At 36.9% G+C, this 245,787-nt stretch overlaps 27 protein-coding genes and 1 long non-coding RNA gene across 52 annotated transcripts in view; 13 read left to right on the top strand and 15 right to left on the bottom strand.

The window, feature by feature from the left end:
• Nucleotides 1–4,742: 4,742 nt before the first annotated feature.
• LOC141915285 (ribosomal protein S6 kinase alpha-3-like) lies at nucleotides 4,743–17,007 on the bottom strand. Of its 4 annotated transcripts, none has more exons than XM_074806766.1 (22): nucleotides 16,837–17,007; nucleotides 16,335–16,391; nucleotides 16,095–16,214; nucleotides 15,932–16,013; nucleotides 15,359–15,439; nucleotides 15,060–15,139; nucleotides 14,714–14,820; nucleotides 14,220–14,400; nucleotides 13,750–13,820; nucleotides 13,575–13,663; nucleotides 12,883–13,050; nucleotides 12,240–12,254; nucleotides 11,392–11,558; nucleotides 10,954–11,004; nucleotides 10,600–10,674; nucleotides 10,416–10,505; nucleotides 9,667–9,825; nucleotides 9,420–9,581; nucleotides 9,265–9,341; nucleotides 8,811–8,928; nucleotides 8,535–8,672; nucleotides 4,743–8,422 (listed from the first exon to the last, which is right to left on the bottom strand). In XM_074806766.1, exons 1-22 carry the CDS (start codon nucleotides 16,903–16,905, stop codon nucleotides 8,297–8,299), a joined length of 2,283 nt encoding a protein of 760 aa, XP_074662867.1. In that variant the 5' UTR covers nucleotides 16,906–17,007; the 3' UTR covers nucleotides 4,743–8,296. The 4 variants fall into 4 exon arrangements, with proteins under 4 accessions (XP_074662867.1, XP_074662869.1, XP_074662868.1 ...); XM_074806768.1 differs by having other exon boundaries at nucleotides 11,422–11,558; XM_074806767.1 differs by lacking the exon at nucleotides 12,240–12,254.
• Nucleotides 17,008–17,307: 300 nt separating this feature from the next.
• On the top strand, nucleotides 17,308–18,677 carry LOC141913522 (cilia- and flagella-associated protein 161-like). The gene is made up of 2 exons (XM_074804959.1): nucleotides 17,308–17,464; nucleotides 17,818–18,677. The coding sequence occupies exons 1-2, from the start codon at nucleotides 17,359–17,361 to the stop codon at nucleotides 18,561–18,563; spliced, it is 852 nt and encodes a 283-aa protein (XP_074661060.1). The 5' UTR covers nucleotides 17,308–17,358; the 3' UTR covers nucleotides 18,564–18,677.
• Nucleotides 18,678–19,250: 573 nt separating this feature from the next.
• LOC141909728 (protein C-mannosyl-transferase DPY19L3-like) lies at nucleotides 19,251–26,639 on the bottom strand. Its single transcript, XM_074800323.1, has 15 exons — nucleotides 26,598–26,639; nucleotides 26,069–26,369; nucleotides 23,270–23,453; nucleotides 22,768–22,966; nucleotides 22,523–22,640; nucleotides 22,309–22,443; nucleotides 22,025–22,156; nucleotides 21,843–21,944; nucleotides 21,674–21,747; nucleotides 21,240–21,398; nucleotides 20,876–21,149; nucleotides 20,702–20,784; nucleotides 20,347–20,479; nucleotides 20,101–20,256; nucleotides 19,251–19,750 (listed from the first exon to the last, which is right to left on the bottom strand). Exons 2-15 carry the CDS (start codon nucleotides 26,339–26,341, stop codon nucleotides 19,571–19,573), a joined length of 2,202 nt encoding a protein of 733 aa, XP_074656424.1. The 5' UTR covers nucleotides 26,342–26,369; nucleotides 26,598–26,639; the 3' UTR covers nucleotides 19,251–19,570.
• Nucleotides 26,640–26,694: 55 nt separating this feature from the next.
• LOC141905571 (peptidyl-prolyl cis-trans isomerase-like 3) lies at nucleotides 26,695–27,944 on the top strand. Its single transcript, XM_074794488.1, has 6 exons — nucleotides 26,695–26,769; nucleotides 26,972–27,046; nucleotides 27,141–27,234; nucleotides 27,325–27,392; nucleotides 27,522–27,640; nucleotides 27,733–27,944. Exons 1-6 carry the CDS (start codon nucleotides 26,767–26,769, stop codon nucleotides 27,866–27,868), a joined length of 495 nt encoding a protein of 164 aa, XP_074650589.1. The 5' UTR covers nucleotides 26,695–26,766; the 3' UTR covers nucleotides 27,869–27,944.
• Nucleotides 27,945–29,176: 1,232 nt separating this feature from the next.
• On the bottom strand, nucleotides 29,177–32,111 carry LOC141905556 (recQ-mediated genome instability protein 1-like). 2 transcript variants are annotated; one of them, XM_074794467.1, is made up of 12 exons: nucleotides 31,940–32,111; nucleotides 31,563–31,709; nucleotides 31,318–31,425; nucleotides 31,108–31,227; nucleotides 30,782–30,912; nucleotides 30,637–30,694; nucleotides 30,437–30,556; nucleotides 29,983–30,361; nucleotides 29,797–29,912; nucleotides 29,608–29,721; nucleotides 29,442–29,537; nucleotides 29,177–29,365 (listed from the first exon to the last, which is right to left on the bottom strand). In XM_074794467.1, the coding sequence occupies exons 1-12, from the start codon at nucleotides 32,048–32,050 to the stop codon at nucleotides 29,204–29,206; spliced, it is 1,662 nt and encodes a 553-aa protein (XP_074650568.1). In that variant the 5' UTR covers nucleotides 32,051–32,111; the 3' UTR covers nucleotides 29,177–29,203. The 2 variants fall into 2 exon arrangements, with proteins under 2 accessions (XP_074650568.1, XP_074650576.1); XM_074794475.1 differs by having other exon boundaries at nucleotides 29,242–29,357.
• Nucleotides 32,112–32,487: 376 nt separating this feature from the next.
• On the bottom strand, nucleotides 32,488–40,509 carry LOC141915470 (uncharacterized). The gene is made up of 12 exons (XM_074807020.1): nucleotides 40,371–40,509; nucleotides 38,328–38,441; nucleotides 36,614–36,781; nucleotides 35,978–36,148; nucleotides 35,705–35,884; nucleotides 35,270–35,443; nucleotides 34,777–34,950; nucleotides 34,232–34,417; nucleotides 33,727–33,894; nucleotides 33,395–33,568; nucleotides 33,063–33,224; nucleotides 32,488–32,618 (listed from the first exon to the last, which is right to left on the bottom strand). Exons 1-12 carry the CDS (start codon nucleotides 40,507–40,509, stop codon nucleotides 32,488–32,490), a joined length of 1,941 nt encoding a protein of 646 aa, XP_074663121.1.
• Nucleotides 40,510–43,354: 2,845 nt separating this feature from the next.
• LOC141912272 (uncharacterized) lies at nucleotides 43,355–48,104 on the bottom strand. The gene is made up of 7 exons (XM_074803513.1): nucleotides 47,861–48,104; nucleotides 47,000–47,168; nucleotides 46,554–46,742; nucleotides 45,694–45,956; nucleotides 45,111–45,326; nucleotides 44,581–44,770; nucleotides 43,355–44,163 (listed from the first exon to the last, which is right to left on the bottom strand). Exons 1-7 carry the CDS (start codon nucleotides 48,060–48,062, stop codon nucleotides 44,010–44,012), a joined length of 1,383 nt encoding a protein of 460 aa, XP_074659614.1. The 5' UTR covers nucleotides 48,063–48,104; the 3' UTR covers nucleotides 43,355–44,009.
• Nucleotides 48,105–48,920: 816 nt separating this feature from the next.
• LOC141909877 (uncharacterized) lies at nucleotides 48,921–58,163 on the bottom strand. 5 transcript variants are annotated; one of them, XM_074800581.1, is made up of 16 exons: nucleotides 57,603–57,740; nucleotides 57,295–57,313; nucleotides 57,190–57,219; nucleotides 54,823–54,911; nucleotides 53,696–53,836; nucleotides 53,380–53,526; nucleotides 53,198–53,293; nucleotides 53,050–53,111; nucleotides 52,225–52,422; nucleotides 51,134–51,263; nucleotides 50,588–50,803; nucleotides 50,357–50,432; nucleotides 50,193–50,281; nucleotides 50,041–50,110; nucleotides 49,556–49,696; nucleotides 48,921–49,472 (listed from the first exon to the last, which is right to left on the bottom strand). In XM_074800581.1, the coding sequence occupies exons 4-16, from the start codon at nucleotides 54,909–54,911 to the stop codon at nucleotides 49,389–49,391; spliced, it is 1,539 nt and encodes a 512-aa protein (XP_074656682.1). In that variant the 5' UTR covers nucleotides 57,190–57,219; nucleotides 57,295–57,313; nucleotides 57,603–57,740; the 3' UTR covers nucleotides 48,921–49,388. The 5 variants fall into 5 exon arrangements, with proteins under 5 accessions (XP_074656682.1, XP_074656674.1, XP_074656648.1 ...); XM_074800573.1 differs by lacking the exon at nucleotides 57,190–57,219 and adding an exon at nucleotides 56,820–56,900; XM_074800547.1 differs by lacking the exons at nucleotides 57,190–57,219; nucleotides 57,295–57,313 and adding an exon at nucleotides 58,116–58,163 and having other exon boundaries at nucleotides 57,603–57,881.
• A 286-nt stretch (nucleotides 58,164–58,449) lies between these two features.
• Nucleotides 58,450–75,799, bottom strand: LOC141898123 (unconventional myosin-VI-like). 6 transcript variants are annotated; one of them, XM_074783943.1, is made up of 30 exons: nucleotides 75,732–75,799; nucleotides 75,530–75,564; nucleotides 74,329–74,471; nucleotides 74,079–74,148; nucleotides 72,028–72,101; nucleotides 71,713–71,842; nucleotides 71,137–71,301; nucleotides 70,341–70,438; nucleotides 70,183–70,203; nucleotides 69,365–69,529; nucleotides 68,468–68,548; nucleotides 68,147–68,330; nucleotides 67,632–67,776; nucleotides 67,394–67,551; nucleotides 66,946–67,110; nucleotides 66,734–66,861; nucleotides 66,398–66,493; nucleotides 65,959–66,162; nucleotides 64,741–64,965; nucleotides 64,273–64,480; nucleotides 64,097–64,187; nucleotides 63,646–63,796; nucleotides 63,424–63,564; nucleotides 63,043–63,198; nucleotides 62,913–62,962; nucleotides 62,630–62,838; nucleotides 62,230–62,409; nucleotides 62,120–62,134; nucleotides 61,125–61,376; nucleotides 58,450–60,707 (listed from the first exon to the last, which is right to left on the bottom strand). In XM_074783943.1, exons 3-30 carry the CDS (start codon nucleotides 74,443–74,445, stop codon nucleotides 60,526–60,528), a joined length of 3,861 nt encoding a protein of 1,286 aa, XP_074640044.1. In that variant the 5' UTR covers nucleotides 74,446–74,471; nucleotides 75,530–75,564; nucleotides 75,732–75,799; the 3' UTR covers nucleotides 58,450–60,525. The 6 variants fall into 6 exon arrangements, with proteins under 6 accessions (XP_074640044.1, XP_074640047.1, XP_074640043.1 ...); XM_074783946.1 differs by lacking the exon at nucleotides 75,732–75,799 and having other exon boundaries at nucleotides 61,125–61,337; nucleotides 75,530–75,629; XM_074783942.1 differs by lacking the exon at nucleotides 75,732–75,799 and having other exon boundaries at nucleotides 74,329–74,466; nucleotides 75,529–75,621.
• Nucleotides 75,800–77,526: 1,727 nt separating this feature from the next.
• LOC141908085 (G-protein coupled receptor 22-like) lies at nucleotides 77,527–81,036 on the top strand. The gene is made up of 2 exons (XM_074797911.1): nucleotides 77,527–80,158; nucleotides 80,229–81,036. The coding sequence occupies exon 1, from the start codon at nucleotides 78,466–78,468 to the stop codon at nucleotides 79,720–79,722; it is 1,257 nt and encodes a 418-aa protein (XP_074654012.1). The 5' UTR covers nucleotides 77,527–78,465; the 3' UTR covers nucleotides 79,723–80,158; nucleotides 80,229–81,036.
• A 1,829-nt stretch (nucleotides 81,037–82,865) lies between these two features.
• LOC141904044 (zinc finger CCCH domain-containing protein 15-like) lies at nucleotides 82,866–87,151 on the bottom strand. The gene is made up of 11 exons (XM_074792497.1): nucleotides 86,973–87,151; nucleotides 86,385–86,486; nucleotides 86,196–86,298; nucleotides 85,967–86,107; nucleotides 85,774–85,868; nucleotides 85,491–85,670; nucleotides 85,171–85,239; nucleotides 85,014–85,091; nucleotides 84,829–84,930; nucleotides 84,335–84,455; nucleotides 82,866–84,063 (listed from the first exon to the last, which is right to left on the bottom strand). Exons 1-11 carry the CDS (start codon nucleotides 87,042–87,044, stop codon nucleotides 83,873–83,875), a joined length of 1,254 nt encoding a protein of 417 aa, XP_074648598.1. The 5' UTR covers nucleotides 87,045–87,151; the 3' UTR covers nucleotides 82,866–83,872.
• A 1,095-nt stretch (nucleotides 87,152–88,246) lies between these two features.
• Nucleotides 88,247–104,678, top strand: LOC141915463 (serine-protein kinase ATM-like). The gene is made up of 57 exons (XM_074807007.1): nucleotides 88,247–88,318; nucleotides 88,397–88,516; nucleotides 88,592–88,721; nucleotides 89,052–89,216; nucleotides 89,303–89,471; nucleotides 89,658–89,820; nucleotides 90,006–90,110; nucleotides 90,201–90,262; nucleotides 90,362–90,422; nucleotides 90,497–90,654; nucleotides 90,869–90,976; nucleotides 91,061–91,192; nucleotides 91,274–91,931; nucleotides 92,005–92,124; nucleotides 92,203–92,418; nucleotides 92,495–92,642; nucleotides 92,906–93,105; nucleotides 93,318–93,562; nucleotides 93,741–93,956; nucleotides 94,041–94,158; nucleotides 94,276–94,443; nucleotides 94,515–94,675; nucleotides 94,755–95,001; nucleotides 95,243–95,346; nucleotides 95,420–95,546; nucleotides 95,778–95,983; nucleotides 96,249–96,345; nucleotides 96,436–96,513; nucleotides 96,597–96,752; nucleotides 96,929–97,064; nucleotides 97,143–97,404; nucleotides 97,491–97,638; nucleotides 97,752–97,946; nucleotides 98,127–98,295; nucleotides 98,375–98,471; nucleotides 98,564–98,719; nucleotides 98,809–98,988; nucleotides 99,067–99,169; nucleotides 99,239–99,387; nucleotides 99,459–99,560; nucleotides 99,646–99,765; nucleotides 99,947–100,157; nucleotides 100,235–100,387; nucleotides 100,571–100,693; nucleotides 100,786–100,982; nucleotides 101,098–101,413; nucleotides 101,820–101,936; nucleotides 102,013–102,154; nucleotides 102,230–102,312; nucleotides 102,393–102,533; nucleotides 102,761–102,877; nucleotides 103,075–103,221; nucleotides 103,307–103,475; nucleotides 103,657–103,743; nucleotides 103,822–103,936; nucleotides 104,034–104,221; nucleotides 104,372–104,678. Exons 1-57 carry the CDS (start codon nucleotides 88,247–88,249, stop codon nucleotides 104,545–104,547), a joined length of 9,009 nt encoding a protein of 3,002 aa, XP_074663108.1. The 3' UTR covers nucleotides 104,548–104,678.
• A 171-nt stretch (nucleotides 104,679–104,849) lies between these two features.
• Nucleotides 104,850–108,195, top strand: LOC141909077 (histone acetyltransferase KAT5-like). Its single transcript, XM_074799431.1, has 13 exons — nucleotides 104,850–104,880; nucleotides 104,982–105,039; nucleotides 105,322–105,390; nucleotides 105,489–105,628; nucleotides 105,709–105,783; nucleotides 105,901–105,957; nucleotides 106,158–106,301; nucleotides 106,563–106,646; nucleotides 106,724–106,813; nucleotides 106,908–107,048; nucleotides 107,151–107,244; nucleotides 107,489–107,651; nucleotides 107,952–108,195. The coding sequence occupies exons 1-13, from the start codon at nucleotides 104,866–104,868 to the stop codon at nucleotides 108,166–108,168; spliced, it is 1,347 nt and encodes a 448-aa protein (XP_074655532.1). The 5' UTR covers nucleotides 104,850–104,865; the 3' UTR covers nucleotides 108,169–108,195.
• A 475-nt stretch (nucleotides 108,196–108,670) lies between these two features.
• On the top strand, nucleotides 108,671–112,076 carry LOC141907265 (multiple coagulation factor deficiency protein 2 homolog). Of its 3 annotated transcripts, none has more exons than XM_074796875.1 (5): nucleotides 108,671–108,774; nucleotides 109,000–109,148; nucleotides 109,255–109,406; nucleotides 110,242–110,397; nucleotides 110,856–110,984. In XM_074796875.1, exons 2-4 carry the CDS (start codon nucleotides 109,000–109,002, stop codon nucleotides 110,388–110,390), a joined length of 450 nt encoding a protein of 149 aa, XP_074652976.1. In that variant the 5' UTR covers nucleotides 108,671–108,774; the 3' UTR covers nucleotides 110,391–110,397; nucleotides 110,856–110,984. The 3 variants fall into 3 exon arrangements, with proteins under 3 accessions (XP_074652976.1, XP_074652984.1, XP_074652968.1); XM_074796883.1 differs by lacking the exon at nucleotides 110,242–110,397 and adding an exon at nucleotides 109,633–109,782 and having other exon boundaries at nucleotides 110,856–110,977; XM_074796867.1 differs by lacking the exon at nucleotides 110,242–110,397 and having other exon boundaries at nucleotides 110,856–112,076.
• A 580-nt stretch (nucleotides 112,077–112,656) lies between these two features.
• On the bottom strand, nucleotides 112,657–122,473 carry LOC141904007 (ERO1-like protein beta). Of its 2 annotated transcripts, XM_074792444.1 has the most exons (16): nucleotides 122,112–122,473; nucleotides 120,273–120,392; nucleotides 120,053–120,136; nucleotides 119,540–119,596; nucleotides 119,381–119,457; nucleotides 119,018–119,091; nucleotides 117,936–118,056; nucleotides 117,561–117,589; nucleotides 116,813–116,833; nucleotides 115,895–115,984; nucleotides 115,480–115,649; nucleotides 115,071–115,147; nucleotides 114,929–114,998; nucleotides 114,750–114,836; nucleotides 114,522–114,649; nucleotides 112,657–114,276 (listed from the first exon to the last, which is right to left on the bottom strand). In XM_074792444.1, the coding sequence occupies exons 1-16, from the start codon at nucleotides 122,211–122,213 to the stop codon at nucleotides 114,213–114,215; spliced, it is 1,371 nt and encodes a 456-aa protein (XP_074648545.1). In that variant the 5' UTR covers nucleotides 122,214–122,473; the 3' UTR covers nucleotides 112,657–114,212. The 2 variants fall into 2 exon arrangements, with proteins under 2 accessions (XP_074648545.1, XP_074648554.1); XM_074792453.1 differs by lacking the exon at nucleotides 116,813–116,833 and having other exon boundaries at nucleotides 122,112–122,472.
• A 3,977-nt stretch (nucleotides 122,474–126,450) lies between these two features.
• On the bottom strand, nucleotides 126,451–127,576 carry LOC141915349 (uncharacterized). The gene is made up of 5 exons (XR_012620946.1): nucleotides 127,356–127,576; nucleotides 127,136–127,257; nucleotides 126,930–127,048; nucleotides 126,623–126,853; nucleotides 126,451–126,540 (listed from the first exon to the last, which is right to left on the bottom strand). It is a non-coding gene; the product is annotated as an uncharacterized LOC141915349 (long non-coding RNA).
• A 29,535-nt stretch (nucleotides 127,577–157,111) lies between these two features.
• On the top strand, nucleotides 157,112–160,686 carry LOC141912065 (protein arginine methyltransferase NDUFAF7, mitochondrial-like). 2 transcript variants are annotated; one of them, XM_074803258.1, is made up of 9 exons: nucleotides 157,112–157,177; nucleotides 157,712–158,014; nucleotides 158,490–158,570; nucleotides 158,661–158,771; nucleotides 159,110–159,379; nucleotides 159,527–159,646; nucleotides 159,729–159,878; nucleotides 160,072–160,251; nucleotides 160,467–160,686. In XM_074803258.1, the coding sequence occupies exons 2-9, from the start codon at nucleotides 157,769–157,771 to the stop codon at nucleotides 160,623–160,625; spliced, it is 1,317 nt and encodes a 438-aa protein (XP_074659359.1). In that variant the 5' UTR covers nucleotides 157,112–157,177; nucleotides 157,712–157,768; the 3' UTR covers nucleotides 160,626–160,686. The 2 variants fall into 2 exon arrangements, with proteins under 2 accessions (XP_074659359.1, XP_074659351.1); XM_074803250.1 differs by having other exon boundaries at nucleotides 157,142–157,214.
• A 5-nt stretch (nucleotides 160,687–160,691) lies between these two features.
• On the bottom strand, nucleotides 160,692–165,552 carry LOC141912058 (GRIP and coiled-coil domain-containing protein 1-like). Its single transcript, XM_074803239.1, has 11 exons — nucleotides 165,481–165,552; nucleotides 164,983–165,079; nucleotides 164,714–164,871; nucleotides 164,490–164,633; nucleotides 164,145–164,234; nucleotides 163,946–164,074; nucleotides 163,666–163,857; nucleotides 163,188–163,378; nucleotides 162,754–162,953; nucleotides 162,481–162,620; nucleotides 160,692–162,238 (listed from the first exon to the last, which is right to left on the bottom strand). Exons 2-11 carry the CDS (start codon nucleotides 165,065–165,067, stop codon nucleotides 161,423–161,425), a joined length of 2,145 nt encoding a protein of 714 aa, XP_074659340.1. The 5' UTR covers nucleotides 165,068–165,079; nucleotides 165,481–165,552; the 3' UTR covers nucleotides 160,692–161,422.
• Nucleotides 165,553–166,122: 570 nt separating this feature from the next.
• On the bottom strand, nucleotides 166,123–167,657 carry LOC141914741 (RRP15-like protein). The gene is made up of 5 exons (XM_074806024.1): nucleotides 167,526–167,657; nucleotides 167,128–167,408; nucleotides 166,920–167,005; nucleotides 166,679–166,844; nucleotides 166,123–166,392 (listed from the first exon to the last, which is right to left on the bottom strand). Exons 1-5 carry the CDS (start codon nucleotides 167,629–167,631, stop codon nucleotides 166,279–166,281), a joined length of 753 nt encoding a protein of 250 aa, XP_074662125.1. The 5' UTR covers nucleotides 167,632–167,657; the 3' UTR covers nucleotides 166,123–166,278.
• Nucleotides 167,658–167,717: 60 nt separating this feature from the next.
• Nucleotides 167,718–173,027, top strand: LOC141898767 (NEDD8-activating enzyme E1 regulatory subunit-like). 2 transcript variants are annotated; one of them, XM_074784854.1, is made up of 19 exons: nucleotides 167,718–167,819; nucleotides 167,971–168,074; nucleotides 168,179–168,239; nucleotides 168,395–168,425; nucleotides 168,507–168,578; nucleotides 168,800–168,885; nucleotides 168,967–169,076; nucleotides 169,545–169,654; nucleotides 169,739–169,801; nucleotides 169,881–170,036; nucleotides 170,337–170,396; nucleotides 170,473–170,527; nucleotides 170,611–170,765; nucleotides 170,848–170,880; nucleotides 171,790–171,829; nucleotides 171,922–172,008; nucleotides 172,086–172,225; nucleotides 172,312–172,382; nucleotides 172,456–173,027. In XM_074784854.1, exons 1-19 carry the CDS (start codon nucleotides 167,761–167,763, stop codon nucleotides 172,613–172,615), a joined length of 1,653 nt encoding a protein of 550 aa, XP_074640955.1. In that variant the 5' UTR covers nucleotides 167,718–167,760; the 3' UTR covers nucleotides 172,616–173,027. The 2 variants fall into 2 exon arrangements, with proteins under 2 accessions (XP_074640955.1, XP_074640964.1); XM_074784863.1 differs by lacking the exon at nucleotides 170,848–170,880.
• A 149-nt stretch (nucleotides 173,028–173,176) lies between these two features.
• LOC141915127 (dnaJ homolog subfamily C member 27-like) lies at nucleotides 173,177–177,909 on the bottom strand. Of its 3 annotated transcripts, none has more exons than XM_074806541.1 (7): nucleotides 177,577–177,909; nucleotides 174,146–174,240; nucleotides 174,006–174,071; nucleotides 173,844–173,916; nucleotides 173,560–173,762; nucleotides 173,415–173,485; nucleotides 173,177–173,333 (listed from the first exon to the last, which is right to left on the bottom strand). In XM_074806541.1, the coding sequence occupies exons 2-7, from the start codon at nucleotides 174,215–174,217 to the stop codon at nucleotides 173,228–173,230; spliced, it is 591 nt and encodes a 196-aa protein (XP_074662642.1). In that variant the 5' UTR covers nucleotides 174,218–174,240; nucleotides 177,577–177,909; the 3' UTR covers nucleotides 173,177–173,227. The 3 variants fall into 3 exon arrangements, with proteins under 3 accessions (XP_074662642.1, XP_074662643.1, XP_074662644.1); XM_074806542.1 differs by lacking the exon at nucleotides 177,577–177,909 and adding an exon at nucleotides 177,213–177,347; XM_074806543.1 differs by lacking the exon at nucleotides 177,577–177,909 and adding an exon at nucleotides 175,026–175,047.
• LOC141902732 (dnaJ homolog subfamily C member 22-like) lies at nucleotides 174,377–176,962 on the top strand. The gene is made up of 3 exons (XM_074790590.1): nucleotides 174,377–174,912; nucleotides 175,793–176,259; nucleotides 176,665–176,962. Exons 1-3 carry the CDS (start codon nucleotides 174,534–174,536, stop codon nucleotides 176,884–176,886), a joined length of 1,068 nt encoding a protein of 355 aa, XP_074646691.1. The 5' UTR covers nucleotides 174,377–174,533; the 3' UTR covers nucleotides 176,887–176,962.
• Nucleotides 177,910–178,694: 785 nt separating the features above from the next.
• LOC141915109 (uncharacterized) lies at nucleotides 178,695–184,978 on the top strand. Of its 2 annotated transcripts, XM_074806513.1 has the most exons (12): nucleotides 178,695–178,796; nucleotides 179,036–179,084; nucleotides 179,197–179,237; nucleotides 179,320–179,487; nucleotides 179,724–179,896; nucleotides 180,238–180,423; nucleotides 180,659–181,395; nucleotides 181,549–181,689; nucleotides 182,071–182,184; nucleotides 182,582–182,838; nucleotides 183,068–183,196; nucleotides 183,620–184,978. In XM_074806513.1, exons 1-12 carry the CDS (start codon nucleotides 178,710–178,712, stop codon nucleotides 183,743–183,745), a joined length of 2,208 nt encoding a protein of 735 aa, XP_074662614.1. In that variant the 5' UTR covers nucleotides 178,695–178,709; the 3' UTR covers nucleotides 183,746–184,978. The 2 variants fall into 2 exon arrangements, with proteins under 2 accessions (XP_074662614.1, XP_074662615.1); XM_074806514.1 differs by lacking the exon at nucleotides 182,071–182,184.
• Nucleotides 184,979–185,577: 599 nt separating this feature from the next.
• On the top strand, nucleotides 185,578–189,712 carry LOC141910803 (tRNA wybutosine-synthesizing protein 5-like). The gene is made up of 9 exons (XM_074801628.1): nucleotides 185,578–185,722; nucleotides 186,034–186,477; nucleotides 186,738–186,801; nucleotides 187,261–187,436; nucleotides 187,746–187,838; nucleotides 187,915–188,094; nucleotides 188,171–188,249; nucleotides 188,502–188,633; nucleotides 189,037–189,712. The coding sequence occupies exons 2-9, from the start codon at nucleotides 186,047–186,049 to the stop codon at nucleotides 189,196–189,198; spliced, it is 1,317 nt and encodes a 438-aa protein (XP_074657729.1). The 5' UTR covers nucleotides 185,578–185,722; nucleotides 186,034–186,046; the 3' UTR covers nucleotides 189,199–189,712.
• A 127-nt stretch (nucleotides 189,713–189,839) lies between these two features.
• LOC141908046 (splicing factor 3A subunit 3-like) lies at nucleotides 189,840–193,960 on the bottom strand. The gene is made up of 14 exons (XM_074797843.1): nucleotides 193,770–193,960; nucleotides 193,625–193,672; nucleotides 193,431–193,483; nucleotides 193,239–193,344; nucleotides 192,935–193,007; nucleotides 192,770–192,861; nucleotides 191,890–192,111; nucleotides 191,284–191,420; nucleotides 191,083–191,193; nucleotides 190,752–190,986; nucleotides 190,558–190,668; nucleotides 190,282–190,372; nucleotides 190,141–190,196; nucleotides 189,840–190,005 (listed from the first exon to the last, which is right to left on the bottom strand). The coding sequence occupies exons 1-14, from the start codon at nucleotides 193,863–193,865 to the stop codon at nucleotides 189,928–189,930; spliced, it is 1,509 nt and encodes a 502-aa protein (XP_074653944.1). The 5' UTR covers nucleotides 193,866–193,960; the 3' UTR covers nucleotides 189,840–189,927.
• A 760-nt stretch (nucleotides 193,961–194,720) lies between these two features.
• LOC141901418 (voltage-dependent L-type calcium channel subunit beta-1-like) lies at nucleotides 194,721–222,608 on the top strand. 3 transcript variants are annotated; one of them, XM_074788644.1, is made up of 12 exons: nucleotides 194,721–194,978; nucleotides 196,202–196,285; nucleotides 211,921–212,037; nucleotides 212,767–212,889; nucleotides 213,501–213,637; nucleotides 215,530–215,618; nucleotides 216,304–216,428; nucleotides 217,914–218,053; nucleotides 218,249–218,361; nucleotides 218,894–219,045; nucleotides 219,137–219,232; nucleotides 219,359–222,608. In XM_074788644.1, exons 1-12 carry the CDS (start codon nucleotides 194,895–194,897, stop codon nucleotides 220,055–220,057), a joined length of 1,959 nt encoding a protein of 652 aa, XP_074644745.1. In that variant the 5' UTR covers nucleotides 194,721–194,894; the 3' UTR covers nucleotides 220,058–222,608. The 3 variants fall into 3 exon arrangements, with proteins under 3 accessions (XP_074644745.1, XP_074644736.1, XP_074644754.1); XM_074788635.1 differs by having other exon boundaries at nucleotides 216,298–216,428; XM_074788653.1 differs by lacking the exon at nucleotides 215,530–215,618 and adding an exon at nucleotides 214,258–214,292 and having other exon boundaries at nucleotides 216,298–216,428.
• Nucleotides 222,609–226,779: 4,171 nt separating this feature from the next.
• Nucleotides 226,780–238,888, bottom strand: LOC141905708 (ankyrin repeat and IBR domain-containing protein 1-like). 2 transcript variants are annotated; one of them, XM_074794689.1, is made up of 22 exons: nucleotides 238,813–238,888; nucleotides 238,078–238,375; nucleotides 237,402–237,624; nucleotides 237,271–237,327; nucleotides 236,975–237,100; nucleotides 236,832–236,897; nucleotides 236,308–236,425; nucleotides 236,024–236,226; nucleotides 235,606–235,694; nucleotides 235,382–235,526; nucleotides 234,935–235,110; nucleotides 234,764–234,852; nucleotides 234,552–234,682; nucleotides 234,121–234,342; nucleotides 233,974–234,043; nucleotides 233,631–233,773; nucleotides 233,203–233,400; nucleotides 233,073–233,120; nucleotides 232,206–232,506; nucleotides 231,579–231,699; nucleotides 231,323–231,486; nucleotides 226,780–231,097 (listed from the first exon to the last, which is right to left on the bottom strand). In XM_074794689.1, exons 2-22 carry the CDS (start codon nucleotides 238,263–238,265, stop codon nucleotides 229,854–229,856), a joined length of 4,122 nt encoding a protein of 1,373 aa, XP_074650790.1. In that variant the 5' UTR covers nucleotides 238,266–238,375; nucleotides 238,813–238,888; the 3' UTR covers nucleotides 226,780–229,853. The 2 variants fall into 2 exon arrangements, with proteins under 2 accessions (XP_074650790.1, XP_074650800.1); XM_074794699.1 differs by lacking the exon at nucleotides 233,073–233,120.
• Nucleotides 238,889–239,149: 261 nt separating this feature from the next.
• LOC141910055 (acid phosphatase type 7-like) overlaps nucleotides 239,150–245,787 on the top strand; it is a 6,948-nt gene continuing 310 nt past the window's right edge. The window contains exons 1-10 of the mRNA XM_074800763.1: nucleotides 239,150–239,218; nucleotides 239,991–240,173; nucleotides 241,096–241,463; nucleotides 241,827–241,901; nucleotides 242,601–242,765; nucleotides 242,866–242,941; nucleotides 243,024–243,135; nucleotides 243,484–243,699; nucleotides 244,135–244,325; nucleotides 244,559–245,787. The exon at nucleotides 244,559–245,787 is cut by the window's right edge and continues 310 nt beyond it. Of these exons, the coding sequence (XP_074656864.1) occupies nucleotides 240,080–240,173; nucleotides 241,096–241,463; nucleotides 241,827–241,901; nucleotides 242,601–242,765; nucleotides 242,866–242,941; nucleotides 243,024–243,135; nucleotides 243,484–243,699; nucleotides 244,135–244,325; nucleotides 244,559–244,905 (1,644 nt within the window). The 5' untranslated portion in view covers nucleotides 239,150–239,218; nucleotides 239,991–240,079 and the 3' untranslated portion in view covers nucleotides 244,906–245,787. The remainder of the gene's footprint in view (nucleotides 239,219–239,990; nucleotides 240,174–241,095; nucleotides 241,464–241,826; nucleotides 241,902–242,600; nucleotides 242,766–242,865; nucleotides 242,942–243,023; nucleotides 243,136–243,483; nucleotides 243,700–244,134; nucleotides 244,326–244,558) is intronic.

Genomic DNA, 245,787 nt, shown 5'->3' with positions numbered 1-245,787 from the left:
CGCAGTTCATTTACTGTTTTTATACGAAATGTACTCGACTGAGATTTTTCTCATTCACTCATAAAAATCTAACCGAGTCATATAGCAGTCATATTGCATTAATATCTATTTCTAAAGGAGGCACTGGATCAATAAGTTCTAACTAATTTAGTGTATTTTAATTATAGGGCAGCAATATCAAATTTTTAGGAATCAGACTAACCGAGTCGTATTGCAGCCTTATTGAATTTATATCTAGTTCTAAAGGATTTTTGCATTAGATCATTAGAATCTATTGACATTTATGTCATAGCAGCAACATCAAATTTCAATGATAAGAATCAGTCTAACCAAGTCATATAGGGAGTATCGTTGAATTTTTTAAAGATTTTTTCGTAAAGTGCACAAGAATCAGTTTAACCTAGTCATATAGTAGCCATATTTAATTTGTTTATTGATTTTCAGTTACTAAAACACTCGGAACAAGCGGCACAAAATCATTTTCAAATCAACGATCTTCCATCGATTCTTTATCAATAGACGCTCATTTTTCATTTCGCAAACTAAATTTTCTCCAGAAACGAATCATGCTGTTAATTGTGATATCTGTTTTTACCTCCCACACATTACGGCTGATATTTTAGAGAGGAACTTTGTCGATTGTTCTTAGTTACCGATCCCCCTCAGGCTATCAAGATTCTGTCTCGATATTTGAGGCTAATTTCATGCATTCCGGTGTGATTGTACAAAGAAGATTCTATTTAAAGGGAGCCAGAAATAGAGAGAGTTTAGAATCGTGAATTGCAACTAATAGAGATTGCAAAAAATCATATTCAATAAAGTTCAGCATTCTAAAATAAATGAAAAAAACTCCCCTTCAGAAGTGGACCCTGGGTTTATTTGTTAAATTAGGCCTTAAAACAGTTTACAGTTATTTAGTGCCCTTTGAAAACTATAGAGCCGTGAAAGTTGTACTAATCTTGAACTTAATCCAAAAATCATCAGAGCCTAAAAGTCCTCTTCATACACCAAGTATGAATGAGTTAGATTTTGAATGGTTTCTATAAGATAGGACTCTCAGTATTATGGGGGCAGCTGTATTTCGGTATTGGGGGAGGGGGAGGGGTAGCTGCAGTATGGGGGAGGGGGAGGGGGTAGCTGCTGTATATCAGGTGCTGTCATATCTTATTCAGGCAAATATTTACAAAGTCCTGTTCATACAGCTTGGAGGCAGGTCGGACGCGGGCAGCTCGGAGGCGTCAGGTTCAGTCACTATAAGTAACTAAATTACTGCTCTACTGCTGCGAGTTTTTCAAAATAAACTAATTTTCTGAGCATCATTTGCTGAACGTTTTCAAAGCGATGATGGTTAATTTAATCCTACACAATATTTCTTAGCCTCAAACCATTCTCATCTATATACGAGATTATTTTACAGAGACATTTCTCAGCTTCTACTAAATATAGAAGTGAATAGAATTAATGATATCATAAATAGAAACAAAGGTGCTCAATCTGCTGCAGCTTGGAATAAAACCTTTAGACTTCTTCAACAAACATAAATTGTGCTTGTCAGGTGTAAATTCAAAGTTAATTTTCAATAAGAAATGATGCTGGGGCTGGGGCTGGGGCTGGGGCTGGGGCTGGGGCTGGGGGAAGGTCTGAAGTTCTTAATGCGTGTGAAGGCGGACGATCATAAATCAGATGAACAAATTCTAAGCCATCAGGGATGTCTATTTTTGGATAGATGTCATTATTATTGACAAGTTTGATGAATTTCCTAGAATTCATAAACAGCTTACATAATGATGTATGTGACCATTCCAAATATGGCACGAGAGTCATAGATCTTACAAGATCATCACAGCTTATAGTTATATTTGTAGTGAAATGATAGTGACATGTGACAGGGATCTGTATTTAGTGTGAATTGATACATTATTCGTAATTTTCCATGATTTATTTATATTTCAGGTCATACGTACTCTGACTATTCATTGCCTTCAATCCTGCTAAAATGAATTCACATGTAGACCTCCTCTGTTCCATGGTACTGGCTTAGATTAGATTTAAGACCAATCAAGACAATCTTAGTTTTATAGTCAATCTGACAAAGACTCATAGCGTATTGAAAATAAGAAGTAGGCTATTAATTTATTTTGAAAGTTAGTCCAGTTGTTGTATGATGGAACTTATATAGTATCAAATAGTTTGAGTTGAAATTGAATTCATCAGATTTACAAGTAATGTAGTCATGAAATCATTTCAAGACTAAAGAATTATGTTGTCATGAAATCATTTCAAGACTAAAGAATTCAGAGATTATGTATTGACTTTGGAAACTACTTTGTCAGTTTGAAACATTCACTTAACTATAGTCGCAGGTGTACAAGTTGAGGTTTCGGATGTTTGTAGAGATGAACACAGTTATCTGTGAACATCTTGTAAATATTATAAAATGTATTCATGGAATTTATCTCCCCGTGAATCATCAACACACATTATTCAACCTGGTTTTTCCTGATCTAGAAGAACTTTCTTGTTTAAGTGCAGTCAGACTCACTTCAGTTGTTGTATTTGTGACCGTCATTATGCCGAGGACTTAACACCAAAACAGAGATGACTTTCAAAATGACATTATATATATATATATATATATATATATATATATATATATATATATATATATATATATATATATATATCTCTGATGATTGAGTTTGTCTGTAGTCTATTTATTACATGTTCGTGTTCTATTCAATGTTTTTCACTTAAAAGTGGAACTCCAAAAATTGTTTGCCGATGTAGTTTGTAGTTATCGGGTTAAATATTGGCATTAATTGTTGGTATGTTTTGTCCCTGTACATGGGATAGGGGGCAGATAGAGGAGGGAGAGAGTGGGAGAGTGGAGGGCAAGAGAGAGGGAGAGAGAGTGGGAGAGTGGAGGGCAAGAGAGTGGGAGATCGGAATACACCACAATGTTCATTAACTCCCGTTATAAATGTCACATTCAATGAAGAATAATGTCCATACACAGTTACATTAATGACACAATTTCACTTTGTGCTTTCTCTGACCGAAATCATTTGCTGAATATAGACTCACTATAATGCATTGTGTCATCTCTTGTGGCTTTAAAGTGACTATTTGTCATTTTTGTGTCCATTTCTAGTATTATCATTGTTTATAGATATCTGTTTGAACTCGGGTTTGTCTGGGTAACCGAGGGCACGACGGATTGACCACGGTGTGAAGGTACATTGAGGGTATATTAAACAGTTAGATTGACCATTGGTTTTATTACTGACCGACAGGAAGTTTTTACCGGTACATGTCATGTCTCATTCACCGGTTTATTAGTTTTGCACTTGTTAATCAGTCTTGTTTATAAAGATAGCTGAAAATGTAAAATTAGTAAAACATGTATAAAAGAAATCATGAACCGGGTACTGCTCGGAGTTCTAAGAATAAAACTACGAGACATATACTATAAAATCTCTCTAGATTTTCCAAATCTGTCCAAGATTTCAGATGACAAATGATGATAGGCATTCAGCTACTGATCGAACTATTGTATAATACTTATACTTGGGTCAACCCCTGACTAACCATAGACTCATAAACTCATTGAGCTATTTTAGTATGGCACAATAATCCTATTTAATCTCTGCATTTTACATGAAATGGCGCAAGCTTCGAGCTCGGTGTGGAAAACTTGACATCAAATTATCGATTTGATACAAAATTAAGACTTAGTCTAATAGATTCAAATTTGATTTTAAAGGTTCCACAGTAAGACCAGATAACTGGCAGAATATTCTAGTGCGGGAGTGACTAATTCAAAAGGCCTTTCATCGAAATTTCTATTTGCTATTTGTTTCACTAGTTGACTTAAATCCTGGCTTAATGAACATCACCTACGAATACAGCTTATGACTGTGGAGTGAGACGGGTATCTCTTATTTAATCTTCACTAAGTAGCACACTCGGGACCAGTATACAGCCAGCCCACTTGGTGCAGAATGACTTTGATGGTATAGAGAGTATGGCGGTATATCGGGGGGGGGGTTTATTATGTATTTGTATTGAGATGTACATTGAGAAAACCTGGCGGTAGGCGGGGGTGGTAGTAAATGGGGGGTTGACTGTATTTCATCATGTTAGGAATCGGGTAACTCATCACATTACTCGTTAAGGTAACAATTGTCACCAACTATGACGACTCAAGCGAGTAAAATGATGATTGATGTCTAACAGTTGTTTCTTCAGGGGAACAGTAGAACTTCAAGGGTTGTTAGCAGATATCCCACCAGATGGCGTACATAACAGTAGGACAACTTGATCAGAATATTTGAGGCACGTACGTCGAGTTGGTTCGCATTTCTAGATGGCGCCTGTGACGAGTACGTTCATAGATAGAGGGTTGGTCAATTGATTTGTACCACATGATCATTACGAGGTCGAGATAGTTGATGTCCTAATGGATGCAGATAGGGATCATTCATTTATTACGTACGCATGAAATTTGACTTTTTCAACCCCCCTCCCCCTCTGTACGCAAAATCAGCCATTTTTTCATATACATTAAGCATTACAGTACGCAACTGCACTGACCCCTCCCCCTCCCCCTGCCCCCTCCCCTAATGCGTACGTAATAAATGAATGACCCAATATCAGATTAATGGAACCTAAAAACAAATCAACAAGTAACGAAATATAAATATATCTTCGTTAGTATTTAAATGTATTTTTAATATTTCTGCTTACAAAAATAACATATATTCTATACTTGACTTTTATTCATCTTCAATTTGACGACTGTTTAATAATAATAATAATAATAATGATGACAAATGATACACAATTTGAATCGAATTACTACAGTTCAGAGAACAATGACACAGAGAGACAGAGAGAGACAGCCATCTTAAACACATAGATTTAACAAGAGAGAGAAATAGAGAGATTGGTGCAGAAAAATATAATCATCGCATCCCCAAAATCACGTACAATAATATCTATCTGGTTAGTTAGTAATAAATAAAATTATAGTTGAAACTACCAGCAGTATTTGTGGTGAAATAAGAAAACTAATCATCTACGTGATACAGGACCGAGTGTCAGTGTTCTCTCTCTACCCTTCATAAAACCATTCTATACTAAATCTCCCATGTATTAACATGTACAACTGAGTAAACTGTTTAAATTCTGTAACAATTTTTACTCTGAGCCCAATTTGGCAATTGTGTGAATTTCATTTGACTCTGGAACCAGTTCGACAGTTGTGTGGGTTTGATTTGACTTTTGATTTAGTTCCACAGTTGTATGTGTTTAATTTTACTTATTTCCTATTGTCATATTTCAACGATAACAAAACCTTTACTACGTATAACTGGTAGAAGAGTGAGGACAACGGGCGTCGTTCATTGCAAACCCAGCTCTGCCTAGAGCACTACTCCTAGATCTCATGTACATTATTATAAATTTGTTCATTAAGTCAACAATGAAACCCATGTTGAAATACTTTTCTTTAAAGAAGATGCCCAATAAATTTGGCACGTAAATAAAATAGGTCGACCACTCCTCGCATGAAGGTGGCCTTAGAATTAGCGATAAAGACTCGAGAATTTGAGGCAATTCATAGATACACCTTATTACCATTAGGAGAAATATAGCAGCACATCGAGATACATTTCAACATTGCATTTTTTCATATCATCTAAAAAGCATCGCCAATTCAAATTTCTTGACCTTAAGATGATTTTTTTCTTCTAATTTTTCAAATAGTCTCGTAAATTTTTCCCCTCGAATTATAAAACGTATGGATATAATATTTACACGTAATGAGTCCGGATCCAGTTTCACGAAAAATTTAACCTCAAATCCACGGTTTGGTCGCTATTGACTACCACCGATAATTCCTGTTATTGGCTTAAACTTTTTCATGAAACTGAACCATGATGTGATATCTAGATGTTAATCCGTTTTGTAATAATTGTATGTTTACCGTAGAAATGTATACAAATAGATATAACAATAAATATGCGCCAGAAGATGTCTAGAAAAAGATACAAACTTTGCATTTTTTTCACTGTAGAACGAAGCAGTGCAGATAACAGAATACTTCAACTTCCATTATATGTTTCATTAAATATTTCATATTATTTGTAGATCCAACACTGGAGGAAATCGATAATTCTATCTACATAATTTCATCGTTTTTTTTGCACTTTTCAACGTTTTAAACATAATATTTACAGAATATGTATTCGTTAATAATGTGGCTTATATATATCACATATTATGACGAGATTATGTCGGTAAATACATAACTCTCGTTTCGACCCAAAACGTTCTTTAATTCTGCTCCTTTCTCCGTGGACTGCAACTGAACAGAGACCTAGGTTTCATATGCGAGTTCTGAACATGAAATGACAGCAACTAAACAAAGAATTTAAAGGTTTTTTTTGTAATGATACCTCTTACAGTGAAGCCACGAAAGAAAAACAATGAAATTGATTTTAATGTCGATTGCTGCGAGCCATTTTCAAAACTGAGAAAGACTACAGTCAAACTCACTGACGTCGTCATAGTTGTGATGACTACCAAATAACGACTTATGCTTCGTAAATTTAATTGACAATTGTGGCTCAAAAATAGAGATGACTTCAGTATTGTGACGACTGATCTGAGTGACTGTATATATGATGTATTTAAGTATGCCGAGACTAACAGAATTCCTCTTTTTCCATCTTATAATTCAATTCACTCCGTGATGAATATTTTGTTCATCTATATCCAATGATCACAAATAAAAATGTCTAACATCGAACAAAATTATTTACACATGATTTTTTCTTTTAAAGGTGGGGCATACAACAACAGTAGTAAACAACAATTTGTGAGAATTTTTTCTTTTCTATTCAAAAATAATAATTTATAATTGAATCTTTTAAGTATAAATATGAAAGGGAAGAACTATTTAATGTCAGTAAGTACCTGTCATCCCTCCCCTTTCCCTGTCACCCCCTGGCCCATTAAATTTATCTATAAACTACAATCACTATGATAAATCTTAAATGTGCGCGTACAGTGAAAATACATTTACAATATACAACTCAATTACAATTTAATTCATCATGAAATGAAATCATATTTCTATCGTACTTAAAAATTGTGAAATCTGTGGAATTTAGGGCTCGCGGTTTATCTGAACTAAATGTTGTTTTAAAAGGATAATGTGTTGGTAAACTATTTGCAAGCCTCCGCTGATTAACTGAGAGTTAACCGTTTAACTAAGCGGGAATCCACTTCTCGGATATCAGTCTGAAGTTAGACCCTACTCGAGGTAAGTCTACGGCAGGATATAAATATGATTTCTAACAGATGATAAATGACTGAATGGTGACAAAAAGCATGAAAATTATTCTCTAACCCACGAAATGTAAATGGTGTAAGACAATATAACTCATAGAAATCAAAGACAAGTTTTAAACACTGGGTATTAACTGTTTCTCAATACGGTATTACAGTAGGATTCAAGCCTCGGTTTAATGTTAATACCCAGTCTATAAAACCAGGCCATGGTTTTTTAATCATTCAACGTAATGATACCTTCAAATAAACTGAAGGTCAATTCAGTCACACATCATAGCGTAGCACATCAGCACAAACTGTGAACATTTATATTTTATAGTTGAAATCGTTGCCACACAGATGCACCATTAATTACCCCAATACCCTGAATTAAATATCAACATAAACCAGTTCAGGACCCAGTAAATTCCACAGTCATTGGTAGAGTTTGAAATACAAACCGTGGGACTACAGTAGAAACTCGTTACAACGAACTTCAGTGGATCAGAAAATCTGTCCATTATATTCAGTATGAAATTATTAAATCTGTCTTCTAAACTAGCTGAAATATGTGCAAGTTCGTGATAACGAGGTTCCACTGAGAGTGACTATGTAACGGAGTTGATCACTTCGGCTTTAAATCTGTGTCATAAACATCCTTCGAATGAACCATTTCCCTTCCTCGTACAACACATCGCTGTAGCAAAAAATTTGCGGGATATCAATCGACCGACCGATAACTGTTTTGATTAATCGATTTTAACGCTGTATGTTTTTTATGTATTTTGTTCACTATTTTGACACCTCGTTACATTGATAACACATCGATCAATGAATCCCTGAGGCTCGAACCCAACATGCTTTAATAATGTCCAACACCATTCACACACATCGACACAGCTTATTCACATTCAGCACACAAGCAATGAATTTAATGCTGCCTTTTTATAAAGTTTGACGTTTACACTTCTGTTGAGCTTTTAGGTCGGTTTTTACCGCGTCTTTGAGCTAAAAACGAAGCTCCTACTGGTTCTAATATCGGTTTAGGGCTAGAGTTTAATGCCTTAAATGTTGCCGCCATGGCTCCCTGGAAAATAAGATAAACAACGCAGATTGTATTTAGAGAATCGGGGATGTTCAGTAATTTAGCTAATTTTCAAACCCGTGTTATATACGGGAGATGAAGCTAATTTACTGACCTTCACTAAGTAAGCGTCCTGTAGAGTTAATCGTAATTGTGGTAGTTCGTCTCGTTTATCTATCCACTCGTGTTGTAAAACCTGCTGCACAGTCAATCGTTTTGATGGATCAATATGTAACATCTTTCTCACCAAACCCTACAAAATTAAATATTTTTTCTAAATTATACAAATTAAGGTGTTATCCTATCGATAAAATCTATTTTGTCAGATGTTTGTAGTTAATTATAGTGCAGGCCGAGTAGAATGCAGGCTGAAGGGGAGGTTTTACAATACCTTCGCACCGTCTGATACAGATTCCCAATTACCGCCAGACAATATTAAATTCCCGCCTCCAATTCGTTCTAAAATCTCATTTGGCGTATCATTCGGTCCACTAGCGAACGGTGTATGCCTGAAAACCAATTCAAACAAACTCTCTTTAAGTATAAATATGAAAGATAACTGTTTAATTCATAGGTAACTGTTTAACTCAGAGATAACTGTTTAACTCAGAGATAACTGTTTAACTCAGAGATAACTGTTTAACTCATAGATAACTGTTTAACTCAGAGATAACTGTTTAACTCAGAGATAACTGTTTAGTTCAGAGATAACTGTTTAACTCAGAGATAATTGTTTGGTTTGAAGAAATAACTGTTTGGCGTGAAGAGATAACTGTTTAATTCAGAGATAACTGTTCGGCTCGAAGAAATAACTTGTGATTCAAGTGAAATGAAATCAAACTTACCCCGCAAGCATTGTGTATAACAGAACACCTAAACTCCATACATCACAAGCAGCGTCATAACCTTGTCGCTTTAGCACCTAAAAATCAACATAAAATTAAACATTAAACTCGATAATCCGTCGGGGATAAACGGGGAGGGTGGAAGGGAGCAGTACCTCGGGAGCGACAAAGTTCGCTGTATAGCACGGCGTCATCAATAAACCATTCTCAGCTCGAGGCTGCTTCGCGAAACCAAAGTCACAGATTCGAAGACTTTCCGGTGAATAACTATCATCTGCATAGAGGATATTGGAGGGCTTCAAATCTCGATGGACCACCTGCAAAATCAAATATTCAACATCTCACAATTCATCTATTACATTTATCAGACGCTACAACGTGTTACTGTTTAATAAGTCTTACCCCATTACTATGAAGGTATTTGACCGTATTTGCAATAGTCTCAAGTACAGCACTGGCTTCTCTTTCAGAAAAGAATTTCTGACGTAAGATTTTGTCAAGCAGTTCGCCACCACGCAGTAACTCAGTTACTAAGTAAACATAATCACCGTTCACAAAAACCTGCAATTATAAATACAATTCATCGTTATATCAACTTTCTCATCTCATCTCTCCCTCCTCTCTCTCCTCTCTCCTTCCTCTCTCATCGCTCCCTCTCTCATCTCTCTCTCCCATCTCCTTCCTCTCTCATCTCCCTCTCTCATCTCCTCTCTCTACTCTCCTCTCTCATCTCCCTCTCTCCTCTCTCTCTCTCTACTCTCCTCTCTCATCTCCTCTCTCTCTCATCTCCTCTCTCTCTCATCTCCCTCTCTCATCTCCTTCTCTCCTCTCCTTCTCTCCTCTCTCTCTCTACTCTCCTCTCCTCTCTCATCTCCCTCTCTCCTCTCTCTCTCTCTACTCTCCTCTCTCATCTCCTTCTCTCCTCGCTCTCTCATCTCCCTCTCTCCTCTCTCTCTCTCTACTCTCCTCTCTCTCTCTACTCTCCTCTCTCATCTCCTTCTCTCCTCGCTCTCTCATCTCCCTCTCTCATCTCCTTCTCTACTCTCCTCTCTCATCTCCTTCTCTCCTCTCTCTCTCTCTCCTTCCTCTCTCATCTCCCTCTCTCCTCTCTCTCTCTACTCTCCCCAATTCCTGAGTTCAAATATACTTACATCTCTCAGAGAAATGATATTAGCGTGATAACCGTATCGAAGTAAAATCTCCACCTCTTCTTGTGGATCGCGTTTCTTCCTATCGATCATCTACAATAAAATAACATCGAATTCAATCAATAAAAACACTTCAAAATGACAGCGTTGTTCTTACAGAATCATCAGTTCTACCGCATAATCGCACCTTTACTGCATATTCATAAGATGTAGCCTTATGTATACATCGCTTGCATACAGAATAAGAACCTATACCTATATCCTAAAATACACAAATAATACAATACAATTAGGCCTACAGTAAAACAATATGATACATTCAAAATCAGTTAAGCCGTGTTGCAGTCTATGTGGTATATAAGGTATATAAGACCTTCACTATTGAAGATTCAATGACAAAATCAGTTAAACCGATGTTGCAGGTAGAATGTTTCTACCCATCGTTGAAGATAATATTCCCGCATTTGAAATAAATCTGTGAAGCATTCGACCCGAAACGGCAGTTCAATAAGCAGATACAATAAATGTTTCTAATACTTACTTCGCATACTTTATATTCATCCGCGAAGGATTTAGTTTTCACACCGGGTAACTACAAAATAAAAATATATATTGCTTAATCTTAAGATTAATGACGGTTCATCGAAACATTAGAAAAACAACATCACTTTGCATCAAGCGTTTTACGACGACTAACATTTTCATCAAATACTAAATTCACTATCTAACACGTATAAACACTGAATCCGAGGAGCTTACCAACGCTTTTACTTAAAATCACGAAATAATGACTTAAAACAGAAACAATTCGATATGAAACTAATTAGCATCGTCTAAATTAGTGTCAGAAAAACGAATGTGGGAGGTACATAGATGTACAGAGCTGACAACAGTTTTGAATTCGAGATAATGATTTAGATCATGGGTTAGATTTCCTGGTCGGCAGCTCAAATTATACATTAACTAACAACAATGCTACCTTGGCCACATCTGATGTACATGTACTAACTGCAGTTATTTGGTTTTTGTTGTCGATGACTTTCTGGTGGACACCGCGACTTCCTTCTTCCAGTAACAGAGGAGCTACGTAACTGAAACCTCTGAATAAATCATGAGCCGTAGCGCTCGGCGGAATACCGGGTGAATCTAGAAATATAGACAATATTAACATTCAGAATCATCTAAATAATCTAAACATCTATACGCGTGATTTAATGTGCTTTAGACAACGAATTCATCACTACAATATTTGTACAGTAGACTCCATTTTACTCGGTAGAGTTGAGAATCAGGGATCTATGTAGCGTTGGAACTGCTGTAAATATTTCAATGAGTTGCGAATCAAGGAACTGATAGCATTGAGACTACTGAGAATCAGCGAAATAGATACTATTTTCCGAATGAAATTGAATAAAATTCCCCTAAGTCTAGAGAGCAGTTTGACCGGTACCGAGTAAAGTGGACTCTACTTCAACCAACACCCATTATTTCAGGTCACATGCAAATTAATACAATTTGTAAAGATTTTGGTAATTATTAATAGTTACATAGAGAAATTTTGATAAGCAGTGATGGAATGTGGCTGATGATGATATTATTTATAGGGAATAAGCTATTGTTTTGTGATAAGACAAACACATATTCTATTTCTCAGATAATTACTCTAGACACGGTCGACGCAGACATGGATTGAAAACTAGTTTAACCACCATTTTTTTCACAGATATTCTACGTATTTTTTTCCTGTTTGAACTATGAACTAGCATTCAGACCACGCTTGTAAGAATAGATTTTAAGGGGGAGGGTTATGATTATAATATACACTACCTATTTCCCATATATCTAGAAACACATATCGGATAAACAAATAAGATAAATACTAAATCATTACATTGAACAAAATCTTTTTGTTAAGAATGAATTTTTAGATCGAATTTCTGTGAAAATGCTAAACAAGGCCATTCATAAAGTATGCACACATCAATGAGGGAAGGGGTCTGAGGGAACCTGGAGAGGGGTCAGTTCTCGCTTTGAAAATAAAACCTGTTTAGAGATGATGTAAATAAAGGACGTAATTGACCGAAACGATTCATTGAGAAAGTATTGAATATTTCTGAAAGTTTTAGAGGATTTTGAAAGAAGGTGAAGGAGAGAGTGCCTTAAATGAAAAACACTCATCAAAAAGTGTATTATTCAGCTTCGGGGATTGATAACTTCTCCCTATATTGCTTTCAATTGCAAGGAGTAAGGAGAAAGGGATATGGGTTGAGGGATATGGGGAGTGGGATGTGGGGCCAGGAGTAAGGGATATATGGGGTGAAGAGTGCGGGGTGGAGAGATGTGGGGTGTGGGGTGAGGGATTAAGGGTGAGGAGAAAGGGATATGGGGTGAAGATTGAGGGAATAAGGGTGATATCCGTACTTTATGAAAGGCCTCAAACGATCAGATCGCGTGTGAAATATAAACGAACCTTTCGGTGTTTTTTCAGTGAATTCTGTATCGAAGTAAAACGTGTCGTCAACTCGACTGACGGCCGGTTTAAACGGAGGAGGTATTTCACGTCGTATCAGTTTCTCCCAATCGATCGTACGGAAAAATGGATCTGATTTTATTGCATCGACGCACGTCACACCGGAACCTAAAATAAACATCGTATCACAACACTTATCTTTAACTGGATTATACATTCAAACTCGCTTAATCCGGATCGGCTTCATATCGGTCTAATCCAGAGTCAAGGCATTATTCACAGTCCATTTGTACTAATATACAAGAAAATTAAAATGCGGATTTCCCTTAAACCAGATGAATTCTTTTGGTCCTAAATGATCAGAATTGGCAGCTTCTACAGTACACAGCATGAACTAACTGCAATATGCTTGCTTTACTAGGACATGACCAACTCGGACCCTTGACCAACTCGGACTAAAACTAAATTATCTGTAATATTCCTATCCTTTATTCGCACTTCGCTTGTTAGACAAGGTTTAATGTATATACTTCATCTTTCTGTTTCTGGTCATTGCACCTGATGAAGGCTGTGTTAGCCAAAACATCGTAGTTTCATTTTATCAGATAAGATTTTATTATGGGATTTTCATTTATTGTATCATACCGTGCAGAATGTACTGAATTATGAGAATATCAAATCTTAATACGAACCTAAACGATTCAATGGATTACGTTTAAATAATGCCCTTAACAATCCCTGAGCTTCCGGACTTAGAAACTGCGGCATTCCTAGCTTAGCCCTGAAATATATATACAACACAATATTACAACCATTATCTCTCACGCCTGGAGAGAATGTTAAAATGTGTGTCGGTTAAAAACTTACTTCAAAATCTGTGTCATGGTTTCCTTTCTGTTCATACCTTGAAACGGTAGAGAACCGGTCAACATTTCAAACTATCAAAATAGAAAAAACATTTCAAGAATGACTGATATATTGATCTCAGGATTCAGAATTAATGAGCAAAACTAACAGTTGATGATATAACAGTTAATTCTGACAGTTTTTGCTAAACTTTATCAGGACATTTACAATTTTAAGAATAATTTTTAGCGAATAGGTTCAGAGCTGCCAATCATGCCCCTATGATTATAGCAAAACTTGTTTGAAAATAAATTGATATCTCTACAAGAAATTGAAGATTACATCAAAATTAAGATTAAGTTTCTGTATTTTTGGCGGTTTGAAAGCCTTGCTACTTCAGAAGCCAAGATATCATAATGGAGCTCCCAAAATATTTCACTGGAGCTTATAGAAGTGTGAACTATGGATGATTGAATTGTTAGTATTATTACCATAAGCACACCGTACGACCACCAATCGGCAGCCGCTCCGTGACCTTTCCTATTCACAACCTCCGGTGCCATATACTCGACTGTTCCGCAGAATGAATACGTTTTCTTTTCTTCAAATATCGATTCTTTACTTAATCCAAAATCAGTGAGTTTCACGTGACCATCGGCATCAAGGAGTATACTACAATATAACATCAGTTTTTATAGATTTTTCTGATTCCCTGAAATTTTTAGGTTTTCCAGGTTAGTGGCGCCACCCTGACAATGAATTTCATGTGGTTTCTTTATAGCTAATATACATACGGTAGCTATATATAGATAATATAGCCATATAAAGGAGAACCCGGTTAAAATGAAGTTTAGACCAGAAAACTACAACACGATACTTTGTTGTATCCAGTATGAATCGAATCAAATATTCCTTAATTAGGGTTGAATTTCTAGGTTCCACTATAAACTGATTGTGTATGTTGTTTGAGTTATTTTTTACTCACTTTTCAGGTTTTAGATCTCTGTATATTATGCCTACAGTGTGTAAATGATCTAAGGCTAAAGCTAATTCTGCTAAATAAAATTTCACATCCTCTTCAGTAAACATAACCTACAAGCGAAAATAAGATACATATTCACTAATAAATCAATGCATCGCAGAGAAAAATCTACTGAAAATTATTTGTATGCAAGATTATGGCATCATGCACATTGCGATAAGTGGGATATTTTGAGCTTTGTTCAAGAAAGTGTTCACTTTTAGGATAACCTCTTCTCTCTCCAAATTCTCTATTCAATTTTAGCCATTATTCGCATATGAAAAAGTGGCCTATTTTGGAAATTCTTTACCTCTTTAGATAATCTTGTAAATAAATCACCGCCACGAAGAAATTCTAGAATCAAATATAATTTTCCCTCCGTCTGGAACGCTGTAATCATAAACCAGTAATCAGTAATCAATGAATCAGTAATTAGTAAATCAGTAATCAATGAATCAGTAATCAATGAATCAGTAATCAATAATTCAGTCAATCAGTAATCAATGAATCAGTGAATCAGTAATCAATGAATCAATATTCAATGAATCAATATTTAATGAATCAGTAATCATTGATTACCACTCATTAAAACAATCGTTTCAATTTTACCATAGTGAAGTTTAACTATAAACGGATGATCAACTTCAGCTAGAATATCTCGCTCCATTTTTGTTCTTTGTCTATCCCTGACTGAAATATAAACATCACAAACAACCATTTTAACTTATTCAATACTAGATGATGTTGATTTCTACCCTGAAACATGATCTCTCTGAACAATGATATTTCGTATTTAACTGTATCCACAGGACATCGGGTAAAACTTAGGAATTTCAGAACTTTTTTAACCCTTTCAGTGTGTTTACACTGGAGTGCGGTGTTTAAATTGATGGTTGACTTTGCTTTGTATCGCGGTGTATTGATGTTATTAGTAATTAGTTTTTGTCTCTATTGAAAGATGGCAGCACCTGTCATAGTGAAATAGTAACTAATGATACACTGCACTGCGGTGTCACTACAGCGATATGCCCGTTATACAATGCCCTGGGTTGGAATTTTTTCTAATTTTCAAATTATCTCCAGCTCTCCCAGATATTTATTAGTCATCCCTGAAAGGGTTAAAAATTTGGAAATACTTGGGTAATACATTCTACACCGTGGGAACAATGTAATTTTTGTTACCTTTCAATGTGGCTTTTTTCAGTACTTTCATAGCATACAAGGTGCCTGCATCATTACCGGTGATTTTACGCACTAGAAACACCTGCAAAAATATTCGATAATCTCAATTTTTGAAATAATCAACCCTAAAAAATCTCAAATATTCATTAAAAACATTATTTACCTTTCCGAATGATCCTTGACCGAGAACTTTAAGAAGTTCAAAATTGCTCGGGTCGACTCCTACGCCATCTTTTGTCACATTTGTGATTTCAATGACAGATGCTCCAAAGTCGTTGTCATTCTGAAATTCAAATGAATATCAACAGTTAGGTTTATTCAGGGAAGTACTCCCACCTCAGTTGGGTTTATTCAGACCGCTTTTTGAGGTTTCTAGTAAAACATGCGTAAATCATGCCGATACCTGACTCCCGGTTTGTGAATTATTTTCATCGACAATCATTTCTTCTGTGCTGGGAGCCTAAAAAATTAAACACAATTTCAGTCCTGATGAAATATTGAAATCAGCGAAATTAAAATTACAAGTTTCTGTCAGCGACAGCCACTGCCACCACTTCTGCCTCTTCAAAAACAAATGTCGAAATTGTCATGGGTCACGATTTTAAAATTAAGAGTGTTCAGTTGTTGTCAGCTGACTCGAGAAATTAATTGAACACCTCATTCAAACACTTAAGGTCACTTTATTCTTGTTTTTCTATTGCAACATTGGCTTGAACATTTATGTGATGGATGAATGAATGTTGTTAGTGAGGGAGATACGATGTACACGCTCGAATAAAGGGGTGAAATTTTGCGTCATAAATTACTGAAGCGAATTTACTTTTTTGTAAAATTTTGACACATCCAGTTTTTTAGGGTTTCTTCATTCAATATTTACTATTTTAAAAAGTAAATTCAGGACGCACCTCAGTTTCCTGAGCAACTTCCATTCTCATTTTGGCTTGCCAGGGGTCAGCTAATTGTGGCAACGGCATTTTACTGATGGTTGCTCAGCTGCAATCCTCTCGAATTTCAACCGAATTCAGAAATTTTTACATGAAAAATCGCCACTAATTTTGACAAGATGGCGTTGCACCGAGAGCGAGGCGTATAGATCGAAAGCGAGACTGCTGACGATGATTTAATCGGGACTCGAACCCGACATCGAGTATACGCCAATGACGTCATCTATAGACCGGTTAATAGGGATTAGAATCTGTTATAGCGGTTTATCCCAATGACATTCAATTCAGATACAACATATCAAACTCTTTATATCATGCTTATGAGATAAATTGAATAGAATGAAATGACAAACGAGTTTAATCGGGATTCGAACCGCGGGACAAGGTCACCAGCAATGACGTCATAGAGTCTAGGGTTACCCCTAACGACGAGTTGTTTACAAATGGTTGACAGTTCATACAGTCAGTGATTCGATTGACAAGATGAGCGTAAGGACGTATAACCCAGCTGTTAGAGTAGCAAACTGGTGCGAAAATCTGTATCTAGAAGATGATATCTTAAAAGATTTCATTGAGAAGAGAGAAAGAGGTAAGAATTCATTTATTGTAGAGTTCCAGTCAACAGCAAAGTGGCCAAAGAAGAATTATTTCATGAAAAAATAAAAAAGTCGTTTTCTTCAATGACAATTTCATTTCTTTCAACAAATGGAAGTTTTCAGTACTTAGAGTGTAGCCCTGACCCTAACCCTTACCCTGAACATTCCCCAATGGTTAAATCTAACGTATTACCGGACCTGCTGGTAGGACCTGGACCCTAATTTCTGCTGACCTTAATTTAGGCCAATTTGTATCAATATCTTTTTCAAATAATGTGTAAGGCTAAAATACTTTTCTTGTAATCAATGAACAAAGCATTAAGGGATTTTTTGGTTGATATTTCAGGTGAGCTTCTGATCCAGAAATCTGGTAAATTACGAGATAAAGTTTTGAATAAAGTAGATTTATCGGTGAGTCGAGATGGGTATCTTCATTTCGGGGACCGAGTGATGATTTTAAATCCGGGAGCGGTCGATCGTACGAAACACGCGTCCGGGGACGAACCGCGAGATGATAACGTCATCAGTATCAATATCAGCCCGAGCGCTCTTCACTCGGGTAGCTCGATACCGGCCGAGTGCGGCGTATCCGGATCCAAAAATACCGAGGCGTCGGCGAGGAACGTGTTTGTAATTACGAGCACGACCGGTCAGACGACGGGGACCCTCGCGTATCGGGAACCGTTCTATCTGTGCACCGGGGACGACGACGAGAGGTTGTATCTATCGAGCGAAGCTCTCACGTTCTCTAAAGTATCGGGTAAATCTCGACACAACAGCGTTTCTCTCGTCCCTAATCCGTCGTTCGGAACGCAATTTCAAGTTCTTCATTTCAACCCGAAACTTCGTATGGAATATGAACACACGCCGGTTCACGCGAATACGAAGGTTATCATCAATCACGTGCAAACTAATCACAACCTAGCCGTCGAACAGAAATATAAACTACGCACGCCGTTCGGCTGGGAATACGAGGTTTCTACCCATACGTATTTAGATTGTCATCGAGCGGAGATGGATGTGAATCATTTTATGTTCGTTTGTTCGGTTCCGGGCGACGATATCGCTCCACATGTCCTTAACAATAATTAGATTATAAACATTCATTCCATTCATTACTGATGATGATTTTGCTCCTGTTTTTCTGCTTGTTTCGTGAGGCTATTTATAACTTATCATAATCTATGTAATTAAATTCTAATATCAGAAGATTCTATGTATTATTTTCGATAGAAAGAAATAAACGCTTGATGAAAGATTATCAATATGAACCTGGACTTTTCTTTAAGCTCACAAAGTTTGAGATTGGACAGGATGAGGCACCTTTTTATTAGAAAAACATCGATTTCAATTGACACATCTTATTAATTTGTTTAAAAAAGATAGCAGCAGTTTTTTATAGTTTCTGTCTCGGTGAGTCGAGTCCGGCCCGCCACTCGTGGGCGCATATTGACCGTATAGTGCTGCCGCTATATATTCAATAAGCGGTGAACATGTGAACTAACTCAACTCACAAGATTTCTACTGCGGCATGTGAGTAAATAGTTAGTTCTCACATTTACCGTTAACGATGTGTATAGGGGCAGCACATGACGGTCATAATTTCAACAATCTAATGCCTACTGTGGCATGCGAATATTACACATTAAATCAAAGACATTCATTAGGCACTAATTTATAATTCAGTCGATGCTGCGATATTTCTAAATTCACACGATAATGAAAATGAAATAAACCCCATTCAATAAACAACAATATGATTTCTAGTCAAACCCCTTCATCATTTATTTCGATCTCTGTAAATAAAATTATTGTCCTTGAAAAGATATAGTGAAATGGAAAGATATAATGAAATGAAGTTATTCGCAGAGTCTCATTACACAAACACCAACTCCCATTTATATACACTTTAAACCAACAACAAAAAACAAACAAACGAATAAATAAATAAATAATTTCTCAAGGGCAGAATACAATTTGTAAACAGTACAAAACATTACTAAAGTAATTTCTATCAAAGAATATAGGACAAAGTGTCAACATAAAATTGAGTCGTTTTATATAAATTAAAGAAATACTGAACAAAGAAGGAGTGAGAATTATTTGTGGTTCGTTGTTGGTTCAGTAAGAACCTGATAAACGCGGAATGTTTTATTATGAAGAACTAATTTGAAGAATTTCATGTAAGCTGGTTTGCCGTATCTTATCTCGTTACAGAATCTCGGTACATTTGACCTCTTTAGTCCGGTGACATCCTGTGGTTTAAAGCCATCTGGAATCTAAAATAAAACATTCATTCATAGTTTTTTTATTACAATAACGAGCAAAACCTACAGTTGATGATTTAACAATGTATTGTGACAGTTTCAAAGTTTTGAAATCTATTCTGTCTGGTTTATTTGTATCATTGTCCCTTAGATTCTATCCCTAACCCTTTAGTTAGTAACATCTATATTTCAAATTACTGTTTATCATTATTATGTTGTTTTTCCGATGATGGAGTTTAGTCAAAACTGTCAGAATAAACTGTTATATCATCAACTGTGGGATTTGCTCATGAACTAAATGGACTGCAACTAGTCTGATCACGTCAGGATTCAATGAAGCAATCTGAAATAAATATACGTACAAGGCCATTGTCTAAATCTAGTAATGAAGGAAGACCACATCCATCAGCTTTATTCACTAAACATATACTGTCTTCAAGTATGAAATAACTGACGTCATATTTACGAAATATATCGTACATCACTTCGGGCTCGGTTTTAGCGTACATTTGATAGAGCTGCAAAATAAAATAGAGACGCATTAAAAATTGGAAGATATTTCTGAGATTGTTCTATAACGCACAGATATTAATCTGCGTGGATCTTACCTCCAACGTGCGTTCACGAAGCACTTTATCTTCATAATGAGGATGATTAGTAAGTGGTCGTCCGGTGCACAGTTTGACCCCGGCTAGTAACTGCATGCTACCAGTGAACGCTGCTCCTTTTAATGTCGATTTGCTACAGAAAAAACAAAACAATTCAAAATACGGCGGCTCATTCAAACTGATCTCGGTTAAACATGAACTAATTCAACTCAAGGTAGTCTAGAGTCAAATACAGCAAGATCCAGTTCCACTATTCTTGACTAGATTTTTTAAACCTTGAATTAAATCTTCACTCACAATTGTGGATCTCGGTTTCAAAAAGTATATCAGAAAAGTTGACTTCAGATAAACTTACTTGATCCATTCCATTAACTGAACTGTATCTGGATCATAAAACTCCCTCAAATCTTCTAACTCTTTAGTTACTGCCGGCATACACTAACATAATGAAATATGATACATTTAATGATCAACAGTTGTTAAGAGTTTAACAGTTTTTGAGCTACCGGCCCAAGATAAAAAAACTTACATTCATATATAAAGCAGCAATAACTATCACTGTCACTCCGTGTCTGACAGCATCGACGTGGAAACTATCGAACTGTTTCGGAAGCCATTTTCTCCAGAATCCAAAATCAGCGATTCCTACCGCTCCTAACACGCACATAAACGGCGTCCACAGATATTTGAAACGTAAAGTAGTCATCGCCATGCCGGCGAAAAATACAATCTGTATCGTAATGTAAGCTAACTCGGGTCTCTGTGAGAAAAATCCAAACTTCGATGGATCTTTGTTCGCGCCGCTAAAAAAAAAGAATTCAGAAAAATCGAAAATAAATCATTTTTTTACTGAACAATTTTTTCGTTGATTGAAAGAATAGATTCATACGTACCACCAGAATTTGAATACGGTATGAACAAGCGCGAGTAACAGAACACAATGTGTGCCGATATAGAACGGTAGAACAAGATTACCAGTCAGTCTCTCAAACGTATCGTACGGTAGAAATTCAAAACCACCGTTACAAATATATAGATTTGTATCGAAATCACTGAAATATAATAACAAGTATCAGTTTACTGTTACACAGGTAATTGAGGCCAGTTCTGTCTGTGTCATTTCAGTTCCAATCTTAACTCACAACTGTGGAACTGGGTCCCTTTTCTCCAGAGGAAATTAAACTAAAATTTATGTTTTAATTGCTATTGATGCTTCTTTATTGTGGCTAACAATTCAAAGTTAACCGTTTTAAGTTTCGACTTCCTCATGAAACTGGACCCCGTAAAAATAAGGTGATGATTTTTATCAGTAACAGTAGCTACGTACCGTGGATCTCCCATTCCTAATTTCTTTAAAACGAATTTGAAAACGTGAGCATCGGATTCATGAGTGATTAGAACCTAAAGTATAATGCAGTCATCGTACAGAATATCAGTAAAAACAATAATCTTTTCATTCTCGTATAACATGAAAAACCTACAGTAAAATACATTACCTTCACAGAGACGTTTATTGCAGCAGTTAGAACAAACACTAATACGATATATACTACAAGCTTGATTATTTTCACCAGAAAATTACCAGAGCTTCGCGGACCCTGCGTAAGAGAAAAACATTTCATAATTCAAACATAGAATTCACAGTCAATGAGCAACAGGCTTCATACGAATAAAATACCTTGATATAGAAAACGACAAATGCAGCCGGAATAAAACTGAGAACTAAAGCTGATAACATCATTTGATTTCCAAACTGTAGAATAGCCACGAGTAAAACTGAACACATCTGAATTAACATCACGCGTTGAGCCTATAAAATATAAAATTACATCAATCAGTCAGTTATACTAGACATTACACACATTTTTTCAAAAATTTCAAATTTGTTCACTATCTTTTACGGAAATCGTCAATTTTCATTTTCGACAGCAATCTTTCCGCTGAAATATTAGTAGTTCTTACCTTTCTGATAGGAATGATTTCGAGAATTGCTGTTCCAAATATCGCGAATGCTTGTAAAAGTAGAACGAATTGTGCGAATTGCCAGGCCATCGTAAAACAAAACATAGCAATTCCCATCAGCCATAAACATAACTTCTACAAAATACAAACATTTTCAAAACTGACAAGTAGAAGAGAGTGAATTGTGTGATTGATAATACTTTAGTTACTCTACCTCTCTTTTCATATTAGGACGGAAAAACCAAGTAACAAGAGTTAACTGTATCCACAGGAATGGTAACGCGAAACTTTCTCTTAGAGGAATCGTGTAAGCCACTCGCGTTGTGTCGATTCTACAACATAAAATCATTCATTCATTTCATAATTGGAAGTGGTGAATTATTGTGTAAAGATATTTATTGATTCTTATGGTTAGAAAAAGCATTTTTTAATGAGAATTATGATTAAAATGCTGCTTGCCTATTGAATATGTAAAATAAAGATGCTAAAACGCCAGCAAGCCAAGAACTACTCAACATCCAAGCCATGACAAATAAAGCCGATACAAGACACCCGTGTAACACAAATACACTGTTTATGTAGAAGAATATAGGTTGGGTCTGCAATTTAGAGAAAATCAGGTTAAAAAGGCGAATGGGAATGTATTCATAAAGTACATCTTACAGATAAAAAATTCCCAGATATGTTCAGAATTGACACTTGACAGAATTCCGGAAATTTCTGGCCAGAATTTTCAGCCACAATTTCTGTTTTCCGGAATTGACACTTGACAGAATTCGGTCAAGTGTCATTTCTGGACATGTATGAAAATTCCATGATTTTAAAGAATTGGCCAGTTCTCAAAACTGTGGTAGAAATTTGCTTTATGTTATTTATAAATGGTCCCATAGATGAATTGTTAAAGACTGTATTAAATAAATGTGAGATGTTACCTTTAATGAGAGAATTCTATGCGTTATACTGAGAACGACTTCTTGATAAATATTGAATCGTTGTAGAATATTAATCGTTCTCAAGTGTTCCGTATCGTTGTTATAGATCAAACGTTTTAAACCGGTGAATATAGACGGCGCTTTGATCATATCTTTGAAGTAGGAGTAATACAGGCCCGATTCCGTGCGGAATGAAATTTCTCTTTCGACCTCCTGAAAAAGAGCAGATTATACTGTAAATCACAGACGCAGAGAATAATGTGTAATAGTCGAACTCGATTCAGATCTCTGACGGGGAGATGAGTCTGATATCAATCTCAGTATTTTGAAATTAATAAACGAAACCCATAATTGATGAAGTTTTGACTAAACTTCCATCATCAGAGAAACAGAAAACCCTAATTATGAAATCATCAACTGTGGGTTTTGTTCATTAATAGTCAAACTCGTTCAATCCACTTAATCCGCTCAGTTTAATCGACTTAATCCACTCTTAATCCACTTAATTCACTCTCTAATCCACCTTCATCAGGAAACCATATACGGTCTAGATATATAAATGTTCATTAAATAAAATAATATGATGTTTAATCAGGAGTTCTCATAACATAGATGAAATTTGGATTGGCTAAAACGATCCAAATCAAGCGGGTTTCAATGTATTACCCAGTTCCTTTTCATAGGACTGATTTAAATTCATATCAAACAAAGTGAAAGACTCAAATCAAGAGACCTGGTGGGATAGAACTCAAATTGAGAGACTGCATCTCTTTTGATGGATCTGTCACAATTTAAAATGGTATAAAAAGCAAGTGAAAATGTGATGATTCTAACTTTTCAGCTGTCGTGTAAATTATGAATATATGAAACATATAATACTGATAATAGTTGTCAGTTTTATAAACACCTTGCGGCAATTTGAAGCTGTATAAACATATACTAATAATAGTTCGTCAGTTTTAATACTGCAGGTGCACATTTTACATGTCAACTCAAAACATACTGATACATATCAGCATAGAATTCATACGATGATTTTTTGATATCAGAGATAAACATTTAAATCACAGATAATTATTTAACACAGATAACTGTTTAACTCAGAGATAACCATTTAAGTACAAACAGTCTCCCTCCCTGATTAGACCAACCAATCAGAAGTTCATTGCAAGGTGCTTCCTGAAAATCTAATTAACTTTTAGCCCCTTAAAAGAAGAATTTCATTAAAAATTCCTGAAAAACTTTACCTGAATGTTTGAAAACCAAAGCTGACTTTCATGCGTTTGTCGTATAAGGGATGAATTATATCTAGCTATGTAAGCACAGGCGAAAACACCGGCTACGAAAAATAGAATATTATTAAAATTCCATCCGATCAGAAATAATGAATAACCGCTAGTTTCCTTATTATCGTTTGTATCCGTTTTTTTCGATGAATTTGAGAAAGTTTTGCGTCGTTTGTTATGATGAGGAGAAACCATGATGAGACAGAGAGTGAGAGTGAGTGATACAGTCAGTGATACAGTCAGTCAGTCTATAGTTAGTGTGACAGACTGCACAATATCTCGTGTATGTATTCACCAGTAAACAGATGTTACAGATTGAAAATAGTTTTAATATTTGTTCAGATCACCATCAATCCCTCAATAGATCATCATTAATAGATCATCATTAGTATCAATTCATGTTTTACACAATTCAAAAGAAAAACACCTTTTACTTAATCGATAAAAAACTGCCAATTCCAGATTTTCATCTAATCAGGTCCCGATCCCACGGTCTAGGCTTAGATTTAATCGAGACTAGTCTAATCTTATTTCTAATCTATGGCGAATATGTCTACTTAATCTCATCGATGGTGAATCAACTTAATAACAGTCTTTATTCGATATTTGAGACTGCTTTAACTAGCTCATATCTGAACATTCACGGCCAGCCTTCTTCAAGTGAAATTATTGCGTCAAATCAAGATTTCTCATAAACAAGAATCTTGTCAGTCTAAATAATATAATAATATGTGTCTAGCCGCTGTTCTCCAGGGGTAACCTATATTGAGTGTTCTAGGGGTAACCCATAAGATCAAACTGTGTTCACAATATGTTACATGCGAAAAAAAAGTAGTCACATTATTGCATTGAATGCATACATAATGATTAATAGAAAATCTCCTCAGCTCAGCGCGAGGAAGGAATTCAGATATAGACAATCTCAGCATTGATGAGAAAAAATGGTTCTGTAGACCACTCAGAGAATTGAGTCTAAACGTCACTACTCTACTCTTAGTTTTGAAAATGTCTCATAGAATTGAGTCTAACCATCACTACTCCCTTAGTTTTGAAAATGTCTCATAGAATTGAGTCTAAATGTCACTACTCTCTTAGTTTTTGAAAGTAGCTGATAGAATTGAGTCTAACGTCACTACTCTACTCTTAGTTTTGAAAATGTCTCATAGAATTGAGTCTAAACGTCACTACTCTCTTAGTTTTTGAAAGTAGCTGATAGAATTGAGTCTAAACGTCATTACTCTCTTAGTTTTTGAAAGTAGCTGATAGAATTGAGTCTTAAGATCACTACTCTCTTAGTTTTGAAAATGGCTGATGGAATTGAGTTTCAATGTCACTTTCTAATAGTTTTGAAAATATCACATATAATTGAGTTTAAACGTCACTACTCTTTAAGTCTATGATTGTATATTTTTTCTTTAATTAAATCAGACAGCCAATCACTTTTTCTATGGAAACCAATACCATTATGTTTTAAAATAAAAAAATTCAAAACTTAAGAAAACCAGTTTATAGATTAGAATAATGGATGAAAACTGTTTTTACCTTGATATTCGAGAACCATAGATTATTTTCATGTATTGTGAACATATATTCAGCGTGTTTGTAAGATACAACTGTCATCAGTACGAGACCCACTGAAATACTCAACAGTATTCCAAATAAATTCCATCCAGGTTTTGCTTCATTTTTCCCCTGATCAGCAGCTCCCTGTTTGGCTGCGTTGATGTTCTTCGAGTTGGAAGCGTTCTTCTTCTTGAAATCAGCACTCTGGGTCATTCGCGATTTCCTCTTTCGAACGTCGCTATTGGAAGCCATTTTTCAGGATATTTTGATATAGAAGAATCTGGAATGAAAAAAAGAAATTTATAAGCATTGATTATCTCATCTCTGAAGGAACGAGTTTTACTGAAGAAGGGCCCAAATTTTTAAAAGCATGAAAGCAGAAAGGGAAGACACGGTTCAGGTACTTTGATTCATCCAATGGACTTACTACAAACAACGTGTGAACTGAATTGTAGAAGGGTTGGTTATTTTTAGTGTGTGGCTTTATTTGCAGCAGAGCGTGAATTACCTATCACTTTTCAAATTCAATCAACCGTGAATAAAATCTACCGGTGAATAATCTACCGGTGCACCGCCTAGCGGAGCAATAATCAAATTCAATCAGCATTTATTACCTTGCTATACACCGGTGGTTGAAGCGTTTTAAAGCTAACTCTTTACTCATTCGTTCATTTGAAATGGTAAGATTGATGGTTTTTATATCTAATCTATTAAAAGATAAGTTTAACCCGCTTATAGTCAATCTTTACCTGATTTATACTGGTTTAAAAGGGTAAAACGTTAAGAGAAAACTAAATTCAAACATTTCAATTCAATTCAATGTTGATTAAATTGCGACATTTTTTGACATTACTATTCGAAATATTTTATTATTTATTTCAGTCTGTGACGTTACATACAGATCTAGGTAATTTGAAAATAGAAATATTTTGTGACGAAGTACCCAAGACAAGTGAGGTATGTGACCAGTGAAATCAAACCAGCCTTGCGCTACTGAGTCCAAAGCGCAAATCGCAGAAAATATTTCATTAACAATATTTTATATTTGTAGAATTTTTTAGCACTATGCGCCAGTGGTTATTATGACGGATGTATATTTCACAGGAATATTAAAGATTTTATGTTGCAAACTGGTGATCCTTCAGGTAACTATCTCAACATTCTTCAATCACTCAATAATCTATATGTTCTAATATACAGATAGTCTAGTATAAAGAGTTGAATGATAATTGTAGGAACTGGTAAAGGTGGTAAAAGTATCTGGGGTGGAAAGTTTGCTGATGAATATCATGAGGATCTAAAGGTAATTAACTCAGGATCTCGACCCCCCGCACGTTTAGGTTTTACTGGATTTGATCAACTGATTAATTATCTGATTGATTTACTGATTATTTGATCGATCAACTGATTGATTGTGTTTGAATTTTTGTAGCACAATAAAAGAGGAATGATTTCCATGGCGAATAACGGCCCGAATACAAACGGTTCACAGTTTTTTATCACTTACGGAAAACAGCCACATTTAGACATGAAATACACAGTGTTTGGAAAGTAAGTTGCATCAAAATCTTCAATGTCAATAGACTGCACATTTTCACCAGTTCTTGTATTATAGTTAATCTCTTTCCTGTTTTATATTGTAGGGTTATCGATGGTTTAGATGTTTTGGATGAATTTGAAAAACTGGAAGTTGCTGAGAAAACCTATCGACCGGTTGGTGAGACTAGGATTAATTCAATAACTATACACGCCAATCCAATCGCTGATCAGGAACCTTAGAAAATATCGGCTTTATATTAATGCATTTAGCAACTCGTGTAAATTTGAAACAGGACAAATGACTTGATTTATATTAAATCACTGTAAAAATAAAACTTTTATTTTGATAAAAATAAGTGTCATTTACAATCAATCTGCCTTTGTTCTGCCTTGTGAAGAATTCGCTTTTATGCGAGCTCTATTGAATGTTTGTAATTAGGTACCGGTATATCAAATCCTGATTACAAACTCTCTACCGGCCGCTTCTATCAAGTTTACAGATTACAAACTCTCTACCGACCGCTTCTATCAGGTTTACAGATTACAAACTCTCTACCGACCGCTTCTATCAGGTTTACAGATTACAAACTCTCTACCGGCCGCTTCTATCAGGTTTACAGATTACAAACTCTCTACCGACCGCTTCTATCAGGTTTACAGATTACAAACTCTCTACCGGCCGCTTCTATCAGGTTTACAGATTACAAACTCTCTACCGGCCGCTTCTATCAGGTTTACAGATTACAAACTCTCTACCGGCCGCTTCTATCAGGTTTACAGATTACAAACTCTCTACCGACCGCTTCTATCAGGTTTACAGATTACAAACTCTCTACCGGCCGCTTCTATCAGGTTTACAGATTACAAACTCTCTACCGACCGCTTCTATCAGGTTTACAGATTACAAACTCTACCGACCGCTTCTATCAGGTTTACAGATTACAAACTCTCTACCTTTTATCAGGTTTACAGATTACAAACTCTCTACCGACCGCTTCTATCAGGTTTACAGATTACAAACTCTACCGACCGCTTCTATCAGGTTTACAGATTACAAACTCTCTACCGACCGCTTCTATCAGGTTTACAGATTACAAACTCTCTACCGGCCGCTTCAATCAGGTTTACAGATTACAAACTCTCTACCGACAGCTTCTATCAGGTTTACAGATTACAAACTCTCTACCGGCCGCTTCTATCAGGTTTACAGATTACAAACTCTCTACCGGCCGCTTCTATCAGGTTTACAGATTACAAACTCTCTACCGACCGCTTCTATCAGGTTTACAGATTACAAACTCTCTACCGACCGCTTCTATCGGGTTTACAGATGATGCTATTCTAAAATAGGTAGGGCGACTGGTCGAAAGGAAAGCACTTGAAGATAATTCCAGAATCAGCAGAGGCCAACCATTCCTGCCTAAGTATAGGCACAATTTTTACTTAAAAATGTGTCATTGCTTCCTTAGTCATCCTTGAGAAATCATTAAAAAATCAAAACTTAAAATCAACAAAATTAAGCTTTATTTACATTCTGCACTGAATCGAAGTTAATCGTCCTCTGCCACAATGAAGTTAATTTTTCTCCAGTGTAAGTCGTTTTTTCAGTTGATTCACGTGTTCCGAATTTAATGAATATTGTTTTTTAACGGTCGGTTTGCAAGATTTATCAGTAGTAATTTCGATTTCCAGAATGCTGTACAAATCAACCAACTTTTGTTGACAGTTTCTGATGCTCTGAAACAATCGCAATAACTAACATCAGTTATTCAGTATGAGAAATGTTTTTCAAAAATATTCCCTGTAAACCTACTTGGCTGATTCGTGTTTTGATTTCTGGGTTTTTCGAAGCTTGTTTTCGAAAATTACACATTTCCTGAGCCGTGTAACCGATCAGTTCAGTGAGAAACTACAGCGAAAATAATCTAAGTAAATCATACAATAATGAGTACACTACATTGAGCCAGATGTCAACTGACCTGATCACTGAGATCTACATCTACTGATGCAGTGCCATCGTTAATTTTAGCCGATAAGCTCCAATATTGACCAGAATTAAATTCTAATTTACCGGTCAATGTTGAGATATATGCCTGTCATATGAAATAGAAAGAAAACTGTCAACGTTTTATATTCCATTAATTTCTTACTTGACCGTTACATTTTACCTTTACTCTAAATATGAGAGGTTCGGTGACTGGAAGCAGTTTCTCAACTCGACTTAGATATGTGAATGGAGCCTGTTTGAAGTGTAGATCATTTCTATATCTACTGTTTGATATTCCTTTAATAGATAGAAAAATTAACAGTAAATTCATCAAAATCATTCATGGAATGATTGTATCTGATTTTACCGTGTCGTGTGTTGTTAGTTGCGTGTAGAGTCTCGAACACCGGCCAATTCAATACTCTCAACAAATCTTTCACTTCACGATTAGAATCAGTTTCCAGGTCAATTCCTGATCCACTCGGGTTATTAGTCGCAAAGAGAGGTTCTGATACATGTTGATTAACTGGACTCTGAATCGGACCAGGTTGTCGAACAGGACCAGGTTGTCGAAGTTGACTCTGAAGTGGACCAGGTTGATGAACTGGACCAGGTTGTCGAACTTGACTCTGAACTGGACCAGGTTGTCGAACTGGAACCTGATATGGACCAGGTTGTCGAGCTGGACTTGGAATTGGTTCTGGTATTTGGCTAAGCATTAGGTCCATATCATCTTCATCTTGCCACTGAAATCAGTATTAACAAAATTCAATTGGATGAAAATTCGTTTTCATCAAAATGAGTAACATGATAATACTTACGGGATCATCCATTGCTTGTAAAATAGCTGGATCCATTTCATCATTAAACAATGAATCGTCCAACATCTCAGTAGAAGCAGCAGTGGTCATCATTACTGATTCTTCATTAGAATCTTCAACCTTCGGTTAAATATTTAGCATCATTAATATTCAATTTAATTCCCTTGAGAATTCGAAATATAAACTATCAAAACCCGAACCTGTCTATGACGATTCTCTTCTGCGCGATTCGGTTCATTTTCATCTTCTTCAATATTTCTAAACAAAATCAATGAAAACATTTTCAACCGATAGATTCATTTATTTCAATTATATTGTGACGATGCGGTAAGAATCTGTACATACAAATGCCCGGCTAGAATTTGAATCTGAGTTAGTTGTTGAAGATGTTCAACTTGTCCACCGAGAACTTCTATATTATCCCTGGTTAACATCAGAACACCATGACGACAAATAATATTCCCTTTTAACAATAACTGATCGTAGAAAATAGAAATTAGACTTTAGTGAAAATATCTACTCCTATCCTTGAACAAAAAAAAACAGTTAACTCAGGCAAAATGGGACACAATTCAATTTTTGTCATCATATTAAGGACATACACATCAATGTTGAGGAGTTTGAAAATCAACAAAGTGACGTATTTTATAGATGGCCCATTGTTTCATTACCTTTGTTCCTGGAGGTAAATTCAAATTTATTTGAGGAATTGGTTTATACTCCATTCCAAAAACCTGTTGATTACCATCGGTTAAACACATCATCAACATACGACTTGCTTTTGGCTCCCACTAAAATCAGATATAGAAATTCTTTAAAGAAAAATTACAATCTGAAAAACTACAAATAAAATCTCTGAAATGATGACATCATTAACTTACTGATGTTTGAGTAGGAGCAGCTGAAACTTGTTCATTTTCATTTTCTGTTCCTTTCAGTTTTTGGAGCTGACTGTAAGCTGAAACTCCGGCATCTCGCATTGAATTTATCTGAATTGTTCAAAATTCAATTTGGACCAAATTTCACAATTTTGAGCATTTGATTACAATTAGAATTTGAGTTAATTAACTGAAATGCACTATTTGAGCAACAGCCCCCGTATAATGAGAAGGGTTTGCACGGTTACCTGAACACAATATTTCTCATTCAAGTTACATTTATCATCTTTACTGAGATTTAAAGGAAATGAAGAACTATTGAGTTGTTGTAAATCGGTTTCTAACCACTGTTCATAAACCAGATGACTCAACTGAGTGACACTAGAACCGGCTTCCTGCTGAAACAAAACACACAAACAGTAACAGCTTTATTGAAATATATTGATCCAACTGCTCAAATTTTCAACATCAAACTTCAAAGTGCGATATTTCAAAGCTACTGAAGCTACTACTGAAGCTAATTCAAAAATTTAAAAAGCATAATGTTATTTGAAACTTCCTTTTTCGAATCAGCTTTGTTTCAGTTAGATTAACACAGAATCTTTAATGATGAACCGACACTGACCTGATATTCAGAAAGAATCCATTCAATACACGCATTCAACCATTCATCTGGAACTGTCACCGACTTCTGTTTTAACTGCAGTTTTACTTGTTGAGCCGTTCTTGCGTTCATATTTGTTGATTCAAGTCAACCAGACCGATTTAAATAGAGTTTAATAAATTTTGACAGTTCATAGCGCGCTCGGTGACTACGACCTTGAATACGATGCACCACTACCGAAATTGCATCCACTGGTGGCAGCACCTTCCGTTAGCGCTAATTACGCGGGCCGCCAGAGTCGTTCGGTTTCGTTTCGCCATTCGGTGGCCGATTTCCAAGTAGGAAAACAAATACGACCGACTTTTTTCATTCAAATTTCATCAAATCAGCGAAAATGTGAAAATATATTCGAAACCGATTCCGTTTTTTCTTTCAACTGATTCCGTTCAAGCTTTAAGAAAAGGAAAAAGTTGTGGCAACTCAAAGACCAGAGACTTCGCCCAGTTATTATAGGAAAATAAGTTTTTATTTGATTTTTTTAAGTAATATTCAATAACATTAGTATTTTTCTATTGAACAACATTTTTAGACATAACGAATATACGAAAATTTAGTTCATTCTGGCCCAAACTTGTAGACTGAGCGGCTCTCAATCCGAGATCATCCAAATCATCCTGAAGATTTTCCGTTTTTCTTTGGCCTAGAAATGAAAACGTTCAAATTTGTTTTTAATGTCATTACTGTGGAAAATATTTTTATACGCCATTTAACATTTTATTGCGTCCCGGAGCTTAAAACTGTGAATTCTAGTCGCTGTTTCATTGTGAGATTGTCGTGTACAGTACGGGTATTAAGTGAAGCCGCTACCTTCATCACGTAACAATAACGTCACCTTTGTCGTACAGGCCACAAACTGGTTTGTACCAGAACAATCCTAATCCGACCTATTTGGTCAATCTATAGATTGCGTATGAGTGGTCTGTGTAAGGTTTGTTTACCGTCTCATACTGACCATGATCTCACAGACTGTGGTCACATAACATGATGATTGCACAACCAGAAAGGTGCCACGACCACCATTTTCAAAAAGATATTTTTTGTAAAATTAAGTTCCGAATAATTGCTTACTTTTTTGTGTAAGTACAATATCCCCATTGTTTATCAGCATCGAAATCAGCAGTTAATGAACACCAAGTTCCCGATTTACTTTTGATACATTCATTATACTCTTTACCCTTGTATATGAAAGGGAATTCACACGTAGCTCCCGGATAAGCGTTTCCGAAACCTTCAATTACAAACGTCCCTAGAAAATATTTCAAATATAATAACAATATAAAATCTGACACTAGAAATGAAAAGGAGTCAAAGATATTCCATTGAAGTTCAAGTTATTCAACGTTGTAGGAAGTCGTATCCTAAAGTCAACTTCAGATGTACTGATAAACAAAAGAATTATAAGATATTCTAAGTTACCATTGACGCAGTAAGTCCATTGTCGGTCAAGTTTATAGTTATGAGTCGTTGCGCACCATTGCTTCGATTTCGTTGTAAGACATTTTCTTTGTACCGATCCATCTTTATCGAGGAATGGAAACTGACACGGTTTACCAGCGCCGTTTCCTCCTTTCGTTAACTGGTTATCCGGTGCTAAAAATAACACGTTTTCATGTTCCAATAAACATCAAATATAAATAAATTATACATTGTAAGAAAGTAATAAAGATTATAACTAAAATTTATAAATGATTAGCCTACAAGAATTATGAATGATAAGTCTTCGCAGAAGATTATTTAGTTAGACTCACGGACGCATTCGCCCCATATCCCGTCGGAATCGTAATCGTGTGTAGTGGAACACCAGGGTGAACCTCTCGACTGCGGGATACACTCGGCATAAACCTTTCCGGTATAGACGAACGGGAACGCGCAGCTCGAACCGTTAGAATTTCCGTTATACGTCATAGTTACGTCATCTATAACGATCAATTAAGAAAAACCAAAAAAAACTTTCCGACTATTTAAAACGACCAAAAATATAACAATTGACAATACATGATTTTTACACCCCTATGGTTATATATTCAACGTTAGCATATTAGGCAGCCACAAAATTATTCAACTTCAATGTATTAGATTAGGCAGCCACAAAAATAAACCCAATCAGTCGCTTGCCAGTTCAGGTTTGAATATTGTTTAAACAAACCACCTCAATGCAGTTTCCGATTATGTACAGACGGTAGCCTCAAACCTAACCCAATTTTCTCCCACCCCAAGATTATCTTATCTCAGGCATAAAAGAATTTTACATACCTAGACAGTAAGCTTTTGATTTATCCTTATCATAATCAGCAGTAAGCGAACACATATTAACACCCGGTAAATCCGACGGTAAACATCGAGAATACATTTTATCATTCATTTTAAACGGAAAATGACACGATTTTCCTTCATCTTTTGCTTTGTTAGAACTAGAACCAAATGTTTTAATATCCATCACTAAAAACGACAAATAGAAAACTGTAATAAACGTCAGATAACACAGAATCATATTCAACAAGTTTTAAATCGATTTTATATTCTTTTTGAATGAATGCATTACATGATAGTAGACTGACGTATTTCTTCAGTTTGTAGATTAGATAATTAGTAACTTCTTGATAATTCCAAAAAATTAGATTCTTTACTGTTTCTCTTAAGATGAGATTTAGAACATTTCCAGAAAATGTTAGTTGATAAGTAACGTATGAATTGTCCTGTTTTACGAGAAAGGTTAAGTTAAAAACAGTAAAACTTTGAATTGTTGTCGATATTGAAAATATGAAATAACCATTTCACCACGCTACTGATGAACTTACCATTACAATATCCCCAGGCTTGATCCACGTCATAATCGGGAGTTACCGAACACCACAACCAGTCACTAGTGGCCGTATCGTTTATACACTTATCATACAGTTCTCCTTTGTAAAAGAACGGGAAACTACAGTTGCGATTGTTACCAGTTCCGCCGAAAGTTCCGATCTCCAACGCTACAATTAAAAAAAACAACCAAAGCGAGGAATTATTGAAAAGACAGGATCCAGTTTAATAGTTCTACAGTTGGATACAAATCAGTTCATCTTATCCCAGATATACCGTGTCCTAGGGATGACATGGTGAACACTTTAGAATATAAGCAAAGCATGTGTGATTTCAGATTATATCTTTATTTCAGATCACAGAAGCCCAAAATTATCGGTAACTAGAATTGACTACTAGCTTTAAATTCATAATTCAAAATTCAGGGTGAACATAATGCAAAAAAAAATTTTTCACTTAATAATAAGTTAGATGAAATGAATATCTTACGCTCCATGCAGTAAGTCCATGTATGATTTAGATGGTAATTATGTGTGGTTGAACACCACGGTTTCTGACGATATTTAGTAGTAATACACGTAGAATGAACTTCTCCATCGGCGTAGAAAGGAAATACACAAGATCCATTCGGATCATTTCCACCCATCGTCAAAGTCACATCAGCTACAAAATAATAAACGTATTTAATCTTTGATTTTTCTTTTAGTCATACAATTGCAAATTCTATGTATCTTCATATAAGTAAAACAGTCCAGATTCAGATGAAGCTGAGAAATCGACCAAAACCACAAAATTTGTTTCGGATGACATAACTGGGGGTCAGTTGCAGCTTATGCTTAGATTCGATTAAAGATAAAGACCAAGATGAATCAAAACAATTAGAATTTCACGAGGAATCTGATTGAAATAACAAAAATGACCCACGTTTACAGTATCCCCAGTAGGAGGAACTGTAAACACGATCTGGAGCCGTAGAACACCAGGATCTTCCTGTCGTATCACGGGAACTAGTCGGGATACATTCCGTGTAGACTTTATTCGAGAAAAACGGAAAAACACAAACACCGTTCGGGTCACTTCCACCTCTCACTTTCTGCTTATCATCTGAGGAAAAAAATCAGACATAAAATATTACTTTTATTCTTTTAATATTACTATTATTCTTTTGAAATTAATATTGTTGAAAGTGGTCGTTACCTAAACAGTAGGCCATTTTACCATCTCTGTCGTAATCAGGGGTTGTCGAACACATTTTAACGTCACCGAATTCAGACGGTATGCACTGATAGTGTAGAGTTTTGTTCCAGAAAAACGGAAAAGAACAAGTTTCATTTCCGGTCTCACCACCGAATGTTGGCATAACTTCATCTAAAAGTCGAGATAGAAAACAGAATTAACGTTTATTGATACTTGAATCGAACCATAAGTTCATAGTCTTTATGAATTTTTGATTGAACTGAATTAAAAAATGTTGATGCAGTTATATATTGACGACACCAGGAGCCAGTTCAACGGTTCTCTGGCTCAGCTGGGAACCCCCATTTCATTTCCGACAGGTGTAGTTGGTTTTCGAGGGATGCAAAATTTAAAAAAAATTGGAATGAACTACAGTAGACTGCGCTTAATTCTGATCATTCAGAACTGATGAAATGCGTCCGGTTTATGAAAAATCCGTAATAAACATCATATTTTACATACATTTATGTTCTATGTGAGCCGTGATAAAGATAGAAAACTCCGGATAAAACTGATCTGAATAAAGCGTGTATAATCAATTTCAACTTTCGAGTCAAACGTTACCGATATGGAACTGTTTCTCCTGCTGGAACTTACCGAGACAATATCCCCATTTCAGATCCTCATCATACATCAGTGTTGTACCGCACCACGGATAGTTCTGACCACTCGTCTGACACGAGTACATATATTCACCGTTCAGTTGAAATGGAAAATGACAAATATCGCCATTCGCAGAGCCTCCAAACGTTTTTATTTCTCGCACTATCAATTAAGAAATTTAAAAAAAAATTCAATAATCATTGGTTTAAGCCAAAATGAGTTGTGAAAAGGATAATTATTCTTTAATGTCAGTTGAAAAAGCGTTCTGGGGACTTGATTCAATTTTTCGAAAATGTGACTTAAGTTTCCCAGTATCATTATCTGGCATTTTCCAATGGATAAAAAAGGAAAGAAATTTCCAAAATCTTCGGCGATTCGTTAATGCCTAAAAACTGCATTCTAATCACTGTTTCATTATAAGATTCTCGTTTACAGGACGGGTATTAAGTGAAGCCACTACCTGCATCACGTAACAATAACGTGACCTTTTGTCGTACGGCCACAAACTGGTTTGTACCAGAACAATCCAAATCCGACCTATTTGGTCAATCTATAGATTGCGTATGAGTGGTCTGTGTAAGGTTTGTTTGCCGACTCATACTGACCATAATCTCACTGACTGTGGTCACATAACATACTGACAACACAACCAGGGAGATGGCACGACCAGGTCAAAATAATGATACTGACTTGTTCATTTTTTTCATAAGTAGCAATACAAAATATGACGAGAAATCTTACCACAGGACGCTTTATCATTTCATACTTCTATACTTACATATGCAATAGCCCCATTTTTTATCCTTGTTGAAATCCTTTGAAGTAGCGCACCACGGATAGGTTTTAGAGTCGAACGTTTCGATGCAACTTTCGTAGCACAGTCCGTTATAATGGAAAGGGAATATACATTCGTTCCCGTCAGAGTTTCCTCCGGTTGTTTGTATTTTCAGTAATAACGGGTCGGTTTGGTTAGGTTTGCACCAGCCCGCTGGATCCACAGGGTACGGTGTATTGAGAGAGTATGGTAGCAGACCTGGCCAGCTAGGAGTTCCAGTCTGGGTTGGAATTGTTGTAGTTTGAAGAATAGTTACTGAGTTCTTGGTGGTTTTTAGTTCAGTATTTGGAGTAGTTTTCAATGTCGAATTTATCATATTCGTAAACTTTTGAATTTCCAGGGTAGAAATCGTAGATTTTATTTTTTCCTTAATTTTCTTGACTGTCGCCAGAAACGTTGAGGCTTGTTTAGTCGTAATCATTTCTGTTTTAGTTGTTAATAAAGTCGACAGTTTGCTAGCTACTGGTTTTGTGGTACGCCTCACTGTTGTGGTAGCTACTGGTTTGGTGGTACGCCTTGCTGTTGTGGTAACTACTGGTTTGGTGGTACGCCCCACTGTTGTGGTAGCTACTGGTTTCATGGTACGCCTTGCTGTTGTGGTAACTACTGGTTTGGTGGTACGCCTTGCTGTTGTGGTAGCTACTGGTTTCATGGTACGCCTTGGTGTTGTGGTAACTACTGATTTGGTGGTACGCCTTGCTGTTGTGGTAACTACTGGTTTGGTGGTACGCCTTACTGTTGTGGTAGCTACTGGTTTCATGGTACGCCTTGGTGTTGTGGTAACTACTGATTTGGTGGTACGCCTTGCTGTTGTGGTAACTACTGGTTTGGTGGTACGCCTTGCTGTTATGGTAACTACTGGTTTCATGGTACGCCCCACTGTTGTGGTAACTACTGATTTGGTGGTACGCCTTGGTGTTGTGGTAAATACTGATTTGGTGGTACGCCTTGCTGTTGTGGTAACTACTGGTTTGGTGGTACGCCTTGCTGTTGTGGTAGTTACTGGTTTCATGGTACGCCTTGCTGTTGTAGTAACTACTGGTTTCATGGTACGCCTTGGTGTTGTGGTAACTACTGATTTGGTGGTACGCCTTGCTGTTGTGGTAACTACTGGTTTCATGGTACGCCTCACTGTTGTGGTAACTACTGGTTTGGTAGTACGCCTTGCTGTTGTGGTAACTACTGGTTTCATGGTACGCCTCACTGTTGTGGTAGCTACTGGTTTGGTAGTACGCCTTGCTGTTGTGGTAACTACTGGTTTCATGGTACGCCTCACTGTTGTGGTAGCGACTGGTTTGGTGGTACGCCTTGCTGTTGTGGTAACTACTGGTTTCATGGTACGCCTCACTGTTGTGGTAGCGACTGGTTTGGTGGTACGCCTTGCTGTTGTGGTAACTACTGGTTTCATGGTACCCCTTGCTGTTGTGGTAACTACTGGTTTCATGGTACGCCTCACTGTTGTGGTAGCGACTGGTTTGGTGGTACGCCTTGCTGTTGTGGTAACTACTGGTTTCATGGTACGCCTTGCTGTTGTGGTAACTACTGGTTTCATGGTACGCCTCACTGTTGTGGTAACTACTGATTTGGTAGTACGCCTTGCTGTTGTGGTAACTACTGGTTTCATGGTACGCCTCACTGTTGTGGTAACTACTGGTTTGGTGGTACGCCTTGGTGTTGTGGTAACTACTGGTTTGGTGGTACGCCTTGCTGTTGTGGTAGCTACTGGTTTCATGGTACGCCTCACTGTTGTGGTAACTACTGGTTTGGTTGTACGCCTTGGTGTTGTGGTAACTACTGGTTTGGTGGTACGCCTTGCTGTTGTGGTAGCTACTGGTTTCATGGTACGCCTCACTGTTGTGGTAACTACTGGTTTGGTAGTACGCCTTCCTGTTGTGGTAACTACTGGTTTCATGGTACGCCTTGCTGTTGTGGTAACTACTGGTTTGGTGGTACGCCTTGGTGTTGTGGTAACTACTGGTTTGGTGGTACGCCTCACTGTTGTGGTAGCTACTGGTTTCATGGTACGCCTTGCTGTTGTGGTAACTACTGGTTTCATGATACGCCTCACTGTTGTGGTAACTACTGGTTTGGTAGTACGCCTTGCTGTTGTGGTAACTACTGGTTTCATGGTACGCCTTGCTGTTGTGGTAACTACTGGTTTGGTGGTACGCCTTGGTGTTGTGGTAACTACTGGTTTGGTGGTACGCCTTGCTGTTGTGGTAGTTACTGGTTTGGTGGTTGGCCTCATTTTTGTAGTAGTTACTGGTTTGGTGGTTGGCCTCACTGTTGTGGTAGTAACTGGTTTGATGGTTGACCTCACTGTTGTGGAAGTAACTGGTTTGGGAGTTGGCCTCACTGTTGTGCTAATTACTGGTTTAGTGGTACGCCCTGGTGTTGTGGTAGCTACTGGTTTGATGGTTGGCCCCACTGTCGTAGTAGCTGGTTTGGTAGTTGGCCTCACTGTTGTGGTTGGTTTGGTGGTTGGCCTCACTGTTGTGGTTACAACTGGTTTGGTGGTTGGCCTCACTGTTGTGGTTGGTTTGGTGGTTGGCCTCACTGTTGTGGTTGGTTTGGTGGATGGCCTCACTGAAGTGGTTGGTTTGGTGGTTGGCCTCACTGTTGTGGTTGGTTTGGTGGTTGGCCTCACTGTTGTGGTAGAAACTGGTTTGGTAGTTGGCCTCACTGTTGTGGTTGGTTTGGTAGTTGGCCTCACTGTAGTGGTAGAAACTGGTTTGGTGGATGGTCTCACTGTAGTTGTTGGTTTGGTGGTTTGCTTCAGTGTTGTGGTAACTACTGGTTTGGTGGTTGGCCTCACTGTTGTGGTAGTAACTGGTTTGGTGGTTGGCCTCACTGTAGTGGTAGTAACTGGTTTGGTGGTACGCCTTGGTGTTGTATTAGCTACTCTTTTCGTGGTACGCCCTGGTGTTGTGGTAGCTACTGGTTTGGTGGTTGGTCTCAATGTTGTGGTAGTTACTGTTTTGGTGGTTTGCCTTGCTGTTGAAGTAGCTTCTGGTTTCGTAGTACGCCCTGGTGTTGTGGTAACTACTGGTTTCATGGTACGCCCTAGTGTTGTAGTACGCCTGGTGGTAACAACTGGTTTGGTGGTACGCCTTGGTGTTGTGGTAGCTACTGGTTTCATGGTACGCCTCACTGTTGTGGTAGCTACTGGTTTCATGGTACGCCTCACTGTTGTGGTAGCTACTGGTTTGGTGGTACGCCCCACTGTTGTGGTAACTACTGATTTGGTGGTACGCCTTGCTGTTGTGGTAACTACTGGTTTGGTGGTACGCCTTGGTGTTGTGGTAGCTACCGGTTTCATGGTACGCCTCACTGTTGTGGTAACTACTGGTTTCATGGTACGCCTTGCTGTTGTGGTAACTACTGGTTTGGTGGTACGCCTTGGTGTTGTGGTAGCTACTGGTTTGGTAGTACGCCTCACTGTTGTGGTAACTACTGGTTTCATGGTACGCCTTGGTGTTGTGGTTACTACTGGTTTTGTTTTTCTAGTTGAGCTACGCTGTGCTGATTGAGTTGAATGTATGGTTGTGTAAAACGCACCATAAGTAGATTTTACAAACGGGTGACTTGATTTTGGTGCAGGTTTTGTGGTAGTTTTGTGGTGTGTGGTGTGTTTATTTTGATGCTTTGTAGTTGAAATGGCGGTTTGAGATGTCGTAGAGATGAAAGGCGATGGTGATGCACGTGATGTTGACGATGTTGTTGAAACTGGTAAAGAAGATGTGAATTTTGACGTCGTATTGAGTAAAGCCTGAGTTGATCGAGTTATATGAATAGTACTGTTATGATATACGTGTATTTTATGCTTTAATTTGTTTATCTTAATCGAATCGATAATGATGAGGCTGACGACGTATAGAAATCCACCAATCAAAGCTAGAAATACAGTCCAGAACACCACATCCCACGGGTTGCATTGCTTCCAAAATGGTTTTACCATCTTCTATATTTTCTCTGTTTTATCAAACACGTTGTTTATCACTCTGTATTGATTTCCGTTCGTATAAATCGCTACTATTGTTCGCCATTGTGTTCTCCAGTCTTTCAAATAGTATTCATTATTTTCTGATCGATTACTGAAAATTTAAAAAGCTAATGAATTTTGTTTTTAAGTATCAGCTGTCATAGAAAGTAACAGTTCAATATCTCAAAACGAGTCATGGGTTTATTTGAATATGAGCTCCCGCTCCTGGACCCAGTCGACAGTATCCTGTTTAGTTTGATTTCAGATTTTTAATTCCCAATTTGTTTAAACTATTAAGTCAATTCTGAGCTGGAAATTATTACGGAACTTGTTCCACGTGATACACCTCTAATACCACTAATTGTAATTATCTAACCTAAAATTCAAAAGTCAAAATTTAGCCAGAAACTGTAGATCCCGACAAAAGTGGACACTTTGAAGAAGATTGCCTATTTTCGAAAGAAAGGCGACTGTTAAAAAGTCACTAAAACTAGTTAATTTCTTACCTCAAATCTCATCTAAAACAAAAATGAGCTATATTTCCAAAAATATCCTGATTTGATTTGCTTGTCCCGGGAGATTGTGGCAATCGCCAGGATGTTGTAGAACGGGGCTGCGATCGGTGGTGATATTCAATATAGGTTTGTCATCTGTTAACGACGTTCTGTAACTCGATCTGAACGACAGATGCTCAGCGAGCCGTACTTCCGAGCGCTGTGATACCTACCTAGATCACGTATCACAAAAAAACATTAGTTCTTCCTGCTATTCTAAACGTTCAAAAATACAACATTAGTAGTCGATGTTATAAACAGAGTGAAAGTAATATTCATTCTTGTTTCAGCTGTTTCGCTTTTTCGATCGTTTTTTTATTTATGGCTTTTACTTTATGCAATCTGTATTTTAACGGTTTGAAAATATTTTATTTTGATAAATTTCATGTTTTTTTAGCTTTCTATTGATAAACCATAAACTTGACAAAACTCGAATTCACATCAGAACTGTTTGAATTCATATCAGAACTGTTTGAATTCATATCAGAACTGTTTGAATCCAGTGAAAATACCGATAGTTTGATTGAATAATTGACTCAAGAAAACGAATCTTTATCAAATTGCGTTGAAACTAACACTTTAACAACACTAACTACATCAGATAATGGCCGATACGTTGCTGAAATGAATTATTTTGTTACAGAAAATTTCGTCTTATTTCTACATTTATCGTTGGACCTACTATTCAATCTTTCACAAATCATGACATATCATCTATGACGTCATTATGATTTCAACAGGTTCTTCCATGTACTGGTCCAAACCGTATGGTCTGAAACGTCCAAATGGTCTGGCTACCGGAGGTCAGACATCATCGCGCTCTGTTCTAATTCTTCTTACAACTTTCTTGCTTTAGTACATGCTATTGTATCAGTTCACAAAATGGCGAACAATTTTATACTCATATAACATATAAATATGGTCCATATGCTTAACGTAGATTTTTTTTTAGAAAACCTGTAAGTTAGAAAGCATGTGTGCGTGTGTGTGCAGTGACAGAATGTGAACCAACCACTCTCCACGACCACTCTTAACATCTGTGCAGAAATTCTCTTCATTATTCATAACGACGTTCGATTTACAAATACTGAATTAGGACAAATAGTAGTTTGAAGGTTAAAGTGATTTTATCAAAATCACGAGCTTTCAAAGTACATTTTGTCCTTACTCAATATTTGTAAAACTTAATTCGTGTAATTTTGTGGTATTCTAAATTGTGTAAAGTGGTCTTATAAAGTGTCAGGATGAATTGCAATAAGATTTTAAAAAAAACAGTCAATTTCATGTATAAATTGAATTTAATGGTCGTATATTGTAAACAATTAAACAATCAAACAAGCTACAGGCAAACAAACAATCCTATCTTACGTTAAGTCCAACCAAAATTCTGAACTGACTAAAAAGTTTATTAGAAATATAACGATACCTTTCGTCAGTCTAAAAAGTATTCATCACTTAGGACTGCCGAAAGATGGTATCGAACACCTGAGATTTAAAATTGTGGGTGGGACTCTTTTTACTACATCACGGATATTGTGGTTTGATATCCTCTGAAGGGTGTAGATTGATTTTCAATGAACTGACAGATTTTCTATATAAAAATTTCCACGAAAACAACAATTCATGAGGTCCTTGTTTGCAGATGTTTTTTGAAACAGAATATGTTTCTCTCAGTTTTTGGCGACTGAAATCTGACTCAGATTTTAAAAAGTCGATACTGACTTTTCGTTTAAGTACAAATACATCAAGTACAAATCCATTTAGAAAACATATCGTTTTCCACAAGACAAGTTACTGATGAAGAAAAACTATGGAGATTAGTGACGTTTCGAGTCTGACGTCACTTCTTTCTTGCTTTTGAAAATGGCTCATAGAATTTTAAACGCCCCCTTAGTTTTGAAAATGGCTCGTAGAATTGAGTCAAAATGTTACTACACTCTTAGCTTTTCATCAAAACTGTGGGGTTTTCTTTTTTCTTTGAGTGAAAACATAGATTTTTTTAAAGTTATTTATTATATATCATAGAAATAACGAAGCATTGACGTAACAGGGATAGACGAATGTATCGGGACTGACGATGTCTTCTATTGCCGCGTATGTTGATATACTTCCAGCTATCACAGCAATGATAATCAGTTCGTAATGAAATACTGTTTTATGTAGCGGCACAAATCTGAAAATTCAAATAAAAAATCAGTTATGAATTTCAGGCGGGCCACAGTGACTCAGTGACCAACTAATCCAGCTAGTCGGGCTATGATCGCATGTCTTCTCATAGTTGCGTCGCGTCGCAGCCCGACATGAACTTACTGTAGCCTTTAGCTATAGCCTTTTTGCCATTTTAAAGGATTTTATTCCACTTAATTCAGTTATAGATCATTTTCGACATTTTCAGTAATATGCCCTGTGGTTGTATGTGCTCGAAATGGTCTTTCGGCAACTTAAATCTTTTTTTTCCAATTCGCTGCCTTAAACATTTTTACTGACTCGTTGAAAATCGGGAGCCATGTTTGACTGTAAGGAGTTATAGTAATAGTTCACTGCGGAACCATCGAGAATTTCCTTTGTTTTACGTATATCAATTAATCACCTTTTTTGCCAAACACCGCCACTATTGCACAGTCTCGTGTAGAACACACACGGAAGTATAAATGAAAGTAAAGCTGTAGTTGAGCCTCCGATCAAGGCCAGAATAGCTCCAAATTTCGGTACAGATTCAGCAACAAATAATATCATGCATACTATCAGAGTACGACCCACTGCGCGCTTCCATGTAAATTCTAGAAGTATAAATATCAAGTATTAATTTCCAGTAGTACTTGATGTAGCTATGATTAAGATAAGAACACTTTAAGTAGCTAATTATAAAGATAAGAGTTCTTGATTAATTATGATTGAAACATGTCAATGATTTTTCATTTTGAACTTGAGCAAATTACGCACACTGAATACTACAACAGTAATATCAACATAAGGTTGAGTAGTATTAGCACAGTGACTATAGAATATATTTACAAATTCAATCTTGAACAAATTTTGCTTTTGAATTTTCAAATTTGGATTTCAACTTAAAATAGGGTAACTAGTATATGGCAAAACCCGGACGAAGGTTCTTCTTACTTTGTTCGATTTTAAAGAGATCCTCGACTTCCTGACAGAACGGGTTTATTGCTATAACGAACCCGAATAACAGATGTAATGCGAATAGTATTTGAATCACAGTCAATATTGGACCTGGTGAAACTGCATTCAGTGAACTTAATATATTATCTTGAATCGTGTCACCAAAAACGACATAACCACCGATAACTATTGGTAGATACAGCAATATAACAGCTGAAATTGAGAAACAAAATATCAATATATCATACATGGATTGAGGGTTAAACACAAGGTGAAATTTGAACTTAAACTAAATTCGAATTTTCTATACAGAGGCTTTTAAAAACCACCACGGACAAAAAAAAAATTTTCTTTGGGCCAGTGGATCAAAGTTTGGTTAAAGCTAACTGGATAACTGACAACTGAGAAGGTTGGTGATGAGATATACGTTTGCCAGGTGATTTACTGAACCAACCTTTGACCAACTGGGAATGTTATCCGACGTTTTTGGTCGGGCCCATTTGGCACCCGTGTGAACAGTTGTTACGGGCCATATTTGGCCCCGGCCAAAAATGCTCGTGTGATCGCGGCTTATATCTACCTGTAAAACCACAAAATACAACTGTCGTAAATTTTTTCGGTTCAGTCATATCGTGCTGAATCGTAGGGAAAATCGGGTGATTTCCAAACGCGTAAATCATCGTCCCAAACGCCATGAACGCGTGTTTAATACCGTCAGGTTTTAGGTTCGGAGGCGTATGCGTGATCTCGATATCTTTCATCAAAGGAGCTGCCATCACTAGTTTTATCAATACCAGTACCGTAGCTACTATAGTCGTTAACATTGCACCAATCGCTAGAGGCCTGTGAAATATTTGAAAAATATAGTCAAAACAGTCACAAGGCGGCACATAACCTTTTGAAGTTATTTTCTACAAATTTAAAGATTTTGCATTAACATTCATTTGTACAGTGAAATGTTCACCTTACACATGGGATCATCATAGATTCGACAACTCAGTGGTCAGTAATATAGCCGAATGGTCAAGGCGTTCGCATATGCGACTGGGGACCCTGAGTTCGAGACTCACCGCTCCCGATTGAATCTATTTTTTTTATTTCAAGACTGTTCGGATATATCGAAAATCGTTTCACTCTGGGATTGTCAAATAAAAGAAACTTTCTCTTATCTAGAACATGTATAGAATCAACTACCGCAACTCTGATCTTAAAAACTGGTAATAGTTAAACCAGTTCGGAGGCCCATGAGGATCCTGAAACCGCAGTCTTATCAATGAGGTTCTGGGCCAAAATGAACTTAACACCGTGAAACTTCTGGTGTTTGTCCTTCATGTGGTCGAAGATGACATGGCATTTGGATTGTTCGCCGCTGCCGCTTGGGAGGTGACTTCGATCTGCACTCGTTGAACCCGACTCTTGAAAAATCATACATTTATTTACCACATGTCTTTAGGGCTACCCAGCCATGTAAAGGGTATGAGAATTGCAGCTATAACCAGTAACCAGTAACAGGCGGACATTTTTAACCCGTAATCCCAACATAAATCCTGCAGTATTTCAGCTGCCATTATCACGAATACAGTCGATACTCCGAACAATGTTACATTGTTACATAACGACACCAAATATCTGCAAAATAAAAATGCATATTAGAATTTCAATATTGATACTGGAAATGGTGCACAAACCACAATACTATCAATTCAAAAAAACTGTTATTGTTTTTTCGTATGTTCCGGGTGGAATCTTTCCACTCATCTTTAGAGTTTATTTTATTCACTCTTTTTCATTTTTTTTTCAAATAAACTCTGAACATGGGTGGAAAGATCGTTTTCAATTCATCTTAGAGCTCGAAATTCGCACTAATGGCAGTGGTGGGGCTTTACCTTCCTGCGGGTCCACAAGCCCGGTATCCAATGGCTGGATACGGATACCTAGTCGGTTGTCTGTATTCTGGATACCGTTCTTGTAGAATCATCCAACATTTTCCCAAAATGCTCCCCGTATACGCAGCGCAATATGTACAAACTATCAAAATCAACACTCCGATATAGCCTGAAATAACGGCACAAAAACTACAGGAAATTTGACTCCAACCATAAACCGAAAAACTCAACGATTCATCTACAATTTAAATGTCGCGGTCTGCACATCAACAGTGTCTCTAGGACTATTCAATTTTTGGGGATTTTTCTCCAAAGTCGGTAGCCATCCATTGTCATATTCGGATCAGTGCATTGATTCAAATATTATTATATAGATTTTGTGACACTTATTCATATCGGGCTTATCACCGTCAAATTCCCTGGATGTATGATAACAGTACAGTACATTATCTGTAGAATATGAATATTGTATGTACGTATATATGTACATGTATATATTTTTAATTAAAAAAAAGATTCAAACATGCTCATGACACAGCAGTTACACTGAAACTGAGTTATCGAGAATTCAAGACCCTGGCTCCAACATTCTGATTCCCATTTAAGGCACTAATAGTTCATATGCGTAACCCTAGAATCAATCAAAAAGTCGCAATTGGGTCCAGATGTTTTTGTTTCACCAGGGCGCTTCGACTGACTGTTCACATCTGGAGTGCTGCCTCCAGGCTCTGGACACACCACACGCGTTCTTCATATTTCATCATTTTTATTGATTTTATCTCGCAATATTCTATTCTATCAAAATTAATGCAATTTTATTCGGATTAAGGTAGTAATATAATAAATAATGGAATATTTTACCTGTGTTAACAGTAGCTTTAGGCAGCGCCAATACTCCACTTCCAGCCATCTCTCCAACGATAAACACAGTAGCCGTGGCCACTTTCAATCCTCCCTCTTCGTCGACCCATGCTGGAATATCTTCACTCCGTCCGGCACTACTGGACATCTGTAATTTCTGTCCCGGAGATGTGTCCTCTTTTTTCGTGTAACGCTCTGACATTTCGATGTGGTTTGTCGGGACAGAAATATCTGGTTCGTATGTGTGACACTTATCCATGATAACACTTAACAGCCAGGCCGCACGTGTGTTTATAAAACGTGCGAATAATTCCAAGAACAAGTTTAAACTTCAATACCCAGTTATTCCACAGTTCTTGACTCGAGATGGATTAGTTAATTTTCAATTAGTTACCTTGAGTCAGATCTTCAGTTGAAATTTGTTAATTTCCAATAAGTTACTTGGTCTTAAAAACCGAAAAGTCTATGGTAATGTTTGAATCAAATCTGAACTCTCAACTGTGAAACTGTATCGGAAGTGACTTATTTTGATTCACTGCGCTGGATTTCCAAAATCGGGTTCAAAAACTATATTTCTCAATTACACTAGATTGAATTTGCTTGTTCCGATTGTTATATATCACTTTTCGATAATGGAATTTTGGACTGACCAGTGGTCAAAAGTCGATTGTTGAAACCACTAAAACTTTATGATCCTCGCACCGAAAAGTAAGGATCGCGGGATTTCATAATCAAGGCCGAAGTTCAAAAATTATAGATCGCCATCTATTAGAATTTTGCTAAACTGACTAAATCAACTCAATTCCGAATTTGCTTCTTTAATAATCTTGTCAAAATCATCGCTGATAATAAATTAGAATTCGATGGTAGACAAGCCGACGTGTGACGCCCCGCGTAATTTAGAATGTTTTTTATGTTAGGTTTCATAGCAATATACTGTAGCTTTAATTGATAGACCCGTAGGTGTTTCTGATTCGAGCCCGGGACATCCTCTTTCAAAAATCAGAAAAAAACCACAGAAACAGCCAATTCAATAACTGAATATATTCAATTCACCGCAATCTTACAAAATATTCATTTCAAATGTTTTAACGAAAACAAAACAAAAGTTTTTGACATAATTTTGTAATCGTAATCAGATCGAATACATTTTCACAATCAAAACCTAATTCTGCAACTAGCTTTCATTGAGTCGTGCATTTTAACGCATGATTATTATACCTGCAGAGAGTGAGACTTTATTTACAGCTTGAACTCATTGAAACCATTGATGTCGCGGTATAAAAATCTCTAACATCAAACTTGATAAAATATTACAATATCGTGATGCGTTTTGTAAATTAATACAATATATTGACGATATAAACAAATCTATAAAATCAGATCTTTTGGGAATATTTACTATCGAATAAAAATCGAGTAAAACATCTTTGAATCGTGGACGGAAGTATCTATCTACCCTGTACACGTAATTTATCATACAGTTCAATCACAGTGTTTGGTTTGGTTTTTATAAATGAAATAGTTCTCAATTCATCGCTGATTTCTTCATGTATATGAAATAAGGAATGTACGAAAGAAAGTCCATTTTTGAAACTGTGTCCTGATTTTCCTGAAAAATTAATTTCAAAAATATTAGTAATTTTTTTCGATATTTTTCCAGCAGTTGCGAGGTACGTGTATTGAAATACCTACTGGATTTATCACTGGTAAAATCTCTTGGAATAATTCTGGTTTTTCATCCGGATTTGTTTCGAAAGATGAACTGAGAATTTCTTCAATTGATTCCATCGACATTACTCCCATCGATTCTCTGTCCAGTGATTCAAATAATTCCTGTAAGTAGAATCAGAGTATGTGACAGAGAGGAGAGAGATAGAGAGAGAGAGGAGAGTGATATAAAGAGAGGTGAGAGGAGAGATGTATAGAGGAGATAGTCAGTCAGGATTTTAATCAACCAGTAAAACCTATGATATATATATATATAGAAATTTTGCTGAGAGAGCTTTTAAATTTGCCCACCTGCAAGTTGGAATGTTCTACCTAGTAATATCAAGTGTTAGTAGAATCAGAGTAAGTGACAGAGAGGAGAGAGATAGAGAAAGATATTAAGAGGGGACTGAATGAGAGGAGAGAGAGAGATGTATATAGGGGGGTGTGAAACCAGGTCCAACACTTACCACATATTGTATGACATCATCTTTGATTTCTAACATGTCTATTTTCTCATAAGAATTCTTCAATACTTCACTATAAACCAGAAATTAAATCATTCATACACCAGATATATATTCTTATTGAATAATTGACTAATTTTGAATTTGATGTTTACCTTAGATTTTCAATTCTTTGCATGAGATGAGTTAAAGTGATGAATTCTTCGATTCCGAAGTAAGTACTTGCGCTAGTAATATCGTACACCTGAAACATTTAATACCCTCTGCAATATTCACCGGTCTTAATAACATCGAGCTGAATATCTTAATCAATACAAACCACTTTGAGATATCGTTCCTGTTGTTGACTCAAAACTTCTGGAAACTGTGTTTTCAACTGTTGATACAGTAAATGCCTGTCAATTTAGATGTCAACTATTAGTTAATTTCCATCACATCAACATACTATATATTGTCGCATCTGTTGTTTTAACGCATATCAACACAAAGAGCATATTCTATATGGATTATGGTGATGATTATTATAAGAAATCTACATATAAATATTTACCCATCTGAATCTGTATCCAGTCTCCTGAAAGCTTCAGAAAGTTGATTTCTCTCTTCATCGGAAACATTGGTTTTAAGATCAGCCGCTTTAAGTGGATTTGGAGTGATAGATTTCATCGGGCTGCCCGGTATAGGAATCAGATCCCCAACTGGTGCTTGTTGTTCAGCGCGAGCCGACGCTGGAAGTTTGATTTCTACATCAGCTTCTGGATTATCACTGAATTAATAAAATAGTTAGATCAAACCTGGTTTCTAGTAAACTGTCGTATAGTTTCATAATCTCGCTAATATAAACCCATCCGATTATAAAAACACTACAAATGATGAGTTCACTGAAACCATGGACTTAAGATTCCATGCTAAAACAATACATAACATTTACATTACTGACAAGTTTCCAGTGAGAGCCCAAAAATATTATTTGTCTTTGGTTTAAATCTTTAATAAATTTCGATATAATTCAGTACAAGAGACTGAATGATGATAAAGACTGTAAAAGCAGCTATTTTGAAAATGTCCTCGAATTCAGAATCCTGTTTAAACTTACTCATCATCTTCTTTAGCCCAATCTGGAACTTTCTCCTCACAATTCTCATACATATCTTTCTTCTTCACCGGGTTCTCGAATCTTATGTTCGATACATTGACAGAAGTCGACGGTTTATTTGACTGACCACCTTCAAATAGGTAAATCATACATATAATAACAATTACAACTGGGAATAAATATCAGGCTCAAGTTTCATGACTTAAAAACAGCTATTTTTAATCAAGTTTGTAGATATTGATAATTCAATAGTAACTAAGCCATACATATTGAGTTTATAACATTCATGAAACTGAACCCAGATCAGAAACAAAATAATCTTTGATCTTTCATACATCTTTAACATTTTTTGAAGATATTCAATGGAACAGCATTCGGAGCATTTGAGACACAAAACAAAATGTCTTTTGATTTTATTTGATGTCTCCGTACAAAGCATTCATCAATTTTTATCAAACAACTGCATGTACCATCAAACTTTCTGCTTACACTCGCTCTACGCTGTGGTCAGAGACAGCATGAATTGTGTGTGCAGCAATTAGCAGAGTGTGAGATAAAAAGAAACTGCACCTACTGACAAATATGTACATCAATTCTAATAGAAAAATTACTATAAGCAAGAAAAATCACTCAACTAAAGAAATTTGAAGAAATCAGAATGAAATGACAGACAATAGATGATTGACACAGTTGTCAGTGGCTGAAAAACTAATGCGTGAAAAACATTAAACTCAAAAAATAAAAAATATCAAAAACCAAATGTGTATCACCCAACACCTGAGTTAAACTGAGGTCTTCATCAATCAGAGACATCAATACTAAGGACCTCGCAGAGACAGTGGGCTTCACAGAGATCTCAAAATTGAGGCCACTCATCAATCAGAGACCTCAACATTGAGGACCTTACAGAGAAAAAGGGCTTCATGGAGACCTCAACTGTGAGACTTTCATCGATGAGAGACCTCAACACAAAGGAGCCCACAGAGGCAATGGGCCTCACAGAGAAGTTAACACTGAGGGCCTCAACATTGAGGTCGCTTATCAATCGGAGACCTCAGTAAAGAAATGAATGTACATCACATGGTTTGTACCTATTTTAGAATTTCGTCTGCTAATCGAGGGCAGATTCGTTTCATCAATTGACTTGCGTTTTTTACCGCGTCGCATCAAAGTGTTCATCTTAGGAAGTGCAGGCAATCTGGTACAGCTGCATTCTCGCGTGTACGCAGCACCGCAGTCACTAGTACTAGAGTCTTTTCTACAGAAAGTGGGAGGAGCCGACTGTATGACTAATAAAGAGCAAACACAGATCTATGAAGAATCAGTTGAAGGAATTTCAAATGAAGTTTATCATCACAAAGTCTTTGAAGAAATTTTGAAATTTCCTATTACAGCAACATAATGTTAAAACGTTATGCGAGGGACAGGTCGCAGCGGTCTGGAATTCTAAAGCCATCAAGTCATTCAATCAATCAAAATAAATCTCAATACTAATATGATTTCTAGGAAGGTTGTTAATATTTATTTCTAAATCTACTCTTGAACCGTTAGAGAAACACATGTATATCTAAATGAAACAGTCGCGAGGAGTATCGGATTATCAGAATGAAGTGTTTATGAAAATCAACCCTCGTCGTCACACAGGTGTGTATGGTGTATAAAGTGCCACTCATATAGTTATATATGAGCTGTTATTACTATTATTATATTCAATCAATCCGTGTTTGAAATTTCCGTTATATTCAAACCCACACATGGTAAACACTAATAATACACTGCTGTTCGGAGGTAGAGCCACACATGGAAAGCATTTGCAATAAAGCGAGGTGTTGAAAGCCGTTCATTAATAAAATCGATCAATTCTACTCTTCTCAGATAACAATTTGTAAATCTATACGGAGTGAGGTATAACGTACGTGTATCCTCCTGCGGTGTCGGTGGAGGAGGCTTTTTACGAGGTTTCAATATCTGATGATTTCTAAAAATAGAATTTTATATCGATCTCCATAATTCTATTCATTTCAAAACTTTTTTGACGATGTAATTAATTTGTTAAAAACTTACTCTGGAAGCATAAAACCTTTCCCGACGAATAATTCTCGAGCTCCGGGTGGTAAAACTAGTGCTTTTAATCGATCTAATTCACCAGATATATCAACTCTAAAATAAACACATTTATATGTATTGAAACATCACATATAGAATTAGATATAGAATTCTCACTTGATCGGAGTCCGCTGTATTACCTTTCTTCGAATTCTATTTTAGTACCTCCCAGTAAGAGCCCGTGATTGACGCGATGAGGAATTTTAGTTTCTAGTTTTCGTTTTGAATTTCTTAGTTTTTCTAATTGAGCCATTTCAGCTTGCATTCGTTCGCGTTGAGTTTGTCGACTTCAAAAACGAATAACAACAAGTATTTTAGCAATATTGATGAATATTGATTTTTTTTTTAGCAAATATTGTGTATCAATATTGATAAGTATTTATAGCGAACATTTCTCACAATAAATGATAAATCAATATTAAATCTAACAGCTCGTTGCTGTGTGTTGAAACTCACTTTTCTAGAATTCTCTTTTCGTCCCATTGATATCGGTCTGTGTGTAAAATTATGCCTTTCTTTTTCGGAAAACCATTTTTAGAATAAAATGCATCTGGATGACGTTGAGGGACGGAGACCATTTTCAGTAGCGTCGATGACCTGAAAATATTCAAACTAAGAATAACTTTGGAAGACTATTTTGATGATAGCAGTCATCTTTGAGTGCGACAGAATTATTCTGGCCCAGATATTAGAACTATATACATGTATACTAATTGTTCTATGACTGATCATTGGTTTTTCTTTTTCATACATTTGTTTTGAAAATGGTATCAAGAAGACTGAAGTGTTTAGATAAGTTGTTTTCACTTATAGATTTGTTTCTCTAATTATGGGAAGACATTTTATTCATTTCCCTCTACAACAATAATCACAATGCAGTTTTAATATTGTCACTGGTCAGTAAAGTTGGCCACTTCTCCGTTTCAGTTCACGTGATAAACTGCTAGTACTTCGTTGGTTAATTTGATTTTAAATTATAAATACAAAGAGCTTTCGTTACTAGTATATAGTAAAATGGCTCATTTACCCGATGAATCTGCTGTATTGTGAACTAATAGCGAATGCTCGCATAATTCTAATAAATCAGTTAACCTACAAACAGTACTACCTGATTTCACATTCACTGATTTAGCGGCTCCTATGCTGTACAACTCTTTTAACAGATTGTGACGAGGAATCAGATATGTGGATTTACAAACATTATATAAACACAATGAATGCTAATGAGTTGTGTCAGCACGACATCAATATAATCATGTTATTTCTATTCAGATACTTTTTTTAAATGAAATCAATCAATAACTGAACGTTCATGTTTTCAATAACAGCTATGGGAATTTATCTCGTTTATACGCACGCACACGTCGTCGCCACGGTTGTCAAAATTAAAATATCGTCTCATAAATGTCACCAAATAAAAAATAATACGCGCATTAACAATATATCATGTGATACCGAATCAGGTTCTATAGTACTCAGTTGAAATTTCACACTAGGGCAAAAAAATTGTGAAAATTCAAGTCTAGAGTCAAACTTTTAAACTCAGAATTGCGGATTTTCAACATTCAGCTTCAGGGACTTACTTAAAGTTTCGGGCCTGGTACGGGACCGGTTGCCCCGTATCGTACTCCAGCTCCCCTTCGTCGCTGTTGTCTTGACGACCACCCCTCATCTACAAATACAGAATTTAATCAATTGTCAATCAGAAAAAAACTCAGATTATTTTTTTGTTCCTTAGGATTTTATTACAAAAAGTAAAAAAAGTTCAGTTGTGTCATAGAATTATTTAGTCACATAGAATTTGATATAATAATCTGTGTGTATATAAGACAGTGCTGGTTATGTATGGACTAATAGCTACCAGCAGGATATCAAATATACCAGCAATAAACATACAGAAATATCCATGAAGTCTTATATGCATTAATAAACAAAACCCTTCTAGATATAATAATACATACCCTGGTCAAGATTCTAATTCATTTCAGGTGATAATCTGTAATAAACTCCTCATAGAATGAAGATTATTTCACTCGTTGTCAGTGGTTGGGCTGTTTACGGGTTACTAGTTTCAAAGCATTCAGTATTCATTAATTAAGGGTTCTGATGGGGCACTATTACATTAAATACAGTGTCACGAATAACGCCCTTTTAATGTCACAATAATGACTATTTATAATAGCCAATTACTATTCAATTAGCCTAATGGGTATATATACAATTGTAGCCTTTGAACGAAAACTTATATTTTTAGAAATTATAAATTCTATCAAAAATTCTACAACCATTCATTTGTATGATCTAAAAAACAAGCATTTCTAGTTTTAGATAATTTTCAAACTTTTCGCGCTTTAAGGGCAATTTAAGTCAATTCAAGTCAGTTTAGGACAATTTTTGACAGAGAGAATTGTTTTTTTTTCTGGCAGCCCCGCGAAGCCCTCGACTGTAAGAAACCTGTCTGAAGACACCCATCATTAATCATGCGTTTTTAGACCGGTTTATACTTTATAACGGTATTCAATATCACGACATGAAAAACATGAATTTTATGTATCTCATTATTCATAAAATACAATGAGAATATCAATCTAAATACCTGTTTTAGACAGCACAATTTATCTAACTATCTCCCGGGGATCGGTGAGAAAAAATTATTTACGAATTATGTTCCACTTTTTCCTTAATTAACTTGAAAATAGAAGATTCCAACCACTGTTTGAAACGGGATAATGAAAACGAAAAGATTCAGTTTAAAGCAATGTCAGATTAACGACTGATCTGGAAAAATCTAGCCACCTAGAATTCTATATTCAACTTTGCTTTCATCAGGGACGAGTCTAAAAATTGATTTAATTCAACCATCAGATAAATACCATTATTAATAATGCAGTTTCAATTGTCATTACGTCAGTTTTCCAATTCAAACAATTTTTTCAGCAATTGACGCTTCATTATTCAAACCTACCCTTTTTGTTTCTACTTTTTGTGATAGAAATATTTTCACAGTGTCAATCTAATGAAATGAGCAATGAGAGAGGATGGAGTCAGTGAGTGGTAGAGGGAGAATGAATGAAGTTATTGTGATTTGTTCTAAATCTGTTTCCAACAGGAAATTGAAGCTGCAGTGAACGCTAATAGAAACTGAGCCGAATATTGTACAGTTATTGATGATTCACATCAATTCCAGCCATAATTCTACCTAGTATATCACATAGTATTGTCAAATACAATCTGAAATTCATTTCTAATTCACAATATATCGAGTACTTTATCCTGCATCAACAATTTTAGACAAAATCTAAAAACCAAGAATTAACTCAAAACCCAATTTGAATTCTGAACTTTTTCTGTATCTTCAATGTTCACTTTAAAATTGGAAACTAGGCCTATAGAAAAAGTCCCACCATACAATTTTATGTGATAAAATTTGAAGATTTATCACTGAGAATTAAATCACGCCATCAGGTGGAATGGACTACGCCTTGTCTCTTCAAATATCATTTTTCAACTTGCTAGCAATTATTTCTATAGAAATAACTGGATTAAATCTGCCGCTACAATAACAAAATGGAATACTTGCCTTGCTTTGCAAGGATTCAATGTGCAATTTAAGTTCATTGTAATTTTCTGACAATTTGTTATCGGGTTCAATTTGAAAGCCCTGTAAAAAGTAACATAGTTTATATAGATAACTATCTTGGATAAATATCTAATAAGATATGATAATATAGCATTGTCCAGTTGATATATCAGTGACCCACCTCAAATTCATAGCAAATTGATATTTTCAGTGAATTGAATTTGATAGACTATCACTGATATTTTCAAAATTATTTGCAAACCATGATGAATTCTGTGAGATGTTTGTTACCAGCCTTTGAAAGGAATTTGAGATATATCAAATGTGATTTCGCTATTCAAGCAAAGCAAATAAATTATGAAATATATACCTCAGCAGTTTGACCCCTAAAGCATAACAACTGTGCAAGAATTGACATTATGGGAATTTAGAGGAATAAGAGATAAAATATTTCAAATATGAACTTTATTCATACCTTGCATTCAATCAAAGAACTAAAATAAATTTGAATTTAGAAATTAATGAGATTAAAAAACTAAAAATTCAAGTAAAACAGTCAAACATGATAGAAAATATAAGGGGACCAAGTTCAACAGTTAAGAGTTTATAGATTGAAATAAAATTGGTTCATTTTTAATTTCTTACACTAGTGTTAAACAACAACTGTCGAACTGGGTCCAGAAAAACAACTAACAGCAAATAGATGAATATCTAAATAAAATCCAGGATGAAGAGAGTGAGACATCAACTAAAACAAGTTTCATAATAAACTGTTTAAATTACCTGAAACATGTTGCTATTTTTGTTGCTGCTGTTAAAAACTCCAGAATTGATATCGACTAATTTGGGTAATTCGAATCCATTATGAGTGCGAGGTATTGCAGTAGGAGTAGCAGGTCGATCGTCCTCCGTTCCTGGTGATGATGGATTGAATGATTGTTTTATCGGAGGTCCTCCAGGATTTTTGATTGTTAGGTTAACATTAATAGTCGGAAATCCTCCATTGTTTAATGGTTCCCGATGCTGTGACACAGCCATTCTTTATTCTCACGATAACATTATCTACAAAATATACATTGAATACTTAAGACGTCGACGACCAGAGTGTGAAGAATAAAATGTCTCAATAAAATTGACTTTAAAACGTGTTAAAACTTATCGCGTTTTAACGGTTCAAACGTCAGAATTAACAGTTCCAAACACTTCATTTCTATGCGAAATATCGAAATTCATTCATACGTATCACAAATTAACTGTGAAACTTCAGACAAGATGCTGAAATTCGGTAATATTTACCTTAGAAATAGAACTGTCAAATCTCTATTTACATTCTGTCATGCCAGCTGATTCTAGATGGCAGCACCTCCTGGAGCGCGAACAATCATTGGGGACTGACTCGTAACTTCCCGTTTTTCGGTCAAACATCGGGGACTGTGTCACAATATTGAATATACCACCGGCGGTCTATGCCTATGGTTGGTTAGACTGTGAACCGGCCCCATTCACTGTCAAATCAAATCCTCTATGATTTAAAATGCCCTAAAGGGAAGATCTTCCGATGTCAAAAATGCTAAAACAAAACCAACTCAGAATGTTTCAATACAATGTAAATTATATTTTACATTCAGCATGCGGCACAAAGTGTAATACATATAATTATATAATAATAATAATAATAAATCTGAGAAAATCATGAAAAACATGAACATGAATTCATTAAACAGAGAATTAAAGATTATCTCTTCATTTTCAGACGAATGATTTGTGTAGATTGGACAATATGTGTGGAATGTGAATCATGTATTTATCACAATGTGAATATATCGCACCCAGTACAATATCATCTGTATATATCATGTATATGTATATCATGTAAACAGAAACCTCCATAATTCCTATAAAATCATATCATTGATTGGTCGGATTTAAGCGTTAAATAACATCATTTGAATCGAGGACGGATTCAATCATGATTTAAAATATTTGTGGAATGTTTATATAGAATGTTGGACTGATTAATAATCATAAGAGATTGCACAAATTACTGCTGAAATATCGATCACAGGACCCATTAGTTCGACGATTCTCTCCTTAAAAATTTTGAGTTAAAACATCGCAAATGAACGATTTCTAACTCAAGAATCAAGCTTTACTCGTTAACCGCGGAACTAGGTCCTGAATATTTCATATTTGGATGGATTCCTTTTCTATCTTTTAACTACATCGAAACCAGTTTCTAAATTCCTCACGTTTTCCTATTGAACAATACAATAAATATCTAAAATTGTTTTCACCATGCAAAATATCACTTAAGTACAACAACAAAATTGACCCTATTCAACAGTTCGCAGTCTGATTCGACTTGTTAACTCAAATCAAATCTTACCACACAAATGTGGAACTTGGTTCTAACAATTATAAACCTAAAGCTTGTGACAGTCACAGAAATATTCACTTTCTTACTTTGTTTCAATTAATTACAACATAATTATCTGAATACAGCCAGGAATTTCCGTAATGAACTCAAGGAGACAAAAATTATGGATTAAATATCTAAAACTTGATGATTTTTTTTTTGTAGAGGTAAATTTTAAGTTGATAATTATGTAAAATAGAACAAACTAAGCCAAATATGAAAAGATATTATGTATGATGAATGTAAATGCTAATGTCAAAAAATGCCTACACAAATGTTTGTAGCACATTTGATTATTGTTTAAGGCACTGAATTAAAAACATTACGATCTGTGAATTATAGTAGACTTTTCTCTATTCGTTTATCAGGGGATCACTTTTTCACCCAATCAAAGTCCTTCGTATAAATACCGGTATATAGGAGACTATTCCATCAAAATACTGACCACCATCAACTAGAGCAATGTTCGTTTTAGACACAGATGAGTAAATAAAAGTTAATTCTAATGATTCTTAAGAAACCTTATATCTTTTCTAAAGAGGTTTTACTTTATCTAAACCACTTATAAATTCAAACCATAAAATCATTATCATCATTAATCATCTCAGGGGGAAAACTAAAGTTAAACAACATATAAACAACATTGGAGATAAGTGTAAGCCCTTAGTTGAACCAATCCCTTTTCCGGGGGAGGGTGGGGTGTCGAGCATCATTGACAGAACCAAGTATGAAGAATGTAAAGCAGATGTCAGTTGACACATCTATGTTAATTAGATTCAGAAGCTGAAATCTGAGACAACTTTTCTTACAACATTGGTCATCACTACATTATACAATGTAACAGGTGCGCAGTGTATCACACTATAACCACGTTCACGCTACTTTATTTAGAGCTTTCTAAACTCTGTCCATTTCAGAACAGACCCGAGTGTTAACACTAGGGAAAAGTTCATTCTCAATTTAGAACGGCCAAAATGAATGGTCCAGGTTAGATTTAAGAATGGACAATTTCTCTGCGTGACTGTCAATCAGTGTTGCATCAAACTGGGCCAGTGACAACAGCGGATCCCAAATTGCATTTATCAGGTCAGTTCTAGGTACGGGTCCAATTAGAATGGACTAACTAGTGATAGCGTGAACGCAGTATTCAGAACGGTGCAGTTATATCCGGTGCTGTCCAGTGCTACAGTATTTGTTTCATTCAGCAAGCGTTTGTTTACGGTATTCACCATCAGTATATAATTAATCAACTACAGCTACAAACATTGTTTTTTATATATCATTCTATCGTTAATTAAGGCGATTCTTTAGATATTTCGACGCCACTTGTGTTTTATATCTCAGTAATATATTTTCGCCGTCGTTTTTATTCCATTCTTCCTCGAATTCTTTTTCTAAAATAGCGGCGCCTTTTTTACGAGTAAGCCCCGTCTGTTCGATGCTTAATTCGCACATTCTCATATCATCGATACCTGAAACGAACATTCCATCAGAAATTCATTACACTTGAAAATAAAGGCAGATATTTGAAATTTCCTGTAACAGTTTAACGAACTCAAGTGTTAAGTGGAATCAAAAACTTAGAGAATTGTAGAACTGACTCCAAAACCACGGTTGAATTTGACTCAAGAGTTAAAACACTGAGAATGAACTGATTTTAACCATGGACTCCATAACTTTAAGAGGCCCTAAAGAGTTTACTCTTAACTCACAGCTGTAGTCTTGAGTCAAATCTCAACCTAATGGAACTGACTGACTCCATGTTCCACAGTTATGAGTTTAGATTTCATTCAGAGTTAACTCATCGAAAATGAACTAATTTCAACTCTAATTCAAAACTGAGAAACTGGATGCAGATATTCATGATGAAATGATCAATGAATACGAACCAGCTAACAGTAAACACGGTGGTTTATCGGGATGAATTTCCATCTGACGCGCGATCCATTTACCATCGAAATGAGCGTACCACAATCCCTTCAATCGCTGTTGGCCGTCTCGGTGTTCATCCGACGGACGAACAAACGGAATCCGGAAATATCTCTGAATCGTATCCGATTCTGCAACCGTCTGACGAGGAGGAACGACTGGTGCTTTTTCAACTGTGTTAGAGGAGGAAGAGGAGGCCGTATAAGCCGTGGCTGAAACAAATCAAAATCATGTTCCTGATGCCGTCCGTCTCTGACATTTAATCGAATCGTCCGAGATTCACATGGAATCGGATCGATTTCAAATCGATTCATAGTGAAATGAAAAGTTAAATTTCAACAAAATGTGCAGCGAAAAAATATTAAATAAAGTTTTCTAAAAATAAGCGGTTTTTGAATCGTACATCATCGAACTCCATTCATTTAGTGACGATGAATTTTGTGATGAAATTTTTAGAAATTCGAAATGATCACCGTGAATTTTGTTAGAAAATTAGAAAACGACCGAAACCGAGGTAAATAAATCATAGAAATATGTAATCAGAAATGAATATGGAGGTTTCAATTGTCAGAGGGAAGCTAGGAGGAAACAGATTCTGTTGGTAGTTTAATGCAACTGTTATTCTCAAATATGATTGATAATTTTCTCACGTTACATTGAACTACCATTTTAACCACGTACCAAATAGAACACAAATATTTATAGGAAATTATTAAAATTGTGGGTTCGAACTTGAATTCAATTTTCTCGTTAGAAATGATCAGAAATGAATCAGAAATCAGAAATGAAAAGTTAGGGAGTCGTTTATAAAGTATGTACACGAACACGGAATGATGGCTTCGAAATTCTCCGGAACGAAAATATTGAACAGAACGAAAATCAGTATTCTGAGCGTACAGACTTTATAAGCAGCGCCTTATACCAGACCACCGATAGGGAATAATAAGATATTTACGTCTAGAACTCGGAGCTGTAACAATAAAAGATTCAGAAACGAAGAAAAAACAAAAAAATGAAGAAGCGAAAATAGAGAAGAGTGAAGAAACAAGAGATAGAAATACTGACCGTGTTCACTGACAGCTTGCGGAACTCTATGTTCATCTTCTGTTTTAGCACCGGTCGCACCAGCGGCACCAGCTGCACCAGCTGCTACAGTCGCCTTCTTCTTATTCTTTGTTTTCCATTCGTGGTAAACTTTCAAACGGCGATGAAATTCCTCTCGACAAGCGGCCAATAAGTCCACATCTAAAGCATTTATCAAATTAAGAGATTCACAAAAAAGTTAAGAACCACCAGATCTAAGAACCACTGGCTTCCATATGTTACTGGAAATACCCACTTAACTGCACACTATAAACTGTAAGACTGACCAAGGACCTAAATCTAAATCTATTTTGATTCTATAACCAATTTCAGAACTTAAGACCAGTGTAATCTGATTTTGATTCTGTAATATTGAACATACCGCATGAAGTGTTGATAGTGTCTCTAAGCTGAGCATATTTCCATTTGGAGAGATCATGTTTTTTCTGAGCTTGAGCCTCTCGTTGAGCTATCACCGCAGCTGAACGTTGTAACAGCGGTGTGCTGATATCTTCAACTTGTGTCTGATCTTCAGCCGCTAAACGCAAAGCTAACTCACGATCTAAACGCTCTTGTTCTAGATTCCTCTTTCTGTTTGAAAGAAATGACACATTTTCAGTTGAAATTCAATGAGAAATTGTGAATTATTTCGAAAGAATTCTTACCTTTCGGCTTCCTCTTTCGCTTCTTTTTCCATTTGTTTTTGCAATTCTTCCTAAAAAACAAAAACAAAAAAGATTTATTGAAGTTGAACACGAATGATACATAAAAAGTTTCTGAAATCGATCAACTTACTGCTGCTTTTCTGTCTTCCTCTTCTTGTCTCTTTCTTTCTTCTTCCTCTTTCTTACGACGAGCTTCCAGTTCAGCTCTTTGACGTTTCTCTTCTTCTTCTTGAAGCCGTTTTCTCTCCTCTTCTTCCTTTTTCTTTCTTTCTCTTTCCATTTCCTCCTACGAAGAAAATACAAGTGAACTCAATGAAACTTAAATCAACTTGGTCAGAATTCTTCAGTTCCGAGGACAACTGATTTGCATCCAGTCATACAGTGCTGAACCAATACCACACTTATGTGTTAGAATTTGACAGTAGAGTTAATAACAAATCAACTTCAAGATAAAATGTTTTCATTTGCAACATTTCAACAACTATTGAGTCAAGAATGAAAACGTACGTACCTGTATTTTCCTGAGTCGTTCTTGCTCTTCTCGTTGTTTCTGTTGTTCGAGTTTAGATTTCAGATCATTCTGCGCTTTATCAATAATCGACATCAGTTTATTATATTCGTTATCTATTTCTTGGCGTTTCATCGGAGTGGTCTACAAAACATTACAAAATATACATTTCAAACCGGGTAAAAATAAATTACCGGTTCTCAAACTATTTGAGATGAATCTAACCTGAATCTTTTTAATGAGAGCATCGATAGCAGCACTCGTGCTATCAACCATCTTCATCGCTGAATCTTTATCTTTTTTCATCATTTTCACAATTTCGCCCATTCCATTTAGTTGTTTTCTTAGATTTCTCACTTTCTGAATTCCTTTATATCTGTAAAAACCCCAAGATATATTTGAACACACACTCAAACTTGTTATATTAGTAAATCATTCACGAGTTCACAATCCAGTTCAATAGTTGTGAGTTAAGAGTCAACTCTTGAAATTAGTTCATTTAAGCAGGTTAACTGTTAAGTCTGAGTCAAATCTTAACTGTGAAGCTGGATGCCAATCTGTAAAAGCATTTCCAATCGAAAAATGTACTAAGCGTGTAGCATCGACATATATAATGATTGTCCCACCTCTACTACAACATATTCAGAAAAATCCTCAAATTCTCTCATATTTTTACCTTGGTCGATATTTCTTGACGCAAAGCCACATTCTGATAGTTTTCTGAATCTTAATCAACATTTCACACCTCCATTTTATCTTGTTCGTCACTGAAAATCAAATAAAACGATAAGATACGTGTATAACTGAGTTGAAACACACTTCAGCGCATCAATGATGATGAAATTAACTTACATTTGATACAAGATAAAGTGCACCATTGAGCCTTCTTCCACTGACTACAGATCAACCATTTCAACACTTTCTTCACGAGTTCCGCCAAATTTTCCGGATCTGATTTCATGATTTGATCGAATTCGGCAAATTTTCCGGGTCGGAAAAATACTTTTGTCATTCCGAACTTAAAATCCTCCTCGTTTAAACCGAGAGCTTTGAATAATGACTGAAAAAGACATAGACGGAAATTGTTTGATTTTATATGCAATTTAAGTCTCAACAAATTTTCGACTTTTTTCAGATTTTCATTTTCCCTGATTTCTAGACAAGTGGTCACCCTATACTTGTTAGATATGTGTGTAGCCTATGTAACAAATTTAAGACAAGTATAAGCTCATTTTGGGTCTAAAGCCAATCTAATAAATTAACACCAGTGTTATACATGTATATGGTTTAACACCGGCAAGTCAAATCTGTGCAATTTACCTTGCAAAACATCCTAGGATCGAGTCTAGCTAGTCGGTTTGGTAAATATCCTTTATACATGTTGTATAATTCAGAGAACATAGTTCTAGACGGGAAACCCTGCTGCATGAGATCGAGTACAGCTGTCATTCCAGCACACTGAAGCTGACTGAGAATCGCAGCCCCTTCAAATAGATGATCGACCATCTTTACATTCGGTTTTACACAACGGATGAATGACGTACCCTTGAGAAATAGACACACAAATATTGAACATACCGGTATATGATGGTGATATCATTATTATTATTATATTAGTATACGGGGAGAGATGAGAGGATGACAGTGAGATAATAGGCAAGAGGGGCAGGAGAGAGGGGGAGCGAGGGGAGAGGCAGCCAGGGAGAGAGACTTCAAGGGAGTGAGAGGGGAGAGTGAGAGGTGAGAGGAACAGAGAGAGTGAGAGACAGATGAGAGGGACAGGGGAGAGAGAGGGGAGCGAGGGGAGAGGCAGCCAGGGAGAGAGACTGCAAGGGAGTGAGAGGGGAGAGTGAGAGGTGAGAGGAACAGAGAGAGTGAGAGAATAGGTGAGAGGGACAGGGGAGAGAGAGGGGAGCGAGGGGAGAGGCAGCCAGGGAGATAAACAGCAAGGGAGTGAGAGGGGAAAGTGAGAGGTGAGAGGAACAGAGAGAGTGAGAGAATAGGTGAGAGGGACAGGGGAGAGAGAGGGGAGCGAGGGGAGAGGCAGCCAGGGAGAGAGACTGCAAGGGAGTGAGAGGGGAAAGTGAGAGGCGAGAGGGACAGTGAGAGAATAGGTGAGAGACAGGAGGGGAGAGTGATAGTGTAGTGAGAGGGGAGAGTGAGAGACCACCACGGAGAGCGGGAGACTGCCAGGCAGTGAGAGAATAGGCGAGAGGGACAAGGGAGAGAGACTGCAAGGGAGTGAGAGGGGAAAGTGAGAGGCGATAGGGACAGTGAGAGAATAGGTGAGAGACAGGAGGGGAGAGTGATAGTGTAGTGAGAGGGGAGAGTGAGAGACCACCACGGAGAGCGGGAGACTGCCAGGGAGTGAGAGAATAGGCGAGAGGGACAGAGGAGAGACAGGAGGGGAGAGTGATAGGATGGTGAGAGACAGCAAGGGAATGAGAGGCTGCCAGGGGAGAGAATGGGAAGCAGGGGGATAAGAAACAGGATGAGAGTAAGAGGTCACCAGGGAGAGAGAAGAGAATGGTAACATACCGTGCTGCGTAGTTTATCCATCAGTGTTTTCAGTTGTGAACGGAATTTTGAGCCGACACTGATAAAACTCAGTTTGCCCTTCGTAGATTGAGCCTTCGAAGTAGGATCATCAAAAATCTCTTTAATCAAACCACTTTGACTCTCTTGAATCAACATTTCCAACGACAGATGCAACGCGTCGTTGTTCTTCTCGAGGAATTGCGTCTACAAATTCAAAACATCGTCATCAATAGATGGTAGAGGCCTTTCGGTGTGATAAGTCATCAATGTCTAGGGTCCGGTTTCACGAAAAAGTTTAACTCAAATGTTTGGTTGAATTTCTGTTGGTTCCATCATGTTTTCAATGCCAGCAAGAATTCAAACTTGACCATTTTAAGCTAAACATCTTCATGAAAGCGGACAGAGAACAACAGAATAAGAGATAGGTTTAAACGCTTACAGTATGATACACAACGGCACCAGCAAAATGTTTGATCAAGAATCCACTGTCATCTCTAACATCCCGGTGAGTTTTCAGTTTAGATTTTCTCGGGAACTGAAAAAAAAAAACGATTAAATTTCATACATCAAAATTATCTCAACGATTCTGAGGACAATGAATCCAACATCGGGAGCGATCCGGTTCAGCACCTGGTTCCATAATACAGGAACCAGTTCCATTTGATCCAAAAACATCGGAAATGAACTAATTTCAACTGAAAATCAGGTGAAACTGAACTCAAGAACTCGAGAACTGGGTCGATGATAATAGTTTAGATTATTTCGATGAACTCACAGCCAGTCTGTAATGGTTTCCATTCTTCTTTTGAACTTCGTTAGTGAAATTATTGTAAGTCGGTTTCGGTAACTTATTTTGTTCGTCTAATAAGTCAAATATCCCGGTTGCTTTATTCTCGATCAAATCTACAGAAATTCAATAAATAATTATTCAGATTTTCACTAGATACAAATAAACTGAGGAGGGAGAGAGGTAGGGGGGAGAATTACCGATACAATCTTGATTGTCGACGAAATCAATTTTCTTCACTCCGAGTCCCTCTTTAGCATAGATCGCTTGTTCTTCCTTTAGAATACGCTCGTTAAAGAACTGTTGAAGTTTCTCGTTACAGTAATTAATGCAGAACTGTTCGAAACTGTTCACTTGGAAATATTCTATAAATAGACAACAAATAAACTCAGTAATCATACAATACAAGTGAATACAGATTCCTAGGACATCAGAGAAGGTACCCACAGTAAAGAGGCAGTGATCTAGGAGCATTTCAGCATCATTTTAAGAATTTTTTACAAATCTGATTTATTGCCCTAAGAGTTTCATAGAAATTGCCTTTTCAATTTGTTTTCAACAAAATCGTGCCCTTTCTCATCAAAGTGCCTTTTGGGATGGTCTTAAGGAATTGTTGTAAGCTCCTTCTGAATCAGACTTTCTACTTACCGAATCCAGCTATATCCAGAACACCGATGTAATTAGTAGATGAACTGAATGGTAAAGCTTTATTCACACGACTCACAATATAATCAAACAGTTTACCATAAACTGATTTCGCTAAAGCATCTCTGGCGCTGTTAGCTTCATGCACTTTCAATGGAACTCTAAAAATTAATCGCATCAATGAAAACTCAGCTCAGATTTTTTAAACAAATTTCATCATGAAATTGGGATCGAAACCTACTTGATAACAGTGCCTTTCAGACCTCCTTTAGACGTCTGCATGACGCGGCTGACGAGAGCTTCATTCAATTCATCTTTATCAACGCCAAGCATCGTAGCAGCAATACGTAGAGATACTTCAGATCCACCACTGATCTTACACCCTCCTTTAATTATAACAATATTATATGCCATCAGTTCAACATCCGTCTCAATACCATCCTCTCATCTCACCCTCAATACCTCCCTCTCATCTCACCCTCAATACCTCCCTCTCTCCTCACCCTCAATACCTCCCTCTCATATCACCATCAATACCTCCCTCTCATCTCACCATCAATACCTCCCTCTCATCTCACCCTCAATACCTCCCTCTCTCCTCACCCTCAATACCTCCCTCTCATCTCACCCTCATTCTCTGCCTCTCTTGGAACTGAACTTGGGACGTGTACTTATTCCCAAGTCTAGGAGCAATCGGTAAAAATGCTCTCCCGACAAAAACTATTTCCCACTTTCTCCCTGAGGTAAAATACAAACCTTTACTGTCCTCATGATTCTCCTCGAAAACTAAGTTTCCTAAATGTAGCACACTGGCGACGACTGTGTATATATCAAACTTCTCCGATTCATTCAATCCCATTTTCGTCATAGCGTCGTCCATCTTCTTAAAATCCTTCACATCATCCAGTTGTATATCTTTAAGACTTCCATGTTTCAGATACTGAAATTCAATCAAAATACGCACGCAATTCAATACAGTTCTTATGCGTTATTTTGATTCCTGTCTAAGATATTCGTCGATAGATACAGATGAAAGTATTGTATAGAATGCGCAGACACGCCGAGCAAACGTCTTACCTCTGGACTTTTACGATCTTTCGGTAAATTTTTTTCCGTGTTGGGTCCGCAAAAATATTGAGTGCAGCCATGATTTAGATACTGAACAGCAAGACAAACACATGTATAGATTACAGTACAACAAGAATCACTGAGACTCAATGAATCCTTCATCTAAATTATTTCATTTAGACACGGATCGACAAATTTGGACCCAGTTTCACGAAAAAGTTTAAGTTTATGTTGTCTTACTTACTGAAAGAGAGAAGCAACCACAACAACTAAACCAAAAATGTGAGATTAACTTTTTTGCGAAATTGGGTCCTGACATAACAGACAATTTGCAGCAGTTGCACGCAGCATCAGAAATGCTTTAAAAGGTCAGAAAAGTATCTTCTAAATTGTTACTTTTTAAATCACAAAATTAATCAACAATTTTGATGATACGAATTTCTGTGCATTAAATGAAAACTACATCAATGTGTTGGCGATGAAGCATGCGTTAAAAATAATCATAGTGAAGTTGGTTTTCGTGGGCGGACTTCACATGGTAATCTAATACTTATAGATATTTATATAGACTGTAACTGAATTCAGAAACTGATCCCCTTTAGGGACTTGTACGAAAAATCAATACCATTCTTTTAGGTTTTTTAACTTAAATTTCACGCTAAAACTGTAAATTTAGAAGAATTACAGAAAACAGATACATGTCATATGTAACGTAATAAAACTAAATCTATAATGAATTGATCGAAAAACCGAAGGAGATTTTAATGAATTGAATTATTTTTTAGCAGCTAAAAATACAGTGATATCATCTTCATGCGTGTGCGAGTTTGGACAGAACGACAATCATTCATGCAAACAATCAATAAATCAATGAGTGATTGTGGTGTGATTGTGGTCGATACTTACGTTGAATTGATCCGGTGAACCGAGTAGCAGTTTTTTGCGTAGATCCTCCGGAGCGCCGGCGCACATTCGATAGAATATATGATAATTACGTTCGGTGCTTCCTTGAACGCATATTCTAGATTTCTCCAGTAAATAGTGAGAGATATAACCACCGGTTACCGTATACTGAAATACAACAACCATACACGTATTAACATTAACTGTGACTTTATCGAAATGTTTAACAGAATCTCTACAGATCAGTCATTTCTGGATATGACGAGTTTTCAAGGAGAAAATTTCATATTTCGAGGAAGCGTCTGCATCACTTTCATATCCCAATTACACTTGTGTAATATAGGAGTTTATCTCGGCAAATTCAGTGGTTTCATCCGTTACCTAGACTAGTTTCTTTTTCAGTAACCGCCTAAATGGGTAAACCTGGTCCCAGCTGAACTGATTCATGCGTAGTCAACTGCACAACATTTCTAATTTCCTATTTCCCAAAATTGAAGGCGTTATAAAGTTTTTCTTATTCGAGACTTAAAGAGTTATAAACGAATGTATCTTTTTAAGTTTCTCTGTGAAATCTACAAAATGATTTGATTCACTCATAACTAAATTCACTTCAGAATCAAATATTGTGAGGAGTTTGGGGAATAATTAAAGGAAACTTAAGTGTTTATCATTTAATCACAACCGCACACCTAAATTATCACACGCCAAATTCACACGATTGAAAAATCAAGACCGGCAACCAGAAAAAAAATTAAACCAGGTCACCTGTGAGTGGGGTGATTAAACCAAAACCGGGTCACCTCACGTCAGGGTGAACTTACCTCTTTATTACGTCCTTGACCCTATTAACATCATTCAAATATACAAGTGATGATTAATACATTCAGAAAAATTTCTATCAAACTTCTTTGACTTGAAATTGTGTCTGTTACGTTTGAAAACAGTTTAACGTAGTAAAATATGATTGTATGAAACATACCTTTTCATTGAAATGAATTTCAACAAATTTTCCAAATCTACTACTGTTATTATTCCTCACTGTTTTAGCATTGCCAAATGCTTCTAATAATGGATTCGCTGTATAGAGAAAAAAAACACCCCGCAATTTATCATTTGATTACATATTTTCAGACACAGACGCTTCATAATTAAAAGAGATATCTTCATGTTAATAATAGGGACATAAATTATGATTAAAGTCAATTATCGCATCTTCGCTAATTGAACTAAATGGCGACATTAATTTTTCTGAAATCAATTATCATTTGAAAGCTAATAAGAGTCTAGTCTGCGCGTTTTTCTTTTAGATATTGATCGAGTTTCTCGCAGAGAATACCGCTTTATACAAATACAACAAGTATTTAGACTGAGAATGAGCCTCAGGGGATCTGAATTTCAACCCGAGGGCCTCGAAGAAGTAAACACTAGGAATATACAGCGCAAACACTTAATAGCCGTATAGCTATAACCAGTGCTTACTGACTAACAACAGACTCATCACGATCAATTTCATACATTTCAACTTTATACTATTTTACTATTATTATTCTCGAAAAAGGCCAACGTTAAGGTATGTTAAAACAATCTGAGTTAGATTAGTCGCTCAAGATTGGTTAAAGCTTGGAGTTTACTGCAAGGTTTAAGTTAACTGTCAGGGCCGAGGTGAGCTAAAAACAGTAGAGTTGAACAATGAAAACCTACAATAACCAACACCAACTAAAGCAAAAATTTGTGTCAATATTTCAGTGACAGCAGCCCCGGTATTGAATACTTACATTCTACTATTCTCTGTTCTATAGGCCCGGCGTGACTTCCCCAACATTCCGTCAAATATTTCAGGATATATTTCGTTGATTCTGTTTTGCCGGCCCCCGATTCACCGGATACAATTATTGACTGACTGTGTTTCAAAGCTTTCATATCGCGGAACGCTTTATCGGCTAAAAATATAAACAAAATATCGTCATAGATTTTCTCATTTTGAAGCCTAATGGGAGATATTTATGATACTGCGGCAAGTGAGGATCCACCAGGTGTCGCTTGCGTGCTGTAGGACACCAACCATGGTTGAGAAGATTCAACTTTCAAATTGAGGATCCACCTGCTGATGCTAGTATGCAGAACAATGGCTAAGCAGCAATAGAGGTCTTCACTTGATGCAAGTGAGAATCTACCAGGAGGGACGAGTGCGCAGATTTTCTGGACCCTAAAATTCGTTGTAACAAGGTTCCTCCGTATTTATATTAGTTCATATCTGCAGATCGAAGATGAACTCATTTCAACACTTTTGACAGGGTTTGGTGAGGGATAATGAGGGTAATAGTGAGGGTAATGATATAATGATAATTTACCTATAGCGAACACATGAGGTGGTAATGTACCCAGTGATTTGCCTCGATATTGATTTACAGTTTGACTGTTGTACAACGAAGGAATGTCGAAATATGGATTGACGGCGATCAAAATATTGGCGACATACGTCTGAAAAATAGAGAGAGAGAGAAAGATGTGATATTTATTTCAGCTTCACTGAATGAATCAATGTTATTAATAATTGCTGCTGCTGCTGCTGCTACTGCTGCTGCTGCTGCTGCTGCTGCTGCTGCTGCTGCTGCTGCTGCTACTGCTGCTGCTGCTGCTGCTGATGTTCTCCATTCATTACTTACATAAATATGATTTTTCATATAACGTATTCTGAGATTGTTCAATAAAGTCGCCTCATTCAGATACATCAACGCACCTGAAATACACAACATACAACTAATGAATGATGAATTACTATCCATGCAGAGATACACGCGTCGAGTTTCTTAGTTATTTCTGTTTATGAAACTGGGTCCCGGGGTCCATTCCTTACATCAGTTTCATAGAAATGATTTGAACTCTAAATTTGTAATGGGTCGAGTATAAACAGTGTTTCAACCCGACCAATTTAAACAGCTAAGATTGTATTTTGATATTAGAGCAACATTCCAAAGTACGCCTGATGATGGCTAATAGTCTATCACTAACACTTAACATATTTGGCTGAATTATAGTGGGATTTCTCCTACAGTATTTTAGTGATTTTATCGGGGATGTAGTTTCCCCTGGAGACTGAAGAGTCATCGCTGATTTCCAAATCATTTTGAATCGGTGGCAAAGATGAAATAACAATGACATCTAACAATACGACCGGCTGCTTCTATAGTCTGTTTCCATGGCAACATAAAGATTAGCCACGTCGTCATCCCGCAGTTTGTGTAAGCAATTCACGATGCGTAGAACCGGTTTTTACCCGTTAGTGAAATTTGTTTGAGTTTCCAGATTGCTTGACATTGAAGCAAATAGAATAGAAACATTTTTGCCGCGATAACGTTTCGCGCTTTTTATTAAATGAAACGTGGAACGGTCAATAGTCTAAAACCCCTAGAACTAGAATTGCGTAAACAAACATTACTGGAAAAATTGTTAGCAATTTTCGCCGAGGAAATAATGCGGAAATTCAATAATTCACGATGAATATTACACCAGTCAAATTAGCACAAGATACTCGTTACTAGAGTAGAGAGGGTGTGACCAGTACACTGTGTGTGTGTGATAACTAATAGTGATAGCTTTAGTGGTGTGAAAAACTGTTATAACGCACCACAGTCAGGGTTCTTTCATATATATGATGACACCTAGACTTTCACTGATCACATTTCCATCAGACCAATAGCGTCTGGATACCTTTTCTCCTAGTCTCATTCACTAATGATTTAACTTCAAAATGTAAACAATGCCCTTGACGCGTGTTTCAGAAAAGGCTCCATTTTTTCAATGGATTTGGATGGGTTGGGACACAACTGCATAGCGACCAGGAGCAGTTTAAATCAGTAGAATAATGACTTTTCCCCACCCTAAAAATGTGTTAAATGGACAAAACCAGGACATATCACCGATACTGACAGCTAGATCCAGGGCTGCAAACCTCTGAAAAGTGCTATCAGTTGGCAACTGCAGATCTTCAATTACATTAGAGTATTGCCTACCACTACCCCGAAACATGCGTCAATATCATCAAAATCACTCTTTCACATCAAACTCATTAATTTTTCATTGACCAAAAAATCAATCTAACAATACGCAAACGTCACGTAATACATCAGTTAAAATCAATTGCAGCAATCTTCATGAATATTACACAGAATCAGATTCAATATCACAGCGTATTAAAGTGATGATGAATGATGACTGACAGAACTGAAACCTGCTGGCAAAACAGTTGTTAATGTAAATCTGACTAAATAACTGTTTTTGAAGAGGTAGAGTCACTGAATGGTTCAAACCATCAGTCACTGATCTCTCATCAATTCAGGGCAGTTTCAGTGAGACACATATCAAGGTGTTTTTTGTAGATTGAGATAAAAATGTACATGTGCCATAAATCAATGAGATACCTGATAAATATCAGTGAAAGTGGCAAGATTATAAATAAACTTTAAGGGGTTTTTCCAGACACAGATCAAGTACAAAGTACTAGTAGAACATTTGGACTTAAGACACAGATATCAATAATAACAAGCTGTGACAATTCAGTCAATCAGTCAATATCAAAAACACTCCAATCTGCCACCACCAAACACAGTTCAATCACACACTGTTTTATTTGCATAAACAAGTGGTTGGTCTTTAATTCAAACCATTTTACCAAGTAACTGTGGACTTTTCCTTAAAACGTAAAAATAAAACTTACAATTGTCATCTACATCTTTACTATCGTATTCTTCTGCGGGGAAAACACGATCATAGGTGGCGGTAATTGTCTAAAATATATAGAAATATTCAATAAATTATCAGATGTACATAAAACAGTCGAAAATACGATAACATCAAAATAGATGAATTCAGCATTGACAAACACTAACAAACAGTAACAAGTTTGAATTCCTGGTTTTCAGTGTTAGAAACTAAATTGAATCTATCAACCTGCGACGATCAATTACCTTCTCTTTGCCATCAAATGGTTCGACAGTAATACCATCAGCACCGATATCGATAATCTTGCCGAGTTTAAACCCATCAAACGGATGTGGCACCCAAACCTTCTTACCGTCATCCATCTCTCCTCTACTCACACAAACAAACCCTAAAAATAATCGAAATGTTTTTATCAAGCATCATTTGAAGATTATATCTCTTTATCAGTTTGAATTTCTTTAATGCAGTTCTACCAGTAGTTGTTGCCTGATAAAATATCAACAATTTTAGTTGAAAAATACGAGATGTTACTTATGAAAATAATAAGTTTATTAGATATATGGGTAACCCTTCACAAACCCTCCATCAGCAAAATTCAGGCGCCCATAGGGAAAGAGCTAGTCTCTCTGTACTTCCCACTACCTACCTGCCCGTGTGGACTAGGACTAATTCCTGGGCAGGTAAGCGGAGCTTCTCCCAAACGACACCGACAGAAAGCCAAGAAAACCACCAACTGACATCCGTATGATCCGTACTTTCCTGTTCCAAATCAAACAGTCGGGCTCTGAGCCATCAGTCGGGTTGGCGGCCGAGAAGGTTCCAGCTGTGGGGTTAGAATCCCGATACAGCTTAGATGTTACCTTGAGTGATGCTAGGGTTAGATTCCCTTAATGCAACTCAGGCAGAAATATTTCCATCCTACCGAAGAAACTTATAAAATGTTTTCTATTTTTCAGTTTTAAATGTACTTCAAGAATACAAAGTTCTTTCCTCTGTGAAATTGAATATCACTAATAATGAAAAATGTTACTAAAAAAAAAAAAAATCAGTTTGCTTCTTTTATCCTACTAGAATTTCCTTCCATCCAGGAAAGGCAAATATCAAATGATGATGCCAATGGCAATGGAAGAAGAGCTCAACCTAGCGGTCAGAAACTGGGACGGGTGGGGTAGACTATTTCCACTATATCAACACAACTCACTCTCTATCTTAGAAGGATAATTGTTTGGTGCAATTCGTAGAAACTAATGCCGATCCAGACATTCCCGTTACGAAGGAAATCATTGAAATATTACCAAACTGACAGGTGATTTTTACCGATCGTAGTACACACAGACTACACGAAGCTTTTTGAAGTTTTCGTTGTTTCATTATTTCTGACAGTTAAAAAAATCGATTGCAACAATTTCAGCTCATCAATTAACATCCAGTAATTACTCTACATACCTTATCAATTAAGACGCGGTTTCACGTCGAGAAGCCTGGAGAAAAAACCAAAAACCGGTGAATTTTTCAGGACCAGGGACGCTACGCCGACTCACAGCTAGGTGGAGCCCTATATTCATCCGCTTAGAAGTTAGATCACAATTCATCCCTAAAAACTAGATTTGTTCGGTGAATAAACATGAATATGGATATTATTTCATACTTAGATTATGTAAAGAAATGAATATTGTAGATTCATAGATCATAGTTTAATTGTGTTTTTTTCAGTCATGTATTACTGCACTTAAAAGTAGCACGCAGAAACAGAAGATGGTCGTTACCACCGAAAAGCTGTCAAAGCATCCTCACCTGCCAAAGATAGAATTGAGAATTTATTTCCTGTTTGTCAGCGGTTTTAGGGTTAGACTGGTTGCCGGTCTCTACCTTCTAATTGCCAGAGTAATTCAACCTTCTCATTACTTAGTTTATTAGTGGTTGTTGATGATGAGGCTGGGGTGCCACTCTGGTGAACAGATCCAAATTCTGTGTCTTCTACAGTCCACAGTCTTTGGATGTCGTTGGAACTTCCAGGTGTGCCATCGGACAGTCAAGACTTCTGGGTGGTGGTACACCAGACTTTTCGCCATCTGAGTTTGTCTTCTGGCTCTTGAAATGACAAAAGGAAGTAAACAATAATAAGTCAAGAAGTTTGTCAAACAGAAATATTTCCGGCCTGACTTCCGGCCTCATCCCCATCACTATGAATTATTAATGTGCCATGGATTATTGCAAGTTCTGTTCGCGTCTAGGGTATAAGGTTTTTTTTCTGAGAATCAAATATCTGTATTTTAGAACCCCTCCTACTAATACGATTTGAAAAATCTGTAATCCGTTCCTAAAACTATCACATAATTCTTATCACATAATCACATAGTTTCTAATTACTGCACACTACTTTGTCGTATTTCATCATTCTATAGAAATTTACGCTTTTTGTTGCTAACATTTCAAATAGATTTTACATCCAATTCCCGTAAAAATAGGCCTAATAGGCGTACTGCATCGCATCATCGGAAAGATGAACGTTTTCCAGCGTGAACTTTACGTGTAATTCGCAGTGATACATATAACATTCGATAGGATGGGGGGGGGGGGGGTGGTTTTTCTGTCTGAGATAATTACCAAAAAAGGATGATCGTCTGTCACATGATGGACAACTAAAATATATTTATATATGAATGACAAATTTTTCTCCTTACTGAAAATTGATTGTGTAGGCTTCTAATTTGTCTTTTTATCTGGATTTTATATTACTAGAGGCTTAATCTAAAAAAAAGTTTGACTCATGTGATAAGTTGAGGAGGTCTTATCGATTTGAGTTTTAGACCCGAGATCAATAGGTCGAACGAGTTGAGTTGAATAGATTTATATGTTCAATCTAAATATAACAGAACAAACCCGTAAGGCTCGATACTACTGTAGCTCCAAAATAACACTTTGGATATGACAAGGCGACGCAATGGAAAAAATTGGATCAGAATTGGTATATATTCTTCTTCGATTTCCTTTCAATTTGGCAAAGCAGCAAGTAATACCTGAATTTACATTTGATACTCTTAAAAAGTTGATAAATATTTTGATGATTGTACTGTTGAATAATTGTCAATATCAAATGATATAAAGCTTTATATATGTAAGCAAAGGAGCCAAATAGACGTAAATATGCCCTACGGCATTGCGAGGACAGGAATAGATACCGCAACGATGGTAGCACAGGAAGACATGGCTATATATGTTTCAGTCTAAGGTGGGGTGTGCAATGATTTTAGCTGAAAATGGTTACGCCTGTGGCAAATTGAACCCTAGCGATTGACTAATAGTTTCATTTTTATATAGATTCATATTTAAATCATCTATAAATTTGTATTTATAAACCGCTCCGCGAGTGGAATCGTTCAGGTATATATTTTTGATTCTTTGCGCACGAGTGCTTGTACGAGATGAAGAGATGAATTTGACTACGAATGGTTTACTGTACGTAAGTACATCTCAGACTGAAGTAGATGGCAACAAGACTATCATTCTTAAGGAAATGATGGCAGCGCCATTGGGAAAAATGTCGAACGTAAAGATGTTTTTAAAAGGCTTAATTGATGGACCAAACGAATAATCTGGTTACACCCACTAAAATCCTCGGTGGTGTTTATCTGAGGATTATCGATATTCGGATTTGTGATGGTGAGGAAATCACCAAAAATCATATATACGGAACTTCCTAATATTTGCGGTTCCATTTTCGTTTCTCTGGATGGTCAGGTTGCGAGTTAGAACCTTGGAACGTTAGACAAAACTTGTCGCTTTCGCGTATCAGTGACCTGGGCCATTTTGGATTTGTAGAAGTGATATTGACGCTCGCAAGCATGCGTGTCTGGTTGCCTTGTTGACACTTGGCTTCTGCTCTGCGATTACTAGGAATGTAATCGCGACGTATCCGCGAGCGCAGAGAGAGAGAGAGGGAGATTACGCGACGCGGGACTATAACTGTGTATATTTACGCATTGCATGCTGCAAATTGATTATTCTGTCGTCAGTTCCGGACCTGTTGCGAGTCGTGTGTCACCAAACTGTAGCAATCGGAGCTTCGATAACTTCCAGTTATTAATTCAATTTTATCGTGACTAGAATTTTACAGAAACGGAAAATTGAAATGATTTAAAATGCGCATCAAATCGATCAAAGTCACGATGATCGCTAAATTGCAGGTTATTTGCGATTGATGTTGAAGCGGGTATCTAACCATTTACTCATCAGGCTTTGGTTTGAATTGCTCGGAATATTCCCACTCTGCGCTCTATTTTACACTAACTGGATCTAACTGGATAAAGGATATATTTTGCAATCATGACAACAGGATTCGTTTTCGTATATTGGAATTAGACGTTTTACTGTCGTAGAAAATGACGTTGTCGGAAATAGATCAGGAATATGCGATCGAATTAACCGTTCCGTTAGCCGTTGTTTTAATGATCGAAAACGCGATCGGTTTATTTCTAAATCTAACGGTTTTAATTGTCGATCATTTCAATCAAAGATCCATGAAATCTCCTAGTAATTTATTCATAACTAATTTAAACGTTGTAGATATAGTTATTTGTTTAACGTCGATACCGTTAACGTTTGCGATGATGGTGACGTCCAGGATTCATGGCCGTGCTTTCTGTTACTGTCACGAGGCGACTATATCCTTTGCCAGTACGGCCAGTGTCGTGAACTTATTAGTGATTACATTAGACCGTTATGATACTATAATCACGCCCATGAAAAGGCGTTTCACTCCGACTAATAGTAAATTTACGGTTGTGTTTATCTGGGGATTATCAATATTCGGATTTGTGATGCCATTTATCGGGTATAATTTCTCGTCGCCGGACGATGGCGAGGAAATCACCAAAAACCACACGGAGCTTCCCTGTTATTTGTGGTTCCAACTTTCGCACGAAAGAAAGTATTATTACGAATTATATTATGCAATTTTTTACGTGTTTGCGAACGTGGCGATAATTGTCTGTTATTGTCGTATTTATCACGAAGCGCGCAGTAGACTTCAGTTCCGGAGCGCCGTCGTGAAAGCCACGTTTGGACACTTACAAAAAAAGTCGAATTTGAAAGATAATTCGATGGCGAGATCGCAGGAAAAACGCGTTACTAAAATGACTCTAATTATTGTTAGCACTTTTATGGTGTGTTGGGGACCTCACGCCATTCTTAGCATAATTTCCGTCGTTGAAAAACTCAATTGGACATTAGAAGTGATCCAATTATGTTTTCTCGCTTTAGCATTTTCGACGACAATTCTACATCCTTTAGTTTACGTGTTTATGAGGCAGAATTTCCGTAAAACGCTTCGCAGTCGATTCCTGGGCGATACGGTGCGAGTTAGCCCTCAAGAAATAGACAATGCTATTCAAAACATTACCGCTCCTGCGAAACAAGTCGCCAGGCGAATCGGACTGAAGCGACATTTAACATTGCCGGCTCCCGATCCATCAACCGATCGCCCATCTGTGTCGTTTCTAAGTACGGGAAGTCACGAAAGACGCCGTGGGACAATATCCGAACTTCCAATATATAGTAGCTCGTCTGCACCAAGCGGTAATCAGTTAACAGTTGGATCCTCATCTCAATCCGCTAATACAAATGTACTAAATCTGTAGAAACTGCTGGAAATTGTGTTAATTATTAAAGAGTGAGCTTTTGACTGGAAACTATATGAGAAACCAGGAGAATTCTATATTATATGTTAAATCAGTTTGTTGTAGGTTTATACAAGCGAAAATAATTGGTAATTTTGCGGGATTTGGTTTCATTCAGTGTTTCATCATCAATATAGACATTATTCTCGACGCGTCACATTGACCGCCAAGCACAAGCTGTTAGCTATCCAAAAGTTAAAAATTACCGAAATATTCAATTTACGATTTTAACAAAAAAGACCACCGATCACACGACTATAAATGTTACTTCGATTTCCAATTTTAAAATCAAACCCTCTCTCGGCAGGTGTGGTCTGTTTGTAAGGGACATCAAATCAAATCAAAACAAATCAAATCAAACGAACTCTACCAACAGGGGCGGATCAAGCCTAGGATTGTGAGTAATGCATAAGAAGTTTACGATCTTTCGATTATTCAAATTTTAATTAGCCCTACTTCTCTACCAGAACTTGAAAAATAGAAGAGAGGTCCTACCGTCGAGCACCGCGGCTGGATCCGCCCCACGGTCAATCAAATGAATAACAGGGTTAATCCCTATAAGAAAACGGTACCGGTAACGGGTAACGTCCATTTTGGCGGAAAATGACGCACGTGAATTCTACGAATAAAGGTCTCTGTATTGCGATATTATCACAACAAAAAAGTTCTGTAAAATTCCCCGATAAACGAACATCTAAACAATAGCCTTTGCGCGAGCTGTTATTGAATCAAGATCTTTTCCGGTGTTCATTACTTTTCTCGTCTGAAGCCTTTCTTAAACTGCTCATCGTCGACATGAGAAGTCATACATAGACCCCTGGTATAATTTTTGATTGACGTTAATATACGTTTCGACTAAATATATATATATACAGTTTAGTCTTTTTAATTTGGGTCTTGTTCAAAACAGATCCACAGGATCCAGAGTTCTAACAGTTTTGGGGTGTAATAATTCTAACCATGGACTCTAAACTGATTCTCGTTTTTTTTGAGTCCGTGCTCTAAACTCACAACTGGTGCAGATATACAAGATCCCGAATGAAAGTTAAATACGTAACTGGCAACTCTGGGAACCGGATCCATGCTGATTGAATCTCAACGCGTGTGAAACTGACATTTCTATGTACTTCATTCTCATGTAAATTCAATACTTATCATTGATAACTAATGTATATATGTATATATCATACGTGTTGAATGCGCTGATAAACCATTGATTCAAAGCGATCGTTCATTGATTTTCCATAGAATATGAATATATATGAAAATAAAAGTTAATAGATAAAATGTATATTAATGTTGCCCTTTTGTACTATCTTCGAAGGAATTTGAGACCCATTCATTTTTAATAGAATTATCTATCATAATATGCCCTGTGAAAAACCCTGGATCAGCCCGAGTCAGCTTTATATGGGCCGTTGACATTTTGTTTCTAGGTCCTGGCTCTGAGGATATTGTTGGTGAATAGCCAGTGACTGACTGCCTGGTCACGCCACACCTGAATGTTTGTCCCTCGCAGCGGTCATAACACAGTAGGTTTGAATGCCGTAGGCCCCCAAGTCTCCGAAACGTGCCTTGACAAAACGGCCATGAACGCTTCTTGTAGCTCGCGCTATATCAGACACCCTGTTATCATCACTATTATTAGTAACATCTACTCTTTCCTCCGTGTTTTAATCAGCTTTTGTTCTGATGCTCGTGAGATTATCTCTTTGGTCTCAATAATCGCTTGCTGTCATCTACACTCGTCGTCTGTCAGCTGCGGCTAGCGCTGATGATTTATCATTAACGCGTTGCCTCACACCCTCTTAGCTTCAGTATCACCTTGGAGTACTCCAAGGTCTCACAGTTACCCTGGATCCTCTAATCTTACTACCTGGGAGCTACATAGAATATAGGCCTACCCATCAATGCTTCCTTATATAGATTATGAAATTTATGCGTATCTTGTTTATGAGATGAAATGAGTTGTATACAGATGAGCTTAAAATCATTTAATCAGATTAGTCTCTACCAGGGGATTCATACGTGTGCATATAAAACCTAATCGGTAATGTTATCACACGTTGAAATTAGAAATATTAGAATTCAATACATGTAAAAAGAGTCCCCACGAAAAAAAACTCCCCACGATGTCATCGGTAGAGTGACTGATGAGTCGCCTTGAAAGTCTAGTGTATGTCTAGCTGATGTTCTAAAAGCCTAGGATATTACCCCTTAAGATAAGCACAGCTGGTATGGTACATTCATGGGCTTAGCCTACCCAAAACGTTGATTAAATCCTTCATTAATTCAGTCTCAAAAGTGAATCTGGGCCTTGCTTGGCCTTGATTTTCGAGATTATTTCAAACATCGACCCAAATCATATTGATCGCATGGATTTATCATCAATAATATCGGTGATTGAAAATTACGATTTGTTGCTTAGGTCGTCATCATATAAAGGGTGTTGGCCACTGTCAACAAAACTGACAGAAAAAACTAACGTTTTCAATGGCCATTAATCAATTAATAATGAATTAGCTAACCGTCGCGTATAAATACCCCATACCAATATGATACCTATAATTTCATTAACCTCTAGCATATCATTAGCAAAGTACAACAAGAATATCGGATATTCAATTACCGGTATGGCAGTGGGGGAGGGGTTGGGTGAGGCTTTGTCTCTCCTTGGAGTAATCAGTCTGATTACTCCAAGGTCTCTCAAAACAGGAAGGTGGCCTGACTTTAATAGCGTGCAGTGAGCTGGTGCATGCGAATAAGCGTGACTAAACGATCTGAATCCCAGTTCAAACACTATACCAGTTCACGTTGTTTAAATGATAATTAGTTTAATTAATTTACGACGTTAATTAGTATATCTTAAGAGCCTCGAGCAAGCGATAATCCTCTGTAATGATTTCCGCTGCAGCCACCTGGGACTCAAAAGATATGTGGCCAAAGCTAAATGAAGCACCGTCCTCCCTAAACTGTTTGTTAGTCGACTTCTCTGGAGCTAAATGATTATCAACTCATTTCGTTTCATAAAACTAACAGATTGAATATCAACTCTAAAAAAATGCAAAATCATTTGACAATAATACGCTTTTTCAATAACTCCATTATTTATTATTCATTTCACATTTTTGAATTCCAAGTGAAATTTAACATAATCAACCAACCATTAGCACAAATTAATTCAACGTACACAAATGATTCGAATAAACCTAGGTATCACTACATAGGTCTAGACTGGATAGATAGGACAAAGACCAGGGACTGGTGCCTGAAAGCCTCGCTAAGATTTAAATTAATCACAAGGATATAATTCAACTTGTTTATCAGCGATGTTACCAGAGCTCAGAGGCTACGGATTTTAAACGGTTGCCGATCAGTAGAAGAAGTTTACGAAACCAGCCCCAGGAACAATATAGAAAAAAAATAAAAGCCTGTTTTTTTTTCATCTCACCACAGGGGGGTAGTCTGAATATCATTAAAGCGCTTTCATAATGAGAAAATGCTACTGATGAAGGAACACAAGAGCAATGAAAACATAATATCTTCCCAGTTTTCATTATCAGCAATAATTATACATTATTTCATATTCAATATAAGAGTGTTTGATTATGTCATTAAATTCATTACACATTCAAACCCACTTTATTCCAAATATAGATGTTGTAAACCCGGATATTTACGGTCCATTCGTACACGAATAAACCCGGTATGTAAAATACGATGTTTAATCCAGATTCCTTATAAACTGGATTCATTACGATCTGAATTAAGCACGGAGTCTACTGTATTCAAAATACAGCCAAACTCGTCAAAGTCACCATAGTTACGTTGATCATTATGTTGACGACTAAATCCAAATGACGAATTACATTTAGTAAACTGAATTGGAAACAATTGAGACTCAATGATAGAGATGACTTCAGGAACCAAATGGTGATGATTTTACAGAGTTTGACTGAACTATGTTTTATTATGAGCCAAGAGCAAAAAAATAATGCATGAAATGAATTTCATTAATATCGAAACACAATCAGTTGCGTAGATTCCTCATTTGCTGAATATTTATCACATATTCCCAATGTTTGTTTTAATCAAAAACTTAGCGAAGATATCAATCGTCCAAATCTAAAGTATCTAAATCATCCTCGAGTGCGTCTAAATCTTCGAACAGATTCTCGTCTATAGGAATATCTCCTGCTAGTACGTCACCGTTCACCGTCGCTGATAGCGCGGCCTGTATCGCTGCTTCTGATGTTCCGCCGTTTGATATAGCAGCAGCCTCGTCTAATTTACCTAATTCATCTACAAATTAACAAATAATATATTAACATCGCGTTAGTTTGAGATACAATGTTAAAATCAGTTCAATTCAAATTGTGAACGAAAATATGAAATAAACTAATTTCAATTCAAAGTCTTTCTTCCAATTCAATTACACTCAATAATCTTCATTGGTGGGATCCGAAGGTTGATTTTCTTCAAATATCCAATTATTTGTTGATATGAAATTTGAATTAATTTCTTAAAATTCTTGAGTCATGTATAGTTGAGAGTTGTTTTAACTGATAAATACCGTCGTTATTTTTTCGTTTATTTCTCTGAGTTCCGGCAGAATTATCGTTTTCTGTAACTAGTCGAGACAGGTCATCAATATTGATTTCTCTTATAACTACATCATCGCCTTCTTCAGTTTCCTGCAAAAAACAATAGCACGAAAAAACTTCATAAACACCTCATACACAATTAATCAATGAGTTCATGAGAATATAACTGTAACAGACACAACAGACGGACGAACAGTCAAAATGAAGGACTTAAAGATTAAACTATGAAAATCGGGTAGAATACCGTTATCCATCTTAAGAGATTTATTTGAAAAATATGGACATAAGGTTAAGTTTGAATCATTTCCTCATCCAAAACATTAAACAACCATATAGCAATCAATCTAGAAATTTGTTCGACTTTTTCGTAAATCTGGGCACAAGAGAGACGTTTTTCAAAGAGTTTCTGAATAGATTATTGTGATGGACAGACGGAGACGCAACGGACACAGCGGATACAGACCTGATCTTCTTCTGGTTCTCTTTCAATCGTTCCTTCATCAGCTTCATCATCGTCACCCGTGATCAAATCAGGATTAAATTCAAACATTTCACGACCGCTGATCTGTATACAAAAACAAAACATTGTTCATTCATTAGCGGTGTGAATACAATTGATCTGTGAAGCTCAGGTGTATTTTCACTTACTCCTAAACATCTTCCTTGTTTAAAATCACTCTTTTTCTTCTCCTTATCTTTATTTCTCGCCGCAACCTTTTCTTTTCTCTGCAAAAACAAAGAACGAAATCTTTAGAAGAATTCAAACAGAATTTTACGATCGGTCCATGAATTTATAATGATCTACCTTTCTTTCTTTCCATTTCAGGAAACTTTCCAAAGTTATTTTAGTCGTGTCGCCTCCTAAAGCCGCTCGCTAAAAGTAGATTCAAAATAAACTTAACTGAAATTCATTCTAAACTTTCCATTTTTAGACCTATTAGTCCTAGAATTACACCTTCACCACCCTCTCTCTCCTCTTTCACATCTAAACGTCACTTAAAATGCCTCTCAACCCACAAGATCTGGTGACATAACAACAAAGCTACCAGTTTATTTAGAAACTGAAACTAAAAGTTACTAAGACATGTAGCAGGGTTTCTATAAATAGATTAGCCAGTCACTGACCTCTCTCTCAATGAGCTCCTCTATTGAAATCTGTTCAGATTTGTCCTCTTTCTTCATATCTTTCTTCAAAACGAATCCCGGTGGAAGAGCATGTTTATAGTGACAACTTTCACCATTCGGACAACTCCAAAACCAGCCGTATTTACTGTTCTCAACGGCATCCAGGAAATATTTACAGATCTGAAAAACAAACAGATAACATCATACAATACCTGTTACACTACACAGTCAGGATTTGACTCTAGATTTAAAAGTCCTCACTCAAACAGTTTAAACTACTTACAATTGTAGTGGCCGGCATTGCTTTATTCTTTTCACCGTGCTTTTTATTGATGACTTCGTTAAGTTGTTCTTCGTCCCAATTATCCATAGAATCAACTAAAAGATAGGAGTCATTAAGAGAGAGGAATAAATCGATCACGATCATCACGATTCAGATTATTAAACTCTTTGTAGAATTAATCAATATTTCTTACCGTTTTTCTCATCGTCAGCGTAAACATTTCTCTTCGGTGCTTTCCGTTCGACGGCCATATCATGAGAGAATTTACATTTATCTCCTTTCTTACACTGACCTTGTTTGAAAAATGCGCAGATAATACTCTTCGGATCGGCACCTGAAATTAAACATTTTTTAAGAAAAGGTTAGCTTGCGCCTTTTTGAAGGTAGGCTCAGTCTGTCCCTTTTCAAGGTTTAGTTCGTACCTTTTTGAACCATTTGTACCGGTTTGAATAAAGTATTCATTTCTTCCTGCTCTTTCTTCTTATCATCTTTCTTCTTGAATTTCTCATTTTGAAGGTCAGCAACCTGCGAAATATAACAAGTTTACAGTCAGGCATAGCACTAGCCAGTTAATGATTAATAATGAATTCAAATTCCCGATCAATCGATACCTTTTTCGAAGCTTGATTTCCAAATTTTACTTGATGCGTCACAGTTTTGATAAATTTTTGCTGTTTCGTTCCTTTCTTATTTTTCAAACCGAATGTTTTATCCTAAAAAGAAATTTAACATTGCGGAGATAACTAGGTAATTCGCACACTAGTCGAGGGCGTCTGGCCGGTCCTGTCAAGGGCTGGACTAGTCACGCGAATGGAGTCATTCTGGATAGCAGCAAATCCTACGGGCTAACCCGCTCCAATCTGTAAAATTTCAACTCAAACATCGTCCATCTTAGATTATCATCATCATTAGGTACCGGTCTTAAGTTGGGAAAAATCTCAATCTAACTTTACTTGACCGAATGAAGTCCTCTTCAGTTCTCACTGAAGTCACTTGCACAAATGACTTATTAAATCACAACTGTTTGTACATACACATATATCATGATTTGCAGCTAACGACTCTGCAGGATTTCTTTTACAAACTATACTCAACTAATTCATATGGACTAAAAATCTAAAATATTGTCTAGACTCAGTAATATTATTGAATTTGATTGGATTTGGTCGGTATGATGGGAGTTGATCAATGAATAATACCTCGATAACTTTCTCCTTCTTCTTTTCCTCAACTTTTTTCCCGGGTTTTGATGCTTTAGGTTTCGGAGGCATTTTAAATGTCGCTGTTCGCGATTTTACACACTGAGAACGCGGATAAATTGATAAATTTTGGGAAATTATAAATTTCTACACATGCAATATATTACATGCGGAAGCGAGTTTTCGGTCGTCCACAAACTCGAAGCTGAAATGCGGGAGGTGGAATTTTGACAATTTGGATGGAAATTGACCATAAATATCTATGAATTTAAATAATATATCTATTCTATTGAGTGCTACACTGATCAACAAATAGAATTGATATAGATTTATGAAAGATGATGATTAAAATAATCATCGACTATTCATCAAAATGTTTAAGCTTTGACAATTGCGTCAGTGTAATTTTCAAGGTCGTTGAACCGCGGCGAATATCTGGGAAATGAAAATGACTTAAACTTCGCGAATTAAGTCCATTTTCACTCTTCCCAACGAATGTCGCGTACTTTCATCGCCACTGAATGAAAGTCCCATTCGTTTTGATTGAAAATAAACAATGAAAACAAAGAATTGATAGCGATAAATCCCGTAAAACCAAGTTTCTTTGAACCCGGCTTGATCAGCAAGTCGTACTAAATATCGAAACAAACCGACCGAGGGACATTATCAAACTTATTCAAAAGCTATCTGATTTGTATTTATTTGTAAAAAGGTGATCATCCTGATGATAAAGAATTAGTTTGAGTGTTACGCATCAGAGTTTTGCAAAACACAATCAATAGAAATAGATTCTATCTTTTGGTCTGGTGTAAGGGTAGATTTAGATAGGGTTCGGTACCTCTAGTCTAGAGGAGACTGATAAGTCTTGCATGAACTAATGACAACCCTAATGAATTAGACTAAAATTGTGTTAATGATTGTTGGTACCAATACTGGTTAGAAAATTTGCCACAAGTGAGGGTGTAACCGATCTGAACTGCTAATCAAACACCGGTGCAATAAGGCAGCATATTGAGTTATATATAGAGTATTAAAGTCTTCTTGTTCAGCATAGATTCAAATTAGTTGATTAGATTTTCAAGATAAAAAGTACATTCCAATCAATAACCTGATGGAATAATTGATGTACACTGGTAGAAAAGTTCATACAGCAAACTGACTAGTTTACCTATAAAGTATTATCCCCTCTTGTTTTATTTACTCAACATCTGGTAAACACAGCTCCTCTACAAATCTTCTCAATAAAAATTTCAGAAATAATTAAATGATAAGTGATGTCTGCAGATTTGAGTGAAGTGTTGACCTGTCTCAAAGGAACTGAATCTGATAAATCAACTCAAAGAGATGTTAGTATCAACCTTTCTCCATCGGTCTTCAAATTCACTGAAGCATACTTATAAATCGCCTCATTTTCTGATTTTCAGAAAAACATCAAACGACTTGAAATATTGCTAGAAAAGAAATGCATCCAAGAAAGTTTAGATAGGAATTCAAAACGAGGAAGAGATGATAGAACTTCAATTACCTGGGAAACTGTTTTCAAGGTGAAAATAATCATAATTTTTCTAACGAAAATTTGATGATGTATTCTTTTTTGAGTATTTGTTTTATTTCTGTAGGGAATCAGAAATGCTGTCAATCGAGAAATTGAAATCATTCAGAAGTCGAAAACTTCTGAAAACACGAAGGAAAAGAAAATAGCAGTGATGGGTAGCTTAATGAAACTAACAATTCGAACTGCGGATGCCAGTAAGATTGTCCTAAATACATTTCACTAATTTTTACCAAGGACTATGAAAAAACTGGTCCCTTACAGAAATCAATCATGCGATAAATAATGGGTCATAGCATCATAGAAATAGAAAAGAAGTCAAAGATTTGCTTGAAATTCTGGTTTATCATTTCTGAATTGAATCTAACTCTAAGAGTTTGACAATATTTATTTTATAGATATTTATATGCAGACATTATGATTTGACGTTGTATATGTGGCCTTATGTATGAATAGGCAAATGTGGCTGTAGACCTTTAATAGGCTTCTCACATCCCAAATGAGTGAATATTGACTACATTTTTCAGGAGGACCGAATCTGAATGGTCAAGATGTAGTTCAACATATTATAACAATTCTGAATGGTGGATCAATATCAGCTCTGTTAGGAAATGTTTACAATAATCTATTGTTTCAAAACATTCTCAACGTAAATCGATACATTACTGATCTGAAACCTACAACATGGATGAGTAAGTTAAACTTGAAATTTCTAAAAGACGTTGAATTTTAAATTTGAATTTTGCAAATACTTGTATTTTCATTCTATAACTGACAGGTCTATTTCAAACATACTGGTCGATGTTATTGAAACCAACAGAGTTGAATCGCGGTCATATCGCTCAAATCATTTCAATGATCATTCAACAAGCTCAGACACAGATCTCTTTACCATCCCAGGAATTATTCAAAAACTTCAAGCGTGTTTTTGAAGACATCACATTCAGGTATTAAACTGCATAATGAGATTAAACTTCAGGAACTAGTTCTACAGTTCTCAGATATTTTACTCTTGAATTAAAAACATCGAAATGAACTAAATCTAACTCTATTGTCAAACTTGAAAACTTAACCTGAAGGATATTCTGATTTACATCAAAACGAACTCAAGTTTTATGTTTTCATAATTTCAGGGAAGAAAAAAGTGTGTTTTTGATTGAGAATTTATTGAATGCGTTGAAGAGATTTTGTTTGAGTGTAGGACATTCACAGCGGATACAACTGTGTCATTTGGGTGAAGCTGTGCATCATACTACTCTGTATATATGGTCTATGAGACCTACTGAATCAATGAAGGTAAAATCATCAGGGCTACAAAGAATTTACACTGTAAAGGGGCATTAGTGAAGAGTAACCTCAAACCTGCTGATAACGCCCTGAGTGGTGCTCAGTGGGTTGAGAGAGAAAAGAAACCCCCAAACCTGCTGATAATGCCCTCAGTGGGATGAAAATAAATGCTAGTTCATTTTACAATTTGATAGGAATTATTGACTGAGTTTTGGTGCATACAAATGGCAGCTCATCATCCATGCGGGGCAGTAACTGAAGAAGATGGTTCTTACTGCGGTGATACTAAACTCTGGAAGGTATTCATCATATTCACTGATATAGAATCATATCACCTATTGTAAAATCTGTAAAAATCTTTGATAATGTTTTAATTGTTTTTTTTAAAGAGTCATTTGTATAAACTCTATGATGCCCTCTACACAGACCTTAAAAAAACCAAATTTACCGGGTATGTGTGAGTCTTGTGACATTAATCTGTGGTTTAGTGCTGGGCCCAGTTTCATGAGATCTGGATTCAATTGTTTAATGTTTCCTGTGATTATTTCAGACAAAAAGTGACAGTTCTGAAAGCAGCTCACATTGAATTGATCGCTAATGTTTGTCATCAGGTTTGTGTTTCTTGCAGATGCAGACTCAGATCTAATTAAAGTGGATTTTGTTATTAATTGTTTATTATTTCCAGTTGTTTACGGATGAAAGTGGAGTTTTAGAAGTCACTCAGTTATTTCAATCCGAAGAATTCCCGGTACCTGGCGCAAAGAAGCGTAGATTAGAGACGGGATGGGAAGTGTTGTTAACTCTACTGGATAAACACGCTCAACGCATTCATATCATTCCATGGTTTGTGTCATGAGCTATAAGCACTTTTCTCATAAATGTATCTATAGTATTCTGGCTGCCAGCATTATATAGAATGCCGCTGAAATCATCTGTTAATGAACAATTTGTTAATTTTATAAGTGCTTTGCCTGATAATTCGAGCATGATAGAATGTCTTTTTGCCTTAAGATGTCTTACCAGTCTTATTTCTCAGCATCTCCTCTCATTATTATAGGGTGCAAATATGGATTCAAATTTGTCAGAAATATCCGGCAGATCTTCCCACAGATGTTATAGAAAAACTTTTGTCAATTTTACATTCCCTGTTGAACCAAGGAAAAAGGTAAAGAGCCCTCTACGGATACACATGATTGAAGCAAGATTTGTGATGACTCTTTGAGTGATGGTAAATGTATGTTTATTTCAGGGCAAATCTGACGGAATGGTATTTGAAATTTGCCGAAGTTGTTGCTAATAAATGGCCTGATATGCAACATGACACTTTACCAGAGAAAAAAGTGCAAGAAATGTGGATGAGACTTTCTGATGTTTTATTGAGGTAATAATATGGATCTTTATTTTCGTTCGTATGAGATGATAAGTAATATTTGTTGAGATGATATTTTTGTTATTTTCACAGGTTGATCAGTGTTCAACACGCTCCTGATAATTGTTTCATCGTTTTGAATAGTATAATCAAACATAAACTCATTTCCGCCGCAAAAACCGAGTTCTGGATGACGTTCAAACACAGCACGAACTTAACTCATCAATCTTTAGAATATATCAACTCGTTGATTCATAAATTCAGTATCATCACCTCTTGTCAAACTCCTGGATCCTCAGAGCGTTACTCAATTCGACACAAGCTTCTAGAATATCTAATTCCGCTTCTCAATTTTGACGAAGATGAAGACGATTTTGAAGAAAATGAAATGATTTCCGTTCCAGTATTTCATACGGATTCCATTCCTCTGAGACTTCTAGCTAATACAGTGATATCTCTTTTACTGAGAGATTCATCCAATTTACAGCAAGTATCAGAATGTGATCAGTCAAACGCGTCTGATTCGAGTTCTCTGCAAGAAATTGCTACGATGGAAATTCTATTTCAAAAATGCAGCTTCGCGACAACAAGTGTTGAACGGAATCGTGAACTAACAACAAACGAAACAAAGTCGTCGAACACTGTTGCTATGAGACAGAGATGTATAAATTTGTTGGAACGGAAACTGGAAGAGCGTGTTTTGAAAAATGCGCGATTGATTCTGAATGAAAAGTTCAAGAAAAATCCACAGGTATTGATTTAAACTTCAGTAAATTTCTGTGTGTTCTCTGACTATTTCTATATGAATCGCTCATCTATTTCAGACGTTAGTTGAAGTTTTGAAACATACAGAATTTCTGTTTCATCTGATAAGTTGTTTCTTGAAAAATGGAATTTTCACGATTCAAGAGATTTCTCAGTCAGGATATTTTGATGTGCTAAAGGTAGAATATTATCGTCATTCTGGACTCAATTTCTCAATGGAAATTAATATCTATTTAAGTCCTCATTGTTTATTTCAGGCACTGATGAAGTGTTTCTGTTCAGAGCTGTTGGCGTTGCTGAATCAAAAACAAGACGCGCAAATAAATAGTCTCCTGATGTCTCAGATTCTGTCACTGTTTGAGATTCCTTTCAAATCTCAACTCAAAGAACCGGAGAAAGATTTCCTCTCAAAAATACTGGCGACATTCACAGATAAACAGATAATGCAGTGTTTCTGCAGCCAGGTGATCAAAGTAAGCAGAGATTGCGCTTTAAAACACTTCATTCAGATTGAAGACAAACGATTAAAAATACTTTTCATGATTTCAGGTTGCATCAAATCATGAGAAAACTCCAGTTCAATATGATAGGTTTGATTTGAAGGCTAGAGGAGGACACGATGTTGAACCTGATGATTTTCTAAGCGATAGTTCTTCTCCAACTGCTGGGTTGAATTCTCAAAAATTTTCAGAAAATGGTTCGTAAATCTGTAAATTTCCTCAGTTCTGGACCCAGTTACACAGTTGTGAATTTACATTTGACTCTAAGCTTAAACATTGTTATGAACTGAATTGAACACTAGAGTTATACTTAACTGAGAACTGTGGAAACTGGGTCCTGATCCCGATTTCGAGACAACCGATTTACCCCTGAGAATGAGAAAATATCAAGCATGTGAGTCTGATAGCAGGTTCTATGGCAGTCCCTACTACTAACATTTCATCATAAAATCTTTTACAGCACGTTTTGGTTTGTATGATGTGAGGAGATTAAACTCAGTTGAGAAGGAATGTATTGAGAAATGTCAGCTGGTTGTTATGTGGAGCAGTTTAGTCGGTGGAAAAATTTTCACAAATGCTGCCAGTGACGTCATTGATAAACTGTTTGATCTGTTGGACACCGAGAGATTTGATTGTATCAATCCTTTCCATTTACAACTTGTAAGTCGGATCTTCAGTTGTCTCTGGGATAAATCAAACTTGAAACTATGGAACTGGCTGGATAGTTGTAGGTTAAGATTCAATTCTAGAGTTAAAGCATTGGGAATGAAAAAATTTCAATTCTAGGGTCAAACTAAACTGCGAAACCCAGATGTCTAGCCATGAATGTTTAAATTAATCATGAATTCAAACCCAAAAATCATATTTTTCAGTTTTCCTGTATAGCTAATAGTCTGCTAGAATGCTGCCCAGTTTTGACGGGTGACGATTTAGGAATCATTCTCGAAACGATGCGTCTTATTCTAAAAAAGAATCGTCACAATGTCTCAGTCTGCTGTGAATCGATGCAGCTTCTTCTGCTCGTGATTCCTCAACTCAATAAACCTCGCGATGATGAGGATAAAAACGCGTTGAAAGCCGCTCAAGATTTAGCGATATTTCTGGTCAATTTACTGAGGTAAAATATAGAATCAATCAATGTCTTCTACAGTAGACTCAAATGACGATGATAACAGTGAGTAGTCTGAATTGGAGAACACAAATTTTAGATATCTAGTTCAAGGCATGCAATAATATGAGGCAGATTCTATTGTACTTATTTCTTGAATTGCTTATGAATGTTTGATTTATAACAGAGACATCCATAAAACAACAAACTGCTGCGAGTCTTTGAAAATACTCATTCAGAGGTGCACGGCGATGTTACTTCAACTCGACCCAGAAGGGGAGTGGACTTGCAGAACCAGCCATGCTTCTGATGCTTCAATTCCACTGTGGAAGAAAACAGTGGAAGCTCTACCGGAAAATTACCATCAAGTTTGTGTGTTTGTAGCATCAGAAGTGATTCCAATGTAAATCTACAATTGGTCTGACATTTTTTTTGGTTTTATTTAAGCCTTTTATGAATGTAGTTTTGTGAATTTAACTAATTTTAGGTTGTTTACGAAAACTGGTAAGGGATCATGCGTTCATAGCTCAATACATCATCCACGGAATCGACAGGAACTTATATTCAGAACAGTTCAACAATCAATTCAAGAAATTCTCTCTAAGGTATGTTAAACACTTACAATTGATCATCTTTTTCCTCAAACCGTGAACCAAGTTTCACAGTTGTGAGTTCGATTTTACTCTGAAAGTGGCAGAATTAATCCCTCTTTGCATTTCTAGGAAGAATCTGATGCTGTAAAAGAAGACGAAATACTGAATTCAAAAGTCACAGTTTTGTTGACTTTAGCTTCGATCATTAAAAACAGTATCATATGTCGAAACAAGGCTTTATTTCATCTGCTGAAAATCATCCATTGTAATGGATTTGATGCAATTCTTGTTAAAAAGGTATTTCATATTTCGTTACCATACTGAACTATTCAACTTTTTATTCACTAAAATCTTTGATACAACAACAGGTTCTACTGAAAATTGCGAAAGAACTCGATTACAACGATCAGGAGCAATTCCTCAAACAACACCTAGCGTCTATACTACAACAGTGGCTCGATGCAAAATACAACATCACTCAAATACCGTGGGTTCTTTTCAACCAGAATTCAGAAGTCGAATTCTACATGTAAGTAACAATCAATATTTATATAGCGTGTGCTCCATTCAATTGATTATACGTAACATGTGCATGTCTATGATTATAGGGCTTATAAACATGTAGTCGTACCTGCGCTAGTGATGAAAGAGGACATGGAAGCAATTAAACACATAGCTCACTGTTTGAATACAACTGACAATGAATTACTGATCGAATGGCTTCCAAAAATTGTCGTTCACATCTTACCGTGGTTTGCGGTGAATCAGTTTAAACTGGATTATAAAACAGATTGGGGTTCAGTGGAATCCGCTTCAACTGCGTACAGCGCAGTTCAGTCTATAGTCGGTTTAAAGGTAAATATCCTAGAAATCAATAGAATTCTGGAGTTCCCTATCCTAAGTAGAGTAGAATCAAACCTTGTCTGAGTTCAACTCCTACTTTCAATGAGGTTAGCACTTTGGATGCAACGCTCAAGATGGTTTCTAATTCTGGTCGCTTGAGTTGAAATCTACCTCAAATGCAGCCTTATCCTTCAGGAAGACTTCAATACTCTTTCTGGCTTTCTGGCCATAAAACTGCCTCTTCGTATTTCAGGCGATTGAGAATTCTATTGCTAACCACATAGATGAAATAGTTGTTGATGTATTGATGACTTTACAACCAAACGTAGATGATACAGATGTACCAATAAATGTCCAGTAAGTTTCACTTTATCGCTGATCCTGTATTTCTTGTAATAGTAATGTTTATATCGTAGATTCAAATTTCTAGGATAATTTTACCCGAACCAAATCCACCGCAATTCTCAGCTGAAATAGTGCGAGCTACAATGGAATTCCTTACTCAAGGGCATCAGGCGAGAGTGAATTCACTGGTTCATCTCTTAGCTAAAAGTCAGGTCAGTTACAACCTATTAGATTCAGGAAATAATCCTTAGAATTTTAACACTTTTTTGTAGACAAACCATTTGAGTCTGTAATGGAAGCTTGACATTGTATTGAAATGAATTGGCAAATAAAAATTTCATATTCTTATTGCGGAACTTCTGTACAATATCAATTACTTTATCACATTTCCAAGTGATTTTCAGTGAATTAAGTGTAATTGATTTGTAATTTTTGTCTTTCAGGATGGAATTGAAAATGTGTTATTATCGCTGCATATTCACATAGTAAAATGTGCTCATATATCGGAGAAGTATCGTATATTATTGATGTATGGATTATTTATGAGTTTATTATTGAATGAAACCGTGTCTAATCTCAGTGGAAGCTGGTGTTTCATCATGCGTGATGTCATCTTTACTCTCATCTCAATTATCACCGATACTCATAGGTAAATACCGTTACAGTTCCATCTACCCCGGTACATTTTTTCGGGGTTCAGATTTGTCTAAATTGGAAATGAGCTTATTTTGATTCGAGCCTAAGCCACAACTCTTCAACCAGTGAAACAGTTAACGCTTAAAATGATTGTCAAATATGAAGAAACCAAAATAAAGACTTGGATTATCACTCTTTCATAAAACTGGACCATACTCATCGGAAATTTGAATGTGAATTCTATGTTATTTTATGATTTCGATTATTTTACTCGATAGGAAAGATCTGAAATGTATATTTGCGACTGCTGTATTAGATAAAGCTTGTGATTTGTTACGTGCTGTTTGTGAAGCTGGCGTAAAGAACTCATCTGAGGTACTGAACCCAGTTCAACATTTCAAGTAGCCCTTGCTTCAAAAAGTACTATACTATTAATCAGGACTATGAATTCATCAATATTTCCAGGATTTCGGTGAAATTATGCCCAGTGTTGTGAACTGTCTCATGCCTTTAGTGCAGAAAAAATCCGTTGTATATCAAAAGGTAAAATATGTGGATCCATTCACATTAAAATCATCCATCAAAACTAGAAATGAAAAAAACTATTGTTGGCATTTTATTTTTAGAGTTTGGATTTGTTGAAGTTTCTAGTGATTGAGAATGAAACGATTCTATCGGAACCTGTCGCTGTATTGTATCCATTTCATGATTGTAAAGAATTTGATGAATTGCGTAGAATTCACAGAGAACATCAACATCCAATGGCTTCTTCATTAGAACAGGTTAGTTCAGTGTTCCGGGAGTTCAAACTGTTCGGACCTTTCTGTTTTATGATTTGGTCAGATACATACGCGGGTATCCGTACACAGAATGGTGCCAGTGCTTTGACCATCGATTATAACCCTTGCTCCATATTCAGTTCTTTTCAATAAATGAATGGATATTTTTCATTTTGTAGCTCGCACACAACATACTAATGTCAAAATGTTACCACGACGACCTGGCTGATGGACTGGATCATTGTCTTGTTTTACTATATAAAGAACTTGCTGGTGATAAACAGAATATAACTAGACTAACAAACAGATGTTCCAGTAAGAATCATACATGAATATTGTTTACAATTCTTATTTCAATATTTGTGATTAATTAAATTCTGATTTGTTTAACAGCAGGAGGCAGTAATGACCTTATTGAACTCGTGTCTGTTTTGGTGCATCTGACGAACTCTAAATCAGAGTCAATTCGACTGAATGCTGTACAGTGTCTCGGTGAAATAGGACCCGTGAATCTAACGGCAACGTCGTTCAATATATCAACACGCGTCGCGAACCCTCACCTCGACGTCGCTCTGAAAGTTTACGCTGATAATTACGAGTTAAAACGAAATATAGAAATATTTCATACTCTCAATGATTATTTGATTCATTCCTGGTGAGTTAGTTCATCATTGCAGTTAAATCAATGATTGAGTTTTGAAGTAGAAAGTTCTGAAGATTGTAACATTGTCTTTTCTTCAGTATTGAAACAGTTACAGCTTCATCTCGAGTATTGAAGGAACTGTTAGCAATTCCTCACATAAACAATCAGTTTGTATCCGAATATGAGAGTCATTTATCGGATCATCTGTTTATGTTCTTACATCCATTCCGGGCAAATAAGAAAAAGGTTCGTTTCACTTATTCTTACCCAGTTCCACAGCTATGAGTTAAAATCAGTTCATTTCCAAGTGTAGGAGTATTAACTCAGGTGTGAATTGGGTTTCATTCATCTGATTTTAGATGACTAAACAGAAGAATACTGTCGGTAAGAATTTGAAGAGTAACGGACTGCAGAGTATTAGTAAGGAAACGTTGTGGATGCCTTCATTCAGCAGTCATGAAGAATGGATTATGAATCTTGTATGCGCTCTTATCGATAGTGGGTTGATTAAGGATGAGGTATTGCAGCTATTAAAACCTGTCTGTCAGGTCCAGGTAACTATCACGACTTTCAGCGTGAGAACTAGTTTATGTGGATCATAGATAAATCATCTCCCTTCTAGTTGGTTTCTGTAGACTGCCTAAATCCACAATTATGAAGACGGATACAGTTTTGAAAATAGTTCATAGAATTGAGTTTAAATGTCACTAATCTCTTCTCCCTTCTTATTTCAGGTCTCATTCTGTCAAATGTTGCTTCCGTATTTAATTCATGATCTTCTGCTTCAAGACATCGATGAATATAAAGATGTTTTATCGCAATGTATGAATTCATTCTTCTCGAAACATTGTGGATTTGTGGAGCAGGCATGCAGCAGAGCAACCACTCCTTGTGTTGACACAGGTATTAATAACCTCAGCATGCAGTCAGTGTATTAAGTTGTGATTTCGATGATAATATTCTTAATTTCATAATTTTGAAGGCTTGGATGAAAAATCAATCTGTAAGAACCAGAAATCAGTAGAGATTCTGCTCAATGTAGTTCAGTATTTACGAATGCAAGATATTCCTAAGCGAGGGTAAGATTCTGATATTCTATAATAAAATCCTCAAAAACCTCCTCATCATTAGTGTAATTTAAACTTTTTGAGATGATTTATTTGAAACACAGGCGACAAGCAACATCTGTTTGGCAGAATAATTTCTGGCTCGATTTGGATTATCTGTTAATAGCGAAGGCAGCAAAAACATGTGGAAAACATTTCTCAACTGTTTTGTATGCTGAAATTTGGTGCACTGTCCAAAGGTATTTGTCGAGCTGGACCCAGTTTTACAGTACTGAGTTCCAGAATTTGAGAAATTGGAATCAAACTAATTTTGACTCAAGTGAAACTTAACTCAATGAACATTTTTTAGGAATTTATCTGAAAACAGTCAAGCTTCAAGTTCAAACAGTCAAACCTCCGAGTTGAGTTCCCTTTGTGAAGATTATCAAACTGAACTGCAGTCTCTACTAGTAGAAGCGTATCGCAGTATCGGTGATCCAGACGGTGTTTACTGTTTCTGCTCGGGACGTTTAGTTAACTCATTCTCCAGGTACACATTGAAATCATAAACTTAAAACTCCTGCAAAAATGACAACATTATATACTAAAGATTGAGATTTTCGCTCAGAATTCAGACCTATGAACAAGAGAACCAATGGCATAAAGCGGTCACTGCTTATGATATGGAAATGGATACACCAAGAATGTCTGTACAAGTTGGATTACTTCATGTAAGTTCGTTTATCATAGAATTTATAAACTCAACTTTAAGGAAGCTATATTTGTAACATTATTTGTAGGCTTTACAAACTTTCGGAACCGGACACATCTTGAATACATATTTAGAAGGTCTGTATCGACAAGGGCTGTCAGAAACTCAAGAAATACAGGAATTCCAATATGAAATTGCTTGGAAAACTGCGAACTGGGACCTTCCTTCTCCTACAAGGTAAGTCGATATCATATTCTATGTTGTTGATTGATACCCATTTGATGAAATATTTTGTTTACTATTTATAGATTAGAAGTTGATTGTCCGTATAATCAAGCTGTTTATAGCAGTTTTTGTGGTTTAAGGGATAAAGATGAGATTTTGCATACAACCGCTCTTCAGATAGCCAGGTACTCTACACACACACACACTATAGACACTGTATTCGTGATACTGAATCATATTATGTTTAATTCTATTCTGTTTATTTAAAAGGTCTCAAATTGTCAGTGAATTGAGTAGTTGTAGTACTGAAAGTGTTCGTAATATTTCACATGTATTGAGCAAGTTACAATGTTTAAATCATATTGAAGACATCAGTAATGTTGTATTCAGGTTAGTTTTACATTCCAATTATGTATGAGTAGGTCCATAAGTACAAACACATTAAAGCAATGCTTAAAATTGCATACACGGAGGTTGAAAACTTGTTACATTTTGAACACTTCCAAGTACATCATGAATGGCTGGCCTCTTTCTTAGAAATATTGTTTTCAATTCTTGGTTTCATTTGCAGACGAGAGATCTTCAGCAAAGTTCAGAATAAATGGAATGACCAGATGTCGTACCTGCAGGATGATTTTGAGTTACATGATTCTGTAATGCTCTGTCAAAGTTCGCTGTTAAGTTTACTTCACGACGTCAGAAAAGATCACACAGTTTACGAGGCTTTGACTTCTCATTTACTACGACAAGTTCGAATTGCCAGGAAATCCGGGCATCATCAGGTAAAAACTCTGAGAATTAGAAGTGAAAAAAAGGGCAGAATTTGTAGAATACTCAGGTGGTATAATTTGATTGACAGGTGGCCGCACAAGCTTTACATCAATTGAAACAATTGGAACAACCAGAAATAAGCTGGGAGGTGAAGATTGAGGAAGCTAAAGTTTACTGGTCTCAAGGCGAACAAAACGTCGCTAAATCGTTACTTCATTCAGCACTGAACTTATTGAAACAGGTTATGTATAGTAAAGTTGATGTGTTCCATACTGGACCCAGTTCCACAATTCAGTTTGACTCTACAGTTGTTTCTAATGTTTTTGATTTATATTCAAATTCTAAATAAGAATTATGAAACTTGGTCCCTGTATGTTGTGCATTGAGCTGCAAGTTTTTGAATGTGTCTAGTTATGTTTTACAGGCAGTTGTTTCTGATAGTAGTTTAGCTAACACACATGCCGATGCTCTTGTTATCTATGGTAATTGGTTGGCCGAGTCACACTCTGAAAGCCCAAACACTGTTATGGAAAAATATCTCGAGAAGGTACAAAAATGAATTTTGAAAAAACCCCGAGATCCAGGAGCCTCCTCAGTTTATATTTTACTCCTGAACTGATTGTATGAATTTGTTTATAGGCCGTATCAATTCTGTCCGCTGATGGTCAGTTAAGTGATCGCGCTATGAATGCATTCCTGTCTCTAGGGCGTTACGCAGATGTGCAATATCAGAATATAGTCAACTATATGAAATCAAGTACATATGAAGCTAAGCGAGCTATGATAGAAGAGTCAAAAGCTCATCTGAAAAAACTTTCCGATATGAAAGATCAAAGGTAACTGAGAGAATTTATGATAACGATTAAACTAGTATCAATCCTCGGCCTGGACAACATTCTTCCTCTTTCTGATCGTTAAGACTTCAATTTACAGACATTTGGTATTTTTCAGTCGTTATGCCAAAATTCTGCAGAAACAAAGTGTATTAGACGCTCAAGAAATGAAATCACTTCTCGTTGATAAAGAGAAATTCCTCATACGCGCTGTACAGAACTATCTACGATGCTTGCAACACGGAGATAAAAATGATCTAAGAGTTTTTCGTTTGGTTTCATTGTGGTTCGACAATCCGAGTCAGAACGATGTTACCACGGCGATGAAAACTGCGGCAGACACAATTCAAAGTCACAAGTTTTTACCGTTGATGTATCAGTTAGCGGCTCGTATGAGTCAAAATATGGACGATTGTCAAACTATTCTTCAGAAGGTATTTTCCCCTATCATTAAACTAAAGATGTTCTATCATCCGGACCCCCAGAGCCTTCATGACCTGAGGGTTAGATCCATAGTGTTAACGTAAATGAAAATGAACTATATTTACCCAGGGTTTGATCTTAACTCAGAAATGTTGAACTGGGTTGATTCAGGATTCAGTTCTAATGTTTTGGATCACAATTTGACAGTCCTGAGTCATATAGCTCCCTGAGTTGAATGTTGAGTTCAGTGTTGCCCTACAACTCTAGATATTGTGCCTGGGTCTGGAAAAAGTTCAAACTTGTCTTGTCCTCATTGAAAACATTAAGTAACCAATAGCTTGTTAAACCAGAAATTTAAGTTTTGACTTTTTTCGTGGTTATAAATGTCTTTTGATGATTATAATTTCTCTATCACAGATAATTAAACAGACAGCTATCAGTCATCCTCATCATACTCTGTACGTTATCATAGCTCTCGCTCATGCCAAAAAAGATGCTGAATTTCTGAAAGAAAGTGCACCCTCGGAGAAAGAGGTATATCATAGATTATCCCTGGTTTTTGTGTGTTCAGTGATATCTGTTGCTTGTGTAACGTGATTTTGTTTTGTAGGATCGAGTTCTTGCTGCTCAGAAAATGGTTACAGAACTTCGTCAGTCTCGGTGCGCGCATATACTTTCTGACATTGAAAAACTATGTTTGGCTTATATAGAACTTGCTAATATTAACGTTAAAAAGTACAGCAAACAAAAAAGTAAGTCTTCGAGTCTACGTTGAATCATAACAGAATAAATTGATAGAAAACTGAGGATATTGAATATATTTTCAGGCCCTATTAATTTACCTGCGAATATCTTATTGCGGCAGCTCAAAGAATTGACAAATGTAGCAGTACCAACGAAGGAGTTAGCTGTAAGTTTTACAAGTGTCTAGTTTTTCGCTTTTACTCAGGAATCTGATGGAATTGTAAGAGTGTTTGTTATGATTTTCAGATTGATCCGACATGTCAGTATGAGAACATAGTCTATGTGACTGGATTTCATACTCAATTCAATCTCGCTGGAGGAATAAATCTACCTAAGATAATCACATGTATCGGGTCCGATGGTAAAAACTGCAAACAATTAGTCAAGGTTTGTGTAAAACTCCATGGTGTAACGAGAAATTGTTGTGTTTAGGCCTTATATACTGTAAGGACTGACCTTATCATTGGTGTTAAGCTTTGTAAACTGAGATAAGCGCTGATACAAGTATCATGTGGTTTGTGAAATTCTCTGTTGATGAATCTAAGCTACAAACCAGATACTGATAGATTAAAGGTTTTTGGTATTCGAGTAAATGGTTGTGTGAATGTTTTTAGGGAAAAGATGATTTACGTCAAGATGCAGTAATGCAACAAGTGTTTGGAATGGTGAACACCTTACTACACAAAGAACCAGAAACTAGAAAACGAAATCTATTGATTCGAACTTATAAGGTAAAAGATGATAGATTTATTCCTAGGTGCAGTAGCCGAGTGATCACTTGTTAATCCAGTAGTGGCCCCCCTTTCTTCATAAAAGAGTGAAAGAAACCTCAAATCTACTGATAATAACCTGAATGGCTCTCGGACAAAACTTTCATTAATCTCCTGAAACTCATCTATTGTGTTATGGATTTATGAATGTTTTGAAGGTAATTCCGATGTCTCAGAGATGTGGTATTTTAGAATGGTGCGAAGGAACGATTCCGATGGGTAATTATCTGATCGGTAATTCTGGTGCTCATATCCGTTACGAGCCGAAAGATTGGACATCGGATAAATGTAGAAATACTATGACGGTTAGTTTTCACAAATATGTAGAAATTTCGGTCATTCATCAGTAGTTCCGAGTATTCTCAATATTGTTTGTACTGGTAATTACAGGCGGCTCATTCTGTCAAAGGTTTCGATGGAATTCTCGAAGCATATTTAGAAGTGTGTAAACATTTCAAACCAGTTTTCCGTCATTTCTTCCTGGAGAAATTTCCAGATCCAGCTCATTGGTATGAAAAACGTTTAGCGTATACCAGATCTGTAGCTACAAACTCTATAGGTAAGCAAGGATCTAATTCCATAGTTCTTCTTCACTTATATTTGATACAAGGGTTGAAGAAAAAGAACTGGATGCCTGAATTATAGTTAAATTGATATCTTTATTATTTCAATAAGATTCGAAAGTAGAATTTCGGATCAAAAGTCCTCCAACAATCATGTATATTTCTATTGTATTTTAGTTGGATATATTCTGGGTTTGGGCGACAGACATATGCAGAACATCCTCGTAGATTGTAATACTGCTGAACTGGTTCACATTGATCTAGGTATTTAGACAATAACTACTGGTAATGATGAAATATTGAACGAATATTAATGATATTTTTCATATTATTCAATTTAAGGAGTTGCATTTGAACAAGGAAAGATTCTTCCCACTCCGGAGACGGTGCCATTCCGTTTGACGAGAGATATAGTAGATGGGATGGGTGTTGCTGGTCCTGAAGGGGTATTTAGAAGGTAAGTCAATCTTTCTGCCGAAACATCCCGAGGACCCCAGACCCCCGCTTCAATTTGTGACTTGGTCCTGAACTAAGCGACTGTTTTCCGTTTTTAGGTGCTGTGAAAAGACAATGCTTGTTATGCACCAGAACAAAGAAGCATTGTTAACAATAGTGGAAGTTTTGCTGTATGATCCAATCTATACATGGACTATATCTCCGCATAAAGCGGTCCAGTTACAATGTCAGAAAGAACAAGTGGATGATACAACTTTGAATACGACCAGAGATCTTCTTGATGTTGCTGATACGACTAAACCAAAAAGTAAGTCTACGTATGAACATTATTGCAGCAATTATGAGACCTTCAAAGACAAAACAATCGTAAAAACAGTACATGCAATTGAAGCTCATGAATTTGTATTTCTTCTAAATAACTTTTTAGCAATTGGAAATCAAGACGTGAATAAGATGTCTGAACGCGTTTTATTGAGGTTGCAACAGAAACTGCAAGGAATTGAGGAAGGAATTCAACTCAGTATTGAAGGCCAAGTGAACTTGCTAATACAAGAATCTATGGATGTGAAAAATCTGTGTAGATTGTTTCCAGGATGGCAGGCGTACTTGTAATAAAACAGGAGATTTTGAAATAAATCTCTAAAACTCAATGCAAACAAATTTCTAGAATAAAATGTCTGAACAGTGTTCATAATTAATACTCTCTGAGAGTGCATTTCTTATTGTTACATCTTTATAATTGAATAAACTATCATTTATACATTTATTATTTTGTCTTGTTTTACTCAATTCGTTCATATATTGATCGCTTCTCGGAAATTGATGGACATTGATTTGAATATGAATTTAAGTGCCAGCTGCCCGGCGCAGCCCGCAGAGTGGGAACCAGAATCCGCCACTGGCAAGCGAGTGTGTGGAGAATCAATAACAATGGCGGATATAAAAGTGAGAAATATCGTGTTTAAATGTTCCATTCTCAGGTTTTATACGCCCGAATATCTCTGAAAATCTTAATTAAAATATCCTTTTATTAATTTATGTTACAGTTGGAAATAGTCGAAGGGTGTAGGATGCCTGTACGGTTCATAAATAGCGACGAATGGCGTAAGTTTTATAATGAAGGTGGCAGCACCGGACGGTAAAAATATTTCATCTACCAATTTCGAAAGATAAAAGTATCCCCGTATCTTACGTATTATTAGTGATCTATAACAAAATCGCTGATCACCTATATGACCACCCCTTACCCCAGAGACAATTAACTTTATCAATCAATCAACCTAATCCCCAATGAATAGATGAGAAACATGTGTGTTAACCCGAGGCCGAATTGAATCTTTGTCAATTTGTTGTCAATAAACTTTTCGTTTCTTCTTGTTTTTTTAGATTTAGCTGAAGTTTTAAGTAAGAAAGAAATAGACGGGAAAAATGTCTACTATATACATTACATCGACTGTAAGTTATTGAATTCCACAATCGGAATAAAACAACTGAATATTTTCACTTACTAATGTTAATAAAAGTTTTGAATAAATGTAAATATGATATTTCAGTTAATAAACGTTTGGATGAGTGGGTTCTGGAAACGCGCATGGATTTACAAAGACTTGAAATGCCTCGAAAAGATAAAACACCGATAAAGGATAATAAATCACAGAATGGATCTAGACCTTGTTCTCCTGAGAGAGAAATGGTAAAACTAAAATTCAGTTTCACTGAATCTGCTGTTTTTAAAGGGACTTTCTTAATGATTTTTGTTATTATCGCTTTTAGAATGGATCTTCGTTATTGAAACAACAAACTTCACAGAAAGGTGCTAATTTTAGAAAAAGGAAGGCAAATGAAGAGGTATATAGATTGAATCAACGTCGGCCTATATAAATCAAAATTTTCCTAAATATCTGAATTCTGAAATTTCAAAATTTAGGAAAATTTATTTGTGATTTAATTCTTTTATTTCATCAGGATGGACAATTGAGTCGTTCGGGGACCCCAAATCCTATCAAACAAGAATCTGAATCTGTAAGTTCACTTTTAATACTTTTCTGGATTCAGTTCCCCAGTTGTTGAATTATATTTGACTCTAGCTACAGTTAGTGCATTGGAAATGAACTAACATTAACTTAAACACAAACCATTTGCTCTAGAACTTGGCTCCGTGGTCTTAAAGTCGATGAAACGCTATTTTAATTCTCTCTTTCGGTTTCTGCGTTTTACTGTAGAATGATGAAATTCCGAAGATACCTCGACAAACCGGAAGTATGGTGGCTCACAATGATGATATCGTAACTCGTATGAAGAATGTAGAGTTAATAGAAATCGGGAAACACCGTATAAAACCATGGTATTTCTCACCTTATCCTCAGGTAATAAAACCATAACTTCTAATTTAGGGGCCCTACGTCGACTCCTTTATTCCTTAAAAGTACAGTGAAAATGAACCTTCCTCAAAATCTGATTTATCTTCTTTGAAATTCCTTATATCCAGAGCTGACTGATATGTGGGGTTCATTAAGTACCACCCATCATTACTAGGCTACTTAAGCCTCCTTTGCCCCCTCCCTAAGGATGCGTTAGGCCATTTCAAACTAATTGGAAAGGTTTACTAATTTGTCAAACATTTTCAGGAATTAACTAAAGCCACGTGTGTATTTATCTGTGAATTCTGTTTGAAGTATATGAAGAGTCATAAATGTTTGGAACGGCATTTGGTAAGAAATGATTTACAGTCACTCTTCATTGAGATATTCGTTTATAGATGAATAATTTCTGTATGATTTCGTTGCAGTCTAAATGTTTACATCGACATCCACCGGGAAATGAAATATATCGTAAATCAAACATATCATTCTTTGAAATTGATGGCAGGAAAAACAAAGTAAGTTGTCGAGAACTGCGTGAAAATGTAAAATGGAAGAAGTAATAGTAATTTGCTGTTAGATGATGAAATGTTTCTAATGTTTTGTTTGCAGACCTACGCACAGAATCTCTGTTTACTCGCAAAGTTATTCCTCGATCATAAAACGTTATATTACGACACAGATCCATTCCTGTTTTATGTGATGTGTGAATGTGACGCAAAAGGTTACCACATCGTCGGTTACTTCTCTAAAGTAAGTTCACACTGACTCTACTACCCGAATTCAAATCTCGTCTAACTTTGGTCTACCTTTCCCCTCAAATAACTCGAATTCATGAATTTGATTTTGTTCCAGGAAAAAGAGTCAACTGAAGATTATAACGTTGCTTGTATTTTAACATTACCTCCTTATCAGCGAAAAGGATACGGAAAACTATTAATAGAATTTAGTAAGTGCAAACAGTCTGGGGTAGGCCCTGGAAAACCCTGACAGTATTTTCCTGCGCCCATTTATACCTAACCACGGTTAGCACTAACAGGCTTTTCCTGCGCTTGCCCCTGATTATTATCTATACACATAATCTGAGACTTGTATGTGAAATTTGATCTGATGCCAGTTTTCAAGTTCAACGTAGTTTCATTGAAATGAATTACAAGCGATTCACCGAGGTGTTGCATTTCTATATCGTTTAGGTTATGAACTGTCAAAGTTCGAAGGTAAAACTGGATCTCCCGAGAAACCTCTATCGGATCTTGGTTTATTGTCGTATCGTAGTTACTGGTCTCAGACTATACTCGACATCTTAATGAAAATGAAAGAAAATGAAAATGGTGAACGACCTTGTATTACGATCATGTAAGTAAATCAATGATCTGTTGAATGGTGGTCTGAATACCAGTCGTTCTTACCGGTTCCCTACGAAAATTAACCTTATATGAGCACTTTCACACCTAGACTTTGTGGAACGACGGCTAGGTACTAGAGTAGTTGAATAGATGATTGAAATCATTAAGTTAGCAGCTGAACTTTACCCACAAGGGCTGAATTTAACATTCTTGAGTTTTACTCAGAAGTCAGTTATATCATAGAATTCAAATAAAATTTGATTTGAGTTCTATGGTTATATAGTCACAGTGAATCTGTTTTCTCTTTCAGCGAGATTTCTGAAATGACCAGTATTAAAAAGGAAGATGTTATTTCCACGTTACAACATCTGAATCTGATAAACTATTATAAAGGACAATATATCCTGACTTTATCCAAAGAAGCAATTGAATCTCACGCGAAGGCGATGTCTAAACGTAAAGTGTTCATTGATCCGAAATGTTTACATTGGCAGCCGAAAGATTGGAGTAAACGAGGTAAATGGTGACGATATAAATAGTGGCAATGATGTATGTTTATTGTGAATAAAGTGTAAATATTTAAATTATAACCGTTATTTATTTGTTTTTGCGGTACAATTAACATGAAAAAAAAAGTTCCTGCGGTACGGCGGATTATATGGGATTCGAACGTGATCCGCTAACGAGGCGAGTCAATTCCAGACTGGTGGCAATTTAGTCTACTCGGCAAACGTGTCGTCCGCCGGATTGTCGGGACTCGAAACCGATCGATCGACGCCGACCCTGGCAATCAGGTGTGTCGTGGCACAGCACCGACACAAACTAATCACTGAAAAGGCCAGCCCATTGAAATCATTGAATTCCTGCTAATACAATCACTGTACCAACTCAATTAATGATTTTAATTTTTAGAATTTATACTTATGCAAAAATTTGTAATAAATCTTATGCGACTTCAAATGAAATATCAAATAATATATGAACATTTCAGTCGATAGGTTTTCGCGATATATATACTTGATTGCAATAAAAGATTTGATTGATCTGGCTCCAGTAGTAATAAAACAGCTGGACATTTAACCGGCTGTTACCATCGATATTCTACACGGTCAACTGCACATAACTACAGTGAGGTAATTTGAGCATGATATTCTTTAATCAGCATTATTAATAAACAAATCTACCATCGTCACCTTCTCTGCAACCAGTCGCAAGATGATGAATGAAGCTGTCGTCTCTATTCAACTTGCCTTCCTGGCTCCTTCCATCCGGATTCACTCTCACTCCCGCAGCCCCTCACTTACGTAAACTGCCTGTGTTACGTAGACAACTGTAACATATGTTTTTATTTTTTCCAGATGGCTTATTCAAGTCTATATATTCAAGTATTATCGTTACTATTTGTGTTATTGATAGTAGTTGTAAAGTGTCACGGGCCACACGGGCACGGTGATGCTGGGCAGGGTATACAGAATCCTATGGATACAGCACATGTACATGACAAAGAGTTAGTATGAGATACCAAACAATTTCAATCTTTTCTTTTATTACATGTCAACATGTCAAACTTCGGAGGGATTTAATTCTATTTTTCTATCGTTCATATTTTTCAGACATATAAAAGATCATTTAGATGGAGTTGTGAAAAAGGACCCTGCTGAAATGACCAATGAAGAATTAGAATTTCATTATTTCAAACTTCACGATTATGACAATGATAATAAATTGGACGGATTAGAAATTGTAAAAGCTATTACTCATTACAGTAAGTATGGTAGGACATACAGTACGTCAGATCTTCCTCAATTTTTGGTTTTGTCTTTGGAATCTAATCATAATTAATAATATCAATATTAAGTGATGATAATGATAAATATATTAGTGTTAGAAACGTTAGAAATTCACCTATAATTTCAACTCTATATAATTAAACTGGTTCCAAGGGATTCATTAAAAACCAGATTTGTAAAATGATTTCTGATAAATCTTAGCTTCACCGGAGAATTCAAATGAAGGCACTTTGATAGGAATGGTCGATGAAATTTTGAACTATATTGACACTGATGACGACGGATGTGCTTCTTATATAGAGTACAAAAGATATCTTAAAAAACAAAAAGAAGCTTCATAGTAGAATCGTGGTAAAATACGTTTACAGTTATTTGTGGTGATGAAGTTTTTGCACCGGAAACAAACACACAGAATGCATGAATTCACAGGTCACTGTTTCATTTTCAGATTGACATGTATGTCATTTATTTTCAGCACCACGCTCAATGAGAGCACAGTTCTTACTGACAGGGACTCATTTTTTGAACATCAGGGAATTTGATTTTTTGGTGTCTTGTTGTTCTCATTGGTGATGAGTAGCTCGAAGAATCTCTTGAAAAGAAAGAGCCCCATTAAAGATATCTTATAATCTGATTGGAAAATTTTTGATTCTCTGATATGTATAAACCACCCACCAGAGAAAAAGTGGATCATGTTTTAATGATTGAAACTCCTGAAATCTTTGATGTATTTATTTTTTGCGGCAAAATTACCCCCAGAATGAAAAACCTCAATCAAGGCAGTCATTGTTGATATTATCCTATCACTAGGCAACGATACGTCTGATGATGAACTGACTAAAACGGTGGATGAGATTCTAGGAAGAGGCGACAGGGACGATGATGGATTTATAATCTATGCTGAATATAAACATTATATGGAAACCGTGAAGAATGCAGAGGCTGCAAAAAATACTTAGATCAATAGTAATATTGTTATCAATTCAACTATAACAAGCTTTAACTGATTTATATTTAGCTAATTATATTAATACTATGTTTGTACGTTAGTGGATTGGTGATTAATGTATCACATATATATCAGCATATATTGAAGGTATTTTGCTGTGTTTGTCCTTAAACCCTGCCGTATCTCACTAGAGTTGACCCTGTTTGTACTATTGCATATCTAGTTTGACCGGTTCATGTGTGTTTATTTATTCATGTTGGAAATTGGGATTTGTAAATAATATTTTTTGATGTGTGGATCAAATGAGGTGATTAAGGTGTCTGCCGGGAGGGATGAGTCCTCTCATGCAGACTCTCAGGGGGGGTGTTGGATGTGTGAACCACAGGTGAAGGTGGTGAATTTTCTGATCATTTTCACGAAGAGATAGGAATCTCGTAGATTCAGGAATTAATTGATTTTGTTTCAATTTATTCAGATGCAGATCGTAGTTCATCGAGTGAAAATCAAGATACAAAATCATACACAGACAACGAACTTTCTGAACTCGTGGACAGCGTTTTACAAGAGGAGGATAAAAATGACGATGGTTTCATCGATTACCCGGAATTCAAAGCTGCGCAGAAAAAAGGCCAGGAAGTTTCGTCGGAAAAAATTCCCGAGGAGCAAGCAGCAGCAGCAGCCACTCCTTAAACTTACTTATTACTCCTTAGAACTCCTCAACCATCCTTTTACTTCAACTGTTTCAATAATGATGAATGTTTGTCAGTGATTTTTACAAGTGGTCCAATATTTCTAGTCATTTTGACAAATAAACTGTGTGCAAACAAATACGTACCGGTAATGAAACCTTGTCTCTAAATTAATCATTCTAAACTGCAATAAATCCATATAATAAATTGGCCCCAGATTAGTTCTAGTAAAGCAAGGCAAAATCAAAGTCAAAATTGTCTTCCAAGAGTGCATTTTATAAAGTATGTATTTACCTGCTGTTGGAAAACGTTGCTCCACAAATTCATTGCTATTTTTTGTTTTTATGACATTAATTCAATTTGATTTATTTAAATTAAGTAAATTATACGACAGTCGGTCGTAAATTCAGACGTTTATTGTAATTTTAGTGTGAAAAAATTATTCATTTATTTCCATAAAACATTCCTGATATTTTACATGTATCAAAACTGTTTATCTACTTGCAATTTGTTCAGGTTTTTCCTACAGTTTTTGTGTTGTAAAATTCCGGAATTGTGTCGTTTTGTTTCGGTTTAGGTGTTGGTGAATTTAATGGATAGATAATTATGTAGTAATATTGACAAAAATACCTCTAATACTCTTAAAACACTATTGGCGTTCATCTCTTGGGTAGATCAGAAATTGACCGAACATATTTTTGGTTTGTAGAGCGATGAACTTAACAACATCTTCCAGAAACCAGTTCCACGGTTCTAAGTTAAGATTTGTCTCGGAGCAAATTCATTGAAAATGAAGTTATCTTTTTTCAAGACTTAACTCAAAACTATAGAACTGGATCCAGACTATTGGTTGTATTTTGTCCCTATAAAGCGTTAACTTCTAATATTTGAACGGATATTCAATTTTTTTGTCAGCTCATTCATATGTGGTCATTTATATTGTGTAATCATTACTGCCATGCAGTGATGTATTTTTACAAGAAAAAAAAATAAAAACATCTATTTTCATGGGAATAAGATAGTGTTTTTGTTTTTTTTAATTTGATGGTTTCTTTTTGTTGCTCGCTGTGTTTCTAGAGTACCAACTACTGGTACTATATTATGTATTGTATGCACAGGTGTTTATAATAACTCAGTGTATTACACGCATTACAATTACTGCATTGATGACGCTGAAAGTTATTAGTTTACATAAATCAAAATGCACAACCGATAGTCCCAGAACTAGCACCTGTTACATTGTCCATGAATATCTGACTCCTGGTCAAGGAATGAGTGTTCAATATGACACATGTGCATTTCAGATACAATGTTGCAATTTGAATATCAATTACTAATAGTGATCTTCCCATATAAGTAAGCCTTATACTCCATAACCTGTTCAACCATGACTGGATGTTCAGTCATGAATATCAATAACATGGCCTGGTTAGTTTCAAATGTAACAACCATTAGGAGACCAGAAGCTTGTATGTTCCTATGAAAAGATTCCAAAATATAACTACTTGAAATTCGTTTGTTCATCTTTATATACATGTCATTTTCCAATCCGTGTTTAAAAGCTTGAAGCTATGCAACACGTCTCATATCAATCCCTTCTTACTTCACTGACCACCGACATCAACTCCACTGACCCGAAAACAAACGAACTAAACCCGACAATATCATCTTAAAGTCATAAATATATCATTTATTTGTCAACATTTTTGGCATTTTATTTACACATTCACATACGTACAAAGTGTATCCACAATATTTTACTAACAACATTCACGTTATGGCCTCTTAGTTATACTTGGATGTTTTTTGTCACACTTCGACATTCCATTATGAATCTATTCGGTATCTTTGAATATCTAAATAAGCTGTCATATTTTTGCCCATCCCACCTTAACAGAAATTGGTTTATCTTCATCTCCCTTCCCCTCATGATTCCCTTTTAACTGATAGTTTTAATCTGCGATGATTATTTCGATGCTACTTTCATTTATTGTTTTTTAATGAATCTAATTCCTGAATTTTCATTACATTTTATGCAACGGAATGTTTCAAAATTTCGTATAAAATTCATTCACACTTAAAACATTTAAGCACGGGTTAAAATTTCATTTCTAGTAAGTACTAATTCTGGCGCACGAACATCTTTACAGACACTCCGAGAATAAAACGTTCATATCTAAACTTCATGTAGACTTTACATTAAAATATCAAATTGAATACAAGAAATGTATTATTTCGAAGAAGAAGAAACCCTGATACTAGAATATCATTAAATCTCGTAATCTATCAAAATTTTGACATTATTTACAATAAATAGCTATCGTTGTATGTATCAAACTACAGGGGAAAATCGAAGCAAGCAGCAAATTCTAGAATTTACATGATACAGAATGAGAAAAATACATGAGTTATTCACAAAAGAGAAGACTTGAAAATATAAAATGGAAGAAAAGCAGTTAGCATTCTATAGGTTATCTTAATACAGTGGAACCTCATTATAATGAACTCAGATATCAGTTATAACATACCCACAATTTCATCCCAAAAAGGACTATTTTACTACATGTAATTTCATACTGGATATCACAAACTATCGGTTATAATGAACACATCTATTGGTCCCGTGAAGTTTGTTGTAATGAGGTTTCGCTGTAGGACACTTCTCCAGGTAGTGAAGCTTTGTCTATTTATTGTTACGAAGAAACAACAGACGTGGAAGGTCAGAGGTTTTTGGAATAGAAGATCAAATAGTAAATTGTTTAATTCAATGAAATAATTCCTTGTTACGACAACAACAACATCTATAAAATATATAATCATTAATATCATATAAAATTCAATCACAAATAAACAAAATTAACATGATTTTAACAAGAAAGTTTTTTGTGTCTGGTTGGTGAGAGCTCTTTGTAAGATTCGGGAATTTTGTTTGATTTATCTATGAGGATCCTAAATAGCTACCTAATTCTACAAAAACGGAGAAAATAATCTTATAGTAGAAAGAGCTAAATTCGGTTGAACTGAAGAGAGAAGCCTCTAGAGATGATGCATCACTGGTGGCAGTTTAAAAGAAGAGATCTTGTGTGAATCTAACAAATCTTACGGTAAACGCTTAATTCAAAATCTACAGATTTTCAACTGTTTCATCTGTTGATTTTAGCGATCTTTTTACGGAATAATTCTAATTCTTTTATACTCGTCGCTAACCTGAAATAAACAACGAATTTATCAACTTTAGAAAAATATCTAAAAAATATAGTCAAAGTACTGTAAACATTGCCCAAGATGGAGAAACCGAGACAGGAAAAATAATGAGTGAAAGACCGGAAAAACTAAGATCGGAAATCAGAATATGATATCCTTTTTGTCCGAGTCACTCAAAAGACCAAGTTGACCATGCCAGAGTAAGGCGATGTTTACTGTATAAGGAATTTACAACTGAAGATTCATACCTCCCAAATCCATTGAATAATGCTACTATTTCTGGTCGGGTCAATTGGAATTTAGTATCATTCGGTTGAACCATTGAACCTTCGGTACTAGAAAACAGAATCTTCAACGCAGTTCCCATTCCAGTTACCTACAAGTAAGATATATATCAATTCAACCGATGTTCAACAAGATCCACTTCCACAGTTGTGAGTCAAAAGTATCTCAGCCTATGGAAGTGCAGAGCCTACCTGTAGCTTGCCCCATAGTTTACACTTATCACAGCCCACACAATCCATAATTCTAGTTATATTGTAAAAATGATCCCTAAACTCAGTCTGAAAAACAAAAAATATGTACATCATAAATATCTCCGAATTGTAGCAAATTAGAAAAAATATCTTTCGTAATAATATCACAAAACAATCACCTTTAATTTCAAAGCCTCTTTGGTGTCACCTTTGAATAACTGGCCTTCGTCAAAGTGTTCATTGAAAGTCCTAAAATTAAACATTAATATTCAGCATAAACGATGAAAATTATCTCCAATCTGCAGACGGTTTTTAACTTACTTCACATTATCTAGAAATTCTTTCACCGCTATTTTTGTATCCTGATCGACAGCATCACTGCCAGTATAATATAACTCCTGTAATAAAACAGTTATAATAATGTAATAAAATCGTTATTGACTATTTTCTGATCAGTAACAGACGTGTGTTCGAAAAGACAAGACACTATTCTCGGTGCAGCTGCGCTGTCGTGACTCGAAGTCCAAAAGCGGTTTTGAATCATAAGACTGGTTATAAATTGTTAGATCGAATATAGAACCAAAATTAGCTAAGGCTGGTCATAAGTTGTTAGATTGGTGATAGCACCAACACAGAGTCTTAAAGTTGTTACATTGGTTATAGACCTAAGATGGTTTTAGACTAGTCTGGGCATTAACCGTGCAACTGACCCTGATGTATTAATACTGACCTTCTCAAGATAAAGCGAAGCTTTCATTAAAGCTCGTAATTCTACTAAATACGTGAAGTAAAGATTTTTCAGTCTCTGTGGACCTTCACCGGCGGTTAACTTCGGATCGAATCTTCTCATAAACTCAGGAACATTTAAACCCCACGTTTGAACTCCATATGCGTTTTTCCCTGTTTGAAAGTTTCAACATTTGAAATTATGAAGAATGATAATTGATTCATTAGAATTTACAGTTGAACTCGGTAAAGTTGTCATATCATTGAAGACATGTCTACATTTTTGAGTCCCAATTTGTATTTCTAATTTAAATATCAAGTTTAAGTTGTCATTTGGAAAAGTCATCAACATAACGAACGCCTTGATTTAGACAACTTAATCAGCGAGTTCGATTTTAAAAGATTAATGAAATATTTACCTAATAAATAGTTGGCGCACAGATGAATATTGATGCTTGTATGTAAACCAGATATCAGTCTATAAAACACCCGTTGTTCTAAACACAAACCTAGCAATTACAATATTAATACAATATTAGACAAAAACTTTTGAAATACGAGTTCAAAATAGAATAGAGAGTTAAACAAACAGATCGGAACTGCTGCCAATCTGATGAATTATTGAATCATCTGTTAGAGAAATGTTCAGGAACATTATACGTTTTCTAAACAGGGAAACCTGAAAATCAGTGATGATTGGCAAACAGCTCTGATCATAGAGTGACAGATATAATATGAACTACTCTAACAGCAGACAAACAGAACGATACATAGAATATCATTAAATTATGTGCTGTGAATAAATATTTAGTCTCAATATCCTGATGATCCTATACAGGTAGAGCCTACCTGGGCAGAAAATGATTTGTCCTTCAAGACAGTCAAAAGTGTTGGATATTCTCTTACATGGGTTAACCAAAGGGAGGCAACTCACAATACCGTATACTGAAGACTAGATATCTATTCAAATATTGTGTTAAAATGTGAAATTGAAAGGTGAAATGTGAAAAGAAAGTGAATTCAAATCTCACGCAGACAGTTATATAGCCTGCATCAATATCAGTGCATCACGAGTTAGATATCGCACATGCTCTTAGTTCACTTTTTGATATAAATCAAATAAAACTTTCTTATTTGTAGTGAATTGTCACTACATATAATAAATAACCTGCCCGTAACTCCAGCAACACAAAAACACAAACAAAAGGATTCAGTTCTACGGTTATCTTTGACTCTACAGTTTCAATTAGTTCATAATGAGAGTCAAATCTTAATTGTAGCACTGAACCTCGAGAAATAAATAGAAACCATGATAGATAAAATACAGTCCAAATTACCTTCTATAGGAGTATTCTTACCTATAACAAAATGGGAAGAGTTTTTAAAAGCAGATTCCATGCGAGTTCCGCTATCTAAGCGTCCTAATTTTCACTTTTACCGTGGAAATTTCGATGAATAGAGCAAAGGATTTGAGGAGATTTTAGCATTCTAGGAACAGGTTTTATAGATCAGGATTCAGTTTCATAACTCTTAAATCAACCTTATTTCTTCATTAATTCATCTTGTCTTAAGTTAATCAAAATTGTAAAACTGAGCCTCGGATCAATCATGGGGTTTACTCAATTGGCTAATGGAAAAGTAAATACTGGTCAATAAATACAGGTAAACTATAGATAATTCCAGGAGATATTCTTACATAGAAATATTGGAAAAAATGGTTCTAAATCTATAATCCGTTATATAAAATGTATCTATTGATATGATTTCTAAAGGTGGAAAAAACCTCAAAAGAATTAAAATAAAGAATTCAGATAGATACGTTTGAAGAGAAGATAATATTCATATGAAGAACCTAGGAAAAAAGGCATAGAATTTCAATGAAATTACACTAAAATCAAATCTTGAGTTTTTGATAAAGGATCCAGTTCCACAGTTGTGAATTAGAGTTAACTTGTAGTTTATTTTCAATGAGCTTATCAAATCTTTACTCACAACTATGGAATTGGGTTCTGATTGTGAGTTAAAAAGTGAAAGGTTCAGTGTGAATATCTCGCTAGGTATGTGAAATATTAAGGTCAGTCTTACCAGCATGATAACCATAACCGGGGGTAGGCCTGAAATCAGTGAAATAGTCGTCAGTTATCATCAGTAGAGATTCATCATAATTAGCAATAAACATACGGAATAATAGAACGATAACCACACTGAAACGTGGTGAACGGATAATAAGATAAAAAACCCACTACTCTACAGATTAAATACATTTAAAAACAAGAATTTATTTATTCAATCTAAAATATATAGAATACACGACGTTACACCTGACGATGATCTCTAGGGTGAGATCGAAACGTCGTGTATTCTATATATTTTAGATTGAATAAATAAATTCTTGTTTTTAAATTCTTTTAATCTGTAGATAGTGGGTTTTTATCTTATTATCAGAATAAGAAAACTTACTTGAAACAATTCTCTTCGTAAATCGAATGCCAAATTCTCTGAGGTGAATTTCCGACGTAACCGGTATATCTCTCCGGATTCCTTAACAAATCCACGTAATCTGAATCTGTCGATTTCTCATCTATAAAATACAAAATATCATATAGTTGTGTTCTCTATATGCGGGAATTTTAATGGGGTTACACTCATTCATTGTTAAGTGTATGAAATTGTGGCCCTGAAGTAGCAAGGTTTCAATCCCCCAAAAAGTACAGAAACTTTAGCTTGATTTTGGTGCAATCTATTTCTGGTAGGGGCAGCAGATATCCTATAAGGGGGGACTGATTTTCGGAGGGGGGTAAAACATTGTTCTAAACCCTGTTGCGGAGAACACAGGGTACAACATTCTACACAACGGTCTGATTCTACACTCAGAGCAAACTAATACATCGAAAATCTCGAATATAGAAGCTCAGCCTTGTCTAAACACTTCAGACATTAATGGATTTCTGAAATCTATTTTACAATGCAATTAAATCGAATAATCAACAATATTTTTTTCCGAACTGGGCCCTGAGTAAAGTTTTTTGCATGGTTTCTGAAACTGAAGCATTTTTGCTATGCAATTAATCACGAGGTCGACTGATTGTTAGATCTGGTATTAAATGATAAGTTTATAATCAATATGAGCAACATGTGTTACATCTTAATATCTCTACAATTAGTGCTGTGATAATCCTATTCAATCATCCTATTCATAATGAACAAAGCATTCCCCTCCCTACCTCCCCTCCCTACCTCCCCTCCCCCTCCCCTCCATCTCCAGGCATTGATATCAGTTCGTGCTGTACAAATGACAATATACCCTCGGGTACTAGTTTTGTAAATGATCCTATCTTCCATAGAAAAATAGTTTTTACTAAGAGACATATTTGAAGTGTTATCAGTGATCACCAGCATATGGCCGACAATAAATGGAATTATTCAGAGATAATGGACAGAATAAATACAGGAAATTTCAGTATTACTCATTACATACGTTTTCTAATGTAATATATTTATAATGAATGAGGTATTCTGAGTTTAATGCGTATAAATCTTACCATCGAGTTCACAGAAGTAATTCTGGGCATCATCGTGTTTCTGCCAAGTTTTAAACTGCTTTTGACCTTCAACGCTGTAAAATTGTAAGCGATGTCAACAAGGCCCGCATTTTGATGAAAAAAATCTCCTCCCCCGGGGGAAATCTTTACCAGGGGAGGTTGAGATTTTCATTGTTTGGGATTATTACCTACCATCGTTTCATTGACTGGAGACATTTATAAAAAGTGGAATAATTGATTATCGAGGGGTATATATAGAAAAAAAAGAGTCAAGTGGTTGCAACTGAATAAATACAGCTGAACACAACTTCTCATAACAACTAGAAATTCAACATATTTATCCTCGTCGTACTGTATAATCACCTGATTGTTTTATCTAAATTTCCCAATTCGTGATCACAGTCCTCGTCTTTTTCTTCTTTCTGAGCTTCCTCAGAATACTGAAACATTTACGAAATATTCATCAATTAAACCATTTATTTCTACTTGCAACAGCAATATCACTATTCAGTCAAATCTTACCTTGTTCTTTTCATGCTTTCGTTTTTTTTCTGAGAAACCTTTTATATTTGCAGGAACCTGCGAATCGACGATAGGATTAATTAGTTAGGATTAATTAAAGGTAGTGGCTTTCCTCAGTTTATAAATGAAATAAAACCCTGGCTGGTGAAATATCTTGTCAGTTTCATTCCAGAACTATAACTTGAGACACAACAACCAGACCCAGTTTCACAGCGTCATTACAATCAAATTAAGCTCAATTCCAATGTTTTGAAACTAGAACTGTTTTACTGAGTCCAGGTGTTCATGTATTTCTGGAAATGTCGTGCAATTAAAACAGGCAAATGATTGCACTTTATAGAAAACCATTAATGGATTGTTTGATGCAAATATATCACACAAGTAGCGATAGAGATTAATCCAGGGTCAGATTAAACATATGTTGCTGTCGGGTTTAAAACACGTCAGCGGTAAAGTTAAATCCGATGAAAACAATTGCATGTCTGATACAACAACACTAATCATGATTCATACCTCTGTGCATTGTTCAACGTGGCAGTCTCTTAAAGAACATCGAGAATCATCGGGCCAAAATGGACACGTTCTTTTTAGATTAACCTAGAAATAAAATGGTCTTTTATAGAATCAAATTTCGGAAACAGTGGCTTTGAACTATTTTAGAGACAAGGAGAGAGAGGGGGGGGGGTAGGGAGAGAGAAAGAGGGAGAGAGAGGAGAGAGAAATAAAGGCTCACCTTGAAATATTTGAAAAAATCCTTCTGCAATAAACTGTTTATTCGTGGATAGATTTTGAAATTATTGAAATGGTCGACACTTTCTACTGTACAACCGCAATCATCGATTTCACCTTTCAACTGAAAAATTTATTACGAATAGAATCTAAATCAGATGGAAGCATTGAGTAGAGCTCTACAAAAAACTGAACATCCATTTTGTCATAGTTGTAGAACTATTTGTCGCGTATGTCCTGATAAACAACAGATGTTCCTATAAATATAAAACTTTTCACGACTTTTTCAGCCCCGATTAAACGGTCATCACAATAACATACATCTTTAAAAATCCTGTTCGATCGAGAAACAGCTAAATTCATTAATGCCGCTGCAGCTATGTGGATTGATAAGATGAATTTCATGTCAGTCAGCTGGATCGTACTGTACACCGTTTGTGGTTTAGAATGAACAGCTATTCAATGACTGTAAACCAGTAACACCTGTTTATATTCACATTTAATACATATCACTATTGATTCAAAGATTACACATTTATTCACCCCCTCATACGACGACCAGACCGCGGTAGTTTCTGCTCGTCATTTCTCTATTAAAACGTGTTATTAATGATCAATAATTCAGAAATGAATCTTCATCTGAATTAATTTAGAGTTTTTCGCAGTTGCAGCACTTTGTCAAAAAACTGCCAATGGTATGTATTCAAGCTGCACAGTAAACAGCTCCGGTGACCGTCCAATAGAATGCTGACAACTCATAACACTACTAACTATATAGCATAAAATATGATATTGCGGAACAGAGCGTAGTGAGGATATTGTTCATTTACCCCAGGGGTTACGCAGTTCAAAATAATTAACTGCTTTTATTGTCATTTTTGTGATTTGAATAATCAGGGAAGTGTGATGAAGTCATCACACTTCCCTGGAATAATCAATCATTTTATCTAAACCATAAGAGATGATTTGATTAGTTACCATCGTTCCACGGACAACCACTGGTATTTAGACTATAGTAACCATTGTGTCTAGTCAAGTTTGGAGGCCCTGAATCTTCGGAATCCGAAACTAAAAATCCGCACAATTTTCTAAATCTTTCTACATCAAAGAGTATTTAATGGACAAGTAGAACGTAAGTTTTATCTTTAGTTAAGAATATGAAATCGGGTCACGATTGGTAGTACACTATATCCGTGTTGACGCGATGAGGAGAGAATCCCACAATGATAATAAAAAGTCCGAAAATGAAACTTCGAGATAGTAGTTTATTTCAACGTTTCGACTATATCCTAATAGTCATCTTCATATCTCTATCTATATCTCATAATTTCTGTAGTATCTCATTATTCCTGAAGATGACTATTAGGATATAGTCGAAACGTTGAAATAAACTACTATCTCGAAGTTTCATTTTCGGACTTTTTATTATCATTGTGGGATTCTCTCCTCATGAAATCGGGTATTGGTACAAGTCCGAGTAAACCTTTAGTCAACCCCAAAATCTTTAAAGAATTCTAACCAAAATGCAATTATCTATGATGGAATGGTTCATACCTCCTTTCGTCTAGTCTAGTACCTAGCCGTACCTAGTACCTAGCAAACAACAGCTAAGTTGTAGGAAACCAGTAACAACGACTGCTGGTATTCAGTCAGACTACCTTTTGACACAAATATCTAAATTCGAAAATTCTTTAAAACCATGTCCCTCAAGTTTCCTTACGCCATCATCGAATCATTTCTCGCTCATGTTTTAGTGTCTAATTCTCTTCTATTACTAGAACGGCTGTATTTTGATAAATAATAAATTGATTTATATTGAATTGAATATGAAAAGTGCCCTTACCTTACAAAAACATCCATCAGTTTCACAGTTGACATTCTTCATTAAGACACAGAATACATTGAATAACAGTAGAACTGCTACAATATCTCTCCTCGCAAACATCGAGTCGAATTCTTAGCTAAAAACAAATTATTCAGAATTTTGACAGCAGTAGAAAACTTCGAGCTTGACAACACCTCTATTCGATACGTGCGCGCATTGAAATAGCGCCTACAGTTTGGATTCTATCTATTTTTATACTTTTTAAAGTTTCAGTATCTTCGATAATTTGGGTCGTTTATTTTTGTAATCAGTTTATTTCGTGTTGGATGTCACGTTCGGTTTCACTATTCGTCATGTTTTAAAACGCGACGCGACGTGGCGTACTGTTAGCCGCCCGAGATAATGACGTCTCTTTCTGGATTTCCCCACCACCGGACAGAGAGGGATCCCCGGATAATGACGTATCGGCAGGGAATTTCTGCGGTTAGACTAAACACCGCCAGGAACCGCCTGAAACCGTCAAGAAGACCAGACACCGTCATGAACTCTGACGGGTTATACTATTAGGATAAAAACCCACCGTGTTATAACTAAACAAAAACAAATAAAATAAAGAATTTCAAACAAACATATTTATTCTCATACAACAATTATTATAAAAAATGCCAAGTATGTGCTCGAGGAATGATGTATTTGTCCTCCAACACATCGAGTTTATCTATATTCAAAAATGTAAATATGACCACCAGATTCCGCACCATGATCTCTCCTCCTCCCAATCTGCGGCGCGTTTTCTTATCGGTACTCGCCTCCTTTCTGAACTGTTCGGATCACAAACGCGACGCGTGGTCCTTCAACGGCCATATTTGAACATCGTATTCGCGGATGTTATCCGTTCATTGTAAGATATTGTCTAATATAAAGTATTATACGTCTCGAACGGTAACCTATCCATGAATACGAGTACTGAGAGAAGTTACCGGTTGCCTTCCACAACCACCCGGCTAATTCTCGGGGCCCGCGTATCTGAACTATTAAACATTGCATTAGAACGATGACCACACTCAAACGTGGTGAACGGATAATAAGATAAAATCCCACTATTTACAGATTAAAAGAATTTAAAAACCAGAATTTATTTATTAAATCTAAAATATTTAACCCTGACGATGATCTCTAGGGTGAGATGGAAACGTCGTGTCTTTTAAATATTTTAGATTTAATAAATAAATTCTGGTTTTTAAATTCTTTTAATCTGTAAATAGTGGGATTTTATCTTATTATTGCATGTCGTATCATAGCGAGGAGTTTTCAGAAAGTTGAAATGTTTAAGGTAAATTTTAAGTAAATCTAAAGTCATGTTAAGATTTTTAATCAGAAAATGGACCTCGGGAGAAGGGTATTAAATCTTATTACTCACATGCCACAGTTGGAATAACGCTATGAGACAGATCTTTACCGTCACGTGCTGCCTCATCGGCGACGAATCTGGGTTATCAACCGGTGTAATTCGATAGCACAAATGTACGATAGCAGGAATGCTCCGTCCAGGTTTCCGGGATCGCCGGTAACTGCAAGGTATCGTGGGTATCCTCGGTATCATGGTTATAGGAGACTCATGGGCCGTGACACAGGTATCCTCGGTATCGCAGGTAACCGTAGGTAACCTGGAGTCTCATGGGCCGTGACACGGGTATCATCGGTATCTTGGTATCACAGGTAACCTTTGGTCTCACAGGCCGTGAGACGGGTATCCTCGGTATCGACGCAGGTAACTGGGAGGATGACACGCCCTGAGACAGGTATCCTCGGTATCAACGGTAACCTGGGTTCGCGCAGAGGCAGTGCCCTGGTATCGTTGGTATCTCGTAGCAACATGGATGACTCCGACTATCAGTAATGTACGTAAAAAGTGAAGCTGAAGACAAATGATAATCCTTCGATTTAATTCATTCAATTAATCGTTATTCAGTTTTTCATTCTATTTCAGATTCAATATAATATCAATTGATAACCAATTTTCTTTTATTGACTTTTTCGAAACCACCCAGAATCAGTAGCCAATATGCAAATCGGTTTCGAATCTGGAACAATCCTGCCTATCAAATGCACCTATCAGATGATGAATGCAGCACACCCCGTCACTCAGAACCAATAGACCGAGTTCCGAACCCGGGATACCCTCGTTTAATATCTAACAGTATCCAGTTCATTCAGAATCAGTACCGATAGACCGGACTCGAGCCCAGGAATCCCCCGTTTATCATATATTCAATATCTAGGTCACTCAGAATCAGTAAATAGATCACCTGCACATCCTCTATTCTGCATCATGACCACTCTGAATCATTATCAGTAATTACTGGGTTCGAACCCGGGACACCCCTGTACATCGTTTATTCAGCTTCAGTTCGACTCTGAATCAGTATCAGTAATAACCGGGTTTGAACCTGGGACACCCCTCAACATACTCTATTTCAGCATCAGAAGTAATTACTGATGAATTGTACCTGCGACACCTATTTTCAGTATTCCACCATTGATGGAATCAGTGTCCACTGCAGATTGATACTGCTACATGAAATTCTTTAAGACTGATGGGACCCTAATAATTAAGTAAATAGAGTTCATTACTCTAAGTCGGCGAGTTGCAGTAAAAGGTAGCTCATGCAGGTTTTAATCTGCTGCATGCCGTACCACAGACCTTGAAAGTCTCTAACCACATTGAGAGTGGTTTGAAACTCTCATTGTACAATGGAACCTTCCTGTTAACCACAAATCTTAAGGGCAAAAGTGAAATTGCCATACATGTAATAATTAGGTTTCAGATTATCCAAATCTGGATTGATATAGATATTTTAGCTGGGACAAGCTACTAACAGAATCGTATTAATGAGGTTCAACTGTACTCTAACTTCATTTAATTCACTTCCGGAGCAAAAATAATCCATGTACAATAGACTTCTAACTGGAATCAATTAAGACAAGGTGATAGTTCTAGTCACCTGTAGACAATAGAACTTCAATGCAATAGTTCAATGTGTTTATGTCTGGGTTGGTGTTTGGAGAATGACTACTCCAAGATGTAAGTAACTAGACTTGAAATTAGTCGAATGAAACACTCTAATCCGTGTCTTAAGGATTAGATAGTCTTAATTAGACTTGAAATAATTCCAGTTAACAGAGAGTCCACTGTACATTATATGAAGAAAAAGCAACACATATAATATGTAGCGAACAACTGACCACTAGTGATGCTGATGTTAAAACAACTAGTGGTTAGTAGTTCAATATGTATTGATAAACAATAGTTCAACCAATAATCAAACACCATAAAATCAATGTATTGATCAAACCAACAAACCAACATCCTCAGAATGAGATAGAACACAACAACTATCATTTTAAAGAAATGAGTATTTACAAACGCAGTCACAAGTACAAAATCTCCACATATACAGCACATACAACTATATTTCAGAAATCATTTAACAAGCACAAAAACAAGCAAGAGAAGCCCCTTGAAACATTTACACTCAAAACACAAAGTCGCAGCAAATCAGTAATTAATAACCCACAATCAGATTCAACAACAAACCAGCCAATCAAACCATCAATTCATATTTATTTTTCAATAAATGTTCAATGTGTATCTACATTCAACCTATACTGAAGCTATCAGCCTCAGAGAAATTGCTCGGCATCTCTGGAACTGCGATAACTCGCGGTAACAAACACTGTAAGTCCTGATTTGACGGAGAAATTGGTCGGCATCTCTGGAACTGCGATAACTCGCGGTAACAAACACTGAAAGTCCCGAATTGATGGAGAAATGGGTCGGCATCTCTGGAACTGCGATAACTCGCGGTAACAATCACTGAAAGTCCCGATTTGACGGAGAAATTGGTCGGCATCCCTGGAACTACGATAACTCGTGGTAACAAACACTGAAAGTCCCGAATTGATGGGGAAATTGGTCGGCATCTCTGATTTGATTTTTTCCTGTTGTCTGATATTCTACAGCCAAGCTCAATACATGTACTACAATGTGAAAACACAAAATATGAATAATGATATCATTTTTTAGACTTCTTCAAAATAAATTTCAATTATACCTGCTTTTTAGTAGATTCTGACACGTGACTCTTAGGTTTTTCATGAGGAAATTTATCTGCATCATCGGTATCGTTTCCATCTTGATATCTGGTATTGTGTGACGAATAACTCAATACTCAATAACTACAACAACAATGTACTAAATATAAACTATGATTTTCATTCATAGGACTCTTCATAAAAATAAAATTCATCTAATTTCAATTTTACCTGATTTATAGTCAATTCAGATTCATGACTCGGACCTTGAGGAATTTGCTCAATTCTCCCTGAACTCTGATGTTTTCCTTTCCTCTGGTTTTGAGCGTCTCTTACAACAACAGTCCACTAGCTACAACAAAAATACATAAAAGTAACCAGTTTCATTGAGTCGTTTGTTCCTGCAAAGAAGTTCATATCAAGTATAATTTTACCTGATTTATAGTCAATTTAGACACATGAGTTAGAAGAGAAAATTGCTCAGAACTTCAGTAACTTTTCGTATCTTCTTGAACTTTCTGTTTGATGTGGAGATTCCCCAGAGTACTTCGATTTCTGCGTACAGACACTGAAAGAAGTCCCGGATTGACGGAGAAATTTGTCAGCATCTCTGATCTGATCTTTTCCTGTCGTCTGATATTTTACGGCCAACCACAAGCTCAATACTACAATGATAAAACACAAAATATGAATAATGATATCATTTTTGAGACTCTTCTTCAAAATAAATTTCAATTATACCTGCTTTATAGTCAATTCAGATTCATGACTCGGACCTTGAGGAATTTGCTCAACACTTCCTGAACTCTGATGTTTCCTTTCCTCTGTTTTGAGCGTCTCTCACAACAACAGTCCACTGGCTACAACAAAAGTACATAAAATAAACATAACCATATTCTTTAAGTCGACTGTTCCTGCAAAGAAGTTCATATCAAGTATAATTTTACCTGATTTATAGTCAATTCAGACTCATGACACCTTAAATATTTCTAAACGACAACTGGAACAATCCTGAATGTTTCCTGTCGATCGTTTGGTATTTTGTACTTGCTGACCAAATCAATACATGCTACAACAGGGAAATATGAAATACACGTAATACTAACTTACCGTCCTAGTTGAGAACATTCTTAGCTATAACGAAATTCATAGCAATTTATCCTATACCTGATTTATAGTCTTTACTAAGTGAAATTTCTCAGAACCTCAGGAACTTTTAGTATCACCTTGAACTTTCTGTTTGGGGGGTGGCGTGGAGATTCCTCAGTAGAGTACCTCAGATTTCTGCTGACAACATGCACCAATCCAACACTTCTCTTTCTGGTACTTTCATCTTTCTTTTTCCTCTTGTTTTACAAATTGATATTTAACTATTTGACATTTTGATTTTTTTACAATCATAAAATTGATATTGTTTTACATCATCGTTATTTGAGATTGTACAAGGAATGATACAAATAATACATTCCTTAACGTTCTTTAATTTTAAACTCAAGCTGTTTGTAAATTATTTCCACACACAAAGATGGCATGCTGCATGCTGATCAATTTGTTTACCATGCGCATGGACCCGCGGGTGTGCCTGTGCTGTTTAGTGCAATTGATGCGTTGGTGCAAGTGCATAGTGAGACATCAAGTGCAGAGTGAGACGTCAAGTGCGAAGTGGGACGTCAAGTGCAAATTTGGACGTCAAGTGCAGTGTGAGACGTCAAGTGCGAAGTGGGACGTCAAGTGCAAATTGAGATGTCAACTGTTTTCACCAGTGTTTACCAGTGATCAACCATCTTTCTGAAGATGTTTAAAGCAATTTGAATTCTAACAGTTTTTTTGTCAGCTCACAACTTAGAAACTGGTTTACCTCATCATCAGAGTTTAGATGCTGACAATTTTATCACTGCTTAAGTGGAGTAATATAATCAAGTCACTAACAATTCAGTTTATGTCACTATTTAATTGTCAATTCAAGAAGGGAAAGGGGGAAGGCATTAAACCTCAATATCACCCCAGCCTTAGGTCACTTACAATTCAGTTTATGTCACAATTAACTTGACAATTCAAGAGGGGAAGGGAGGGATCACTAAATCTATATTTTAACACTAAACTTTCATCACAACCAATTGTTTTAGCAGTAATTTACCAACAGTGTTTTGTAACATATAAATTTCATCAACACATTTTGAAGGTCATCAGTGTTGTAACACACTGACAATTCTGTTTATTAGTCACGTTTCTACATGACAGTTGAAGAAGGAAGGAGGAGACTCCTGAACTAAATATCACTCCAAAACAGAGTGTATTAATTAACAACCAGCAGCAAGCAGCAGTATTAAAGGAGGTCATCAGTGTTGTACCACACTGACAATTTAGTTTGTTTGTCACGTTTCTACATGACAGTTCACAACCTTCAGGTGCAAGGAACCAAAGTGAAGCTATCAAACAATAGCATCTTTGAGTATAACACTTTTAAAATCCGTAATGTGATAATAATTTGCTGATACAATATATACAGAGAACCAACACCTGCATTATTTCAATGATTCAACCACCACAAAGCTATCGATGGATAGCTGTTTTGAATATTTATACATTTAAAACGTAAAGTCGCAATAAGGACGATCAGGAAACATAATCAATCCCATTTCACCATTACAATATATACAAAGTACCAACACCAGCGACATTTCAATGATTCAACCACCACAAAGCTATCGATGGATAGCTGCTTTGAATATTTTTATATTTAAAACGTAAAGTCGCAATAAGGACGATCAGGAAACATGATCAATCCCAATTCACCGATATTACAATATATACAAAGAACCAACACCAGCGACATTTCAAAGATTCAACCACCACGAAGCTATCGATGGATAGCTGTTTTGAATATTTATACATTTAAAACGTAAAGTCGCAATGAGGACGATCAGGAAACATGATCAATCCCAATTCACTGACATATATTACAATATATACAAAGTACCAACACCAGCGACATTTCAATGATTCAACCACCACTAAGCTATCGATGGATAGCTGTTTTGAATATTTATACATTTAAAACGTAAAGTTGTAATGAGGACGATCAGGAAACATAATCAATCCCAATTCACCGACATATATTACAATATATACAAAGTACCAACACCAGTGACATTTCAAAGATTCAACCGCCACAAAGCTATCGATGGATAGCTGTTTTGAATATTTATACAATTAAAACGTAAAGTCGTAATAAGGACGATGAGGAAGCAAAACTCGCCAAAACTCAATATCACTCCAAAACAGAGTGTATTAATTAACACTTAGCAGCAAGCAGCAGTATTAAAGGAGGCCATCAGTGTTGTAACAATCTGAAAATTCAGTTTGTTTGTCACGTTTCTACATGACAGTTGAAGAAGGAAGGAGGAGACTCCTGCACTCAATATCACCCCAAAACAGAGTGTATTAATCAACACGCAGCAGCAAGCAGCAGTATTAAAGGAGGCCATCAGTGTTGTAACACACTGACAATTCAGTTCGTTAGTCACGTTTCTACATGACAGTTGAAGAAGGAAGGAGGAGACTCCTGAACTCAATATCACTCCAATACAGAGTGTATTAACACCCAGCAGCAAGCAGCAGTATTAAAGGAGGCCATCAGTGTTGTAACACACTGACAATTCAGTTCGTTAGTCACGTTTCTACATGACAGTTGAAGAAGGAAGGAGGAGACTCCTGAACTCAATATCACTCCAATACAGAGTGTATTAACACCCAGCAGCAAGCAGCAGTATTAAAGGAGGTCATCAGTTTTGTAACACACTGACAATTCAGTTTGTTTGTCACGTTTCTACATGACAGTTGAAGAAGGAAGGAGGAGACTCCTGCACTCAATATCACCCCAAAACAGAGTGTATTAATTAACACCCAGCAGCAAGCAGCAGTATTAAAGGAGGTCATCAGTTTTGTAACACACTGACAATTCAGTTTGTTTGTCACGTTTCTACATGACAGTTGAAGAAGGAAGGAGGAGACTCCTGAACTCAATATCACCCCAAAACAGAGCCAGCATCAAGCAGCAGTATTTAAGGAGAATGATTCTTGATGTTATAATGTTTACTGTAATAATTTATATTATAATAATGTTTTATGTAATAATTCAAGAAGTTCATGGAAGGTGGTAAGAATTAACACCCAGCAGCAAGCAGCAGTATTAAAGGAGGTCATCAGTGTTGTAACGCACTGACAATTCAGTTCGTTTGTCACGTTTCTGCATGACAGTTGAAGAAGGAAGGAGGAGACTCCTGCACTCAATATCACCCCAAAACAGAGCCAGCAGCAAGCAGCAGTATTTAAGGAGAATGATTCTTGATGTTATAATGTTTAATGTAATAATTTTTATTATAATAATGTTTAATGTAATAATTCAAGAAGTTCATGGAAGGTGGTAACAATTAACACGCAGCAGCAAGCAGCAGTATTAAAGGAGGTCATCAGTGTTGTAACGCACTGACAATTCAGTTCGTTTGTCACGTTTCTGCATGACAGTTGAAGAAGGAAGGAGGAGACTCCTGAACTCAATATCACCTTAAAACAGAGTGTAGCAATTAACACCCAGCAGCAAGCAGCAGTATTAAAGGAGGTCATCAGTCTTGTAACACACTGACAATTCAGTTTGTTTGTCACATTTCTACATGACAGTTCACAACCTTCAGGTGCAAGGAACCAAAGTGAAACTATCAAACAATAGCATCTTTGAGTATAACACTTTTAAAATCCGTAATGTGATAATAATTTGCTGATACAATATATACAGAGAACCAACACCAGCATTATTTCAATGATTCAACCACCACAAAGCTATCGATGGATAGCTGTTTTGAATATTTATACATTTAAAACGTAAAGTCGCAATAAGGACGATCAGGAAACATAATCAATCCCATTTCACCATTACAATATATACAAAGTACCAACACCAGCGACATTTCAAAGATTCAACCACCACAAAGCTATCAATGGATAGCTGTTTTGAATATTTTTATATTTAAAACGTTAAGTCGCAATAAGGACGATCAGGAAACATAATCAATCCCATTTCACCATTACAATATATACAAAGTACCAACACCAGCGACATTTCAATGATACAACCACCACAAAGCTATCGATGGATAGCTGTTTTAAATATTTATACATTTAAAACGTAAAGTCGCAATAAGGACGATCAGGAAACATAATCAATCCCATTTCACCATTACAATATATACAAAGTACCAACACCAGCGACATTTCAAAGATTCAACCACCACAAAGCTATCGATGGATAGCTGCTTTGAATATTTTTATATTCAAAACGTTAAGTCGCAATAAGGACGATCAGGAAACATAATCAATCCCATTTCACCATTACAATATATACAAAGTACCAACACCAGCGACATTTCAAAGATTCAACCACCACAAAGCTATCGATGGATAGCTGTTTTGAATATTTTTATATTTAAAACGTAAAGTCGCAATAAGGACGATCAGGAAACATGATCAATCCCAATTCACCGACATATATTACAATATATACAAAGTACCAACACCAGCGACATTTCAATGATACAACCACCACAAAGCTATCGATGGATAGCTGTTTTAAATATTTATACATTTAAAACGTAAAGTCGCAATAAGGACGATCAGGAAACATAATCAATCCCATTTCACCATTACAATATATACAAAGTACCAACACCAGCGACATTTCAAAGATTCAACCACCACAAAGCTATCGATGGATAGCTGTTTTGAATATTTTTATATTTAAAACGTAAAGTCGCAATAAGGACGATCAGGAAACATGATCAATCCCAATTCACCGACATATATTACAATATATACAAAGTACCAACACCAGCGACATTTCAATGATACAACCACCACAAAGCTATCGATGGATAGCTGTTTTGAATATTTATACATTTAAAACGTTAAGTCGCAATAAGGATGATCACAAAACATGATCAATCCCATTTCACCGACATATATTACAATATATACAAAGAACCAACACCAGCGATATTTCAAAGATTCAACCACCACGAAGCTATCGATGGATAGCTGTTTTGAATATTTTTATATCTAAAACGTAAAGTCGCAATAAGGACGATCAGGAAACATAATCAGTCCCAATTCACCGACATATATTACAATATATACAAAGTACCAACACCAGCGACATTTCAAAGATTCAACCACCACAAAGCTCGATGGATAGCTGTTTTGAATATTTATACAATTAAAACGTAAAGTCGTAATGAGGACGATCAGGAAGCAAAACTCGCCAAAACTCAATATCACTCCAAAACAGAGTGTATTAATTAATACGCAGCAGCAAGCAGCAGTATTAAAGGAGGTCATCGGTGTTGTAACACACTGACAATTCCGTTTGTTTGTCACGTTTCTACATGACAGTTCACAACCTTCAGGTGCAAGGAACCAAAGTGAAGCTATCAAACAATAGCATCTTTGAGTATAACACTTTTAAAATCCGTAATGTGATAATAATTTGCTGATACAATATATACAGAGAACCAACACCAGCATTATTTCAATGATTCAACCACCACAAAGCTATCGATGGATAGCTGTTTTGAATATTTATACATTTAAAACGTAAAGTCGCAATAAGGACGATCAGGAAACATAATCAATCCCAATTCACCGACATATATTACAATATATACAAAGTACCAACACCAGCGACATTTCAATGATACAACCACCACAAAGCTATCGATGGATAGCTGTTTTGAATATTTATACATTTAAAACGTAAAGTCGCAATAAGGATGATCAGGAAACATAATCAATCCCAATTCACCGACATATATTACAATATATACAAAGAACCAACACCAGCGATATTTCAAAGATTCAACCACCACGAAGCTATCGATGGATAGCTGTTTTAAATATTTATACATTCAAAACGTAAAGTCGCAATGAGGACGATCAGGAAACATAATCAATCCCATTTCACCGACATATATTACTATATATACAAAGTACCAACACCAGCGACATTTCAATGATACAACCACCACAAAGCTATCGATGGATAGCTGTTTTGAATATTTATATATTTAAAACGTTAAGTCGCAATAAGGACGATCAGGAAGCAAAACTTGCCAAAACTCAATATCACCCCATAACAGAGTGTATTAATTAACAACCAGCAGCAAGCAGCAGTATTAAAGGAGGTCATCAGTGTTGTAACACACTGACAATTCAGTTTGTTTGTCACGTTTCTACATGACAGTTGAAGAAGGAAGGAGGAGACTCCTGAACTCAATATCACCCCAAAACAGAGTGTATCAATTAACACCCAGCACCAAGCAGCAGTATTAAAGGAGGCCATCAGTGTTGTAACACACTGACAATTCAGTTTGTTTGTTACGTTTCTACATGACAGTTGAAGAAGGAAGGAGGAGACTCCTGCACTCAATATCACTCCAAAACAGAGTGTATCAATTAACACCCAGCAGCAAGCAGCAGTATTAAAGGAGGCCATCAGTGTTGTAACACACTGACAATTCAGTTTGTCTGTCACGTTTCTACATGACAGTTGAAGAAGGAAGGAGGAGACTCCTGCACTCAATATCACCCCAAAACAGAGCCAGCAGCAAGCAGCAGTATTTAAGGAGAATGATTCTTGATGTTATAATGTTTAATGTGATAATTTTTATTATAATAATGTTTAATGTAATAATTCAAGAAGTTCATGGAAGGTGGTAAGAATTAACACGCAGCAGCAAGCAGCAGTATTAAAGGAGGTCATCAGTGTTGTAACGCACTGACAATTCAGTTTGTTTGTCACGTTTCTACATGACAGTTGAAGAAGGAAGGAGGAGACTCCTGCACTCAATATCACCCCAAAACAGAGCCAGCAGCAAGCAGCAGTATTTAAGGAGAATGATTCTTGATGTTATAATGTTTAATGTAATAATTTTTATTATAATAATGTTTAATGTAATAATTCAAGAAGTTCATGGAAGGTGGTAAGAATTAACACCCAGCAGCAAGCAGCAGTATTAAAGGAGGTCATCAGTGTTGTACCACACTGACAATTCAGTTTGTTTGTCACGTTTCTACATGACAGTTGAAGAAGGAAGGAGGCGACTCCTGAACTCAATATCACCCCAAAACAGAGCCAGCAGCAAGCAGCAGTATTTAAGGAGAATGATTCTTGATGTTATAATGTTTAATGTAATAATTTTTATTATAATAATGTTTAATGTAATAATTCAAGAAGTTCATGGAAGGTGGTAAGAATTAACACCCAGCAGCAAGCAGCAGTATTAAAGGAGGTCATCAGTGTTGTACCACACTGACAATTCAGTTTGTTTGTCACGTTTCTACATGACAGTTGAAGAAGGAAGGAGGAGACTCCTGCACTCAATATCACCCAAATACAGAGTGTATTAATTAACACCCAGCAGCAAGCAGCAGTATTAAAGGAGGTCATCAGTGTTGTAACACACTGACAATTCAGTTTGTTTGTCACGTTTCTACATGACAGTTGAAGAAGGAAGGAGGAGACTCCTGCACTCAATATCACCCCAAAACAGAGTGTATTAAATAACACCCAGCAGCAAGCAGCAGTATTAAAGGAGCCCATCAGTGTTGTAACACACTGACAATTCAGTTCCTTTGTCACGTTTCTACATGACAATTGAAGAAGGAAGGAGGAAACTCCTGAACTAAATAACACCCCAAAACAGAGTGTATTAATTAACACCCAGCAGCAAGCAGCAGTATTAACGGAGGTCATCAGTGATGATTTAGCAGTAATTGACCAACAGTGTTTTGTAACACTTAACTTTCATCGCCACCAATTGATTTAGCAGTAATTGATCCACTTTCACTTCACTTTTATCATAGTTTGTAATTCGCTGCAATCAATGAGCAATTTCAAACTTTTTTGTATTGAGGAAACCACAGCAAAAAACTAAATGTATACAAACAATGAGTGTATTATTTAATTGTTGATGAGAGAGGAGAGAGAGGAGAGGAGGCATGTACACCTAACACAACGTTTAAAACTCAATATCACAACCAAAACAGAGTTGAATGATAGCAAGCATCAGCAACATCAAGTTTTCAAAAAAGGAAGTAATCAGTATTGTAAGTCACATCTATTTGACAATTCAAGAAGACAAGGGAAGGAGAAGAGTCTCCAAAACTCAATATCACCCCTTAGAACAGAGTGGAATGAGCAACAAGTAGTACTGTAGTAGCAAACAACAGTATTTGCCGTTTTTAAAGGAGAAGAAAGGAGTATCTTCTGTATTTGATACTCGTTTGATGTCATAGCAAGGCCATTACCGGGAGTTATAGAGAACAAAAGGAGAAGCCATGCAACCAGAAGATTTTAATTGTCTATGATTTTGATATTGTATATAAAAATGGCACGATATATTACCTCGTAGCAGAGGAAGGAGGTAGAACAACCGCAAGATCAGTACATCTATCAATGTTTCATTACATGTATCATTGTTTCAAGACACCAACTTTCAGTGTTTTGTAAGACTTAACTTTCATTACCACCAATTGATTTAGCAGTAATTCATCCACAGTGTTTTGAAACTCGTAACCTTCAGATTTGTGTCTTACTTATTTCGTGATGAGAGAGGAGAGAGAGGAGTCTTGTAGGAAATGTAGCCATACACCTATCAAATCTTTTTTTTACAAATGCAAATCAGTTTGTTCGAGACTATGGACGTTTGTTGCTGGAGGAGACAAACTGTATTCCAAATTGAAACCCTTTTAGCTTTTAGCTTTTTCTTAGAGATCGAACCCACACGACGTCTGGCAAAGGCTTCAAACATTTTGATAACTGTTCGCGTAGAGCCAATGATAAAACCAGCATTTATCATCATCAAACCAGAGCTGAAAACTGCAAACCAGTGAGGGGAAGTATGCACAATCATTGAGATGATTGTTCATAGCTGCAACCAATGGAGTGAACTGTGACCAGTGAGGGGAAATTAATTTTCAAACCAGTGAGGGGAAATTAGCTCAACCAATGAGATGATTGTTCATAGCTGCAACCAATGGAGAGAACTGCAACCAGTGAGGGGAAATTAGCTCAACCAATGAGATGATTGTTCATAGCTGCCACCAATGGAGAGAACTGCAACCAGTGAGGGGAAAGTATGCACAATCAATGAGATGATTGTTCATAGCTGCAACCAATCAAGTGAACTGCAACCAGTGAGAGGAAATTAATTTTCAAACCAGTGAGGGGAAATTAGCTCAACCAATGAGATGATTGTTCATAGCTGCACAACCAATCAAGTGACAACCAGTGATGGGAAAGTATGCACAATCAATGAGATGATTGTTCGTAGCTGCAACCAATCAAGTGAACTGCAACAAGTGAGGGGAAAGTATGCACAATCAATGAGATGATTGTTCGTAGCTGCAACCAATCAAGTGACAACCAGTGATGGGAAAGTATGTACAATCAATGAGATGATTGTTCATAGCTGCAACCAATGGAGTGAATTGCAACCAGTGAGGGGAAAGTATGCACAATCAATGAGATGATTGTTCATAGCTGCAACCAATGGAGTGAACTGTGACCAGTGAGGGGAAATTAATTTTCAAACCAGTGAGGGGAAATTAGCTCAACCAATGAGATGATTGTTCATAGCTGCAACCAATGGAGAGAACTGCAACCAGTGAGGGGAAATTAGCTCAACCAATGAGATGATTGTTCATAGCTGCCACCAATGGAGAGAACTGCAACCAGTGAGGGGAAAGTATGCACAATCAATGAGATGATTGTTCATAGCTGCAACCAATCAAGTGAACTGCAACCAGTGAGAGGAAATTAATTTTCAAACCAGTGAGGGGAAATTAGCTCAACCAATGAGATGATTGTTCATAGCTGCACAACCAATCAAGTGACAACCAGTGATGGGAAAGTATGCACAATCAATGAGATGATTGTTCGTAGCTGCAACCAATCAAGTGAACTGCAACAAGTGAGGGGAAAGTATGCACAATCAATGAGATGATTGTTCGTAGCTGCAACCAATCAAGTGACAACCAGTGATGGGAAAGTATGTACAATCAATGAGATGATTGTTCATAGCTGCAACCAATGGAGTGAATTGCAACCAGTGAGGGGAAAGTATGCACAATCAATGAGATGATTGTTCATAGCTGCAACCAATCAAGTGAACTGCAACCAGTGAGAGGAAATTAATTTTCAAACCAGTGAGGGGAAATTAGCTCAACCAATGAGATGATTGTTCATAGCTGCAACCAATGAAGAGAACTGCAACCAGTGAGGGGAAAGTATGCACAATCAATGAGATGATTGTTCATAGCTGCAACCAATCAAGTGACAACCAGTGATGGGAAAGTATGTACAATCAATGAGATGATTGTTCATAGCTGCAACCAATGGAGTGAATTGCAACCAGTGAGGGGAAAGTATGCACAATCGATGAGATGATTGTTCGTAGCTGCAACCAATCAAGTGAACAGCGACCAATGAGGGGAAATTATATCTCAAACCAGTGCACAATCAATGGGATGATTGTTTTTGGCTGCAACCAATGGAGTGAACTGCAACCAGTGAGGGGGAAGTATGCACAATCAATGAGATGTTTGTTCATAACTGCAACCAATGATGGTAAAGCATATTGCAAACCAGTAATGGTAAAGTTTACTCAATCATTTACAAACAAGTGATAGTTAAATACACTTGCAAGCTAACAGATCAGAGATCTCAGGAAGCAACGTCACTCCAATCCTTATTTCTTGACATATGATATAAAATGCTCTTCAGCCTGTGACAAAATGTCTTCAATGTTAATACGCTTATTACTATATGCTTAACTAGAATCTTCTTTCAAATATTAATTCAAAAGGAGGAGGGACTAATCTAATGTAATGGTATCAATGCTACGAATGTATGTAAAAAGTGAAAAGTAATAGTCTGAAACCAAGATTGAATGCATTCATTCTGTTGTATTGAATAAAGTGAGATCCGATGAAAATTATGAAAAAAAGAAAAAAACTAACTATCTACAAATTTACAATATTTACAGAAAATTAAAAAGAGAAATAAAAACGACTATTTACAAATTTACAATATTTACAAGAGAAATAAAAACTACTATTTACAAATTTACAATATTTACAAGAGAAATAAAAACTACTATTTACAAATTTACAATATTTACAAGAGAAATAAAAACTACTATTTACAAATTTACAATATTTACAAGATAGAAAGAGAGAGAGAGAGAGGAGAGTGAGGAGAGAGAGAGAGGAGGGAGAGGAGGAAGGATGAAGGAGAGGGGTGAGAGGAAGAAAGGAGAGAGGGGAGAGAGTTAGTGGGTTAGAGAAAGAGGAAGAGAGAGTTAGTGGGTTAGAGAAAGAGTGAGAGAGTTAGTGGGTTAGAGAAAGAGGAAGAGAGTTAGTGGGTTAAAGAAAGAGAGGGAAAGGATAGAGAGAGGGAAAGGATAGAGACAGAGAGGGATAGAATAGAGACAGAGAGGGAAAGGATAGAGAAAGGTAGAAAAAGAAGGGGTGATAAAAACAATAAAACATATGATAAAAACAATAAAACATATGGGTAAAAACGGTTAAAAAGAGGCAGTTTAACGTCATACCACAGGACAAATAGATAAAAATCACTGATAAAATGTATGGATAAAACGTATTGTTAAAAAGAGGCAGTTTAACGTCATACCACAGGACAAATAGATAAAAATCACTGATAAAATGTATGGATAAAACGTATTGTTTCAAAGAGGCAGTTTCACGTCGTACCACAGGACAACTTGAAAATAGAGGTACACTAGCTATACTACTTATATGTTACTAGGTACAGTATTTTAGACAATTCTATAAAATTGTATAATTATTTCAACCTCTTCAATACCAAATATCAATTCGACAAAAAGTCATCTTTGAAAACGTTCATATGAAATAAAACAACAAAACATAACGTAGCATTGAATTAATATTAATGTTATCAGAAGCTGAAAATCTGAAACCAACCATCAGCCATAAATGAGGAGGCGGGACTAATGCAATGAAATAATATCAACGCTCCAAACTTACAGGTTAAAATCTTGTTAAAACAAAAGATGCAACAAGTGATATCAGGATCAAACTTAGATTGAATGCATTCATTCTGTTGTTTTGAATACTGAAATTATTCAATAGAAATAAAAATATTGATTATCAATTAAATCTATATGAAAATCTGCACTAAAATAGTTCGATTTGATGTATAGATTTTATGAAGTTTAGAAAATCAAATACATTTAAGATTATATTTGAAATGTATAAATAATCATTAAAATCCAAAGTTAAAGAGATATCTAAAAGATAATTTACAAGTAGAAATCAAAATCAATAAAAAAATCTAAAAAGAAATATAATATATATGATATATACAAATAAAAAGCTATTTAAAAATTTTCAACATGTACAAGTACGGATAAAATTTGTCGATCAATTTGATGAAATATTTTATATTTGTCAATCATAATCGGAACCCAAGTGATTTCAGAATGGAATAACTGGGCCAGGCCAATCACTCACTCGATGATCATCAATTACTGGTACTACACAACCACAGAAAGAGTGGTTTTTACCGCGCGGTATATTAGGCCAGGTGCCCCTCAAAATAATAATGCCGCCTATTATGTTTGGCTTTTTGAGTGTTGATATGTACATCGATACATCCTCAATCACCAGGGTTTTATTGCCGCCCACCGGCACTCACGCTTACACAAACCCCTGGTCACAAACCCTTCATTGGTCTCTTACATTGTCCAAGATATCTCGTGTCGACAGGTTGCTGCTAAGCGGCCACCAGTCTTTACATCTAGTCAATCAGATGTGTAGCGAATCTGACGGCGAAAAACAACGCATCTGATTGACTTAACACATAGACTGGTGACCGCTCAGTGGTAACCTGTCTAACCAAGGAATCTTGAGCAATGAAGTAGACCACTGAAGAATTGGCAGCCGGGATTTATGTTGGCATGAGCTTCGGCAGACGACAATTAAAACCTGGCAAGTGAGGATGATATTGATATTGAATGAAAAAGCTGCATGAAATGTGTACGAGAACCTTGATAGCAGTGAAAAAAGATAAAAACAAGGGGTGCAGGAAGACCATGCCCTGGATCCTTAAAATTAAAATTAACATTATGTTTCAATAACTTGAGAGTAAATTCATTACTAATTAATCTAATTAAGTGCAGGTTCATCTAGAATTTAAATCATCTATTCTATAACCCGTGATGAAATTATCAATAACAAGAAAACAGGGGGTAATTAAAACTGGTGTTAACGCTAAAATATTTTAAACAAATGATGAATTTACCCTCAGTTCATTCATTGTTTTAATGATGATCCTGAGAGTAATTTCAACAATGATGAATTTACCTTCAGTTCATTCATTGTTTTAATGATGATCCTGAGAGTAATTTCAACAATGATGAATTTACCCTCATTTCATTCATTGTTTTAATGATGATCCTGAGAGTGATTTCAACAATGATGAATTTACCTTCAGTTCATTCATTGTTTTAATGATGATCCTGAGAGTAATTTCAACAATGATGAATTTACCCTCAGTTCATTCGTTGTTTTAATGATGATCCTGAGAGTAATTTCAACAATGATGAATTTACCCTCATTTCATTCATTGTTTTAATGATGATCCTGAGAGTGATTTCAACAATGATGAATTCACCCTCAGTTCATTCATTGTTTAATGATGATCCTGAGAGTGATTTCAACAATGATGAATTTACCCTCAGTTCATTCATTGTTTTAATGATGATCCTGAGAGTAATTTCAACAATGATGAATTTACCCTCAGCTCATTCATTGTTTTAATGATGATCCTGAGAGTAATTTCAACAATGATGAATTTACCCTCAGTTCATTCGTTGTTTTAATGATGATCCTGAGAGTAATTTCAACAATGTTGAATTTACCCTCAGTTCATTCATTGTTTTAATGATGATCCTGAGAGTAATTTCAACAATGATGAATTTACCCTCAGTTCATCACATTCTAAGATGTTACTATTTTATTCAGTGAAAATCTCTGAACTGCATAAAATAATGAGATCTTAAACGGGATTATTAATTAATAACCTGAGTGTAACTTATCATAAGATAAATTGACCCTCAGTTTATCAGAGGTTTATACATACTTTAAGTTAACAACAATAGTTACGACTTGATCAACTTGACCTAAACGAACTTAAACTTAAACTAAACTTGACTTAAATCAACTGGAACGAATTAAATTTAAAACAGCGAAAATTATTAAAATGACTTAACAAAAACTAACTTATCTAAACTAAGGCTAACTTGAAACACACTAGTGATTAAATATTAAACATCATGCTCACAATTTAACAAATCCCAGTTCAACAGTTGTGCAATTGTATGTATTTAAATTCTTGTATCCAAATCCAACTGTGGAACTGAGTACGGTTTTGTATGGAACGAAATAAATAAAATAAAAAAATATTGAGTGTATTTTTTATATGATGTTTTCAGCGACATATTTTGTTATGATGACAACAAATTAGCTTTGATTTATTTCATTTCCAAAAATACTATAGATTATCATCACGTTCAAAGACTAGTTTCGAAAAAGCCGAGATGACGTCCAATAAAAATAATAACATGACTGTTAGCATTAAGGCTAGAGGAAGTTCTGATTCAAAGATAGTATGGACTTTACTACTATTTGTATATTGTGCAGGAAAATAAAGTTTGTTGTTACTGTTTGTACTACAAGTGGTTGTATTATTATATCTATCTGATGTCATTGAACTAATAATCTGACACGCCACCTAGTAGTGATTTTCTGAATCTACGCTTCAATAATCTACGTCAATATCATACGTCGAGATGCTGAAAATATCATATGAAAAATACACTTGCACTTTTTTTTTTTATTTGTCGCATTCCATTATTGTGAAACACCGACTGAAAATGAGTGCATTTTCTGTTGTTAGTAGAAAACTGAAAATAAAACTATAAGAAAAAAGGTAAAGAAAGTATGAGAAAAAGTTCTCAATCACATTTCATATTTACTAAGCCTATATCAACTACGAGTAAAAGCTCTTTATGCGTGCACTATATACAGCATGGGCCTTTTATATAACCACTATTTATATCTGTGTTGTGGACCACGTAATTGTGTCAAAGAGTATTCGGTGATAAAACCTGGACCTTCAGTTATTCCATTCTCATGAAATCACTGGGGTTCGAATATACACAGTGATAGTCGAATAAAGAATATTTCATCAAATTGATCTTTTAGTATAAAACATTGTTCTGAAAGAATATATACACATTACATAGTTTTAAAATATATACAAATTAAATAGTTTTTAAAATATATAGAAATGAAATAGTTTTTAAAATTTAAACAAATAAAAAGATACTTTTAGATAAAATATAACAGTTTAAAACAGTTTAAAAAGATACTTTGAGATAAAATATATACAAATAGAATAATATTCACATAAAATTGTTTTTAGATATCATAGGTATTTTAAAATTCAGATATAAAATAGTCACTTTAATGGATTAAAATTCAAATAAAATAGTTTTTAGATATCATAGGTATTTTAAAATTCAGATATAAAATAGTAACTTTAATAGATTAAAATTCAGATAAAAAAGTTAAATTAAAATTGAAATAATTTAAACTCGTTTCTAGAATAGTCTTAAGATACGTGTAAAATTGTTTTTAGAATTATTTTAGAATTACTAGTTTAGAAGTATCAATGAAATTGTTTTCAGATATGAATATTTCAAAAATTAATACAAGAATAGTTTTAGATGGATCACCTCGATCAATCACAATATCGAACCAAACCCCACCTGTAATCTGTAATCACCTGTAATCAATCAGTGAAAGAATCAAATAATAGTAATAATAATTCATATGAGATATGATTTTGGGCAATAGTAAAAACGAAACCAGGAAAATAATTGATCATATAATTGATGAGACATGTATTCCAAAAACCGCAAATAATTTTGAGAACGGGAATGAAATCTTTGACAAGAAATGGAATAGGAAAAGTTCAAACTGAAGGACTCAAAATTTAGGAATTTAAAATCTAAAACTGGAACCACAAAAATTACAATATTAACTGTCTTAGAAATCTATTAATGATGCTGGTAGGATTTTGTGACCTCTTAACAACAATAATTGCAAAGTGGCTGAGAAACTACAAGTAGCCTCTTAGCATGTAATAAATTAGTAGGTTACTGGTATGTCACATACTTTGATACAACTTATGCCGTTTTTGGGGACCAAGGAAGCACCTGAGAACCTGATCTGATTAACTGCAATATGAATGATAGACCTCTTGAAAACAACTTCATCCTCGATTTCTTAAATCTATTGATAATTCACTCTCAACAGCCTTAATCTGACGTGTGTTTTATGCATTGCTCGCCTACATGGAAACAATTCCACGCTCTATCAACCATATTTCAATTGCTAAACGCAATTCCTGCAATTTAGACCCCAATCGAGGACCAGGAGTTACTTTATCAGAGCGGTGTCTATTACTGAGTTGCTCGATTGTTATGTACTTAACAACTTTCCTTTTAGACCATCTCCTCTATCATATCTCTCTAAACTCCTCTCTCTCTCATATCTCTCTAAACTCCTCTATCATATCTACCTAAACTCCTCTCTCATATCTCCATAAACTCCTCTATCATATCTCCATAAACTCCTCTATCATATCTCCATAAACTCTCATACCTCCCTGAACCTCCTCTCTCATATGCCTTATTGATTTCAACAAGAGATGCAGATTAATCTAACAAGAGTCTTAAAATCAAATCTTCATCCTGGTGGTCGTTAGGATAAGTAGAGATCAATATCAATCAATAAAACCTGATCATTGAAGTGATTACGACTAATTCTCTAGTCCAAGATCTTTATTTTATTCTTTTTTTATCAAAGATTTGGATTTATCATTGCATTTTTGCAGATTTTAGCATGTTCAATTAAGAACTCGTAAATTCATGGATTGATCACTGATCCAGTGAACTTTCACACCCAAGAAATGTAATGAAATTGATTACCGTAGTCTTTGCTGTGGTTTCCTTTCTTGTGCAATTTTTAATCCAGACAATCTCACGTATATAAATATATATTCCTTTTCCTTATGAGTAAACATTTTAAATCCCTCCGATCACATGTGAAGGATTTCCCTCCGTTGTTGAGCATTAGATATTAACATTTCAATCATTCAAGTTTTCGCGTCATATTAAATTAATCTTTAATTCTGTAATTAGAAAAACAAATTTGTTAATAATGATATAATGGTTTTACACTTGACGTATAAACGTCATAGTATTTGTGGGGAGGGGGCAACATGGAACATTGAACAATCTGTTTCAATGTAGTTTCCTAAGGAATCGCATTATGTGAAACATAGCTGTTCCTTCTCCATGTTATTTTCAGCTTCATAAGGAAATGCATTATGTGTGAAACATAGCTATTCCTTCTCCATGTTCCGGTAAAGTTCGATAAGGAATCACATGTGAATCATAGCTGTTCCTTTTGATTTGAAAAATCCACCTTTTTCAAACTCCATAGGAGTTATTGTAGGAATTGATTCCCTGAATATCCCAAAAGAGATTTACAACGGCCGACCATAGCATTAGAATAGATGTCTCCTAAGAAGGCTACTGCCACAATCAGGTGGTATGGATGGTTATTGCTGCAAAGTAGTGGCAAGGATGGTAAATGCTTCAGCATCGTGAGAAGCAAAATGAACCTTAATGATTAAGGTATTGTAATGGAAGTAGTAGCAAGGATGGTAAATGCTTCAGCATCGTGAGAAGCAAAATGAACCTTAATGATTAAGGTATTGTAATGGAAGTAGTAGCAAGGATGGTAACTGCTTCAGCATCGTGAGAAGCAAAATCAACCTTAATGATTAAGGTATTGTAATGGAAGTAGTGGCAAGGATGGTAACTGCTTCAGCATCGTGAGAAGCAAAATGAACCTTAATGATTAAGGTATTGTAATGGAAGTAGTAGCAAGGATGGTAACTGCTTCAGCATCGTGAGAAGCAAAATCAACCTTAATGATTAAGGTATTGTAATGGAAGTAGTAGCAAGGATGTAACTGCTTCAGCATCGTGAGAAGCAAAATCAACCTTAATGATTAAGGTATTGTAATGGAAGTAGTGGCAAGGATGGTAACTGCTTCAGCATCGTGAGAAGCAAAATGAACCTTAATGATTAAGGTATTGTAATGGAAGTAGTAGCAAGGATGGTAACTGCTTCAGCATCGTGAGAAGCAAAATGAACCTTAATGATTAAGGTATTGTAATGGAAGTAGTAGCAAGGATGGTAACTGCTTCAGCATCGTGAGAAGCAAAATCAACCTTAATGATTAAGGTATTGTAATGGAAGTAGTAGCAAGGATGGTAAATGCTTGAGCATCGTGAGAAGCAAAATGAATCTTAATGAATATGGGGTGGAACAAAAATGGTGTGGAACACAGTGGGACGTACAGTCAAAAAAAAGAAAGAAATAAATGATATAAAATGTATATGAATGAGATGATGGATAAAAATTCCTTTCATCCAAAAAATAAATAAATTGATGAAATGATAATGAATTTTTTTTTAATTTTATCTTTTTGAATTTTTTTGGAGATAAACCGTAAAACTCCATAAAATCCATATTTACAAGGCTGGTTTTTATTTTTTTTCATATTTTTTTTCAAATAAAAATAAGGAAGGACTGCACGCCCACTGGTTCAAGGAGTGTTGACAGATATTTAACACTGCGCAACCTGCAGATCGACGAAGGAGGAAGGGAAAACTGAGTTTCAAGAAGTGCCGATCTGCAGACGTGCTGGGCTGATGTTGTTGCCCGGGTGATGGCGAGTGAAGGGGCTGATATTATATTATTGTGTTCGCCGACGTTTTACAAATTGATATTTTCCTTTAAAGGCCCCTTCAACATCGCGGAGCATTCTTATTGGATCTTTATACTCGATGTTTCTTGACCAACCAGGGCCGCGCGCGATGAGCTCGACAGCGGGGGAAGGTGGTGGCCCCGCTGGAGCGCCCGATGTCGATGCCTGGGCGGGCGTATTATCATTTTCGTAATCATCATCACTTTCTTCATCTTCAAGTCTTCTTTTTCTATTTCTTGTATTATTTGATCTAGTTGTCGGAGTTGTAGTAGTACTAGTCGCAGTTGAAGTAGGTGGTCGTGGTCGTCTTTTCTTAGTAGTGGTAGTAGTGGTAGTAGTAGTAGAATTAGTAGTAGTTGCAGGTGGTTGTCGTGGTCGTCGTGGTGGTCTTATATCATCGCGAGGTGGTGGTGTTGCGGGCCCTGGTGGTGTCGCTCCAGGAGTGGCGAATTCCTCCTCATCACTGCTCGCCTCCTCAAAATTTGGTTGCGGAAGTGGGGGAGGACGAGCTGCACGTTTGCCTTTTTTTTTTGATTTCGGACGCCCCGAACCTATTGTGTAATCTATATCTCTTGTATTTTGACGGGGCGACCGACGCAGTGAAGGCGTCTGAAGCTGTGGCGCCTCTGTCGGGGTCACCACTGCAGGGGCGACCTCCTGCTCCACATTTACGGGAGAAGCAGGGTCCACCTCCTGCAAAGGAACCAACTCAAATGGTGGAATTACTTTAGGAGGAGTTGGCTCCTTAGGCCCGCAGATATTTGAAACGCACCTTTTTAAAACGTTTTTAAATGCTGGAAGTGCTCTGCGGGCTGCTTCAGACTGATCTTTCTTTATATTTTCAATTATATCCAAATCTGGAATGAAAAAAAAAAAAACATTAAGGATCATGCATATTACACATAAATGACAAGTTCGCATATGATTATCATATTTGTAAATAGTAACCTATAAAATAATGCAGTTATCCAATAGGTGAATGTGATGTGATGGAAAAAACGAAGAGAGTTGGGTAAGAAGGGTCATTTGAACGTTTGAAAGCGATCGTAAGCTTATTTTGCGAGAAGTGATCATGTCACTGGTTGTACGATACGGTTGTACAACTAACTCCGTTGTAACTACACTTTTAACCGCTTTCATGATTTGCATCATCCATTACATAATAACGATAAGTCGACAGTATATCATCAGTGAGGCTGATGATTGAATCTTTCAATACACATTTTATAAAGGTATTTTTATGTCTTATATACTTACATATTTCAGAACCAACCCTGTACGTGGACGGGTACACTTTTGTTAATTCATTAATGGAACTACTGATTGTAATAAATTACATCCTACCATTACCTTGACAATCAATTTTGGTAGCAAATCATGAATCAAAAATACACTTGATTTTTTTTTCTGGGGTGATGACGTACCAGGTTCCAGGTGACAAAAACTATACATTATAATGAATGGAATTGTTACCCATGACCCTGGTTTCAAAATCTGGGAACCTCTTTGGAATAACACGCATGATAACTTTTCATTTATCAACCAATTGAAATGGAAACTTTGCAACGATAAAAGATCTAATTTAAAACAACAGATGTCGCGCTGTATCAACAAAAAATTAATCGATAATTCCTTTTATTCAGTAATTACTTTTTGAATGGACGAGTGAAAAATGTGTCCAAACTTCAGAAATGTATTCAATTATTTTGCAGAACACTTTTTTATTGCATACAGGGCCACACTCCATCCACGGTAAGTGGGAGAACTTGCATTTCATTTCCTCTGAACATGAGGCAAGTGTGTACATATTATATTTTCTTCTGAATTTTCTCAAAAATGAAGATAAAAATATGACTGATTTTTTAATATTTTATTGTTTAAACTATTTACAGCATGAATTAAAACAGAAAAACGACACAAATAATTTCACTTCGCTGAATCTAAAACCAGTAAAAACCATTTCACACAATACTGCCCGCTACTGCACCTTCAGAAACAACACTCACTACAAATAAAAAACATTCATTTTGAAGAACAATATTTAACTATAACCATAAATGGCTGTAATTCATTATTCCCAATAGAATATTCATTGTCAGCAATAGGCCTATCGGTACTCCACATATTCATTACATAACTCACCTAGAATGTATAATTCATCATACAGCAGCCATTCATTTATTCAGATCAACAAAATTCCATGCACAACCATTTCAGCTGATATTCATCATACAGTAGCCTCCGCCTAATCCGCTACAGTTTGGCACCTTCTATTTTTTACCTTATTAGGCACCGGTTTTTAAGAATTGCAAAAATCAATTGATGAAAAGATTTATTGAGCCTAATAGCGGTCAAAATTATCAAGTTCTTTGTATTTTATACAATCTGATTAGATTTTAGATTTTTAATTATTAGCTCATTTTCTAATTATAATTACCCATATAATTCATATTTCTGACCGTAGACATGGAATATTCCATTGTCAGCTGTTAGCTGAGGGGTATATACCCGATTTGTTCATTTTGATACAAGAAATTTAGGGGGTTATCAAATAAATAGGTCACCGATTATAATTTATGCAAATTAGCTCATTTCCATAGGACGTCACTTTCAGTAAGAAAAATTACCACCAAAATTTTCCAAGGGTCAAACCCTACAAACTTCATGTTTCTTTATCCCGCAACATTTTCCTCCGATTCAGTTCACTTGTGACGTCCCTGCATAATGGAAATTATGACCAGTCATGCGTGTGCATTAATAGAACATAAGGCCTAATCACGAACAGTTAAAATACATAAAGATGTTCTTATGTTTTTATGTATTTTTCCTAACAGAGATAGAAGGTTGATAGTACATACACGTATTCTATAATATAGGCGAACAGCCGTTACAGTTTACCGGTTCAGGCAGAGAACAAACGGAAATGAAGTGAACATTTATGGGATATGGGAAGCGTTCTGGGAAATCAGGTCGTCATGGATTCGAACCTGTACATTACCATTGTGTCCCCGGCAAGACACTTATCCTCATTTCCTCTCTCCACCCAGAAGTAAATTGGTACCTGGCCCGATAGAGGACCCCTGAGCGCCTAGCGGCTGCTCGGATGTTACTTCACCCCGGAGACTATTAAATGGCTGCGGCAATAAAACCGAAAATGTAAAGCGCTCTGAGCAGCATCTGGATTTAGGGCTTTATTAGACACATAATATTATTATTTTTATTATCATCGAACAGAGCAATACCATAAAAGGCAAAACATAAAAACAACATTTCATCTTTATTTCATCGAATTGAACAGATTATACCAGATATAGACCATCTACCAGTTTAAGCGAAGTCTACAGTATCATTAAGGGCAAAAAATACAATAAAATGCGATACATTTGAAAATATGTTTTTGTAAAATGAATTTTAACCGAATTTTAGTTCGAAAAATTGTGATATTTCCTTCGAGTACTGTACATTTCCCTATATGGTTTTTGCTAAGTAAGTCTAATTCATTTTCATTTCATCACAAACAGAAAATGGACACGAAAAATTTCATTCAAATTTCTTCTGTATTTTCTGTATTTTCATCATCAATCAAAAAAACTTAAACTTTTACTTTCAGAAACAACCGCCAGGGGTAAGATCCATTTCACTCGACACTACCCGCACCTGTACCTTCAGAAACAACCGCCAGGGGTAAGATCCATTTCACTCGACACTACCCGCACCTGTACCTTCAGAAACAACCACCAGGGGTAAGATCCATTTCACTCGACACTACCCGCACCTGTACCTTCAGAAACAACCGCCAGGGGTAAGATCCATTTCACTCGACACTACCCGCACCTGTACCTTCAGAAACAACCGCCAGGGGTAAGATCCATTTCACTCGACACTACCCGCACCTGTACCTTCAGAAACAACCACCAGGGGTAAGATCCATTTCACTCGACACTACCCGCACCTGTACCTTCAGAAACAACCGCCAGGGGTAAGATCCATTTCACTCGACACTACCCGCACCTGTACCTTCAGAAACAACTGCCGGGGTAAGATCCATTTCACTCGACACTACCCGCACCTGTACCTTCAGAAACAACCACCAGGGGTAAAAACCATTTCACGTGACACTGTCCACTACTGTACCTTCAGAAACAACCATCAGGGGTTAAAAACCATTTCAGACGACACTGTTCACTACTGCAACTTCATACAATCAAATCCATTCACTACAAATTACAGTAAGATTTTTATCTATAAAAATCAAACATCATTAAACAGCGAACAATAAACGATATTTAGAATTAGGCCTATTTCACATGAATTCATTAAGTATTTCAAATAAGTCACTACTTACCCTTCAAGTATAGAATTATTCAGTGGAATAATTCACTATAAATACAGCTGCAGCCGTTTACAGAAAAAACAATATGAAATGTCACTGTCGAACTTGTAAGATGTAAAACAGGATAGACCTAGATAAATGTCAGGCCTGGATAACGGTAGAGGAAATACTTTTTACTTTAAGAAAATAAAAGAATTCTGAAAAATAAAACATTAAGTCAAAGGGTAGGCCTATCTGAAGACATCCTCGCCGTTGCGCATGACGTCATATATCGATTTGCAAAATACTTCCTTGTTCGGAAAAACGTTCGCTGATTGGTCCATTTAAATGGAAAACCAACAGAAGTCTACTGTCGTTTGTTACAAGCGCTGTGATTGGTACGACCGGATTCTGGTCGGCTAGTAACGACTCCAACGACTCGTGAGGTCAAGGGGTTCGGGGAACAGCTTTAACTTAGTAGGTTCGAATCCCTTGACGGGTGAAGATGATCTGAAGAAAAGCTAGGAAATTTAATAAAATCTGGTCTCAGAACAAAATGAATCACACAGTTCCGTTACTGAGTAAACTGTCATCCGGATACTGAGTAAACTGTGGTCCGGATGCTGAGTAAACTGTCATCCGGATACTGAGTAAACTGTGGTCCGGATGCTGAGTAAACTGTGGTCCGGATACTGAGTAAACTGTGGTCCGGATGCTGAGTAAACTGTGGTCCGGATACTGAGTAAACTGTGGTCCGGATGCTGAGTAAACTGTGGTCCGGATACTGAGTAAACTGTGGTCGGGATGCTGAGTAAACTGTGGTCCGGATACTGAGTAAACTGTGGTCCGGATGCTGAGTAAACTGTGGTCCGGATACTGAGTAAACTGTGGTCCCGACACTGAGTAAACTGTGGTCCGGATGCTGAGTAAACTGTGGTCCGGATACTGAGTAAACTGTGGTCCCGGCACTGAGTAAACTGTGGTCCCGACACTGAGTAAACTGTAGTCCGGATGCTGAGTAAACTGTGGTCCGGATACTGAGTTAACTGTGGTCCGGATACTGAGTAAACTGTGGTCGGGATACTGAGTAAACTGTGGTCCGGATACTGAGTAAACTCACTGTATAAGACTCAGTACCTAACGAGGCACCAACCATTGACCGTAATAATGAATCCGTTAGAAATAAATCGTGTGTAAACTGTATTTGCCGCACGGCCGCAATATCTAGGATTCGCCAACAATTAGACGATGAAGATTCGGACTATGAGCCGAGCTAGTGTATGACATTCGTATCAAACATCATATCCTTAGTTTAGATCTAGTATGAACATTGAGTGGGTGTGGCTTTAGAATAGTTAGCTGAATGATAGCAGTTGCGAGGTATACCTCCTTCCTGCCATAATCTCCGGATCTCAAACTGTTTTGAGCAACTACCTTGAGATACGAGGAACAAAGTTTAACCAATAAATCAAAAATAGTGATCCTGAATTTCCTGACGATTGATGAACGATTAATAAAAAAAGAAAATCACATGTTTTCGGACCCTGGAGTCGCAGAGAAAAACAAAAGTAACGTAAATACTAGTGCTACTTTTCAGCGGTATCTAAAATGTTGGTCCCATAATGTGACGGGTATCTGGGACTTAACAGCTATCCGGTTCCTGTCTAAACTATCAACTAAACCCGGTCCAGTTATTGACTAAAATATGGACTAAACCGTAGTCCACTAAAATATGGACTACACCGCAGTCCAGTTAGTGACTAAAATATGGACTACACCGCAGTCCAGTTACTGATAAAAATAAGGACAAAACTGCAGTCTGCTTCCTGACTAAATGGACTGAACCGCGCAGTCCAATTACTTGATTTATTAAACATAAATCAGGATTTTCTATGAAATGCATTGGTCTGGAGGCCTACACAGTTTAAATTATTTATGTTGTAACTTATCTCTATTGACTGGAATATGAATAACCTGATGAACATTTCACAATTTGGACAATATTTGGAACCGAAACCAGGAAATGAAGTTACTTCCTCGAGTTAATTCTCATCCACCAGAGCCTCTACTCACTATTCAATTCAATTCAATTCAAACTTAATTCACCATAGATTCGATAGCAAATTCAATTAAGTTTAAGAGTTTTCCAAAATTAAAAAGAGAATTAAAGAAATTGACATTAGATGATATTAGATTTTTTAATTGATGATATTCGAAATAATTGAGATTTAGACAATTTGAGATTTAGGAAATCAAATAATGCGGAGATTTGAGATCAAATAATTTCAGATGTTGGAAATCAAATAATTTGAGATGTTCATCAAAAATAATCGAGAATTTGAGATACCCAAGATGAACTAATTGAGATTGATGAAGTAGACTTTGTACTTACTCAAATCAAAAAACGCGCCGAGGGTTTCAGGGTCTAGAGTCAGCACCTCGGCGCGAACCAGCTTCAACAGTCCCGAAAAAAGGTCATATTTTGTAGACATATTCAAAGTTGAAGTTCAAGTTTTAATTGTTGAAGTTGTAATTGTTGTAGTTGTCGTTGTACTGCTGCTGTTGCTTTTATAACTGTTGCTTTTTTAACTGCTGCTGTTGATGCTGCTGCTGCTACTGCAATGTAAAAACAATCTTATTAAAATCAAGAAAATCGAAAATTATTGACTCTAAGAAATAGCTAAATCGAGTTTCTATTAAGTAATAATAATAATTAACGTTAAATTATTGGGTATCATAATTTTCTAAATATCAAATATAGAAGCCACCAGAATTAAGTTGAACGACGCTTCGAATGAAAGGTTTCTATGGATTCGAGTCATGGTTGAATAGACTGAGCTGTCTGTGTATTACACCTAGGCATGTCAACTAGCCGCTTTAGCGCGTAGATCTGAACAGCAGAAAAACTGCTTCCGAAAATTTCATAAATAAATTTTATCAATTTCCATTTCCTCAATAAAATCACAATAACGTCTTCATTATTTACTTCTAAATATTTAAAATGCCATTTGGGCAATTTTGAGCAAAAAGAACGTCACAATGGAAATGTCATAATTAAACACCTATATAATATAATCCGAACTTTCGGAACTTTGGAAATTGTCTTACGTAAAACCGTATGCGAAACCTAAGGGGTATGTATCCAATTTACAAGTAAGATTAATAAATAAATTCCATCGAAAGAAATAAAATAAAATGGATGACGTTCGCTTACCTGAAAAATGGCCGAACTGGAAGGAGGGATCAGCTGACCTGGGTTTTTATACTGACAGTGTGACGTCATTATCCTGACCAATGAAAAGTGCTGATATTCGCGCCCAGTGTAGAAAGTCAAAATTTTCTAATGGGATTCGAACCCGATTAACGCTACCAAAAGTATTTCGATCAAATCGACGAATTAAATAAAATTTATAATCATTATGATGTGTCCTCAGTAAACCCGACTAGAGCTGTTGTTTGCTCATCCGTTTGAAAAACTGTTGGCGATTTATTCTGAAAATCGCAGACCCATACAAAGTTGCATAGCCAAAACTAAACTTAAAATCCTCTGTCTACGGGTCTATGGTCCAGTGGTTAGTGTGCTCGTCTGAAGAACTGACGGTCGCGGTCTCGAACCCGGCTGGAAACAATCATTCTGGTTAGGCCAAGTATTTTATTCTTTTTTATGTTTCAGATTGTAATGCGGGGGTGGCTTCGAGTCCAACCATGGATGCCAAACTATAAACTTGAGTTTATACATCCATGGTCCAACCATAGACTCTAAAACAGAAACGTCTATGGCCCACAACCATGGAGAAGTGAAGTGAAATAGAAGTGAATTCCAGAATAAAGCGAGATCCTCTAGACGACCCCGACAACTGTGTGATTATTTCTGGGCTCAGAATGGAAGAAAACGAGAACTTGAACAATGTATGTACCGAAATGCTCTCCCTGCTTGCAGAACCTGCCCCTAAAATTGTAAAGTGTATTAGACTCAGACAACGAACAACCAAGGAACCACCACTCGTCAAGTTAGCATTCGAGAACAAAAACATTAAAATCGAAATACTGCGAGCTAAGCGTAAACTGAAAAATAACAGGAAATTCGTAGATGTATGGCTCAGAAGCAGCAAATCTCATATAGAGCGCCTTCACGAAATTAACACCCGTAAACTATTACACATGATACCTGGTGGAAAAAACCTAAAAATGGCTAGCAACGGTCGATTGATCAACAACCAAGAGCCCGATAATAACTACACCGATACTAATCTTTATAACACCAAAGAAGATAATACGAGCAGACAGGTAGAAACAGCTAGAAGAAAAGACGACAAAAAACGCGAGGGACCCCCATCCGAAGATATCACGGAAGAAACCCCTACACAACAGCAGCAAAATAATAGCGGACGAGAGAGGGTGAAACAAGTACCTAAGAAAGCGAAAGCATCGACATCGACCGACAGCGTGATTACTGAAAACACTGGACCCGATAGCATTAGTATGGGCCACACGCACTTCCTTTACCTTTTTCAGAATAACACTAACAACACTCGTATTTATGGACCGAATAAAACCTTCTCCCTGTAGCAAATTCTACAAAATGGCTAGAAATCAAGCGTGTATGGCTTACCAAATGAACTACGCCAAAATCATGACTGATCAGATTTTTCTTATAAAATTCAACCAATCAACTCTATAAATAATTTAATCTTTTAGTAATGAATAAATATACCAATTATTTTTAATGAAAGATTACTAAGTGAGAGAGCTTTTTATGGAAACCCTGTCACCTAACCAATACTAATCAACAAACGAGCCGGACACCAATAGGCCGCCACCAGGCCTCCTTCCGTCCGTGAATTTGATGATGATGATGATGATGATGATGATGATGATGATGATGATGATGATGATGATGATGATGATGATGATGATGATGATGATGATGATGATGATGATGATGATGATGATGATGATGATGATGATGATGATGATGATTAGTGCCGCCTTAGAAAATGAACGGGCAATACTAGAGATGAACGCGGAATAGGATTGGGTGGATACAAAAAGTGGAAACACCCCTAGTATATCACTGTTGAACTTAAATGTTTGCGGGCTTAAATCGAAAAGTAAATACGATGAATTTATTGATCTTCTACTCTGTAACGATATAGTAATTCTCACCGAGACAAAACTAGACAGTTCAGACGAGTTTTGGCTGAATGACTTCAGTGAAAAACTTGGATTTTTCCCATATGTGAACAACCGAACAAATCTATCAGTGAGACGGTCAGGTGGAATTGTCATTCTTATAAAAAAGGTACTGAAAAAATATGTAACCATGGAGAAGAAAACGAGTAAACTAATTCACTGGCTTAAATTTGATAAAAAAAATGTTAAATGAAGATAAAGATCTACTTTTAGGTTCCGTGTATATCCCCCCGGAGAGTAGTATCTACGGAAGAGTCGAATTGTTCGACGATTTAGATTCTGAATTAATATCACTTTATAACTGTGACAATGAATACCTCTTATTGTGTTAAGGTGAATGGCCTATGCTTGAGTACACAGTGGTCAGCCGGTGACGTATTCAATGACGCGTGTCAGAATAACATCAACAACTCTGAAAAACCGCCATTGTGTCTCTATTGTTGAATTGAATTTCAATTGAGAGCTTATAGAAGGTTCCACTGCCGCGTTGAATACGCGCCAGTAGCCAGCTATACAATATTGTGGAACTTCAGGCCATATGAAATAAATTACTCGATTCTCAACAGCTCGTCTCTCGAATTTAGCGTCGCCTGGTTTTTTCAGTCTGTTCCGGTCCTGATCGTTCGTCTGGGGTCCTAATTACGTAGCCTGCTGAAAGGACAAAAACATGAAACCGAGTTCGATTTAGAGGGTTACAGTCAAATAATAAACACAGAATTAAATTATCCTTTTAAACGGAGCGGTGACTTAGACCCGGACGCCGCCAAACACTCCGATGATACTAATTGAGGAATTCAGTCATCGATTACAGCATTTTCTCCTGGAACGCCTTTGGGTGATCATGCACCCTTATTTTCGCTAGGGATTTCACGACACCAATAAATTAAGAGGGGTCCAAGGGGGTCCGGACGTTCCCTTGGACCGTTGGTATAAGCCCCATCCGGGATTATAAACGGCATCAACGATTAGGCCAAGTTCTAACTATAACAAATTTAGCTGAACTAATCAATAGTTCAACAGTTACTATTTGCCGAGGCAAAGTCGTTATCACTGACTGAGTATTTCATTTTCATTGTCCCAAACTCGTTTCCACTGTCCCGTCATCGACATTCGTCAATACTTCTCCATCAAAGCAAAGGAAAAGAATCATCGGGCTTGCTGCTTACTGAGGAATTTAAATTAAAACAACCAGAATTAGATAGTCAATTATCTTTTGGAGGTGAATTCATTGCCAATTATTACTGAATTTACACAGTAGTGTTCAGTAGTGTTGATTGTACTATAAGATATTCTATTCTTTTTTAATTTCCTGATGGTGTTTAGTATGACCACGTGATTCGGCATCGGTTTCTGGATGGACGGTTTCAGACGGTTCCTTGCGGTGTCTGACGGCGCCTGGCGGTATTTAGTATGCCCGCATTTCTGGAATTCCCTGCCGGCTAGGAAACCCTTCCAATTCAATACAGTTTATTCTCGTGTAACGCAGGTAGATTCAAACCGAATAAATACACTATGAAGATCAGGTAATTAGTACGGAAGCCCCTAGGTGACATATGAGATAAAATAAAACTCGAAATTCGACTTGATTAACACGAAATTCGACTTATTATCTCGAAATTCGACTTAATAAGTCGAATTTCGACATAATAAGTCGAATTTCGACTTAATAAGTCGAATTTCGACATAATAAGTCGAATTTCGTGTTAATTAAGTCGAATTTCGACTTAATAAGTCGAATTTCGACATGAAAATAAAACTCGAAATTCGACTTAATTAACTCGAAATTCGACTTAATTAACACGAAATTCGACCTATTATGTCGAAATTCGACTTATTATCTCGAATTTCGACTTATTAAGTGGAAATTCGACTTGTTAAGTCGAAATTCGACTTATTATGTCGAAATTCGACTTAATAAGTTGAAATTGTGAAAAAGTTATCTCGTATGTCACCTAGGGGCTTCCGTAGTCAGTCTACTTGCAGCGCAATGTTAACAATGATGTTTATGATTATTTTCTAGAACGTCTGAACTTCAGGTGTAGCCCTAACTAGAAGAGTAAGCTGAGAGTGTGAATCAATGAGTCAAAAGATGATGTCCCTCCTCGTGCAGAAAGTACGAAACACGTCCTCAGCAACAAATCTGATACAACGCAGTTTACCATTATTACTCACCGAGTATCACCACTGTCACAACTCATGGAGGAGTAATCACAATACAGCATCAACAAATCAGTTACAAACACAACTAAAAACACGTATTAAAGCTTCAGGTCCACTGACTGTAGCTAAATATATGAGGGAAGTTCTTACTAATCCAATTTCGGTAAGTTCAAAAAGAGTAAGATGAAATGTGATTGAAATTGTAAACTGTTGTGAGGGGTCTTTGACTTGGTCCATGTAGCTGTAAGAGACTTAAACAGCAACTCTCTCAGTCCCAATGTTATAACGCCTAGGTGCTCAACCACCCAACCCTGGACTAACTTACCCAGTTCCACAAAAAGGTTTAACTCTAAAATTGATTTAATTTCTTCATTAATTCAGTTTATCTTAAATCGATTTAGGCCTTAATCCCTTTTGTGAAACTGGGCCCTGGATTAGATTGGACTAACACTGTTTGACTATTCAAACCCTAGGTTTAGAAAAGAATAACCCCAGGGTTAGTTCATTTGACTGACCATTGGGTTAGTTCATTTGACTGACCATTGTGTTAGTCCATTTGTCAATAAGTGGTCACCTGATGTAAACAAATATCCGCACCCATCAAGAATGAACTTGCCAATGGTTGAATCTGATTTCAGGGTTATTACATGCACAGAGATGTATTTGGTACAAAAGGTGATTTCATTACATCACCAGAAATCAGTCAAGTGTTTGGAGAGGTTAGTTACTAAACTGTCTATACTCATATAATAGAGAAAAACTAACATTAAGTTATTAAGATATTATGAACTTTATTGATGATATTTCAGTTGATTGGTGTTTGGTGCATTAATGAATGGATGCAAAGTGGTTCACCTCAAAATATACAGTTAGTTGAATTAGGACCGGGTCGAGGAACATTAGCTGATGATATACTTCGGGTAATGAAATCATTCTCTATTTCATCATTCTAATGATCTGCATTCTACTAAGAAAAATAGTCAAATCTCTTGTTTCATGAAGAAATCTTGTCAACTTCCAACTTAACCTAACCTTGATTAAGTTCCAATTTGGTCTTCTAGGGCCAGTTACTTGCAGACATGAACTTCATCCTCAGTGATGACTTTCATTGTAAGAAACAGTAGTAATGATTGGTGAATAATCTCACCTCCACATTCTATGAAACAAGTCCCTGGAATTTCTCAAAATCGTTACTCGGTATTTAACCCAAACTTGGTTGAGTTTTACAGCGATTGAAAGTTTTTGTTTTGTATTGTAGGTTTGTGCTCAATTTCCACAAATCAAAGATGCATTATCCTTGCATCTTGTAGAAGTTAGTCCTGCTCTCAGCAATAAACAAGCAGAGAAACTATCATCACCAGAAACAACGATAGAAGTTTCAGATAAAGACGCGCCTTGTTATAAAAAGTGTAAAAGTAAATATGGATTCGATGTTTTCTGGTATAAACAAATACAAGACGTTCCTCAAGGATTTTCATTTTATGTCGCGCATGAGTTTTTTGACGCTCTTCCAATTCATAAATTCCAGGTAGGCCTAATGAAATGTTCATTCATCTAAAATAATCTTTTTTTGTAAATCAAACAAAGAATTTGGATCCAGTTCCACAGTTGTGAGTTAAATTCGAGACTTAAGTTAAAATACTTGCGGTCTACAAGATGATGTTCTTGTTTGTAGAAAACTGAGCATGGATGGAGAGAAATTCTAATCGATTTCACTGATGAATCTACCACAGATAAACCTCAATTCAAATATGTTTTATCACCGGGAATAACACCGGCTTTAACTCTAGCTAAAGTAAGTTTCGATATTCAAATTTTATGAAAAAGTTAACTGGAATTGAGTTCAGTATTTGAGTGTTTTTGACATCATATTTCAGATAAAACCGGATGAATCGAGAGATCATGTTGAATTTTCGCCTGAATCTGGTGTTATTATACAGGATATCGCTAATCGGATTAATATGAATGGCGGATTTGCTCTTGTTGCCGATTACGGTCATGATGGAGAGAAGGGAGACACGTTCAGGGTGAGAATTATCATTGTCCAGCTGCACAATCATGGCATAAGTTCTTGAAGTGATCTTAAGTTGTTAGATTGGCTATTGAACTAAGATGCTCTTAGACTGGCCTTCTCTGTGCAGCTGATCCCTGTTTAATTTCAATGAAATAATCAATTGTATGAATAATCACTGAATGCCTTGATCTCTGAATATATTTTAGGGTTTCCGCAATCATTCACTTCACGATCCTCTGAAAGATGTAGGAACTGCTGACCTCACGGCTGACGTCGATTTCTCTTACCTGAAGCAATGTTTAAATTATTTCAATGATCTCTCTGTTTATGGACCGATAACTCAACAAGACTTTCTTCAAAATATGGGCATTGGAGTTCGCTTAAAGGTGAGATGACATTTATTAGTAAAACTTGCTTAATGGCTACCAAAGGGTTAAAATATCAAGAAATGTCATAAAGCGCGGTTCGGGAAGTATTCATGTACAATTTGCCGATCTTCAAGAAGAATTGTGATATTGGTTTGCAGAGGATGCAGGGTCCAGGCAGGCAGCAAAATAATTACGGAGGCAAGATTTTTGAATTTTTCGTTTTTCATTTTAAGGTTTTACTTCAAAAAGCCGAGAGGAAACATCAGAAGGATTTAGTGAGCGGATGTGATATGTTAGTGAATCCTAATCAAATGGGAGAACGATTTAAATTCTGCGCATTCACGAAACAGAAACCAGAAGACTATCTACCGGCTGGATTTAAACCTTTATAAGATCATTAAATAACAATGTTATTATTCTTTTCTAAATGAAATATTTATTGTTAACATGGAATAGATTTATTTCTCTTCTCTTATCAGAGGTTACAGAGGTTATACATAAAACACCACCCCGAATACGACTCCCTCTTTAGGAGATATAGCACACTACCACCCCATATACCCACAACACATACAGAATGATTAATGGAAGACACGTTTAACAAGAATCAATTTAAACAGTTTATGAAGGTCGGCGGAGTCCTGGTTATTGACTAGAAACAATTAACAATTGTATATTTAAAATTACTGGCCAGAAAAACATTGTATTTAATACAGAATAAATTCGTTGTCCATTTCTGAACAGCGAATACAGTAAACTGCACCTTACTCAGTTGGAACTCGGTAGCATTGAGACTGCTGTAAATATTTCACCGATTTGAGAATCAGGGAACTCGTTAAGTGTTGAGACTGCTGTAAATATTTCACCGAGATGAGAATCAGGGAACTCGGTAGTGTTGGGACTGCTGTAAATATTTCACCGAGTTGAGAATCGGGGAACTCGGTAGCGTTGAGACTGCTGTAAATATTTCACCGAGATGAGAATCAGGGAACTCGTTAAGTGTTGAGACTGCTGTAAATATTTCACCGAGATGAGAATCAGGGAACTCGGTAGCGTTGAGACTGCTGTAAATATTTCACCGAGATGAGAATCAGGGAACTCGGTAGTGTTGGGAATGCTGTATGCACCGAGTAGTTAGAGTAAATTCAGTAATTGACCGATACCGAGTAAGGTATAGTCTACTGTATGATTATTTGTTTTTATCAGGTGTATACCCCCACCAGCTGTTCATATAATGTTCTACGTTATGTTTCTCTTTCGGACTAAATTCTAAAATCGTTGAAATCGCGTTCAACATCTGTTGTTTACAATGACTATCGTTCGAAATCATGAATTTATAAACGACATTTTTCAGATATTCTAAATTCGCGCTTTCTCTCGATTTATTTCTCTCTAATCGTCGCACGTCCTCTTTTAAACTATCGATTTGTTCGTTGTAATCCTCCGCTTTACCGATCATTGATTGTTGTAATTCTCTGATCGCCGTTTCCGCGTCGTGTTTCTGTTTTCGTAGCGCGTTGATTTCGACGTCTTTTCGCGCTTGTTCGTGCGCGAAATGTAACATGACCGTATCGTTCTGATTGGACGATGAAACGGTCATGTGACGAATCATATCGGAGACGGATTGATTGTCCGTATCGTCCTGTCTCTTCTCTACGCTCAGTTCCGCCATACTGCGGTGATCCAGCGGTGCTTTATGAGTCGGACTACTCATTTTTAATAACTCGATCTCGCGATCTTTCTCGGCTAATAAAGCTATCGTACGATCTCTATGTTTATGAAGTTGTAGTTCTAATTCCGAGGCTCGTTTCTCGTATTCCAAATTCGCCGTCTGTAATTTCTCGTCTTGTTGCTGTTTTAAACACGTGATCGTTTTTCGTAAATCGGCTACGATCGATTTATGTTGATTCTCCGATTCCTCGTGTTGTACGTACGTTGTTTTCAGACGGTCTTTAACGTCCGACAGTTGATGTTTTAAACTTTCAATTTCCTTCGACGTCGAATCCTAGAAATCAGTCAGAATTTAGAATTCAGTTTAATGATTCGGATCTCAAATGAATTAGTTTGATCATTGAATAAGAAATGGATATACAAGCCTCAATTTGGATTGGATTAACTCAGAGACATCCCTTTGACTCAACTTATATTTTCAAGTTCAAAGTATCACCCTCTAATAAGATCTGAATTAAGTGCAGTGACCCAGTCTACTAGTGTATTTTGCTGATTGTTATAGATTGCTTCATTCACCTTGATAGATTTGTTCTTCAGCACAGATTGAGCTCTTAATTTATATCTTTCGAATTCCTCTTTCAATTGTGATAATTCCTCTTGACAGCGTTTATGAGTTGTGTTATCATCTTCAATACTCGGCGCTGGTTGTAGTAATTCTGAAATAAATACACATAATATTACCTACACTCGCTAGGGGGCGTTCATTACGTAGGTAAACAATACATGTATATCAGATCATGTCTTACATTCACTTAAACTCACTAGGGGGCGTTCAAGGGTTAAACTTACCGTCTATATTGATAGGTCGTTCTGATCGCTGATTCGCTAGTTTGAGAAGTCCTTTTAGTTTCGTCATTTTATCGAGTAAAGATTGAACGTCGAGGTTGTCATCATCTCCTTCATCGTTCGTGTCCTTTTCATCGGAATTTTTACCGTGCGCAACTCGTGCTAAAGCCGTGTTCTCTAAATCTAACTGCGTCACTCGTTCCCTGAAAATATTCAACAATATTTGAAGGTTAGTTTTCGTAAAGACAACCGACATGTCTGTAGGTCTAACATCATAAGAAAATCATATTTCAACTCAATTTCTACGTTGCATTTCCGAAACTGATTCATTACGAAACCAGTAATACATGAGTTGTAAAAATGAAAATAACTTTCATAGTTTTTCTTTCCATCGTATTTTTTTCTCATAAGTTTAACAGTGATAATAATGAAACTACCTGAGTTTCTGAATCGCCGCTTGGTCCGTATATCTCAATCTCTCATATTTTCCGACCACTTCTGAAAGTTCAGATAATTTTGCTTCCAATCCGGAAACTCTTTCTTCATTCTGTTCACTCAAATCCCCGACTCTGTCTTCTGCTTCTTGTCTCCGCATCTGTTCATCTTGTACTTGTATTCGATGTTGAGCCTGAAACAGAATTCATCCATGATATTAACTGAATCGATACAGCTCTGAGTCAGTAAGTAACCTGGAACTAACTACTTTGTTGTTGTGAAATGTGGATGATAACTTTGTGTGTGCTGATGAAAACTCTAATGTCTGGTGTTCATTTCCAATTCAAAACACTTGGATTTGCGGACGATAAAAAATTGTGGAATAAAAGTGATTATACATTTTTGATATCTGATGGGGTGCGCCGGGTCAAGGCTGCAGATTGATAGATTTCAACTACCAGGTATATCTGGAATAATTACCTTCATTTCAGCCATTTCTTTCTGTAACTGTAACAGTAATGGTGAAGGTTCATTTGCTTTTTGCTGCGAGGATTTCAGCGTGAGTCTTACAGCTTCCAGCTCTTCAGCCATGTTTGATATTTTTTTCTCGTATCTATCAGTGATTTCTTTGGCGCTTTCTTTTTCAAATAGTTTTTGTCGAGTCTCTTCCAACTAAATAGAAACAATTAGAAAATGATTGAGTTTATCTATTTCCCGAAGTGATACCCGGGGGAGGGGTGACTATGGAACAGATCCTCACCTGATGTTCAACCATTTCTTTAAGAATTCTTTCTTCTGATAATTTTTTCTGGATTTCTTTCAACATAACCGCATGATCGTTCTGTTCTTTCTCACGTTCGTATTGTTGAGTTCTCAGCTTCGCTTTTAACTACGAAAAAATTAAAAATATCAGATCTGTTCGAGGATCCGGACAAAATGCAAATGAAATAGTTTATCACCTCTAAAACCTGCTCTTGAAATTCTTGCGCGATTCCTTCCGAGTTTGTCTTCTCTTCCTCGAGTTTTTTCAATTTCTCTTGAAAACTTTGCTGAAATTTGATATCACAAACATAAATCTTAAAACAACGCCGATCAGAGTTAAGGCCCAAAAAGGATAAATTGTCGCTCATTTTCCCAACCGCTGAAATTTCATGTTAGTTCTATAGCCAATCAAACAACTCAAGACCAGTCTCAAAAGATTTAATTAAGACCACTTTTAGAATCAAGTAACAAATGCAGCCCTGCCCTCGAAAGGAAAAACAAGGTTTCAATTTTTGGCCTGATTTCATGAAAATTTCACTGACCCTAAGTTGTTTTTTCTCGGCCTGATAGGTGGAATCCATCTTTGATTTCTCCTGGTTCAACGTCGTCATCGCGTTTGTAAGCGTCGCTAATTGTTCTTTCAGTTTTAAAACTTCCGTCTGCGAGACGTCATTTTCAACGGACGCCTGCAAAAAAACCAAACACTTAGAATACAAAACTGTGATAGAATTTGAAACCACTGATTAAAAACTATTTATAACTATACCTGATCTGTAGCATTGAGTGGATCAGAGCCACCTGGTGGTGCAGTAGTTGCACTATCCTCAGATTCAGCGTGCGTTGTAGTTGTTGTCGATAGAGCCTTCAAACTTGTTTCTAACGCTTCTTTTTCTTTGGTCAAACTTTTATAAGCGACGACAACATCTGTAAATTATTCAGTGTAATTACAAATAAGCGTCAAGTCTTAAAGTATTTAAACTAATAATCGTCTTAGACAATAATTAAATCAGTTACGAGGATGAATTTAAAATATACCTCTCAATCGTTTTTCGTAACGTTGAAGTTGATCTTTCTGAGAATCGACTGTTTTTAATAATTCAGATCTTGTCACTCGATCCATCGTCAGGTTACACTTCAATGCAACAAAATACACAGAAAATCAATAATCTTTAAATCACAGATTAATTATCAGAAGCAGCAGCAGGCAGTGCATTGGCCGTATTCTCATAGGTCAGGATAAGGATGTGACTGTTGAGGTAATAGTTGTGATGTAGCTTGGATTCAGTATCCCAGCAACTGCTTGGAAATCGACGAGCCCCTGCTTACTGTGCCTGTGACGTACGATAAAACTGTCATTAAAAATATCAACAAAGACAACAGCTGTCAGTGTCAGCTGTCAAAAAAGCACACAAATTTCAACAAAATCATCGTCGTTCCATTCCCGACAATCTCAAAAATGGTGGGCAAAACACAACACCAACAAGTTTAATGTATAGTCGTACAATTATCCTGTGCACCTGAGAAGAGATTTACCTTTATTGAAAGCTACTAATTAAACGATTAATTAATTGATTTGGTCCATTTATTACGACCCGGAAGTAAACCGGAAATGAAGAAGTAAAGAGTAGATCACGGAATCGGACTTTGAATAAACGCATCTGTAGACGGTTGTGGCCTCTGACGGGTAGTTGCCGGCGGTTGCCGTCCTGCTATTTTCACATTCTTTAAACAAACGTTTTTGATAACACTGAAGCATCTTTGACCATCGCGTTTCGTCTTCCTAAACGAAATATTTACAATACAGTACAAGAAAAAATAATTAGATGAAAAATTCAAAGGTGGGAAAGCACTAAAAGTGGCCTCTCCGTCAGCTCTGAATCTAATCATTCTTAAATCCATTTATTTTCTATTTTGATATACATTTTTTGTTTCTAAAAATAATTTCGTATGCCAGAAAATCGATCAGTGACACAAACGTGCTGCCCCTTAACATATCACCACCAGTATCATACATGAACTCTAATGACAAGGCGAGTACTCCATGCCATCTTTCAACACGGGTAAACCTGCAGACATCCACATCAGCCCATTGTGCTTGATGAAGAAAATCATTCATATACAACGGAACTCAATATTTACACATGTATTATATATTTATTTACAATAATACACCACTCTGTGGATATATTAGCCTAGGGGCTGACAGAAGGGTAGAGACTTCTCTTTTTTAAGTTGCAAGACTCAGAATTCGGGGGGTTAAGTTTGGACTGTTTCCAGTAATTCAAACACACCATGGTTATTTTAGACAGTTTTATCAAATGTTTTCTTATGCTACGTGTCATCGCCCTCATCACTGTCTTTATCCCAGTCTTTCATTTTAGCGCCCATCATAAAATCATCGCGAAGAATTTTCCACGACGGTTCTTGACTTTCCTTCTCAACATCCTTGAAAAAAAAAATCAATCATTAAAATAATGTAGAAATAAATTCATACACTCAGTCAACCTTGTCTAGGCAAAGAAAGGAAATTGAAAAAAGAATTGTTCTCAAGAGGTAGGCAAGGTTTACATAGAATAGGTTAAATGAATAAATAATTATCATTATAGTTAGTTATCATTGGAAAAGTTATCCCATGATTACTGGAGTAATCCCTAATTCAATTTACTTAGTATAAGTCATCAATTGGATAAAAGTTTCAGCTATGACTTAAAGAGAGTTTCATTGTAATCACCTTCACAGTTCTAACTTCAGTTCCTCTGAGCACGTCTAAAAATGCCCCTTTCGTGATAGCTTTCATTGCCTTGTCTTTACGATGTTCTAAAGGTCCAGCATCGCTTAGTTTTTCTTCCACTAATTTCTGTTGTTTCTTAACAGCGTTGAATAACTGTACGATTCCCCTAGAAATTCATACGTTCAAATAATTACTACCAGAATAAATGTTTAAAATCGCACGGTTTTAAACCGATTTTTACCGCGTAGCAATTCTCTGTAAATTTCTTTCATGTTCACGTTTTGTTATATCTGGTTTTTTTCGACCCATTTTTTCCCACATTGAACGCTGAAAATATAGATGAGGAACATGTAGTCGACTGCAGCAATTTAGGGTCTACCAAGAGGCGCTAGCTTGTGACATGCCATCTGGTGATACACATGACAGAACTCGTCATTATCAATTCGTACCTTTGTTTGACTTTCAGCAGTAATTATTTCAACGCCGTCAGATTCTTTCGCTTGTTTCTTTTTCGTCCGCTCTCTGTCGGTTTCTCCTTTTGATAAAATCGTACTTTTCTTTGGCGCTGATTTATTCAAGATTTTAGATAAAACGTCAGCCATCGCTTTCTTCCCGGTCGTATCACCACCAGCAGACGGTTCCCTCGATTCATCTTCATTCTCCCCTTCATCGCTAGATGGAAGGCCGAATTCATCGTCATCACCCTCTACACCGCTACTTTCATCCTCATCTGTAAAAAAATTCGGACGTTTTCGTACGGTAATTAGTGCGTCCAAGTAATTGAATCAATGAATTTAAGATGAAAAACTGAAATAAACTCGAAATAAATAGCAAAATAAAAACAAACCACTAGCAACATCTCCACTCTCATCTGACAACATATCAGCGTCATCTACAATATCGTCATCTTCCTCTTCATTTTCAAGTTGCTGTACCGAAACGTGAGAGGACATTTTGACGCGAAGCACCGTCTATTGGTGAAGCGCTGAATCAATCATCCCACACCGGTTTGCATCGAGTACTAACCCCTTCAGCTGTCAATTCAGTTTTATTGCCGGTTTTTCACTGGTGGTTTCTTCAAAATGTCCCAAGTGAAAAAGAGTGGGTTGGATAAAAACAATAAATACGACAGACAATTGAGGTAAATTAATTCTCTGTGATTCATTTAATGATCTCTGTAAGCAGCTAAGTGCCAGTATTGATTTTAAAAGTCAAACAATTTGGAATATTTTTTGTCTATCTGATCATCAATTAAATGATTTTGAAAATGATTTTTTTTCATTCGCTGATAGATTATGGGGTGATCATGGACAGGCTGCATTAGAACAGGCTCGAGTTTGTTTAATTAACGCATCAGCAACTGGAACCGAGATTCTGAAAAATTTGATTCTACCAGGTACGGCAGTTAGCCAATTATATAGCCTATTTTCATTTTCTCATGTACGCAGTTTTCGCTATTATCGGCAAGTTTTAATGATAAGTATTTATGATTTTGTCAAGGTATTGGAGCTTTTACAATCGTCGATGGACACAAGATAACAGGGGAAGATGTAGGCAATAAGTAAGTATAGACGGTCCCTGTACACACGGATCCTATACGTGATGTAGACCTGATTCTAGATGATTGAGTTCAGTTGAATGGGCTTTAGGTCTATCAATGCTTGAGTATATAGTTTTAATGTAAAGTAGAAACATATCTGAAAATTTTTATTTCAGTTTCTTTTTGGATAAAGATAGCATCGGAAAAGTAAGTTTTAACATCTAAACTGTACATTGTTGGATATAAGTTGTATTAATAATGTACGTGTACATGTATCGTTGATTTCAGTCTCGAGCTCAAGTTGCCATGACGAATTTACAAGAATTAAATGAAGATGTGAGCGGAGATTTTGTAGAAGAGGTAAACAACGTACTCTGAAACTATATTCACGAGAGAATCGAGAAATTGAGCAGAATCTGAAAACTGCAGACTTTCATACTGTTAAACTGTCATTACATCGATGACTTAATAGTAACTGGAGATATAAATTGGGATTAAAAAAGATACAGATGACTTTTAAGTGAAACAAATTACTTGATAAGGACTGAGTTAAAACGTACCAAGTTTCTATATTATTTCAGAGTGTTGAACAACTGCTGGAGAAATTGGACAATCCTGATTTCTTTCTAACGTTTAGTTGCGTGATTGCGACCGACCTTGCTGAAAAGTAAGAATCTATTCCAGACGCGTTCTCGCGTCATTCAGCTCATATCGGTATCGTATTAATACAACGATGTCTATTTTTCAGAACTTTGTTATCGCTAGCAAATTATCTATGGGATCACAATATACCGCTGTTAGTGTGTAGATCGTACGGTATGATTGGTTATTTGAGATTAGCAGTTAAAGAACACACAGGTAAAGAATGAAGATTTAGTTAACGTAGTTTAAAGTAAAGTTTGAATGAAATTATGAACCAGTTTTAGTCTGAATACCAGTCGTTGTTACCGGTTACCTACAACCGTTGTTTGTAGAACGACGACTAGGTACTAATGTCTATTTCAACCTGACTTGAGAGCATTCCGGGTGGCCTAGCTCACTCATTTTTAGTAGTACATACCTGATAAAGGTCTTAGTAGGACCAGAAAGGGCAGGCAGTCGACCTTAAACATTGTTTTTTAATCCACTTTAAACTGTATTGAAGGATATCCAAAAAGTCTTTATTGAAAGGGGTTCATGAGAGAAAAGAGACTCCATGATTTGAAAGTTTAACAATATGTTTCCATGCCTAGACTATAGGCTAGTTCAAACTGTTGACGCAGATGCAGTTAAACGCAGTGAATCTATTCCTTTGGTTATCAAATGGTTGTAATGTTATTTTTCTAGTAATTGAATCACATCCTGACAGTGCATTTGAAGATTTACGTCTAGATCGACCGTTTCCAGGATTAGTCGATTACTGCTGCTCACAAAATTTAGAATCCATGTCGAAGAAGGTACGAAAAACTTTACACAAATATAAATCATTTAAACTATTCTATCATATCCACTCATCAATGATTGCTGTTAACTATTTTCAGGATCACAGCCACACGCCTTGGTTAGTCATACTCTACCAATATTTGAATAAATGGAAAAATGAGGTAAATTTGTTTCTATTAGTTTGGACGGTAGGTCGGATCTGCGTGGTTTTTTCGTGAATTCATTTGTTTTCTTCCGTAGCACGGAGGACGAGCTCCACAGAATTATCGAGAGAAAACAGCATTTAAAGAACTATTACACAATGGTAAATTACGTAATGAATACGGAGTTGAAGAAGAGGAAGAAAATTGGGATGAAGCGATAAAAGCTGTTAATACGGCTCTAGTTTCAACTAAGGTACAAATTACCATTCATAGTTCTCTAAATAATAGTGAAACTTCTACAAATCTGGAGCTTGTTCCATTTCTACAAAATCTGGAGCTGGTCGCACAGCTGTCTTAAGTTTGACTCCCTAATATTAAAATTAGTTCGTTTTCAATCTTTTAACTCGTTATTCAGATCTTAACGGAGGATTATAGAATCAGGACTTAGAGTCAGTTCTTGGTTTGAAAATTTGCTAAATCATTGGAAATGAACTAGTTCTAACTCTTTAGTGAAACGTGTGGAACTGAGAACTATGGATCTGTGATATTTCAGATTCCTGATGAAGTAAAACAAGTTTTCAATGATGAATCGTGTTCGAACATCCATCCTGATGTAAGTAAAATCAAATTGTATCGGAAATATTAAGGAGTTTCTATATATTATAATTCACTGTATATCTATTCTATAGAGTTCGCCATTTTGGATTGTTGCACGAGCTATTAAAGAATTTGTAGAAAAAGAAGGTATGAATTTGATCGTTTTGTGATAGATGAATCGATGGTTGAGTTGATAATTGAATTGAATATGATTTAAATGAATAATTCAGGTGAAGGAGCCTTACCGTTACGTGGATCTATTCCTGATATGACTGCTGACTCTGAGCGCTACGTTCAGTTACAGGGAGTTTATCGGTGTCAAGCCGCTCAAGAAGCCGCCATTGTAACCGATAAAGTTCATCATATTTTACTTCGAATTGGAAAGGTAATATTCAAATGGCACTTGCTAAACTCAGGACTCCTCTCTATCTCTATCTACTTCTCTTTATATTATCTCTTGTTTTTAGGATTTTCAATCGACAGACTCAACTTTAACAATCGTAAATTTGAATTTTGTTCCGATACTAATTCCGAATTAGCTTTTCGGTTTGTTGCTTCCTCTGGTTGATTCAGCATCCTCCACACACACACACAAATACATCCCATACTGTCATTTAGCTCCTGATATAGATTGAATATATTTGAGATTACATTTAAATGCAGCCCTGAAACTGTTCGTACCAGTGAGCTCTTGTCGCGGATGCTGATTTGGTATTTGTTTAAAAGAGTAATTCGTACATTTTTAACTTCATCTGTTCGTGTTCTGATTTTAACCTCATGTCTGTTGTTTTTGCATATAACGATGTGGCCTCTGATTTATTTGATAATTCATACGTGCATGAATTACTAATTGCTCTCTCTTTCCTGCTGTGTGCGACACTTTTCCTAAAATCAACTGGGGCGGATCCAGGTCTGACATGCGATCGAAGTACCAACTGAAAAAAGGACCTTTCCAACCAAAAATGGCAAAAATGAAATTTAGCCAGCATTCAGTGGCTTTCCACGAATTTCTTTATGATGGTTGGCTTTTTCATAGCCTCAGATGCTGTTATAGGGATTCAAATTAGAAAATTTTCTTGGAAATTTGAAAGTTTTCCCCAAACCCCCCTTCATGGCTTTGCACCAATCTTCGTGCTCGCTTCTTTGTTACAAAAACATTTCCTGGATTTTTTCATTGGCAGAAGACGTGGCAACTATAGTCTATTCTATTCTAGTGATCTATTAATATCTCGTCGCTGTAGTACACCTGCATTACAGTCTGGATCCGCCTCTCATCAACGATAGGTTGAAACATATAAAATCAACTCATTCAATTGAATTAATTGCTGGATTGTTCGCTGCCTGCAAAAAAAGCATGTTATTTGTCAATCTATTTACGACGTTACTTTTTGAATCATTTTCTTTTTTAGCCATTGGATCAAATTTCCGAAAACTACATTAAAATGTTCTGTAAGTCAAAACGAACAGAAAATTATACAAACTTGAATGAATACACGTGAAGTATTTATTTTCTATTGAGTTTTTGTGATCTGAATTTATAGGTAAAAACGCCGCTTTCCTGAGGGTTGTCAGGTGCCGACCTTTATCCGAAGAACATAATCCACAGTTGGCTAAAGTTGCGGATATTGGTGAGTATTTCATGATATGAAATTGTCATCCGTCTAATGAGGGTTCCTTATCCTCTAAAATGTGATTAAATTTGTAGCGATGCATCTGGAAGATTGCGAGAATAGCGATGGTATATTTTACGTATTAATGAGAGGTGTGGATAGATTCCACGTGGAATATAACAGATATCCTGGTTACTACGAGGATCAAGTGGAAACTGATGTTTCTAATCTAAAGGTAAGAAAAACACGTTCTTGTTCAGACCTAGTGTCAGTTAAATATTTCGTTTTCTATTTGAATTTTTCTAAAATCATTTTTTGCAGTCATGTGTATATAAGGTACTGCAGGAATGGGGACTGCCTCCTAATATCAAAGATGATTACATCCATGAAATGTAAGTATTGAGTTCACAATACTTGCACAATCAACTGTAGATCAGAGTGTAGTTTGTTTATTCTGTTTTTCAGTTGTCGTTATGGAGCGTCTGAGTTACATTCCGTCGCCGCTTTCATCGGAGGAGTCGCTGCTCAGGAAGTTATCAAAATAGTTACAGAACAATTTATACCCATCAAAAATACATTCATTTACAACGCGATGAAACAGACTTCGTGTACACTGGATTTATGAGTGATGGATCGCAGTATCTGGATACACTGGATTTATGAGTGATGAATCACAGTATCTGGATTCACTGGATTTATGAGTGATATCTGGATACACTGGATTTTTGAGTGATGGATCACAATATCTGGATACACTGGATTTTTGAGTGATGGATCACAGTATCTGGATACACTGAATTTATGAGTGATGGATCACAGTATCTAGATACCGTAGTTAACTCACCAATCATAGCTCTACTGTCAAGTTTAAGGACCGAGTTCCATTGATTCAAGTTAAACTCTTACGCATCTCGATGAGTCAAATTTCCACATTGAACTTTGGAACCAGGACCCGCATTAACGCAATCATCACCGGAGATGAATCGTAGGGGAATCACGGGAGAATTTTTTTTAAATGTCTTGTACGCTTAAATAAAACCCATTTCATCAAATTCATTAGTTTCTCATATTTTCATTTGACTCGCTTCGAGATCCTCGCAAATTCCACCAAGAAAAACAAACATTTAGAAAATTGAAATAAAATTAAATATAATTTATTTTTCGATAAACAATAAAATTTCTTATTTGTATAAAATGAAAATAATATTTGGACGGATCGAATGATAGTGTATATAATTTAACTAGGTATTTTGATGTTGTGTTTCTTACTGATGACCCGTTCTAGAAGTTCGTGAAACATCTTTTCAATTCCTTCCCCGGTCAAAGCCGACGTTTCATAATAACTGAAAAACAGAAGATGAAACGTTAGTTATAAATTGGCATCATTTAAAATTCTATAATTTTACAAGTGCTGCAAGACCTACAGGAGTTTATGAGATGATGCCCATTTTTTGGCCTCAGTCAGGGAAACAACTCGCTTAGATTTCAGATCGACCTGAAAATAATTCAATCGTTTAAAACATCAACTGCAGCCATTGTTGCTCTAGTCAAATTTTGAAATAAACTCACTTTATTTCCGACAACTACTATTTCCGGAGCGACATGACCCATCGCATATTTCACTATTTCTCTCAACCACTGATCGAGATTCTCGAATGAAGCTTGATTCGTGATATCGAAAACGAGAAATACGGCATCAGTTTGAGAATATAATTCATTCCTAACATCGAGATATTCTGACTGTCCCGATAAATCCCACAGGTGAACTCTCACTGAAAATACAATACAATCTATTGAAATCTTATTGATTAAAAACCTTCATCTTATTTTATTCACAAATATAAAATACTTACAATCTAATCCTTTGATATTTTGTATTTTAAAACCGTAATCCACACCAACTGTCGGCTGATAGCCTTGATTGAACTAAACAAAAATCATTCAATCATTTCAGTTATTTGTCTATGAAATTATTTTAAAATCTACAAAGAATTATAATAACAAATCTAACTGACCTTACTTTCACAGAAATGCTTAATCAGACATGTTTTTCCACAACAAGAATTGCCGATTCCAACCAACTGAAATGAATGGAAAATGAAGTAAACATTGTGTTTACCGTGTTGTAAAATGGCACAGCGTGTGTTTTATTTACCTTTATCCACATAAGAGATTGTGACACGGTTTGTACATTTCTGGGCAGATGACCGGGTTTTCTATCCATCATTTATTTATCAATCGACAATTAACCTGCGAAAGGAGAGGAGAGACCGTGGTTATAGTTTCACTTCCGTGTCTGGAATTCCCACCCAGTGCGCGATAGTATAGCACGGCGGCATACGCGTGTACTAGAGTCGATCAATACTCAGCAGTCCATAGCCGTCACTATATGACGTCATGTGTATGGATATACACGCGACACGTGTAAACAACCAGAGCGCATGCGCCGGGGAAACTCCAGATTCGAATGCTTCCGGGTTAAGCGGTTTTTCAACACACAACAGTGTGACAGCTGAGATACTAGAGCCGCCAGAGATCTGATCATGGCTAGTTTAGTTCTAGCTTATATATTCTGGTTGACAGGAGGTCTATTCGGTCTGCATCATCTGTATTTGAGAAGGGACAGTCACGCATTCGTCAGCTGGTGCACGTTTGGCGGCGTATTCGGTTTAGGATGGATTCGAGATTTGTTCAGACTTCCCACCTACGTCAACGACGCGAACGACGACCCGGAATATTTCGAACAATTGAGAATTTCGATGAAACATCGAAAAAAACCTTCATCGAGTAGCGCGAGATTTCTGGGTGAAATGGTTGTCGGAAGTTTATTTGGTTTTATTGTTAAATATTCAGTACCTGAGGAACTTAGTACAGAAATTCAACTTCTTATAACTGCAATAACTCCATGCGCTGTAGCATTAGGTAAGAATTACGGGAATCTGAAGTCGGAAACGACCTGTATGGTTTAATTTCACAATCGGATATTTTCACAAACCACAATTATATTTTATGCTTATCTGATTACTAAAGCTTACCGCCAACAATTAGGTAACCAACTAGGGAATCTGTAGTTACCCAAGTGTTTTAAATCTGAAATTCTTTGCGATCTTGATAGAACCTAGTAATTCAATTCCAGTTTTCTAATGCTGCGTCACCATCTAAATATCCATTACCTAAACTTTAACCAGTGGGAATAGAATAGGATGGTCTCATCTGGTTGACTAAGAGCACTTATTAGTTCAAGTTTTGATAAATCAATTACCACCTGTTTAGAATCCACACAACAGTTAATCAACATGTATTCATAGCCTGTGAATAATCATAGTTGAATATTTCTATACAATACAATAATATTCAAAGCCTCATTAAGGCGAAACAAAAATAATACCTCGTTTCTCCGCAGCGCCGGGTCATTTTTGTAAAATATGATAAAATTTGTAAACAGTTCATTTCTATAGCGGCCGGGTCTGTTATGGTGAAATTGATCACAATTTAAAAAAAAGTAATGTATAGGGTAGATAGGCGGCTGGCCGGGTCAACATTTAAGCTCAGCAGAGCGGAGAAACAAGGTATCAATTTTTTTTGGCCTAATCTTATGTCTGTTTATGACTCGGTTAATAAATTTTACTATTAGATTATGCTGCTTTGAGGAGGCTTTGCACATTTATTTCTATCATTCTATGTATGCCCTTTTTATTATGTCCTATGTTAATTTTCACTGTTTTGTTTTATGCCAATTTATTGCATGTTCATCTATGCATAAAACAATAAATCTAAGTTAATGTATTATTTCTATTTTCAGGTGTTTATGTGGTTGGAAATATTGGAAGAGAAAAGACTTCATATAAAAGTTCTCTGATCGGGGCGTACATAACTTTACCGATATTTATATTTTTTTATCAATTCGATTTCACAACGATGTCTTTAATATGTGCTTTAATCACGAACTGGAAGGGTAAAGAATGGAGACGAACGCCGTATACAAAACGCAGAATCTCTACTAGAATAACGATATTATCGTTCTGCGCTATCGTTTATTTATCGCTATGGAGTTCGATGCTTTATCACAATGCATCGGTTACCACGACCGACGGAAAGACTATTAAACTAAAAGACGCTATTCAGTATTTCTTCAAGTCGCCGATGTGGACGGAACTTAAAGATACGCTGAAACAGCTGTATCAATTCTACACGACTCATGGGTTTGATCGTCTGTGGGAGGAGTTCGTTAAGAGTATTGATCCGGAGGGCGAGGCTAATGCTTATAAAGTAAGGAATACTTTAGAGGTTGATATTTTGCCAATACTGCAGTATCATTTTCGGAAATGTAATTTTACAAATACATAGAATTTGAAAAATTTATTTTTTACAACTGTGGTTAAAAAAGGCTCTGATTAAGATTTCGGGTTAAAATTATGAATTGTAAGCAATAGTCTCATGGTAGAATGCTGCACTAATATTAGCACACAATCAATGATTTTGGGTTCAAATCCTGGTTTCTCACTAATTTCTTTGATGCTCCATGCTCATTTGCAAAATCAAAATGACCAATCAGAATGAGCTATAGGCAAAATATGTGTTGGAATAATGCCTATAATTGCATCCAAATTCTTATTTGTAAAATTTACCTAACCTCTGACACAAATAGATTAATTAATGATAATTGAATTGCAGGTGCTCGAACTATCATCAACAGCAACGCAGAAAGAGATCACCGAACGCTATCGTAAACTGGCCCGAACCTGGCACCCGGATCGACATCGCGATCCAATCAAAAAGGACGAAGCCGCCCGTAAATTCATGGAGATACAAGAAGCGTACGAGATCCTGTCGCTTATCAAAACAAAAAGAAAATCAAAGAATCAACAGAAAAGGGATAAAGAAGAAAACAGCTGAAACAATCCCCAAAAAATCTTATTTTTAAATATACAGCTATTTGATAAGATTGTTTTAATTTTTATACGAAAATAATAAACTCATATCATTAGATTAACGTTATGTTTTAGTCTTGTATCTAGCGATACTTAGCATGACTGCGTATAGCCCAGGCAGCTGGCCTCCGGGATAGACTGATTGCCTGTCCCATTCAATATGCGATAAAATTTGGGACAAACAAATCATTCTAATTGAAGAGAGACCGGTAACCAGTCTAGCCTCCGGGATCGGAAGGGAGATCCATGAAACACCTCAAACTGTAAAAACTCATCAAAATAATATCTTACCCGTTGCTCCTTTAAATCACGCCCTCTTCGTTTATTGTTGTTAAAGGTGTTTCATCATTTTAATTCAGATTTCGGCGGTTCTAAACCGAAAAAGTGATTTCATTTGAATATTTTTTAAAATATATGTGAACACAGCCAACGACCTTGAATAAAGAGAGCATAAGGCAAAATGTACCATGTTGATAGAGAATTTCTCAGTTTTTGGTACAGTACATAGCTAATATACAAAACAATATAACGGCATTTTAAGGGTCCAGAGGGCAAGGTCCAGCGGGTCAAGAGGGTTAGGGTTAGGGTCTAGAGGGTTTAGGGTAAGGTGAAGGGTTAGGGTTAGGTGTCAACTCTAGTCATCACTTATAAATACCTAATTAACATTTTTGAGATAGTTCAGAAAGTCCAGTTCAGTTCAGATCAGAACAGAGCCGACAGTCGTTCGTGAGCTCCGGATACTACAACGAAAAGGCCGACCTGCGAGTCGCGAGCTTTGACATACATCAATAAATAATATTCACGACAGGTCATCGAAAATATACTATATTAGTTTGTATTCTCCTCGTCTGGATTCACGTTCGACAAAGGATCGCTTCCGATAGTAGAGCACACCTCTTTAATAGTCTCTCTAAAACATACGCACGGTATCAACTTGTCGACCAGCACGGACACCTTTCTGCTGATCGTGGAATTGGACGAAAACACAGTTTACGTATATTCGTTTCAGATTCCCTACAACCGTTTTTTGTTTGTGGAACGACGGCTAGGTACTAGACTATCATGGACGTAAAGTAGTTTATACGTCCATATGAGTTTATCAAATGTTCCACTGCCGGGTTGAATACGCGCCTCTTACCCAGCTCAACGATATCGAATTCCAGAGTCCCACGTCTTTGCGGTCCCAGATCCGACGCGAGTGGATTGAGTGCATGATCGAATAATAAAACCCCCAACTTCATTTAAAAAACCCAAATTTCTTTCTTTAATTATGATACTGGATTAAACGGTGTCATCATGTAAATCTAGGAACTAGTCCATATTAAGAATTTCGTTTCTTGCTTTCAGTCTTAAAATGATAACTTATCTGTTTTTTTCCAAAATATTTTAATGGCGTTCATGTAAATGTTTGTTTATGGATAAGATTGGTAAGGGGAAAAATTTATTTGAGCCTTTCTTTTCGAAGACAGAATAGGTACTCAAGCAAGCAAGGAAAGCTAGCAAACAAGAAGCATTTGGCAACTGGCAACTAGCAACTGGCAATGTCGTCTCAGGGCTTCCATAATTTACTCGGATTATTGAATTGAAAATTAATTCAAGTTAGAATTTATTGCTCACTGAGATAATAAACCCACAAAGAAAAGAAAAGTCAATACTATAATACCAAAACAAGACAAGAATCGTTTACGTAATATTAATGAAATGCCATATTACGAAAAAAAAAACAGAAACCTCGCGTGCCAGTTGCCACTTCCTCGATAGAGGGCGTCGAAATCGTTAATAGGAAAAATGGCGGAGAGAAGAAGACGAGCGAAGAAAAATAGCGAGACAGATTCAGAGGAGGATACAGAAAAAGTGAAGATATCTACAACTCCGGTAAAATTATTGAAATATCCGCGAATTGGTGTTAAAAACCTGGTTGAATTTAAAGAATTTGTCGATGAAAAGTGACGCGTGGAATAGAGATAGAAATAGAGAGAGCGTGTGGCCGACCGGCCGTCCGTCGTATGTTTGTGTGTGTACTGAATCAGAGTGCCGCAGTACCACGGGCCACTCACCGCTCGCTCGATAACCACTGAGTAAATCCATTAACGACTTTAAATTGATACTTTCAGACTGATTCCACAACCACTAACGCGACTCCAGGCCCAGGAGCTACAGAAGGTAAGTCTAACTTGTCATTCGTCTCGACCTAAATCATCTAAATTTCAAAATTTGATTTGACGCTAAATGATTAATAATGATTATTATTTTTCATGAGAATTGTTAATTCTAGAAGCTGAAAACTCTGAGTATGAAAGTGCTGAGGAGGATCAGGTAGGTAAAATACCGATATCAATGGAAACTTTTGCTTTGACTGATGAACTAAAATGCATGATGTTGTATTTATTTTATATAGACTGATGAAGATGAAACAGACAGTGAAGAGGAGACAGATGATGATGATGATGAGGAAGATGAAAGCGAAGATGAAACTGATGATACGGCTGCAGTAGAGGGTGATGGAGGAGGGGAGTATGAAGATGACGGATGGGTTGATGAGGAGAGGCAAAGCGGCGATGGACAGGTTCTCATAGATTTTATCATTAACCCAAAAGCGCCATCCTTAAGATATTGATGAACTACGTTCAAGTGAACCATTTCAGTGTCGTTAGTTTCATACTTGAAATTTTGGAAAATTCCACTGCAGTATTGTGCATAGTTCCTACCTTGAGCCCTTTTAATTCATGAATGAAATTATATCGAATTAGGACTTATGTTGCATAAATGATAAGTAAATAAATGATAATTATGAATTTTAAGGAACAGCCGGACGAGAATCGTGATAAATTAGATGATGACGAAGACAGAAAGAATCCGGCGTATGTTCCGAGGAAAGGAGCGTTTTACGAGCACGATATGAGATTAGACGATACCGGATCACCAGAAAAAACAGACGCGCAAATAGAGACAGAAAAAAAAGAACCAGAACCGAGGTAAACACAAAAAGTGTCCTTTCGTCGCGCAGTTGCCATATGACTCCTTGATTCCTTAAAAACTCCTTCTAAATGGAAAATGCTTTTTTAAAGGTGCTTGAAACTCCTTTGATTTGAGCAAAATGCCCAAAACTGCGGAGACTTCCTCGAAATTTTACTACATTTTCTCCTTTAAAACTCCTTATAATCAGAAATAACTGATCAATAGGAACCCTGGGCTGTTCTAACAACTGGACAAAAAGTGTCAATGGAAACTTACTGAATATACCTTACCTGCTTTGTGCTGAAAATATGTGAAATTTGTAGTCTGTGTTTAAAGATGAATTGTGTTGTGGTTACAGTAGTGCTACTACGAAAAAGAAACTATGGAAAGAAGATGATAAATGGCTTCATGATAAATATGACGATGGAATGCAGTCTCCGAAATCACGTGAAGAATTAATCGCTGTTTATGGTTACGATATTCGTGCCTATGATCATCCACCGGAGAACAGTAGGAGGGGTAGACGAGGAGCAGGTGGACAGAGGTTAGTTCGGTATTTAGAAAAGTGATGTGAATTTTGCACGAACAACTCCTCTTAGATCTTATATGGTATATTTCATGTAGAGTCGGGAAGAAAACACGATATCCGTGTATGATGAATAAATGCGAGAAATCCCACGATGAATATTCAGCCGAAACGAGAAATTTCTATAAACGAGAATATATATTTATTGTGGGATTTCGTGTAGTTTAAGATTTTGATAATTGATATTTTGTAGACGCGGAAAACGAGAAACTCGACTTTCTGATTTCGTCGATGAAGAAGGACAGCGTCAGTATTCGGGTCGCGGGTATAATCGAGGTCGATTCGGGCGAGGTCGAGGCAGACGCAGTTACACCGACTTTAAAGAGAAACATTCTCCTAATAGTAACACCGATAGTACCGGAGATATTGTAGCGAATGATCACGAGAACTATCCTCAACTCGGGGGAGGTTCGTCTGAAGGATCGGGTTATAATAATCGATCTGAACGTTTTAATAATACGATGAATTCACAGCAGAATTATAAATCAAACAACAATAGAAATTACGAGAGTCATCAACAGCAGCCGAGATCCGGACCGGGGCGTTATCAGAATAATGAGAGAGCGAAATCTATACCTAGAGAAAACGTAGCGCCTAAAATAACGAAACAATGGACGAATAGTAATTACAGGAATACGGACGGTAACAACGCGGCGGCTGCGAGCAGCGGTAACAGAAATAACGAACAATCAGTCAAAAACACGTCATCTGCTGCGACTATACGCGAGACTAGATCAGCGTCGCCATCTGGTGGCGAGGTCGAGAAGAAATCGTACTCGCGAGACAGACGAGTTCGAACAATCGGTAAAACACGAATACAAGACGCTGAAACATCGTCAGCGGCGACGACGTCGTCAAGTTTTAACATCGAGAATAAATTATCGCAACAAGTCGACGAGTTATCAATTCAAGAGACCGACTCAAAAACAGGTATTTATCAGTTACATTCCCCTCTATAGACCGGATATAGGGTGGATCTAGAAAACTCGAGGTTATTAATTTGTAAATTGTCGGAAAGTGGCCGTCCTGTAAGGAAAATGTTCTATGTTCGACAGTATAACTGTTTGTTTGTATTTATGGAAGGTGGCGCCACCGATGTTGAAGATCGTTCTCGGTCGAAGACGGAAAATCAACCTCGATCGAAGCGTTATTCTACACAACGTCAGAGAAATTTAGCTGAGATGAATTTTACGCCTCAAGAACAAATGGCGTATTACGGAACTGGTAAGTATGACATCATACGGTAAACTGCACGATTGCCTCGTATCTCGTGGGAACAATGAAATATTCCGTCTGACACGAGTCAATTCCTGCAGGGCAGTGGGAGTGACAGTGAGTCATTGTTTAGTGTTCCTACAGTCCCTCAAAAACCTGCATAATTCAACTCATTATCGAAGTCAAATTCTGAAAATTTTCATTCAGAAATTCTTTCATCATGTATTTTCAAAGAACCATTTTTCATGAATCAAGACTAAGACAGTTTAGAATGCCGTGTGTTCTAGGCATGCGATACTCCGAAGTACTCGGCTCCGAGGCAAAATCAGTTTACTGTGTGTATTATCTATGACTGTTTTATATAAAGGTGTTGGTATTTATTTGATTCAGGTTACCCAACCCCTCCGCAACCACCATCAGCTGCTATGTTCACTGTTCCTCCTCCCTCTTCATCTCAACAAGACGCCGCTACATTTCCACCCACCGGTATGATCGCTTACCCAGGTAATTACTACAGCTATTCTATCTCTAATTCTGATTTTGGTTTAATCGGATGTTATTTCGTCCACCTGGTGTATGATACGATGATGTCAGTCGTGGTTTGAATGAACATTTGATGACTTGCGCTTAATCAACAGAATCGAGACTAAAGAATTGGAATTATCCTGTGATGACTTGAGCATGAGTCCCACAATAGAATTTCATATGATGAAATTTATTAAAATGAAGATTGTTAACATGTTCTTTACAATGATGACTTTAGTAAATTTGAGTGTATAGTGTATTTTCAATTTCTCATAAAATTCAGTCGTGATAGATATGGATAAAGAGAGGTTTCACTGTTGAAAATCTCGTGCTTGAATTTCACAGCAAGTTTTTAATAAACTCTGATGTATTTCAGTTGTATCAACTGGTACACCCGCTCTCCCTACGCAACCACCACCACATATTCTCGCACAGACCACAGCCACGCAGGGAGGAGCTGTTATACCCGGGCAGTTCGCGCCAATCATGGGTTATACACCCACTCATTATCAACTAGTCGGGCAAATGTCGGTACCCTCCGGACCACCACCCGGTCTCCCGGCTGTACCACTACCAGCGGTGCCTATACCACAAACACAGCAACAGACAGCTGCACAACAAGTCATCGCACAGGTACCAGTAGCTGATTCTATTTTCATAAAATATCGAGGTCATGTAGTAGACAAAATAGTTTGACCAAACGGTATTTGTATGACTGAAAATTGATGACGTTAAGTCATAGAATTTGATTTCAAGAGTTCATGGAATTGTATATTCGGCAATGGAAGCTACGAATCTTAAACAACTATTTTGAAGCAAAAATGAATATTTCTTTACTAAATATAGATAATTGATATTTTAGGGGCCGGGTCAAGAACTGTATCATCGCGGTGGAACTACGTATTTCAATCCTGAAATACAGCCTCAGATAAGTCCGAATCGGTCTCCAGTTCGACGACCTAAAACAGCTATACCTATCATCAATCCTCAGGTAGAAATCATCTATGAAAATTGATACAGTATCGTAAAACCTGTTTAATCTGGATTCGACCCTGCATTGTTAAGATTACCGAGTATTTAATGGAACCTCGTTATAATAATAATTTATCAGATGTGAGAAACCTAGGGTTTTGTCTCAAATAGATTTAACAGATTCAACTGAATAATATTATACCAAATTAATGTATCGGTTTTAAGGTCGGATCAGATTTTCTGATGGGATGAAGTTTATTGTAACGAGGTTCCACTGTAGGACACTTCTCCGGGTAGTGAACCTTTTGAAATATAGAATTCATATGAATTGATGAGAATGATCAAAATCCGGATTGAACTGGTTTGCATAGAAATAATCTGTTTGGAGTTTGCATGTTCAAATCAAGTAACTAGAAACTGTCATATAGTGATATAATTTCAGGATTTAAAACAAGGAGTTGATAGCGGTGGAGCTGGAGATAGTAATAATACAATACAAGTGCCACGTAGTCCGACTGGTAGTCCAAAAATAACTATCGTTTCAGAACCGGTTGAAACTAGCGTCTGATCGTAGTTAACCTATAGTAAAAAAACTGTGTCTCTGTTTAATGTAAGTGAATTGTGAAATATCTGATCGATAGAACAAACTGTTCTCTAGGGTAGCTTACCGTACTTCTACTTTCACTATTTGTGATACGTTTCTGTTTATGGTTTGTTTTCATATTTAATGTCATTCATTATTGTTGTTAGTCTTTAACAAGAAGTATTGAGACCATGATGTAATAATGTGGCTAGCTATTCTGCGATTCACCAATTCATTTCTGTGTTTATTAAGAATCAAATACAATTTGAATCAATTCAAAGATTCATCATTCTATAAAGGTTACTAACTTACTCTTATAATTCAAACGCAAATATAATAGCTCAGCAACTTTGCATCAATTCATGGTAGCAAGTTGTTTAAAAAATTATCGCTTCTGAGCTCTATTAAGAACCTTTCAAGTTTTATATTTTTAAGAATAAATTGCATGAAAAATGCAGGTTTCAAATGTTGTTTAGTATTTAGTGAACTGTCAGTAGTTTGCCTACAATTTTTGCCTTTCCTGAAATAGTATACAGATGAATATAAGAATGTACATACATTTTATTAGGATTTGATGAAGAAATAAGTGTCAATTCTTGTATATAAAGAGATCGGTCTCTGGTGATCCATGCTATTTACGGTACATGTTGAGTGCACAAATAGTTTCCTGAGAATGTAAATATTAGTGATGGTTCATCGATTCCTCTGATTGCATGATGTTTATACTAATCTTGTACAGTTGGTACAATTTGCTACACCCTTCCGGTAAATTTATTGAAATGTACCTAATTCTAGTTAGTGTCACAACTGCGTGTGTGTATTTATCAATAAGTATACTCGTTTTCAAGTGTAGTTCTAATGTGTACTCAATTTTGGGTGCCTGCCTTACCGTGAATACCTTGAGAAAAGGAGGCCCCTCGTGTACACTTCAGCTTTATTTGTAGCAGTAACAACCAACATAACTAATTTATCCACCACAAAGGATAGGCTACATACTTGCAATTGAGTACCCTATACTTGTCGAGTCCTGTAGCCAGAATTGTTAACTTTTTGATATATTTGCCTTTGATTTTAGTTCAGCTGCATTTAATTAAAAATCAAGTCTACTATCAGGCTTTGAGTAGTAAGCTAATTTAGATAATTGTTATAAAAGCTGAATGTAAGTTGTGTATGTATCAATGCTAGGAGTGTTATCTCTTCATTAGTCGTAAAAATAAAACGTATCATTTTATCATCAATATTTCTGGTTTTTCCACTTGTCTAGTCAATATTCCAGCGGATTTGAAGCTTCCAAAGCAATTGACAACCAATTTCAGCCGGTCAGTTGTAGCCTTGCCATTGGCTTTGAATGCCTGTGCGCAAATGCCATGCCAGACTGTGCTCTTGCGTACTTCCACAACTACATGTATTGTAGATTGAAAAAAACTTTATTAATGCCCTGAATTGTGCTTGTTTTTCACGGCCGATAAGTGCTACTTATTTACTCTTTAACTTTTTCTAAACATAATATAGAAGTTGTCAAATAAACACTATAATCCGTGTAAACTGTAGATAAATGAAGAAATCCCACACTTCTCCACCTGTTGATGGCTGTTAGTCAACAGCCGAAACGTTGTGGTTTCGTAATAATAAATTTGATAGTATAATTTCAAATTCGAAGTGTGGGATTTCTTCATTTATAATATAGAAGTTTTCATCTTACTCAGGTGTCTCACCACGGCGCAGGTTCTCTCACGGATAGTCTGCTCGGATGTCTCGCTACGGCGCAGGTTCTCTCACGTCACCTGAGACATTCAATTCAATTCTGTTTTTATTCTACGAAATGATCGGGCCGGGACGGACTGTTCAAATATATTTAATTACGTCCTGGTTTGTAGCGTATAGCTGATGACAGTACACAATACATTCACACACTGTCAGTTCGATGTCATAGAGAGAGATTGTACTTTCAAACTGAGCAAGGTAGGTTGATATATTCAAATAAGGAAGTTTTTCGGTAAAAAAGTTGTTTGTTCAGTAGATCATCATTTCGGCATTTGACTGTGTTCGGCAACATGTTTGCGTAGGCAGTTTATCCCTAATAATATCATTATCCTATTATCCGTTGGAATATATTTTATTAGCCGATTATCCTTATTAGTGGGGGCGATGTAATTTACAAATGCAGCATCACCATAATATCCATGTACAATAAAGTTTGCTTGAGATGAAGAAATGTTCTAATAATGTGGTAAGTGAAAGTGGCTTTTATGTTTTCTCTTGTCTAATTACAGCGTCCACATCAACATGAATGAGACCTACTTGATATCATTGTTGATTGCTGTGTGTTTGAAGTTAAGTTTGACTTTAGCTGATGATAGCAGCAGTAGTAGTGACGATGATTCTGGACATATGAAACCATTTGGTTGTTGCGGAAAGAAGATGAAAATGGATGAAATTGACGGTTGGCCGAAGAGTTCAGTTCTCGTAGATAATTACGCTAAAAAGAATATACCGTTAGTGATGAGAAATGCTGCTAAAGTTTCGCCCGCTTATGATTTATGGACAGATGAATATTTCCTATCGATGAATATCCCAAAAGAGGCTAAAGTGAATATCGAACAGCGTAAGAAGGAAGATCGATTACAACCGACTGCGGAAATGCATTTTCAAGAATGGGTGCGAAATTATAATAACACAGATAAATACATGGTTCATGATATTCCTGATTATTTGGGGTATGTTTCACAGAGACCGGTGTCATAGTTGAGTTCACCCATGGGGTGCAGTTTCACTGAAGAACTTTATGCCTAAAACGGTGAAGTTTGAATTGTTTTCCTCAGTGGAATAAGAAATAATATGAAGTAACCAATAACAGCTAAAAATTTCTAATATTCTTCCTTTTTTGTGAAACTGGATCCAGATCAGTGTTATTCATTGCAAGCAGAATCTGTTTTGTTAAGATCGTAAAGTGACATTTGAATTTTATCTGTTTTAGTAAAGATGTATTTGTGCCTCCTCCGCTTCAATGTGAAAAACTACTCAAACACATCGTAACAGCTGTAAGTATTAGAACCCGATCCATTGCTATTGATCACCTCTTCCTATTAGAACCCGATCAATCGCTATTGATCACCTCTTCCTATTAGAACCCGATCAATCCCTATTGATACCAGTGGATGCTCTTCCTCATTGAACCCCTATCCTGTCAGCAATTCTATTTCATCATCTAATTTTATTAACAATAAGCATCTCATGTATTGGTTATTTTTTATTTCTCAATATATAAACAACTAGCATTTCATTCATTGTTGTAAATCTCAGTTAATTCAAGTGCTTTCAGTTTTTTCCTGATTTCATTTAACAAAAGACTTCTGCTTGCAGTTTTATATACGGGTGATACTTATATGCTTCCTCTTTTAAATAAGATTTTTTTAAAATTCAAATGCCTAACCGGATCTTTTTATTTACATTTCTTACTGAATTACATGTAATGAACGATGATTGTATTGTATTTATAGATAATGTGGTTCAGCAGCGGCGGTACTAAATCTGTAGTACACACTGATAACGCTGATAATATTTTATGTTTGTATCGTGGCGAGAAGAAATTTGTGATCGTTGATCCGAATAAATATGCGGAACATGTTCCAATGGATCATCCTGAGGGAGCTTATTCATCTATTGATGTTGATAAGTATGTCATTAGTCAGTCCTTTACCTCAGACTGAACTGACTCGCACCAGACATTAGACTTTCTATCAGCTCACTTTAAAAAACTGATCGTCCACCCTTCACTTGTGTTCAGAATTTCACCTGAGAAATTTTTAATTGAAAATGAACTACAAACACTGGACATTAGACATTTTATCAACTCACTTTTAAAAACTGTTTGTCCACACTTCAACCCTAACCCTCACACCAAACCTTTAATTAGACATCACTTCTAAATGGTGAATATATTGAGAGCTATAGTTCCAGCTGTGTATATTATTCTATATTTCAGGGTTGATTTCACTAAATACAAAAAGATGAATGAAGTTGAATTTTATCATGTTCATTTATCGGCTGGGGACTGTATGTTTATACCTTATAAATGGTAGGTTTCACCTCCAAACATCTTTTCTATTCTATTTATCACTTGTTTTTTATATAAATCTAGTGAAATTTTGCAGGATTCATCAAGTGAATTCGTTTGGTAGTAATATTGCTGTGAATGTCTGGTGGACTCATGAAATAATACAAACAATCACTGATATTGAACACTGTGATAAAATTCCTGATAAAATGACTACTATGGATCAAGTTGAATTTCCTGGTTTCTCGCATCAAGATGATATGCCTTTCGAAGTTATGTGAGTAAAATTCTTACATTTTGATAATGATCCTATTATCTCTGTGGATGTGACTTGTATGTGATGTTTATTTCAGATCTGCGATGAAGGACCGAATACGACAATTACCGAGTAGAAAATTAACCTACGAGAAATTCATGAACATCCTTGTTGAGGTAATGAACATATAAACATATATCAGTTGTCAATTAGATTCGATTCTTGAAAATTAGAAAAATTTCAGTTCAGATTCAAATTCTTAGTCATGAGAACCAGAGAACTAGGTCCTGGGTCTAGTTCCATAGTTTGTGTAGAAATCAGTTCATTTTCGATGAGTTTCTCTAAACTGTGGAATTGGGTTCTGCAATTTCTAGCTTCAAATTGTGATAATCACGTGTTGTGATGCTGGTATATTTCTGATGTTTTAGGATGAATTGTTTTTGTCATCAGTTATTGGAATCGGTTACAAGAGACATATAAATCTAGCCTTCCAAATCGCGGATACAGATGGAGATGGTTACATAACGTTGAATGAAGCCTATAACCTGGATAACACACAGGTAACGAGGCTAGTTCTTTAAAAATAAAGTCTGTTATAACGCCACCATTGGGACCAAGAGAGACCATTTAACAAATTTGGTGTATTTTCATTGAATTTGAGATAGATTTGCTATTAAAGCGAGCACTGGTAGAAAGAAAGGATGGTTTCATGGACTTTTACTGTACAGTCAAAACCCATCACTATTTTTCAGTCCTAATTTGTATTTGCAATTCAATTTATAAATATAAGTCATCAATCATTCAGATAAATCATCAACATAATTCACCTAGAATTTTTAATTCTTGTATCTTCTTGGTTTAATATACTGATGTGTGTTCATTATTTATCATGTTGTTTAATCAGGGTTCTTCGTGTCTCTAATCAATAGATCAATTTTGACGTGTAATATTTACTATTTATAGGTTGGAGAGGATTTCAAATCGCAGCTGATGCAATACGGTGCTATACTGAGTGCTTCACAGAAAGATCTCGACGATGCCGAGAAAATCATTGATAAAACTGAAGATCCTCATGAAATGAAGGCAGCAGCAGAAGCAGCAGCTCGGATCAGAGATGAGCTATAAATAGAAATGACAGGGAATTCTTCACTCGAGAATTTACACCTATTTACATTTGAAATATATACTTAACTCACCTCTTTCATAAGCAATATTTATATTTATTGAATAATTCACTTTTTCTTATATAATCAAGTGCTACTGTATGTGCTACTAACAGGGTTCTTACAGATCAGGGAATCCATGTCCCTGAACTTAGATAAAAAATTCCCCGATTGAATTATAGTATCCTCACTGGAGGTTGTTTCTGATCAGAGGTTCCTTGTGCCACTCGTCGGCAAAAATTCAAATTCCCTGATTTTTCCGATCTGCTAGAACCGTGTTCTTCAACGTTCAGCTCAATGTATTTACATTCCTTAAACTGACTCAACTAGACTGTCCCTGTATTCAAACACTGCGTCGATGTGTAGTGCACGCATTTTATTTGTTCACCTTGTAACATTTTTTATTTATAAACAATGAATAATTCTAGTCTATTTGATTTTGGTTGTATTTCATGTTTTCACAATCCGATTGTAGCTGGTAGATTTATATATTCAAATATATTTTATGAAGCAATGTTGATTCCTTTTTGCTCAATGATGCTGGAACTTGGAGAGAATTTCGGAAATTTGAAACCGTGTTATTCTAAAACGACGAAGAACGAGTTGTTGTGTAAAAAGTTTATTTACAATAATTAATTTAAATGCTATAATTCACTGTGATTAGTGAACATTTATTCGTTAACATTCTAACTCAAAGAAGTCCTTGTCTCTTCAAATCATCGTATGTTTTCTTTGTGACAACATTTCCAGCTGAGTCTTCGAATTCCTCCTAGAAAAACATCAATTAGAAACATTATTTAAGAGCTGTTTTTAGAAAATCTTAGTGCATAACGAGTAGTGGCATTTTGTTAAGTCCGAATACCAGTGATCTGACTGATGATTTGAGAGGAAGTGGATCCCTTACCTCAGTATCTGGTCTCCATCTTTCATCTTCTTTAGCCGACTTAATTTTCTGCCACACTGAAACGTAAAACATTTTTTATTAAGTCAAAATCGATTCATTCTCGAATCTGATCAAAAATGTCGGTACGCGTATTATACTCACATGCCACAGCATCTTCGATCAATGTGACATTAGCGAAATGAGCCGTATTGGGAATTCCTAAACATCTCATACCGTGAGCGTGGCGCCATTCCTTCAAAATTAATATCAATATTATTATTCAGTTAACAGACTAGCTAATTCCACTCAAGTCAGATCTGACTTCATCCAACTCAGTTAAGTCGTCATTTAGATATTAAGATGTTCATCCTAGCTACGACAACTGCAGCTAGTTTTCTCTTGTTAAATAAACCGATGGTTGATGAACTGTGAACTTACAGCGAAATGTCTCTGGAATGCTTTAGGTCCCCTGTACGTATAATTACCGCATATCTCGCAACTATAGTTTATATTCAACCCATGAAGTTTGTATAACCAGTACGGAATTGGCTGAAATCGAAAATCATAATATTCATAAATTCAACTTCCACAACTAGGGATGTTTTATATATAAAGATGTGAGGTCGTCCTACCTTGCCGTCCCAACCGAGGGGTAAATTTTTCGGATTATAAGGAATATCATTTTCGTCGTCATCCGAATCATCATCGCTGAAATGTTCCTCGTCTGATTCGTCTCTTTCCTCTCCGGTTCGCGCTTGTTTACGTTGCACATTGTCTCGCGTTGAAGCCCGCTGTTCCGATAGGATTTCTGACAATCGGTAAACTTGACATTCCAGAAACGCTATTTCTTTGTGTCGTTCAGAATCCCTGTCAAACATCATTCAAACACCATAAACTCATCAGCGTCATTAGAATATTTAAGTTTTTTTTAGAAACTTTTTTCTCAAAAGTAGAGAAACTGACCTGGTTTTTCCGGCTTTTCCAGGTTTAGATTTAGCGAACATCGACACATCCAAATCTTCTAATCTTTTTCCTTTAGTTCCGAACAGTCTTTGTGAACGTTCTTCCAATGTTCTGAAGTTATTAAACGAATACAACTAAAATGTCTTAAATTCATATGATACTTTTGTCATTTCAATTGGTTGAAAAAATTTGAATTCTTACCCGCCACATTTTACATTGAGAGCCATCAGAGCCGATTTCAATCTATCCAAACCTAATGACGCTAATTCTTCCCATGAAGAAAACGCCGACAGATCGAGATGAGCTCCGACGTGTTGAAGAGCACCACTCGCTTCTTTCTATAATCAAACAAACACTTATATTAAACAAACCTCTTGAAGCCAAATTAGAGTCAAATTCGGGTGTCTGTACCCATCAGACTATCTAATAATGAGGATTTATTTTCGTGGATATAGCGCATTTTCTAGATAGTAATCTATGCACTTCACATAAGATTGAAAAATGAAAAAATTTAAAACTACTAAAACTACCAACGCCAGGACCCAGTTTCACAAAAAGGATTAAGGCCTAAATCGATTTAAGATAAACTGAACTAGTGAAGAAATTAAATCGATTTAAGAGATAAACCTTTTTGTGAAACTGGGCCCTGGACCCCAGGCACTTTTATTTGAAAATAAATTAGCTTTTGCCTGAACCTCGAGTCAAAGATATAGACATTTTCTGAGCATGCATGGAAAATCTGATCATCCAGATTTAACTGATCATAAGTTGATTGTGTGAGGGTTTGCAGGAATCGTCTAAACTTACCGGCCATCCCGGAAAACTACCATCCGTCCATTGATCTTCGAATTCGTCACGTATTTTCTCGATCTCCTCGCCGACGTCTAACAATGGTTTCACGCGGTGACAGTAATTCTGTAGATACTCGAGTAACATGTGTAAATAACTACGATACGCCGCATTCTTACGATCCTTCGCGATATCAAATAATTGATCAAACGTCGACAAATATTTCAGATAATCAATTTTCTGTAAGAAAAAAAAAAAACAGAAAGATACAATAAGAGCGATAAAAAACCTGGATCTGATTCCTGACAGTTGTGAATTGAGATTTGCCACTATTGAAAGTAGTTAATCTCGAACGTTTTGATTCAAGTGTCAAATCTTAACACAATGGAAGAACTGGATCTTATAGTTGTGAGTTACAGATAACTCAGAACTCAGGATCCAGTTCCACTGTTGTGAGTTCGAGACTCAGAACTCGAGATCCAGTTCCACTGTTGTGAGTTCGAGACTCAGAACTCTGGATCCAGTTCCACTGTTGTGAGTTACAGATAACTCAGAACTCAGGATCCAGTTCCACTGTTGTGAGTTCGAGACTCAGAACTCGGGATCCAGTTCCACTGTTGTGAGTTACAGATAACTCAGAACTCGGGATCCAGTTCCACTGTTGTGAGTTACAGATAACTCAGAACTCAGGATCCAGTTCCACAGTTGTGAGTTCGAGACACAGAACTCGGGATCCAGTTCCACTGTTGTGAGTTACAGATAACTCAGGATCCAGTTCCACAGTTGTGAGTTAGAGTTAACTCTGAACTCAGGAGAGTTCCTCAAGTGGTTGACCTTTTGAGCAACTGACTGTTGATCGATAGAGACCTATAAAACCAATTGGTTAGTTATAAATTACCTCCATTCCTTTCAGATTGATAAAGCGTTCGTAACACTCATGCATATCGAGGTATTTGCCGTAACCTTCTTCATCGGTGAAATCAACCATATCTAAAAATCAAATCTTTTGAATATAGTCCGTTCTAGAATAAACTGTTCCTCAAATAGACTAGCTGTAACTTACTCTGAAATTCTTCCGATGGTTTTTCTCTGATATTGTTCAACTCTTCAAATTCAACAGACATCGGTACACTGATCTATGAACAACAATCGATATCATCGTAAAATTAAGAGAAGAAATTATGAAATTCACATTGAAGTTTATACATAGTGGCCGCAAGTTATCTAGCAATCTTAAATTTCCCCGAGTCCCTCATCTTTAGCGTTTTTTTTACAAAATTCCCGTACTTTTTTAAAGAAAAGGAAATTCCGTGACTTTTCCTTATTTCCAGGTAAGTGGCGCCACCCTGTTTTATCCAATATTTTACCTCATTCGGATGTTTTCTGTGAAATTCTTTTATCGCTTTTAATCTTGAATAGAATTCAGCGAATTCATTCGGTCCACTTAATGACTGGACTTCTTCTTTTCTTAATCTGCAAGAAATAGAAAATCATTCGTGAAAATGTCAATTTTACAATCTGTTAGACTTGATCTGACAATCCGCGGTAATCGATCTTACCCATCTTTATCATCGTAAAGATCTTTAAGTTCTGTGGTGGATTCCATATATCTCTAATGAAAATAAATTATTTACCCCTTATTAATTAATGACAATGACAAAACTGCAAAAAAGCAGTGCCAGAATGGCAGCAGAGCAGATAAAAACAAATATAAATCAAATCTGACCACAGCAAATCATGTCATTTCACTTACATCAAGTAACTGTTTTAACATGTGATCCGAATTTATGTGTTCTCGGTGCTAAAAAACGAACATAAATCGAATGTTAACGCGTAAAAAATATTAGGAAATGTAGCAATAAATCTTAATTGAATTGTATTGGTAAACGAAAACGTACGGTTTTAGAAGGATGCAGCATCTGTTTAGTCATAGCGTCCATTAATCTTTCCCTCTCCTCGTGATAGCGACGCTGTTGTTCTAACAGGGTCTCCATTCTGTCCACTAGGATCACTTGGATATCCGGGTAAATTGGAAAAAAATCGAAAAAGAAAAACGATCTTGGAACGATTAATTACACTTCCGGTTAGTTCTGAGATCGGCCGCTAGGTGGGGTAGTAGTACGGATCTGCGGACCCTCGAACCTTGCGACCCAGGTTCGACGCCAACTAGGGATGAATATTGTTTTTTTTTTCTCATTGCTAACCCTTCTCCTTAAGTTCCTATACTTGATTGGATTTGATGCATTTTCCCACTTAATATTGAACGAAGAACTTACACAGTTTTGAATGATTCTCCAATGACGCAATTAAAATTCCATATCAGGAATTTTCTAAATGAAAATTGCTATAGAAATACTAATTTCTATTGTCCAGTCAATGTTCTATTAATTTTCTCTTCAAACCACACAATTTGATTCGAGCATTGAACAGGAGACCGGGTGGATTGACTCACATATTGAGATGTTTATATCAACCCCAGGGGCCAGGGTGTTCTGGTAGTAGAAAAAAACGGTTGACCATTAGAGCCCTCTAGTGAACGGATTTTTGGGGGTAAAAAAGCCTGTACAGGGTTTTTGCGTTTATCCAATGAAAATTCGCTTAACAAATAGACAGCGAAAGTTCGTCATTGGTAGCGCCGTACGGGTAGTCGGAATTCGGTCGGCATCACTCTCGCTTCCAAAAACCGACAGTCTTTGACGATTTTGTATTCAATTTACGGCAAATAAAACGATTTTTATTCGATATTTGCGAAATTCCGGAGGATTATTTGATTGATTTGTAAATTGTAATATTGATAACCCGGAAGTGACCGGATTTCGAACCGCACCCGTTCTGAGCTCAGTCACTGCATCACAGCAGCATCAGCAGCGATTCATAACCACAAATACCAACCAGATTATCTCCGAAATACACCGAACGGATTAACGCCTGTTATCAAATATAATCTTTCCAATGTTCACATGGGTGTCTCGTGGATTCAATCTACGCTCATAAATAGTGGCTGGAGCTGGAATGTATAGGATATGGACGCTATGGCGCGGCCTACCGCATCACTTCGGGACATAGACCACGATCTTTCCCCTGCCCCTGTCCCTAACCAGTCGCAGGTAAGCCAACCCCCCTAATTATCGATATGCACTATCCTTATCATATTTCTATCTTAGATTCTGATAAAAATTCGGTGTTAATACGACTGTGAGTTTGATGTATCAACATCGATAGATTGAGTTCTATTATTATTCTGAATCAAAATGGCCGTCATTATATTGCGGCAGTATTTTGACAGTTCGTATCATTCTCCCTTCCATAAAAACCCTTCTCTCAATCTCAATCCTAACCCTCACAATCTCAATCCCTGAAAATCTATCTAAATGTATCTTTTTTATAATCTATGCAGTAACAATATTCTACAATGTAACCAAATGATGATCAATAAATGTATAACACTGCTATATATATATGATATATATACACCACACTAGTGTAGGCTATACATGCATTATTATAGGCCTACAGAATGTCCCTCGAAAAAGTGTACAGACATTTAGCTGTGCCTTATTGCTAAGGATTCGTTCCAGATTCATTGATTTCAAATTGAAGGTCAGACATCTTAATTTCAAATGATCTATGCTTAGAGAAATTCCAAAGGTTCATGGATGGCTGAGTATTATTTAGAAGAGCCACTGATTTCCGCTTGCCTAACTTTTCAATCATTTGAACACCCATTTAATATCAACAACAAAGCATTCGAATGACTGGCTATTTCGGCAATAACTTCTAACCCAATCCTAGGTTCCCGGTTTTGTAATAGTCAGCACGGTCACAGGCAACATTTCCTAAAATGTCAGAAGGCTTTTGTTATGCAATCAGAATAAAAGGATCAACTCAATATTCGACCTTGTCACTTATTTTCATTTCACCAGAATTGAGATAAGAATTCCAAGTGATCTGTGTTCAGTCACATACAATTGAAACTTTAACGAAGAATTTACTTTTTGAGGGACAGGAATACTTTGTATCCTTATTTCCCTCAGTTTTGACTCACTCAAGAATTATATCTTACTAAAGACCTGTAGCAAAATGCATCAAAACTAGAACATGAAAGAGATATATATTGGAAATTACTCAAACCACAGCTGTCCAAACCCTTACCATCCCAGATACAATAAGTCCCTCCCTTGTGGCTAAGGACTTGCATTAATATTCATACTTTAAAAGCGACCTCAAGATAATACCAATTTAGAACGGATAGTTAACTTTTTACCTGAATAAAGGCTTGTATGTTGAAACATATCATTTAATGAGATTTATATTTATCTGTTCTATGTAGTCTGGTAAAGGGGCTCGGCGTAAAGGCAAATATCGACATTCAGATGGCATTGAAAGTGACAGCTCAAATAGTTTCATAAGACAGGTAAGAATCAGTGAGAATAGACAGACACTGGTTTAGAAGTCTCGGACTCGTGTGACTACGCCATATTGATGGTCATAAATGCAATAAACGATTTGCACTACAGACTCTCAAAGTTTGTAAATTCCCTGATTATCTTATGTCATTATGTATGTAAAATCTCTGGCGCTGGTTTTCTATCGAACTCGAACATCTCACATACCAGACCTCTATTATATATATATATATCAATGTTGATGAATGTATAGTGATGCTAGTAGTTAGTATACCTCTCTCGCCTTTCATTTAAAATGTGTTATAATTTGCTCGATGATTCACTGGAATGACTCCGTAACAAACAGAAATAAGTTATCAATAATTCTAAGCTCATTACATTATCAAGCACCTAAATTCAGTTCGACAGAGCTCTATGAGTTCACAATTGCGCAACTGGGTCCTGAATTAAGAATTGATTTGACGCCTCCAAACTAAGTTTTAAATGTTTTGAGTGTCTTACACGAGGCATGTGAGGCTCCCTTCCTGGTTTTAGATAGTGGAATCTGTATGGAAATAATGTGTGTTTGAAACATTAGTTAGTTGAGTATGTGTGTGTGTATGAGTCAGTATAAATGCAGTATAATAGTGTATAGAATGGAAACTGTGTATGAATTCCCTAAAGATCACCAGTAATCTACACCAATTAAGCCTCAAGATACTCGGCCACGCAATCATATATATGTATTAGGGCGGTAATCAAAAATTATCGTGGAATTCGGTCTTTGGAATTCTTAAAAATGGTTCCCGGGAGAGGCGTTGAAGTCTGAAGTAATGATGATAAGTAACCAGTATATTATGTATTGTCTACTGTTTATCAGTCGGACTAGACAGTGTCTCCAGACTAGACAGTATAGGCCCCAAACTAAATAGTATCCCTGGACTAGACAGTATCCCCGGACTAGGCAATATAGGCCCCCAAACTAGACAGTATCCCCCGGACTAGACAGTATCCCCCGGACTAGACAGTATCCCCCGACTAGACAGTATCCCCCGGACTAGACAGTATCCCCGGACTAGGCAATATAGGCCCCGGACTAGACGGTATCCCCCGGACTAGACTGTATCCCCCGGACTAGACAGTATCCCCCGGACTAGACTGTATCCCCCGGACTAGACTGTATCCCCCGGACTAGACAGTATCCCCCGGACTAGACAGTAGTATCCCCGATCTATAAACAGGGCTGCTATGCTGTGTTCTCTCAGATTATATGTCCATGGATCTCTGTATGAAGGGTTTAAAGGTTCTGCAATCACCAAACTCGCACCTTTTTATACAGGGTTTGGATTCTCTCCACAAATTCGATTTTAGTGCAGTCTGCAGCTGTCACAGTCGATACTTTACACGGTAATTATTATAAATCAGTTGTGTTGAAGACCAGCAGATTTTTAGCTCAAGCCTGATTTTTAGACTGTTGGATGTAAAAATGATTGCGGGCCCTGGGATGAGGGTAGGAGGTGATAATTACGGGGTCCTGGGGCAAGGGATAGGGGGATGATGATCGCGGGGTGAAGGATAGGGGTGATGGCTACGTGGTCCCGGGGTGAGGGATAGGGGATAATGATTACGGGGTCCTGGGGCGAGGGATAGGGGGATGATGATCGTGGGGTCCCAGGGTGAGGGATAGGAGGTGATGGTCCCGGGGCGAGGAATAGGGGGTGATGGTTGCAAGGTCCCGGGGTGAGGGATAGGGGGTGATGGTCCCGGGGCGAGGAATAGGGGGTGATGGTTGCAAGGTCCCGGGGTGAGGAATAGGGGGTGATGGTCCCGGGGCGAGGAATAGGGGGTGATGGTTGCGAGGTCCCGGGGTGAGGGATAGGGGGATGATGATCGCGGGGTCCCGGGGTGAGGGATAGGGGGTGATGGTCCCGGGGCGAGGAATAGGGGGTGATGGTTGCGAGGTCCCGGGGTGAGGAATAGGGGTATGTATATACATCATTTCAATAGTCTGATACTGTGAATACTGTCTCATACATATGTATACAGATACTGCGTACGATAATGAAAATGAAATTGCGAGGCTAATTTTCCCCTCAGCACATTACATACATATCACATTATATATACTCATTATAATGAAAATGTTTGGCGGCACATGCCATCACAACACACATGATACTGGCACTAACTACTGCTGCTGAATATACACCAACAAACAGACTAAACTCTTTAAATCGTGAACATTTTATCATTTACCGCGTATTTCAGAGATTCTCTCTTATTCAGATCATATTTTTTTAAATCAAAATCAATCGTGATGAAACTGATATTTCATGTTATAACGGCAGACGCGCGATGACACATTGTGTGTGTGTCACCTGTCACACTGAATACACTGTTTTAGGTAAATAAATGTATCAGCTTGCTCGAAACTACTCCCTAACCCCCCCTCCCCCCAACAAACCTCAGCTGACAGAATAAAACTCCTCCTTGTAGGATCAAACTAAACATTTCTCCGTGAATAACACTCCTTTCCTCTCGTGGGATCATACTTTCTCACAGTGCGGGGTACATCAAAAAATAAAAGATTAAAATATCAAAGTCAACCCCAAGGATATTATGGATTAGGAAGCTCTGATCAAACTCCTCACAAGGTCTAACTCCCAAGCCCTCACAGGGTCTAACTCCCAAGCCCTCACAGGGTCTAACTCCCAAGCCCTCACAGGGTCTAACTCCCAAGCCCTCACAAGACTGAACCGTGAACCTCTCGTGAGACATCAAACCCTCCAGATTCAAACTGCTCCTCACATAATCAAACCAGCCCTCTTCCAGTGGGAATCAAACTCCAAAATTTCCCAGGCTTTTAACCCCCCCCCCCCCCAGTATATATTTGTCACAGTGATCTATGATGATGTATAATTGACAGTTATTTCGGGCAAATCAAATGACGGCGTCTGATTGTGATCCGCGAACCGATTCGCGGAGTGATTCGCGGAATGATTCCCGGACCGATTCCCGGACCGATTCCCGGACGGCTGCAGTTGAAAATCGTCTTTTAGATCATCATCCAAAAAGCGGAGTATATCGAAAACGTAGCTATCGGTTACAAAAGCAACAACGAACAAACGGAACTAGTAACTACGGCGACGAGGATGGCGACAACGCTCAACAGATTGTTCTTCATAATTGCTTCAAGAATTTAGTATGTAATACGACTATTATATATCGAGTATGTGAGGAGCAGGCTGCGGCAATGGGTTGTGACTGTGGTGGTATTCGCACGCTGGCTGATCTGTTGCTGCTGCTGCGGCTGCGGCTGCTGCGCTCCTTGCTGTCTCTATTTACTTCAATAATAACATACAGCAGCACGAAGCACAGTTCTCGGACAACGCTTGGAATTGAGGGTTTTTTAATGTAATCGTTAAAAAATGACTATAACAACAGTATTCATTTTACATATGATTAACTCTCTCTCTCTCTGTCTGTCTGTCTGTCCGTCTGTCTGTCTGTCTGTCCGTCCGTCTGTCTCTCTCGGTCGTGTGTTAAGTAGAGAGGAGTGAGTGGAGTGAGGTGGTTCTCTCACCTGCTACACACATACATATACACATATACGCACATACCGTACGTTAATACATATACATGTACATGCCTTACCCTACCAGTATACATACAGATAACACAGTCATAATGTAACAGTTTTTCCTGTATCAAACTTCATAATCGATGAGGTATTGGTGCCTGAGGTGGATCCATAGCTCTAGTTATTTCCTATCTAGTTATAAATTCAACTTATTTCCTCATAATGCACCAAATGTGAGTTTGATTTTGAAAATTTTCGAGGTTAGATTACGAATGATACCTTCTGAAAGATCAATAGTTGAAAAAAATAACATCTAGTAACACCCTGTATCGAGACTGGTCTAGTAACACCCTGTATCCAGCCCTGTTTAGTAACACCCTGTATCGAGACCGGTCTAGTAACACCCTGTATCCAGCCCTGTTTAGTAACACCCTGTATCGAGACCGGTCTAGTAACACCCTGTATCCAGCCCAGTTTAGTAACACCCTGTATTGAGACCGGTCTAGTAACACCCTGTATCCAGCCCAGTTTAGTAACACCCTGTATCCGGCCCAGTCTAGTAACACCCTGTATCCAGCCCTATTTAGTAACACCCTGTATCCAGCCCTATTTAGTAACACCCTGTATCCGGCCCAGTCTAGTAACACCCTGTATCCAGCCCAGTTTAGTAACACCCTGTATCCAGCCCAGTTCAGTAACACCCTGTATCGAGACCGGTCTAGTAACACCCTGTATCCAGCCCTATTTAGTAACACCCTGTATCCAGCCCAGTTTAGTAACACCCTGTATCCACCCCTGTTTAGTAACACCCTGTATCCAGCCCTATTTAGTAACACCCTGTATCCAGCCCTGTTTAGTAACACCCTGTATCCAGCCTTATTTAGTAACACCCTGTATCCAGCCCTATTTAGTAACACCCTGTATCCAGCCCTATTTAGTAACACCCTGTATCCAGCCTAGTTTAGTAACACCCTGTATCGAGACCGGTCTAGTAACACCCTGTATCCAGCCCTATTTAGTAACACCCTGTATCCAGCCCTGTTTAGTAACACCCTGTATCCAGCCCTATTTAGTAACACCCTGTATCCAGCCCTGTTTAGTAACATCCTGTATCCAGCCCTATTTAGTAGCACCCTGTATCCGGCCCAGTCTAGTAACACCCTGTATCCAGCCCTATTTAGTAACGCCCTGTATCCGGCCCAGTCTAGTAACACCCTGTATCCCACCTCTGGATCCACTTCTGGCTAAGATAATATAGTTTGTATGAAGCTATAGACACCAAACTAAAGACACTGCATATTGAAGCTATATGCGTAAAAAGAAATAAGTCTTCCTCACACTGAGTTACACACATATATACATATATACCTGAACCAATGTGTTTATCTCCGACTAAACATACATTTTCATCTGTGTTGCTAATAATACTTAGTCTAAACTATTTATTATGCTTTACCTATAATGTTTCTGTACGGGTTCATTGTACCTGGTGTAGGCTGGATAATCCCTCGGCCTCTCTCTCTGTGGCACCTGTTTGTATCTCAGGGTATGATGCTGCTATTAACTGCCAAAAAATCTTCAAGGATAAATGATTCATTTATTTATATTATCCATAAATTTTTTCTGAGGATTAATCACTACTGTCTCTTCTCTAACGTTCTATAACTGGGCTACGGTTCCGCGAATCTCGACCGGTTTTTTTTCGGTTATGCCTTCGGGTGGAGATATATTCGAAGGCGTTTAACGTTAGATGAAAGATCACAGGTTTTTCCTAAAAATAAAAAAGAAAAACTATTTCGTAGCCTCGAGCTTTTTATGCAAATGAGAATTTATGCATTCAATTTTATATCGGTAATGAAAAATATAGACGATAACCCGAAGCTGAATGCCTGTATTGTAATTGTGCTTAAAGCTTCAATATTAGAGGGTTTATCTATATAGGTATATATAACTACAGCGTGTACAGTTAGGTGTGGCATCGTTATTTCTATATTATAATGTATGCAATATAAACGATGATCAGTATTGTATGCTTGTTAACATGATGTCAATGTCATCTTGTTGGGGATGAGTTATGTACTGGAATATTACAGAATTTTGGTAATGTTTATTGTATATTCTTCTTTATTTACAGCTGTGAATCCAGTTCCACAGAAACCTGTCGATTATTTTAGATCCGAGTCTTAACAGTTGAAATGAGATCATAAGTTAGTCGAAGATCTGTGAAACTGGACCCTGTTTTATACTAACAGTTTTCATTGAAATTTGACTTAGATGTAGTCGTTTTGATTCTCATTTCGACAGAGAACTGAAACTGATTGATAATCATTGTTGTTTAATCGCTGTATTTTTAAAGACTTGATCTCGAATTGATTGAATTAAAACAGAGTTTGGTTTCTGTTTTCACACTATTAATCGACAGAAACAAATGCAGCAATTTTTGCTAAAACAGATTTTTGAATGTTTTAATCTCGAATGTCAGGTATTGACAACTTGTTGGAATTAGTCAAACCAACCAACAACTCAGTAACTGGACCCATCTGCCATTATTTTTAGAATCTACTTATTTTACTCATTTTTCTTTTCCACTTTTGGATAGAATCAGAGCCTTGATTTTGTGCTAATTTTTCTCACCGTAAATTTTTTAAGGGGTTAATTTTTACAATGATCGGTCGTGATGAGGGAATTTTCAAATGAACGTCAATTGATCGGTAGCTGTAGCTGCTGCGGTCTGATCGGTAGCTGTAGCTGCTGCAGTCAGATCGGTAGCTGTAGCTGCTGCGGTCTGATCGGTAGCTGTAGCTGCTGCGGTCTGATCGGTAGCTGTAGCTGCTGCGGTCTGATCGGTAGCTGTAGCTGCTGCGGTCTGATCGGTAGCTGCAGCTGCTGCGGTCTGATCGGTAGCTGTAGCTGCTGCGGTCTGATCGGTAGCTGTAGCTGCTGTGGTCTGATCGGTAGCTGTAGCTGCTGCGGTCTGATCGGTAGCTGTAGCTGCTGCGGTCTGATCGGTAGCTGTAGCTGCTGCGGTCTGATCGGTAGCTGCAGCTACAGTCTGTGTCTTCATTGTACTAAATGAACTTGTATTTCTCTCTCCCGTCCCCCGTGCTCATCCGAAGCCCGTCTCCCGTTGTTATGGTAACATTGCTTAGTTAGCATGCCAATAGTGTATATGATTGAATGTTCAATATGGCAAACATTACGACTAATTTTGAAAACTCAGCCGACAGCAGCAGAGTTGAAAGAGGATCGCCGGCAAATCGCTGATGATTTAGATTGTTCAGCTTAGAACCGTTTAATGATTATATGATAGCTTATAAAATATCCTACAATCCTCCCCGATCAGGTATCAATCCTCCCTGATCGGGAATCAATCCTTCCCACTCAGGAATCAATCCTCCCCACTCGGGTATCAATCCTCCCCACTCAGGTATCAATCCTCCCCACTCGGGTATCAATCCTCCCCATTCAGGAATCAATCCTCCCCACTCCGGTATCAATCCTCCCCACTCGGGTACCAATCCTCCCCTCTCAGGTATCAATCCTCCCCACTCGGGTACCAATCCTCCCCTCTCAGGTATCAATCCTCCCCACTCCGGTATCAATCCTCCCCACTCGGGTATCAATCCTCCCCACTCGGGTATCAATCCTCCCCACTCGGGTACCAATCCTCCCCACTCAGGAACCAATCCTCCCCACTCCGGTATCAATCCTCCCCACTCCGGTATCAATCCTCCCCACTCCGGTATCAATCCTCCCCGATTGGGAATCAATCCTTCCCACTCCAGTATCAATCCTCCCCACTCCAGTATCAATCCTCCCCACTCAGGTATCAATCCTCCCCACTCAGGTATCAATCCTCCCTACTCCGGTATCAATCCTCCCCACTCAGGAATCAATCCTCCCCAATCGGGTATCAATCCTCCCCATTCGGGTATCAATCCTACCCATTCGGGTATCAATCCTCCCCACTCGGGAATCAATCCTCCCCACTCAGGTATCAATCCTCCCCACTCAGGAATCAATCCTCCCCACTCCGGTATCAATCCTCCCCACTCAGGTATCAATCCTCCCAACTCAGGAATCAATCCTCCCCACTCAGGTATCAATCCTCCCCACTCAGGTATCAATCCTCCCCACTCAGGTATCAATCCTCCCTACTCCGGTATCAATCCTCCCCACTCAGGTATCAATCCTCCCCACTCAGGAATCAATCCTCCCCAATCGGGTATCAATCCTCCCCATTCGGGTATCAATCCTCCCCATTCGGGTATCAATCCTCCCCACTCGGGAATCAATCCTCCCCACTCAGGAATCAATCCTCCCCACTCCAGTATCAATCCTCCCCACTCAGGAATCAATCCTCCCCACTCAGGAATCAATCCTCCCCACTCAGGTATCAATCCTCCCCACTCAGGTATCAATCCTCCCCACTCAGGTATCAATCCTCCCCACTCGGGTACCAATCCTCCCCACTCGGGTACCAATCCTCCCCACTCGGGTATCAATCCTCCCCACTTGGGTATCAATCCTCCCCACTCCGGTATCAATCCTCCCCACTCAGGTATCAATCCTCCCCACTCCGGTATCAATCCTCCCCACTCAGGTATCAATCCTCCCCACTCGGGTATCAATCCTCCCCACTCGGGTATCAATCCTCCCCACTCGGGTATCAATCCTCCCCACTCCGGTATCAATCCTCCCCACTCCGGTATCAATCCTCCCCACTCAGGTATCAATCCTCCCCAATCGGGTATCAATCCCCTGCAGAATGCTGCCATATAGACCTAACTACCAGCAATCAATACAGGATGAACCTGAATTTTAATTGTTTGATGATTTTTGCTCCTATGCTGACTGTTGTATCGCTATTTGAGGAATTATTTCCAGGATTATTTGTAGAAATGTGGATTATTTTCAGCTTGCTCGTATAAATATCGGTTATATTATGAAATGTATTATTTTATATTGGCTAGTGCTGACTAGTTGGTATAAGTGTGTGAATGTATCGGTGCAGCGCAGTATGCGTACATTACTCTCGATGATGTTAAATGTAATATTTGATTAGTGCTGCCATCTGTCGGCGTGATGATAAACTACCGGCGGCGCTATACTGATTAGTTATTGATAATTGAGGTGAATTAGCGAATAATGATATGTGTAATTTTTTCGGTGTGGCCCTGAATGTTAACCTAGGTATGACCCCCCCCTCTTATCTCCCGTCATTCTCTCGTGTTCTATAAGTCTCTTCGATCTTCACGATGTGATGTTATTTTGGTGTGTGACTATATTTTTACAGAAAAAGAAGCCATTTTCGAAACGAGCCGAATTAAAGAAACAGGTAACTTGGTTTCTCGATGCATGGTTTTCTGGTTTATTTACAAGGTTGATATTGAAAACGATCATTACTAAACTTCTATCTAAATTTTCAATGTAGTTTTTAGTGTTTTTTCTTTATAACAAAATTCACAGTTTATCATTAACACATCATTTACATGAACTATTAGACTAACGTGGCCTCTTGTAGCGCCATTAATTGTCCAGTTCTCACATGATGATTCTAGGAAAGAGTCTTCATTCGGTGCTTTTTGCTTTATCGATTAATTTTTCTACTGAAAATCTACGGATATTCATCTTAATTAGAAATAGTTTTATTGCCTCCTAATGGAAACATAAGCGCGCGATTCTCGCGTACGGTCATTCCGTCTGAAATGATTCATATGAATTCAACCTTTTAAGTGAATCAGTGTTTTGTGATTCCTACAAGTCATTCATCTCTCCTCTATCTGTTTATATAAATACACTACTGCCCTCTATTGTTTCATCTGCTTCTGTCAGTGGTTTGTCTTTAAACGTATATTAAACTAGTTTACATTTTTCATTACATCTTTTTTCATCGAGATCATGTGTATATGATATACGCAGTATATGAGTATAATGATGTAGATCGATGTAGAGTATATGAATATTTAGCCGTGCACTCTTTAGATTCTTCGCTCTCTCATCTCGATCTCGAATCTGGAAGCTCTGCTTTATTAAAACCAATGAAATTTCTGCTATCTATCGATAGGTCGTAGTCGAGTCTAATTCTCCGTCGATTCCAGTCGGTGTTTACGTTCGGATTCGAGGTTTTACTCTCGCGAGGGGTCGACGTTTTTACCCCTCGCCCTTTCGAATCATTCCGGTACGGATTTTCACGAGAGATTCATCTCTCCGGCGATGAGGTCACGAGTTTTATTCCGAACGAACGACTCACTCACCGCTTACTGACTAGCTACTTACCCTTGATAAGGTATCGGCATTGCCTCAATACATTATGACTGTAGCGTGCTATGTCTACATACATACACCTTCTCGGTTTGTTTCATCTCTCATCTCACTGGTGAACGAATGCGAAAACATACACGACGAGCTCGGTTTCGTTGGTTTGGGCTGTGTGCGCGGGCGCGAGGGCCGCCGAATGACCCGTAAACGACAGTTATGACTACTACGATGCCGGTATCATCTAAAACTAATTCATTAGCGCGACTCGTCGAAAGCAGTTCTTCTATTAATTCGGTAAGTTATCTAATGATTGAGTCACGAGATTCCCTCGTAGGAATCCTCGCTCTCTCTCTCTCTTTTTTCTATATTTGAGGAATTATTACAATTTTTAATTTGAACTCTAATATTTCTCTATGAATTATTATTAGATTACCCGGGGTTAATTATACGCATGATCTGACACTCGACTGACTGTGGCTCGAGGCTCGTGTCAATAATTATGACAAATATAGACGCGTGAATCATTATTTTAGTCAGATTTCACTATTCTGACTAAATCTCATCCGGATGTTGATATATCGCGATTGATATCGATATTATTGATATTATCGATTGAACCTGTTCTCGATATCCATCATCTCTCAAAATACATCTGCTCATCACCGATTTGAATATCATCTATTAATCTGTTGGAATGTTTTGAGGTTTTGCCATTTCTTCGACGACTAATGATCTTCAAGCTCAGGGCATTTAGAGAAAGTGACTATGGTTTTGTTTTCCTCAGAGCAGGAGAGAGGACTGAGGTGAATCGTCAGTTTAGAAAACTCTGTTGCCAGCTCGGTTTAAACTCTGAACCTTCGGTTTTGCTGTTTATACCGATTCATGGTTTTGTTACTCTATGGTTTTAATGGGGTTCGAACCCATGAACCCCGGATTGATGAGAGACTAGTGAAATGTTTGCTCAGGGGTTTTGATGAGGTTTGAACCCATGAACCCCTGATTGATGAGAGACTAGTGAAATGTTTGCTCAGGGGTTTTGATAAGGTTTGAACCCATGAACCCCTGATCGATGAGAGACTAGTGAAATGTTTGCTCAGGGGTTTTGATAAGGTTTGAACCCATGAACCCCTGATTGATGAGAGACTAGTGAAATGTTTGCTCAGGGGTTTTGATGAGGTTTGAACCCATGAACCCCTGATTGATGAGAGACTAGTGAAATGTTTGCTCAGGGGTTTTGATAAGGTTTGAACCCATGAACCCCTGATTGATGAGAGACTATGTAATGTTTGCTCAGGGGTTTTGATGAGGTTTGAACCAATGAACCCCTGATGAGAGACAAGTGTAATGTTTTCTCAGGGGTTTTGATGGGGTTTGAACCTGTTGACCCCAGATTGATGAGAGACTACAGCTATATACACTGTATAAGGCTCAGTAGGTTTTGATTTAAATTGTAACTGTGACGACCTGGTGACATGTTTTTATATGTTATACATCTGCTATTTTGCAATAAACACACTTCCCATATTTTACTTGTATAAATCTACGTTTATATCAATTTTGTGATATAAAATATGAATATGGTTGCGAGAACCTCTGAGCTCTGCACTCAATGGGTTACTATACCCCACACAACCCTATCCAACACCTATTTCGTGACACTGCGGCCATTTTTGATCATATCAGCAAAAATGACGTCTCATTAAAAATTTTGTGGCAGTTAAAGTTGAGGAGTTCATTCAATAAAGGGCAACTCCAAACATTCGAGGGTCTTTACAAGACACCCTGTCGGGATCCACGCGTGCACTAGAATTGTCTACAGTAAGAGATGAATTAGTTAAAGTTAATGAAGTAATGATTTGTTGTTCAGTGTCTATCCTTAAAAAACTCAATGTCGTCAGAAGTCTTCAACCAGAAATTCCTTTGGCTACAGATCTGTTAACTCAGTGGTGGACCCATTCAGCGTATGGGTGGATCCACTCAGTGTATGGGTGGACCCATTCAGCGTATGGGTGGATCCACTCAGTGTATGGGTGGACCCATTCAGCGTATGGGTGGATCCACTCAGTGTATGGGTGGACCCATTCAGCGTACGGGTGGATGCATTCAGCGTACGACGGGTGGATCCATTCAGTGGATCCACTCATAGTTTTCACTCGCCCCTGTTTCAATCCACTGTATTTGTCATGTGTTATAATGTGACACACTGTTGTGCAGCGTGGTACCGATCGCCATAGCAGCAGCAGCAGCTGAAACTACAGCGGTAGCAGCAGCAGCAGCTGCGGTGCGGCGAGCAGCAGCAGCAGCAGCGTCAGTACGCCAGAGAGCGAGCTATGACATCGATATAACAGTGAACAGTCTGTCGTCGTCATACAGCTATACACACTGACACATACTGGATGCTGGTCGCGCGTGGAGCCATCCATCATTATTGATGATTCTATTAACACGATACAGCACCAGCAGCAGCACCAGCAGCAGCAGCAGCACCAGCAGCGTTTGAAGACGAATCGGGAATATTTTTACATAGTTATAGTTAGATCTCGGAGGTTTTGAAACTATCGTTACTTTGTCGCGGTCTGTCGGGAATTCATGTGAATCATTCTGATCGTTTCGGTAATAATGGCACCGGCAGCAGCAGCAGCAGCGCCATCCGAATTATAATCAATGATGTAGCACGAGAGAGGGAGATATATCTATTACGTATTGTTCATTAGATCGTAGAGTAGTGTTTATATAATCCACACTCTTACTCTCTCAACTCTTTCCCGTTTGAATCGGATTTTTTGTGTGTTTGATATCTGGGATTAATAGTCGGTCAGAGTGGTGATAATCGCGCGGATTAATGGAATAATTAGTCTCAATGATGACCGTGAAAGAAACCACTGATATAGACTCAGTCGACAGTTCGTTGTTGGTAAGACTTCATTCATCGACATGAAACACTCTTCAGTTTTGTGTTCAAACCCCGCACGCAGAATAAAAAGGCACCGAAATGTTTCCTTGAGCCGATCATTTATTCAGAGTTCGGATTTTGAAGAAAAACCCACAATATGAAGAAAATTAAGAGATTATTCGAAGTTTCGACTCAATTCTGATCCATTTTCAATTCTGGTTTATCATTCAATTATAGTAATATACATTTTCGACTCTATCCTAATAAGTCATCTTCAGGAACTCAGAATATCTACACTTCTAAGCGTATAGTCGAAATATGGAAACAATTACCGGCTCTCGGAAATATTTTTGATAATTTCTATTGTTAGTGCGGTATTTGATATTGTTGCCAGTTTGTATATGAATGACACTGAATTTCATATAGATTTTCCATATCTACGAACTGAAGTATTATTTACGTCGTGATTAAACTGTTTTTTACCCCTGGACGACCGCCGCTGACTGTGTGTTTTTTTATTATTTCAGTTATACGTATTTCTATATATCGAATGAATATGATATTTTCAAGTAGAGGCGAAATACAGATGTGACACAAAAATTCCATATTGATCCCGAATACTAGATTTAATCATGCTTATTCATGTTTCATATAGTCACATGTTTTATTATATATATATGTATATTAGGTTGGAATTTTAACAAATTTATGGCCTAATGTATATATATATATATGTATATATGCGTAATCCTGATTTAGTGATATTGTCACTAGGTAAAACTAACAAATATGATATGGTAAAGAACAGCGGTCAAGTGTAAAAAATTTTTAAAAAATAAGCGTCTGAAAAAATTGTGAAAGATCTATGAAAATAAGTGAAGAATTGAAGGAGAGTTTCTGTTAGAATATTTCTGATTCCCGGTCTGCCATATATAGCTCAGAATTAATACACAAGTTGTGTGATAAAGTTTCATGGTACCACCCCCTGCACAGATTGTGATCAGTTATTGCTTATGTAATTATACCTTGTTATGTGAAAATTCATCATTGTGACCACTGAAACAAGAGTTCTAGTGTTTGAGATTCAAGGCCAGTTTTTGATAAAAAAATGCTGAAAAACTGGAGGAATTTTTTAATTAGTGAAAGGAGTTAAAAAATTCTGATATCGGAAATGAATAAATTGCTACTTATTTTTAGTGATTGTTATCAGTTTCGGATTCAAATTCCATCCGCAATCGATGAAATATTTAAATGAATTAGAGACAACATCTGTGGCAAATTTCATTAAAGAATGACCACATGGTCGTTAAAGCACGCCCCTCTCCCCCTAAAAAAAAACCGATCAGTCGTTTGCTACCGGTTCACGTTTCCAATTTTGTACATCTGCAATTTATACCAAAAATTCTGTAAATTCACTCTTTATTTTTAACTCCCAAAATCTATTTTTGGGGCTCCACAGCCCTGCCTTGCGCCCGTAAGTGACTTTTTTCGACTGTATTTGTTTTCTAGCGCCGAGGGAAGACATCGGCTAGACTTTATTTCTAATGGCTTCCTTTTAAATTTTCTCAATCCGCCCGGAGACATCGATTCTATGTTTGATCAATATCTCAATGATTTCACTGATTGGAAAAAATTCCGATTGATTTTCTATAAATGGATGAATTAGATGAAAATAGATCGTGACGTCAGCGCGATGGATCAACCGTACTACGAGTGGGATCCACCCCTGATTCTCAGTCTATTTACATCATGTGTGGGCGGGTATACGCAATATACACAACATTCAAGGAAGATTGTTTGAATTGTTGAATTTATGGAATATTTTATAGTTTTAATATCAGGGGCCAGCAGCGGTGAGCGGAGAGTGAGTGATTCCTCTAAACAGCTGTTAGTCGATGTGACAGGTGTTTTTAATAGTATTCTAGGAAATTTCAATCTCGCGTGACGTCAAATTCCGTGGAATTATTCCGCTTTTAATATCGCATTTCTAATAATATATCGCCGGGTTTTTTCTTCAAAAATAAAAACGTGACGTCAAAAAAAAATGTGCATGAAATTTAGATGGACGAGAACCGAGAACAGTGCGATCAATACTGGTTGATTATATATTATATCAGTTTACTGTTTTTAGTTATTTATTCATTAGAAATGGCTGCTGCGTCGAGGGTCGGATTTCACAAATTATTCTCATTCCTTGATAAATACCGAGTGACTCTTCAACATCCGGGAATTTCTAAATAATGATCAATCGCGGCTTATCTCTAGAAATAACTCTCGTATCGATGCAAATATCGAAATAAATTCACTGCAATGAATTATGATATCTCGTGATCGAGAGAGACTATTCACACACTGTTGTTATTTAGTGATCATTCCCAGGATTGCGTCACAAGTCGACCGACGCCCATCATAAATAGTGTTGCTGTTTTGATACTAATGCTCTGCCTGCGCATGAGAATTTTCAAGAACTGTTAAAATTGTAAAATTGAGTCAAACATTAACGATACTAATCATCTAATTTTTCTCTTAATTGAAATGAGGCTGGTGATTCGAGCGGTTGCAGGATGGTAACTGATAAAACTATTACACGTAAAGTAGTTGAGAATGGCATCGATTTAGGGAAGGTAAAGACCAGCACTCGTGATCACTCGTGATCACTCGTGATCATCGGTAGAGGTAGTGCTGCTGCTCACAGTGTGTTTTATACTAGACAAACTTCACTGAAAAATGTGTGAAATGTTGAGTTTTCGCGAACTGTAGAAAGAGATATCTTAGATTCACGTGTTTAAAATAAACAGTTTTTATTTAGAAACAGAAGAATTTTCCGTCAGATCCAACGAGGGAACTATCGGATTCAACCGATACGATTTGTAGAAACGTCGCCGAAATTTGTCCGATGTTTAAAATGAATATTTTTGTTTCGTTAACAGGGTTCTGCAGATTCCAATTACAGTCAACCATCTTCAGACTTGTCGCTAGATGAAGATAGGGAGGCATTGCGAAGAGAGACAGAGAGTCAGGCTAGACTGCAATTAGAGAAGGCTAGAGTAAGAATCTCATCGTCTTTTTGAGTCCGACAGTCGTGTTTGTTATTCATCTCACCGGCAACTATTAGACTATAAGTTATCTTCAACATACAATTTTACAACAAATGTATAAGACGTCTACAATCCAATACTTATATATCTAACGTTAGTTATTCCTGAAGATGACAATCAGGATATAATTGAAACTACAGAATATCAACGAAACGTTTTGCACTTGTTTTTCATGCGTGATTTTATCATATAAGAATCTCGTATATGATCTGTATATATAGAATCATACCCAACAGACCAGTGACTAATCCCAATTAATCTGCCATCATACCAAACCCTGACGCTGCTTATAACGAGCATTATTTCAATGAACCATGAAGCTTAACTACATACGATAAAGTCTCTGAAAATGATTCGATACTTTGCAATGAATGAAAGTCCCCGTTAAACTGTTGTTTTGCGTCCCAAATAAGGAATTGTGTATTTTCGATTTGTTAATAACATCGCTGAATATATCTGCTTGTCTTGGATTCAGAGAACTGAACTGACAGGTTGCTAGCAGGTCTTATCGCCCCCCCCCCCTACCTCCACCACCTCCAAGGTTGCTAGCAGGTCTTATCGCCCCCACCACCTCCCTGTTGAATTTGATTGATTTTCCTCTAATCTAGGAAACATTTTGGATGTCAATTATTCATTTTACTGTAATTTAATCAACTGATGATTATTTTCTTATTTCAGACAAAACCAGTAGCGTTTGCCGTACGAACAAATGTAGCTTATGATGGTTCATTGGATGATGATTCTCCGGTACATGGCTGTGCTGTATCATTCGCAGTTAAAGATTTCTTACATATAAAAGAGGTATTTCATCCTCCCCCCCATGTTTTATATACAGTAAAGATTTCTTACATATAAAAGAGGTATTTTATCCTCCTCCCCATGTTTTATATACAGTAAAGATTTCTTACATATAAAAGAGGTATTTCATCCTCCCCCCCATGTTTTATATACAGTAAAGATTTCTTACATATAAAAGAGGTATTTCATCCTCCCCCCCCCATGTTTTATATACAGTAAAGATTTCTTACATATAAAAGAGGTATTTCATCCTCCCCCCCCCCCATGTTTTATATACAGTAAAGATTTCTTACATATAAAAGAGGTATTTCATCCTCCCCCCCATGTTTTATATACAGTAAACCTCGCCCGAGTAACAATTCCTATTTCAAGATCCAAAAAAAAAACTTTTAAAAAACCATTGACAATTAAAACTGAATTGTGACTTGTATCTATCCGATGGTCGAATGTAATCACTATTTGATCAACTGGACCCCTGTCTAATGAATAACTCATTCTGATTTCCTCTGATCTTATTTTTCCGATTCTCAGTTTTGCCGATGTTTTACTGTAAGTCGTCTGCTATGAATTGTTAATGTTGTCATGGTCGTCGTTATTATTTTTTCGTCGTATAGAAATTCAATAATGACTGGTGGATCGGGCGATTAGTAAAAGAAGGATGCGATGTCGGATATATACCGAGTCCGACCAAACTAGATAACCTGAAAATGCAGCAAACTACGACGGGTAAAACCGGAAAGTTATACTCACCGTAAGTTTCATTTACCCCACATTTACCCGAACAATCACCTTCACATGTCAGGGGCCGGTTGCTCAAAAGTTGGTTAGAGTTAACCGGTGGATAGTTGATATGTTGACAATTGAAAGTTCATTATTACTGTGGTATTTAACGGCCGGTTATCTTTAACCAACTTTTGAGCAACTGACCCCTGATCTATACATAGTTAACTGTTGACTCGGAAACTGTGCAACTCTGGCTACGTTTGATCCAAATTAGACCCGAAAAAATCTGCTCAAATATAGGATAAAAAGACTGACGGGCTTGCGAAAAATGTCAAGGTCGTCTCGTGTATGCCTTATGCTCGCTATTCCGGGTAATTTCGGTTGCCATGGCAACGACGCAGCAGGTCAGAATGGTAGAAAATGGCTTTGATTTAAATAATGCGACGAGTTTCAGCCGATGAGATGTTTTACATTTACATTTGAACGAAGGCGAGATGTGAGAATGAATGAAACACATGGTTTTAAAGGGTGGATTCGTGAGGAGTGAAGCAATCCCTCTCTGGGTGCGGGCGAGACCCTGTATCATTCACTCTTCTCGTGACTCCTGTGATAAATGATATGAAGTTAATGATAGTTTATTATTTACAGACAACAATCTCCGCAAACTCCAATATCTGTCGCAGGTATAAATATAATCAATGAGTATTAGTTTGAGAATACCGGCAGGGTGCGGTTTATAGGGTTCCGCTTGAAACCACCCACCGTGTATTTATAGATCTCCTGTCCGGGGCCCGGCGCATGTGTCCTACTACCCTCCTAACAAACACTTACGTCTTTTCTATTAAACCCCTCACTGAAATAGGATCGGATCATGAAGTGTATAGTGCCTTGTATGACGTAGTAGAACGATTATTAAAATCATTTGAATACTGGGACAGAGAGGTTCGGGTAGGGAATTACTTAAGATTTGAGCGATAATTCTTCAGACCTCGGGTATAAAATCCATATTTCTATATACATCTAATATGTAGACACGATGCGGGTATTATTGGAGCATGGACCTGAGGAAATTCAAAAATTACAGGGTAAAAAAAATAATATTGAATATAAAAAACTAGTTGAATATAAATTGTGATTAAGCGTACGTATAGTATCTGATATTGGTGATATTGAGAACCAATATTGTCTTATATTGAAAACACTAATGAGTGAATTAGAGAGAGACAGTGAGAGGGAGAATGAGAGACTCTCGCTGTATTTTACTCTCACTCTCTACCAGCATCATAGTGTTGACTGATGGTTACCATAGCGACGTGATTATTCTTGGCATCCTCATGTCTACAGTATGTGCTCTATCACTAGAGCATATGGGCGCCTACCTCATACGGGCGTTCATCTCATACGGGTACTTACCTCATACGGGTGCTCACCTCATATGGGCGTTCACTTCATACGGGCACTCACCTCATACGGGCGTTCACTTCATACGGGCGTTCACCTCATACGGGCATTCGCTCGAGTAGTAGTTGAATGAATTGACATGTGATGAGACCATGTTGTCCATTTGGTTAGAAATGGGGCATTATTTTAATCAGATTACTGAATTATAGTAGGAGGGAAAGTAAACCATTGATTGAAGCCCAGTTACAACTCTCTTCACTCAGTCAGAGAGAGACAGAGAGAGGAGGGAGAGAGAGAGAGAGAGAGAGAGGGAGAGGAGGGAGGAGAGAGGAGAGAGAGAGAGAGACAGATAGTTGCTAACTATTGTTCGTTAATGCCTTTAGTTTGTACTGATATAAACAGTGGTTTTTGGCTGCGATGAAACCCTCGCTCGCCCCCCGCTCGCCCCTTGCTCGATCCTTGCTCTATAGTTTTACCTATTACTAACCGATCTTTGTATATTTTTCCATTTTATTGCAGTAAAACTAACACCTCACAAACCAACATAGACAATTTACTGTCCAATTCGAAGTCTTCGAATTCCCGGGGTTCAACCCCTCCAACTCCAGGTGAGATGTCCCGTCGTAGCAATCCTCTCCTCGCATGTTTACGATCCCCGATTTTTCGAGCAGTTTTTCATTTATCTGAACAGAGGAATAAATTGAAACGTTTTCGTCGTTTTAAGCAAATAAACTCGGAGACTCGTGAACATTGAGAAGTATTTTATCATCGAGGTTTCATGAGAAAATCTGCTCGATTTATCAAAATGGAAACTGCTCTATTTTACTCTTACTGAAATATGATAAATAATTGATGAAATGAAATAATATTTTGATAAGGATTAAATATATATATCTAAATATATGTATCAGATTACTGTAACTACAAAGTGTGAATACGTATTTATTTCATGCATACAGGTTATATATTATATCTAATTTGTAGTAACAGACAGCTGCAACTACTGCTGCTGCTGCTGTCTATAACCTCTATCTCTACCTGTTAATATATTATTTATGTATAAATTTGCTGTCAATAATTTAATTATTGAGAACAATATCGTAATCAGAGAAGCCCTGCTTAATTCATGAACGCAGCAATATTTCAGATTGTACCTAATCAAAATATTCGAAACATCTTACTATCCATAACAAAATATAACCTTAAAATAAGAATAAGATTTTCATTTGCTTAATATCGATGAAATGTGATTTTGATGTTAAATTAAATGAATATTTGCTTTTGAAGGTTTAGATGTGGATCAGAATGGTTTGGATAGTAATGTCGGTGAGGACAGTGACAGTTTAGGAAATGCAAAAACTAGTAAAACTAGTATTACACCACCAGCCAAAGAAAAGAGAAAACCATTTTTCAAAAAGGTGAGAGACATCAATAAACAACTGAAGTCGTGTTTTTGTTGGTATATTATTTATGTAGTTGCATGTGTTGGATATAACAAACATGATGTCATAAGTTATTGAAGAACTTTTGCTGGTGCTCCAAATAATGAATTGATTGGAGTCTGAACAATATTAAGGCCCTGCTGTACAGTCATGGCTTCAGTTCGTTCATGTTGTTAGATTGGATATAGAACCAAATTGAGCTTAGACAGGTCCTGTCATCAGATCGATTATAGGAACAAAATGAGCTCAGACTGGTCCTAAATTATTAGATCGGTTATAGAACCAAAAAACTTAAACTAGTTTTAAACCTAGGCCTTGGCTTTGCAACCTGGTCACTGGACCCTTAGTTGTGGCCCCCTTAATTTTGATGTAAGAATTAGTTCATTTTCAATTTCAACTTGGTCCAGGTTTCAGACCTTACCTTCAGTAACTACATGCAGTAGATCGGTTTATAGTGTGGGCTTTTATACCTGTTCGCTTTAGGAATTATTAAAGTTCATAGGATAATAATCGCATCAAATTCTTGGATGAGGTGCACCACAAATGAGAGCATCAAAACATTAGCATCTAACATGAGCTTCAGTGAAACTGTTTATAATTTTATGTTACTGTTTATTATTATTTTGCATTCAGTTTTGATTTTTGAAGAATATTTCTATGTGTTGATTCAATGTTTTCAAGGGTCAACCACAACCACCAACTCCTCCTCCACTTCCTGCACAAGGAAAGGTAGAATCAAATGAGAATAAAATTATTTCATCAAAGCTTTTTGCCACATGATATTTGCCTGAATTTTACTCTACATCTCATTCATATATTTATATAATTGTTATTAGTTAAATCTATAAGCTTCGATGTCAGATATATCGTCTACTGTCAGCTCTTTTCATCAAAAATTCCATCACTTTTATCATTTACCAAAAAATTATTTTCATTCTTTACATGTATTTGCTTTTTTGCTTGATTATTACTACTTTATTTAGGTATTTAATCATTCATTCTTTCTACTGTCCGTATTTTGCATGTTTTAAAAGTGCGATTAAACAATTCTGCATTTAACAAGTTTTTTTAGCACCGAGGGCTCCTATGACTGCTTCGATGAGGCTTCTCAGGTTCATCCTGTGACGGCTACTGCCGCTCCTAGCGCAGTTCCTGCTGTCAGTTCTGTCTTGAACTCTGCGTAAACCCTTTCAGAAACTATGGGTCTTATGTCCTTATATTTACTGATTGAAAAAAGTATATAATTTGATAGATCATAAGCAAGTCATGCTCTTTAAGCAAGCTGTTGCGTCTTAATTATATTTTATGTATCGCACTAATTGCATTTAATGGTCTACGGGGCCCTTTGCTATCATTGAATTTTATTCATCTGATTTCATATTATTGTTATATATATTCATACATACCAGATACATACATTATAATATGAAATTACTTTTTGAATTTTGTAACTATTTTCAGTCGGAGAATATCTCTCCCTATGAAGTAGTGCCTTCCATGCGACCAGTAGTATTAATAGGGCCTTCCCTCAAAGGTTATGAAGTCACGGATATGATGCAAAAAGCCCTTTTTGACTATATTAAACATCGATTTGAAGGAAAGTAAGTATTTCATATATAGATTTCCTAGACGCTCTACTTCAGGGCCCAGTTTCACAGTTGGGAGTTAGAGTTAACTCTGAGTTAAAGTTAGTACATTTCGATGTTTTAACTCGGAGTCAAATTTAACTCAGAACTGTGGAACTGGATCCAGGGAAGTATATGGTAATGAAATGCATATTTTTTTCTTTTTCATAGAATAACTATAACCCGAGTGACCGCTGATATATCTCTGGCCAAAAGGTCGTTATTGAACAATCCGAGTAAACGCGTTATAATGGAACGCTCAAATAGTAGATCTAGTTGTATAGGTAAGTCAAAAACATTCCCCTAAAAACATTCTCCTTAAACAATCATCAAAAATTCAATTCTTCAAATGACACTTTTCATTGAAATGTTGTAATGGTTCCGTATATAGTTAAACATTAAAAACATTTTCATTTACTCTGTGTTTATTGTGTAAAGCATTAAAACAGTCTGTAAAGAGAATAGTGCCATATAGAAATAAACATGCTCCTTCGTATGATCAGTATTAAAATCTGGGCTCGGTTTCACAAAAAAGTTTAACTCAAATTTTTGGTGTAATTGCTATTAGTTACTTCATGTTTTCAATAAGGACAATAATTCAAACTTAACCGTTTTAGGCTTAAACTTTTTCGTGAAACTGGGCCCTAAATACATTCGTCTCAAACAGTAGATCTAGGTTTATAGGTTAATATCAAATATCTGAAAACATTCATACCTATAAAGTACATCCCCATAACACTGATTAGTGTTATCTTGGAGGAGTAACTGTAAGGTCTAATACGATCTCTACTATACAAATGTATTTTCATTTCATAGCCGAAGTTCAAGCTGAGATTGAAAGAATATTTGAGCTTGCCCGCACACTACAATTGGTGGTGTTAGACTGTGATACTATTAACCACCCTTCACAGTTGGCCAAAACGTCGCTGGCCCCTGTAGTTGTATACTTGAAAATCTCTTCCCCAAAAGTAAGTTTCAACACGCCATTCGAAGTTAGATTCTAATTTGATTTTTCCGCATGATTTTATTTATCTACTTTTTCCGCTGCGTCAATTTCAGGTACTTCAACGATTAGTAAAATCGAGGGGGAAATCCCAAAGTAGAAATATGAATGTACAGTTAGTAGCAGCCGATAAACTGGCACAGTGTAGTCCTGTAAGTAATCAGTAAGACAGGGCTGTGGACCCCCGTGAAGCCCTCTAGATCCGCGCCAGGTCTGTCAGGTTTAGATATCATTCTAGATTTGTATTTTTCTAATAACATTTCGTTGTTGTTTCGTAGGAATTGTTTGATGTGATCTTAGATGAAAACCAATTAGAAGATGCCTGCGAACATTTAGCCGAATTCTTAGAAGCGTATTGGCGCGCTACCCACCCACCAACGAGCGCTCAGTCACCGCACCATCATCAGGATGCTGTACCACCTCGTGCTGTCAATTCACCGCTATCCAGACACAACACAGCGCCGGTATCCCAGCAACGATCGGTTAGTTTAGAGCGTCATCCATCGGAGCAGCACAATTCACCTGAACATAACCGCAATCGACAACGTGACCCGCAACGTGCTCCGTATAACAGTAATCGTCATGGTAACTATGACAATGAGCAGACGACGAATGCGGATTACGACGACGATGACGACCTTTATAACGAACGACCTTCACGCCGAAATACGACACGGGTCTCTCGGGACTACGAACGAGACTCGACGTCGGCCGCCGGCCGATCAGGCGGTTACGATCGCGACGATCATAGCGATCACAGGACACGCGATCATTACGATCACCGCGCCATGCCGCGGGATTATAAAACGGACTCTCGATCGCGAGGAGACTACGATCGCTACGATTCGTACGATTCATCACGTCGCCACGGTGACGATCGCCGCGACGATGATAACCGTGATAACAATAGACAACAATATGGCTCTCCGCGTAGTCAGCGACATTACCCACCAAGACAAGGGAGTATCGCCATCTAGTGTATCAATGAAAAAAATGCAGTAATTTTTTAAACGGTGATTGATTGATTGACTTATCGTATACTGGTTTTTTTTGTTCTCGAATTCTGTTGGCTCAAATTACAATTTTATTGATTAGGAATAAAACCCACGTGACAACCTCGCTATTGAACTGGAGTTCTAAACTGGTCATGGGTTCGGCGATGGCCTCTTCTTGTGTAGTGTTAAGTGGGTGTTGTCCCAGTGATGCAGCCCGAGCGCGGACACGACGTGTTGCTGTCCCAGTGATGCAGCCCGAGCGCGGACACGACGTGTTGCTGTCCCAGTGATGCAGCCCGAGCGCGGACACGACGTGTTGCTGTCCCAGTGATGCAGCCCGAGCGCGGACACGACGTGTTGCTGTCCCAGTGATGCAGCCCGAGCGCGGACACGACGTGTTGCTGTCCCAGTGATGCAGCCCGAGCGCGGACACGTCGTGTTGCTGTCCCAGTGATGCAGCCCGAGCGCGGACACGACGTGTTGTCGTCACAACAGTCGTGTTTTAGAAATGAAAATTACATGGATTTGCTCAATTAGTGTCGAGCTTTCTAAAATGTGACGATCAAGGTGAGCGTGTGGTCCGGTTTGGTCCAGTGTGGTGTATCATGTGACAATGATTCAATCTTTATGAAACCCTGCACTATTCAATTGGTATCTGGGATTGTTAATGTTTAGTTATATTTTTTCTACATTTTTATGAATTCGTCAGATCTATGCATTGTGTAATCATTGATCACTGGTATTTACACATGTGCGCAGCCACAGCCAACCGAATAATCATAATAATAATAATAATGATAATATCTCTTATTGTCTCTACATGCGCTTCCCTCTACTCTCTCTCCTCTCTCTTAAGCATATAAATAAAGAATTTCAGTCAACAATGTGAAAACCTTAGGTCTCACGTGATAAAACGTTGGTATGAGGGCTGCTGTTACCTGTAAACAGGGCACCTGATGAAGTCTGCGGGTACTTGTGGGCACCTGACGAAGTCTGCGGGTACCTGTGGGCACGAGATCAGGTTTGCAGGTACCTGTGCTATCAGGGCCCCGGAAGTGGTCTGCTGGTACCTGTGTTAACTGGGCACCTGATGAAGTCCGGGTACCTGTGAGCACCTGATCAGGTCTGCTAGTACCTGTGTTAACTGGGCACCTGAGAAGATCTGACGTAGTAAAATCGAATATCAAAGTTCTGACAATCGAAGATTAGGTATTTATTTATTTATTTAGGGAGTTAGAATAATAGATAGATTGAAGGTTTATAGAAGAAAATGGTTGCTCTTTCTCAAGTTATTAGCTTTTATATCATCGATGCTTGCTTGGTTTACAACCTGTTACTTTCAATACAGATCTCACTTTGCCAATAGGATGACAGTGAAATAAACATGGCTAGGTCAACGTTTCAAATCCAGTCGATTTATATTCAAATGTTGCATTTATTTTTGCTCTTGTTTAAATGGAATCTCATATGAATTCTAGTCATTTTCAGTTAGTTATTATAAGTTCAACAATATCTAGTCATTAACATCTAAATCTCTAGTAGTATTTCTCTAGCCCTTGTTATTTTATCTGTTGCATGATATGCTGCTTCAACATTTCGATATTTACAACTCTGAAATAATCAGTCTTCAGTTGAATTACCATTTTATGCAATCATTGGTAATTCATGTATATAGAAAACACGATTACTTTCAGCTACGCGTAGACTCCGTTAATCCCGGAGTCAATTGCCTCCAGACATTATATTACAAATTTTCTTACTCCAATTCATCGTGATAACGACCCATCCCTGTTCAGACTGTGCCGGAATTTGTGTACCTCAGAATTATTGGTGCAGCGAGATTCGAGGCTGGAGCAGTTCACTGTCCTCGGCAATTATTGAGATACAATTTGAACAAAATAAAATCAAACACAATCAACTGAAGCTTTCATTGTGTTTCTAGTCAGACCATTCATTTCTCCATAAAAACCTCAGTGAGGGAGAGGGAGAGAAAGAGAGAGAGCATTATTAGATTTTTTCCAATACTTTTCCTGATACTTATTGCCAAATTGAGTGACGATGCTTATAGAAATTGTTTAATGAAAATGCTATATTTTGGTAATTTGACTGATCCCACCATAAACACTGTAACAAGTACATGGATTGCGTAAATTCTACTGATCAGAACTCATAGGTTGAAGTCAGAGATAGAGTTTAATTTTAGATATTTCATTGATTCATTCACTCTTGTATTAATAACTGAACGTGAATCTGGATATATAAGCTGATTTGGATTTTTAACTCATCAATTTTTTGCGAGGTTTTCCTCCATAATTCGGGCCCTAGAAATGCCATACTGCGGACTATGAGTATCTGATGAGTAATCGAGCGTATAATCTGTTATTTTGTGCTGTCGTGTATTGTACAGTTTAAGCACAATATTATTCAAGTTAAGCGGGTCTTCTGTCGAGTGGTGAGCAAAATATCTCTCAACATGTGACGTTTATAGAGATTTATCCATGTTCATAATTTATATGGTAATTCTTGTTTAAAATAAAATGATTGTCATATTTTTTGTTTTTTGTTTATATCATGATAATAATAATGATGATGATGATGATAATGATGATGACGGATTCTTTTCTCGAAACCGTGAATATTAATATTAAAACCCTCGCTTCGATACTTCGTATTAATACAATAATAAATACAAATTTTACTCTTTTAATCGAATGCATGAAGCTTGAAACAATTCGAATAGTTTTTGGTTCTCTATGTGACAATAATAATCGATTCACCGCAAATTGAAAGTTCATCATATTTTAAGTGCTATAGTGTATTTTCTGCATGTGTGTCGCGGACTCTTCTCATACGCGACTAAATTCATACGTATAAAACTGTAATTCAAATACATTGGTTTTTGCAATGTTTTTCATCATCAAATGCATGTAAATGTACATATAAATCAATATGTAAAACGATGTCCTATATTCAAGTTAATCGGTGTTGTCCAATTCTCAAACGCCATTGTACAAATTACTACCGTATATTCTGTACACAACTCTGTACTAGTTACACCAAACATAGCTGGACGAATTCCATCTTTATTCATTCTTGAAAACAAAAAAAAATACAGATATTTTTAACCTCTCTTGAAAAATGTTCTCTTTCTCGCGCTGCTCAAATACATTAATTACTACCGGAAAAACACGTCGTACAGACATGTTACATGTACATGTTACATGTAGCACATGCACTGAAATATTGATAATCTGTAAACTATGTACAGGATATAATAGAGCTCGATGGATCGCTGGAGAGCTTCTCATAATATTTGTTAGCTTAATTTTTTCAATTTTTATTACAAAGTGGCAATTATACATAGTTGATTGGCATCTTTCATAAGTTAAACCCCTCCCCCTGTTTCATGCCCCTCCTCCACATTTCATTACGTATATCTATATGTATATATATATTAATATCTATATATGTATACATATTGAATATGTATATATTTGAATTTTATGGTTTGTTCTATAATTGAGTGTGTGAGTGTAATAAACTATCCCCCCTTCCCGCGTATGGTTGTATGAATGTGTTGACTGCAGTTCAGGCAGACGACGTTTGATCTTTCATTCTGGAATATATTTGTAATGATAATACGTACATTTCTGCGCGTGCTTGTTCTTTCTATGTATGGTACACTATTAGAATACTTTGTCTCGATGGTAGTAGGAATTTTCTTTAGATATCGTCTCAAATTGATTCAACGCGTTTTCATTATTATTCGGAAATTTATTTCTTTCCATTCGATGATGTATTTCGTCGTGTATTTTGCGAAAAGCTGCACGAATATCGTCGAGAAGTCGCATTAACTTTTCACAAACATCATGAACAACATCGAGTTAATTGAACCGAAAACGATGTTCTTTTAGTATTAAAATCCCACAAATTTCGTCATTATGGTAAGATTTTAATTTCCCTTTTTATTGAAAAGGTGGCTGATTGATATATAGTGTACGTGCGGTATTCATTTCGACACTAGTTGATTATTGTGATTTAAAGAAACATTCAACTGGAGTTTGGTGATTTATTTCAATGTGTTTTTCTCTCTATCCAATCTGCTGATATGTAATATTTAATACAGTTATATTTGTAAATCTATTGATGTTAATCAATCTTCATTAATTATTATGATTATCATTACTGATATTGATATTGTAATTGGCAGGATCGGCGAAAGATATTAGCTGAGAAATAGGTCGTTAATGAATTATGTTTGCTGGCCCGAATTACATCCTGACTGTGGTCATCATTCTAACAAATAATTACTTATTAAAACACAAAAAACATTGCATTCATTTGAACATAGTGTGGTCAGTTGAACGTGCATTGGGGTCAGTTGAACGTATTGCGGTCATTTGAACGTGCATTGGGGTCAGTTAAACGTATTGCGGTCAGTTGAACGTGCATTGGGGTCAGTTTAACGTATTGCGGTCAGTTGAACGTGCATTGGGGTCAGTTGAACATATCGCGGTCAGTTGAACGTGCATTGGGGTCAGTTGAACATATCGCGGTCAGTTGAACGTGCATTGGGGTCAGTTGAACGTATTGCGGTCAGTTGAATGTTTCGTGGTCATTAGATTGAGACAATATGCTTATAATTAGTGCTCGTTTTGCACAGAGAAAAAATGCCTGTTTGTAAATAGTAAAAAGTGTAATATATTGATATTTATTTCATTAAATATAGTAGATAAATATTTGCTGATTGCTGCATCTTCGTGGTTTTACTTGATCATCTTTTTGCAGCTTATAATGTGATAATCCAGCATGATAATGGTAATAGTGATAATGTTTATTATTATTATTATTGTTATTATTATTATTATTATTATTATTAATTATATGCCAATCTTTGGCTTTTTAATAGTCATCATAAATATGTTCTCTACTTTATAAGATATCATCTCGAAATTCCATTGTTGAATGTTCTCGACACGAAAACGACAAGTTTTGACATGCACATGTTTTTACACATGTACATGTATTAACAACGGCTCGTCAAAAAACGCAGAACTTTCTACGATGAGTGAAAACATATTCTGTATAATCAAACAAAACCATCTCTTAAATGTATATGGATATATGAATATCATGTATATTGTATATACATGGCAACATCTATATATGTTAAATATATGGCTACAAAGTGCCCTTTATATACATTATATATATATATATATAAATATCAATGAATATATGTATAAGAGGTTTTTAAGTCAGTCACAGTATACATACATACATAAATAAATAAATGAATTAATAATATTTCTTGTGATCTACTATCCTAAAGATTGATCATCATCGAATGTTTTTAATATGGTGCCATGCTTTGTGTGTGTGTATACTACTACAGAAAAAAAGCTATAATTATATCTCTTTAAAAAAACGCTTATTATAATTACGCGATCGATGTGTTTGAACTGCAGAAATTTATATTCGAAAATTGTTTCTTCTTTTCCTTCGCGTTAGAACACGTTTTTTCCGAATAGACTCCGTTTCTAATACTTCTACTGCCCTTTATACTATAATAGTCTGTCTGAACTGCATTTGAATTGTTGTAAGTCAACATGATTTTATCGATCATTGTTTTATTCTGTAGACTGTGAATCAGATTTTGCCACGTTTTCACTAATCATTCGATAATTACAATAATATCGTTATTTCCTCGCAGACTGTCGTTTTATATTAATATCATTACGTAAAATGTGGCGCTTTGATGAAAATTTCCTTCAACTGATTTTTGAATAAAAAAAGGATTGTTCTTGTAGCAATATGCCTTGTATACATTTCTGGATTGCTAATTACATCTCCGAGTGCTCTCTACTACGTTTCAACTTTCCCTATCCTTCTGCTTCTATCATACTTTAGGCTGAATTTACAATCTTTATAAATAATGTGTTAAACACCGAGTTGTCTACCGTACAAATTGAGAATCCAGATATTTCAAACATTTGTTTTTATACTAGAGAACTAGCGCCGGTATTTGTGTGTTTGAAAGTTAGAATTCTTGTGGGTTTCGCAGAGTACAGGGTTATAAAACAATAGAGGTTGGAAACCAAAGGGTTAATATAACCATTTAGGACTGTTATATTGTGAAATAACCTGCCTGAACTTAGGGTAGTTTAAACTGGTATTTTCTCTTATCGTGTGATGCTGGCTTCGTCTTATTATATATAGTTTCAATGATAATAGAACTTTTCACATTAAACTCTGTAACTAAAAACAAAAAACATGAAACACTTTTCTGTATTTCATGTCCTTTCCAAGATATTTCTGTTAATTTTGTAAATAATCTATTAAAAGTTTTTACCTTGAGCATGTGTTGTGTTTCTCTTAAAGGCAAAACTGTGTAAAGGATAGTTTCGCCTTTTTTCTCACCACCATTATTTTGTTATAATGGGACCTATATACATCCATTGGCAATCCAAAAATTTCAAAATAAAGTTATTTATGTTATTAAATGAGGTGTTACTTGTTTTTATGATCCGTTTCATTATCATGGAAATTTGCGATCCTGATGCTGTAGAGAATGGACACTGTGTCCTAGTTTAGAATACAGGGGAATTACTGCAAGCGGTAACTGATCCACAGTACTGGTTCTCGAGACACTTTCATCGAAAAGAAAAACGAAAAAATGTTTTCAGAAATTTTTTGATGGCTTTTTATTCACATTATGACATCACATATGCACGAAATGATTCTCATTTAATACTACTACATAATTCTCATAATGGAAATATTTATCTATTCCAATTAAACCATAGTTCGATAAATTACATTTAAAAATAGATTCTCCAAAATGAATTTCATCCATTTATTTCGTAATAAATAATAATTTCATCCATAAATTAATTCTTTGTTTGATTTGGTGTCTATATACTATACGAGGGGGCACGTAATACTGACAAATACTATATTACCATAGTTACTGTAACTATAACAACATCATAATTCAACAATTCATAAAACATGTACGCATGTCTCTAATACACAGTAAACAGTAATGAAATATCTATTGTCACACAACAAGTATATTCAGTACATCAGCCATCTGTCTGTACCTGGTTTATCTATATTTTTTTTCTAGATCACAGAATTTACCGATTTTATTTTTCTTCGTGAATTCATTGTATATATAGTGAACCCAGTCCACAAATGACTGTCTCTCATTCAATCACCAGAGCACCCAGTTCCACAGTTTGAAAATTAACTTATTCTAACCCGCATTTGTTGACTTAAACCCAGAACCAAGGAACTGGGTTTAGAATCTTAAACTGTGACAGTGTCAAACTCAGTATTGCGTTACTTTTCTAATTTCAATTAATATTACAGGGTCCAATTACACAGTCATGACTTACTGTTCTGAAGTTGTTATGTTGGCTATAGAACCGACCAAGATGTTCTTAGGCTGGTTTTTAATCTAAGACCTGACTGCACTGGCCCCTGATGTAAATTTTTGCATTGTTCTCCAATCCAGCTGTATATGAGCAGAAAGTTAAGATATTTTACCAGATAAACCACCCAGTAGTAGCAAAGGTTTAACGTCTTGTTAACACATGCAGACAATACCGTTACATAGTACTAATACCTATATATATATATATATATTTATATATTAGTTATAGTGATAAAGTATTCAAATAACTGTGTGCAAATTTTACGACGACGAGCTATAGAAAAATACAAAACAATAGCAAGGCAAAACAGCAGCAGCAGCAGTTTCAAAAAACACCAAACAATTTATAATAGACAAAGTGATGCACGGCATTTTATAAGAATATAATCTCTTGATTCAGATCAGAAAAGAGCAGATTTCAAGTAGAGAAAAGGCTTTTATCGGATGTTTTTTAAGTATTGAGAAGTTAAGCATCATTTATTACAAATAGATAAATATATAGAGGAAATCTTTAAAATAGTGTTTTATTTATGAAGTGAAATTTCTTCTCGAGAACTGCACAGATTTATTCGTGCCGAATTTGCAGCGGTGAAATAAGATAATTTGAAGCAAAATGAAAGCGTGGTATGAAACGAATGTATAAACGGGCAGCGTGGATCATAGAATATAAATCAGTAGCCGGTTCCATAGTTTAAGTTGAAGTTTGACTCTAGAATATCTGAGAGTTGAAATTGAACTCAGAACTGTGGAACCGGGTTCCGAGCAATTTTAAAATGTATACAAAATATATGATACATGTATCAGATACCGTAATGCAGGATCCAGTCCCACATATTGAATCCCTACATTAAATATGACTCGTGTTCATTTTCAATGTTGAGTAAACTGTAGCCGCGAAACCATGAAACTGGATCTACCGCTAGATTTATTATCAACACACTGCAAAAGAAGGATTTTTGATTTTTCCAGATACACTAATGCATTCAATGATGGATGAAACCAGGGCCCAGTTTTATGAAAAAGTTTATCTAAAATCTTTGGATTAGCTGCTATTGGTTACTTCATGTTTTCAATGAGGCTTACTATTCAAACCTAATAGTTTTAAGGGTTTATAGCCTACATGACCAGTCCCATTCCATGACTCTCAAGGACCTTTTTGACCTTATTCCATGAGCCCATTCGATCTGTTTTAACTGTTAATAAATACTGTCTGTCAATCAAGTGTCAGGACATGTTCTCAACCCTGTTCTCCACTGACTGTCATTCTTACCAGACTAGTGTACTAGACCAGGGAGGTTCCGCCTCCCTGACTAGACCAAATAATACAATAGTCAGATCTGGTATAATGTAGGCCTATACAATAGATTTTATGTGATCAAAAGCTTCAAAATGTATTGTTGCAGTAAGGCAGACACCATTCAAGGACAATGGCCATAATTCAAGGATTTTAGAGGCCATTCTATGACTTTCAAGGCCTTGAATTGACCCATTTCATGACTTTCACAGAATCTATGAACCCTTCGAGCTTAAATTTTTTTTTATAGAACTGCACCCTGACAATGATTGATTAATTGATTGTACATGATCTAAATCAGTTGAATTAAATGATGGCACCTTCAAATTCAAATTATATACACATTCATAGCATAGGTTTACAATGTATAAATAGAAATGTATAACATTAGTTGAAGCCACAACAGATGATCAATACACCAGTACACCAACCACAAAATTGGGCCACAAAAAAATGTCCTGCCTTTTAATAAATCCTTTAGAAATCAAACAACAATTCCTCCGTACAATAATGGCAATATAATATCTAAGCTATTTCTTTTTTTAGTTCAAGAAGAACATTATAACTCTCGATTAATGCTATTTACAGTAAACATCGCCTGAACTCAGGGACATGGCCAACTAACTCAGGGACATGGCCAACTAGCAATCTTTACTCAGGGACATGGCCAACTACTTCCACAATAACAAAATACAGTCAAACTCAGTCTTAAGTCATCATAGTTCGGACAATCATTACGTCGATGACTTACCCTTAGTAAATGAGGACAAGTGGTGACTCTACGTTTGACTGTGGCAAGCGAGGAAGCACCAGGTGTCGCTAGCGTTTATGAGGACAAAAATGCCGGATTTCTTTTGACATTCAATTGAAATCAATTCATACTTTCTCAAATTTTACAAATAATGGATAAAAATTGCACTAGATTTAAGAACCCTAAAGATAAATCAGAGTTCCCCGAGAGACATGATTTGCCGAATATCGGAGGCTGCTGGTATGTCCGAGTTAAGGTGAGGTTAACCGTACTATTATTAATTGATATGTGAAGGTCACACGTAGACGGCGCTGGACGTCGTTTTATTTTCATCATCCTCCGACGAATCATCGCCGTTTTTTTTCTTGTCTCGTTTTGAATTTACGGGTCGTTCGTTCGAATCTGAAAAAACGTCGTCGTTTGTGTCTTCGTCTTCGCTCGGTATGATCAACTTCTTCAACATCGTTTCCAGGTTTGATTGACAGCTCGTTGTCGTTGTGGGAGGAGTTATATCGACGTCGATGCGCGGGATCCACACGTCGCTGCTGGTTTCCGTTCCAGTGTACGAGTAACACTTCTTCTCGCGAGGTCGTGAATGTTTACGCGTTGCCCCCGACGACGAATCGATCTGATCGGAATAGCGGACAGCGCGCGACGTTTTCTGTCGCGACGATCTCTTCTCATCGCTCGGACCCGACGAGTGACGACGCCGGATTTTAGCGCTCGAATCGCTCGACGACGTTTTATGACGACGGACAAATAGTTGATTCGACTGCGACTGTTCGGCGGCGCACGACGACGCTCGCGGCGACCTCTGACACGGCGATATCGGCGACCTCTGACCCGTCGAGGTCGTCGGTGATTTCTGATTCGGTCTCAGATGATACTCCGTTTCGATAACTAACCGATCTAATTTGGTCGCGTCGAATTTTATATCGGTCGTTGATTCTTTCGTAGTTTTACTATCCGCCGTTCGATGGTGGTGCTCTCCGCCTTTTTTCGTGAAAAGTTCTTTAAATTTTTTCGTTTTGAATTCCTCGGTTTTGTCGCGGTCGGATGACGCGATATTTGTAACAGCGAGGTCTTTAATCGGTCCGAACTGTGAACTACCGAGTCTCGACGGCGTGAACGTCGTCTCCAACAATCCCGGCGGAGGTTCGCATACCGACGGTCGATGAGACGGCGACGGATCGAAATTACAGACAGGTGCGCCCCCTACAGCTCCGAGTAGTTTATCTCCTCCGGTATCCGGACTACGTCTCTCGTAGTCCTCATCGTTCAAGTCTTCGACGCTTTTATTTGGCACTTTAGTAACGATCGTGGAGTAACACGACGAATAATAACAATCGGGAATATTACGAGACGGTTCCGATGTTTTACGCAGCTGCTGCTGCTGCTGCTGCTGCTGATCAGTGTTGCTGCTGCTGCCGCTGCTACCGTTACCAGATGATTGTAGTTCACTTTTCCCAGAACATCCTTCTTCTGTTGAGTCGTTTTGTAATGAAAGCTGAATAGCGAGTTTCAACTGTTTTTCTTCCTCTGAAAGAAACAAAATACGCATCAGCATTTAAATATAGGAGACACTATGATAAACAGGTCTCCAATGAGGAAGAAACTATGATGAAAATAAAGTATAGTAGAAAGAAATAAAAATATAGAAATGAATTAATTACATATATCAATTATTAATAAATCAATCAATAATAATTAATCAGCATCAACTCAAAGTGAAATCTACATCAGAGTCCCGGTACTCGTACTAACCTTGAGCACTAATTCTTGATAGTTCGATTGCTCTTTGTAGATCTAGATCAATCTCTTCTAAATGTAAACTGTTCTCTTCATTTTCAGCTGTTTCATCATCATCAATTGTTTCCTTATTCGCGCATTCTTCGTGAGATTCTTGAATATTGTTCGATGAGCAAGAACTAAAACATACAGAAATCTCCGAATAAATAAAACAGTTTTTAATAACTGTTTCTTGATGTTTGAAAGGATGTAAGAAGAATGATTGACATACGGTTTATTCGATGGTTGTCCGGTAACTCCTCCCATCTCTCGTAAATACTGTAGTCTAGACATCTCCAGAGCACGTAATAAATCCATCTGATAATCAGTGATCACTTCCCCGGAATCTGAATCTAAAACGATCTGATAATCAGTGATCACTTCCCCGGAATCTGAATCTAAAACGATCTGATAATCAGTGATCACTTCCCCGGAATCTGAATCTAAAACGATCTGATAATCAGTGATCACTTCACCGGAATCTGAATCTAAAACGATCTGATAATCAGTGATCACTTCACCGGAATCTGAATCTAAAACGATCTGATAATCAGTGATCACTTCCCCGGAATCTGAATCTAAAACGATCTGATAATCAGTGATCACTTCACCGGAATCTGAGTGATCACTTCACCGGAATCTTAATCTAAAACGACCTGATAATCAGTGATCACTTCCCCGGAATCTGAATCTAAAACGATCTGATAATCAGTGATTACTTCACCGAATTATAACTGTAGTTGCAGTTCCAAATGTATAGCTATAGATACCTTGCCATGCTCCTCTGATACCCCTCAACCTATGCTCCTCTGATACCCTCAACCTACACTACCTGATACCTCTAACCCTGAAAACTTACCATCGCTCTCATTTCTATTCTCTAGTTTATCTAATCTCATACAGCGTAGACTGCAGTGATTGTGAATGGTTCCTGTTCGTGGATTCACCGCTCGCGTTCGTTTACAATTATGACGACAACAAATTCCCGATTCTTTACACGTATTCTTCGGTGATGATTCCGCGTCCGATTCGTCGGTGTCGTCGTCGGGCCAGTCGAGCAACGCGGCTACGTTCGTGTGTCGACCCGCTTTATCTTTAACCCACGGATTATTAGGATCGATATCCGACATCGAAGCCATCAACGCTTTACGTAAATCATCCTGAAAATACAACACAAAACAACCATCTGATTTTCATCGTTTTTTTTCGAACACAATTTGAATTTGATGGAAAGGTGATAAAACAGTGAAAACCGCTTAATCCGGATCATTCAGGACCTGAGTCAGTTTATATGAGAAATCTGAATCAACCATACTGAACCCATTGCGAATGAACTAAAGGACTAAAAGTCACAGAGTTTAACTCTCACAATTGTGGGACCGGGTCCAGATGTATACCGTGAATAATATCTGGATAAGATCGAAATGCGGATTAAGCGGTTGGGATCTGATCGTATAGTCAAATCGCATTAAGTCATCATCGGATAAATCATCACAATATTCTGAAGTTGTCTCTACTTTTGAGTCCAAATTTCTTATTTCCGATTGAATTTACAGTAAATATCGGACAAACTGGCAAAAATTTGTATAGAATCAGAAAAATAAGACATGAAATCATGAATTGGATGCCAACGATGACGACTTCTACACGAGATTAACTGTACGACTAGAACTATCACTTCAGCAGGAATATTCTCCTCAATTCTCGACGGTCCAGATTTTATTACCTGATGTAAAAGGGATGGATCAAGATTTAAACTGCGCAGAATATCCTCCTGAATAAACAACATTACAATGAAAAAAACCCGCAGACACCGGAGTGAGGAGACAGTATGTGACGCGTAATTATCTACTTACGTCTAAAGTTTTACGCCGCTTTTTACGAAAGTTCGGCGACGAATCGGGAGGAATCAATCCTTTATTGATCGCCGTGACGAATTCGTGGCGTTTACGTTGTACGAGATGCGATTGTTGAATGATACGACCGCGAGGTGTTCGTAGATATGGACGGGCGACCATCTGCGAGAGGTTCTCTAGACATTCTTCGAGTTCCGTCTGAAAATAGTAAACATCATCATCATCATCATCATCTCTTTAAAATACATTCGAACATTTCTCAAATTTTGAAAAAGATTCATGAAAATACGGTAGATTCCTTCTCGGTACTAGTCAACTGGATGTATCTCATTCAAACTTATTTGGATAAACCTTCTATTCTCCCGATTCTTAACTCGGTGAGTTACACACATCAGACGCTACTGATTTAGGAAGGGAGCGGTAATTACCTGCATGAATTCAAATATAGTTCGTTTATAACCGGAATCATCCAGATAATAACCGTAAACGTAGCTACATTTCAGAACACGTCGTCCTCGTAAGAGTTGATGAACTGCATCTTCTACAAACTTAGTTTCATCATTCGCTGTTTCTGAGTATTCAAAAATCAATTTACATATATCAGCTAGATTTAACAGGGTTTTTATGGATCAGGGAATGGGGGCTGTTTCTTTTCAAGAGGTTCATTGTGCCAGTCATAACCAGCAAAAACAACACGATATCAAAAATTCAAATTCCCTGATTTTATAAGAAAAGAGACAGAATTCCCTGATTTTGTGAATGTCTCTTTACCTTGATCTGTTACAGCTCGGGCTAAAATCATCATTTTCTCCTTCGCTGTACTCAACAGTGGTTCCTCTAACTATAAAACCAAAACATTAATAATTACATGTACGACTGAATGTATGGATAAATCTCATCTATTCATTCAAGCTTTACCTTAAAACTGTGTTCATGATTTTTAAACCGTGTATAATAATGCATGAAGCGATTGAGTTCTTGCATTTTTTTGTTGCGTTCTTCGGCTTCAGCTTTCAAACCGTCGGTGGATTCTTCCACTTTCTTCACGACCTCGTAACGATTACAGCGGAAATATCCACCCGTCGCGGAACTGTGCTTCTTCCACGCCTCCAAACAAACCCAACAGAAATCATGTTTACACTGTGAGAAAATAGAAATGAAAGAAATAACTACCACGGAGCTGATCGCTTCGAATAAACACGTGCTGAAAGTGTCAAAATGTGATGACGGCAAATTGTTATACATGTACTGACGAAATATGAGGAAAGTGCATTCTACTGTAATAACAGTTTTAGGAATTCATTTTGAAATGAAAGAATGATGAAAGAAATGAAGTAAGGACAACAAACCTTTGAGCATTTCATATGATTACATCCCTCATTCTTCTGTATCGGTGATTTACAGTTAGGACAACCCTTCGAGTTAGTGACGAGCCACAGGAAATTAGCAGCCAGTTCTGTTTCTACTTCAGTATTATTTACTGTAATAAACAAGGATCATCGTCTTTTTACAAATAGCATCAAAATAAATCATGTTTAAACATAAAAGATGAATCTCTTACGTTCTTCAGGTTTTATTTCTGCTGCTTTTTCAAACCAAAGTTTCCAGTTTTCGCAACTCGCAGGTTCGTGAGCTTCACCTAAACATTCCCTATTAAATATAAACATACACCTATCATTGATCAGCTCTATCGTATCGTGGTCCGAAATATGAGCGTTTTATTTCCACTCACCAACAGAAATAATGACCGTTTCCACAATCTACAGCGTGAGACGTATCGTGTAGATTGATCCGCTGTCGAGCTGTAGCTACAGTAGGAGATACAACTTCTGATTCGGGTAAACGCACCGCTCGTCCGCAACCAGGATACGGACACCATTTTATATTTGGATTACTTTCAACAAATGCCTGAAATCATCGGTTTATATGAATACAGATGTACAAAAATTGAATTCAAACCAAGAAGCTACAGGTGACAGAATTTGGACCTTTTGACAAAAAGGCCACAAGACACCCATCCTTGTTGCTGATAAATCATATTTTACTATGATCATGGGACCTAGAGGGATATCACACATGTAACATCAAGACAATTGATTAAAGCATCTTCAAAATTACCCTTGAAAACTTAAAATATGCAAAGCGTCAACGCGTTCAAATTCAGCTGAGAATGACAAACCTTAATATCAAATTGTAGATATCTACGAGCCATATCTCTAGATACTAAATTCTCAATGATTTCTACCGGTACTAGTTTACTGCACTGATAAGCCGGGCACGTTATATTGTGAGCTTCACCTTCTTGAATCTTTACGTGTAAATACCTAAAAATATTACGCAACATTCAATCAATCAATACAGAAATCAATTGATATTGATTTTCAGTTATTGTTTGGTTCTAACCGTTGCCAACAATCTCTACAGAATTGATGGTCGCAAGTCATCGGTACTTCATCTTCATTACCGGGAATTAAACACGCGCAAATATCGCACTGTAAATACACAAACATTCCATTCATTATCAATCAGATGATTCTGTGAAGTTCAATGATTAACAGTGTAGTTATGCTGTACTATATAATCATCAGTTTGACAACTGCAGATTTTGAATACAAATGATTAATTCTACTTATATCAACTACAGTAAATTTACATTCAATGACTCAGAAAAGAACTGTGATTAGCAATCCAACTAATTTCTGTAATAACAGTGACTTGTAAGCCAACCTTCGGATAATCGACCATATCATATTAATATTGCACATTTCACTATAATAAGTAAAACAAAAATAACATTTAATCAATGGTTCATTGTACTTACTATAACATCAATTTGAGTTTGCCATCGGGATGATGAATTCTCGAGTCGAGATGCTGCTGCTGATGTTGTAGCCGTTCTTATTGTATGACTATCAGTAGGTTTCAGTTCCTGATGAACACTTGCAGGAGGTGTCACTCCACATTTATTACAACATTCTATCGGATCTTCCATCCACGCTTCCAGTAACATTTCACGAGACCATTCTAATAAATATATAAAAGACGTAAACATGGAATCATCCGCGGTATTAAATATTCTCAATATAACGCCACGCTCACACGTACCATGGTTTCTCAGTAAAGCCTCCGCTGTGAATAAAGGAACTCGTAACATATCGGACGTTTCGACTAGTAACTGATCTTTAGATTCCTGTAGATCTTGAGCTCTTAATCCGCTGTAAGCCTGTGAGAAATGATTCCATAGATATATCACAGTCATTGGTTAAGTTTGACTCTGAATCCAATATCTTTAATCACTTGAGTCAAATAGGCAAAAGAGAGGCGCAGTGGCCAAGTGGTTTAAGCCACCGGTCACTGGTCTTGTCAATCCAGGGTTTATGGGTTCAAACCCTGGTGGCGACAGTTTCTTGGTCGAGGGTTCTTCTCTGGTCTCTCCCCTTTTGGGAAAAAGAAACATCGTACCCGCTTATAATGCCCTACGAGGCGCTTAGCGGGTTGAGGGTGTTTAAAAAATAAAACTTGAGTCAAATTTCATCTTAATTTCAATCTTATTTGATTTCATTTCATCCCCTACACTATTTATATGTGGTTTAATAGATTTAATCAGCGTTCAGTTTAGTGTCAGTTACCTCTGAATCTTGAATTGCCTGCATAACAGTTTGTAAATCCTCTTCTGTTTCTGTGTTTCCTTCGTTCTTCAAATAAAAGACAATTCGTAAAACATCATAAAAACTTGGTTCATCGCTAAATTTCATTACAAAGTAAAACTTACCGAGAAAACCATCTTAGACTCGAGATAAACAGCGATCGCGTTATGTGAGCATTTTTCAGCGCAATCACACGGAGTTTGTCTTTGAGCATTTTCCATAAATAATGGACAACTGTGGGCGACTAAAAGCTGTAAATTTATCAAAACATCATAAATAAAAGGTATCAGTGAATGATTCAGTTAAATATTGAGCTGAATCAGCAGCAGCAGCAGCAGCAGCAGCAGCAGCAGCAGCAGCAGCAGCAGCAGCAGCAGCAGCAGCAGCAGCAGCAGCAGCAGCAGCAGCAGCTACCACGTACCTCGACGCATCGTCTCAAACCAGATGCAGCTGCGTAATGTAGAGCTGTGTTCAATTTCTGAAAAACAATAACAAATTCATCATAATTTTATCAATACAAAATGAATTCCCCGTTTAATGAATGGTTCATACCTCGTCTTGAGCCGCGATATCAACTTTCTCTAATTCTCCATCTTTAAGCACGGCTCCTCTCCACTGTAGGATCAACGTTAAACATTCTAATCTTCTCTGTAGAATAGTGAATGAAAGCGCTGTGTACGGACGGTGATTAGACACCATACAAACGCAATGTAACGCCGATTCATTACGCGCGTTCTTCTTATTCGGATTTCCACCCAATTCATACAGAAATATCCTGAAAAATATAGACAAACACTCAAGTTTCGATTGGACGCGAAAAAATCTAACTTCCTTGGGATAAATCCTTTATTTTGCCTCCACATGAAACTCTCAGATAAATTTAGTTCAATTAGAAAATGCAGTTCAATTATCCATCAACAAACAGCAGGACGCTAAGAATGCTTCTAGTTCTAGTTCTAGTTCTACCTATTACTGGCCAACTTCAACATGCTGAAGATTTTTGCCAGGTACGGACTTTTGTTGTTAAATCAGTGAGTCGACAAGCACTGATATATGTCCTGCCTGAATAGCATGGTTTCAATAGGATTCGAACCCTCAACCTGTCAGTTGTGAGTCAAACACCTTATCCACCACGCCACAGGACAGGAACCAATGCTCGACCCTAGACAGAAATACAATCCAAGTATCTAGTATTTCGATCTATGTTTAATGACGCAGTAACTGTTACCTTAACAATGATTTCATGGCATGTTTAGCGGCATAATGAAGAGCTGTTTCATGACTGTGCGATTCACCGTACGAAAGATTAGGATCGAGTCCTTTTCTTAGATCGGAGTTGTTACTGTAGAGTTGTAGGGCCGCGTATTCATCACCGTTCTGTAGATGTTTACGGAATTTCGATGAAGAACTGCCCATATTGTTGTTGCTGTTGTTGTTCACCAATCAAGGGTCACTCTTCATTTCATCTATTGAAGTATCGCATTCTGTCTGTGTGACAGGTCACGACGTTACCATATAAGGCCTGCCTAAAAGAAAATCTTCAAATTGATTCCGGTCTGGCACGAACCGACTAACTCTACTACTCAGCATTCGAGCATCTATTGGATCATTTAGTCTAAATGTTGAAGTATCGCATCATTGACTGAACAGGTTCCATCTGATCTACCCATTCCAATCTGTCCCCAAGTCCCAACACAAAATCAGGTAAATCCAGTAAGTATCTATCAGATCAATTTATTAGGCCTATCGTCTAAAACTGATATTTCGTAATCAAAGAAAGAATCACAAGACCCTCCACAAAAATAGACACCTTGCCTGTGTCTGTGTGCGTGTGGTGGTAATCAGGTAAAGAAAGCCTTCCATTAAAACAGTAGTTTCTGTAATCTATTGAACTCAACTGGTTTTTGGAATAACTTCCCTCAATGTTTCGACCAAGTACAAAATATACATGGATGTGTAATACCTGTATAGGCCTACATGGATCTTTTATCTGTCATTTTCTAGGATAAAGAAAGATTTTTTCGCTAGTCTGGTATTATTGAGTACCCGCATACAGCGCGCGTCGGATCATGAATCACTTCTTCTGACACGTAAAGTGGAAATCTTCTGTAGCCTAATCAATCATTAGAAATACCGACGAATATTCGATATAACTTTATATGCAGTTTTTATTCAGCATTCACGATTAAGGTATTTTCTTTTCATAAATTGATTATATTCAATCGTCGTTTCTTGAATGAGTCAGCATTATGTGTTTAACGCGGCGTGTAGCTCTTCGCGCAATATCCTCACTTTCTGTTTTAGTTTTTGACAGTTCACTTCGGTTGTTGGAGTATTTTTTTCTGACTTAAAAGTGGTTTCTTTTGCGGGTACGTATTTGAATTAATCAACTGTGTGTCTGGGCGGTTTAGTAGAGAGTACTCTCTGTGTTGTGGGATGCTGGACTGGACAGTTTTGCGAGTCTGCTACTTTTCTTGGGGTCGGTTGCGATTCGTGCCGTGGAAAAGAAGGTCAATCAATCATTATCTAAAAATAGAATTTTTTGGGACAGTTCATCTATTTACTTTTGACTTTAAAAAGTTGTTTGATTAGCAAATCAAATCAAAATTAACTTCAACGACTTATAAATTTCAAATTAGGCTTTACACCCCTCTACCTGGACTCCTCGGGCTCGGGCCTGGCGTCAGATGATCTGCATAGGCTATGGTGGTTTGTGAAAATATCCAATCATGATAGAGCCTGCATGACAGGTTACTGACTATGGTCACAATTGCGTTTACTGGGCTTCTGTCCTGTCTGACGCCTCAATTAAGATAGGCTAAAGGCCTACTTAGTTACCTTATCTTTGAGATGTTATTTCCACTAATATATGGGCTTATATTGCTGTGGTTTGTGAAAATATCTGAAAATAACTGATAACTCTTGATGATATTAAATGAGGATTAGTGTGGATTAGTGTGGATAGATGGCGTATGAGTAGTATGGTATTTTAGAGCTTTTTATAAAACACATGTTACACAAACGCGACAAAATGATGACAACCTGTTACAGTAAATAAACTCTATTCACTACCTTCCTGTTGCGTGCTGTGCTCTACAATAGACTAGGCCTCGATTATAATCAATGCATTATTTCGTTTAGGACTGAAATTCATGTGACTGAAAACACTACGGATTATTATTAAACCTCTGTTCGGTTGATGAAGTCTCAAGACTCGGATTTTAACTAAAATGGAAATGTTGAAAGCAGTTTTTGTTGTTTGTTGCTTCGTCGCGTTGAACTTCTGGATTTTAACAGATGCAGCTGCGAAGAATAATATCACAGGTAACGGTAACAGATGCAACAATCATTCGTTCAGGTGCACTTCTATATACAGTAGAACCTTGTGACAACAAACTTTGGGCAACTTGAAAATCTGTTCATTATAACTGATCAGTGGAACCTTGAACTTCAGGGAGAACATTGTTTGTATAGTTCTATAGTAGAACCTTGTTATAACGAACTTCAATGCACCAGGAAATCTGTTTGCTGTGGCCTAACCGATAGTTTTATATACAATGAAAAACCCAAAGATTTAAAACATCAAAAAAATTATTAAATATTCAGAATTTTTGGGTTTCAACTAAAAACAAGGATTACAACTATGTACCAGTGTGAATTGAAAAATTAGTTATTGAGGCTCAATGGGTTAAATATTTTAAAGGGTAATTATTTTCTGAATTATCAAAATTAAATCTATGATCATTATCATTCTGAAATGAAAATACCTAAACATGATTTATTTGTTTTCAATGTGAGTGTTTATTTGCGACACGTCGTGGATTTCTACCTCTTCACGAGGTGTTCCGCTGTATACTTCATTTCGACTGCGTATAAAATCATTTATACCAAAAAAATGGGAACAAACGTTATTTTCATTGTGAAACTGATAGCATTGATCAGACTTTCTACGCATGAATATAGCTGGCTGTATGTACTAACAGTTGCCACCAGCTGCTGTATATACGGTATAACTGAGCGCTATGAAGAGCCATTTCTACTAGACAGACATATTAAAACCAATATTGAAATATACCGTGTCAAGTACTTCGTATTTCAGTCTAGTAAAATATGAATAGAAAATATAGATATGCGACAGTAAATAATGGAAGTTTGTTTCGCATGAATTTCTAATTAGATTCTCGATATTTGTCTGAATTAATTAGTTTTTTTTTTAATTAATGACTCATTTTCGTAAACATTTCAGATGCAAAAAATAAACCGTCCGGGAATCAAACTCAAACATCTGGCAACCAGTCCAAAACTTCGCAACAATCATCGGGTAACCAGTCTAAGACAACGCAGTCACCGGCGAACAAGCCGCAACCAGGTGTACCGATACCATCGGTAAACCCGGCGCCGCAACCTGTTGAATCGGCGAGAGAGGGCGTCCACTTATCGTTGGGTCCCGATCCGTTCCTCGATCGAGTAATAATGTGGACTTACGATAAAAAACAAGATACAATCACGATAAAATCTGCGAATCCAAATGAGTTCACGCGTACTGATACAGTTGACGGTCAACTAATGAATAATACATACGCCAAACACTGGATTATGAGATATGAAATTCAGGTATAACATTCATTCATTCATCGATTCATCACCGGACCGGGTTCAGAGCTGTTTTACCAATCATCCCTGATTCTCAGTTCCTGAAAATGATTTGTCATCCCTGATTCTCAGTTCCTGAAAATGATCTGTTATCCCTGATTCTCAGTTCCTGAAATTATTGTTTCCCTTAAACTTTTGTTTTGCGTCCGAATTTTAAGTGAGTTTGACTGTAGTTGATAGAATCTCATGGATCCATTTGCACAGTTCTGAGTTAAACATTTGACGTTTGTTGAGCTAACTCATTGAAAATGAATTAGTTTTATAAATTGAAATCACAATTGTGGAAGGATCGTGATTGAATGAATTCTACATATTGTTCTATAGTCGTTGAAGGAAGATCAGAAATATACGTACGAAATCGGTGGCAAGCAATTTTCATTTCACACATGGGATCATCATGTAAGTAGCATTCATGTCAAAAACCAGGGGCTGGGACATCCTCCCCCGGCAGGGATTCGAACCTGATGGCATCGAGATTGCCACGGCACGAAACCCTGCCATAATCGACCGTGTGCGCAGATACATGTGCAGTTCAGATGATGTGATTTTTAGCCAATCAGAAATCCCGTCGTATTTTAGCCCGGGTTTTCCCATTTATAGTTCTTCCTTGAAACGATTATACAACGAGCAATCTGATTGGTGCCGCCAGTTTTCGTTCGGAAAGCTGCGCATGTACCTGCGCACCCGGTCTACTGATGCAGGGGTTTGTGCCGTGGCTGAGTGTAGCGATGTCATCAGGTTCGAGTCCCTGCAGAGGGAGGATGGGGCTGGGATGGGTTTTAAAAGTATGTTAACTATCCACTGTTTAGTTTTGAGCACAACTGCAGCGGATGACCCCAGTTGCACTGTCGTGACTTTCGTCCGAAAGTGATCTTAAAAATCTTTCGACTAGTCTTTAAGTTGCTAGATTGGCTATGAAATTAAGAGATGGTTCCAGGGCACAGTCTAAACTCATGAAGTGGTCTTAGATCTCAAGACTGGTCTTAAGTTGTATGATTGAATATAGACTTAAGATAGTTTAGACTAGTCTTTAAACTGCTCACTGTATTTAATATTGTTTGGGATGATTGAGGTTTAGTTAATAATCTATTTCTATAGAATTCAATTTGGCCCGAAGAATTTCTGTTGTACGGAGGACATATCAATAAAACATCAATCGACGCGATTCAAATAGATTGGAATCACGAACATCGGTTAAAACATGAAACGGAGTTGAATAGATATTACGGGATGTTGAATTTAGGTGATTGGTCGTGTAGTTTGGTAAGTTCGATTTTGAATAGTGAACTAAAACCCTTATAAAAAACAGCTGGATATCTGCTGGCATGAGCTCCTCATTCTGCCGATTATTTTTCTGTTACAGAATCCCAAAGACTACCTGAACTATCTTCAAGATTTTGCATCGCAGATTCCATTTTTGACATGTCCCGGAGAAAAAGGTACGATATTTATTTTTTAAGCGAAAGGCCTTTAAATCGATCTCTAAGCTTCTCTTTGTGTCACTATCTAGTTCTATTTTAGATATGCGGAATAAATTCAATCATTATAAACAGATATTTTCGCAGCACGGCGTTCCATACGGATCGGATCAATACTGGTACAGTTTCGATACAGATTACGCTCATTTCATCAGGTATGTGGTGGTGATCCAGACTTCAATTCAACCCTGTGGCCTCACAGCACAAACCCCTCTCCCGATAGACCAATCTCCAATCTGATGACATCGTGGAGTAAATAGATGTCTGTTTGTATTTTGAATTGAAGAAATCGCCCAGAAATTTCCCCAAAATCAACTGCTCCTCGATAACCGATATGTTCCCGGTATGTTCTAGCTACTAAAGGCATCGCATAGTGACCTCGTTGCAGCCTCGACCCCATCCTAGCTGGAGGGGATTCAAACCTGATAGCATCACGACGATGTTACGGAATAAATGTTGGATCTCTAATATTTTAATGATTGAAATTTTGAATTTTGTTTCAGTTTAACGACTGAAATGTACTTCATGGACGGTAAAGATATGATTTTAGCGGAACAACTTGCGAAATCACAGTACGATTGGTTGGAAAAAGATTTAAAGAAAGTGAATAAAGCGTACGAATATGACGGACAACGACCGTGGGTTATTGTATTCAGTCATCGACCTATATATTGTTCGGGAGATCGAACCTGTATCAAAGAATCAGAAACGTTGCACATGTATGTCAGTCACAGTGTATTATCACAATAACAATTGAATTTTGATAGAGTTCTTACAGATCAGGGACTTATCGGGTTATTTTTACCCTGCAGGGAAATCAGGGAATCCTTGCTGTTTTCTTGAAAAGTTAGGAAACTTGAAGTTTAGGTGTCGATTGGCACAAGGAATCTCTCGATAAGGAAAAGCCCCAACTAAGGATATCTTAAGATACAATCTAATCGTGGAGTTATTGGCAAAGTTTCAGGGAAAATTAGAGAATTTTGGATTCTCTGATCTGTAAAAACTCTAGGTCTGGTTCGTAAACTCATTCAAATTTCAATTAAGTTGATTTAAAGTTAATATTGGTCTGTAAAACTGGCCCCTGGAAGAAATCAAATCTATTTATTTGTGAAATTGTATGTTCATTAATGAAGTTTTTCTCATCCTCTTTGTAGTATAACTGATCTGTTCCATGAATACAGCGTTGATTTAGTGATCACCGCTCAAGATAATTTCTACGAACGAACGTTCCCCGTTTCCAACAAAAAGAAAATCGGTGACCATTATAAGAATCCTAAAGCTACGGTCTACGTGACGACATCGGCATTCAGCTGTAATAAACCTGATAGCAAAACGGTTAGAGCTGGTGAGTATTGAAATAGTAGATTCGTGGATTATAGATAATTCACAAATAACAGTATACCGCGCTGCGCTAGCGCTAAAGCGGTTATTCACTCAGAGGTGGAATTTTAAAAAGAATTCAGCATTTTGGATATTAATTAGTCAGCAAAGGGTTAATTAATCAAAGTTTTTCACGCCTTGTTGAATAAATGATTCCGAATGTAAAAATAATGAGTATCAATGAATATAATTTTTCAGCGGTAGTTAAACCGGAGTGGTCGGATGTTGTGAAGCGGATCTCAGAGATTACGTACGGTAGACTGATGATTCACAATAAAACTCATCTATTCTTCGAGGAACGAATTGCCAAAAATCACACGACCGTCGATAAATTCTGGATGCAGCAACATCATCGCAATCCGTTTCCCCCGACGCCGAAAATCAACTCGTGGATCGTGGTTTTAATCGTCGGTATTTTAATAACGGTCGTTTCCGTGGTAGTTTTATTCATGAAACGTAAAGCGATCGCTGAATATATCACGATGAGAAAAACGCGTAAATCTCAAACGTACGTGAATCTTCCCGAGGGTTCATTCGATTTATGATTCATACGTCTGTCTCAAGTCATATACGTGCTGTTATCGGTGCAGTCAAACTCGCTTTAGTCGTTACAATAAGGCAGGTGTAGGTCGACCGGTGACGCAGATAGGTGCTTAGTTTAACGGCGAGGTGAGCAACTATTCTCTACCAGATGTTTGTCGCGACATTCGTGTCGCAGAAAATAGACACGATTGTCACTGGCTGTCGCGGAGAATCTGGAGTCCGACCTATCTTGAGCTATATATCATCTTGAGCCCCCAGGGGCCGGTTCCATAGACACGGCTAAGACTTAAGGCCAATCTAACAACTTAAGACCAGTCTTAAGATTTAAGACCACTTTTGGACTCAAGTCGTGACTATGAAACTGTCCCCTGTTGATATTTCTAAATCAATTTTCTAAGCGTAAGTCATCACTTTTATAAGCCATCAACACAATAATGATCATCACAACTTTGGCGACTTGAGTGAGTTTTACTGTATAAGGTTTATATGTGATAATAATTACGCAATGCATTCCAGTTCATAATCAATAATCTATTGGTTTGGAATAAAATGCTACAATTAAACCTACAATAATAACATGTCTGATTTACCCAACGGTCCAGTTTTGTCAAAGAGCTGAGACTTTTAGCAGTAAATTTTGAGTTTATCTTTTTTCGGGAAAAGGGAGGGGCCCAGATTTTACACAGTTGTATTTACTGTTATAGAGGTAAACTAAATACATTAGACTCCTCGGATATCACAAGTCCGATGAATATTATCTGGTGCAAGTGAATTCCGAGGCTCTGGGGTTTGTTATTGATGTAAAGAGCTCCACTGGATTTGTTTATGGCGCTCCTCTTGGCTGTTTAAGCGGAGCTCTGTGGGGTTGGTTATGGGGAGCTCCT

The sequence above is a fragment of the Tubulanus polymorphus genome, chromosome 1 (genome assembly GCF_964204645.1).
Source record: "Tubulanus polymorphus chromosome 1, tnTubPoly1.2, whole genome shotgun sequence".
NCBI classification, from domain to species: Eukaryota; Metazoa; Nemertea; class Palaeonemertea; order Tubulaniformes; family Tubulanidae; genus Tubulanus; species Tubulanus polymorphus.
Note: the sequence above shows the minus strand (reverse complement) of the source record. Positions and strands in the feature narration are given on the sequence as shown.

Excerpts from the sequence above, each read along its gene's own strand:
- LOC141915285 (XM_074806766.1), bottom strand. The coding sequence starts at position 16,905 with ATGCCGTTGCCACAATTAGCTGACCCCTGGCAAGCCAAAATGAGAATG. Across the intron at positions 16,215-16,334 it reads ATTCACAAACCGGGAGTCAG|AATGACAACGACTTTGGAGC; the intron begins GTATCGGCATGA and ends TTTGAATTTCAG. Across the intron at positions 13,664-13,749 it reads ACCATGACACAGATTTTGAA|GGCTAAGCTAGGAATGCCGC; the intron begins GTAAGTTTTTAA and ends TATATATTTCAG.
- LOC141913522 (XM_074804959.1), top strand. The coding sequence starts at position 17,359 with ATGAGCGTAAGGACGTATAACCCAGCTGTTAGAGTAGCAAACTGGTGC. Across the intron at positions 17,465-17,817 it reads CATTGAGAAGAGAGAAAGAG|GTGAGCTTCTGATCCAGAAA; the intron begins GTAAGAATTCAT and ends TTGATATTTCAG.
- LOC141909728 (XM_074800323.1), bottom strand. The coding sequence starts at position 26,341 with ATGGCTTCCAATAGCGACGTTCGAAAGAGGAAATCGCGAATGACCCAG. Across the intron at positions 22,444-22,522 it reads GTCCTAATATGAAAAGAGAG|AAGTTATGTTTATGGCTGAT; the intron begins GTAGAGTAACTA and ends TGTATTTTGTAG. Across the intron at positions 20,785-20,875 it reads TTGCTGCTTTATATATGAAT|TGTATGCCGGCAGTAACTAA; the intron begins GTAAGTTTTTTT and ends TCATTATGTTAG.
- LOC141905571 (XM_074794488.1), top strand. Across the intron at positions 27,235-27,324 it reads GCAAACTGGTGATCCTTCAG|GAACTGGTAAAGGTGGTAAA; the intron begins GTAACTATCTCA and ends TGATAATTGTAG. Across the intron at positions 27,393-27,521 it reads AATATCATGAGGATCTAAAG|CACAATAAAAGAGGAATGAT; the intron begins GTAATTAACTCA and ends GAATTTTTGTAG.
- LOC141905556 (XM_074794467.1), bottom strand. The coding sequence starts at position 32,050 with ATGAACGCAAGAACGGCTCAACAAGTAAAACTGCAGTTAAAACAGAAG. Across the intron at positions 31,228-31,317 it reads CTGCTCCTACTCAAACATCA|TGGGAGCCAAAAGCAAGTCG; the intron begins GTAAGTTAATGA and ends ATCTGATTTTAG. Across the intron at positions 29,366-29,441 it reads TCAAAACACGAATCAGCCAA|AGCATCAGAAACTGTCAACA; the intron begins GTAGGTTTACAG and ends CGATTGTTTCAG.
- LOC141915470 (XM_074807020.1), bottom strand. The coding sequence starts at position 40,509 with ATGAAACCAGTAGTTACCACAACACCAGGGCGTACTACGAAACCAGAA. Across the intron at positions 35,885-35,977 it reads TAAAATGGCCTACTGTTTAG|ATGATAAGCAGAAAGTGAGA; the intron begins GTAACGACCACT and ends TTTTTTCCTCAG. Across the intron at positions 33,225-33,394 it reads ATGGACTTACTGCGTCAATG|GGACGTTTGTAATTGAAGGT; the intron begins GTAACTTAGAAT and ends AATATTTTCTAG.
- LOC141912272 (XM_074803513.1), bottom strand. The coding sequence starts at position 48,062 with ATGTCAGAGCGTTACACGAAAAAAGAGGACACATCTCCGGGACAGAAA. Across the intron at positions 47,169-47,860 it reads TAAAGCTACTGTTAACACAG|GCTATATCGGAGTGTTGATT; the intron begins GTAAAATATTCC and ends CCGTTATTTCAG. Across the intron at positions 44,164-44,580 it reads GGCGGTGTTTGGCAAAAAAG|ATTTGTGCCGCTACATAAAA; the intron begins GTGATTAATTGA and ends TTGAATTTTCAG.
- LOC141909877 (XM_074800547.1), bottom strand. The coding sequence starts at position 57,857 with ATGGCTGTGTCACAGCATCGGGAACCATTAAACAATGGAGGATTTCCG. Across the intron at positions 53,294-53,379 it reads AAAATAGAATTCGAAGAAAG|AGTTGATATATCTGGTGAAT; the intron begins GTAATACAGCGG and ends TGTTTATTTTAG. Across the intron at positions 51,264-52,224 it reads CAGACGAAATTCTAAAATAG|GTGGTCAGTCAAATAAACCG; the intron begins GTACAAACCATG and ends ACCTATTTGAAG.
- LOC141898123 (XM_074783943.1), bottom strand. The coding sequence starts at position 74,445 with ATGGATGACGGTAAGAAGGTTTGGGTGCCACATCCGTTTGATGGGTTT. Across the intron at positions 64,966-65,958 it reads TGGATAAACTACGCAGCACG|GGTACGTCATTCATCCGTTG; the intron begins GTATGTTACCAT and ends CTATTTCTCAAG. Across the intron at positions 62,963-63,042 it reads AGGAAGACAGAAAAGCAGCA|GAAGAATTGCAAAAACAAAT; the intron begins GTAAGTTGATCG and ends TTTGTTTTTTAG.
- LOC141908085 (XM_074797911.1), top strand. The coding sequence starts at position 78,466 with ATGACGTTGTCGGAAATAGATCAGGAATATGCGATCGAATTAACCGTT.
- LOC141904044 (XM_074792497.1), bottom strand. The coding sequence starts at position 87,044 with ATGCCTCCGAAACCTAAAGCATCAAAACCCGGGAAAAAAGTTGAGGAA. Across the intron at positions 86,487-86,972 it reads AGAAGGAGAAAGTTATCGAG|GATAAAACATTCGGTTTGAA; the intron begins GTATTATTCATT and ends ATTTCTTTTTAG. Across the intron at positions 85,671-85,773 it reads CAATGCCGGCCACTACAATT|ATCTGTAAATATTTCCTGGA; the intron begins GTAAGTAGTTTA and ends TTTGTTTTTCAG.
- LOC141915463 (XM_074807007.1), top strand. The coding sequence starts at position 88,247 with ATGTCTGCAGATTTGAGTGAAGTGTTGACCTGTCTCAAAGGAACTGAA. Across the intron at positions 99,170-99,238 it reads TACAAGTTGGATTACTTCAT|GCTTTACAAACTTTCGGAAC; the intron begins GTAAGTTCGTTT and ends CATTATTTGTAG. Across the intron at positions 103,744-103,821 it reads ACTGGTTCACATTGATCTAG|GAGTTGCATTTGAACAAGGA; the intron begins GTATTTAGACAA and ends ATTCAATTTAAG.
- LOC141909077 (XM_074799431.1), top strand. Across the intron at positions 105,391-105,488 it reads CTATATACATTACATCGACT|TTAATAAACGTTTGGATGAG; the intron begins GTAAGTTATTGA and ends ATGATATTTCAG. Across the intron at positions 105,629-105,708 it reads GTTCTCCTGAGAGAGAAATG|AATGGATCTTCGTTATTGAA; the intron begins GTAAAACTAAAA and ends TATCGCTTTTAG.
- LOC141907265 (XM_074796867.1), top strand. The coding sequence starts at position 109,000 with ATGGCTTATTCAAGTCTATATATTCAAGTATTATCGTTACTATTTGTG. Across the intron at positions 109,149-109,254 it reads GCACATGTACATGACAAAGA|ACATATAAAAGATCATTTAG; the intron begins GTTAGTATGAGA and ends CATATTTTTCAG. Across the intron at positions 109,407-110,855 it reads AAAAGCTATTACTCATTACA|ATGCAGATCGTAGTTCATCG; the intron begins GTAAGTATGGTA and ends CAATTTATTCAG.
- LOC141904007 (XM_074792444.1), bottom strand. The coding sequence starts at position 122,213 with ATGTTTGCGAGGAGAGATATTGTAGCAGTTCTACTGTTATTCAATGTA. Across the intron at positions 119,458-119,539 it reads GAAAGCATGAAAAGAACAAG|TATTCTGAGGAAGCTCAGAA; the intron begins GTAAGATTTGAC and ends TAAATGTTTCAG. Across the intron at positions 117,590-117,935 it reads TACGAAGAGAATTGTTTCAA|GCCTACCCCCGGTTATGGTT; the intron begins GTAAGTTTTCTT and ends CACTGATTTCAG.
- LOC141912065 (XM_074803258.1), top strand. The coding sequence starts at position 157,769 with ATGAGTCAAAAGATGATGTCCCTCCTCGTGCAGAAAGTACGAAACACG. Across the intron at positions 158,772-159,109 it reads TAGCTGATGATATACTTCGG|GTTTGTGCTCAATTTCCACA; the intron begins GTAATGAAATCA and ends TTTGTATTGTAG. Across the intron at positions 159,380-159,526 it reads TTCCAATTCATAAATTCCAG|AAAACTGAGCATGGATGGAG; the intron begins GTAGGCCTAATG and ends TCTTGTTTGTAG.
- LOC141912058 (XM_074803239.1), bottom strand. The coding sequence starts at position 165,067 with ATGGATCGAGTGACAAGATCTGAATTATTAAAAACAGTCGATTCTCAG. Across the intron at positions 163,379-163,665 it reads AAGAAATGGCTGAAATGAAG|GCTCAACATCGAATACAAGT; the intron begins GTAATTATTCCA and ends ATTCTGTTTCAG. Across the intron at positions 162,954-163,187 it reads GCGGCGATTCAGAAACTCAG|GGAACGAGTGACGCAGTTAG; the intron begins GTAGTTTCATTA and ends GAATATTTTCAG.
- LOC141914741 (XM_074806024.1), bottom strand. The coding sequence starts at position 167,631 with ATGTCCTCTCACGTTTCGGTACAGCAACTTGAAAATGAAGAGGAAGAT. Across the intron at positions 167,006-167,127 it reads CTGCTGAAAGTCAAACAAAG|CGTTCAATGTGGGAAAAAAT; the intron begins GTACGAATTGAT and ends CTATATTTTCAG. Across the intron at positions 166,393-166,678 it reads CTGAAGTTAGAACTGTGAAG|GATGTTGAGAAGGAAAGTCA; the intron begins GTGATTACAATG and ends TTTTTTTTCAAG.
- LOC141898767 (XM_074784854.1), top strand. The coding sequence starts at position 167,761 with ATGTCCCAAGTGAAAAAGAGTGGGTTGGATAAAAACAATAAATACGAC. Across the intron at positions 169,802-169,880 it reads TGAATAAATGGAAAAATGAG|CACGGAGGACGAGCTCCACA; the intron begins GTAAATTTGTTT and ends TTTCTTCCGTAG. Across the intron at positions 172,383-172,455 it reads GATGATTACATCCATGAAAT|TTGTCGTTATGGAGCGTCTG; the intron begins GTAAGTATTGAG and ends TCTGTTTTTCAG.
- LOC141915127 (XM_074806541.1), bottom strand. The coding sequence starts at position 174,217 with ATGATGGATAGAAAACCCGGTCATCTGCCCAGAAATGTACAAACCGTG. Across the intron at positions 173,763-173,843 it reads AAATATCAAAGGATTAGATT|TGAGAGTTCACCTGTGGGAT; the intron begins GTAAGTATTTTA and ends TTGTATTTTCAG. Across the intron at positions 173,334-173,414 it reads GCATCATCTCATAAACTCCT|TTATTATGAAACGTCGGCTT; the intron begins GTAGGTCTTGCA and ends TCTGTTTTTCAG.
- LOC141902732 (XM_074790590.1), top strand. The coding sequence starts at position 174,534 with ATGGCTAGTTTAGTTCTAGCTTATATATTCTGGTTGACAGGAGGTCTA. Across the intron at positions 174,913-175,792 it reads TCCATGCGCTGTAGCATTAG|GTGTTTATGTGGTTGGAAAT; the intron begins GTAAGAATTACG and ends TTCTATTTTCAG. Across the intron at positions 176,260-176,664 it reads GCGAGGCTAATGCTTATAAA|GTGCTCGAACTATCATCAAC; the intron begins GTAAGGAATACT and ends ATTGAATTGCAG.
- LOC141915109 (XM_074806513.1), top strand. The coding sequence starts at position 178,710 with ATGGCGGAGAGAAGAAGACGAGCGAAGAAAAATAGCGAGACAGATTCA. Across the intron at positions 178,797-179,035 it reads TGAAGATATCTACAACTCCG|ACTGATTCCACAACCACTAA; the intron begins GTAAAATTATTG and ends TGATACTTTCAG. Across the intron at positions 183,197-183,619 it reads TACCTATCATCAATCCTCAG|GATTTAAAACAAGGAGTTGA; the intron begins GTAGAAATCATC and ends ATATAATTTCAG.
- LOC141910803 (XM_074801628.1), top strand. The coding sequence starts at position 186,047 with ATGAATGAGACCTACTTGATATCATTGTTGATTGCTGTGTGTTTGAAG. Across the intron at positions 186,802-187,260 it reads TCAAACACATCGTAACAGCT|ATAATGTGGTTCAGCAGCGG; the intron begins GTAAGTATTAGA and ends TTGTATTTATAG. Across the intron at positions 188,250-188,501 it reads TCATGAACATCCTTGTTGAG|GATGAATTGTTTTTGTCATC; the intron begins GTAATGAACATA and ends CTGATGTTTTAG.
- LOC141908046 (XM_074797843.1), bottom strand. The coding sequence starts at position 193,865 with ATGGAGACCCTGTTAGAACAACAGCGTCGCTATCACGAGGAGAGGGAA. Across the intron at positions 193,345-193,430 it reads CTTTACGATGATAAAGATGG|ATTAAGAAAAGAAGAAGTCC; the intron begins GTAAGATCGATT and ends TATTTCTTGCAG. Across the intron at positions 192,862-192,934 it reads ACCATCGGAAGAATTTCAGA|ATATGGTTGATTTCACCGAT; the intron begins GTAAGTTACAGC and ends TTTGATTTTTAG.
- LOC141901418 (XM_074788635.1), top strand. The coding sequence starts at position 194,895 with ATGGACGCTATGGCGCGGCCTACCGCATCACTTCGGGACATAGACCAC. Across the intron at positions 194,979-196,201 it reads CTGTCCCTAACCAGTCGCAG|TCTGGTAAAGGGGCTCGGCG; the intron begins GTAAGCCAACCC and ends TGTTCTATGTAG. Across the intron at positions 219,046-219,136 it reads TGAAAATCTCTTCCCCAAAA|GTACTTCAACGATTAGTAAA; the intron begins GTAAGTTTCAAC and ends CGTCAATTTCAG.
- LOC141905708 (XM_074794689.1), bottom strand. The coding sequence starts at position 238,265 with ATGGGCAGTTCTTCATCGAAATTCCGTAAACATCTACAGAACGGTGAT. Across the intron at positions 237,328-237,401 it reads ATATCGCGGCTCAAGACGAG|AAATTGAACACAGCTCTACA; the intron begins GTATGAACCATT and ends ATTGTTTTTCAG. Across the intron at positions 231,700-232,205 it reads GAATAGAAATGAGAGCGATG|ATTCAGATTCCGGGGAAGTG; the intron begins GTAAGTTTTCAG and ends AGATCGTTTTAG.